This window comes from Pungitius pungitius, chromosome 12 (genome assembly GCF_949316345.1).
Source record: "Pungitius pungitius chromosome 12, fPunPun2.1, whole genome shotgun sequence".
NCBI lineage: Eukaryota > Metazoa > Chordata > Actinopteri > Perciformes > Gasterosteidae > Pungitius > Pungitius pungitius.
The window spans coordinates 18867359-19149389 of record NC_084911.1 but is presented as its reverse complement, the minus strand read 5'-3'; the positions used below and the strand labels follow the sequence as shown (position 1 = coordinate 19149389).

General features: G+C 45.7%; 17 protein-coding genes and 2 long non-coding RNA genes across 40 annotated transcripts in view; 6 read left to right on the top strand and 13 right to left on the bottom strand.

The window, feature by feature from the left end:
• Positions 1-1475, top strand: part of rtbdn (retbindin) — an 8291-nt gene extending 6816 nt beyond the window's left edge. For both annotated transcript variants that reach the window (XM_062566251.1, XM_037477181.2), the window contains one exon: positions 202-1475. In XM_062566251.1, the coding sequence (XP_062422235.1) occupies positions 202-558 (357 nt within the window). In that variant the 3' untranslated portion in view covers positions 559-1475. The remainder of the gene's footprint in view (positions 1-201) is intronic.
• Positions 1476-7383: 5908 nt separating this feature from the next.
• junbb (JunB proto-oncogene, AP-1 transcription factor subunit b) lies at positions 7384-9216 on the bottom strand. The gene has a single exon (XM_037475495.2). The coding sequence runs from the start codon at positions 8856-8858 to the stop codon at positions 7872-7874; it is 987 nt and encodes a 328-aa protein (XP_037331392.1). The 5' UTR covers positions 8859-9216; the 3' UTR covers positions 7384-7871.
• Positions 9217-9397: 181 nt separating this feature from the next.
• LOC134132960 (uncharacterized) lies at positions 9398-10907 on the top strand. Its single transcript, XR_009957123.1, has 3 exons — positions 9398-9533; positions 10216-10315; positions 10390-10907. It is a non-coding gene; the product is annotated as an uncharacterized LOC134132960 (long non-coding RNA).
• A 27938-nt stretch (positions 10908-38845) lies between these two features.
• LOC119219955 (protein Hook homolog 2-like) lies at positions 38846-54008 on the top strand. 2 transcript variants are annotated; one of them, XM_037475493.2, is made up of 23 exons: positions 38846-39385; positions 40186-40268; positions 41175-41247; positions 41402-41452; positions 41560-41692; positions 41937-42004; positions 42318-42383; positions 42533-42613; positions 44672-44838; positions 45132-45272; positions 46170-46371; positions 46487-46597; positions 47397-47484; positions 47741-47807; positions 48142-48279; positions 49720-49807; positions 50110-50115; positions 50250-50284; positions 50366-50448; positions 50535-50638; positions 51118-51225; positions 51309-51380; positions 51632-54008. In XM_037475493.2, exons 1-23 carry the CDS (start codon positions 39341-39343, stop codon positions 51758-51760), a joined length of 2139 nt encoding a protein of 712 aa, XP_037331390.2. In that variant the 5' UTR covers positions 38846-39340; the 3' UTR covers positions 51761-54008. The 2 variants fall into 2 exon arrangements, with proteins under 2 accessions (XP_037331390.2, XP_037331391.2); XM_037475494.2 differs by lacking the exon at positions 50110-50115.
• Positions 54009-54159: 151 nt separating this feature from the next.
• syt5a (synaptotagmin Va) lies at positions 54160-61861 on the top strand. Of its 3 annotated transcripts, none has more exons than XM_037477483.2 (10): positions 54160-54522; positions 57543-57689; positions 57847-57861; positions 58035-58216; positions 59044-59130; positions 59216-59383; positions 59495-59662; positions 59763-59880; positions 59946-60079; positions 60156-61861. In XM_037477483.2, the coding sequence occupies exons 1-10, from the start codon at positions 54459-54461 to the stop codon at positions 60363-60365; spliced, it is 1293 nt and encodes a 430-aa protein (XP_037333380.2). In that variant the 5' UTR covers positions 54160-54458; the 3' UTR covers positions 60366-61861. The 3 variants fall into 3 exon arrangements, with proteins under 3 accessions (XP_037333380.2, XP_037333381.2, XP_037333382.1); XM_037477485.2 differs by lacking the exon at positions 54160-54522 and adding an exon at positions 54532-54697; XM_037477484.2 differs by lacking the exon at positions 57847-57861.
• Positions 61862-63619: 1758 nt separating this feature from the next.
• Positions 63620-72400, bottom strand: tnnt1 (troponin T type 1 (skeletal, slow)). The gene is made up of 14 exons (XM_062566277.1): positions 72215-72400; positions 71941-72010; positions 69519-69656; positions 69327-69398; positions 68285-68305; positions 67563-67578; positions 67419-67479; positions 66595-66711; positions 65049-65126; positions 64754-64867; positions 64545-64654; positions 64382-64472; positions 63906-63946; positions 63620-63804 (listed from the first exon to the last, which is right to left on the bottom strand). Exons 7-14 carry the CDS (start codon positions 67473-67475, stop codon positions 63759-63761), a joined length of 654 nt encoding a protein of 217 aa, XP_062422261.1. The 5' UTR covers positions 67476-67479; positions 67563-67578; positions 68285-68305; positions 69327-69398; positions 69519-69656; positions 71941-72010; positions 72215-72400; the 3' UTR covers positions 63620-63758.
• Positions 72401-72848: 448 nt separating this feature from the next.
• pih1d1 (PIH1 domain containing 1) lies at positions 72849-81969 on the bottom strand. 2 transcript variants are annotated; one of them, XM_037476716.2, is made up of 11 exons: positions 81894-81969; positions 81073-81210; positions 78510-78567; positions 78227-78415; positions 76937-76998; positions 74983-75064; positions 74795-74891; positions 74630-74656; positions 73820-73898; positions 73372-73515; positions 72849-72964 (listed from the first exon to the last, which is right to left on the bottom strand). In XM_037476716.2, the coding sequence occupies exons 2-11, from the start codon at positions 81151-81153 to the stop codon at positions 72929-72931; spliced, it is 855 nt and encodes a 284-aa protein (XP_037332613.2). In that variant the 5' UTR covers positions 81154-81210; positions 81894-81969; the 3' UTR covers positions 72849-72928. The 2 variants fall into 2 exon arrangements, with proteins under 2 accessions (XP_037332613.2, XP_062422270.1); XM_062566286.1 differs by lacking the exon at positions 81894-81969 and having other exon boundaries at positions 78510-78625; positions 81073-81211.
• Positions 81970-85349: 3380 nt separating this feature from the next.
• Positions 85350-104197, bottom strand: LOC119220805 (mucin-5AC-like). Of its 5 annotated transcripts, XR_009957144.1 has the most exons (16): positions 104068-104197; positions 96350-96416; positions 96187-96252; positions 95002-95055; positions 94766-94870; positions 94553-94661; positions 94150-94161; positions 94008-94055; positions 92888-93280; positions 92317-92427; positions 91702-91719; positions 90216-90313; positions 90057-90107; positions 89799-89855; positions 86161-86274; positions 85361-85437 (listed from the first exon to the last, which is right to left on the bottom strand). XR_009957144.1 is itself a non-coding variant. In XM_062566188.1 (15 exons), the coding sequence occupies exons 2-15, from the start codon at positions 96386-96388 to the stop codon at positions 85393-85395; spliced, it is 1206 nt and encodes a 401-aa protein (XP_062422172.1). In that variant the 5' UTR covers positions 96389-96416; positions 104068-104197; the 3' UTR covers positions 85350-85392. The 5 variants fall into 5 exon arrangements, 4 of the variants coding, with proteins under 4 accessions (XP_062422172.1, XP_062422173.1, XP_062422174.1 ...); XM_062566188.1 differs by lacking the exon at positions 86161-86274 and having other exon boundaries at positions 85350-85437; XM_062566189.1 differs by lacking the exon at positions 85361-85437 and having other exon boundaries at positions 85973-86274.
• Positions 104198-107487: 3290 nt separating this feature from the next.
• On the bottom strand, positions 107488-137107 carry cpt1a2b (carnitine palmitoyltransferase 1A2b). The gene is made up of 19 exons (XM_037476414.2): positions 136968-137107; positions 126111-126253; positions 125100-125239; positions 121336-121513; positions 119755-119856; positions 119469-119606; positions 116065-116142; positions 115876-115983; positions 115320-115407; positions 115037-115232; positions 114387-114575; positions 113671-113776; positions 112651-112767; positions 110587-110751; positions 110370-110498; positions 110133-110288; positions 109940-110053; positions 109777-109869; positions 107488-109155 (listed from the first exon to the last, which is right to left on the bottom strand). Exons 2-19 carry the CDS (start codon positions 126249-126251, stop codon positions 109027-109029), a joined length of 2367 nt encoding a protein of 788 aa, XP_037332311.2. The 5' UTR covers positions 126252-126253; positions 136968-137107; the 3' UTR covers positions 107488-109026.
• On the bottom strand, positions 129235-136105 carry LOC134133016 (uncharacterized). Its single transcript, XM_062566295.1, has 2 exons — positions 135937-136105; positions 129235-135785 (listed from the first exon to the last, which is right to left on the bottom strand). Exon 2 carries the CDS (start codon positions 135600-135602, stop codon positions 129690-129692), a length of 5913 nt encoding a protein of 1970 aa, XP_062422279.1. The 5' UTR covers positions 135603-135785; positions 135937-136105; the 3' UTR covers positions 129235-129689.
• A 958-nt stretch (positions 137108-138065) lies between the features above and the next one.
• brsk1b (BR serine/threonine kinase 1b) lies at positions 138066-157974 on the bottom strand. 4 transcript variants are annotated; one of them, XM_062565887.1, is made up of 21 exons: positions 157787-157974; positions 156379-157366; positions 155937-156031; positions 152866-152951; positions 152494-152634; positions 152290-152406; positions 151731-151764; positions 151568-151636; positions 150844-150990; positions 148838-148869; positions 148186-148350; positions 147074-147171; positions 146821-146971; positions 146610-146670; positions 144760-145366; positions 144413-144461; positions 143610-143733; positions 143387-143488; positions 142981-143089; positions 142427-142516; positions 138066-142320 (listed from the first exon to the last, which is right to left on the bottom strand). In XM_062565887.1, exons 2-21 carry the CDS (start codon positions 156464-156466, stop codon positions 142103-142105), a joined length of 2583 nt encoding a protein of 860 aa, XP_062421871.1. In that variant the 5' UTR covers positions 156467-157366; positions 157787-157974; the 3' UTR covers positions 138066-142102. The 4 variants fall into 4 exon arrangements, with proteins under 4 accessions (XP_062421871.1, XP_062421870.1, XP_062421873.1 ...); XM_062565886.1 differs by having other exon boundaries at positions 138066-142332; positions 142430-142516; XM_062565889.1 differs by having other exon boundaries at positions 144760-145036.
• Positions 157975-162098: 4124 nt separating this feature from the next.
• On the bottom strand, positions 162099-171280 carry LOC119221044 (uncharacterized). 3 transcript variants are annotated; one of them, XR_005120644.2, is made up of 4 exons: positions 171142-171280; positions 168995-169142; positions 162786-162896; positions 162099-162441 (listed from the first exon to the last, which is right to left on the bottom strand). It is a non-coding gene; the product is annotated as an uncharacterized LOC119221044 (long non-coding RNA). The 3 variants fall into 3 exon arrangements; XR_005120645.2 differs by lacking the exon at positions 171142-171280 and adding an exon at positions 170401-170418; XR_009957155.1 differs by lacking the exon at positions 171142-171280 and having other exon boundaries at positions 168995-169195.
• Positions 171281-172916: 1636 nt separating this feature from the next.
• Positions 172917-177606, top strand: prl (prolactin). The gene is made up of 5 exons (XM_037477494.2): positions 172917-173039; positions 175271-175383; positions 175520-175627; positions 176208-176390; positions 176698-177606. The coding sequence occupies exons 1-5, from the start codon at positions 172994-172996 to the stop codon at positions 176884-176886; spliced, it is 639 nt and encodes a 212-aa protein (XP_037333391.1). The 5' UTR covers positions 172917-172993; the 3' UTR covers positions 176887-177606.
• Positions 177607-178021: 415 nt separating this feature from the next.
• On the top strand, positions 178022-184731 carry LOC119221092 (dual specificity protein phosphatase 3-like). Its single transcript, XM_037477527.2, has 3 exons — positions 178022-178297; positions 181352-181584; positions 182768-184731. Exons 1-3 carry the CDS (start codon positions 178131-178133, stop codon positions 182974-182976), a joined length of 609 nt encoding a protein of 202 aa, XP_037333424.1. The 5' UTR covers positions 178022-178130; the 3' UTR covers positions 182977-184731.
• Positions 184732-193422: 8691 nt separating this feature from the next.
• Positions 193423-240345, bottom strand: LOC119221089 (thyroid hormone receptor alpha). 5 transcript variants are annotated; one of them, XM_062566085.1, is made up of 11 exons: positions 240045-240345; positions 239385-239484; positions 222031-223080; positions 206419-206639; positions 199989-200050; positions 198783-198904; positions 196769-196916; positions 196316-196521; positions 195718-195864; positions 194246-194504; positions 193423-193721 (listed from the first exon to the last, which is right to left on the bottom strand). In XM_062566085.1, exons 4-11 carry the CDS (start codon positions 206472-206474, stop codon positions 193471-193473), a joined length of 1251 nt encoding a protein of 416 aa, XP_062422069.1. In that variant the 5' UTR covers positions 206475-206639; positions 222031-223080; positions 239385-239484; positions 240045-240345; the 3' UTR covers positions 193423-193470. The 5 variants fall into 5 exon arrangements, with proteins under 5 accessions (XP_062422069.1, XP_062422071.1, XP_037333421.2 ...); XM_062566087.1 differs by lacking the exons at positions 239385-239484; positions 240045-240345 and adding exons at positions 224816-224936; positions 225160-225412; XM_037477524.2 differs by lacking the exons at positions 239385-239484; positions 240045-240345 and adding an exon at positions 224816-225412.
• Positions 240346-241201: 856 nt separating this feature from the next.
• On the bottom strand, positions 241202-261882 carry LOC119220358 (vesicle-fusing ATPase). 4 transcript variants are annotated; one of them, XM_037476303.2, is made up of 22 exons: positions 261737-261881; positions 255553-255570; positions 252105-252190; positions 251060-251159; positions 250924-250963; positions 250528-250694; positions 250335-250442; positions 249926-250001; positions 249368-249523; positions 248462-248661; positions 248193-248358; positions 247886-247960; positions 246924-247111; positions 246399-246494; positions 246132-246288; positions 245705-245838; positions 245466-245612; positions 244861-244995; positions 244530-244643; positions 244371-244426; positions 243981-244039; positions 241202-242477 (listed from the first exon to the last, which is right to left on the bottom strand). In XM_037476303.2, exons 1-21 carry the CDS (start codon positions 261746-261748, stop codon positions 244009-244011), a joined length of 2262 nt encoding a protein of 753 aa, XP_037332200.1. In that variant the 5' UTR covers positions 261749-261881; the 3' UTR covers positions 241202-242477; positions 243981-244008. The 4 variants fall into 4 exon arrangements, with proteins under 4 accessions (XP_037332200.1, XP_037332202.1, XP_037332201.1 ...); XM_037476305.2 differs by lacking the exon at positions 255553-255570 and having other exon boundaries at positions 261737-261882; XM_037476304.2 differs by lacking the exon at positions 243981-244039 and having other exon boundaries at positions 261737-261877.
• A 4315-nt stretch (positions 261883-266197) lies between these two features.
• Positions 266198-271026, bottom strand: LOC119220621 (cyclin-dependent kinase 5 activator 1-like). Its single transcript, XM_037476733.2, has 3 exons — positions 270175-271026; positions 268218-268852; positions 266198-268090 (listed from the first exon to the last, which is right to left on the bottom strand). Exons 2-3 carry the CDS (start codon positions 268719-268721, stop codon positions 267599-267601), a joined length of 996 nt encoding a protein of 331 aa, XP_037332630.1. The 5' UTR covers positions 268722-268852; positions 270175-271026; the 3' UTR covers positions 266198-267598.
• A 3226-nt stretch (positions 271027-274252) lies between these two features.
• Positions 274253-279329, bottom strand: tspan34b (tetraspanin 34b). The gene is made up of 8 exons (XM_062566307.1): positions 279032-279329; positions 276924-277002; positions 276351-276566; positions 275485-275559; positions 275269-275376; positions 275053-275181; positions 274879-274968; positions 274253-274730 (listed from the first exon to the last, which is right to left on the bottom strand). The coding sequence occupies exons 2-8, from the start codon at positions 276978-276980 to the stop codon at positions 274671-274673; spliced, it is 735 nt and encodes a 244-aa protein (XP_062422291.1). The 5' UTR covers positions 276981-277002; positions 279032-279329; the 3' UTR covers positions 274253-274670.
• A 1311-nt stretch (positions 279330-280640) lies between these two features.
• znf653 (zinc finger protein 653) overlaps positions 280641-282031 on the bottom strand; it is a 9832-nt gene continuing 8441 nt past the window's right edge. The window contains exon 10 of the mRNA XM_037475770.2: positions 280641-282031. This exon is cut by the window's right edge and continues 378 nt beyond it. The gene's annotated coding sequence lies outside the window, so the exon portion shown is untranslated.

Here is a 282031-nt window from a genome sequence, read left to right as displayed (position 1 = left end):
GAGACATGAACATAAAAAAGAGCAGAAAATAGACTTGAAAGACCAAGAAACAATGACAAAGAGGCACAAAACAGCTGCAAAAACAAGGAGATCCCAAAGGCGATGGGAAGAGGCAAAAACCACACAAAGAGACACAAAGAGATGCAAAATGACACAGAACAGAGTCAATGTTGGTAATGTTGTGCGTGCGTTTGCCTCTAGATGTACCAGCACGGCAGGGACCTCTGCGAGAGCCTGTGGGGGGACGCCTTCATCAGCGTGGAGGATGAGCCGGAGTACGCGGGCGAGGCCGGGGAGGCCGGGTCAGAGGGCGGCGGCGGTCGCCCCTGCGGCTGCCTGACCCTCAGTCCCTCGGACAAGGACGTGATGGCGGCGCTCCGGGCCCAGCAGGACGACCCGGAGGAGCTGGACACCACCAAGGCCGGCCTGCCCCAGTACCGCGCCCCGTGCCAGACCAAGCTGCCCCCGCAGGCCAGGAGCGGCAGGAAGGGCAACTACGTGCTGCACAAGCGCTCCGTCATGGTGGAGGACGTGGAGGGGAGCGGCAGCGGCCTGTAGAGGGGAGGGGTAGGCGGGGACATATTTAGTGATCGTTGTCTAGATCCTTATCCATAAAGGCAAAGGAGTTGTAACCTCGCTCCCACTTACTAACCTCACCACAGACCTAAACTGGCATCATCGTTATCGTCCCATTCTACGTGTACTCTCTGTGGTTTAGAAGACAATAGACCGAGAAGCGCTCAATACACAGCTGCTTATTTATTTGAACAGCCTGAATAGTCTGTATTTTAAAAAGCAAGTATCACCAATAGGGGAAACGTCCTCAATTCTGCCATGGCTTCAATTCTAAGTGTAGTGATGTCTTATCTCAGAAGTTTCGTGAGGCCGTGTAAAGAAACATTCACGTGTTGGTGTGCGGCCGTCGCCGTCCTCGGCAGCGTCGGCGCTTGTGCATGAATCCAACGTCAGTCCTCAGAGGACCTTCTCGTGGCAGTGTTGTAGGCGCGATGTACCCCCCCCCCCCAGGTGGCTTTAACCTGTGCGCTAGTCCGTCGTTCAAAGCAGATCTTACTCTTGTGATGCCGTTTCGTGCATGTCTACGTGTCACAAGGTCTACGATAGCGGAGCCCCCCCCCCCTCCCTCTGCAGATTTTAAATAATAATAATGAATGTAGCTTTCTAACAGAGATTACTGGCCCTGGCCGCGAGGGGGGGGGGGGGAGGGGTCTTGATACTCAGAAACAAATCTGCCCGCTCCAGTAGATCCTCGTACCATGAAGGGTGCTGTGGTAGTTTGATGTACCGTGGATGTTTCTTTTATAAATACGGCGCGTGTTTTTCTTAGAGCGAGGCACTGTTAGATGTACATGTTTTGTAAAAAATAAGAAGGGCAACAGAGTTGTCAGATTTACGGTGATTTACAGTGTTTGTTGTGCTTTAAGTTCCCAATAAAGACAATTTTTTGTAAATGCCAACCTGAGCCCAAGTCATAGTTCTTCTTGCAGCTGCACTTTAATGGGGAGGGGGGGGGGGGGGGCTTTTATCTTCTGCAAGCCCACGCACCTGTTTATTGATCATATTCAGGTGGAGACCATGGTGGAATGCAGTGGATGCCTGTTCAGATGTACCCTTACGGGGGGTGTCACATTCCAAATGTTCCTTTGAACAGCACTATTAATCATACATAGGTTAATTACAACATTTATTTTCCTAGAATTGTAATGTGACTGGTTTGGTTTATTACTTCGATTGATAATCTATGACTTAATCCGACCATTTGTTCATTAGTTTTACAACAACATCAGCTGTTCATCCATAACTCACTTAAACTGCATCAGATGCTTTGAGTGAAGTGTTTGAACTGGTTTGCACACACTGCGCCTCGTTAAGGATGGACACACTCAACGCTCCCTTTGGCCATCCTCTAATCCGAATTGGCTGTTTGTCGTCCGCCTTGACACAAACGCATGGCTATAAATAAAACGTCAACAGGGCTCTCCTTGGTTGCACTACCTCGTTAATAACTTCTCACCACTTGGTCATTGCTGTGGCCATTTGTATGTGCAGTGCTCGGAGTTTGTTGTTTCTTTCTCAGAGAAGCTGTGTTTCTGAAAAGGAGTCGCCTTGGTTTCTAAAACCCATCAACCACAATCTGTGTTAATATTCTTCTTGTTTCACTGCTAATTAAATCAAACCCCGTGACCCCGTGACCCTGCGCGCCGCCGGTGGGCCGCTCACCGTTGTCATCGTGAAACGCGTTTGACAGCCTCTTAAAACAACGCGGCCTCCACCTGTGTCGGTGGTGCCCGACAGCGCCATCCAACGCCTTCTCACCGCCGTCCAAGACCCGGTGTTACTAACGCGACGCGACAAGTGTGTTCCCCGGCGGTCACTCGGTCCCCGCCATCGCCCGAGGGGAGATACGCACAGGCCCTTACACTAATAAGCAAATAGCTTTTAACACACAAACACCTTTTCTCATTAAAAGTACCTTTGATTTGATTTGTTTTCTTTTTTAAAGGACAGACAATTAGGCACAGTGTGTGTGTGTGTGTGTGTGTGTGTGTGTGTGTGTGTGTGTGTGTGTGTGTGTGTGTGTGTGTGTGGCTGTTAAGAAGCTATTTCTGTAGGCAGCTTTTGCGCTTTGATGATGTTAGTTGACAGCGACGGAGCGGACGGAGGGGGTCACACATGAGTGTCGCTCCGCACATTCAGTGATGAGAAGAATGAGGTCAACAAAAACAAAAAGGAAGCATCACTTTAGGTAGTACAAGTCAATTCTTTATTATCATCACGACACTTGAAAGGAGCGCATTTCATCACCTCCCACACGAGAGGGAAACACAATAAATAGTATCTTTATCGCTACGGTCTAGTAACACACCACATAAAAGTGTCTCATGGCTTCTGTGAAGCGGTGCTGACGGGTTAAAGATGAGATAAGAGGAGTGTGCACGCAGGCTGGCCTTTAACTTAAAATAAATAACCTTCCCCACTTTACTGATCATTTTCCGACGACCTCGTGATTGTAAATAAGATACTGAGTTGTGGTGCTGGAGGCTGCACACACAGGCGGGTTAGTAGATGAAAAATGTGTGCTCTCTTCCTGTGGGGGGGTGGGCGGGGGGGGGGGGAACTTACACTACCGTTCAAAAGTTTGGGGTTACTTAGAAATGTCCTTATTTTTCACAGAAAGGCACTGAAGATAACACTAAATTGATCGGAAATCCACTGTAAGCATGTGGTAAATGACTATTCTAGGTGGGAATGTTTTTATTGAAACATCTCGATAGAGGCCCACTTCCAGAAACTCACCCCAGTGTTCTGATGGTACGTTGGGTTTGCTGATCGCCTTCCTTTGAGCTGGTTGTGTATCTGAAGCATCACATCTGAGGGTTACTCTCATAATGTGAACTAGTCCGAACAGCCCAAACGGGCTCTAAGCGGAGTAGAAAGAGAAGTGGGTGTCACGGTTTGGGTTCTTGTCTTGTTTTATTTTGTGGTTCAATGTCTCTTGTGTCCCTGGGTAACTTCACTTGCGGCCTTGCCCTGTGATTGGCTGCCGTGCCTGATCGTTTCCACCTGTGTCCAATCACCTGCACCCCCCTTGTGTGTTTAAGCACGGTGAGTCTCTTGTCTTGCGTGGCGTCGTTACATGTCGACCGTTCATGTGTCATGTCAAGTAAGTCTTTTGTGTTTTCAAGTCCAGGTCCCTGTTTTTTTTGTCGGTTTTGTTTTGTCCTCCTTCCTCGAGGCCGCTCGATTTTGCTTTTGATTTTCGACGATTAAAGTCCTTTTATTTTTCAACAAATACTCCGCATCTGAGTCCTCCCTCCTTGCCCTCGCACCCCGCGTTCTGACAGTGGGAGGCCCCCGGTGCACAAGAAGACAAGAATATTAGAGTCTGTTCAGAGCTGAAATCACACTGCAAAAAGATTCAACTCTTACAGAGTAAATTGCACTAAAGAGCTGGAGTCATCATCCAGTGTCAAGATCACATTCATTTACAACACTTAGTAGAGTTAAATGAACTCTTTGATAGGTTTTAAATGTAACTGTACAGTGTCACACTTGTTGGTATCAGGCTTAACTCCATGTGATGTGGTGCATGGATTAATGATGGTGCATCAGGAACCACAGGGTTGTTGGTTTGAACCCTGTCTTTCCCATGTTCCATGTTAAAGTGTCACTGAGCAATACACCCAACTGTCAACTGCTCCCTGGGCTAAAATGTAAACTCCATGTGTTTAAAATGCAATATATTTATTTTGACATTTATTCCGAGTTAAATTGTTTTTTGTTTAACACTGACAAAATTGGGACAAAATAAACACCGGCTTAGAGTTCAAATTAAATCGCACAGAGTAAATTTAACTCTGAAATTTGCTGTGTAGATTTTCTATTCATTTTGCAACTTGATGAATGAAAGTGAGTTTTAATGAAAGAAACTTTTGAACCGTAGTGTATATGAAGACTGCACAATTGCCACATCATTTCCTGATAAAAAGGAAGTGTTTGATATTCAGATAATGAGGATTTACATGTTGTATTGGTGCGGAGCTTGTGGCTCATGATTTTTAGCTGCTGTTCCAGTGATGTTCCACCAGGTGGCGCTGTGCACCTAGAGAAACCCTTCAGACTACACTTTGTCACTGGCCAGTTCACCCTTATCAGAACGTCACGTGTTAATCTAGAGCCACTGCTATAGTATTAACACACCAACATATACTACAACACGATCCGGTTCCACACAAATGCTTCCTACGCGCCGGGGCCCAGCTTCACCGCACGTCACAGCCTAAAGAATGGCCCAGATGCATTACTGGTACCATGGGCGTCACATGAGACAATGGGTCCGTGGGCACAGGCATGCGAGAGGCTCCACCACCCCTCCAACTTCTGAGCCGGAGGCACAGGCCTCATGGTTGTTTTATGTCTTTTCTTGGTAAGGTTGCGTGTCTTTGTAGTCGTTTTGAGGTTCTCTTTAGTTGTTTGCCCCCTTTTCTTCATAGTTGTGGATCTCTTTGGGTTCCTTTGCAGCTGTTGTGTGTCTCTTGATAGTGGCTTGATCTCTTTGCGGTTGTTTTTCCGTTCTTTGTTGTCACTTCGGCTCTCTTCCTGTTGGGTACACATTTATTTGTGTTAGTTCAGGGGGGGGGGGCCCTGACACTTTGGGCCCCTGCTACAGTGCGAGTTCAGTAATCCATCACTGCTGTGACGGTGACACTTGGTGCATGCAATGATGTGTTAATTCAATGAGGCGGATGATTAATGATTTGTGCGTATTTAAGTGTAAACCACTTTTATTATCGTTACACAGTCAGCTTCTCACACATTCTGTTATGATCAAAGGGGAAACACGTACTCTGGCCCGTTTCACGGCCTCAATACATACAACAAACTGCTCATCATTTCTTATTTACGGTACGCGGTTTGAATATTTCTTTTCGTGACGACACCACACTAGTTCTTCTGAAGGCAAAGGTCCACCGCTAAAACCAGCATTCCAACTTCTCGAAGAACCTCAGATGGCTGCGTGCAAGGTGGGAGGAATATTCATGGCTGTCGAGAAGATAACAGAAGAGGATGAGCGAGAGAGAGAGAGAGAGAGAGAGAGCCAGGCCAGGTCTGTGGGAGGGGATGGGGGCTCGTGGAGAGGAAAATCAAACCCACCGAGAGCTCTTCATACGTCACCGTTCGCATCACAGATGTTCCCACAGACACTCAGTGTGGGCTGTGGGACGAGGCGTGTGGAGAGCCAGTATGGCATCTATTGGCTTGTTGTGTGAGCGTGTGTCAGCACATAATAATATGTAGGCCTGCTGTGTGCGTAAATGGAGACTTGAACACTGCAGTGATATTTAAAAAGTATTCCTTTGAGTGTGAGCTGTTCTGCTTGATGCTGTGAGTGCAGGAGAGGTGTTTTGGGCTGAGGACACAATATATTCATGAATTTTTTAGAGAAAATAAAACACTTGGCTGTAGTTCAGTGCAAATCATCGCTATTAAGCGATACTCATGAATAAGTCCAGAGATGTACATCCCCTGAAATCTAGGTTTCTTTATGAAAAGGAGAACTTGTGGGGGCGTCCCCGGTTCAGTTTCCACATCCATGGCAGAATCATTAAAGAGGGGAGTTGTTATTGATGGAAATTAGAGCTGGCTACGTGTAAGTTGAAATAAAGAGATTAAAACCTTTCCGAAAACACCGTGAGGTGTGGGAGCGCACAAGAAACCGCAGCCGTCTTCGCTCTTTTGAAGTGGTAGAGAGAGAGAGAGAGAGAGAGAGAGAGAGAGAGATGTTCCTATCTAAATCCATGCCGGCTGTCTTGCACGTCACAGACTCCTCTAAGACGACAGAAATCCCCCTCCGTTTTCCTGAGACACGACTTTACAACAACACCGCGTTCCTTTTTATTGGCTTCACATATTCGCGTGTTTATAAGCTCCCGATTGGTCCCCTGAGCATCTTCAGTGCACAACGAGCCCTCCCTCCCATCACACACTATACCATTGTTGTCCCCGGGGAGAACGTGTAGTGACCCCTGGGTGATGGCGTGAGTGCTAGAACCACTAGTTCACTTGCGCCCAACGTGGGACTTTCCCTCCTCTCCACCCTTCCGCCTATCGAGCCCCTCGCCCCCCGACAGCCGCGCATTTTTGGCCCATGACGCGTCCCGTAAGTACTTTGCCCTTGACGTCTTTGTCCGTTCGCACACGAGATGCCCCCGCCTCCTCCGGACGCCCACTCGCGCCTACCGGCACGGCGTCTCGAGACGCCCCCCCCGCATTCCCGGAGCCGCCGTCACTTCCCCCCTTTTTCATGTTTAAAAAAAAAAAAACTATACTTGCTCCAGATTTGAGGATGTGATTAAGTCTTTATGTTTATATAATATCTATCAAATCATTTGTTTTTGTCACTTATCGAGTTCCATAACAAAACGCTAACTTACTCCACCCAGAAAATGATTAAATAAAAACTTCTAAAGTCGAAAGTTGCATAATAATAAAAGGAAATTCCACCACCCTCGCGGAGCTAACAGCCCTTATCGATGCAAAACAAGGAGGGACAGAGATGGAACCAGTTCGCATTACCTGGGCGGGGGTTCCCAGAAATGCTACCATGTGACGTCATCTTTACCGGCATACCCGTATATGGACATGCCCGAGCATAACAAGGAACGGGCTACGTGCGCGGGCCACGCTCTGTGCGTAAAAACCCGGAAACCCGAATGTGCTTCTGCGAGAGCTCCTCGCCGGGAGTCATGGCAACTGTTGTTTCACAATATGGTAGTAAAGACACCTGGTCCGTTCTTATCTCCCCACTCCTTATACGAGTCGCGTGATATACTGATTTCAAATCAAACACTCGAGTCCACCATGTTCAGTTTCATTTGGAGACACTTTACTTAAATACACATCACAAATAAAAAATGAAAGACAGTGTAAACATTGGACGTCATTGGGTTGCCCGGGTCAACCGGACAAACAACAAATAATTTACACATTGAAATAATGCAGCATTGCATGAAATTATCAGTTGCAAAAAGTACAAAGAAATACAATAATCATTGTGTGCGCGCGGCCCGGCTCACTGCCCGCTCGGTCTGGATGCGGCCCCGGTGTCAGGGGTTCAATGGTGCTTTGATGTCCAGCATCCGGAAGTACCATTTGTGACTCAGTCTTTTCACCCTAAATAGCCTAAAGAGTTGTCTGCGCACGGCCCGGTGGTCCTGTGCTGCTGCTGCTGCTGTCCACGCTGACATCACACCGGCCCCGGTGTTCCCGGTGCTCCGCGTGCAGAGCGCGACTCCAGTGTTATCACTTCTCAGTCAGTTAGTAGTCTCTGTCGTTTTTTTTTAATTTATTTTTTAAAACGCCTCCAACTTGCTGGTGAGCATCAGCTGACAGCCGCTGCTCACGTGCGTCAGGACCTTCTGCTTGAGCTGCGCCACCTGATCCCGAAGCACCGACGCCGTGTTGGAGAGCCCCACGTTGTCGTTCTTCAGACCTTTCACCTTATCCTCCAGCCGGGCGATGCGCTCCAGCTTGCGCCGCCGGCATTTGGTCGCCGCCAACCGGTTCCTCAGCCTCTTTCGCTCCGCCTTGATCTTTTCCTGGCTCTCCAGGTCGATCGGAGACATCGGGGGCGAGCCGTCGCTGCTCAGCAGGTCGGGGACGGTCTGGGGCTCCTCTTTCAGATTGAGGATCCGGTGCGAATGGAGGCCGGAGCCCTGCAGCGCGTGCTGGAACGGGTGCGTGCCGTGCGTCGCGCTCTGGGGGTGATTCTGCTGGTGCGGCGGCAGGTAGCTGATGGTGGCCGTTGGGTAGCTGGAGGCGGAGGAGATGCTCGTGTTCGGGCAGTAGGCGTTCAGTGTGGTGTAGATGGGAGGCTCCGGCTGCAGGGCTGAGCCGAAGACGCTAGGGGCCGCCGCCGAACACGTCGCAGCTCCACCGGCACCGATGGACACGTTGGGAGGGGGCATCTGGTTCATCTTGTGCAGCTCGTCCAGGGCTTTGACGAAGCCGTCCGCGAAGCCCTCTTGCTCATCGGTGATGCCCCGGTTGTAGAAGTACTGGCCCGGGGTGGGGGTAGTGATCACGCCGTTGCTGTTTTGGATGATGAGCCTCTCCAGCTCCGGGGACGCGAGCCTTAGCGACCCGACGTCTTGGTGACCCCCGTGGTACGGGTCTATCTCGGCCCTCAGCTGGGATTTCAGGCTGCGGTAGGGCTCTGTCAAGTTCAAATTCATATTCTGCTTTAGCAGTTTGTAGTCGTGCAGGCCCGCGTCCGATTGGCCGTAAGCCGACAGAAAGGAGTCGTCATGGTAAAAGGGCTGTTCCATCTTTGTAGACATAAAGTCGGAAAAGCGAATAAAGTGAGCTTACCAGCTGCTTCTTTCTAGAAACACAGCTTCTCGAGAATGAACAAATGTCAGTGTCAGCGGAGAGCGCGCACCGACTCGTCGTCTGCCTCTGTGTCTCTCTCTCTCTCTCTCTCACTCTCAACAGTGTTCCCAAAAGAACCAGAAGAGAAAGAGTGAAAGTCCAAAAGTCCACCAACAACGCAGTCAGAAATCTTTCTCCAACGTCTGAGTGGGTCTTTGCTCCTTTGCGAACCCGCGGCGGAAAAATCGAGAAGTTTTGGATTCCGTAAGTCGCAAATGTTGCGGGACTCGGGCGCTCCTTGAGGTGTGTTCGGACGGCTGGAAGCCGGTCCTCTTTATACAGGCATGCACACGCGCTCTCTGCCAAGCAGATCTGCGTCGTGATTGGCCCGCGCGGCTCCGACTCCGCCCACCAGCGAGGGCTACGTCGACTGACGCTATTGTCGGGAAGAGGCGACTGTAAACAAGCCTGTAGGCATGAGAGAGAGAGGGAGGGTGAGAGAGAGGGAGAGGGAGAGGGAGGGAGAGAGGAAGCGTGCACCGAGGAGGCTTCGCAGCGGAGACCGGCTTCAGAAATAGAAGAGTCGGCTTTTTATTTCTAAAGCCCGGTAGGGTGAAGGAGCGGCCCGTTGGATGAGCGCAGAGGTGAGGCGCCTCCGTCAAAAAACAACCGCCCATCCACGCTGTTACATCGTAATAAATAGATCCGACACGGGTGCCGTCATTTGTTTGATGTAACGCACTTTTACAAACGTCACATCAACTGCGCATCAGCTATTCTGCGCGCGATCTTTGCTCCCATCAAATAAGAGTTATGGCCTATATAAAACTACAAAATGCTGTGCTGTTTATTATGATCCGTGCGGGGGAGGAAGTCCTCCGGCCTTATATGGGCATGGTGACGTCTCGGTTCCTCTCCGGGAGGAGCCAGAAGCCACGCCCATCTGGGTTTCATTCCACCAGCAGTCCTTCAGCCCCTGAATAAACCGTCCATGTGTTTGCGGGTCGGGGGCTTTCTGTTTGGGCCAGGGCAGAACAAAGATATCTCAGATATCTGTGGGACAGACACTCTTAATTTGTCATGTTTCCTTTTCTGACTGGGCTTCGTCAGTGTTTTGCCTCAGAAGCACACTTTAAGTGAAGCCCATAAACCCGGGAGTATGATTAGTGACAGAACAAACAACCCCTCCCTCAGTATTCTAAGACACTGGCGATGTTGGCCAGTCCAACCATCTAAAGCAAGAAAATTCATTTCCCCCTTTGATCTAAATAACCTGTTTCCCACACACACACAAACAACAACCTTTCATTTGGTTCTGCTCTCCAGAGTTGCTGCTGAGAAAGGAAACGCGAATCCTCACCTGTTTCAGTCCGACAGCCACAGCGCCGATGTGTCCCACCGAGCCGCGCTGACACAAACCAGTCAGGTAGGCGCCAGATCCTCCCGCTGCACCTGAGGGATGACCACGAGTGACACCAATATTAAAGGACTTGTTTACAGATGTCTGCTGGGGACAAGGCCGGAATCCATTCACAGACAAGCCGGCATAAAAGGAGGTTTGAGGCCCCCTCATCGACACTATGTTCTTCTCATGAACCCTGGTGTTGTTTATGCCACTTAAACACTCCCTCAATGGTTCAACCATGTGATCACATTTAGCCATTTCAAGTGTTTATGAACTTCACTGTGGAACTTTTATATTATTTATGCTTATTTTGACGTCCCTGTGGGCAAAAGTGGTACTGCTCCCAGACCACACATCCCTTTGGGAAACTTCTCCTTTTTTTTTTTTAATGCAACAGGGTTGTTTTATTTTGCCACAATCTGAACAAGTTGACACCTTAGATAAGCTTTAAAAAAACATATGGAAATAGCTAATCTTTTGGATTATGTTTAACTTTACTTTTTTTTTTTTACAATGAAAGTGTTACTGTTATCATAATCCCCACAGTAAAGTTAAAAAGTCTACCCCAGGTTGGGAATAACTGGCCTAAATGACTAAAATAAAACTCAGCAAACTCCTAAATGAAACAAGAATGTCATCATATTAAAAAATATGACAAAACCAGTCAGTGTGTGTGTGGGGGGAGGGGGAGGAGGGGGGGGGGTTCTCCCTTCAGCACCGAACCCTTACAAGTACCCTGTGACAACATGTACTCGCCGTAAAAAGCAAATTCAGAGATATTCGCTCTGACAGACCCTGTTATCATGGCGAGGCTAAAAGGGAACACCTCTGTTCGGAAAGAAGTTACTGATCCAAGTTTTTTTTTTTTTTTTTTTTTTTTTTAAACGTAGACATGAAGACAACTGCTTACCACCCTCGCTCCACGACTCGAAAGTTGACCTGAGAGTCTGGACTCACTCCCATCAATAATGACCTACTGTCAAGTAAATCTCCGGTATTCCGAGGGACTATTTTTATTCCATGCCTTTTTGTCAGTATCCATGGGAATGTGAATAAACAGAGGAAAACAACAGTTCCTGGCAGTCTTATGCCTCCACTTTGCCACCTCCCTTATAAATTCTATTCTGTGTGCAGCTGGCTGCTCCTGCTGCCGCTCGGGTTTACGTTTTATTCGGCGTTGCGGCGGAGGCCCGAACCGCAGTGACATTTTGGCAAAGCGCAACGGTGTAGGGTCCGCGTCGGTGAGTGTTTGCAGGAACACCGGTGGCACCGTGCCATCCAGCCAAATGTTAGTCAAAAGCACTCATGGTCCTCGACCTTTGGGGGAGACAAAAGTGTGAGAGTTGAGACAGATGTGTAGTCTGTAGCATCCTCTCGTTGTGCACAGCGGCGCTGTGGATTTGGGCCGTTTTTTTGGTCTCCAAACAGCACCGCGGTGGTGATCCGTTGACCATTTCAGGTATCGGGTTTGAGCTCTTGTGGGGGGAAAAAAAGGTGGCCGACGTCTTAGTCACATCTTGATTAGTCACGTCTCTGTTTAGTCTGTTTGGATTTAGAGTTGTTCTGTGTACTCAAGTACAGACATTCCTTCCCCTCAGTTCTCCTTTTAATTTCTTTTGAAGAAGCCCAAAAAACGGTGCCAGGCTTTTGTCTTTGGGTTCTCTTTTGCATATTTCTTTTGGGCAAACTTTCAAAGAGTTCCAGGGCAGGACAAGCTGCTTGGCAACAGACTCGGTTTTAACAGTCGGGATCACATGGCCCAGTGCCAAAACCAACTGAGTGTTACCTGCTCCGGCTCCCTGGCTGAGTTTGGGGAAAGGCAAGGCCGGAGGGTGGAAAGAAGCTGTTTACTGTAAGATTAAATAAAGTGTGTGTGTGTGTGTGTGTGTGTGTGTGTGTGTGTGTGTGTGTGTGTGTGTGTGTGCGTGTGTGCGTGTGTGTGTGTGTGAACAAGCACACATATCACTCAGGGTGGAGTATTCATGAGTTTAGAATGTGTGTGATAATAATGTGAACATCTGCTTCAAGTACAGAAACAAGATTCAGTGGAAATATTAATCCACCATTTCCCACATCCCCTATTCTGCAACATTACTTTACCTCTAATGAAAGGGTGTGGGTGGGTGGGTGTTCTGACCCCCATGAACTCTTCCGACATGTTATGTTTTTATTTTTTAAGTAAAGGAGGGGCATGTTTGAAAGAAATGCAGCAGAGGTGCCCTCTTTGATGCCCTGAAGGGTGCCCCTCCACTGAACAAAAAGCCCTTTATGGTGCCCCTCCAGGGGAGAAAACATGATAAAGTTACGTTTTGTATTCCCTTATTCGATGCCCCTTGTGGATGCCCTTTAAATGTAGAAAACCTGCCGTGCCATATGAGCTGCCCTGCATGCTAGAAATCACACTTGTGCCCTTTTTACTTATTATTTGTGCCACGGACCCTCAGACAGCCTGAATATTCATATTTATGTCTTCTTTTAGACAATGTCGCCAATGCCTACACACGGGAAATCCCCTTCATTTCGTCACCCTATCGATTTTGTCTCCTAACAATAAGGTGCTTATGGTGGGAATTGAGTTCTCCTCACCTCCTCCTCCTCCTCCTCCTCCTCAAACCGTCCCATTGTGCCTCGCCAACCTCTGCACAACCCGCCTTTTGTCAGCGCCGGACGGCAGCCTGACGCTCGCCGTCTGCTACCTCCTGGACGCAGGGCCCTTTCTGCTCGGTGACTCGGTGCAGCCGGGGCCAATCAAAGGTCAAAGCCCCGAGCTCGGTCCTCACTTCCGAGCCTTTCCCCTGACCTTCACAACTCCTCCAAACACCCACTCAGCAGAAAAGTGTTGGGTCCAGCACGGGGAGAGCGGGGGGACAAGGGGGGGAAAAGAAAGACAGGCTCAGTCGGATGAGGTTTGTTTGCTAAGTGGCCTCTTGACAGAGTGGCTGACTCCTTCATTTGGACATAATGGGGCCTCTCATCCATAGCGTCGCTGCTCTCCTTTGTGACTGCGGTCGCTGTATCGCCAGATCTATTAATAGTAGGATCCATCATCATTTACATCATCATCAGCAGCAGCAGCGTCCTTGTCAACATCACATGACTGCCTGATGGTGTTTACCTCCGTTCTCCTCCATTAATCCCAAACTGCCAATGTCGGCCTATTAACATTTGAGCTCGCTGATGTTAACGGCGGCTTCAACTTAATTTGACTGTTGTGTGCCAATAATTAGAAGGCTAAGGTTCATGAGCTTTCCAATCAGAGACGCTTGATTGATTCCTAGCATGCATCGGTGCATCGAATACCGGAGCGTCTTTGAGGCCTTGCATTCGGCCGTAGCATGAAACAGGAACTGTTGCTCTGCACATGAAAGATTTTAAATTTAGTTTGATTATGAGATCATTTATCTTGAGCTACACCAGCAGCATAGATCTAGGGATGACATGGCAAGGTCAGGCCTTGGGTCGGTCTGCGGGTTTGGTCCAGATTGAGATGAATAAACAGCTATTGGGTCAATTGAGACATTCATGGTCCCCAGAGGATGAAGGATCAGTCATAGCTCAATTTTTCCTCTAGCACCAGGTTAAAATTTGTGATTGTTGATGAATTGTCTAACAAATTTGGTATATTTTTGATCTTGTCATTTTTCCTCCAGTGTTATCATCGGGCTAATATTTGGACATTCCCCAGAGCTTTGGGTGTGTTTTGTTTTTAGCGTACATTAAAGGTTAACATGATAACACTTTAAATGGAAGATATGACCTTTTCCGACTGTTTCATTTTTTTTCGAAAGCAACAATGTCTGAGAAAGTGCTTTACCCTCATCCCGTACATCTCAAGAAATATGTTCATGACAAACGTAGTGAGGAGATAATACAGCCACTTTGAACAAAGGGAACAGATTCATCCCAGTTTAACTCAAATCATAAACAAGTGATGACACAGACACGGTGATGGACACAAATACGCCTCAAAACGCTACGAAAGCCAGTTAAAAATGTAAAATGAGGTTTTTGAGGGGGAAATACCAAAGCTGTGAAGTGGTGAAATCTAAATGAGTGTGAATTCTGCACATCTATGGTAGTGGTATTTATTCGTGATCATTTCAGAGTGGGGAATGGACGTTCTCCTGCACGAAGGGCCCGAGATCGGGTCCACCCTGCTCCGTGAACCCCGCGCCCCGCCCTGCAGGAGCTGTGAGTCGGGTTAGCGGGCCGAAGCCTCGGGCAGAGGGCCACGTTCTTCAGAGAGGCCACGGAGAGACCTGTTATTCCGACGCGTGGGTCCCCAATGTCAGCGCCAGGGGGGGGGGGCAACGCGTTGGTCCTTTTCTCTTTGGAACCCGGGTTCGGTTCGGTCGGCACTCTCTCTCTCTCTCTCTCTCTCTCTTGGTCTATAGTGCACGCACATGCAATCATGGTAATGAATGCAGAATGTGCTCTTAATGGTCCGGCCCTGTTTAGACTTATAAGTTAAGAAGCCACAGAGCCTGTAGCACAAGAGGACATTTAGCGCAGCAGAGGGGAATGCGGGGGTGAGGGTGTTGTGGCATGAGAGAACAATTGGCTCCAGATCTTTGTGTGACAGTGTGTGCGTGTTTGTGCGCGTGCGCGCATGTGTGTGTGTGTCTCTGAAAGAGGAGGATTCAACTTGGAGGCATGGATTTGAGGCAGCACACGCCGTTCCTTCGCAGAGTCTTGAAGTGGCGAATAACATGCCGCCGCCAATTCCTGCTCTCCAGCGAGGGAGCGCACACATCCCAAGCCTGGCGCGCTTCCCGCCGGGCGTCAAGCGCCTTTGACATTGCCTTCTCAGTTATGGTTTGGCTCGGCCACACACACGCCGCAGCTGCTCTGCGACGTGTGTGTTTCCTTTTGCTTCTTCATCTGCCACATGGTCAAAACAGGGCTTTGGCCTTTTCGAGCGTTGCCGTGTCAGCCTCCGCGGATCACATTATCTGCTTGTTTTTCACAACAGTAGAAGTCATCGACCCGAGCATCAGCCTTGGAATCCTTAGCTCTTTGATAAACAAATAAATCTACTTTATCAGACAACTGTGTTTGAGAACAGTCTGCAGAACCCCCCCCCCCCTCCCTTCCTCCCGCCGCCCATCGCTCTTTCTTCTTGTCGCTGTTGAGTCTTCCGTCCTCAGTCTGGTGCACTCCTCAGATCTCCTTCAGAAATAAACACAACGGAAACTTTCCTTAGCTAGACATCAGTTCGTCATAGTGTAGGTGAAGCCAGACAAGGGAATCCCTTCGGGGGGAGAATAGTAATGACCGGGGGGGAAGGTTGTGCCTCCGGCAGGAAGGACGTCACTGGTAGGCAAAGACGACGAGGTGCAGAGCCTGAGCCGATGACAGGGCTGTGAGTAGACTCTCAAGTCTCAAACACACACCCTCAGATCACAGTTGATGTAAACAGAACAGCCTTCATGGGCTTTGCGTGCGCTCGTGTTAGAAATCCACTGGGTTTGTCCCGGGCTAAGGGTAGTTCAGAGAGAAGCCTCGGCAGCAGTTTCCAAACGCTCACATGCACAAGCTTTTGTTCCGTCAACGCAAAAAAGCCGCAGATTTTCTCCGGCTTTGTCTACGTCGGCAACTCCTCTTAAGCCTCGGGGCGGCCTTTGCGTGATCCCGTAAACCCGAGCGCCGTTCCCCGCCGCCCGGGACCCGGCAACGTCTCAAACAGGCCAGGACACGGACGCCCCCCGGGTGAATCAGTGCCAGTAAAAATCATCCGACTCCCCCACACGACACCCACGTGTTTCCTCCAGTCTCACCGACACTGCGCTGCGCTCACAGTCACACTCTTGCTCACATATGTAAATTTTGGATTTTTGTTTTTGCTGGCGCGCCACCTTGAAAGCAGCTTGAAGTGATGAGACACACACGAGCACCTTGTGTCGTCCCGTGGCCTCGGCTCAGCCTGCCACCAGACGAGCTTTTGTTTCTCACCTCAGCCGGCAGTCACTGTTTGCGTATTTCTGGGCCCGGACGGTGGCCTCGTGCAGAATAGATGCGGAGGTTATAGCATCAATAGCCGTCTGCAGGTCCCGTGGAAGCAGGAGGGAGAAAACCACAGGCAGCGCAACCAGCAGATCTGGGTTCGGTATGCGGCGCGCTAATTACCTCACATTTAATGCAGTTTACCTTAAGTGGTTCATTTAGGGAGCTCGGCTCCAAATATAGACTCTCCATGGGCAATTAGGCAGTATTGTCTGGTCCCAATTTGTTTGCATGGCAGAGTGGTTTACAAGACTTTTAAGAGCAGAATGCATCTGGCGTCTTTGAGAACTTTATGAGAAGACTTTAAAAAAAAGGCAGGATTTAAGGGAACAGTTAGACTTTTTGAAGAAAGACGGGCACCAGAATTTGTTTTACTTGCCAAGAGATAAAAAATCCGTTCCACTTTTATGCCTGGACATGACCTTGAAGCTTGTATGTAGTTTTTTTTCCTCACAATTAAACCAAAAATGTATAACTTGTGTAATAGTGAGCTAAGTTCCAATGCTACGCTAGGCTAGCTAGCTTCTGGCAGTAGGTTCATATTTACGGCTTGCATGCAATCTACTAACCCTACCCAAAAGAAATAATACACACAACCCCTCAACAGTCCATCTGATCCTTTAATCTCAATGATTTGTGCAACATTTCTATGAAATGTATATAATGTGTATTGATTTTCCACAGCTTCCAAAACAAACATGTGCCGCATCACAGGCTCGCAGATATTTTTCCCTCATGTCGAGAACAAACACGTTCCCCCTTCATATCTCACTCTGAAAGTTTAGACTTAGTCATCTTCACAGTGCCTGTCAAACAGTTCACTGATTTGTCATTCCTCATCTCTGTGTCAATCTGGGCAAAGTCACGTTGTTTTTTCTTTTTCTTTTTGCACATTCACCTCCGTGCCAAAGAAAAGCTTATTATCCAACACTCTTGCAGCACTGTATGCAAATATAACCTCTGTTCTTGAAAAAAGAAACCCATTGGATTTAGTGAAATATTCTTGAAGAGTTTCAGAGGGGACCACTCTGGAACGTCTTCTTCACATGAGCCAACCAGGGGTGTGATGTGCAGGGCCCGATGTTTCCTGTCGCGTTTCGAAGCGCAGCTTTTAATGGGGCTTTTCTTCGATGCTTTTTCGCTGTGAAGCGCGGACAGAAATAGCGGAAAAAAACAATGCCTGGCGGCTAGAGGCTCGCATCCATAATGACCCCAGCCTTGTGATTGAAGAGGCCCCGCTAAAAGGCAGAGCAGGTGGAAGTGTAGGTGGTCTCCCCCCAGCACTCTCCTCCACAACCTGCACACAACACTCGCACACACACACACACACACACACACACACTCTGACAGATGTTTTTCACTTCACTCCCTCACTCAACAACACTTACTCATAGATACAGATTTTCACTTGCTCCTTTTCATACCCTCGCAAGTTTTAGCTATACCACTACGGCTAAATAATAAATAACAATATTTCCCGGTACCTTATGGCTTTATGGGTATTGCAATGTGATTAGAATGATGTCAAACACCTACTGGGTATGCACTTGTAATCCTAGTTTCTCTTATTTTATTCAACCCGTAACAAGCATGCACAGCAGCCTTTGCCTCTCATTCTGACGATTCCCCCGTCTCACAAAGCAGCTCGGTCAACTTTCCCTTCTGCTGAGTAATAAGGAGAGCTGTGCTCTCATCCCATTGACGTTCTGAGATGGAAGTGACTCTCATCTTCGTTCTATCTCACAGAAGCGCCGCGACGCCTTACGCGGCGTCAGATACAACTTTGCCGGCATCTGTGCATTCAGTCTTCATCCTACCACAAGAAAGCTGTAACTGACTTCTCAGCTCAGCTGTATGTGTCCACCTTTCCTTTGATGTGATCTGGCTGTGACCTCCGCCAAGACCGTGAGCATAAAAAAGATGTGACTCACAAACTCCTCCACGTCTGAACCTGAATATGTGAAGACTTGTACGGCGGTTCTCATCTGAAATGGAAGTGGAATTTGCGCCTTTAGTTGTGGCGTTGGATGAGTTGATTGGTTTCTTTGTGCAGATCACCGCAGATGTTCTGTGCAGAAGATTGCACGCAGATGGATCCACGCACAGATGTTTTCTCTCTGCTGAGTGGGTCAGAAAAAACACAAAAATGCACTTGCAACCTCATGGTGGCTTTCTACTGAACCACCCCCAACCCCAATTACATATGCATGAATATTCCCTAACATTCACTCAAAAATGATGGATTAGAAAGGTTAGCAATTAGCCGGCTAACATAGTGGAGCATTCATCTGCTAAAGAGCCAAATATTTCCCTCAAGAGTTGACTTCTATTCTCAAGCTGACTATAAACAGATGAATCTTAAAGTTGCTTTGTTTCAACTGCTAGTCAACAATTTCAAAAACTGTAAAATTATTACTTAAAAAATGTTCCCTTTTGAATTAAAGAGTAATCATTTGGTGTGTATTTTAGAAGCATGTATTTCAAACTCAGTTGTTTGGTTGTGTACATCATCTCCAAGGCAGCAGGGACTCCTCCTGCTGTCCTGTATGCTCTAAATGTGTAATGTATCACTTTTAAACATACCTTCAGCCATTTGCTACTACAACGATATCTTGTCAATATTTCCTAATGCAGAGATATTGGGACCCTCCCTCTATGCGACCCCTACTGTACATGCTGTCCTGCTCGTCCCTGTCCCCATTTCACCCTTAAAATTGTTCTGCATAACATGCACCTGTGCCGCAATTCCCTCAAAATGAAAGCCCACCATCTCTGATCCGCCCACCGGATAACTCAAACCACCTTGCTGAAAGCCTTGATCAGGGGCACCGTGTGCTCTCAAACCACATTTGCTCACAGCGGGCGCAGCGCTTCAGACTGATGCGTGCGTGAGTGCAGCCACTTAAAATGGGCCATTCAAAGCCATGTGGACCCAGCAGGTGTCTCCTCTACTCTATTTTCAGCTCACACAAACCCCCCCCTTCTTACTCCCCATCTTCATACGCCTCCCTCTCCCAACGCCAGCTTGGCTTAGCCATCCACCCACGTCTGTGTATCAATTAAGGGGGATAAGAGGGCAGGACACGGCGCCCTGAGGCCAATCATCTGCCGCATCAAACCTAATCCCATTAGCAGTACTCTTACACACAGGTTGTTACACTCAATCAGATGGCTGTTGTTATCTAATGAGCTTGAATGCTTTTCATCTCCCAGCTTATATATATGGCAGCGAAACGGAAGTCACATTCGACTTAGACACTCGAATAGTATTGATTGCGATATTTGAGTCGGCTCTCGAGTTCAGCTCAGATCACGGTAGGCCGGCCCGTCCAGAATAACCCCTGCGTCCCTCCTCGCAGACGTGACTTCCTGCTGTTCGCGGTAGGAGGTTTTTCACACAGGATGCTCAGGGGGGCAGTGAGGAAATTCAAATTCGGATCGCATCCTGTGGTGCGAGTCTTTGTGTGTATTCTTGTCGGAGGTTTGTTTCAGCGAAAAGGATTAATGAAACACGGAAACGCCCCAAAACGATACCCACGCGCTGCCGTCAAAGGACGCACGGCTGTGCAGATCAATAGCGACACCTTTTCCCGCCACTCAGACTCCGACTCCTACCAGTGATACAGCGTGCTTTTGTCGGCGTGCGTTTCCGCGTTTCAACGCTAACGCCAGATTGTCCAGCTGTGTGCTTCTGTCGGATACACGGTGTCTGGTGGAGAAACCTTGAGACCAGCTGAAACCTGGTAAAACTGAGCATAGATTTTCTTATTTTCTAATAACTTATGACATCACATAACCCCAAAAGGGGAGCGATGTCTCCCCCTATTTGTTCAGGCCACGTTGGACCTGGACCCGATGCTTCTCCAGGTAACACATCATGAGCCATCAAATCATGCTGAGATGCAGAGAGCGTGGAGAGACCCGCCGCCGAGAGGAGGAAGCGACAGGAAGAGCCTGGGGTCCAACCAGAGGAGGCCGACCGGAAGGACGCAGGGCCACAATGCCTCGCCTGCCTGCGCGGCGCCACGGCAACGGAGGAGGAAGAATTCCAGGAAAAAAAAGAAAGGAAGAGCCGGAAGCCCGAGGGTCAACCAGATCACCAACCGCAGACAGGAATGCTCTACAGTTCACCTTTAACCTCCCCCCCCCCCCCCCCCCCCCCCCCCCACGCCGCCGAGGCCATTGTGACGGAGCGAGGCCAAGAGACGACAGACGGCCGTGGTCAAAACAGGAGAAAGAGGGTCACGTCGTCTTTCCTGCGGGAGGGCCGTCGGCTCCGAGGGGATTGGCTGCGGATGGTACCGCGGGGATTTTGGGGGGGAATGGGAAGAATGGCAGCTTCCACGTAGCTCCGGCTGTTTGTGCGCCGCGTGTTCAGTGCGGCTCGTGTCCGTCATGGGAAAACGTGAGTGGGCGTCCTGCAGGCCCCAGGAATAGCGTCTACGTCGTAAATGCTCTGTTCAAAACAATCAATATCCACTCCGGTTGATACGCAATCAAAAAGAAGAATAAAAAGTGTGTGGTTTGATGTGTGTGTGTGTGTGTGTGTGTGTGTCGGTGCGGCTGATGGGAGCCCTGATGCGGCGGGGTGAGTGTGCGTGAGCGGGTGTGTGGGCTGGGGGGGCCACCCTCGGATCGTCTCCCTGGCAGCCGCTGTGCTGAAGGGCTCTCTGGGTGCTGAAGAGGCCTCGCAGAACGAGAAGAAAACGCACACACACGCACGCACGCACACACACGCACACACACACACACACTCACTCGAAACTCTTTAACCGAGCTCACAGCCTCTTTTTTTGGCGTCGTGGCCCAATGTTCTGTGTTGCGTGTTGTGATGCTGGCACAGCGGTGCTCCCTCAAGCACGCGCACACTTGAACCCAACCCCCCCCCCTCCCGCCCCCCCCCCCCCCCACCACTTTGTGTTTGATGTGGTCTTTGGAGAACCCTGTTTAAAGAAATTCTTCTCCCAGCTTTGAAGTCGCTCTGTGTTTCCCACTCTGGTTGTGCTGCGTTTCTTCTTTTATCTTCGGACGGGGGAAACGGGCCGCTACGCGGAACCAGATACTCACCCCGCATGCTCTGTGCACCATGTGGTGTACCTGTGAACTTGAGAAGTGTCTCGAGTAGAAGGTATTGTTTCCCGTAAGACATGAGCATAGCCCCCCCCCCCCCCCTCACACACACACACACACACACACACACGCATTTTCTTGCCGAAACACTGCGGCCGCTTTGGACAAAGAGCTCCTCTCTGAATAAAGGCCTCAGGAGCATCGTTTTGATGTCATTCCTGGCGTTTATCTAACCACATTTGTGAGGGGAAGCGGCGCTCAGCCATGTCTGGTATGCTTTGACCGACGTGCCGGGTGTCAGTGCGGCTTTTTTGCTCCACAAAGACACAATCGCTTCAAAGCGTTCGTCCGCAGCTGTAAGACTCTAAGACTCTAAGCTCCGCTCGTTCACTCACTCACTCACTCACACGTATAAAAGTCATTTGTGGTCAGAGTGACAACACCGAGTGGAAAAGTCTCCCCCCCAACCCCCCCCGATGCTGCCGTGACCTTTTTTTTCAGAAACAAAAATGACAACAGGGGCCTTGCTCAGACAGGTTAATGAGAAATGAAAAAACGAAACGCCATGTGATGCAGAGCTGGCCGCACTGAGAGGAGTGTTTTGATTTAGGTTGTTGTGCAAAAGCCCAGCTGGAAGAAGACAACTCAGCAGCAGCAGCAACAACAACAACCGTGTGAAGGCTCCCAATGTGTGTTCATTCATTTTTTTAGGAAAAGCAAATCCCTTACAGAGATGTTAAAACCAAATCTAGAGATTTTGTTCATACATCAGGCTTCATTACGCCAGCTCGTTTCATCTTGTTGACTTGCAAAAGCGCCGTTAATGGTGCGCTCCGGTCTAAAACACAGTAGCCTAGTAATTACCTAAATGGCTTGTGCACTCCCAGGGATTCTGGGGTCTAATTTGCTGCTGCTGACTCGCACTGACCTTCATTACCACGGGACGCAGGTGCCCACATCTCTGTTTACGGCACCGTGCCGCAAAATATTAATTATGCCAGCGGTCTGCGTGGGCTTCATGGAGCGGGACAACGTCTGTGCAACTCATTACATTATTTGAAGCGCACGCGGCAGGCAGAAAAACAGGGGATTAACAAAAGTCTCTGGTTTGGATTCAGTTTTTTTTTTTTTTTTTCATGAGAGGAGAAATCTCTAACAACTGTCCTGTAATTAGTCTTCAGTTACAGAACGTTCCTTAAGCCTCAAGATCAGGTGGGGTTTTGGGATTTCTAATCTGGTGTGTATATTTAGGATTTTGAAAAAATACAACAAGGGGATGAAAACAGCATCAATTAACTAAACTGTATGTTCAGGCCTTGAGGGTTTTATGTGCTCAATTCACGTGACAACTGAGCGCATAAAACACAGCAGGCCCGTGAGGGTTGTACCGCTGACCAGGCTGTAATAAGAGAGATTTCACAGGGTTGCTTGCACCACCTTTTCAAAATCACAAAAAGAAAAAGCGCAAAGTGCAAGTGGTGTTTTTTCAGCTTTTACACAAATGTCAGCAAATGTCGCTCACAGCTTTCTTTCTTTCACCATCCAACAGATGTGCTGAAAAAAATATTTGAATGAGTCATTTCTTCAAAAATCCGCTGTGTAATACGAGGGACACTTTGCTGTCCTCCACATGCCTCATCACCTGGTCGGGACTCTTAACTGCCTGAGACGTGAAGCTTGAGCCTCCGACCTCCATCATCATGTCGTCAGCCATCACTTGACCGTTAGCGTTAGCGTTAGCTTTGCTGATACCATCTACTAGTGCCGCAAAATACAAACGTCAACTTCAGGACCGCTACAGTATTGTTAGACAGTCTGTTCTGCCACCACCACCATCACCACCTCCATCACCACCACCACCACCACTACCGCTGCTGCTATGTGGCAACACAGACAGCTAAACAGGAAGCAGCTGTTGCCAGGGAAACAGCCAGAAGGTCTGCAATGCTTCGGTGTGGCAGAGAGTGAGAGTGAGGTAAGGAAAAAAGAGAGGAAAATGAGGAGGGGGGAAATGGATCGCTATGGTGGCGGAATGTATGTGAAAGAGGGTGAAAAGGGATATTTCTGACCTGTTTGTTTCCTGTGTGCGGGTGCGTTATATATATATATATATATATATATATATATATATATATATATATATATATATATGCTCGCATTTGCGCAAATACTGTACCTGCGTGTGAGTCCAGGAATAGGCCCGGCTGACGTAGGAAATGACAGACAAGCTTTGGAGTCCTGACAACCCCGCTATTTCTCTCCACATCTCCCTCCTCCTCGCACACCCCCACACCTCCTTCTCAACTCTAATCCTGCTGTCTCCTCTCTGCCATCTCTCCTCCACGTCGTTTTCTCCCTCGGCACAAAGTGATTGCATATGGATCGTCGCATAATACGATTTTGTACGCTGGGAATAGCTTTGCCACTTCGGGATCACTTATTTGTATAAACAAACAGGTTGGACCCAGAACCGCTACCATGGCAAACACTGTGGGAATTTATTGTTATCAGCCGAGGCCGACGCGGCTCCCATCTGTGAGATGGCATTACGAAAGTGGATAGTCTGGTTTCTGGATCAACATTAAAGAGTTCGCTCCCTCCCGTGGGCCTTTACTCAGCGCTGTCACACGATGCGAACCCTTACAAGCTCATTTAAAGGCCACCTGACTTTGATCTTGTGCCCGAGAAAAACAAACAGGAATCTATCAGAAGCTATCCCCTTTAAGGCTTTCCACGGTTCAGTAGATGCACAGATGTTACACACACACACACAATCTAAAGGAGAATGAACAATGGATGCGTGCAGTCAGATAGCAGCGGATGGAATGCCAAACACAGTACACACAATCATCATTTCTCATCTGATCTTCATCTCGCCATGGTATGTGTTACCTCCAGCCATCTAACTGTATAAATTAAAGCTTCGCAAAATACCTCGAGTTCCGTTTCAATGTGAATACAAAGCAGTTCCCCCTGAAACGGGAACATTGCTTCTGATTTTTACCCTCGTCTCGGCATGTAAACCTTGTCCTGCCTTTGTATCTTCCCCTCTTCCCCCCACAGGGCATCCTACCGTACTCTCATTTCCCCAGGCAGCGCCCCCCCCCCATGCTTTCAAAACTGATTCAAGAAAGCATTCCCCGAAGCAGCGGCTCCTGTGGCATGATGCCGAGTTCAATACACTCTCAGGGTGGCGAAGGTGGCTGCAGTGCGCTGTGAGGCACAATGTAGATTCGGGGGGGGGGGGGGGGGGGGGGGATGTATTGAAAAGATGTGCAGGGATTGGACCAAATAGATGAAACACCTGGCAGAGTAATGTAACACCAGCGCCAGTTACAACAACACTAAAGGGCGCCGGTATAATCCGTCAGAAGTAGCCGACTTGTTGGGCAGTGGGACTGAATTGGAAATCCCCCCCTTCCTCCCACAGCGGTGTGGTCTGAGAGTGGATGTCGGTCTGCCCCCGTGTCACCTGTGTCAGCGCTGCTATTGACCTGCGATGAGTCCAGGGTGTTGGCCGGGATTGACTCCAGCACTATCAGAATTATCAGCTTATGCTGATGATAATGTCCCCTTTTTTCCATGATAACTGGTGGTAAACTAAATAACTGGGTACAGATCACTGGAGGAGGATACAAGTGGTTGTTCCGAATGTCATAGCGGTCCCTCGGAGAGTTATTGAGAGGTTTCACTCCAAATCTCAAAGGTTTCCGCCAAGATGGGGCCGAACGGAGAGCAGGGGGATCACCAGAGTCAGGACGGTTCGCCCTCTGGGGGTGGCAAACGTCCGTGCAAAATGTAGCATTAGCATTGCCGGTAGCATGCCTAGAAATAACCAGAGGTGGGATCAAGTCACTGTTAGGCAAGTCACAAGCAAGTCTCAAGTCATTGCCCTCGAGTCCCGAGTCAAGTCGAGTCAAAGACGAAGCAAGTCCCAAGTTGAGTCACAAGTCACAGCTAACAAGTCTCAAGTCGAGTCACAAGTCGTACCATTTTAGTTTCGAGTCATTTCGAGTCCTTTTATTATAGTGGGGACGGGGAACCCTGGGTGATGGTGCGCTGCCTCACAGACCTAGACTACGAAGGGAAGGGTAAAGGTGGATCGACTGTGACTGTGTTATAGTACTGTAACGCTCACCCCAATGCTGCAGCGTAAATAAGGAGGCGATGACTGGCTTGCAACTCCGCTGCATTTATTTATATAAAACAACTCAACTTCGGTCACTGTTGGCCGTCACCACGCCGAACGAACACTTCCGCACTCACAGCCCCCCAAAACTCGGGTTGTCTCGCGTAACTACAGCTGGTAACGGAGCATAACGTGAACACATGCAACATCTGCATAACTGATTAACTAATAACTTTAACTCAGCTCATTACACTACTTTAAAACGGACGTTGACATAATGTTGGCGAGGATTTCCATCAGAGTCTGAATCCGGGTTCAAAAATCCCGATTTTTGTAACCATGAACGAGCTGTCTCGTTGATACGGTCAAATGGACTGCAGTGATTGGATGTCGTGCAGGCAGCGCTCTCTGCATACAGGTGGCGCATAATTTTTGACAGATGCAGATAAACAGAGCGGCGCGGTGGTGTGAAAATGTTATCCCCCAGTTTTCATGGGAAGTAGCAAGTCTTCTCGAGTCAAAAGGCTCGAGTCCAAGTCAAGTCACGAGTCATCGGTATTCAAGTCCAAGTCGAGTTGCAAGTCTTTGTACGTTCTGTCGAGTCGAGTCTCAAGTCATCAAATTCATGACTCGAGTCTGACTCGAGTCCAAGTCACATGACTCGAGTCCACACCTCTGGAAATAACCAACACGTCTCTGATTACTACTTTCATGTAGTCAATCTCCTGTTTGTGTATTTGCGTGGTATTTATCCGTTTGTGGTGTTCATCTGATGTAACACAGGGTGTGTGTTACGGGTATCTGGAACAATTTTCCTTTCCAAGACACTGGCAGAATTGACACACTCACACACACTCACACACACACACACACACACACACACACACTAACGGGTGTTTTCAAAAGTCGAGTCATCAAGTTTGAGTTTGTGTACGTCAATGGACTTGTTGCTCAATCTCTCAAAAACCACAAATCTAGGAGGGTGTGATCTTTCCAGCATTCAAGTTATTTTGTGATTTAGCAGAGAAATCGTTTGTATAGATATATACACATTTCCCTGCAAGTAACCGAGTAATAAAAATTGACACCTAATGTGAGTCGTGAGACTGCCGCTGTGTTTTCCTTCCATCAGAAGAAGGTTGTGTTAAAACATAGGTTTTGTGCCCCATTTAAAATAAAATTCCACTTTTTGAATTCATCCATATAATGAATGTAAAAAAGGACTCCAGTTTGTATAGCACACTTAAAACTATAAATATAAACAATGATGAGGCCTTCTGTCATCTGAGCACCAAACCACTACTTCAACACATCTCACACCTCCTCGACACGCAGGGAGCATGAGAGTCGGACCATAACATTGCTATTTTGGACTAAGGTCCGTGACTACTTTGGGTAAAAATAATGCAAGAAAGGAAGTGATTCTGTCTTAAACACTTCAATATCGAGAGGAGGTCAGCTGTGACATGAGAGTCCAGCCCGCAGTGAAGGAACCGTCTGCCTTTACCCTGAATCCTCCTCAAGTAAAGAAGAGGCGTGATGACACAATCTATTTCTGACAGAAGTTGAACCTTCCTCTGGACCTCCTCCAATTGTGTACTTTCCTCTGAAAGAAAATCATGCTGTACTGTTTTTCCACTGTTAAAAAGAGCACAAGGCAAAACAATCTGGGGACTTGACACGAAAACCACGATAATTCATGTTTCAAATGTCCTGCTTTCCACTTGTTCACAGTTCAACAATAGCAGGTTTCCGGTGTCTGCAAACTTATTTTAACACTACCGGTGTGAGCTCGAAATCAAAAAATGGCCGTGGCGCTCGGACCACCTCAGAGCTGTGGAAGAAAAAAAAAAAAAAAAAAAAGTGAGCAGAAGAGGGATCTGAGGAGGGAGAACATCTCGATGGACAGTTAACCATCCAGAGTTGAGTTATCTTGGAGTGAGCTTGTGAAATCCAGACTCAACGGACCCACCTCTTCGTGTTGTTCGTCTCTGAGCAGAACTTCCCGCTAGTCTCTTTAGCCACAAGTCAGAGAGGATTATTTTAGGTCCTTTAGCCCCTCTGAGTGTTCATTATTTGCATTGACTACAACCCGATGATGGTTCACCATTAAGTTGAACTGGTTAGCCAAGCTGACAGCTGAGTGGCACCAGTGAGAATTCACAAATAAACCTGTGTGTGCATGTGTCTGGCTTGACTTATAAGTGCAGGCCTATGACAGATGGAAAGAAATCCCCCGTGGGGCATTAGGGGAAGTATGTTTTAGCCCTCAGATGGTTGTCAATCACTTCCCTGGATTCCAAATCCTGGCATCACTCAAAACACAATATTTACATCCATGTTTAGTGTTCATTTATTAAAGCAGTAGACGAAATGCATCGACACCTGACCCCCATTTGCATAATGTCAGAGTGTGTGTTTGAGTCTCAGATGAGTCGTGCGATATGCATCCTTGTGAGTCGCGTGGATGAGTCACAGGTGGAAAAAAACCCCCAGGAGCTCCGCTGCGATCCTCTCTGTGGACTTCTCAGACAGGATATGGGAAAGTTGGGATCGCTCCCCTGGATTCTGACTGCTGCTTTGTGGCACAAAGATGCCGTACAAGATTCATCTCGACCCATTTAACGACCATCTTGAAGAATATAGCTTATTTTGATCAGGCGATGCCACTTTTAGAGCAGCCGTCGCTAAGTTTTACCAACAGCGGCTTGTTTTAAAATCCAGTCGGTTGAACATTTTGTCACGGCTGGATTTTAGTGCCTCCAGCTAAATTTCCGTGATTGTGCAATAGCTGTTTGGTCTGGCCTGGTTTAGCCTTTGCTGAGCACCGTCTCCTACTGCCAAGCGGTCGAGGTGACATAGAGACCACGCCGCCGTCAACGCAAGGATGTCCAAATGATTTTGCAGCAAAGATGTGCAATAAAGCTAATGATCGAAGCTAAATGTGACCCACATCACAGTGCAAAGTGAACCTCCACATCACCCGCTGATGAAGACAGTCGACAATCCAATTGAGAGACGCTAGGTTTTAAAAGCTAAAACAGCATTTGTTGACGTTCAATACACCAGCAGTTAGCGAGGCGTAGTGCTAAGTGGATGTGCTAACCGACGTAGCTAATGTTTGCTCCAACGTTCATTATAGTAGAGACATTAGACGTAAGTCTCCTTCCAACCTCTACGCCACCTTTAACATCTAAATCAGCGAAACCTGGAAATAACATGTCCAACAGGCAGCTGTGAGACCCCGGTTGAGCCAATGCTTCACCGTGATTGGTCAGTCCGCGTTTGAGTGCGGGTCGAGGTCAATTTCACCCATATTTGGACCTCGAATGACAACATTTTCCCTCTCTGAGGATGGACATGGGTGTTTGACGGAGAGAGAGTGCGTGTGTGTGTGTGTGAGTGTGTGCACGCGTCGTATCTTCTCACTTACCAAGAAAGGAAGGAAGGAAGTATGTAATGAATAGATAACAGCTTGAAAAGGATAAATAGTCAGATAAGACTTTATGACTCTCTAGAGGAAATGCAGGCGGAGCGGTAGGAGTTGTCAAGAGAGCTTTCATACATAACGTTTTACGTTCTTCATCTTCCCTGCTGCTAAATCCCATGGCTCTGCATTAATGACCTGCACATGCTCAGATATTAAATTCACCATGGCAATCATGTGCCGTAGCCTCATCTCTCCCTCTCTCTCTCTCTCTGAATCGACCACTTGAGGCCGCAGCTGCCAGCTTCTAATAGCTTCCAGATCCACATCTCACCCTCCCTCCATTCCCCGTCCTCCGTCTCACTGTTTTTCTGTAGCGTTTCAGATAAACGGGCCAAAGTGGAAGTGGAAATCCGCTGTGCTTCAGCCAGTGAGTCAGCTAGCAAAACACCCGTTTGAAGGAAAACCACAAGCAGGGGTTTGGAGATGGAATGGATTTTGTTTTTCATAAATCACAGTTAAGGTTCCTGAGGTTTTTTTGCTTTTTTTTAAATATTTCAAACGGAAGGTCTTTGATGAGTGCATTAGTTAAATATGTGTGAGTGTATGCACAAGGGAAAACATTAACCGCAACGCTGCTGAAGTTATTTACCTTTACTGGAAAAGGAAAGAAGCTGGTGTGTAATTGCTATGGGACTGGATTTGTGTGTGCGTGCGTGTGTGTGTGTGTGTTACTTGGCTTTTACTCTCAGTGAAGAGAACAGTTGTGTTTTTTAGAGGCGGTGTATGTTTAATCAGAATCGGTCAATTGCTGAATCAATGGAGCCCACACGCTGGAGGGACAGGGGATAAATGAGTGTGTGTGTGTGTGGGGGGGGGTTAGGGGGGCGCACCATGTTTCTGTAGTTGCGGCAACAACCGGCTCGTCTACAAATGGCGCCTGGCAGGTACCACCGAGCCGATAAGGTGTACCAAAGCAGCCACGCTCACATATTTCAAGTAGCATACGTGACTCGGTGCGCGTGCGGCATTTTTTAACTAGCTGTGCAAAAAACAACACCAGCAGGCCGACTGCACGCCACAGCTGACGAGAGCCAGCGCCGCCTTGCATCAAGGGCTCGATGGCATTTTAATGGAAACGACCATCTTTGTGAAGCACGCCGGTTTTGATTACTCACTCTTAGTCATCAACAACAGCAGCAGCAGCAGCAGCGTCGAGGCCTCTCTGTGGCACAGGCCGCTCTGGCACAAAGAGCCCAGTAAGACTGAGGCCTATCAATCAAGTGAGGTCACTGCGGTCAAAGTGAGGGGCGAGTCGGAGTTGTGTTGAGCGTTGTTGTGTTGCAGCCTATGACATCATCCTTTGTGGAGTCTGTAATTTAAAAGTGATAAAGATCCTGCGTGTGTGTGTGTGTGTGTGTGTAAACGTGCAGCAAAAAACAGTGGTGAGAGAGTCTCGACCCCCGGAGCTAGATGGCCCCTAATGGAAGGTTTAAGGGTGTTTTTGTGAGGTGTGCAGGGGGCCCGCCCGGGAGAGTACCTGACCGCAAAATGATGTGGACCATCAGCTAGTGGAACCGAGCTCTAAGGACCAATGAGTGGCAACACAAAAGAGCTGACCCCAAACATAGGAGGAGAAAGTACAGCAATAAAAGCTGTGGTTTTCCCTGTGAGAATCTAAGCACTTTCCAATATGAAATGCTCCCGTTTTTGAGCCCCGTCATCATATTACAAGCATTCGTCAGCATTTTTTTGTCACACTAGATAGAAGTTATCAAGTAATAAATTCTCAATGTCTACTGACTCATCTCACCCACTGTATTTAGCCGATGGCAGACTGATGATCTGAACCAGCAGCAGTTCAAGTCTTTACACGCTTCTTCTTCTTCTTCTTTTTTTTTTACAGTGCTGTAAGTCTTGACTTGTTATCTCCTCAGGTTTCAAAGTGAAGAATCCGTGTGTGTGCCAACACAGAGAGCTCATGATGGTGACAGCCGCGCCGACAGCTGCGACTTTCAATGCGATTCGCTTGTCAAAACTGCGGAGGGGCCCCTGAAAGCGTGACGGGGCGATGTGCTATTCAGGCGCTGCCTCGCGGGACCACAGTCGGGCAGCACCAAGGGTAAGAAAAGTGATGACTCACCAAACTTCCCAAACATCCCCCCCCTCCCTCCCTCCCCTTTCCTGGTTTACGGGAAATGGAATTCTGCTTTTTTTCTTTTTTTTTTGTCCACTCTCTCCAGTCGAAGCCATTCATCTTGTAGACAAGCTGCAGGGTCGGGGGCTGGGTTAATGTTTGTCTGTGGGATTGTTTCACCCCCCCCAGGGGGGCAAAATCCAGCAAAGGAGACTAATTATGCGAACATTTGAAAGTTTCTTAGCGGTGAGGGTGAAGACATGAACAGATAAGCCTTTGTTCTGCATCATACACAGGCCTTTCATACCAGTGGCTTGTACTGGTGAGACTGGGATTTGCCAACTGCCGAATCAACTCACCGGTAATCTATTAGGGATTAGAGGCTTGTTCCAAACAAGCTGCTTAGTTTAATGTTAAGAGGCGAAACTCCTTTAAGCCACTTGAACATACACATTTCTTTGTGTTCTTAAAGACACCATTGGGTGCTCAAACAAGGTGATTTATGGCATCTAACCTACTTGGAACTGTGTGTATGTTGTGTGGGACACGATGGATGTTTATAGATTATGTCACGTTGTTTTAATTCGTGGGGCGTTTTTCATTTAGCTTCTTGTCTTAAATCCTGGCTATTTCACTGGCTTTTTTTCACCACAGCTGTTTCAAAGGGTGTCATAATGATCTCGAACACCACTTATGTTCATGTAAGCCTTGTTTCTCTTTCATCTATTAGAGAAACAACAATCAGTCAAAGTCAAAGGAGTGAATCACGACACTTAGGAAGCTGTCTAACTAGCAAGGCGGATCCAGGAGTTCAAATCATTACTCAGTTTCATTAAGTTTGGTTAATGGATGCTAACACTAGCCCGGTAGTTCAATGCTACCTTGGCGCATTTGGAATATTAAGATGACCCTTAGAGAAAGACAACAAAACAACAGGCAGTCTGTGAGCTGAGATGCTGAGTCACACGCTACAAATGGTCATTAGCATGTGCAACCTTTTCTTTACCTATAATGGGTCGTGATGAAATTATAATTCAATGTTTTCTCCCTATAAACAGCCTTTTTAACCAGAAACACAATTTTCCAAGTCAAATAATAATTCTTAACTTTAACTTTAACTCTAACCCTAACGCAACTATGTAATAATAATAATAACAGTACCAAAACACTTTTATTTTATTTTCTGTAATGGAAATCAAGGCTTCTCAAGTTATTGTATTTACAAAATGAGATAAGTCTTTGTGTCTTATGTTGAACTTTTGAACTTCACCAAATGATTTTGACACCTTAAAATGAAGGCAACGAGATCCGGGATAATAACAGACACGTTATTAGCGCCGGAGGAGCCAGGTCCTCCGGCGCTGTGTGGTTGAGGAGAGCAGAGCTTCTGGCCCTGTGCTGACCCTGAAACACCAGGGTAAAGGTCGTGGAGGTTATCTCTCTAATGCTGCATGACAACTCCCTTTTCAAACACTTCTCAACTGGAACATTCATTCACTCTCCCTGTAATTACCGCCCCTGCTATAACTAGTCCTTTGTCTGTGTGTGTCTCTTTGTAGGGACGACATACCTTCTACTGCGAGTGCACTTTGTCACGGCCATCGCAACTTCAAAGGGCGTCGACTCTGTCTTCGGCTCCTCGGTCGCCGGCGGGCTTCTTGCTCAACAGAGATCAGAGACATGACAACCCCGACGCAAGTTTACGCTGGATGACGGATCCTCGGAGATGAGACAACATGTGGGGTCAGCAGCTTTCACTCTCTCGGGTCACCAGCCGGCTGCGTCAGTCAGTCGGTGAAGGGGTCCCTCCACCACTTGGGCGCTTGAGCCGAGGGGACAAGTCGGCCCTCCTGTGTCCCGATCCGTCTCTTTAGGTGCTTGTCTGAAAGAATCCGTCTCAGGTGGACGTTCCACGCTAGTTTTGTGCTGACACTGCTAAAGACAGATGGCCGATTGACGTGTGAGCGATGGGCTCAGTTCATGCATGCGTACGTTATGCATAATAGACCAGCCATTGTCTAAATGATGAGAAATATGAAATATATTTATGTGCTCAATTGTCTTTTTCTGCAAGGTTTAGCCCTAAATACATCTTCTTTTTCACTTTCACTGAAACTTTGTCTGTGATTGGAAGATTGATTTGTACTTGTGTTTGCTGTGCATTGTGGGTAGACACGCAACCAAAACGAAGCTACAATTCAATTGAACAGGATCATTCATGCAAATGCTCTGACAGTGTTTTGAGCAAATAGGCGTCTGTGCGTGTGAGCCAATGAGTTGCCCCCGGGTGCCCGACTGCACGCGCCTCTGATGTGAATGAGGAAGGACAAAGTTAAGGGGGGAGGGGGGGAGCTCCCATCCCCCTACACCCCATACCCCCAACAGCGGAATAACAGTCAGGCCAGATGCGGGCGTGTTGATTGCGGTGGACAGGCCCAGTAAACAGGGCCTCCGTGCTGCTGAGTCAGGTGGGGTGTCACTCCGGGTGAAGGGCCGCGGCGTCACTCGGGCCGCACTTGTTGACAAGCCGCTCTCTGCCCTCAAAGCCCGGGCCGTGTCATTTGGTGCAAGGTGAAGGAAGGGTGTCAATTAAGCCGCACTCGCTTCAGCGGAGGACTAACGGGTGTGGACATTGTTTGGGTGTGTTTGCCGTGTGCGGACAAAAAATAATAGGGAAGTTGGGCAAGGTTGAAGGTGTGGTTGACTAGTGTTTTGACATGTGTTGACAATCCGTCAGAATTTGGAGTCACACCCACGCCACGGTCAAGAGCGGAGGCTTCGCCAGACTGTAGGTTTGCGTATCTTCACGTATCTTCACGGTGTCCGTTTGAATCCATCATGTCAAAATCCAACACGGTACTCACGTCCAACGCGTAAAACGTACCGCCTCAGCAGTAACTTCGCTGGTTCTCTGCAGACACCGACAATGCAGGCGTTCTTCACTGGGAGGGCAGGCGTACCAGCAGGCCCGGTCTTGTTAGCCACACACCCTGATGCCGCCGATCCTGCCAAAACCAGCTTTAACGCTCCACCACGTCTTGTTAAACCGTAGGACACAATATACTTTTAGGGTGTGTGGGGAGTGTATCTGAAAGGTGGAAAAGGGTGGAGGGAAAATGACAGCTGGATTTGGAGTTGAGGTGGAGCCCACTGCCCGCTCCGTCTTTGTTCCAGTCGGCCCGTGGTACGAGGCGTGTTTCCTGGTGTGTGAACACGTGCTGGGAGGAGTAAGTATTGTGCCTCCAACCTGCTATTAGTCCTGTGCGATAATAACTGCATTCACAACCGCCAAATAACCGCTTATTCAAACACCTCGAAGCCACACTTAAAGAGCTGATATTTGCAGATATTATGCAGTACTTGCAGAGTATGACAGCGATGAGCTGCTCTGAGTATGCCAATCAAATAAACAGACCTGTTTACACTGTGTTAATGGCTGGTGTAGAACTATTATATAAACCCAATTCACTGGGCCCAACGGGATTTCTCTATTGGGTTGTGGATTATTGCAGGAAAACAGACGTTTTATGACACTCACGACTCGTTTGTAAAGTAGTAAAGTAAAAAGCTGACGTTGTGTCACCACACAATGTAGCTGTCGCATGAGCACAATTCCACGCAAAACGGATGTGAAGAGCGAGCTGGTCGTTGGCGTTTGGTGGTCTCTTTTTTTTTCAAACATGTAAAAGCTTCAGAATTTAAGAGGGAAATGTACAGACATGTTTATTTCATGGAACAAACCGCTAATACACAACCACAGACATTCCAGGCATGTATCCAAAAGCTGAGGAACATTCTCATCAGCCTCAGCTGCACAACGTATTAAGGGTTAAACAGCAAATGTTTGTACCATTAACCAAACCACCATGGTTTAAATCATCGCTGTGCTTAGGCACAGCCTCACACTAACTAGACCAAGTGAAAAATAGCTAATATACTGTGTATATATGCATCAAATGGGTCATGGAGTTATCTGTGCAGGAATCCATTTGGACGTCTTTTGATAGTTTTGAAAAAGTGAGCACAGTTCAAGTCCTTGGAGCCAGCCTGTCTCATCATACTGCAGTCACGTTGTGTATTGCGTGTAGCAGGGGGGGGGGGGGGGGGGGGGCACACAGCTGGCTGCTTCTGGGCAGGTCAACCCCGTCTGTGCACTGTCCCTGAGCCCATGTCAGCGAGAGGCCTCAAGTGGGCGCATCCTCTTGACTCCCAACGTCTCATAGAATATAGAATTCAGTGAATCTATTTTTAGACGCACAAAGTATCGTGTCAAAAAACTGAGACCAAAACAACAGACGGCAGCGAAGCGGCTACTTTCGAGTCTCCCCTCGCCCCGAGGAGTAGTGCACCTGATACAGTCAAAGGGGGTTGGCCCCACCGTCCCAAGGACACATGGGGAGACTCTCCCTGAGCGGAGGCTCTTGTTACCAGACCAATGTGACTCACTCCATGCTGGCCATGTGCTGCCTGTTTGTGTGCGAGAAAGAGAGAGAGAGAGAGAGCGAGAGAGAGGGGGTGAGCCATCAAAACAGAAAGCGAGACATGGAGAGAGAGAGAGAGAGAGATGGGGACTTATCAAAGAAACAAAACCCAACTGGATTTCGCAGTGAGAGCACACGCGCTCTGGCGCTGACAGCGATGGATGCTGCTGTTGGGACAGCCGGCCACCACATCACAGCTCATCAGTCCTCACCCTCCTCCTCCTCAGCCCCTGGTCCCATGTTACACGGGGTCAAGCCTGAAAAAAGGACATGGTGGGGTTTGACCACTGCAGTTCCCTGGCCTTCACCGTGAGTCACAATGAGATTTGGATCAACAAGTGTAAGTCATTTCTGGCCCGTTACACAACGTGCGCGAGCCTTTTGGCCTTTTCTAAGTGGTGCCCTCACAACGATCCCAGAGTCACCAGCGGCGGGCTGAGCGAACGGGCGGTGCACGCCGCCGCGTTGGGGACACGCCGCCCACGCACGCCGCATATAACGGGGGGCTCAGAAGTGGGAGAAGGCCGGCGGCGTCCCCGTGGGTCCATGAGCCGTGTGTGTCTGCGTGCACGTATTTGAAAATGACACTCCCCGCCATGTTCCAGAGATGATTATTATTGGCTGCCTGCCCGCAGCGAAGACATAAATCTGTGCGAAGCAGAGGGTGGAGGCAGCTGATAGGAGGGCCATAAATCTCTGTCTCACACGTCCTGACCCATGTGAGGCGACCTCGTGTCTAGCAGAGGGGCTTTCTGATCATACTCGTGGTTGTTTTCCACCTACGGCCCTCACGCCCTCTTATTTATTTGTCCATATTTATTTGTTCTGTTGTTTTCCTTTGCTGGTCACACCTGGGAAAGCTGTGGGGGGGCGGGGGGGTGGACCGCTGCCAGTTATCCAACACATTCCTGCTCGAAATGCCTGGGCACAGCCGCACATCATTGGCATTCTTTCATTAAAAGGTGCAGCTTTTCTTTTGGCTTATTTGCAGGAAATTATCCATTTGTATGTAGGCAAGTACGGACCTATGTGTTCTCACAGTTTATCAGTGGTTATATAACAGAAAACGAGGACATCGGGCACGAAAATAAGCTACTTAAAGATCCCCCTCCAGACATATTTTAAGACATTTAAAAAAATGTCCCTGCCTGTCTAATAATGTTAACCTGGTATGGGTTCTTTTTTTAAAGTAAAGGCTTATTTCAACATTCATAAGAGTCCTGAAAACACGTTTTCTCAATCCGCTTCTGACCATAAATGACATATTTTCTATATTCCAGTTCTTCTTTGTGCTTTTCTAACTAAAAAGTTCATTACAAACTGATGGCAGTTGGTGGGTTGATTTGTTGCTGTCAATCAAATCCAAACCAACCACTCGCCCACAGTCCAAATAAACCCTGAGTCTTAATGCCTAAATATTAAGACGCAGCGGTTATGTCACAAAATCAAGCTCATACATGAACCAGTTAAACTGGTAAATAAACAGAGCGCCGAGAAACTTTCCTCCTTCAGCAGAATAATGTAAAAGCTCTACAGGGTCAAACTCTGGACAGCGTCGTCACGCAGAGTGAAGATCAAACGTCCAACGGCAAGCAAAACACGTGTTTAGTGGATAAAAGAAAATATGTATTTTCTGTCTTCCATTCAGAAGAATTACACATAACGGTTGACCTTGTATGGGGTGCAGAATGCAATAAGTAGTTTGCTCTTTGCACTCAATGAATAAAAAAATAAAAATAAAAAAAAAGGAACTATCCCCGTTTTCTTTCCAAACAAGAAAACCACAAGCTTCAAAAAAAGGAATAATTGCTCAATCTTAGCTGCTGGCCCTGGCAGTTCCCCCCCAGAGGCACGTAAGTGCGTCAGTGTGGGGTTGGAAAAGAGGAGAAGTAAAGCCTTTTGACTTTCAGGAAGGAAACACATCTGGGGAATAAGGAGAGAGAGAACGGGTGAAAAGAGGAATTAGCGTGGAGGAAGAGGAGCCGGGCCAGAAATAGTCAGCCTCCACCAGAGCCCCCACCACACCGCCCGCCACTCAGGCATTAGTCAGCCCTGACCTATCCCTCTGCGGGTGACTAACGTCGCCAGTGAGCCCCCCCCCCCACAAGTCATGCACCTCACTTCCTCCCAGGTGTCTTAAATCCTGGGTTACTCAACTGAAGATACCCCCCCCCCCCCACCCAGCACCACATTTAACATTTATTAGTTAATGCTGGAAGCAAGGTTTCCAGCATTAACTGCCATGTCCGATCAGATGAAAACACATAACAACAGGGATACAAGAGGAGTTGGTGTCATGGAGGTATGAGCTATGATGGCCAGAGGGTAGAAGCGGGTAAACAAGAGCATTCCTCCGGCTGGAAAACCATCTTGAAAAACAGGAACTCTGGTCAGACTAATACGGTAGAGCCAGATGTAATGGGATGGGGACTCGTGTCGAACGGAAACAGCAACTATTTTATCCCCCGTGCAGGTGTTCAGTGGACTTGGGACACGCGGTCGGGTTTGCCAGAGTAAACAGGAAGCACGTGGGCAGTTTGATGTGTGACGGCGACAGGGCGCGCTGGAAGGAGACGTGTGCACAGGGAGCAGTGCATGTTACAGGGGGAAAGGCTGTACGTGGGTTACATCACGTTGTTCATACAGACAGCGAGGCTTTTGACAGAAAACTGCTAACGCTTTCCCCCCCCCCCCCCCGAGCTGTGTGTCATCACAAACCTGTGTGACCTGGTCAGTACGCTCCCACTCTGGAGGTCTTCTGATGATGCTCAGGACCCATCCAAAGACGTGTGTGTAGAGCTTACATGAATAGGTGAACTGGTGGAAAATGGCAACATAGAAAAACAAAAAGATTTGATTGAAATTGTCTTAAAAATCACATGTTTGGCTACTTGGAGAAGAAGTCTTAAGACTCGACAAAACATCTGTCATGGGCAGAAGGATTGGGGGCGGCCAGTTGTGCGTAGAGCTGTTTCTATTGGCTGTTTGTCGACTAGAGCCATCCAGTGGTGTTTTTAGGAACTAAGAAAACTGCCTCCGATAGAGATATCGGCTCTTCATTCTATTCAATGTTGTACGTTTGTTCTTCAAACAAATAGCTGGACAGAACTGCTGTTGTTTTTTGGTGGAGAGAAGGCAGATATTGTTGGCACTGTTTTGATGTATATTCCCCTCGTCTGCTGTCTGGTAGTTCTCTCTGCTGGCTGCTGACAGTCTAACCAGATAATATTAGTTTTTCAGGTGCCCTTTTGGTGGATTTTAGGGTGGTAGAGGGGGCGGGGAGGGGGGGTTATGTAAATTGGTCTCATTAAAAATGTTACTCCTGAATGTTATAGTCACATTTTTCTTTCATTCTGCTTATGAGGTATGCATGTATTTGTGATATATGTTCATATTTATCCGTACCCTGTTATCTTTTTGTAGCTAACGTTAATGTTAATTTAAATCAAAGTAATGACCTTCAAGATTACGCGGGATTACATAGAGAGCTTAAAATGACCGCAGGTCATTATTGTCTTCGTTATTATCATTTTATACCACGACCAGACAAGCTGACCCACAACTCACAACATAATCCGTTTCCATGGGAACGCTCTTTAATACGGAAGCCTTCTTGGATAACTGGAGCTGAAACGCGAAGGGGAGGGGGCACGAGCTGCAAGAGGCCACGGCTGAACAATGACTGACGTGGACAGGCGAAGAAGAGACTAACAAACTTCGGGGGGGGATAGAAAAAAGTCTCCAGAGCCCAAACCCGTCGCCTCTCGCAGCTGCCGCGGGGTTCAACCGGCCCCACAAGATGAGCGTGGACAAAGCAGAGCTGTGTGACTCCCTGCTGACGTGGGTACGTTTGGTGTTAGCGAGGTGTCCTCGCGAGGCTAACCGCCTAACAGGTGACACCAGGTGTCGGCCACGTAGGAGCTAATGTAGCGTCTCTTTTATGTGAAGTGAAGGCCTTGGCTCACCCGGAGATATGAGGCTAGCTGGCTGGTCGACCGCGTCAGTCAAAGCACAAGCAGTTTCGGGGCTAGAAAGGAGTGTGGGAGCTAGCAGTCGCTAGCCAGCCGAGCTAAGGTTAGCTAGGTGACTTAAGTTTGGTGTTGACGGTCTGTTTCAGCTCCGGTTGCGTCACAAAGTGACTGCGACTGCACAGAAAACCGGACCGAAACCGCCCAGTGTGAGCTGAAAGACTTACGCAGTCAGGTTATAAAACATGGTAACTTCTCAAGACCAGGGGGAAGACCCACCTGTTTGGTGCTCATCCAGAAGAGGCCAGCGCAGGGGCTGAACTAAGACTAATGCAGCCATGTATAGCTGTCTATGCAGGACTCTTCCCATCCAACCTGAGTGTCGCATATAAATAGTGTAAAAAAACATGGGGTTGGACAAAATCCCAGTTTTGTTTTTGTAACATTTAGGAAACTGTTTGTCACTTTTAAATAACATAAAACTTTTTTTCCCCCCTAAAGCAGTATACTCTCACTCATTTCCGACAATGGCCAAGAATAGTTCATGTTTATGGAGTTTTTTTTAATACACGTCGAACAATCAGAGTGCCTGTGTCTCGTCTTTTGGATTAACATGGAAGGTATAAGCAGCTACGCCGAAGGATACCCCAGTAATTCTTGATCTCTCCGTTCTCAGATACAGACCTTTCAGGTGCCGTCGTGCGGCAGCAAGCAGGCCCTGACGAGTGGAGTGGCCCTCGGACACGTGCTGCACAGGATGTAAGGGCTCACACATGTCCGAGTACTTCTTTAGATTTCGGCGCGTTGGGTGGAGGCCGGTAGGAATCCACCCCGAGCCTTCTGCACATTTTCTTATCTGTCTGATTTGCATGCGATTGCCCTTTTTAAATTGCGCAATGCTCTTATCTGAAACATCCCAGATTTGTGCGGTCAGCGTTAAAAGATTGTTCAGCTCAAAAATGTGTCATCCATGTCCAGACACAATGACTTATGTCACTTGCTTCTCAGCATTAATACTACACCCATATATAAAGGCAACACAATTATACATGAATCAATGCAAATCTAAACTTAGAACCCAATGCTCAATGGTGACTTGCAAAAATGCGCCGAGCTTTTCGCCAAACCTTCTGCCCAATGACCTTTCTTTTGGGGGGGTGAACTGGACGGCCAGCGTTAGTCCAAGGAACAAAGATGGACCTTGCGAATAAAACCTCTTTAGTGAAGTCTTGCCAGTCAGCGTTTCAGATCTCTGTAGCGTCTTCCTTTCACCTCCAAGTTTTCATCCTTTCACCCCTAAAGTTAAGTTCCCACCGCTACTAGATTCTTTTTATATGTATTATTACCGTACGTGTTTCGGCGCAATCTATGATCTTGATCGGTTTAGAAATTTGGTCAGGATAAAATTAAAATAATGTGACGTTTGTTTAAGAAAATAAAACTGAACACAGCCTAATTTGTATAATGGATCAGGTCACTATTTGGATTCCACTTAAACCGCTCAAATTTCCAAGCGGGCATGTTGTGGTCCACACCCCCCCCCCCCCCCCCCCTCCCTGCCTGTCATTGTCACCTTTTTCACCCCGTGGCCTTTGAGTCAATGTTGAAATGCAGGGATGCGTCGGGCTTATAGTCACTGGAGTTCACTTGTGCTCTCGTTAACAGAGACCCTGCTTGGTTTAATGAGACGTGGCTTGGCAGGATCAAGGAGGAGAGCGGGGACAACTGGCGCCTCAAGGTAATTGGTGAAACGGCACGATGTGACAGAAAACCTTACGGCCACCTAGAATAATAGCCAAGATCTCTAGGCTTTTTTTATTTTTACTTTATTTCTCCTCATTAAAATGAGGATCAACATTGTGACTTGTGTGTGTTTTCTTTTGTTCTCTCAGGTCAGCAACTTAAAAAAGATTCTTAAGAGTACGCTGGACTATTACCATGATGTAAGTCTTTTAATTTCCCCCAACCATGGCACGTAGAGCGCACACACACACACTTTTAATCTCACTTAATCCTAACCCCACTTTACCACCTTACCTTCCACGAGCAGGTGCTCGATCACCAGGTATCGGATGAGCACTTGCCAGACCTGAACCTCATAGGAGAGATGGGAGACGTCACTGAACTGGGCAAGCTGGTGCAGCTCGTATTGGGCTGTGCTGTCAGTTGTGAGAAGAAACAAGGTGAACTTGGAGGCTCTATTTGAATTACCACGCCCCCCTTGCCCCCAGACACCTAAAGAAAATCAACAAATTCCACTTTGAAGACAAAAAGTGATCATTTGGTTTGTTTGAACATGAGCTAGTGAGCACTGGTTCTCTGAAACTACTGCTACACTCGGGCTGGTTTTGTTTTTCCGAGAGTATTTGTGTTAATCCGCATTCGGCCGCACCGTGACGGCTCTCTGTTGTCTTCTCCCAAACACAGAGCAAATCCAGCAGATAATGACACTTGAGGAATCCGTCCAGCACGTCGTGATGACAGCCATTCAGGAGGTGAGCGCGCCTCTCGCTCATCCTCTCGGTTTCCCTCTACTTTGCATTAATCCCAGCTCTTAGTCATGGTTCAATTCACAATCAAAGAAATCCGGATAAGCATGAGACTGAGTCCCAGAAATCTGTCTCTGAGGTATTTCAAGCATATGTTTATTCTTTCATTTGCACCCATATGGGCTGGAAATGTTGAGCGTGAGGAGAATGACCAGGTTTTTTCTAAACAAAATATTATTCTAAATAAAACACAGTGAAGTTGCGATGATTTTCCATGCTTTCCATTGACTTGGCTGTGACCCTTTTTTTTTTTTTTTAGCTCTTATCAAAGGAGCCTTCATCGGTAACAGGAAGCCCAGAGACCTACGGGGACTTTGACTACCAGGTGAAACTTGCAACACTTGATCTATGTAGTTGTTCTCTGCGTATCTGTTACATCCTTTTGTGTTTCGGCTCACCCTTTGATTCATGTTTACTCCCTCTGGTATGTCGCCTGCCCTTTGTCTTAATGCTCTGTTGGTTCTGTGTTCACAGTCCAGGAAGTATTATTTTCTAAGCGAAGAGGCAGACGAGAAGTTGGACCTGAGCCAGCGCTGTCGAGACCTGGAGCGGCAGGTTGGTACCGCGTGAGGCGTCTGCAGACCTCTCCAGACACAGTAAAGTTTGGCTTCTTAGGATTTTTGTCACGTCAAATGCATTTCAATACCACAGGACCCAGAAATCTTTGGGCAGCAAGCAGTACTTAAAAAATAGCATAACGTCCAGCAGCAGCTGGTGTGTCTGTTCACGGTTTGGTAGAAGCCAACATTGGCTTAGTAAAGAAATCGGTCAATAATTTGGCTTCTGATTTCATGTTGTAGTCTTCCACACAACAAGAACAACAGTGGAGGGAGGTCTGTGACCCTGCTGAGGAGCTGGCGCTGTGCAGCCTGTTGCTTGCCAAAACAAGTATATGTATTTTTTTGGATGGACAGCAACGGTCGGCTGAACCCTCAGTAAGGACAAGACTAGATGGCATCATGATGAAGGTTGTCCTGGGTTACGGGGAGTGACCTCCAAGTCCGTGAATGCGTGTACGAGCAAGAGCATTTTATCAGTCATTGTCAGCAAAGTGCCGATTGCGGACGTGTGCGTGCCGTTCTGGTGCATCAGATCGCAAGAGTTGCATTAAAAAGACGAGCGTGGCCTCTGGAACGGGAAACCGCTTGCTGCATCATTTCCTTTAAATCCCTTAAATGTAGGAGGCCATGCTCAGCCCAGTGTGGGACTCTCAATTAAATCTATGTTGATACGTAGCTACTGGAGTGTAAAAACATTTCATTAAAATATCCCAAACTTTATGAGGCCATAATGGTGTTTATTTTTTATTTTGGTTTCTCTCTGAAAGCTGTTTGCATTATCTCAGAAGTTGAGTTGTTTCGTAGTTCTGGAGTAGTAGCAACAATCCTACAGAGGGATCGCCAATATATAGAAATTATTATTATGATATTGTGACATGAGACTGGATATTGTCCTATTGAGCCATCTGGCTGATGTAAAGGCTGGTCTTCTATCGGCACCACCCTGTTGGTCTTTGAGTCCTTGATCCATGATAATTGAAATCTCATGTAAATATTCAGTGATGCCACCATTAGTGAATATGGAAGATTGTTTTCTCATTTAATCTCTAGATGTCGCTGACCTTGGGATACTTTTGGGCCTACTTCTGCTGTGTGGCATCATGCTGTGGAATGTGTGTGCCTGGAGTGTTTTCTTCTTCTTATTTTTGTTGCTCTGACCCTTATTGATTATCTCGCCATATACATTTGCTTGTGTTCCCACAGCCTGTTTGTGCACCACTGACTGAGAGCGGACTAATTTTGTGCATTTCAAAGATACATTTTAGTCAATAGTTGCATAACACAAGATAAAAGTGCCTTGGGATGGAGCAGTAGCCAACAATAATTTGCGCTGCTCTCAGCCCACCTGTTTGTTTACTTAGCAGGCCCACGCGTTACGGATTAGTCATTTGAGTTGTTTTGGAAGCTATTTACTGTTACTGGTCCTCTGCTAAAGCATGCAATCTGTCCTTAAAGTTCAGTGTGGGGTTTTGCCGTATTCAAACTGGAAAGATGTCCAGCAGGTAAGTACACACACCCCCTTTTTTTTTAATCTTGGTTCGGAATGCCGGCTTGTCTAACCACGACTTCAATTCATCCTGACTGGCACACAAACATTAAACCCCTCCCCCTCCCCAACCACAGCAGTATAACAAACTGAGCTCTACATATTTGTCTGTTTTTAAGTCATGAGACTCTGGTTTCTCACCCTGAGGGTATTGCTAACAACCTCACTATTGACAAAGTCCTGTGTGCCTGAGACCGTTAAGAACCAGCTGACTGACTCCTTAAAACTTCAGCATGTCAAATGACACCAGAGCATGCGTGAGGGGTCCTGTAAGCATGAAAAGTGGTGGGTTCTTCGCCGCATGCTTGTGTTTTTTTTTCCCGTTGTGCGAAAACTCCGGCTTGCTCATGTCGCCGTTCCCCATGTTGTTTCCATTCGAAACGGCGTTGAGGACTCTTCTAATGCACTTCTATCTCTTACTTTTACTCTACTGTTGCACAAAGTCTGTTATCGTATCTCCGGTTTCTTTTACACCTGCGCTTGCTTTGTTTCTCTCTCTCTCTGCAGCTGTCGGTGGCTCTGGAGGAGAAGGCTTCCCTACACGCGGAGACACGCTCTCTGAAGGAGAAGCTGAGCCGCTGCGACTCTCTGGACGCCTCCGCCACCGCCATCACTGGCAAGAAGCTGCTGCTGCTGCAAAGTCAGATGGAGCAGCTTCAGGAGGAGAACTACAGGTACGAGCTGCACACACACACACACACACACACACACACACACAGTGTGTTGGAGCTGCCAAGGAAATCCGCTCACGGTTTCCATCTAGTATAATGCATGAGCAAACACTCGTGAGGCCTTTCCATAATGTTTTTTCTGCATAATAACATGTACAAATGCAAATTCAATGCCTTTGCTTGGTCGCATTGACCCATTTAGTAACTCTCAATGAGCCCATTTAGTTTACTCAGTGATATGTGTTTTTTTTATATATATATATCTCTATATCTATATCTCTAAAACCATCTCTCAGACTGGACTCCAGCAGAGATGACATGCGTGTGCGGGCGGAGGTCCTGGAGCGCGAGGTGATCGACCTGCAGCTCCGGAACGAAGAGCTCACCAGCCTGGCTCAGGAGGCGCAGGCCCTCAAAGACGAGATGGACATTCTGAGGTGAGTTTTGCATTCCTCCAAAACCCCTCCCGGTCGTGTTGAATAAAACGGTGCAAGCCTTCTCGGCAGAAAGCCACGCTTGGTGGGCGTCGGATCACATGTACGCTGAGGGCACAGATTGTATAATATTGGACAATACACAATAGATTATTTTTTTTATTTATCTTAAATGCAATTCTTTAAGTGAGTCAACAGTGTAAAAACGTCCTCCTACGTGAGAATGTGAAAAACATATTGGTTGAAAATAGTTGTTAATAACACAACAAAAACTTAAAGCAACCAGTACATCTCTTACCTTACTAACGTCTGGTGATTCTACGTTGTTGTCACCCTCAATAAAACCCCATAAAAAAGATCAAAACCAACACTAAATGATCCCAGATACGAGGCACACCTGATTTCTCTTCCTCTTCTGGGCGATAGAGCTTTGTTGTTGTCCAGAAACTATTAAAAACACATCGTTGTGATTCACCGTCGCACCGCGTGAGATGTTCCTTTCATCCCTGTGAACGGGGGACTGGAGCGTCCTTTCAAGTCAATCCCGCATCGTCATGAATACTAGCAGGAAAGTGGTGAGGCACACACTGACACATCGTTAGAGTTGATCTTTTCGAGGGATTTCAGCAATGCAGAACAACACCAGCCTTCTCCTTATAAGCAGGAGTTCATCTATTATCAATTTGCACTCACAGAAACAACTCCCACTCTGCCCACACACAGACGTCCATTCAGCGCCTCTCCGACATCTGTGTTGATAATACGAAGCTCATGCATCGACAACGGCTGCGTCACAGTGGTCTTCGAACCCGGGTGGTTTTTTAAAAACTTTTTACTTCTTTATTTCTCCTGCCCCAATCTCCCCCCCCCCCCCCCCACCACACACACACACCGCCCCAGGCACTCGTCTGACCGGGTAAACCAGCTGGAAGTGCTTGTGGAGTCCTACAAGAGGAAGCTGGAGGACCTAGGAGACCTGCGCAGGCAGGTGCGCCTCCTGGAGGAGCGCAACACGGTGTACATGCAGCGCACCTGCGAGCTGGAGGAGGAGCTGCGCAGGGCCAACGCCGTGCGCAGTCAACTGGACACCCTCAAGAGACAGGCAAGCTGTGGGTCCACAAGAGGGGGGTGCTAGTACCTGCCTGATGTTTCTGTGGGCGTGTGGAGAGCCTGTTCCAACTCTGACTGTCGCCGTGCCCTCCCTCCGTCCTCCACAGACTCACGAGCTCCACACCAAGCACTCGGCGCAGGCCGTGAAGGCTGAGAAATGGCAGTTTGAGTACGAGAACCTTTACGACAAGTACGACGCCCTGCAGAAAGAGAAAGAAGTAAGTTGGCGGGGAAAGTAGACGTTCACTCGTGGCGGGGAAGACTCTCTGTCTGAGTACCCGGTCCAAACCGAAGGCTCACCTTCAGCGGACCACGTCGCACGCAGTGACGCTGCTCTTAGTTGCAGCGATGGCGGTGCTTTTGTGGAGCAACATTTGTTGTGACAGGGTGCACGCATTCCTCCCGGAGGAACTGTTGCCAGGCAAATGTCATTCTTCAGTGGACTCCCACGTCCTGTGCCGACTCTCGCACCTTCTGCAAACTGACAGGAGTGATTAATGTCCCTGGTAACCCGTGGGAGTGATTAAGAAATACATACTGTACTCGCAGGGAGTGTACTTTTACTGTGTACTACTTCGAGGTAGTGTGGTGAGCCACATAAAAGCCCTAATGTGAATCTGATTTCCCCACCATTAACATTATTATAGGTGAGGGTAGTCGTTTTTTTTTTTTCTTTTAACATGCCATGACTGCTGTGAATAAACCTAATGCCCCAAGCAACCAGGAATCAAACCACACTCTTTGTGGTTATGCTTCGAGAGGTTAAACATGGACCACTCCCTCAATGGACTCCACATACATTGAAGATAAACATTGCCCTTCAGGGTCATTTTGGCTATTTGGGTTTAAACTACCTAGTAGCTGAGCTTGCTTTTTGTTTGGAATTTTCCATTCAGCGCATTCCATTTTCATTCCGACTTTGGATGTTTTAGATCTGACTTGATACTTTTTGTGACCCACGTGAACCAAAGCAGTCTGACATTATGCTGAGGTGTTACATTGTGCTTTGCTCCTCAGCGTCTGATCTCTGAAAGAGACACCCTTCGAGAGACAAACGACGAGCTCAGGTGTGCGCAGGTGCAGCAGAGGGGTCTCAGTGGATCGGGTGAGTCTCAACAATACTCGGTTAACTACGACATAAAAGTAAACTGTGGGTAGAATACCATTCTGGACCAGGAGGGAGCGCCAGCACGGACGCTGAGCAACAGGGCTGCACCGCCTCGTCCCCCTAGAAGTTAGTTTGTGTTATTTTGGCTTCAGTCTGCTGTCATTCATGGATTAAAACAAAACTATTTAAATCAGGGTACTTAATGAAAAGAGTTCAACTACGCTGCAGACACTTAATCTCGCTCTCTTTGCAGGGGGCTTATGTGACAGTGGTGTCACCGCCGGGAACCTTGCTGCAGAGATCATGCCCACTGAGCTCAAGTACGTCTGTTATGCTGTTCCTGGGTGGGGGGGCTCACGCGTTCAAGCGTAACCGATGAGATTTCTCTTCTAAACCCGTACCAGACATTAAGTTGGTGTCACTATCGGTAGCTCACCCGCGCCCCGCATTCACCGCCGATAGTCTGAAGCGAGCCGCGAGCCCCCCGAAATAGCAACGCCAGCCCCCGCTTCACATTCGGCCTGGGTGTTCTCGGACAAAGGCGCGGTCGACTCTGCATACCGTACTTCCTTCTTCAGCTGGTTCATCTGTCCTCTGCTTTATGTGCCCCCCTCCCCCAACCTCACCCATACCCTTCCCGGCTTCCTCTGACAGGGAGACGGTGGTGCGCCTACAGAGCGAGAACAAGATGTTGTGTGTCCAGGAGGAGACCTACAGGCAGAAACTAGCAGAGGTGCAGGCCGAGCTGGAGGAGGCTCAGCGCAGCAAGAACGCCCTGGAAACTCAGAACAGGTGAAGACGGGGGGGGGGGGAGTGGTTCAATTAGTAGTTTACGGTTGTGTTGCGCAATCCATTCCCCTTCTGGGTCACCATACTGTGTGTTCCTGGACATTCAGCTGGCTGCTTGGCTGATTGTGGGAGTGATATCTGCCTAAATGTCAACTCACCCTCTGGACGGAGTGCTCAACCTAGCTGTGTGGGCTGGACTGGAGGACTGTGTGTGCGTGTGTGTACGTGCCTGTGGGCATGTGGGTGGACTGCGTGTTTGTGTGTCTGTGTGTCCATGCAACACCAGGCCCAGGGTGTGGGAAGCAGCAACAGGAGGAGAGGAGCGAGCATGCTCTGTGGAGCAGAAGCAGTGAAACAACACTTTGGAGAATGGGTGAACTCTGCCGATCCACATGATACTTTGCATACATCTTCCACCCACAGGACACACCGTTCCTCTGTGGACGCAGCACAACCATGGCTGTAATACCTTTTTATAATGCCAGGAAAAACAAAAATAAATGCATGTTTGGCATATATGCACCGAACAGGTTTCCCAGTGTGCCAGGTTCTACGTTCTGTACAGACTCTACTAAGCAGCTCTCCTGTTCCCTCCCAAATTCTGTGTCTTCAGAACCTCAGTCAGTCACCGGACTATTGGTCTCATGTTTTTACAAAATCTGGTTACTTTATAAAGGTTAATTATTTCAGGGTGAGATTTTACATAATAGATGTAGAATAAAATGTTTTTGATGAAAGCTCATCACTTCAAACATTTGTGTTTTTTAAATGGCTTTTTGCGGGGCGACAGCTCCAGCAGTGGACCCCAGATTTCCCTTCCCCGGGCCACATCCACTGGCTCTGACTGGGGGATCCCAATCTATTCTCCACATGGTCCTCAGGGCCTCTTCCTAGCTGGCCGTGCCTGGAGAACGTCCCTAAGGAATCATCCCGACCAGATGCCCAAGCCCCTCGATGTCCTCACGGACGGCTCAGCCTTATCTCTGAGAGAGACACCAGGCACCCTCTTGAGGAAACCCATTTAGGGTCGCTTGTGGCCGTGACCTTGTTCTCTCGGTCGTGACTCATCCATGCGGTTAGGAATGAAGACTGACCGGTAGATCGAGTGCTTTGCCTTTCGGCTCAGCTCTCTTTTTGTGGAGTCCCGCCCCTCAGCGGCTCCGACCCTCCGGTACTTGAACCCCTTCACTTGGTGAGAACCATGGCCTCAGACTTGGAGGTGCAGATCCTCATCCCAACCGCTCCAGTAAGAGCTGGAGGTCACAGGCCCAAGATGCAATGCATGAAATATAAAACATAATGTTTATATTTAGCGTTTGCCTGTGATGTTGTTTGAGGGAGACGTGCTGCAGTGGGATTGTGCTGCTCAGAAAACTTTTACCTCTTTCATTCGCTCTTTCTGTTCCTGACAGTTCATTATTGTGCCCTGTTTTTTTTCCCCAGACTGAACCAGCAGCAGATCTCCGAGCTGCGTTCTCAGATCGAGGAGCTCCAGAAGGCTCTCCATGAGCAGGACAGCAAGACGGAAGACGTGAGTCTGGAGTCCTCCTCCTTCCTCCTCCCCTCATTTCAAACAATCCTGTTGAATCAGAATCGAGTCGCTCTGCATGTCAAGAGTTTATTTCCACAGACTCTCTGGCCGGCACATTGAGTCTATTGACGTGGACTGCAGCGTTTGTCCCACTTTGATACTTGTTGTGTTGGAAGTAACCCATGTTTGCTGTGCTGAGTCAGCGTTAACTCCTGCTCCCTCTGCCTGTCTCTCTCTCTCTGTGTGCCCCCCCCCCCCCCCCCCCCCCCCCCCCCCACGCCGATCAACTCCGCCAAAATCAGGCCATCGTAAGTACGGCCCTTCGTCCAACTGGCCCATGATTTGACTCCCAGCTTGATTTTGCAGCTTGTGTGTTTTTAAGGAAAGCCTTGTGTGTGTGTTTAGAGCTTCATGGTTTTTGTTTTCTTCTCTTTCCATGAAGTCCTCCTTACTGAAGAAAAAGCTTGAGGAGCATTTGTAAGTACTGCTTCTCGACTATCAATCCCCTATGTGTGTCCCGAACAAAAGTCCACCCGCCCACTCCTGTGGTTGTTGCAGGGAGAAGCTGCATGAAGCCCACTCGGACCTCCAAAAGAAGAAGGAGGTCATTGACGACCTCGAGCCCAAAGTGGACGGCAGCAGTGAGTCCAGCTGTGCTTCCTGCCCAGTGTTTCCTCGTCCTGTAGTTTGTCCTCCTCACGCCCGCTTTGCCCCCCCCCCCCCCCAGTGGCAAAGAAGATAGACGAGCTGCAGGAGAGCCTGCGGAAGAAGGACGAGGACATGAAGCAGATGGAGGAGCGATACAAGCGCTACGTGGAGAAGGCGAGAACGGTCAGTCCTTTTGAAGCAGAACAAGTCGCCCTCAGCGTGTGAAACCGTGAGGCTTATTGTTTTAACAACTGGTTTAAGGGACACCCTGACGATGTCACCCATCAAAATGTAGGTTTTGGAAGATAAATCAGATTATTTGACTTAAGTGATGTCACTTGAGTCTGTCTGTTTTGGTCTGAAGATTCCAAAGTAGGAAGAGATGTGGAGTGTCAAAAAAGTCACCTTACCCAACCTCGCTCATCCGGTCTGCGCCACACCACATTATTTACTACATCAACCGTAATGCAACGTGACAGCCGGGTCATGGATTCACGCTTCTTGTGCCAAATTGTTCATGCGGGTGCCAAGGAGGAAGAACGTGTGCACTACAAAGAGCGAATATCTCTACTGTTCTACTGAGTGGATTCTAATCCTGTTCATTGCTCTACTGAGCCAGTGGGGTAATCTTAAAAAAAAAACAATGTCCCTAATGTTCGCAGGTGATTAAAACCCTGGATCCCAAGCAGCAGCCGGGGGCGGCGGCTCCGGACGTTCAGGCCCTGAAGAACCAGCTGACGGAGAAGGAGCGGAAAATCAAGCACCTGGAGGTCCGAATCTCTTCAACATAAAGAGACAAAGTAGGTCACTCCGGCTCTCTGCGTCTCACTAATGCGCAACGATCTGTTCACAGCACGACTACGAGAAGAGCCGAGCCAGGCATGACCAGGAGGAGAAACTCATCATTACTGCATGGTACAACATGGTAAGTGAGTGTACAAATGCATAAAAACATGCAGAGTGCCTGAAGGGACTTCACGGTTTTCATGCCTCGTACATTACAAATTCTCATGAAAAGAGATGGAAGGCCAAGTGGGGCTTTTCACTCCCTGCACAAAACACAAGTCCTTACTCCTCCGCATTGTTCATCACACACACACACACACACACACACACACACACACACACACACACGCGCGCTCTCTTCACTGCTCCCTTTGCCTTTCCCCTTCCCAGGGCATGGTGTGGCATCAGAAAGTGAGCGGCGAGCGGCTCGCTCCCTCTAACCAGGCCATGTCGTTCCTCGCCCAGCAGAGGCAGTCCACCAACGCCAGGAGGGGCCTGACGCGCCCCCAGCCCAGGTGAAGGCAGGGTGAGCCGTGGTCGACTCGGCCCCTGAGCTCCTGCATCTATGCCTTGTTGCCTTTTTTTTTTAAACTAGATCGCTGCACCTCAGAGAGTATTCTCCATGTTGCTGCTGCCCCCTGCTGGCTCTTAATGGTACGAGAAAGCGCTTTTTCCCCCCTCTTGAGCCCCGGAGGAGAGATACTCTGCTGCTGATGAGATTCAGAGTCCGTCCCACCTTGTTATTAAGGTGGCTTTTATTTCCTCTTGGGCCTCGTTTCTGTAAAGTCTGTTTTTAACTCTTTTTATGTTGCTCAATAGGATGGACTGTTCAAATGCTGTAGTCAAGAGAGTTGAGGGTTTTACTGTCAATATTTTAGGTGCTGAAGAGGACATTGAGTCACATATAAAATATACTGGAAGTAGATTATGACATTGAGCCGCACATCTCCTTGGTTTTGTTGATTCGTTTGGGTTTTTCCTATAACTGTTGTCTTGATCATGTGTTTTGAGGTGAGTTTGACCCTTTTTCTTTTTTTTCCAATTTGACAGACCTTGGAAAGATGTTAAGATCACAAGTGTTATTGATGTGTGTTATTGGCTTTAGTCTTTGTCCCCTTTTTTTGCATCCACTTAACAATAATTCTCTCCAGAGTTAATATTCATGATGATAGTTGGCTGCAGTCTTCCCTAGAAAGGTGCGTTTTCTTTTTTAGTGCCTCATAGAAAACTAAACGCTTTATTTTATGTCGACCCTCTTCTCCCCGTCTCACTGGGCTCAAATATATTTGACTTAGACGACACATCTGCAGGATACTGTGACTCCTTCCTATGATTTTTCTGAACAAAGTTCTCTAAATATGAATTTGATAGTTACGTCAATTCTTTTTTTTTATGCCCTTTTTCCCTTTAGTTGTGTGAAGGACCTAATTGCACTCACTACCTTTGACTACACTAATTTTAAAATAGGCAATTTAAGGCCTCTTACTTTATTGCAAAGACTGTAATACACAATGTAGTCTGATGATGATGATAATAATACTTGTGGCTGTTTACCACCGCTGGACCTCATTTGCATTGTAACTGAACGTGAAGCCAATAAGCTGGAATGATTTTGTGCATGGAATACCTCCGGCAGTGTGTAACAGACGATCCATTTATCAACACTACGTCTCACTGATCTCTACTGGTTCATTTCCCCTTTTCAACTGATGAAGTCATTGGATTCCGTCCCTTTATCAGAGCTACTGTTGAGTGACTTGTGCTTTGTCCCTGTGAGTGTTTGCTATGACGACAGAGACCCGCTGTGCCCATATTTCTTTTCTTCCTATTGAAGTTTCATTGTTAGTTGATATTTATGGTGTTGCGTCACTTTCTTTGCTGCACATTTGCATGGCTTGAATGGGTTAACTTTGAGGCAGTGTTTTTGATTATGTCATGTAGTGGTCTCGTTGATCATAGTGTACGTCTCACAGGGATCTGATGCAAGGTGGAAATCTGTAGTAAGTCTGTTCTACTTTTGCACTACAAATAAATGGGATCTTAAGAAAAGAAAGTCACTTGGTTTTTCTGAGCAAATACATTCAAAGTAAACATCAGGAATGTTTAACCTGACATAAAACATTCATAAAATCTGAGAAAAGCCAACTTTTGGTCACGAAGGATTGGTCACTACCCTTCCTACAAAACACCAACACACCTAACTGATAAAAATAACATTGTTTGCTAATGAGGTCAAACTTACTTAAATAGGCGGAGAAAAATTGACATTTAAAAGCACCGTAAAAGGCTTCGTATTCTCTGATGTAGTGTATATTATGTTAAAGTAAAATGTAGAAAAAGTGTATCATGTTAAAAGTTCATTGCATGTTGTGTGAAAATCAGTCAACCGAGACGAAGACAAACAGCCAGCGGCTTCGTTCTGCTGGACCAGGAGGAAGGAGAGATGTGCTCCAAGGAGCTTATGATGAAGATGCTGTAGATCCATCAGGGAAAAGCTCCAATAGAAGAAGGAACAGGAAGATGGTTCCCGCTACCTCCATAACGGCCACTTGGGGGGAGTCCTCCATTACAGCCAGGACTTGACGGACCAAATGTCTGTTAATTGAAATCCTCCAGTTGCCGCGACTGTTGGACTGGCGGTGGGGAAACGGAAGGTCAGCGTGTTGGTGACCTCGTGCTGTTCAAAGAAAGACTTCTGTGTAAATCAAGCATCTGGCTGATTGCTTTGGATGCTTCGGATTCTTCTGGCACATGAGTTCTCCCACATTTCCCCCGTTTGGGCTTCCTGGCCCCACAAAGAAAGGAAGTCTTCTCAGGGAACCCCCCCCCAGGGGGTAAATTTAGCCGCCACTGTCCAGGGTGCTGAAGCCAGCTGGGCAGCTTAACTCTACTTCTAAGTCCTAAAACCTTCTTCAAGCTTCAACCTCTGAGGATTTGGGCTCATAGTCTCTTATTTTCAGCCTATTTTTGGGTTTATGCCACGATTTGAGACATTCCCTTGTCTGATTTCATCCCTGTTTATAATTTAGTATTTCTTCAGCCTTTTAGGAGTTATAGGGAGGGTGGGACAACAAGGACATTTTAAGATATGAAAAGTTGAACGTATTATCAGGAGGTAGTATCTGAGCTGAACCTCCTAGTGGGACACAATGAGTCCACATCGCCGATCCGAGCGCAATTCCCTTGTGAAACAGAACGGCACGTTTGTTGTACCAAGATGCAAGATTCAAAAGGGACAGTTTTAGATGAAGTGGTTCTTGAGGATCTTTTCTGCCTGGTAGGTAAGTAGTGAGGGATATAGTGGAGATTAACACAGACGGGGGAGGGGAGGGAGAGAGGGAGTGGTGTGGAACACTCCTCATTAGTCGGTGGTGGTGGATTTATCAAGAGTAGTATGTGGATGAGGTGAAATAAAATAAACGCCAAAAGAACTTAGAGGGACCGGCACTAAATAAGGTGAGTTTCACATTTTATTACTGTATATTATTAGTACATTTGTTAGAACAGCTGCGTTCTTTTTTTGTAAAAAGGTACTTTTTCAGACAAAATGTCAAAAACATTACCTTAACAATTTCATTATGAATGGAAAAAAGAAAAGTAAGCAAGCCACTGCATTTACTAAGCTGAGAAAACAATGTCTTAAGGAAATGTAATATGGATAACATATATAAATATATTTAATTAGATCCATTACCATTTACTTTTCCTCTCTTGTGTATTTCGGTCCTGCTGTAAATCTGTTAAGAAGCTGAAATGCTCCCAGGGAGCACAAGGTTAATTCTAATTCATTGCATGTACTACTGCTAATATTGATGTGATATCGCCATGTTGATGAGACGATTCCTGCATGAGAGAAACATTGGATTTCCCCGCACAGTGGCTGATGTTTTCCAAACCAGCCAGAGATTAGTTGAAGTGGATTAAGGTAGACTAATGCAATTCCATTTACAGGGTCTGTGTTCACGTGCACTCACTCTGATGTTTACCCCCACACAGAGTGACATTGTGTCTGTTACAACCTATCGGCTTGAAGTTGGATGGACGAGTCTTGTGTGGGTTTCTTTGTACACTTCAGCTCTAAGACAAACAATGGAGAAAGGTTTTCGTTTAAGGAAACATGCTTATTCAGCCGAGAACGAGATATAAACAGGGATACTTCTTCTTCTCAGATTTTAGGACAGCTTCAGAGGCTTTGCCAAATAACCAAAGATGACATTTTGTATAAATAGACAATCACAACCTATAAAGAGTGTGATTCAAAGAGATACACCAATTCTTATGTCATTGATGATGTCATCAATGTAGTTAGGTCCTCCCTCATCAATAACAACTAATGCCAATTAAACATTTCTTGAAAAAAATAAGTCAGTCAGACGAGTGAGTGAACACAACGAGGGTCACACACGAGAGTGGTTTTTATCTCTGAGCATTTATTCTCACATCATTTTAAAGATGTTTCAGCCTTAACTAATTAACTAAGTACATTAATGATGTACTAATATTCCTGTTACTTTGCTTTATCCTTCCACCGCGCTACATTCAGTTGGCAGTTGTAGTTACTGGTCATTTTTTTTAATGAAGATTTGAAGTAAGTGGTTTCAAGTGGTTTCCAACCTTAAAGTGAAAACCTGTTCCAAGTTTCACAGCAGTCCATCCAAACATTTCAACCTCAACGTAAACCTGAGCATCACTAGCATCCCCATCTGCATCCTCGGGGGGGGCCGCGAATATCTACAACAACAGATGGAGATATTTCACTGTGCAGCGCGGACAGAATCTCCCTGGCGCCGTCTTTTGGACCTTTTTGTTCGGCGCCCTGTGGTGCAGAGGATGAAGACAGTGAGATGCGGCTGACAGCTTATAATCAAACTGACAATGCGTTGGCGTCGGTGGCTCTTTTCTCCCACACAATGACTCGCGCGCTATTGTTCGCGTTTTAGACCTTTGTTCGATGTGAGCGACGTTGTTCGTTCCCACAGTGTGTTAATTCAAAGGGCGGGAATATTCGGAACAATCCACGTCTCTGTGGCCTTCTGCAGACATGTGCATCCTCGACATGAGTCATCGGTTAAACCCTGACCGTCATGGGGCAGTTCAGAATAGAATGGCAGATTTAACCATCCATCCATCTATTCCTGTATCCGTATCATTATTATTGTTATAATAGTCATTATTTCTTAGCACTCTGGGGGCTCCTGCTGCTGCTCTGCAGGGAGAGAACGGGGTCAATGCGACACGGCTCACCACACAAATCACATGTCGTTGTGGGAATAGCATGTGTATGTACATCCGAGCGTGGCTTCATCTGTTCCAGCTGTCATGAGGGAGGATGAACAACAGATAGAGGTGGAAAACAGAAGGGAGGTGGTGGCCGAGAGAAGGGGAGGAGCAGAGAGGCAAAATGTCCTTAATTTGTTTAAGCCGAAGGGATTTTTGGATTACCTTTGGCAATTGATCTCGTTACGTCGTTGCACAGTGACAGCGGGATGTCTACTGTGGGTGGGGCCTACATGTGTGTTTAAATGTCAGGAACTCACAACCCTGCAAAAGGGCACAATAGAGTCATGATTACCAGAATGTGACATTTCTACTTGTTTTATTTACTTTATTATTTGGCAGAAGGCAAACCCAGTTTTCTAGTTGTGCTTAATACCCCAATTAAGCCTGGACCTTAATGAGGTAAAGTCACAGTGTGCCTCAGGGAAGCGTTAAACTGATATAAACTTAACTTTGTACATTGGGTTTTGGGAACAGAACAAATTAACGAACAATAGATAATATAGAATGAATAACTAAGCAATATTTCCCATTGTGGTTCCAAATTGTCCATTGGGATAAAGTCCTGAGAAGGTAGTCGTCATGTTGACATGCCACATCTAAAAAGGGACTGTGTGAGTACTGACTGTTAATGTGATTTTTGAAATTAGCTGTACTAGCAGATCAAACTACCTGACGCTGGGAATCGGGTCCACGGCAACATTTGGACACTATTTGAAAGCACAAAGGATCCGAGTGCTTGATTCCCCCCTGGAATTGTAAATAAAAAGAATCTCTTGCTGTCTTTGTGTGAGATGACACTAGAGACTTAATGGTGGGAGGGAGGAGAGTGAGGATTAAAGAGCTTAAACCCAGGTGAAAGGTCGAACAGCATCAAGTTTGAATGAAGGACACGTCTGAAGAGAGAATTAGTTTTCAGCTCTCATGGGGGGCTGAGTGGTTTGTGGAAGACTTGTCTAATGTCTTTTTAGAGTTCCCGAAGAGGCTGACCGCTCGTTGTCTGCTCTCCTGGGGTCTCCCACAGCGGCGATGCGACTGCTCAGCGAGGCCCGGCTCCGCAGGGCGGCCGAGGAGGAGGAGCGGGAGCGGCCGGCGCCGCCCGCGCACCGCTCCAACCACCAGTTCAGCAGCATGAAGAGCAAGTTCTTCAATGAGCTCACACACCTGCCAAGTGAGAGCACACACACACACACACACACACACACACCTGTAATGCATATTGAAATCCATCCTCTAGCCGTCATGTCATCTCACGTTTAATCCTCATGTGTTCTATTCCTTCGTTGTGTCCTCTCTCATGTCCTCATGTGACCACTCTGCTCTTGAAGATCATAAACTCAAGAGTAAGTCCATCGCATTTCTTGTCCCATTGAGTTGTTCCTGTGTCAAAGAGCAATGTATTCTCTAAGTCTTCCACAGGTGGGAAGAAAAGAACAGGTGTGTATGGACTGTGGAGGGTTCTTGTCACCTTTTTCCTTTCTGATGAGTCTGCATCACCTCTGCCTCCTTTCTGCAGTGCCCATGTGGGCTGTGGGAGCCATTGTCGTGGTGGTCCTCGCCCTGGTCGCCAGCATGGGATTCTGCATCTACAGGAAGTGCTGCAACAAGGCCAAGAAGCCCAAGAAGGTCCGTGAGAGGAAAGGAGGGCGAGGGCGCAGGAAGAAGGACAAGGATGGAGAGGATGGAGAGGACAAGAAGGTGAGAAAGGGCTCAGAGGGGTCCAAGGATGACAAGGTGACAAGGATAAACGTGGAATATAACGAGATTAAAATGAGAGGGTTTATTTTCCTATCATGCTGTCAGAAGCCCCACCACCCCACCATGTGAATGCTAAGCTAACCAGAAGAAAGGGGAATAAATATGGTCTCCTAACGTTGAACTACTCCTTTTAACGGAAGGTCAAAAGATGCAACAGGGGACATGCGTATCAGAGGAAGCACAACGGCTGACAGATGTTAGCAGCAGTAGGAGCTACGCTGTCCACAGCTGTCGGGATTTCAGCCAGGTCGAGACTAGTGATGGATGAGTCACAGCTTAACCGTCAGCTGCTGTTCCCTTTGAACCAGCATCGACATAGAAAACAGTACGTTTCACATGTTGCAAAACTAAAAAGGATCTTTTTATTTATCCTTTTACGCCTGATCCCGATGATGTTCGTGACAATCGTGAGTATGATCATCCAAGGGCACCGGGGAAACTGCTACAGTGGAACTTTAAAAATGCCCTGTGTTGTTCTCCTGTTAACAAACCAACGTTCATATTCAGTGGAACTGACCTCAACACTGAACCTCTTTACAACTAATTGGGCCTCACTCATGCAAACATTGCTAATAGTGTCAAATCTCCACAGGGTACGTTTAAGGACAAAGGCCTCTGCAGAATATTTCAAGTATTTTTCACTGTATAGTCAACGTTGATCTTTTTGAGCTGGATATGTGAGTTCTGCTGAGACAGCAGAATACCAAGTGTGAGCACCACAGTGCTAACTTGCCTTTTACCTGCTAACCACGCCGCGTGTTTCCCAGGAGGGAGAGGATGGCAAGGAAGACGAGGAGAAGGAGAACTTGGGCAAACTGGAGTACTCCCTGGACTATAACTTCAACGATAACCAGGTACAAGGGTCCACACGATATCCTACCTCTCAGAACCCAACCACAGCCAAGCTCCAGTGTGACTCATTTCCACCTCCGTCTCCAGCTGATAGTCGGCATCCTCCAGGCTCAGGACCTCGCGGCCATGGACCTCGGCGGGACGTCCGACCCCTACGTCAAAGTCTACATGCTGCCGGACAAGAAGAAGAAGTTTGAGACCAAAGTCCAGCGAAAGAACCTCAGTCCCGTCTTCAACGAGACCTTCAGCTTTAAGGTCTGTGTCAACACTGCGGGGAGAGAAGACGTTATTTGCTAAATCCAGCATGAAGGTCAGAGCGCACAGAGCGCCGTAGCGTTGGCCTTTTTCTTTCTCTGCCCTCTTCAGATACCCTACAGTGAGCTGGGGGGTCAGACTTTGGTGCTGCAGGTGTTTGACTTTGACCGTTTCGGCAAGCACGACGTCATCGGCGAGATCAAGATCCCCATGAACAGCATAGACCTCGCCCAGCCAATACAAGAATGGAAGGATCTGGTTGGAGGAGAGAAAGAGGAGGTAGGTGATCTGTTTGGGGCAACCACAGAAAGAGCCCAATGAATGAATGAATTAGCCCTCCTTGCCCCCATGCCCTCTGAACGCGTTGTGTCCCCCACAGCAAGAGAAGCTGGGAGACATCTGCATCTCGCTGCGCTACGTCCCCACGGCCGGAAAGCTCACCATCAACATCATGGAAGCCAAGAACCTGAAGAAGATGGATGTTGGAGGGCTGTCAGGTAAAGGAAGGTGATGGGCTACTCGGGGCTTTCCCGGCAGGCTCTTATCCGCGTTTCTCTCTCAGATCCCTTCGTGAAGGTGGTGCTGCAGCACAACGGCAAGCGGCTGAAGAAGAAGAAGACGTCGGTCAAGCAGAACACTCTGAATCCCTACTTCAACGAGAGCTTCAGCTTCGAGATCCCCTTCTCCCAGATCCAGGTTGGCACGCTCGGCCTGTCGGCCTGACTTTGACACACACGCAGAAGCATTTCTGACTCCTCTGCTTTCCCCACAGAAACTGCAGGTGGTGATCACCGTGTACGACTACGACAAGCTGGGCAGCAACGACGCCATCGGCAAGTGCTGGATGGGCTACGGCGCCTCGGGCGTCGGCCTGCGGCACTGGTCAGACATGCTGGCCAACCCACGGCGCCCGGTGGCCCAGTGGCACACGCTGCAGCCGGAGGAGGAGGTGGATGCTGCTTTGAAGGCCCCCATCCGCTAAACACACACACACACACATATACGGCATCATCTGCATGTGAGGTGTAACCTTCCCTTTGAAGCCCAACCCCTGCATGTTCTTTGAAAATACCTCTGACTAGAATTGTAACCTTAAATGTTTTGGTTTTTATTTCATTCGGGGCACTTTGATTGTCTTACTTTGTGCCCTTCTGGCCCGGTGAAGGTTTTCATCAGTCAAACTCAGCGTGTCCCTCGTTCATAACACAGACTTTCTGTTAAGGAGAGTTTTCTGAGAGTTCTCTTAATAATATTTGGTATTATTTTCAACCTTTATTTTGTAGAGCCACACCCTCTTTAATGTAATACTGCCGTTTATCCCATGGCTAAAACAATCTCTTTTCAGCATACGTAGTCTATAGTATTTTCAAATACATTTGATGCTATATAATGAAAAAATAAATTAGTCAATTAGTTTAAACTGTTGTCTGCAGAACTGTGTGTGTAACGGTGTGTATGTTTTTCTTTTAGTGATGTTTTGCTCGTGTGTAGCAGGATGAATCTCTTCAAACAGTGTCATTAGTTACAGGTTTGATTGATGATCCGTCTGCTTGTGCTTCAACGAGTGGAGATCCTGCTCGGACTATCTGGGGAGGGCACATGCAGATGTTTGTTTGTGGGAGGGTGATTGTGTGTGTGTGTGTGTGTGTGTGTGTGTGTGTGTGTGTGTGTGTATTTGAAACAAATAAACGTTTCCAGGTGGTCTGATAGACTGTTTTACAGATTTACACACACACACACACACACACACACACACACACACACACACCCACCAGAAGAACCACTAAAATTTGAACCGTAGATGTGAATGACACATCATGCCTCAGCATTAGATTCGGATCATAACCAGCCGGTATTATAACCTGAGACGTTTGCTGCCTTTTGTCCCAGTGACCCAATATCCAATGTACAGGCTTTTGTTCTGTACAAAGTAATGTTGCACGGTGTACCGGTACTAGAAAGGTACCGCGGTACCCTTACGTTGAAAACGGTGCAATTTTGAATATTTTTAGTGCCGGTACTTCATTAAAAAAGCTGCAACCAGAGCGCACTCAGTGTTCTGCTCCCTTTCTCAGGGAGACGTGTCCTCACGTGCAGGAGCCGTCCTCGGCTTGTTGAAAGAAAAGATGCCAGAAGTGAGATCTGGAAGTACTTTAGGTACAAAGTATTTATTATTTTACGCATTGCTTTGATCACAGTAACATTACAAAGAAGCCGACGCTAGAGCTCTTAATAGCAGCATCAATGTCTAAACGTGTTATAACCAGCTGCTAACATCGCTACCTGTTACTTTATTTGTGACAAACTGGCAAGGGGCAAACCGTGAGAGGTGGCAGCCTGTAGCTGTTTGTTGGCTTGACAACAACTTTCCTAACAGTCAAACATCAAGCAAGTGCAACACGAGACAAAGCAAGACAGCAAATAAGTTACTGAAGAGTCGTGCAGAAATATAAACATGCAAAATAACCTACAATTCACTGATGTGGGCCTATATGATCATGAGGTCAGAATGCACAAAGAATTGTACCAAACAATACATACTTCATGCAATTTTCATTGTCATTTTTCAATAAAGGGGAGAAACTGACGTTTGATTATGTGTCCATCTTTAATGTACCAAACCCACATAGCTTTAGGGTTTTTTCCACCTCAAACACATATCTGTAAAATGATGTAATTCAACTATGTAGTCATGGCCTACATAGCTGTGTATAATCAATGCTATGTTTTTACCATGTCGCTTTCATTAATATCGTTCTGTGGGCTAATATTAATTAGGGCCGGGACTCGATTAAAAATATTAATCTTTTTAATTAGAGGCTTTGTAATTAATTAATCGAAATTAATTGCATTTTAATTGCATAAATATTTGACCTGAGAACAGTGAGAAGTAATTTTTTTCACATGGATTTTTATTTTTGTTCAACCAATTCCAGCAGACAAGTGTAGAAATAGCATTTTTAGAAATATAGTACTTTCAGAAATTCCGGTAGCCTAAAGGTAAGTAGACCTTCTGTAAACTAGGTTTTTTTAAGTAGACCAATACTTTCAAGTACATTCAGAACATTGGTTATTTTTTCAGACGTGGACTTAGTTACCCTGGTCCTTAAACCAGTCATCTGGTGCAGTGTGGGTTGGGTGTGGGTCCTTGTACGTCCACGCTAGCTGCTAATTGTGTTGCGTTGAGGTGATACTTGAGGCTCGATGTGAATTCCTTGTTGCACAGCTTGCACACAACCACGCTCTTATCGACGCTTCCATCCGTGTGTTTATTATAAGAAGATTTCCCATTCACGGGGCCACCCGACACGGTCTCGTCAGCTTCTTCGTTCATGTTCACTGTGGTTTGTTGTTGTCTGAAGTCATGGACGCTAGTTGGTGCTCCAGTATAATCGGTCCCCCCGAAACTCATCCATTGAGAAACGTTCCGCGGTGCAAAAAATAAGTGTAAAAATGCGTAAAAAATGTTTAATGTGTTATTTTTTGTGTAATTAATTAATCTTAATTCACATTGTAATTAATTAATTGTAATTAACGCGCTAAAGTCCCGGCCCTAATATTAATATAAATGCATTTATTTAGTGTTCAAAAAGCTGGGCAGGAACAGGCTGGTAAAAAGGGAACCTTACAGTTTTATTTATTACTATCATAGACAAATATTCCAGTATCTTAGTTGTGGAATTGGATCAAAAGTATCGGCTATCATAATATTTTGGCAGGTAAAGTATTGAAGTCATAATTTTGGTATCGTGACAACCCTAGTACAAAGTGTAATTAACACTGATAAATGTGATCTCAGAGGGGTCAGCGTGTGTGTGTGTGCTAAACTAAAAGTTTTCTTATCCTACATGCTCTGTAAATGACCCCATTCAACCGTGTTTTCATTATCGCCATCAACAGGGCCGGCTCCAGCCCACTGGCTCCAACAACAAGTGAATTAGATATCTGGCCTCATGTGACCCTCGTTGATACGCTCGCTGCTGCTGGCAAATTAAAATATTTTCATTAATCATGAATTCATTAATCAGTAATTAAGTTGCTGGGAGAAAGATTTGTTGTGCTAGAGGGCGCCCCCACGAATTTGGCGCCCTAGGCGGTCGCCTTGGAGGGGGTGGGGGGGGGGGAAAGGAAGTGTTGGCCAGACGCCTAGGGGCTGGAGCGAGGAGGAGGCAAACTGGGAGGTCGACAGAAGACAAAAACTCCAACTGGAGTGCATGTTGCTTTATTTATACAGAAACATCAAATATCTCTCTCTCACACACACACACACACACACACACACACACACACACACACACAGCAAAGGTCCACACGGCGGCAGGAAACAGTGCCCCCCCTCCTTGTTCTCTCTCTGTATACTTTGCGCCCCTCTGATTTACTTCCAGCGACCTCCCACCTTGCCTTTGCCGTGGATCTTTTTACTGGGAGAGGGAGAGGGGAGGACAGAGGAAAGTAAGAAAGGATGCGACGAGGATGTATGAACGGGTCATGTGGTGTCATTTTTAGGAAAGCCAGTACTCACAATTTCTGAGCGTGTTGGATTCTGTTCAGCAGCACGATAATCTGAAAGGAGGAATCCATATCATTCAGATCAGTTCCATGCTTAATTAATCACGAAAACGTATGCAATAACAAATTCACATTGTTACACTCTTTGCAGTTCATTTGAAGCTCAAAATTTGTGTGATTTTTGCAAAAAACGCTGCAGAGGGAGACTAAACATTTCCCCTTTATCCTGTTGGTTTATCTGGTATTGTTTACTTTGCCTTGAGGCCTGAGGCTCTCAGAGGAAAGATAAAAGAGTACCGGGGCAGATAATCAACAGCATGGCCTCATTTTAGGATGCAATGCTAGATTTTCCCCAAAATTTCCCCAAAATTTCCTCAGAAACAGACAATAACAAACGGATGAAGCGAATGATAAAGCAACTCCTTTCATGTCTATGAAGCTGTGGAGAAACCTATTATTCCAGTGTAAATATAGCAGCTAAACAGTTACCTCATACTTCTGGTGCTTCATGTACTCTATGAAGTCAAACTTCTCAGACTCCAGCTGGTAGATGCAGTTCCACATCTCCTGGGCCTGCACCCTGTGGAAGTGCAAAGGCGAACATTCAGGAAACCTTCTGCGGCTTGTTGCTGAGCGAATGTTGGCGACTCACTTGAGAGACTCCTCCCTCAGGTTGTCGATGCTCAGCGGCTTCCGTCTCTCGGTCAGAGTCTTCCTCTTGATCTCTCTGCCGGTCAGACGCTTGCCCTTCCTCGTCTCTGCCTGGGACCCAAAAAGCACACGGCCCATGGTCAACCATCATCGTCCTCATCATCAGCATCATGGTGGTCATCATGATCTCCAGTGGGAGGGCCTGCAGACCTTGGCCAGGAAGCCTCCAAAGTTCGCTCCAATGCCAGTCAGTACTTTCTTCTTCTTGAGGTCGTCTTCGGCCTTCTTCTTGGCCTCCTCCTCTTCTTTTCTGTGACGTTCCTCCTGACAGACAAAGAAGGACGGGTGTCAATCGTATAGTTGTGTAACAGTAAATACGTTGTGCAGCAACACAAAAATAAACAGTGGTTTCACAAAGTTTAAGGAAATGGAGTATACAAGGTAGAGTGTGTGTGTGGGTGTGCGTGTGTGCGTGTGTGTGTGTGCGAGTGTGAAAGAGTGTTACCGCGATCCTGTTCTGCCGGTCCTTCTCCTTCTCCGTTCTCACCCTCTGGATCTCAGCTCTCTCTGAGCGACGGCGCTCCTGATGGAGGTCAAAGCGAAGAAGCCATCAAATACACTCACCGGCCACTTTATTAGGTACACCTGTCCAACTGCTCGTTAACACTTAATTTCTAAGCAGCCAATCACATGGCGGCAACTCAGTGCATTTAGGCATGTAGACATTGTCAAGACAATCTCCTGCAGTTCAAACCGAGCATCAGTATGGGGAAGAAAGGTGATTTGAGTGACTTTGAACGTGGCATGATTGTTGGTGCCAGAAGGGCTGGTCTGAGTATTTCAGAAACTGCTAATCTACTGGGATTTTCACGCACAACCATCTCTAGGGTTTACAGAGAATGGTCCGAAAAAGAAAAAACATCCAGTGAGCGGCAGTTCTGTGGGCGGAAATGCCTTGTTGATGCCAGAGGTCAGAGGAGAATGGCCAGACTGGTTCGAGCTGATAGAAGGGCACCAGTGACTCAAATAACCACCCGTTACAACCAAGGTGGGCATAAGAGCATCTCTGAACGCACAGTACGTCGAACTTTGAGGCAGATGGGCTACAGCAGCCGAAGACCACACCGGGTGCCACTCCTTTCAGCTAAGAACAGGAAACTGAGGCTACAATTTGCACAAGCTCATCAAAATTGGACAATAGAAGATTGGAAAAACGTTGCCTGGTCTGATGAGTCTCGATTTCTGCTGCGACATTCGGATGGTAGGGTCAGAATTTGGCGTCTACAACATGAAAGCATGGATCCATCCTGCCTTGTATCAACGGTTCAGGCTGGTGGTGGTGGTGTCATGGTGTGGGGAATATTTTCTTGGCACTCTTTTGGCCCCTTGGTACCAATTGAGCATCGTTGCAACGCCACAGCCTACCTGAGTATTGTTGCTGACCATGTCCATCCCTTTATGACCACAATGTACCCAACTTCTGATGGCTACTTTCAGCAGGATAATGCGCCATGTCATAAAGCTGGAATCCTCTCAGACTGGTTTCTTGAACATGACAATGAGTTCGCTGTACTCAAATGGCCTCCACAATCACCAGATCTCAATCCAATAGAGCATCTTTGGGATGTGGTGGAACGGGAGATTCGCATCATGGATGTGCAGCCGACAAATCTGCGGCAACTGTGTGATGCCATCATGTCAATATGGACCAAACTCCCTGAGGAATGCTTCCAGCACCTTGTTGAATCTATGCCACGAAGAATTGAGGCAGTTCTGAAGGCAAAAGGGGGTCCAACCCGTTACTAGCATGGGGTACCTAATAAAGTGGCCGGTGAGTGTATATTCCACATTTTTACATTTTTGTATTCTCTAACTCATTCAGAGGTCATAAATAAATCCATCCCTAACATGCTATGTGACAGTGGTGGAAGATGTGCTCAGATCCAACACAGTCAATGGAAATACCACAAGTAATGGTCCCGAATTAGAAGTTCCTGCAAGAAGATTCAACCAAGCAAGGTGTGTGTCAAAGGGCCCATCAGTAGACTTACAATCCGGTCCTTGAGGCTGATGAGCTCTTCCTCGTCCTTCTTCCTCTGGTCAAAGTGGACGTCAATCAGAGTGTGCAGCTCCAGGAGGTCCTTCTCCATGCGCTTTCTGTGGATGTCCTGGTGGGAGAATGGGACGCTCAAACAGCAGCATCCTTGTAGCACTGTGGCCGTGCTGTGAGGACTCGGACAGCTGACTGTTGGGACTGTTTGGATACTTTCTTGACTCAATTCAATTCATTTTGTTTTACTTTGTATAGCCCAAAATCACAAATTTGCCTCACAGGGTTTAGAAATAAGAAGCGGACCAGATCAGTGTTTAAAAGAAAACTGAAATAAATGTTTAAATAAGACATTAAAGAAAAGTTATGTGATGTGAGACAGGAAAAACTAAAGAAAACGTAAATGCACCAGTTTAATATGTGAGAATACTACATTCTCTGTCACCACTCAGAACAAAGCAATGCAATGAAAACCCAAACATGTGGATTATCCAACAGCAACTATCTGAATCTTAGATGATGGTGGATAAGCAGGATCGGGGGGGTGCGGCAGGTGGGAGGCAACACTCCTCCGACTTCCTTTCATCTCAGCATGAGCATGAATCCTGTCCACTGACCAATCTGTAAAATAACCCTCGTAAAGAACACGGGTTGTAAAATGTTGAACGGAAGCCGACCTCTAACCATGCGTTAGAGGTCAGATGACTTTCCTCCTCCAGCTCCAGCACTGACAGACGTTCCTGTTTGATTTATGAAGCAGCTGGAAAATCACAAGGGAGGGAGAACAGGAAGGAGATCCCGTCCCACCCCCTTTTTACAACTTACATCAAAGTCCACCCTGTCGCCCTCTGGGATCTTTGGAGCGACGTGTTGAGGCATCATGGGTCTGAGGCAAGAAGAGAAAATAGAATAAGACTGGGAGATATTGGGCAATGTTGAAAAAAGAACCACTGCAGCATGTGAACATACTTGGGTTTGGGGCGTTCTGATGTTGATGAAAGAGAGAAAGAAAAGGAAACAATAATTAATTCATTATTAAGAGTGAAGGACCATTTTAAAATCTAAAAGTTGTTGAGAAATCAATTAACTGGATAAAAAACAAGCTGCGAGAAAAAGGCAATCAAGCAGTTTTTTTTACATGATTTCTACTTGAACAAAACCTTTTCTTCATTAACGCACAGTCACACTTTAATTAGTTGTGAAAAATGTAGACATGTTAGATAATATTTTAAGGGGAAAAAAAAAAAATGAATTGTGAACAAAGCAATGTGGGTTCTTAAGCCCTGTAAGAGCCATTATGCTCTCTTTTTGACTGTTGTAGTTCCACTGGAGAACACTGGGTGGAGTATGGGTTTAAGGTGTATGTAGATAATCAGGGAGCAAGGGAAGCCAGGTGTTGGGTTTAAGGTGTATATAGATAATCAGAGAGCAAGGGAATGGGGGTGTTGGGGAAGCAAACAGTTTTTGACCGTGAGGATCAAGGGTGAGGATCAAGAGTCATGGTGCATCAGAACTATGGATTGTAACATGTTTGAGCATCAGAACTGAGCAAAAAATAAAGAAGATAAAATGCAGTAGTGGACTGGAACTGGATTCATTTGGAACCACGCGTCAGATAGCCCTACAAAACACCTCTACTAGTGACAAGATGGTAAATTGTCGCTACAAGCCCTTTATGGAGCATTCCTCACCTTCTTCCTGGGCGTCTTGATCTGAGGGACCAGCCACATGAAGACAGAACGAAAGGTGACAGGGGGGGGACAGAATGTGCAGAATGAAGGGTGGAAACAACAGATCGAGGGGGCATTGAAACACAATCAAAATATAACATGAAGACTTTGTCTTTAACCGATTGAGACTGAAAAAAATGAGCCAACAAAAAGATGAAAGAGACGGCAATAAGGAAGGAAGAAGAAAATGTCTATCTCTTCACAATCTCAAAGAGCATGGTTAATAATCCATCCTTAATGGAGGAGAGATGTCTCCGTTGTAATCATTGTGCTCAGGAATTTGTCTAACTGCTGACGTGTGAAACTCCCTCCCAACTGTCACTGGTGTATCTCTCCGACCAGAAGAGACACACACACACACTCCCCTTAAAGTCAACTGAGAGTCTTTGTTTCTCTCGTGCTGTGGATTACTCTCTGGTGTCGTAGTCTCTGACTGCGCCCCAAACAGAGATAACTGGGATTTTCCCTGGCATGAAGTCACCACTGAACTGGACATACCCATCACTCTGTAAACATCCTTGTTTGCGTCATCTATATACGGATGGGGCAGACATGCCAACCTCCCGAAAATCTCCCGAACCGAACTTTCTCCCGAATTTCTCCCGATTTCCACCCGGACAACAATATTGCTGCACCACCCTAGCACCCCCTAATTCTGAGGTCTCAAGGTTGGCAAGTATGGGATAATGGGAGCTGACTTTTAGTAGTTCTATTTTCCCCTAAATGATGAATACATACTATGTGTTTTACTGGTGAAACAATTTCCCCTTCCTGGGGGGTTTTGGGGGCTGCTTGTGCACAGTGCCGTACCCAGTGAGGGATGGATTTCGGGCTCTTTTGGAGCTTCCTCGGGCAACAAGAAAGGAGATGTTTCTACTGCAAGACATTTGATCGCCCTCACAACCCTTTCAGGCTGTCCTAGGGATTTCATGTTTTTGCATTGACAGGTAGTAGTACTAGTAGTAGTAGTAGTAGTAGTAGTAGTGGGTTTTCTTGACCTTACCTTCTCCATCCTCCTCTGCCGCTTCAGGCTCCTCCTGCTCCTCTAGCTCGGCCTCCAGCTCCTCTTCAGCATCTGGGCGGAAGAAAAGCCAAAGAAAGAAATCAAGTTTCACACAAAAAAAGCTCCATTGATGTTGGTCAGTGTTTGCGAGAGACACACAAAATACGTGACATACGGGGACACTGAACTTACCACGCTCCCTGCAGAGAAGAGGAGAAGGGACAGGAAGACAAACATCTCAGTCAACATCACAGAAGTGGAATCCTGGGAAATGACCTACGGAGGGATGGGGCTCTACTCACTCGTACTCCTCTTCCACATCTGACATCTCTGCAAGTAGGAGAATCAAATGGAGATCAACTCAAGCACATTAATGAATCAGCAGAATGACATCATCTCAAGGACTAGAGACTCAGAGAGGTCACAGGTGTGAAAAGATTTCTTCTTGATCATCTTTAGGAGGGATTTCTTTGAACTTTGGGAAATATTCATTTGAGGATAAATTCAAATGACTTTGGTTAACCTCTGACTTTTCTTCCTGCCTCAGCAGGTAAAGCCTTGGACTTATTCAGTCATTTATATCAGCAGCCAGGTTACCATCCAGAGCTAAAAAACCCCGCCCCCCCCACCCCCCGCCCAAAAAACACCTATCCTGTAGTCCCCTACAGCCGCATGTTATGTTTATTGTTAGGCCACGACCACCAGTGGCCTTAGAAATTATGAATATTTATATATCTATATATTTATAGAAACGACCTGGATTAAGACCATGTAATACCGTATCAGGTGTTCAACAGTGACCTGAATGGGGGCTGGGCTGTGCATGAGCACGTGAGTGGGTCCTCAAAGATTAGTCACAGTTGTCCACAGTTCCTATACTCTGCTCTTAATAATCCCTTTTGGAGACAGAAAAACACACAGATGAGCAGAGGGAGACGCAATGCGCGCCGACATAGCTTCGGCTATAAATTGTTCCCGTGAGCTGCCGTTGTCCTGGCGTGGGACGGCGTGCAGACACAGCGGGTGCGTGCGGAGTGACACCTTCCTGGCGCGGTATCTCGAGTATCAGTGCTGCGGGAACAGGTGAGAATGTGAACCCGCAGAGACCAGAGGACCTCTCCTCTTCTGTCCCCCCACTCCGTGCTGGACATCTGGACCTTAGTAGCGACCAGGAACAGCTTGAAAACGGCTGTTTCTGTTTCAATCGGACAAAGAGAAACCTAATTCTTCCCCGTTATCCCTCTACACACCAGCATGCTAAAAACCTCCCCCTGCATTCTCTCCATCCATCTGTCTGTCACCAGCAGGAATCTACAAAGGCCCACGTGTCACACTAACCCAGCGGCATGGCATAGCCAAGTGCTGCTCTTTTTGATTGATTGATTCCACTCTAACGCCTGGAGGTATGGGTAGAAATTTTAAGTCTTTATCCTAAGCTCAACTCGGAATAAAGACTAGAAAGAGGTTGTCTGCTAGTTTCACTGTGTTGTTCAAAAAGGCTCCGACAACCGCTACTTTATCTTCATTAATGTAGCAGTACAAGAGTGGCCAAACACCCCCGAACTGTTACATCATTGGACGATAAAGTACAGCCTCTTCGTACCTTATTGCTTAATTAAATCTACAACTACCAGCAGAGTAACAAGAATCGTTGTAGTGCCCCGCTCAAAGGCTCGGGCAGCGTGATCTTAATTGGCGAGGGACGGTGTGACTCCAAAGTTATGTGAAGGTAACACCTATGAATAGGTACAGGATGGGGGCAGAGATGGACGCGGGGGAGGGGGGGGGGGGGGTGAATGACGGATAGACGGGCGGAGGTGGGGGCTGACTCAGGGGATTTGGGAAAGGATTCAGGTTCCATCAGACAACAGGTTCAGTCCTGGCAGCCCTTAGTGGGGTTAATTTTAGTCAAGGGCAATGTGTGTGTGTGTGTGTGTGTGTGTGTGTGTCAAAACTATTCCAAAGTCCCTTGGAGAGAGGAGGAAATAGTCCTTTTTTCCCAGAGAAGCCATTTCCCAAACAAACTAAAGTTCAATACACTATCAAGCTGACCTCAACCTGCCCCGTGTAAATGTTCTGCTCAAACACAAAGGTCAAAGGTCTGATAGCCGACTAGGCTGATAAAGGACATGCTGGCACTGCAGTGATTTTGATTGTTTTCTTTTCCAGCTACAAAAATCTGCTGTGTAGGAACCTCCATTGGATCAGCTGCAGCATTATTTTCCTGGTTAGATGAGTGTAGAAGTGAATCAGAAAAATGGTTGTTTATTTAATAATGTGGGTGAAAAGACTTTTCTTGAGAAAACGGTTATTTTAATAGGTTCTTAACCTCGCATTAACTTGAATTGTTTCCACAGATAGATGAACAGTGGAATAATCAGCATAAAACTGTGTGGACCACAGATGACTGATCATCTGTGTCATTCTCCCTGTGGTCCCCACAGATAATGAGATGTATTATGTCTGAGAGAGCCACTGATTTCCATGCATTTCACAGTATGAAAGGAATTTACTGGGACTCGAATCTTTCCTGCGACAGATAATTCATTCATGCCACATTTTTTTTTCCATTCTCATTCTTAATAATAGATGTTTCAAAGATATATCCCCTCACCGTGCTGCATTCAAGGACCGTCACACCCGCGCCCAAAATACGAGGAGCTGTTCACTGACGGATCACGCCACTGCAAAATAAAGCACACACATTTGTAATAATAAAACCCTGATCTGTGGAATTTGGATGGTGGTGCTGATGGCTGGGTTTCATGACGCAGCATTCAAAGTAAGAAAGGAAGAGAAAACATGCAAAGTGTTCACTGCGATGAAAAAAAACTGAATTTGTTTTCATGTTACTGAAGAGAGCACACATTAAAGACAGACAGACGTACCTGTATGAAAATGTGGTATCACTCGACACAACAGGCTGGGATACGCAGAATGGCCAATGTACATACAGAGGGGTTTTTATATCGAGAGTCTGAGGGGCCCTCTGTGTGTGTGTGTGTGGTCAGAGCTGGGGGCCACATGCGGATTAAGCGGAGGCAGGAAATACGAGCACCTCACAGGATTAGGGAGAACAGAGGGATGACCTCACTGGACAAACAAAGGGAGGGTGTGACCGAGGAACACTGGGGGGGGGGGGGGGGGGGGGGGACGCTTTTTCCCCATCAAAGGGGAGGTTTCCAGTTCCCAGAAAGGGCGGCACACATAAGGTAGCCACAGAGCATTGCAAACTGACTTCTGCCTGTGACCATCATGATCATTATTAAATATATTTAAGACAGTGTTAAAAGTAAAATTAGTGCAAAGGGTTCATGTAAAAACGATGCACTAATGTTAAAATAAGAAAGATAATGAACGCTTGGCTAAGCTCTGCCCCCAGCTTTTACTCAGTCATTTCTCAGCCTCATGAGAACAACGATCAAAAAGTGGAACGTGAAAGAGGCGCTTTGCTCTCCCAACAGGCCCAGGAGCTGGCATTCAGATTTTGGGATTTAAGTTTAAAATAAACAGAGAAACATGACATATTAAAACAAATAAGCATTTATTATCACAGCATCATTATTTTTAACAAAAGATAACAGGGCATTACTCTCTTCATTTCACGAGGACACCACAGGCACTGTGACTTTAAGGATCTAGGAGAAGACAGAACAGAAAGTAAATTAACCGTATGCAATACACACAATGTGTGTGTGTGTGTGTGTGTGTGTGTGTGTGTGTGAGTTGCTGTGCAGCCACCAGGTTAAGTTTGCTAGTGGGTCAAAATGTTTTATTAGGGAGGGTTGTATGAACCATCCATCTTTTCTTACCACCTAATTTGACCTTATAGAAGAAAGGAGTTGCTGGTCGACCGCTGAGTTTGAAACAACAAAAAGACACTGCTGCTTTCCATCAGACAGCATCAGTGGACCCAAAGGCTACACACTTTTAGCTGGAGCTTAGCTTCTGTGGAATGATGTATGAATAATGATGCACGGTATGCTCCATGGGGTACAGTGATAGAAATGCATTGTGTTATAATATGATGTGCTTTTTGGTGAACCTGCGTGCTGCTGTTGTACTGTGCCACGCTGTTCTCCTGGTCCACCGTGAAGGGGAGGAAGACGTCCAGAAAGAAGAGTGAGGGCCGAGCTGTCAACACCAGTCGGTCCTCTCCGAGGTCCAGAAGCAGAGAGCGAGACGACGACTGCACAGCACAGGAGACAAGTTCACCCTCACTGACTGCCTCTGCATGTAGGAACAATGTACTCGAGATCTCCTTCCACGATAGGGGAGTCAAACTCCTTGCGGGTCCGGGCCAGATACCGCCCACTTCAACCGAACGCGGGCCACCGTGACATTTGTGTTTAACGATCTTTCCAGGAGTCCACGGTGAACAGAGAATGTCCCCCACAGACGGGGTGACAAATAACTAGGCTGACTGCATGGGATGAAGCTGGCTGTATCCTGAGAGCGACCAATGCAGTGCTCACAAAGAGAAGAGGACTCACCACTCCAGGCAGCTTGATTTCTGCAATAAGGTACTTGGGGTCACCTGCAGGGGGCTCCACCAGCAACGTGAACTCTGGTCTGCAGACAGCGGGGCGCAGAGAAGAACAAGAAGCAAACAAGCCAGAGACTCAGGGCCCTTCCTCAATATGCGTTCTTGTGTGGACTTTTGTTCTCGCAGCCCGAGTACTGATCCAATTCTAAAGTCCACATCTGGCCGAGCAGCCTGTTTTCGGCGAGTCTTCAAAACTTTTAATGTGGTGTCAGAGACTGATGTTGTTCACCGGTTACGTCAGTTCGAGGACAGAGTTTAGATTCATAACTTCATTAAAAGTTATGAAGACTCGTTATAGTACAGTTAAATCTCATGTATAACCGCTACGGAGACGTGAAAACCAGCGGAGCATTTCACAGAAGACTCGCCGAAAACAGGCTGCTCTGTGCGGGCTGAGATGAGCTGAGCGCCCGGTGCTGGAGGGTCTGACGGTCCGTCAGCTACACCTCACATCTCCATCCCCGGAGCACACTGTTACGAAGGCTGAATGTTGACAAGCAGAAATGTTGCTTTAATAACTAACTTCAGTCAAAAAATTACATTATGTTACGTTAAATATAATAGTATTTATTAACTTTGACATGTGGTTGTGTTGATTTTCCTCCAGATGCTGACTTTAGAATTGGAACAGTACTCAGGCTGCGAGAACTAAAGTCCACACAAGAACACATTTTGAGAAAGGGCCCAAGACGGAAATGATGTAATGCGGCGAGTTGCTGCGACTAACTGAATAACAGGAAGATAAGAGGAGATTTACCTTTTGTCCTTCTCAGTTAAATTCTCCCTGTTTGGAAAAGAAAACAGATAAGGACATGTGGGTTGCCTGATGTTTGAACGAATTCCTTATTTCAAGTTATAAAATTGAAAAAAAACGAGGAGGCCTAAAAACAGAAACACTGAGACTGGGACCGAAGGAACGTACTGAGGTTGCAGCTCTTGAATCACCGGCCTGCTCTTGGTCCGAATGTTCTGCTCACTGACAGAGCCCAAGAACTTCCGGTTCTTCAAAACCTTCCAGTCTAAAGAAACAACATTTACTCCAAAGAAAACTATCTCTTTCCCGTCCCGTCCCCTACACACACACAAACACACACACACACACACACTGACCTCTACTTAGCTCCAGATTGTGTTTATTCTCCAAACCCTCTAAAGAAACCAATATTATGAACTGCTGGAACAGGGCATCCTCCTGTAAGACACGCATAACACATATTATCTCACAGGGTTAAAGGGTTGTCAGGAGACAACTGCGGCATTGGAATGTACCCTGATGCAGGCGAGCAGCACAACGCACAGCGACAGTTATCATGTCATATGTCATGTATTCATGCTACAGTGTTTCCCCTAGGTTTAAAAATGATTAATGCTAGGGGAAATACGGTACTAATATGAATTATAGCCTATAAATGATCATCTGATATTATTTAAAGTTTGTTCACATGCTGCATTGAGCCTTTTGTAACCCGATAATGAAAAAACAAACATAATTAAAACTAGAATCTTAAAATTAAGATTGGACGGGTCCCCGCTACTCCTCGCAAGTCGGGGCACTGCAGCGAGGAACAAATGCAGCTGAGGAACAAATGCAGCGAGGAACAAATGCAGCTGAGGAACAAATGCAGCTGAGGAACAAATGCAGCTGAGGAACAAATGCAGCGAGAAACAAATGCAGCTGAGGAACAAATGCAGCGAGGAACAAGTGCAGCGAGGAACAAATGCAGGGAGGAACAAATGCAGCGAGAAACAAATGCAGCTGAGGAACAAATGCAGCTGAGGAACAAATGCAGCTGAGGAACAAATGCAGCTGAGGAACAAATGCAGCGAGGAACAAATGCAGCTGTGGAACAAATGCAGCTGAGGAACAAATGCAGCGAGGAACAAATGCAGCTGAGGAACAAATGCAGCTGTGGAACAAATGCAGCTGTGGAACAAATGCAGCTGAGGAACAAATGCAGCTGAGGAACAAATGCAGCTGAGGAACAAATGCAGCGAGGAACAAATGCAGAGAGGAACAAATGCAGCTGAGGAACAAATGCAGCTGTGGAACAAATGCAGCTGTGGAACAAATGCAGCTGTGGAACAAATGCAGCTGAGGAACAAATGCAGCTGAGGAACAAATGCAGCTGTGGAACAAATGCAGCTGTGGAACAAATGCAGCTGAGGAACAAATGCAGCTGAGGAACAAATGCAGCGAGGAACAAATGCAGCTGAGAAACAAATGCAGCTGAGGAACAAATGCAGCTGAGGAACAAATGCAGCTGAGGAACAAATGCAGAGAGGAACAAATGCAGCTGAGGAACAAATGCAGCTGAGGAACAAATGCAGCTGTGGAACAAATGCAGCTGTGGAACAAATGCAGCTGTGGAACAAATGCAGCTGAGGAACAAATGCAGCTGAGGAACAAATGCAGCTGTGGAACAAATGCAGCTGAGGAACAAATGCAGCTGAGGAACAAATGCAGCGAGGAACAAATGCAGCTGAGGAACAAATGCAGCTGAGAAACAAATGCAGCTGAGGAACCCTGCCGCCGCCGGGCGAAGCGTTCGCAAGTCATTGGTCAATAACCGTGTGGAGCAACGCCAGGAATGCCCGCTTTGCAAACTTTATCTTTGACATTATCATGGTCTTAGGCCTTTTATGTCAACATATAACCAGGAGCTTCTGATGTACCATTAAAAAGTAAAGCCTCTCAAAATACCATAGATGAGTCAATTTCCTTCATTTGGCAAAATGGCGTAAAATCTAGTTAGGTGCATTTGCATACCATGATTGATTTGTAGAGCATGCCGAAGAGCACCTGTGTGCCAACTTTCAAGTTGATCGGGGGCGGAAACTGGCCTACTGTGGTCTTTTTTAAATTTCTAGAGGGCACTATAGAGACATTTCTTTATACACAAATGTGAGACCCAAAAATTATTAAAAAAATTTAACAACTTTTGAATATGGTAAAGGCCCCAAAAATTCTTTAATGAATGAAAGAAGTGAAATGAGTTATCTGTTTCAGTGGAAATGGTTACACAATCACACACACACACGCACGCGGACACACACACACACACACCTGGCACTTGTGGAAGAACTCCTGGTTGACGACCACATCATATGCTGTGCAACCATGAGAGTCTGAAACAGAAGAGAGAAACACATTATTTTAGGACAGAAGGGACTATGACGTGAAAATATCAACCGTGACCAAACTATTTTCTTACACAAACAATCCACTTCCACTATATTTGGAAACAAAGTTTACACAAGCAGTTGTGTAACGTGTGCCGTGCGCTGACAGAACGTCAGGCCATCTAACGTAGGCTAACATGCTAATGTTAGCAGGCTGACTGACTGACGCCTCGCAAATGAACCATTATTGCTGGTTACAATCAGATAGAATCATGTCTATTTCTCTGTAACTTTTGAAAAATCCAAGCGAAAATCGAACGCCAAAAGATGTACATTTATATGAACAGCATTTTAAGAGTTTTCGAACACACTTACCTTTCCCTGAATCCCTGAAACCTTTTTGGTTAGGGGGGTGGTGATTATGAAGTATTCACCTTTGTTAATCAACGTTTATGTTTTTGTTGTTCATTGAAAGAATAAAGTTCAGATTAGAATTTGAATGTAGCCCGACGCTTGGGATTGACAGCTATGTAGGAGACTCTGTGGATGGTGGAATCTCTCAAACACCACTAGGGGCATTAAAAGGAGCCGGGTGGCACCTGCTTAGTTCACATATTATAATGCAGAGAGGGTCTCAGGAAGGAATGAGTCATAGTTATAAATAATAATAAAACATTTTCTGGTATGGTTGTTATTTTTCCCACGCACAACGGTGCCACACTGACCGTTTGCCTGACTACTAGCCTTTTTGCCCCAAAGAATACATCACCCCCCCTCAACCAGACCATTTGACCGACTACCCCCCCCCATTGAAATTGTCCAATGGCCAATGAAAAATACATCTTATGAAAAATAAATACGCCTCGCCTTCGGTCCGGAACACATGCAGACCATGCATTAACGCATGCAGTTTGGCTTCCCCTATGAATCATGATGGCAGGATAATGATCATGAACAGACTAATGATATTCAAAGGCATCTTGTGTTGCCATGACCACACACTGTGACTTCACCGCGGCAGAGAGGGAGTTCAAAGTCCAGTGGTTCAGACACGCCTCCTCTGGGAGGGTCACAGACACAAATGGGATGCTTCCCTTTGCGCTGACAATGAAGATGCTCTCACCTGCTTTATGGCCCATTGCCCATTGCCTCCACATTCAGAGACGCTTGAAGGAAACCCCTTAATCGCTGATAAGAGAAGAAAGATGAAAAAAAACCCTCTCAGGTCACATACTGTTGTCTATTTCGGTGTGGGGCTCGCCGATGCTCATCGGGACCCTGTAGCCGCTGGGGTCTTCTGATTGAAGCAGCTGCACCAGCTCCTCTCTGGAGATTTCTGGTGGCAGCGGTACCGAGTTGGACTGACAGATGTTGATGAAGACCTTCTGCTTGCTTGGCTCCGAGAGAGTTTTCACACACATGCCTGAGTGACGGGAAAAGAAAAATGCACCATAAATGTCATCAAAGTCTTCAAAAGTGGAGGATTTTGGTAGAACTCGCACTGAGGAGCCACTTACCTGGCAGTGGTCGGATTACTTTGGAGTCTGGATTGTCAGTCTGCATCTTTCCCATTGTCTAAATAGACAGACCGCAGTCGATATCAGTTCACGGATGGTTTGCGGACCCCATTTTTCTTGCATATTCAACAACATCAAAAGATGAACATGTCATATTGTCTCCCAGAATCCAGCAGAGGAGAAGGAAGTGATTGAAACAAGCTAAAGATTTTTTTATTTACATAGCAAATCAAACCAAGACTACAAACTACAAATGGCTTGTTGGCACCTAATGAAAGCTTTACAAGTAGGAGCTGTCGTTGCAGCATTTCCCATTCCCTCATTGATTATATGAGTCAGGAATTCTACGTCCTGTTTACTCTGATCAAGAATGGCTGGGGAGGTATTTGTAAGGGCAAACATGTATGTAACCCTTCAAAATGATTTATTGAACGAACAAAGTTATATATTACAGGTGCTGGGATAGTGTGGCCATGAAGAAGACTTGAGCCGGAGCGTCTCACACAGAAAAGATGACAGTCTCGTGGCTGTAGTGACACAAGTGGTTTGGAGGCCACCTACAGATGGAACTGTTATGAGAGCGGAAGGTTCTTGGCAGTCTACTGAGCACGTAGCTGCTGTGACCTTTTATTCCCGAAAAGAACGGAGATAGACATATTTGACTCAGAGCCTTATTGTTATTTATAGATCTGTCTGGGCAAAATCTTCCACAACATTTTGCAGTGTGAGAGTGTCTCAGTAGTTAAGTCCTAAACGGCCCCTCATACCCTCTGATGGGGTTCCTGTAGTAGTTTAGCTAGCTAGCATTGATCTCTTCTTCCGTTAGCACGCCTGTTAATGCCGCTGTTCCATGTTGGAAATATCTAACCGTCCTGCCTCCACATTACTTACATTCTGCTGGTCCCGGGTCTCCGTCCCAACTCATGACGTGCACGTTTCCATATGCACCGTTAGCTAACCACGGTTAAACCTACACGTCCCTGCCCAGTGGATGAATCCGAAGCTACTGTTTTTATGGCCATCGAACTTTTCACTTTCACGGTGCAAACTATTTGCGCTGCGGGTATGAGAGCGTCCTGCTTCGATTTTAAGCATCTCTCTTTAAAAACATATGAATGATTTGAAACGTATCTTGAATGAACCACATGAAAATATGAATATAACAAATTTTTCGTGACTTTTCTAAAAACTTTTAGATTTTATTTTTTTCTATGACTTTTCCAGGCCTGGAAATGAGCATTTTAAGATTCCACTTTTCCAGGTTTTCCATGACCGTACGAACCGTGTACATAAAGCACAACCACCCATTTAAACGCACATGTGGAAATCCTCTTTGGTGTAACACATTATTATGTGGCCCGGGAAGGTACTAAAGATGTGCTTCAGTGCCAAACACACCCTTCTGACTGTAATCCCATATCCTGGTTCCATGCAATACCCCACTGGTATGTAACTCTGCAACAACGCAAATAAATATGCTTCCCAACTTATTTTCAAAACAACACTTTGTCACTTTTGAAATCTAACCTAAGAAATAAAATGAGGTTGTAATGACTTAGGACTCTTGGGGGGTCCCCTAAAATGTAACTATAAAAAATACTGAAGACTACCTTGCTACACTATATACTGCAGGCAAATATTATATTATTATATTGACATATTTTAAAGGTGGGATAATGGTGTTGGGATGTTTTTCATGGTTTGGGCTGGTCCCAGTACTGTGGTGGTGTCTGGAGAAGTGGATTGGCTATAATCAAACAGGTAACCCTCTAATTCTGGAGCAACAAAGTTACAGCACGTTATATAAATCCCTGACATGACAAAGTGGAAAACAGGTCATTCTTTCCTTGAGCAAGGAAGTTAACTAAGTTACCTAAATCCACCAGGTGTCATTATGGCACCATGCACCTTCAAAGGGTTTGATCAAATACAACTGGCGTTTCTCATCCCTTATGTTAATGGAATTTGTAAAACAACTAGCCGCTGGATTGAATAATAATGATGTCTATAAAGACTGTTCCTGGCATCTAAAATAAGGCACCGAAATCAGAGTTGCTATTCGGTCCGGTAGATAACGGCGGTTAAGACACCTGTACCATAAAGTAGAACCTGTGAATCTCCACAGCTCACTGCGTAGAGCAGTGGGCCTGTTTAGGATGTCAATAACCTACGTGTCTGCGTCATAGAAAACAACAACAATCTGTGATGCTATTGGCTGCCCTGGTTGCTGCCCAATCGCGCTAGGAAATAAATTAATTATTGTTATGAATATAAAACGTCACTAAAGACCTATAATTTTCAATAATTTTTGATGTTAAAAATATTTGTCGGGGACCCCCCATAAATTCTTAAAGGTGTCCCTAATGACTTATAGGGGGTCCGGGACCCCCCCAGACCCCCCTCATTTCGAACCCTGGTTGTAAGGGGTATTCAGTGTGCCTCCTATCAATATGAAAAGCTCATAAGAAACTAAACGTCACAGACTGACTGATGTATAATGTTTTGCCATTTGACACATTGATGGCCAAAGTCTCACAGCTCATTGAAAAACAATCAAGATTACCTGCAACAGCAGCTGCTGATAGAGCTCCTCTTCCTGCTGTAACTCCAGCTCGGAGTTGAGGAGTGAGGAGTCCGTTGTCATGGTTACGGGCCAACAAAAGTGCAGATTCAACAACTGACCGAATGGCCTCGTATTTTCCTGTAAGAAATATCACATTGTATGACTTTGATGTGATTCAACACACAAACACGACAGCGTACTTTGGTTGTGATTGGCCGATGTTAACGAATAACATGCCACATATAACTGGAGAGAAGGCACCATCTTTAATTCTAAGTACGTCTTACAATATGATAGCACAAAGATGTGGGTAAAGTGATTTCGCTGCGTTCTATTACTCTCATAGAAACCAAAAAGTATATCAGCCTTCATTGTGCAAAGATAAAGTTGAATGGGTATTTCAGACGTATTGATACCTCACGTTAACGTTAACTAACGTAACTGTTTTACCCAACTAACGTTAGCTAACGAGGCCCGAGCTAGCGGTTAGCACACTGATGCTAGCAGCTCACTGGTTAAGATAAATGCAAGACACTGGTTCCAAGTCCGATGTGAAGCCAGCCACCGTTTTACATGATTTGCTCATGAAGAATGAAGAAAGCACCAGAGAAAAGGGGTCGTGGAATACTTAACGTAACACGTAACGTTATTAAGTTAATAGGTACTACTTGACGTTAACTCAACACAGTTACTTTCGGCTGGCTGGCAGTGGAAGCTAGCCCAATGACTAAGCTATTTGTTTCCTCTTAGGAACAGAGGCCCTCTTAGATGTGTGCGTGTGTTTCTTTCATCTCTTCACGAGTAGATAGCAGCGTGTTTACCTTTTTTGCTCCGTGCTGTTGTAGCTGCAGGAACACGTGGTGGCCCCACTTCCGCTACGCAACCTACAAAATAAAAGCGGCCTCATCAGCGGATATAATATAGCACATGCTTAGATAACCAACTCATGTGTTTCAGTCATTTTAGGTTTATTTATTCTAACATCGGATTAACAGGTATTACCTGCAACCTCTGTATTTGAAAGAATGAGGAATTGTTTTGTTTTGCAATGCAATATTGACAGAAACGCATTAGCTGGTGCTGTCAGTGAAGGTCTAGCTGGCAATGTGTCTCAGTAGGTAGTTGTGCTCAGGAGACAACCTAAATACCACTGCCACTAGAAACACTAAAATGCTACTAAATGTTGGACATTTGTACCTCATGTCCGCCATAGTAACAAACGTTGCTTAATGTAATATCCTAGACACGTTACTCATATCTTTACACACCAAGCAAAACATAAGAATCTATTTTTTATGACTTAACGGTTAAAAGACGTCTTAAACTTGTCTGTGTGGATGAGTGAAAAATTGTAAGAAAACATTTAACATAAACACACAACGTTAATACCTGGTGGTATTTTGCTGGTTGACAAACAGCACAGAGGCTCAACCCCCCCCCTCTTCTGAGCACATTCCGATGTGGCCCCATGTGGGAGTGCTGGTTTGAGAAAATTAAACAATAACAGACCCCTTCGGGGCCGGATGTACCTGAATGATCAAAAACTTCCCAAACAGATCCGCAAAAACGGTTAAAAATATCTCAGATCATTGAATATGCATCAATGGAAAAAATAAACTCAACCATGAATAAAATCCAAATATGTTTCTTTTATTAAACAGATTTTCAGATAAACCATACACATGGAATGCTGGGTTAGTGAGTTCATCTGGCCTCGCCTCCTGGAGCGACACCAGGATGCTGCCATGCGTAACCACTTAACTGCATGTTTAAGATGTCTTCACCTGTAAATGCACACGTGGGATTCTTTCTCACGCCATGTGATTACACAAGCAGATCATATCGAATCTCACAAATCCTCAGTGCAACATAGCAGGCAACGCTGTCTTAAAACCAAAAAAGGAAGATTATCTGGGAAACATGTGCATTTGTATATTTGAAGACTACCTCGGGCCTCTGGGCGGATTGTTTTCATCATTTTGATCCTCTTTCCAAGATTATCACTGCGGGCGAGGATGCTCCATGTAACATGTCCTCTGACGGGGATGTGATCTAAAATTTAAAAAGTACTGTTATATCTACATATTATATGTTACAAATGGAATTTGGACATCCTTAAACATGACTTTAAAAGTGTGTATGAGGAGCTAGCGACCATGTTTTCTTAGACTTATTCTTTTAGTCATTAACAGTAGCCGAACATGAACAGGCCTTGATCAGGAGCTCAACGTGTTCCTTTTTATTTGACAAGCAGGAATGCGGTCTGACGATCATGGCTTTTGTTACATTTGAAACTCTCTTTGTAAGACATGTCATCATAATTGTTGTGAGAAAATGGAATATAACCGCCACACTGTGTCTAGACTTGTAGTTTCCTCGATCTTAACGTACCTGTAAAAAAATCCTGACATTTTATGAGACGTCTAAACGTTAATATTTCGTCCGGAGATAACGTTTTTTCATTTATTTGCCATACACAATTCCAAATGAAAAGTGACAAGATACAGTTTCAGTTTCCACATGATCTCCAAAAATTGTGGTTGCTCTGTTGAGTTTTTTTATAGACCAGTTATGTCACCACATAATTTTCTTAGCCCAACAGTAGATGCTTGGGAACCATACTGAGCCACAGGAGGTTGTTCTCCATCTCTGACTCTCACTGCAGCTCTGGCCATTACGAGTGGGTATTCTCATGTGACCTGCATTTAGTGGACACTGATTGCTCTGAATTCCCCAGCTAATGGATTCATTAGGGAAACTTATTTTTGGCCGATTTTACTCTCTTTTGTTGTTGTTGGACGCTTTTCATGTCTGATAAATGGAGAAGAAGAAAACATGGGTCTTGGTGGGGGAGGGGGAAATATTCTCTGCATTTTTATCACATTACATGTCATTTAGCGGACGGTTTTTATCCAAAAGTGACTTACATTCCATCATAACCCATGCGTTACATTTTTGTGGGCACTTATCATTCTCTGCATTTAACTCTGAGGAGCAGTGTGCTGCCGTGAAGGCCCCCAGGGAGCAGTTGGGGACTTTTTGACAAAGGTAATGGAGGGATTCAAAATTTACAGAACAGTTTTCCTTTCGAAACAACCTCATCCCAGGCAGAGCCATTCCTATTGTCTCGTGTGTGGGGGAAGTTCTTTGGGAAAGTCCTGTGGAGCACACTGGGGTCATTTAGAGAAGTAGCCACTGAAAATATGTTGACACAAGCACGCCGGTCTTTGTACGACCAAAGTGAAAGTAACCATAATTTGTTTAAAAAACAAAGAAAAGAAGCTGCCATTTTTTGGCACCGCTCAAACACAGGCTCCCTTTTTCCAAAGGGGACAGCCGCTGGTTTCAAGCAGCAAACAGTGATCCCTAAAACGCAGTCGTCTGAGGGAAAGTGTGTGCTGCAGACATTAGTTTGTTCCTTCATCCCGCCGGATAGCCTGAATCCATTTTCATCGAACATCATCATCAACAGGGAAGGAATGACACCACAGATATGGCTGCTTTTGGGAATAACACAATAAACGGGAGTTGTGTGAAAGGTCTATAGGGGCCGAGAGTCTGCCCCACGGACACAGTTATATAAATCAAAGGTAAACAACCGATTAGCTAAAAAACGTATTCAACGTTAAAACCAATAAGGCTTTTGAAGGTACTTTTGAATATTATATTTCTGTCATCTAAAGCTGTTTTTGTAAATTAACTAACATCAGATCACCATGTAGATATACTTTACTGAAACGTGGCTATCGAATGGGGAATGTTTCATTTTAAATGAAGAGACTCCTCCAAGTCATGTTAATGCTCATGTTTCTCGAGGCACAGGCCGGGGGGTTGGAGTGGCAACTATTAATGACTCCTACCTGACTACAGTCGATGCTTATCAGGTGACGCTGTAGCCTCATTTAAAGAAGCCATTCCATCTGCTCTAAGTTCAGTGACCTGCCTCAAGGTATCAGAAGACTCCTTTTTTTATCATCTCACCGATACTGCTTCAGGCTCTTTGAGAATGGCGCTGGACGCCATTTCTTCATCTGGAAAGAAGAATGGCAACAAGAAGCAAGTTTGATGCAGCCGTGGGCCCTGATACCTACTTGGATGGCTTCTCTTCCATCAACCTTGATCAACTGACCTCTACAATTCTGACATCTGGATCTTCTACTCGTCTCTTGGATCCGACTCCATCCTGCCGTAGGATAGACCAGGGGCCGGGATGCTGAGCCGAGCTATTTCCCCCCCTTCGGGAGTCCAGACGCTGGTGATGGTGGTAGAGAAGTTGCTCCAATTTCCTGATGTGCCAGGTTCTGCTGTAGATCGGAGGTGTCAGGGGCGCTGTTGGGTCGCCTTTGGTGCGCGCTGAAATGACAACTGACAGCAGAGAGAGAGAACAGTCTTTTAAGGTTTGCCAGCACTGATGCAATTGGTTTACGGTAACATCACCCACATCTGGTTGGCTGGTACTACCTGACCCCGCCCCTAATCAGCTGGCCGTGTGCTCCCATGGAGAGAGGAAGGCTCCCGGGAATGGCAACGCCTGTCCAGTCTTCCTGACTGAATTTTCGCCTAAGCTTCATTTAAACCTCATCTTCCCTTCCTCTCGAAAATCTTTGAGAAATCCGTTGCAAATCAATTACGTGAGTTTCTACAAAATAATGCTTTGTTCAAGGATTTCCAGTCAGGATTTCGAGTGCATCATAGCATGGAAGCAGAAACAAACTGGGCAAAATTACGAATGATCTTGTACTTACATCGGACCAAGGACTCATCTCCTTTCTTATCTTGCAGGACCTCATGCAGCATTTGACACCATCGATCACTGTATCCTGATGCAAAGACTAGAACATTTGTTTGGTGCATCCCAGTTTGTGCTTGTAAACAGTGAATCCCTTTTATTTAGCCTTTGGGCGACATTATCAGAAAACCAAACAAATGTTCTAGTCTTTGCATCAGGATACAGTGATCGTCTGTCAAATGCTGCATGAGGTCCAACAGGAAAAGAGATGAGTGTGTGAATGGGTGAATGATGTCATGTAATGTTAAAGTGCTTAGAGTGGTCAAAAGACTAGAAAAGCTCTGTACAAGTCCATTTACCATTATGTGATACAGTTTCTCTGGATGGAATTGCTCTGGTATCCAGCAGCACTGTGTAGAATCTTGGAGTTCTCTTTGATCAGGTTATGGACTTGAAGGACTGCCTTTTTCCATCTACGGAATAAATCAAAAATCAGGAACTTCCTGTCTCAAAGTGAAAACTAGTCAGGCTGCTCTTGTAAAGCCTCTCCAGCTGATTCAGAATGCTGCAGCACGTGTATTAACAAGAACTAAGAAAAGGGATCATATTACTCCTGTATTAGCTTCTCTGCACTGGCTTCCTGTTAAATCAAGAATAGAATTTTAGTACTTCTCACCTACAAGGCACTTGCTGGTGAGGCACCGTCTTATCTTAAAGAGCTTGTTACACCGTGTTGCCCTACAAGGCATCTACGCTCCGTAGATGCTGGGCTACTTGTGGTTCCTAGAGTTTTAAAAAGTAAGATGGGGGCCAGAGCCTTCAGTTATCAAGCTCCTCTTTTGTGGAACCAGCTTCCACTTTCAGTCCGGGGGGCAGACTCGGTCAGTTCATTTAAGATAAAGCTTAAAACTTTCCTCTTGTATACCTCTTATAGTTAGGGCTTGATCAGGTTAGCCTGGACCAGCACTTAGTTAAGGTCTAGACTGCCGGGGGACTTCTTAGGACACACCAAGCTCCTCTTTTACTCTCACTCACACTTACAATAATCCACATTTTTATTAATCCACATCCCTAATTCAGTTTTGACCTGAGAGTTTGTTGCGCTTTCTCGCCTCGCAGGTCTCCGTAGATCTGGGTTCCTTATGGACCCTGATCCTGACTCCGGGGACACCTACTGCTTCCAACACCGTTGATATTCCATTTCTATTACTGTAAACATTAATGCGGTTCACTAACTTTGTTTCATCAGTATCAGTATTTGTGCTTTCTCGCCTAGCAGGTTTCCATGGATCATGGTTCAATCTGGACCCTGTTCCTGTCAGTGTTGTGCCTGAACGCGTTCATTCTGGTGTCTGTGAACGGCGCGTTCTTTCAGGTTAACGTCGTTCAATAGGTTTCCAGATTCCTATAGAAAACACACCGTAAACGCGCCTTAATAAGTAGGGGAAAAAACACCTGATCTGGCAACACCAGCAGGTGACAGCTGCGTGTAGCAAAGAGGCGGCGTATAATAATCTAAACGAGTTTTATGAAGTTACTGACAAGGTCGGTGAGGATGGGAGGAATCTGACCTTTCTTTGCAAACATTTGCACCTTAATGATAACTGTTGTGTTTTTATTCCTTATTTAAAAAAGACCATTCAAGCAGCATGTGTTTGAGAATGTAATGTAGGGGTGAACGCTGCAGCTGCTGCTGGTGTGGAGTGAATTAAAGCAACATTAAAGCAGCAATCCCCTTAATGCAAATGTAAACCCTGGTTGGATAAGGATTCAAAACTGGATATGAAGATGAAATCTGATGCAAAGCTTCAGTGTTAAAACTGATCAAATAATTGCTGTCTGTGGTTTTGGGCTGTGGCAATAATTTAGAAAAATAGCTTGCAGCAACATACGGAAAAAAAGAACTCAACTAGTTGGAACTGTGAACTTAGTTCAAATATTTTGAAGTTTGAACTATGAACTGAACTAGTTCATTTTAAAATGTGTGAACTGAACTTTGAACTAGTTCATGTAGAAAGTGAACTTTCCCAACACTGGTTCCTGTGCTGCTGTGGCCCTGCGGACACCTGCTGCTGCCAACATTCTGCACCAAGCTGACTCACAAAGGCAGTATTTTGTCTGTCAAAACAATGATTGTCTATGGCCACACTAAGAGGGGGGAAATCTTTTGGGCTTTATCCACAAATTTCCACTACAACAAAGAAGCAACATTCATTTAAAACGACTTTATTTGCCCTCGTTTGCTGAACCAAATCCCTGGAAGCTGCCAATGACATTTACATAGAAAGTCTCATTTTTCTTTGAACCAAAGCCATCAGAATTACATTACATGTCATTTAGCTTACAATAAGTGCATTTCATCCATAAAAGGATACAATCTCAGAAGAACAAGAAACAACAAAGTGCAATTTCATTAAATACGTCGATTTAAAACTTGCTATAGATAAAGCCCTTATACGTACAATTCAAGTGATCCAATTCGTTATTGCTTTTAGTATAGAAAAAGTCTGAAGAGGTGAGACTTTAGTTTCCAGAAACAGATGGCTCATAGAGCTCATTCCACCATTTAGGAGCTGACAGAGCAAAGAGTTGTTATCTTGCTCTCAGGGAGGGAGGAACAAGCAGTTTGGCGGATGCCGAGTCAGTCTAAAAGCAGCTGGAATCACTAAACAACTCTTCAAGACCTTTAGTAAGATTACATTTCTTCAACGTTGACAAAAGGACACAGGAGTTGAATAATACACAGATCAGACATAGCTTAAATGTTCTGATTAATATTTTTCCCCAAGGCGTTTCACAAAATATGCTGCCAAAATGAGAAATACTCCAGTCTTCCTTTCCAAAAAGTTCACCTTAAAAAAATAATAATTAAAAAACATTTGGTCTTTTCCAAGGACCGGAACACTTAAAAACAATTACAAGAGATAAGATGACCCTCAGAGGATGGACGCTAAATAAGTGACCAACGCCCTCTGAATGTTCTCTCCTTGATTGTTTTGATGTGTAATTCAAATAGTAATGTGTAGGCGCCAGCCTCTGGCTCATCTAAAGCAGCTTTCAATCCATTCATTGATCCCATCTGTGAGTTTAAAAAAACCTCTACACAATACAACCAGAGACAACGTCACAATACTAGTTTGTTAAAAAACAAACAAATATATTCACATTTTTTAAATACATTTGGTAGAAGAAAAAAGGCACCATACAAGCTTATCTTGACCTTCCTATAAGTTGATTTTGGATTATATATTTACTGATATAAAATTATAAACAGCACTTTTAAAGAAGACAAATGTCTTTGGAGGCCCACTATCTGGAGAACTTTACTTCACCTTCTGCACCGTTTATCCGTGAACACTTTGTAAAAAGAAACTCTGGAAAACCAGCTACCAAAAAGCTGCAAATGGTTCACTGAAAAGCAAAACTGAAGAGCGGCAGGTTAAATGAGCAGATGATTAAGATACGTGAAACACCACAACACCGTAACCGCAGCGCGTCGTGCTCGACAGCCGGCACCCTTTGCGAGTGTTGCTCTGGGCCGACAACTCTGCTGCAGGCCATTACGATCCTGTCTGAACTCCTCGCCGCGCCGCCCCATTACAACGGTCCCGAGACAGAGCCGATCCTCCCGGGAATCCAGGCACCTTGTTCCGTGCATGTAGACATCAAGCATGCAAGTGTGAACAACGTCGCTAGAGGTGGGTGGTGGTTCCTGAGAGCGGGTCGTCGTCGTAATACCTGACCAGCTGCATGCAAGGGGACAGTAACGGCTGTCAGTCATCGCTTCCTGCCTAGCCACATGGACTCAAAGACGCAATTCATCACTTAATACCAAAACCACGGGGACTTTGCATGCAGAAACAAACTCAAGAGACGGCAAAGATTCAACCTACAAAAACAGAGCCACTAAAAAATAATAATTACAAAAATGAAAGTGATTCTCACGTTTGCTGTCTGCAGAACGCGGAGGAGCTCATGGATTCATGCTTATATTCACCTGGAGTGATTGTGCGCCGTGTTCGTTGCAGTTCACTAATGCTTGCGGGGTGGCTACCTAAAAGAGAGGAAAGTGTAGAGAATGCACATCAATTTCAAGGCCGGCAGGGTCAGAGGTCGTAAGGTCAAATAATCCCGGAGAGAACAGGTTTGGAACACTAAACCTACCTGCTGTGCACACTACTAGTCATCACCACCAAAGGGCTCCGACATATGTTAAACACACACTGAACATCTCTAAGCATCAATGCGACCGTACCTGTACCATGTGTTCGTTCTCTGCTGTGTTCCCATCGTACATGTAGGACGCCTAAAAAAAAAAAGATACAACAATAAATCACTTTGAATGATGCATTATGTAGTGTGCTGGAGACACATTGAATGTCACATCCCGGGCTGCTGACCACACCCACTGCACCTTGTCCCGCCTCCATTGGTGGCGCATAAAGAGGTAAACAGCAACTGGCATGATGACGTGGAAGACCAGAGACACCCATAAAAGAATCTGCAGGTCCTCTACAAGAAGAGAGATCACAGGGAACTTCCATGAGGATCATAAAGGGAGACAACTAATGTTAACTGGAGCACACCTGTAGTTATTTTATGTCACTAACGGGTGTACTGGGATAATAACTCAGGCAAACGTTCAATGACGCATCCAGGGGTCCGTTTCAAGAAGCGGGTTTAGTGGAAACTCAGTTTGTTAACCCTGAGATGAGGGAAACTCTGGGTTTCAGAAAGAGAGGTAACTACGCCTCAGGGTGAGTCGCCATGGTAACTAAGCCTATGAACCTAACCCGGTCGGGAGCAGGTTTCTCTTCAAGAAACCTCGAGTTTCTTTCACAGGCTCCTCCCCCTGACAGCAGCCAGCCAATGACACAGCGCATTCTTTGTGTAATTTACTTCATTTGCAGACGGCGGTTTCCTTTAAACATCGGTGATGGAGAATATTAGTGAAGCTGCTGTATGCAGAGCCGTGAGAAACATCTTTTAAACGCGTTTGTTCCCTGGAATCAAACCAGTGAGAAACATTAAAGAGGGATTCCACAGGATGCACCTGAAAAAAACACTATAGGTTCATACTATTAAACCAGTTTTTACTAGCGATATCATTCCTGTGATGAACTATGAACATGGTGTGTAGTGCATTCTAAATGCAGTAAAAATGTAATTTCCACACTGATAATTAGTAAAACGTATGGATAATGATTGAATATTAGGTCCTAACACTATATTGGAACTTCCGCATTGACCCGAGCAGCAGTTTTCTCCCACGTTTCTCTGTCTTTTAATCAACTCAGAGGTTAGCGTTTGCCTCAGAGGTTGTTCAACCTTCTACTTGAAACGGACCCCAGGGGCACAAGACACACAGGGCTTTAATACACAGGGGAGGTGTGGGTGATTGGACACAGGCGGAGACAATCAGGGACACTGCAGACAGTCACAGGACAAGGCAGGAAGTGCAAGTGGCATGAAACTACAAAATAAAACATGAAGTAAACCCAAACCAGGACAAATGTACTCACATGGAATATTGCAGAACAAAGAGAAAACGTTACTAAGCGCTCATTTGCAGAGGTTAACGGTTAATCCGGTTAAATATGCAGGTTTTTGAGTATTTTTTATTCTTTTTTTCCTCGTACAAAGGATAGTTGTACAATGTCTAATTGCTGCAGGGCTGTTGTCTTTGGTAAGATTTAAATAAAACAACATTGGTACAAATGCAAACTTAAGTTAAGATAAAGATTGAGTCTTTATGTGGGTGTTCTTCTAGTAAAGCAAAAAACTACATTTACAGTCATTGTAACGTTTAAAAATAATCGTATAAATATCAAAGAAATATAAAAATGAAAAGGCCATGATGTATTTTGTATAAGAAAAACATGGATGAGAGGATAACTTACCGTTCTTAGCTTCTAGAACTTCAGTCAACGATGAAAGGGAAAGAAGGAAAAAAAGCTAAGTATCATTATAATTGTAAAAACTTGCAATAGAAAACAAATTAGAAAACGATAGGTCCAAGCAAGTGACTTCTACAGAGGAGCATTAAAACAAGAGAACTGCTGCTTTGGATGAGTACAATTTCTGTGAGTTTTTTTTGTTGACTTGTTAGTTTCCAAAATGCAGCAAAATCAGGGGAAATATATATAAAAAAAAAAAAAAACAACAGACAAAACACCGGCTATTGCACGAAACCCGGATAAGGGATTAAGTACTTACTTAATACTTACTTGGCCGGGTTTAATTCAACCTGAGCTAAATTCCTCCAGGATCCCACAGCCTCATGTGTTAAATAGCTCCTCCTTCTCAGCGCGACTCGCCAAACGTGCAACCGATGAAGCCGCGACGAGCAAATCACACTAAGTCGAGCTGCGCATTCTACCTTGTGCTGGTGTTCTTTATTCTACTTTTCTGCGATACCCCCCACCCCCGGATCTAGAAGAGATCCCAATCAAAAATGGCCCAATTGTAGCGACAAATCTTTTATCTTTGGCAATAAATGCAAATACACAGCTTACCAGTGGGACTTGCTATCCTTGCGTTTGGTGTTGCTGTTGCTGTTGTTGTTGTTGTTGTTGTTGACATTTCTGGCAGAGTTGTTTCATTCTGTGTTGCTGTCAGATTGGAAACTGCAGAAACGTAGGAAGTCATTCAGTAATGCAACATCACATTATGGGGGGCAATAAATGCAATATAAGTTTCAGTATACCAACAAGAAGAATGTCGTAGCAGTGGTGGTGGTACTTGATCAAATTAAAGGTAGAATTTCGCAGGTAAAAGTACCGGCGGCTACACTGTACTGTGTAGTTTAGGCACGGTGTAGTGCGTGTAGTACTTGGGACTCTACGTATGGTACGTCATGCTCTACGTAGCGTTAAAACATTTTAAATTTATTTTGAAACTAAAACTTTTTTATTTTTTAAACCAACATTTAAAATCATTTAGATCGAATGGATCATTGCTGGTGGCAGGTGGGGTTTTGTCACTGCTTGAAAAGGCAAAGGACGCCTTACGAGTCGATTTAAACTGAACGCTCAACTCTCGATGAAGTGATGACCTCATCGTATGAAGCACATTCCCACAGCTTACCGTTGGGATGGGAAGTCGTGCTCGGACCTATCGGCTGTGCTGTTGGCTCTGATGTTGCTATCATTGCTGTTGTTGTTGTTGTTGGTTTTGGTGTTGCTGTTGGTGGTCTTGGTGTTGTTGTTATTGCTGTTGTTGTTGTTGGTTTTGGTGTTGCTGTTGGTGGTCTTGGTATTGTTGTTATTGCTGTTGTTGTTGTTGTTGCTGTTGTTGTTGTTGTTGTTGATGTTGTTGTTGTTGCTGTTGGTGGTGTTGTTGGTGGTCTTGGTGTTGTTGTTATTGCTGTTATTGTTGTTGTTGGTGTTGTTGTTGCTGTTGTTGGTGTTGTTGTTGCTGTTGGTGTTGTTGTTGTTGTTATTGTTGTTGTTGTGGTCTGTGTTGTTGTCGGATTGGAAACTGCAGAAACGTAGGAAGTCACTCAGTAATACAATACACACAGTAATACTACTACAGTAATATTACTAGTATTTAGTGGTACATTTAGATTTGCACAATCTAACCACCTTTCTTGCATTTTGTTTAAATGGTCTAAAGTTGATGCAGTGAGGTTTTTAGTGACTTACAAGTCACAAGTGCAAGTGGTCCTGCACTGAACCCGAGCAAGTGAGCCCTTAATCCGGTCCGTGTGAAAACATCATGTCTTCATCACCACCATAATAAATGAACCGTACAGTAACGTGACAGGCGGTTGCTGTCGCGGTTTTCTTGCTCAGCAGCCCGTGCCGGTCCAACCAGAGAGCACACGGCCTCCCTGCACCCTCCACTGCCACCGGCCCTCTACGGAGTACCAGCTTTTAATGTCTCTGAGATTGAGTTTGACACCACTGTACTAAACAGAATAAAAGATGTTTAAGATCCTGTTATGAATCAGTGTTGATATAAATCAGAGAATGCTTTGCATCGACGATGCAAAAAGCATGACAATCAACAGGAGACGATGCACATAAGCGAACCAAAGCTCTAAAGGCAACGGTTGCATATGCATCCATTGTTCTGTGCCTGTACATTAGGAACTTTTAAAAGTGTGGGAGGCCGAGACCTGCAGTTGTGCAACAGCAAAGAGTTTTCTGCCTTTCCGATGCCCAGATTCAACACGGACCTCTAAATGGAATGGGTTACTTACCACTACATGGTGTTTCTGGGAGTATTTTGTCTTTTGGGAGCATGTGATCTAAACAAAAAGATAACAGATAATGAATAAAAGGAACACAGTGATCAACCCCTCAAACCCACAATAACAATCACAGCATAGGAGGCATACTCACTGTAGTTGCAGACTGTGACGCGAGAGAGAAGAAAAGAAAATGATGAGGTTCAATATCATTAAAACATCTTCAGCGTCACGCTTTAGCGCAATAGTTATTGAGGTTTTGAACAATAATCAAAAATGAGTCAAAAATGATTGAATGATTTTAAAAAGCGCCCTCTTTTGCATGAACTTGTTTTAAACGATCCAAACAAAGCTTCATGACAAAAGGTGCTGACAATTTTAGCATGAATGCCTCGATCAGTGGTCGTTGCTCACAGGCTTCCATCCACTAGCTGAGCATAGAGGTCCAGGGTATTAAGCATCAGAGGACATGGTGAGCGGAATAAAGGGATACACGTGCCAGCAGACTGTTTCTATTGGCGGGGGGGGGGTGTTAGAGTAGTATCTATTTGAAGTACCTTTAGAAGTCTTGTGGAGCTGTTGGGATATCAAACACAGGATGTGAAAGAAAGGGACTTTCACAGAAGATCGGTTTTCGCACTCGGGCAGTGTCTTGTTGGCTACATTCTGTGGAGGGGGAAATAAGAGCAACACAATAATTCATGAGTTTGGAAGGAAGGTGAGAATTGGAACATCACAATTCTTCACATAAGTTGATAAGTGACACCAACTTCACAGATAGATTTGTCCGGTCCACAGCATTCGCCTAGCATTATACACGTTGGGTCTTCCGGCCTCTGAATGCACGTCGTCTGGTAAGTACAGATAATTTGGTCCTGCGTTGGGAGGAACACAAGTACACACTAAATCACACATCCATTGCAGTGAGGCCCCCTATTGAATGAAATGCATTCACGTGTATCGACACGGAACCTTGAGATACTTTTTGCTCCTCACAGTTTGTTACCTTGGGATCTTCAGTAATCACCACGTCAAAGTGTTCTGCCAGTTTATTTTCCTTCTGGAGGAGGAAGATAGAAGTGGGGAAAGAGAAAACATTATCAATTGTTTACTGGAAGCTAATGGTTTTAATTTTTTTTTTTTACTATTGTATTGAGACAGACTCAATTTGAAGGCTCAATAACAGTATAACAGTACAGCCCCCCCCCCCCCTCACCGAAAAAGTGTGCAATCGTTTTTATTTTATTTTGCCCAACTACACCTAGGGAAAACACTGCATTATGTTTTACTGCATTACTCGTTACGAGTGTTTCTGTATCTCTAAGGGCAGTGGTCCATGCATTTGTGTATGTGTGCATATCTTGAAAATTGATAAAACTAAATTTGATCACAGAGAACGAACTTGACATGCATTGACTGGGGGCAGAGGGGGAGAGGGAGGGAGGGAGAGAGGGGGAGAGGGAGGGAGGGAGAGAGGGGGTGAGGGAGAGAGGGGAGAGGGGGAGACATGAGCAGTATCGGAAAGACGGCGAAAAAGACACCCTGTTAAATGTGTAAATAGTAGGGCCGGGACTTTAGCGCATTAATTACGATTAATTAATTACACAAAAAATAACACATTAAACATTTTTTAAGCATTTTTACGCTTATTTTTTGCACCGCAGGACGTTTCTCACTGGATGAGTTTTGGAGGACCGAGGTTTTGAATGTAGGACATTTACTTTATAAAGAAGTTATTACTACTTTTTCTGCAGTAAATAGTCTGAATAATGTATTGGCCACTATTCACTTGTCAGGGATTGAAGTTGAAGAACTATTATTATTATTATTATTAATATCTCTCTTGGCAAAGTAAATAAGACAGAAAGTGATTCCTAACAGGAGCCCAATTATTGTTCATTGAATATAAAACCTGTTCTGTGGACATCCTTTGTATTTCACTAGCCAATGCGTGTGGAGTGGAATAAATTAATAAAAAGTTTAATATTTGCCTCTGTGCTGTAGTGGAGTAAAAAGTAGAATATTTGCCACCAGGAGAGCAGCTGGTTTTGATGGTTTAGGTTTTCTCTTTGTTGGATTAGATCACAGAGCACAGATAATCTGTCCTCTACGTTAAGAGTAATCTGCTTTCACAACTGTGGACTTTGCTCAAACAGAAAATATGAACTACAAAAAAAATATGAACATATACCCATTTATCCAGTTCCAGATAGTCCATACACATCTCCTCCGACGGACGCATTACGTTGAGGAACACCTAGAAGACAACAGCGGCATAAACAAGGGCCCTTTCTGAAGAGTCCTGGTGAGCATTCATGCAACATGAGTAACATTGAGCTGTTTTGGACACTTACGAAGACAAACGCGTAGGTCATGTATGTCAAAGATGTCATGGTGCCACCGCGATCATTCAGAGTCACGCTACACGGAGAGAAGAAGAGGAAAGTCTGTTGTTGGGTTCGTCATCACTCACACAGCAACAGACACACAAAACATTCAAGATGGCTCATTAGCATTAAGACTTAAAAGAGGTGAGGATCCTTTGGTATTTTGACAAAATTATATTTTAGACTTTTCATTCGGAAAACAAAAGAACCATGTCAACTTGTGGTAAAAGAGCATAATATGGGCCATTTAATAATTAGTGTGTAAGCCAAATGTTTGTCTCCTAATCCTCTCTCCCTGTCACCCAAACCCATCATTTCAAAATAAAAGCCCCAAACGGCCAACTGCAACCACTACTATTGCTAATGCTATTAACACGGCTATAAACAGTTCTACTACTACCAATATTACTGCTACCACCACTACTACTTGTCACGGTTTGGTCTCTCTTCCTGGTTTATTTTGTAGTTTTCACGTCTCTTGTTGTTCCTGGGTAACTTCACTTCCTGCCTTGTCCTGTGATTGCCTGATTGATTCCACCTGTGTCCAATCACCTGCACCTCCCTTGTGTATTTAAGCCCTGTGTGCCTGTTGTCCTGTGTCGTGTCATTGTCTATGTGTCCCTTGCCGTTGGAGCACGTTATTGTTTTCTTGTCAAGATTAAAGAGCACGTTGTTCGAGAACCTCTGCATTTGAGTCCTGCTTCCGCCTGCTCCAGCACCGTTCTTGACAGAATGACACGACCAAGGAAGGACTCAGCAGGGTTTTACCCTAATGATAAATATTTGGGAACTCGCCTTGCGTTTGGGGGACCACGGAGCATGCAGCAGGCTGCCCGGCGAAACACCGGCATGCCAGCGGACTCCTGGAGCGACCTGGGGCCTGACTACCTCGACGTAAGAAGCCCATTTTTTCAATGGAAGACTAATGTCGTTGTTGGCCCCAGGAGCTACCAGGAGGAATGCTTCAGGCTCCGGGACCTCCTCAATCCGAGGAGAAGGAGCCGACGAACCCCCGCAGTCCCGGCTCCCGACTCGGCCCCCAGATATCCGTTCCAGCCTGAGCGGGCCCCAAGACGCCCGTTTCAGCCTGAGCGGGCCCCAAGACGCCCGTTCCAGCCTGAGCGGGCCCCAAGACGCCTGTTCCAGCCTGAGCGGGCCCCAAGACTCCCGTCTCCGCCCGTTCCGGCCCCCAGAGTCCAGTCTCCGCCCGTTCCGGCCCCCAGAGTCCAGTCTCCGCCCGTTCCGGCCCCCAGAGTCCAGTCTCCGCCCGTTCCGGCCCCCAGAGTCCAGTCTCCGCCCGTTCCGGCCCCCAGAGTCCAGTCTCCGCCCGTTCCGGCCCCCAGAGTCCAGTCTCCGCCCGTTCCGGCCCCCAGAGTCCAGTCTCCGCCCGTTCCGGCCCCCAGAGTCCAGTCTCCGCCCGTTCCGGCCCCCAGAGTCCAGTCTCCGCCCGTTCCGGCCCCCAGAGTCCAGTCTCCGCCCGTTCCGGCCCCCAGAGTCCAGTCTCCGCCCGTTCCGGCCCCCAGAGTCCAGTCTCCGCCCGTTCCGGCCCCCAGAGTCCAGTCTCCGCCCGTTCCGGCCCCCAGAGTCCAGTCTCCGCCCGTTCCGGCCCCCAGAGTCCAGTCTCCGCCCGTTCCGGCCCCCAGAGTCCAGTCTCCGCCCGTTCCGGCCCCCAGAGTCCAGTCTCCGCCCGTTCCGGCCCCCAGAGTCCAGTCTCCGCCCGTTCCGGCCCCCAGAGTCCAGTCTCCGCCCGTTCCGGCCCCCAGAGTCCAGTCTCCGCCCGTTCCGGCCCCCAGAGTCCAGTCTCCGCCCGTTCCGGCCCCCAGAGTCCAGTCTCCGCCCGTTCCGGCCCCCAGAGTCCAGTCGCCGCCCGTTTCGGCCCCCAGAGTCCAGTCTCCTTCCCCGCCCCCACGGCCCCCGACGATGACCCCTCCCTCCCACCCTCTTGTGACCGCCTGGAAGTCGGTCCTTGAAGGGGGGGTGGGGTCAGGGGTTGGGCCGGAGCCCCACGCCACGACGACGCCGCAGCCGCACTGCTCGGCGCCCCCCGCCACGACGACGCCGGAGCCGCACAGCTCGGCGCCCCTCGCCACGACGACGCCGGAGCCGCTCAGCTCGGCGTCCCCCGCCACGACGACGCCGGAGCCGCACAGCTCGGCGCCCCCCGCCACGACGATGACGACGCCGGAGCCGCACAGCTCGGCGCCCCTCGCCGCGACGACGCCGGAGCCGCACAGCTCGGCGCCCCCCGCCGCGACGACGCCGGAGCCGCACAGCTCGGCGCCCCCCGCCGCGACGACGCCGGAGCCGCACAGCTCGGCGCCCCCCGCCGCGACGACGCCGCAGCCGCACAGCTCGGCGCTCACCGCCACTCCGAGGCCCGGTCGCCGACCCAGCAGGGCCCCCGAGACCCCGAGGCCCGGTCGCCGACCCGGCAGGGCCCCCGAGACCCCGAGGCCCGGTCGCCGACCCGGCAGGGCCCCCGAGACCCCGAGGCCCGGCCGCCGACCCGGCAGACCCCCCGAGATCCTGAGGCCCGGCCGCCGACCCGGCAGACCCCTCGAGACCCTGAAGCCCGGCCGCCGTAGCGGTCGGCCCCCCGAGACCCTGAAGCCCGGCCGCCGTAGCGGTCGCCCCCCCGAGACCCTGAAGCCCGGTCGCCGTAGCGGTAGACCCCCCGAGGGACCCGACGAGTGGCCACCATCACCCTGAGTTCCCTGCGCGGTCCAAGATCGTTGGGTTCCCACCCTCCCTCCCCTTGTCTGTGTTTCTCTGGTTCTGTTCCCCTTGAGGACCGTCTGGAATTCGGTCCTTGAGGGGGGGGTTCTGTCACGGTTTGGTCTCTCTTCCTGGTTTATTTTGTAGTTTTCACGTCTCTTGTTGTTCCTGGGTAACTTCACTTCCTGCCTTGTCCTGTGATTGCCTGATTGATTCCACCTGTGTCCAATCACCTGCACCTCCCTTGTGTATTTAAGCCCTGTGTGCCTGTTGTCCTGTGTCGTGTCATTGTCTATGTGTCCCTTGCCGTTGGAGCACGTTATTGTTTTCTTGTCAAGATTAAAGAGCACGTTGTTCGAGAACCTCTGCATTTGAGTCCTGCTTCCGCCTGCTCCAGCACCGTTCTTGACACTACTGCTGCTACTACTTACCTTACTGCTGTAAGTTTTGACGATAACATTGATTAGCTTTCATTGTTTGACTATATTGTAATTCAGATCTTAACTTCTTTGGATGATGCAAGACCGTCTTGCCGTGAGGCAACAGTTTAAACCACCTCAGCATGCTGCACATACAATAAACATGACAACAGTCAGAGATGCTGCCTTTTTGACTGTTAAACCAAAAGCAACTTACAGCAACATTACGAAGCGTACAATTTGAATGACATTTCCCATAATCTATAGTCTTCATTTCAAATCAAACAATCCCCCGCCGTGACATTTTGTTGTTTAATCAGCGATTGGATAAGTGCTTCTTTGACACACCTTACATGTAAAAGTATTCTTTGTGGTATTGTTTCATTCGTTCCACAGTTGTGGACAACGTGTCTCAGCAAGATGATGTTCAAGAAAGACCGTCGACGAGCACAAATGGAACCAGATGTGTCTCCTACCATGGAGGGCATTTAGGCTTGTCACAACTGGTTTTGCTTTTACTGTATAGTCTACATAGTGAGATGAGTGACAGATTGATAGTGTTATCGTGGTGTTTTCAATGAAAATATGTTATCTCTTTCTCTGTAGAGGCTGGCATGGCACGCATACAGGTCAGACTGATCTGACACTGCAACTCTGAGGGAGTCTTCCAGATGGGCTTCAGTGAGGCGTGCGGTGTTGGTTCTTGTCAGAAAAGGCAGATTCGCAGAGATCCCAGCGAGCATTTGTTGGTTGAAAATACGTTGTCTATGCCGACGTTGAAAAATGGTTTTAAAAGTGAACGTTTTTTCAACATCTATTTGTAGGCGTTGAAAAGACGTCTATATTTAGACCACATTTCGACGTGATTTTTAACATGGTAAAATGTCGTCCTCTACTTTGTGCTATAGAGTTATTTTATAGGTTTAAAGAGAAATGACGTCCACATTTGTACGTTTACCACCGGTATTAAAAATCACGTTGAAAACGGGTCTAAACATAGACGTCTTTTCAACATCTATTTGGAGAAGTTGAAAAAAAAAAAACGTTGACTTTTAAACCATTTTCAACGTCGGTCAACCAACGTCTTTACAACCAAAAAATGCTCACTGGGAGACAGACAGGCAACGTCGGTCCTAGATGCTGGGCGTACACCTCCGTACTTCTGTGTGTCCACAAGGCCCCAATGGCTCAGCACAGACTGATGGGTTTTACGGTGCACTGTTACCATATTAACCTCCACCTGTCCAGTATGCAAGTTGAACATTGCTCTTAGCTGCTTAGCTACGCATGTCGTGACCATGTGCATGAAAAGGGTTTGAGGAAGGGATTAAAAAAAAGTTGCGGCCGGGCGTGGCGCAGAACCGGAACCATGTTGTTGTTTTTAATTAACCAAAGTAAAGGCGTACCATACACCCTCGGCTACATTGGTGACAGCGGTGCTTCCTGCTAGTAAAGAAAATAAAACCCATCGTCAGATAAGTGTAAAAGACCGTTCATCGACGTGAGCGCCAGCTAGCTACTGTTAGCCACTGCTAACACGCAGTTCGCTGTTGTCATTATTAAACTTTTCTAATACACACTTTGCCTTTTCCCTGAAGTCTTTGTTCATCCCTCCTCACAGGTTCCTGTGGATGGAGGTTACATCTGATGGAGTTTGTCCCTGCAGTTGTCCCGCCTTACACCTGGCGTACTACTCTGAATATTTGAATAATTTCTGTCGTAGGAATTGAACATACTGTACATCTTTAAGTTGTTATTTCTGTACACACATAGTCCTCCCTTAGGTTTTGTCCAGTTGAAGGGAGTTTTCCGCGTGTCCATGTGATGCTGCATGCTTACAGACTGTAAAGCTCCCTCAGTCTTATTTTTAATTTTGGGTTGAACAAAATAAAATGAATTGAATTAACATGTTGACTAGAGGCATCTGCAACTGAGGGGTGTTCTGCGCAGTTTGAATCGTTGAGTGACAGATCTTGGGACCTGCCGATCGTATCTGCCGTTGTGATGGTTTTGGGACAGGATGTTGCATGTTTACAGACTCTAAAGCTCCCCGGGGCTTATTTTTCAGGGACGCGACTCCCTTTACACAAATAATCATCGAGTGACGATGAGAGTGACAGAGCTGATTTCAGGTATACGATCCGGATTCAAGTGACTCAGAACCACATCTTGTTGCAGAAAATGATTCAGAAAAATGGTTTACAAACACAAAATTCTAAACTAACTGGTTCATGTTGTTGCTGCACTTATAATTTCATATTCTGTTTTGCATAGGAAGAATAAATACAAATTAATCAAATTGTTGTGGGCTGTTGACATGACAACTGACTGTAACTTGTACTTTTACAGCGAGCAATTTATCCCTTGAAAAGACGTTGCAAAATTATTTAAAAGTGAAAGTTGTTTCGACGTCTATGTTTAAACCAGTTTTCAACGTGATTTTTAATATCGGTGGTAAACGTACGAATGTGGACGTCATTGATTTTTCAACTTATAAAATAATGCTATAGCACAAAGTAGAGGACGACATTTTACCGTATTAAAAATCCCGTTGATATGCGGTCTAAACCTAGACGTCTATTTAACGTCTTTTCAACCAAAAAATGAACTTCGCCACTTCCTAATTACAACCCGCTTATTAAATGGATTACTGTTACCCCACACGTGCCCACATCAGCCCAATACCGGCTATAAAACATGATGGGGAAGGGGATTCATCATTCGGGACAGTATGCAATCAGGTCTAAACTATGGTTACGCCCTTGATGTAAATACATGGTCCCGGAGACGAGGGTAGCGCGACCATCCGTAGGGAAAACCCATGGTCGTAAGATACTCAATGACGTGCAATTTGCACGAGGGACGTAAACTAAACGCAACTACCGACACCTTCCACCAACTACCGACACCTTCCACCGACACCTGGCGATCTGACAGAGGGACCTTCCACCGACTTTTCGCAGTGGGCCACATGGGCATCATGTGGCCCCCCCTGCCGCTCTCTGTCCGCTGCTGCAAGGGCCACGCGAACAATATCTGCGACATAGTCCTGTCGGTGTGTTAGAACGATCGGGGACACACTGCACGCGCAGTGCATGTAAGGCTCTCCTTCCGGTCACCGTGAGCCGCGCCGCTCCGTTTCTCCGGTAACCGGGGCCCTAAATCCTAACCGAACATACACTCACCGGCCACTTTATTAGGTACACCTGTCCAACTGCTTGTTAACACTTAATTTCTAAGCAGCCAATCACATGACGGCAACTCAGTGCATTTAGGCATGTAGACATTGTCAAGACAATCTCCTGCAGTTCAAACCGAGCATCAGTATGGGGAAGAAAGGTGATTTGAGTGACTTTGAACGTGGCATGATTGTTGGTGCCAGAAGGGCTGGTCTGAGTATTTCAGAAACTGCTAATCTACTGGGATTTTCACGCACAACCATCTCTAGGGTTTACAGAGAATGGTCCGAAAAAGAAAAAACATCCAGTGAGCGGCAGTTCTGTGGGCGGAAATGCCTTGTTGATGCCAGAGGTCAGAGGAGAATGGCCAGACTGGTTCGAGCTGATAGAAGGGCAACAGTGACTCAAATAACCACCCGTTACAACCAAGGTGGGCATAAGAGCATCTCTGAACGCACAGTACGTCAAACTTTGAGGCAGATGGGCTACAGCAGCAGAAGACCACACCGGGTGCCACTCCTTTCAGCTAAGAACAGGAAACTGAGGCTACAATTTGCACAAGCTCATCGAAATTGGACAATAGAAGATTGGAAAAACGTTGCCTGGTCTGATGAGTCTCGATTTCTGCTGCGACATTCGGATGGTAGGGTCAGAATTTGGCGTCTACAACATGAAAGCATGGATCCATCCTGCCTTGTATCAACGGTTCAGGCTGGTGGTGGTGGTGTCATGGTGTGGGGAATATTTTCTTGGCACTCTTTGGGCCCCTTGGTACCAATTGAGCATCGTTGCAACGCCACAGCCTACCTGAGTATTGTTGCTGACCATGTCCATCCCTTTATGGCCACAATGTACCCAACTTCTGATGGCTACTTTCAGCAGGATAAAGCGCCATGTCATAAAGCTGGAATCATCTCAGACTGGTTTCTTGAACATGACAATGAGTTCGCTGTACTCAAATGGCCTCCACAATCACCAGATCTCAATCCAATAGAGCATCTTTGGGATGTGGTGGAACGGGAGATTCGCATCATGGACGTGCAGCTGACAAATCTGCGGCAACTGTGTGATGCCATCATGTCAATATGGACCAAACTCCCTGAGGAATGCTTCCAGCACCTTGTTGAATCTATGCCACGAAGAATTGAGGCAGTTCTGAAGGCAAAAGGGGGTCCAACCCGTTACTAGCATGGGGTACCTAATAAAGTGGCCGGTGAGTGTAGCTTTAAACGGCACGCGATTAACGGAAGCAACAGGCTGGGGGAGGAATGCGGCTGGCTCGAGCCCACACGCAGTAAAAGCCATTTGAACCACATGGATCTGATCGATTCATGAAATAACCAAACGTAAGAGCGCGTGGGGAGCAGCTTACCTTGCTGTTGTGTCGCAGTAGTTTGTCTGCTCATCCAAGAGTTGCGCCCATTATCCTCACTGCTTTCCTTTCACTTTCTCCGAGCAGGGCACTCCGGCCCCCTCTCTCGCCTTCTCCCTCTCTCTCGAAGGAAATACCACACCTCCCAACTGTGCGTGAAGGTCAGTCATAGATGTGCGGGTATACAGATAGGTAGCGATGGACGCACTTCTCAGAGGCATTTCGAGAGGGCTGCTTTATTTCGTTTTAACCCCTGCTACCACCAGAGTGTTTAACCATTACTTTTCCAATGACAACAGGTAGAATTAAATACAAAAGAAGCCCTGAAGCAGATCTGATTTGGGACTAAACAAATTTAACAGCTTTTTTGGCATTCAAGCCTTAATGCATTCACAAATCTATCTTTCACATTTGCAAAACCTTTGTTGCATTTGAGAAAGAGCAAGAGCAAAAACAAATACACACATACCTAGACTTCGTTGGATAGGTTCAAAGACAATAGCATCTATATTGACTAGAGATCAGATTAGTGACTTGTTTGGCTCTGTGTTACTGGAGTTTCTGTCAGTGCAGAAACAAGTTTGTGAGAAAAATAGAAAAACCCATTCTCAAACTCACTCAAAATTGAAACTTGATTATTTGTGAAAAAGCCTTTTTTGCTAATAATTAAAAAGCCTGGAGACTGACTAATGATTTATCATGAGCAATTTAATTTTTATAAAGACTATTTGTTTCTTTTCTTTTTGTGGGCTTCCATATAGAAGATGCCATTTCTAAGTCTACATATACATATATATATATATATATATATCTATATATATTAGGGCCGGGACTCGTTTAAAAATATTAATCTAATTAATTAGAGGCTTTGTAATTAATGAATTGAAATTAATTGCATTTTAATTGCATAAATATTTGACCTGAGAACAGTGAGAAGTAATTTTTTTCACATGGATTTTTATTTTTGTTCAACCAATGCCGGCAGACAAGTGTGTTGTGTTGTGGATTCCAGCCTGAGAACCAATGAGAATTGAGGTTGGATTCAAAAGCATCAACAGGTGTGTGGTGGAACAGTGCAGGGAGATAGCAGGAAGGCTGAAGTGTGGAGGATCCTCAGTTCAAACCTGCTCTCTCAGAAGGAGGCTTTGGTTGCAGTCAGGGCTTCAAACTGTAAACTTTGAAACAGTTTTGAGGTTTAGTAAACAATCCCAAGGTCTAATATGAGAAACGGACACAATGAGGCATGTGCTTGAATAGCACAAGGGAACAACTGAAGGGCTGCAGGCTCCAACCTGCTGTCTGAGGTTGTGGGTTCATGCCCCTTCATGCAGACATCACTTCTGCTTTGAAAGAGTTTTGAGGTTTGAGTAGCAGTCTCAAGGTTAAATACGAGAAACAAAAATTTAATTTGCGCATGGTGAGGTAGTGCAGCACAAGAGCTGAGCAGCTACTGTCCTTACCCTGTAGGTTGTGGGTTCAAGCCCAGTCTTGGGTTTGAGCCTTTGGCTTTACTTCAGGTTTGAGTATCAATCTCAAGGTTAAATACAACAAACAAAGGGCTGGTTAGTGTGTGGTGAAGTAGCACAGTGGAAGAGCTGCTGCCACAAGCCTGCAATGCATTTGAAGGTTGTGGATTCAAGCCCAGATGTGGAAATAGCAATTAAAAGAGTTTTAAAGTTTAACTCACATGCTCAAGGTTTAATAGAAGAATCAAAGTTGGCAATATGTGACCAGGACTGGTAGTGTAGGGGTGCAAGAAGGAGCCGAAAGCCTCTGTAAGTGCCGCCAGTGGGTTCAAATCCCACTCCTGCCAAGTCTTGAGCGCACTACCGTGGAGGTAGTTGTGGGGGCATTGTCCCCACTGGTTGTTTCAGAGAAGTGAACCCTGGAGGTTATGCAGAAACACAAGGCGCGTTCACTTGAGTTATGATGGCATTGTCAAGAATGATGAAGAATCTTTTGAATGATTAATTGACTAAATTTGATGTTAATTGCTAATTAAGCTTCTAGCACTTGTTAGCCATGCTACGTAGCCTATAGGGTTCCACCTTTTTGACGGGAAAGAAGGCCGGATGAGTCAGTAAAGATGAGCAGATGTGTCTCATTCAGTGGTCACACTGACATGAAACTTATTACAGCCTCTGAGGGCCTTTTTCAAGACAATCACGTTTGTCTACTTCAGGGCATCCTGTGGACAACCTTAAACTGACAGTCTGGCACAGGGTGTAGATTTGTTTACCCTTTTTAGTGCATCCACCCTCCAATTCTCTGTTACATTCAAATTCAACTCACTTGTGCCTTTACCAATGCAGGAAGGATGAATAGCATGGTTGATCCTCCAAGATGCACCAATCCGTCTCTGGGGCAATATCCCATTATGATTTTTTATAAATGTCAGTTACCCAAAACTAAAAAAGGATTTAGGAAGAGCCACCATGTCCCTTGAGGGTTGAACCCAGATAAGGTTTAAAGTACAGAAATTTGGGGCATTTGGCATTAGTGACAGGGACCTGTAGGTTGCTCCATCTAAGATCATTCCAGTCATGTCATGGGAAAAAAAAATGTTGTGAAAAAAGTCAAAATATGTAGGGTCAAAAAAGAAAAGATTTTTTTTAAATAGGTAAAAAGTTATTACAAAAAAATATATGTAAGGTCAATATATATATATAATATATAAAATCTAATTAATTAGAGGCTTTGTAATTAATTAATCAAAATTAATCGCATTTTAATTGCATAAATATTTGACCTGAGAACAGTGAGAAGTAATTTTTTTCACATGTATTTTTATTTTTGTTCAACCAATTCCAGCAGACAAGTGTAGAAATAGCATTTTTAGAAATATAGTACTTTCAGAAATTCCGGTAGCCTAAAGGTAAGTAGACCTTCTGTAAACTAGGTTTTTTTAAGTAGACCAATACTTTCAAGTACATTCAGAACATTGGTTATTTTTTCAGACGTGGACTTAGTTACCCTGGTCCTTAAACCAGTCATCTGGTGCAGTGTGGGTTGGGTGTGGGTCCTTGTACGTCCACGCTAGCTGCTAATTGTGTTGCGTTGAGGTGATACTTGAGGCTCGATGTGAATTCCTTGTTGCACAGCTTGCACACAACCACGCTCTTATCGACGCTTCCATCCGTGTGTTTATTATAATTAGATTTCCCATTCACGGGGCCACCCGACACGGTCTCGTCAACTTCTTCGTTCATGTTCACTGTGGTTTGTTGTTGTCTGAAGTCATGGACGCTAGTTGGTGCTCCAGTATAATCGGTCCCCCCGAAACTCATCCAGTGAGAAACGTTCCGCGGTGCAAAAAATACGTGTAAAAATGCGTAAAAAATGTTTAATTAATTACACAAAAAATAACACATTAATCTTTATTACTTGGTAGTTATTCACTAATAAAGACCCAAAGAAAAGTCTGGGGTCAATAAGTGTTTTATTTCACATAACCATCACAAACTATAAATGGCCTCCATCATAAAGCCAACAATTGACATTTAAACATATTTTTCAGGAAAACCATTGACCGAAAAAACACTAACAGTGTGTAGAAAAAAAAACATGATGCACAATAGCAACAAAGTCAAAAGTTAAATGTTCATTATCAAACTGAAAAAAATATCCTGCAATAAGATAAGAAAACAATAAAAATGTATCCCAAAATCAAGTAAGGTGGAGCTAATGTTAAGTTTCACAATTGCACACAAAACTGTTCAAACTGCTGACAGTCAGCTGATTCCATCTCATATTACTGGATAAAGTTGACAACATAACATTGACACTTAAAATATTAAGGCAATCTCTGTATATTTAAATACACAGTGTAAAGGTTGGCAACTTAAAAAGCACTTAATGCATCTGTTGTTTTACCAGCACACATGAGATGGATCAGGAAATAACAGACACACGCAGGCAATTGCATTGATTTATAAAAAATAAAATACTAAATATAGCAGACAGGATATTGCATTGAAATTGTTTTACTGAATGAATACTTCAGGCAGAACTGAGTATCTTACATCTTACAAAAAGGGGTCAAGTCATTGTGGGAGTATTAGAAAGTGGCAAACAAAGTAATGACAATTAGTATTATTTTGTGCCTGTAAATCTAAATCTCGTTTGTGGTAAAGCTCTTACTGCGTCTTTGTCCTTTTCAGGGTCAAAAAGAGTCCACACTGTGGGCATCAACTGTACCGTTCCCTTTAACACAATGACTTTCTCATAGTTTATAGGATTTATAGATCAGTATAATCTGGAGTAGCTAACACAAAACGTGTGTGTGGGGGTGGGGCTGTGTGTGTGTGTGGGTGTGGGGGGGTGTAAGCAATCACATTTTTAAGCAATCATGGCATTTGAACTGAACCGAAAAGGGCAACGACCTAAAAACTGACACTCCCAAATAAAACCCTTCCAGAAGCCATCAAGACTCTTTTACTAAAGACTCTCAAACTAAAGTGACAGTAATCATGTTTGTTGAGACCTTAATGCTTTGAGACAGTCCGTCTCTTAGTCTGCTTCTGTCATAACAACTTCCTACTAGATGAACTTTGATCCCTCTTTATTTAAAAAAATAAAATAAATTAAAATCACCTGTTTTATATTCTCAGAGAGCTCTCACTTTCATCTCTATGAAATTATAAAACCAAGTATTTTTAAATGCTGTAAACCCCCAACATGAAAAGCCTTTGTTAATGCCCGGATCAGAATGGCACATTGTGTGCAGGTGTCACAGATCAAACAGACAACGCCGGGGGGGGGGGGGGGGGGGGGGGCGAGTCCCAACACATCCGCTCATCAAGCGTTTTAGAGGAGCGCTCACTGAACCCTCTTCTGTCAGTAGAAAAACGCCGTTACAGAATCTAGATTATGTGCTCTTGGTGCTTTCTTCACCCAGCTGTATTTTTTTTGGGGGGGGGGGGGGGGGGTATTTACTCCGAGTGTGCTCTCCCGCCGCATTCAGAGCTGCTTCTTGGACTGCGGCTGGGCTTGTTGAACCTTGGAGGACGGCAGGGTTTTGGGGTCGGCGAGGAGATTCATGATGTCTTTGAGAGCTTTGCTTATCTGCACTCCAAACCTGTGGGAGTCCTAACGTGGAGAAAGTATCCGGTGTTTAAAGGAGAGCATCGTGGGCATGGAGACGGGGGAACAAAGACAGATCTGTGATGTCAAGTTTTGATTTAGAATGTTCTTTCAGTTTTATCGGATCATCACAGTAGTACAAAAAGGTAATCCAATTGGGAATAATGACCTACGGAACAGTATTTTTCTTTGGAGGGTTAGGACATGTGACTTTTTAGAAGCAAATTCCTGTAACTAATCGGCTGCTACATCTATGCAAAGACCAATATAAATCTGAGATGGCCAAGGCTCATTGGTCCCCCTCAGTGATTTCAGTGAAAGGGGAAGTGTTAAACTGACCAAAAGAGACCATTTCATTCATTCTGCAGTTTGTGGTAGAGACAAAGAGGAAGCTGATTATGCAAGAGTGGTTTCAAAGTGATGCTACACACTAGTTCTCGGTCTTGCGCTTGGAATGTAGGCTACTCCTTCAGCTATTAACATACTAGATGTGGGAAATAAATATGCAAGTCTAAAAAAGCTTTTGCAAAAAGCCAACTAAATGTCCTGCTTGTGCCAGAGTACGAGTCAGAACCAGAACTTCATCATTACACAGCAAACACTGAGGGAGGGAGGAGGTCTACTTACCGTCTCGCTGCACGAGTGTTTGGACGACACGTGGAAGTTTATCATGTCCTCGCCCACGATGATGTACGAAACCCCGTAACCATCATCGGCAACCTGACCACAAAGGTGAAAGTGAGGCACACACACACACACACACCTTTAGGAAAGACCGAGCGCCACTCACCGGTCCAAACCCGCCCCCCAGCGAAATGAAGTCGGGGTGGTTCTTCAGGTCAAACAGCTCCATCTGCTGCACCGGGGTCTGGCTGGTGGAGAGACGCCACGGCTCTGACAGCACCTGGAAGAGGGAGGACGAGGTCACACAACCCGTCGCTCCCGCCAAAGAGAGGGACCACCTAAGGAAAGCAGAAGCTCACCTCTTGGAGGAAGGGCGAGTCCACGCCCAAGTATTTGGACACCACGTACAGACAGAAGAGGTGTCTGTCGATCCCGGCTCCGGTCATGGCCATCCGATAGAGGTTCTGGTGCCTCTCGGAGGCCAGTTGGAAGAGACGCCTGCATTGGTCCTCTGCCTGTCGAAACAAACAACAAGATGACTGTTAAAGAGTCGGGATTGTTTTTTGGACTTGAGCAAGACGTCAGACATGATGTACCTCTCTGTTCTCCAGAGCTCTGACGAAGGCGCTGCTCTCATTGGAGCAGGACCGCACGGTCTCCGTCCGGCCCTCCCGAAACAGACGGGTCATGGACGCCTCGTACGTTAGACAAAAGCCACCACGGTCCTGTGGGGGGGATAAATCACATTTGAAGACTGCAAAGTTGATCAAAATAATAAAAGCTCGACTTGTCACCATCTCAATATGCACTAACCCTGAAGTATGCCAGCTGCAGGCCGATCTGTATGAACGCGTCGGGGCTGACACGGAGCTTCTTGATGCGGCCTTTTCCAAACTCCCTGAAGGGAAACACGTGGCAGTCCACATCGTCCGCCAGCGCCTGGGCCACGGCCAGAGAACTGGATGCCTGAGCCTGAACCTGGGAGGGGCAAAAGAGAGACACTTCAAAATGTGGACCCAAGTTATCATTTGGACTCAACACAATGTTCTGGCAGACGATTTAATCACTAGCTGGGAGTTCTTCTCAGTGAAAACGACTCTGGAGAATTATAATGTCATCATACGAGGGCCTCTTGCAAAATGTTGTTGGGGCGATTGCTTCCTTCTTATCCCTCACAGAACAATGGCCATCTGTCAAGAAGAAGTTCCTGAGCTAAAGAGCAAGTGAGCATTTAAGTTGTCGCTGCAGATCAAAGGACTGTTCTTAGTTAGTTACATAAGACAATAGAGACCAGGTTTAATAAACATCCTAATAGCATCCATTTTAACTGTGGGAGTACTCAACTCTCCTGGGGGGCCCCCAGGGGAAGGGCGCCTTATAGAATGTTATGCTTTGCAAAATAAACATTTCCTTCTTGTACTGCGACATGTGGAGCAGTGTTCAGTCCTTCAACGGTGGAATCCTCCAGGGTCCAAACACACCACCAGAATGCAGGAATAAACATCTCTTCAAACCTATTTTCGTGGGGTGGACCTTCGGCGAAGGCAAAGTTTTGGTCCCCCGCTGCAAAATGTCCCTCCAAGGTTTTTTGAAAAGTTGCCAGCTATGAGTCACGTGTCTGCAGCTCAATGACAAGCAGTCGCCCTCCGATGGTTCCTGTAGTAGCTTCCCATAGATGCTTCTGTTAGCACGGCTCGTTAATGGCGCTCCCATGTTGGAAATATCCGACGTCCCGCCTCCACATCACTCACATTCTGACCTCGTCCTGGGTCTTTGTCGTAACTCATGACATGCACCTTTCCATTTGTAGAGAACCACGGTTAAATGCCCCCGCCCCTGGCACAGAGGATGATTCCTGAGCTACTGTTACCGTTTACGGCCACCAAACCTCTCAGTTCACACAAACACGGCGCCAATTATTTGCGCTGCGAGTATGAGAGCGCCCTAATTCAATTTTGAACGTCTCTTTAAAAACCAATAAAACTAAATTCTATGACTTTCCCAGGTTTTCCATGACTCTGTTCCTCCCAGTGCAGTAACGGCAGATTCCACTCGTTTATCATTTACTTCTCCTTTCAGCGGAACTGATCCACAACACATCACTCTTTGTCACAAATCCCAGCTAGTTATGATACAAATAATCAAAAAACTTTTCCAAACCTGTGAAAAGATGGGAAAATTTTACGTGCAGAATGACTATCACCAGACACGTGAGAGCCATTGCTGGCTATATCCTTCAGAATGGAGCAAAAAAGGTTTTACTACTGAGTTTAATGCCTTTTCTTTTAACCGGATGATCAATTAGACGCAAACTGGTCACGGATACCTGCCTCCTTTCCTGGGTAATGACTTTGGCAGCCACATCACAGTTTCAAAGGAAACCGGATGAAGTTATTTCCTGTATTTGTTAACCTGGATTTAGATCAAGTAAAAAAAAAAAAAACATCTGAAAACAGACTTCGAGAGAGGAAAGCATTTCAGACGACGTCGGGTTCAATCTTTGGACTATATTTGAAATGGCTGCTGACTGCAGAGGCTCCCATGAAGGTATCGGAGATAAGGAGAAGATCAAACGTGAAGGTGGACATACGAGGAGGGCGGATTGACATAAATCAATATGCGATGCAGAAACAGCCGATATCGCGCTAAATCTCTGCCAAATGCGCTTTGATATTTTTCTTTGGCAGAGCACAATGAGACAAAAACAAGATGGCTAGTGGACATTAACAGCGTTCCACCAAGGTGTGCCAGGTGGACTCTGCGATTGGGAAAAACTACACTAATGCATAGCAGCCTGCAAGCTCCTCCTAAATCTCGTGTGCGCACTGCTTTGTTAAGTAAAGCCAGGGGGGGGGGCCGCCAGAGGCCTGCACGTACCTCTGAGGGGATGTCCCAGGCGAGCCTCTGGGGAGGAGGCAGCGAGCGGTCCACGTCGCCTTTGCAGTGCCCGTCCTCGGTGTAGCCCAGCTGGAAGGCGTCTGTGGCCAGCGTGTACTGGAGAAGGGAAGGGACACGCTCACGTGGACAGACATAAACACGCTGGACACACAAGACTATTGAAATAACCCCACGTTTGTTCATTTTTTTGTTTGCTTTGGAGGCCTCTTCCGAGCAGCAGACAATAATTGATGGTTCTGAACAGACAATAACTTCACATCCTCATAAACTGCTGACAACGGGATAAATTACCAAGTTTCCTCAAAGTCTATCAAGGCAGAAGTGCTTCATCGCCAGCAGAAGTCTCGGTTGACTTATTGGTGGCTCATCAGAAATCAGCCACATCAGCAGTGGGCCGCGGTTTATTGAGTAAAATGATTACCGTATTTTCGCGACTAAGGCGCACTGGATTATAAGACACACCTTCAATGAATCACCTATTTTAGAACTATTTTCCTATATAGGGCACCTGGATTATAAGGCGCATAGAAGATACTGCAGTAAAACGTTATGCATCCACTAGATCGGGCTGTGCTAAATCAAACGTTATTAAGCGTTCTGAAAACTCTTCACTCCCATGGTAACGTTGTTCAAACGTTAATGTGGATATTAACAATATCTCTGAACCTCCAACTGTCGTTCTTGATTAATGAAAACATTCTTGGTAAATGCTTTGGTGCATCTTGCACCGAGAGGCAGCGCTGGAACAGACGGTGGCGCCTCGGACCTTCAGCTGGATCCCGAGATCCAACTACCAGCTTTTTAACTACGAGCTTTAATACACGCTGTTGGAGCTGGAATTACCGCGGCTGCTGGCACCAGACTTTCCCTCCAATGGATCCTCGTTAACCAGTATGGATCAACCAATTGATCCATATATATGGCGCTCCGGATTATAAAAGGCGCACTTGTCTTTAGTTAATTGTGAGACCACCTGACCACACCCCCCCACACACACACCTCCCAAAGATGAGCCACTGTCGGTGCATCTGCCCAGGAATGCTCAGCATTCAGTCCACTCTTCCCATTCTTGTAGATCACGATGGAGAAGGATTTATCAAACCACCTGATGGAGGAGAAACGCAAGGCAGTAGCATCTGTGATTTACAAGAGAAAAACATTAAGAAATGTGCACAAATAATGTTCAAACACCAGTGTTACATTTCATTAAAAATATATATTTACAAAAAAGTGCCCCCTCGGCTCAAATTGTGATAAAATCGGAAGATTTACAGCCTCCAACCCTTTTGGCTTTCTCCTCCCTTTGTCCAGATCCACTACTCAGAGCTGGCGTTTAAAGGGTGTAGTGCCATCATTAGTATTGGAATGATTCGTTGCCACAAAAGGTCCAGTTAGAGAAATTTAGACAAAAGCTTCACCGGTCAAAAAATGTGCTGGCGCTTTAAAATCACCACCGTCTTTAAGCTTTTGGTCCAAGTGGGACGGCTACTGGGTCTGGACTGTGGACCGCCAGTTAGTGACCTGTTTTATGGGCTCTAAATATTTAGAAAAATCGGATCATTGCTATCAACAAGTTTCAAGTGAAAGAGCTAAATGTATGCTGCAGAAGCTTCATACGGGTTCGTTTGGGCGATTAAAGGCCCCATAAAGCCGCCAGGTGTCTTGTGTTTTTTGCGAGATAACATTCTCCGGCTGAGATGCGTCTCCTCACCCACCGATCATAACATTTGCCGTGCAGCAGGGACTTTGCGTAGCGGTCCAAGTTCCCCGCCGGGTCCTCCCCCCTCATGCCTTGCTCCTCGTCGTCCAACGTCACAAAAAAGGCCGCCCTCTCGATGCAATCCAGCGAGCGCTTGTTGATGCCGGAGCTGAAGTGCCGTTCCCTCATCTGGAACCAAGGAACCCTGGGACAGACAAACGGAAACAAACCGTAAAGAGCTATTCTAGGAGGTTGACATTTGAATCCTAAAGCACCCATTTATCATTGTCTATTTCTTCTCTACACCAATCAGTGTTTAACTTGATCTATTACCCCAGTTTTAACTTATTGTCGGCAACTTTTTTTTCCCCTTCCTGCACTAAAAGGTGACATCCGCGAGGATGTGTCTATATTTAGTTATTTATTTTAAGCTGGCATCGCTTCTCTGTAAAGTGTTGGCAATGAGATCATTGCATCATCAAATCCAGCATTCTGATTGGTTGAGAGTGAGTCACAGGAGGGGCATTATCTAGCGATAATGTCCAGTAGCTGTTCACATTCACATGAGCGTTCCTTATCACTGCGCACTCAAAGTAACACGTTAGCCTTTTAAGCCCAAGAGAATCAGTGATATCAACACACACCACGTCCTCTTTGTGTTCCTACCGTTCCCCGGCGGTGAGAGCTCCCAGTTTCTCCTCTCCGGGCTGCGGGGGTGAAGGGTCGTCCAGGATCCTCTGGATCTGGTGCTCGAGCTCCCTGGGAGACAACAGCCGGCCTGCCAGGTACACCCACAGGCGGAAGAAACGGCCCTTGTGGTACACCGCCACAAACTCACTGTCCTGCCAGTGCTGCAGCACATCTGTGAAGGAGCCGGGGAGGACATATTGAACATATGAATGTAAAGCTTATTCTTTCAATGAGAGATGTGTGTGTGTCTGTGGGTTACCAGTCTCGACCCCCGGGGTGCGTGTGGTGTTGAACATCCTCTCACACTGAGCGGCACACAGAGGGATCACTGTGCCTGGAACACGACTCTGAAACAGGGCCACACGTCGCTGGTTATTATAACGTTCAGCAGTTCTGCATCTACAAGCATGACTGCAGGCCACATGCTGCTGTTGTTGTTGAAGTGAGTTATGTATCATGGAGTCATTATGACTCTGCACAGTTCTTTCCCTTTTGCACCATCTGGTTGGTTAGTTTGTTTTTTGTTTTTCCAAAGAAAAAAAAAAAAAAAAAAAAAAAAAGAAGTCTTGCTCGAGTAGTCACGCGTCCCCTGACCAGGGGAGATTCCTCGGCGGTTAATGATAACAGAGATATTGCAGTGTCATCAAATTAATATTGTAAAGCGTTTCCGGATAAAGTTTGTATTTATTGTGACAAACAGGTACACTGGATGGACGAGGGTCAATATTTAAAAATTCAGCCTAGAAGTAAATATTTCCAACTTTAAAGGACTGCCACCGTACAACACACACACACACACACACACACACACACACCGGCTTCAGCTCCTCCCGGTTGACTTTGCGGCGGTAGAGCAGCAGGGCAGTGATTGTGTTTCCAGCCCTGGCCGCCTGCACCGGGGTCGGGGTCACGTAGAGGAAATCCTGGAGAGGGAGGAAGACGGTGGAATATGTTATTTTTTTGGTAATCGTCTCGGCTCTAATATTGAGGAGAAGGCTGGTTACCATGCCGTAGTAGTTGCTGTTGACCATTATTGGACCTCGGCCCCTCAAGTAGATGTATTCTTCCCACCAGTCGCTCACCTGCAAGTATTAATAAGTTGACAGAACTGCACAAATCACTTGAGGAATATATGAGCGTTTCACATAAAATAAGATGCTCTGCTGATTATAGTCAGGAGGAGATCGGGAATGAATCGGGAAGGAGCAGTGTTTCCCCTAGGAGCAGGAGAGCAACTTCTCCCATTGTTCCCACCGTGGGGGCGACCGGGAAAGTATGTCCGCTGGTACGTGTGTGTGTGCATGTACAGTGCATCCGGAAAGTATTCACAGCGCTTCACCTTTTCCACATTGTTATATTACACCCTTATTCCAAAAGGGATTAAATTCATTATTTTTCTCAACATTCTACACATGAAAGTGAAAACTTTTTTGCAATTTTTTTCAAATCTGTTAAAAATAAAGAATGAAAACTTATAATCTACGTAAGTATTTACAGCCTTTGCCATGACACTCAGCTCAGGTGCATCCTGTTTCCACTGATCATCCTTGAGATGTTTCTACAACATGATTGGCGTCACAGATCTGTCGAAGGGTACAGAAAGATTTACGTAGGCTTGAAAGCCCCAATGAGCACAGTGGCCTCCATCATCATCATCATCATCATCATCCATCATCATCGGAAATGGAGGAAGTTTGGAACCACCAGGACTCTTCCTAGAGTTGGCCGCCCAGCCAGACTGAGCGATGGAGGGAGAAGGGCCTTAGTGAGGGGGGTGACCAGGAACCTGATGGTCACTCTGACAGAGCCCCACTCCACAAATCAATCCTGTTTGGTAGAGTGGCCAGACGGAAGCCACTCCTCAGTAAAAAGCACATGACAGCCCACCGGGAGTTTGCAAAAAAGCACCTGAAGGACTCTCAGACCACGAGAAACAAAATTCTCTGGTCTGATGAAACAAAGATTGAACTCTTTGGCCTGAATGCCAAGCGTCATGTGTGGAGGAAACGAGGTACCGCTCATCACCTACCCAATACCATCCCTGCAGTGAAGCATGGTGGTGACAGCATCATGCTGTGGGGATGTTTTTCAGCGGGAGGAACTGGGAGACTAGTCAGGATCGAGGGAAAGATGATTGCAGCAATGTACAGAGACATCCTCGATGAAAACATGCTCCAAAGCACTCTGCACCTCAGACTGGGGCGACGGTTCATCTTCCAACAGGACAACGACCCCAAGCACACCGCCAAGATAACAAAGGAGTGGCTTCGGGACAACTGAACGTCATTGAGAGGCCCAGCCAGAGCCCTGACTTGAACCCGATGGAACATCTCTGGAGAGATCTGAAAATGCCTGTGCACAGACGCTCCCCATCCAACGTGATGGAACTTGAGAAGTTCTGCAAAGAACAATGGGAGAAACTGTCCAGAAATAGGTGTGCCGCGCTTGTGGAATCATACCCAAGAAGACTTGAGGTGGTGCCCAGTAAATAATGTGGGCTTCGTTGATCACTGGAAGACGTTTTGTGGAGTGCCTGGTCTGATTAGGACAACTTTGGATGGAGCTCAACTCATTTCCAAGAACCTGACCCAGTTTCTTAATGGACTTAATCCATGACCCAGAGTTCAGACCAGGAAGCAGAGTCGCAGTCTTACACTTCTCTGCGCTTCATTCCGAGCAGTCACTCAGCGTAATTAACTCCATAGAAACTGTTTCTGCCCCACGGACACCGTTATTTAAGTTAAAGGTAAACAACCAAGGAGTTATATTTAAGAACTTAATCAAAGTTAAAAGTAATAATACAACTGTGCAACAAACTAGGAGAATTAAAGGGGGACTTTTGAATATTAGATCTCCGTGCTCTAAAGCTGTTTTAGTAAATGAACTAATATCTGACAACCATGTTGATATTTTCTGTCTTACTGAAACATGGCTATCGGATGGGGAGTACTTTAGCTTAAACCAAGCGACTCCTCCAAGTCATGTTAATACTCATATGCCCCGAGGCACAGGCCGAGGGGGTGGAGTGGCAGCTATTTATGACTCCTGCCTTTTAATAAACCTTAAACCTAAACTAGATTATAACTCAATTGAAAGTCTGACTTTCAGTCTTTCACAACCAACCTGGAAAATAATCCAGCCGGTTCTCTTTGTCTCTTGTCTTGCTGGACCTCAGTGCTGCATTTGACACCATCGATCACCATATCCTGCTGCAGAGACTGGAACACTTGATTGGCATCAAAGCTTTGTGCTTTCTCAGCTAGCAGGTCTCCGTGGATCATAGTTCCGTTTGGACCCTGGTTCTGTCTCCCGGCATGGCTCTGCTGACACCTGCTGCTGCCATCATCATTACTTTAAATATGACTCATATTACTGTCATCATAAACCAACATCTTTCTGCTCTCCCTCCCCACAGAAGCCTCTGTGGATGGTGGTTGTCCCTGCAGTGGTCCTGCTGTACACCTGTTCTGCTACTTGCAATTACTTGTATCATTTCAGTTAGAGGAGTTGAATGTGTTGTACATCTTTTACATTGTTGATTCTGTACACATGACATCCATGTCAGTCTGTCCATCCCGGGAGAGGGATCCCTCCTCTGACGTTCTTCCTAAGGTTTCTTCCCTTTTTTCCCCATTGAAGGGTTTTCTCATATTTTGGGGAGTTTTTCCTTTCGGGACAGAGGATGTTGCATGTGTACAGACTGTAAAGAACTCTGAGGCAAATTTGTAATTTGCGATTTTGGGCTATACAAAATAAAATGAATTTAATTGCTGCCAAAGGAGCTTCAACAAAGTACTGAGCAAAGGCTGTGAATACTTGAACCTGTACATGTTTTCGTTCTTTATTTTAAACAGTTTTGCAGATTTTTGCAAAAAAGTTTTCACTGTCATTATGGGTTGTGTGTAGAAAGTTAAAGGAAAATTAATTTAATCAATTTTAGAATAAGGCTATAACATAAAAAGAGTGGAGTGAATACTTTCCGGATGCACTGTACAAATACACGAGTTGAAGCGGAATCGGCGAGCAATTTTTCAGGGGGGCAGGGGATATTTTGGGTGGGTGCTTAGAACGGTTGGGGAAACACTGATTAAGAATTATGAAGTTAAGAGCCAGGATTCCAAACCATTGTGTGGTTTGTTATGGTGACGCCTATCTAATAAATAAACCTACAAATCAGTGAACACAACGTTAACACTCTTAGAACCTGTTTGGGGGAGACATTGCTTTGTTATTTTTACGAGCTCAAGGGAAGCCAAGAGTTTCAGTTGGTCCCCCGACATCACTGAACGTGCTCAGAGGACCTGGGGAGGGCTCAGATGTCCAATTCCAAGTCAAAATAAAAAATGTACCAAGAAAACTGTTGTATGATTTCATGACAATAAACAACTTGATCAATAGCATCACTTACATAGTTTGTGGCCCACAGAGCTTTAAGTCTCAGGTAGCGCTGCAGGCGGTTTCCCAGATTGGACTCAAACTGGCTGGCCAACTCGGTCATGCGATTAAACTCTGGATCGGTCAGCAGAGGACGGGCCGACGCCAGATACTGAGAGGCCGAGAGACAGAGGGAAAGATGAATCAGTTTGCTTGTGACATCAACAATTCACGTTTAGAAATGGAATTTCTCCAACCAGACCACTATACTGTGTATGCATGTGATCGTGTTCCCTGTGTGTCTGTGCGTGTCCACTCACCCGGCTCAATGTGTCTTTGATTGACGGAACGGGCAGATGAGGCAAAGAGGTCTGGTAGCTGTACAGTAAAGGCTTCCTGCTTGATAGCAACCTCAGCAGAGTCTAAAAGACAGGAAGTAATGTATCACTATTACAGTTGATTATGTAATTGACAGGAGACTGCCGCTGACTCAGCCAACCATATTTGGTGGCTGGGGATTCTCTTCGCACCACCATCCAGGGAAACAAAAGGAGTTATTGCGGAATAATTTGCTATAAATACAGGTTCCCTTATGCACAGATGGGGACAGATTTGAAGATAGGGGTTCATTTGATAGATACAATCACATTAAAAAGGAAGTAAGTTATTGCTTATCATTCTTTAGTTTAATAACTTTAGGGTGGAAGCTCAAACATCAGGACTGACTGTTTTTCTTCTGAAGTGCTCTATTTAATTAGAGTATAAGAAATAAACTGTCGGTGTACACCAGAATACAGCCATGATTCTGGAACTGTGTAATCAATAAAGTAACTGGAATATTGTAAAAACACTAAACTGTAATCAATAGAATACCAATGTGCAGCTAGGATTGTCCCCGGGAAGAGTTAAAGCCTCGTTATTATTGGACATGGCTACGATCCGAAGGTGTGTTGGGTGCTCGCTCCTTTTGCTTGACGCACGCTCCGGATCTTGAATCTAGAATCGATTGCTCTTCCTTAGTGTCCCGGATGTTGTTAGATTCAAGATCACACAAAGAGCGTTTGTGTCTGTACGATTCAGTAATTGACAGCTGACATTTGTACATTTACAGACTCTATTAGACATAAACTAAGCGGAAGTTAAACAAGAAGTTGAATTATTTGCGGTATTTTAACGTTGAAAAACATTCAGATACATTATTTCAATGCTAGAAATTCAATTATTGTTTCTTTCAAAACCTGATGACAGATTTACTTCCATACATGCCTGCCTACATTTTGAAAACACATTTTCCCCATTCTCCAGGCTTTTGATTTGATTTGATTGGATTAGTATTAGTAGGTGGAACCAGGAGACAGTTGCAGTTACGTTGTAGTCAAAGGACTCGCTGTGGTCTGTGGAGTGGAAAATCCTGGATCGATGCTTATTCTTTATTAAATTCTCTTGATTTGACTTTTCGATCCAAGACATCCTTTGTTCCAGTTTCTTCATTTTGAACATAAGACTTCAGTCACACCTCTGAGCAGTAACTTGTCGCACAACCATGCATGTAATTCAACTGTGTTCCTAATTGCAAGTATTAAATATACTGTAATGACTTTAGACAACAGGTATAGAGCATATGGCTTTACCTGGGATAAGATTCAGATGGGATCTTCAGAAAAGGTTGTGAATGTAATGGGTCTGTGACCCTAAAAATATTCACAAAACATTTTTTCTTAAATGTTTGTGCACCCAGGCGATGCTTATCATTGGCTGGAACTGCGTCTCAGCAGGCATAAGCTCACAGTTGAGTGGCCAAGCGAAAGTCCTTTTACAATATACATTTAAGCATAATAAGGTTTCATCGGTTTAAAGAAACCACTTATGATCTGTGAGAACCGTGACGAGGCGCCGCTTACCACCCAGACTTTAGTGGTGTTGGAGACCCGGCCGTGCTGCTCAAACATCCACTGGTGGTAGGAGAGGAGCAGCTTGAGGCAGAAGCGGAGCGCCAGGATGAGGGAGAGCCACAGCAGGGTGCTGAAGACCAGCGCCGACAGCATGGTCTGCCCTTGGGTGCTGAGAGAGACGTGGAGGCTGCAGGGGAGGAGAACGATTCGAAAAACGAGTTAAAATAGTAGCTGAAACACAAAACTAGAAGTTGGCAGTTTTCTGTATGAAGAAATAAATTAAGTTTGTGATGGGTAGTCTAAGAACTTTAAAACGTTCCAAAGACAGGACTGGCCCTCTGAGGCAAATTTGTAATTTGCGATTTCGGGCTATACAAAATAAAATAAATTGACTGATCGGTCTAAAGGGTGCACCCTCACTGCCAATCAGAGGGCATATTATTCACACTACAGTGAGGAGAATGTAATCTGGAAATTCAGGTTTTTTAAGTCCCTGGCAAAAGTAGAGGTGAAAAAAGTTCTTGGCCCATCCACATCCCTCGTAGGGGATGCAAGTGCAAGTGCAACAGCATCCTCTGCCGGTAAAAAAAAAATCTATTCATTTTTCTACATCGCATGAAGCAAAATGAAACAAGCCAATTATATAATCATCAAGAATGCAATAAAATCAGACTGGAAAACGGGGGGTGAAACAGAATCAGCGGCTGCTGAAGAAGGGTCAACCGGTGCAGACAGTCCGGGTGCTGGATGGGTTTTGGGATCCACTGGTGTGTCCCTGGTGGCACACCACATGATAGAGTTGGAGCGCCCGGCAGATGCAAGGTGATGTCTTGGAGGAGCTCACCAGGCCAGTTTTTAAGTGGAACACAGGGCGGTGAAACCGTTGCATTTTTCTGCAGCAAACGCCGGGATTGACCGTAAAGCATTCCAGAAAACAGCGAAAGGTCGTCCTGTTTGACAGGCGGATCGTGGGATAATAAAAAACTGCCTTCCTGCTTTAAGAATTGCAGCAAATACGCTGCAATTACAACTGCCAGTCTCTTGGGTATGTCGCCATCTAGAGATGGAAATTTAGTTGAATGTTAGTTGATTTTTCTTGAAGCGCAGTCAGATTGGATGGAGCAAAATGTTGCCTTTGATTCGCAATTGGATTGAGGTCTGGTTTTGACGGGGCCATTTTAAAACATACATGCTTTGATCCAAACCATTGTAGCTCTGGCTGCATGTAGGTTATTGTCCTACTGAAAGACGAACCTCCACCGCAATCTCCCGTCTTTTCCAGACTACATCAGAAATAGATACCGACGAGCTCCTGTTTATCTGATCGCACAATCAAATGGAGCTGTCATTTTCAGCAGCCTCAAGCAGCAACACGAGACACTTCCTACACGCTTTCTTTACACGTACGTGTGTGTGTGTGTGTGTGTGTGTGTGTGTGTGTGTGTGTGTGTGTGTGAGTGCACGCGCATAATGTGGAGGGGAGCGAGTCAGTGGCGTTGTCCCCAAAGACCATGTCTACATATACTTATATTTATTTAGGTCCCATTATATTTAGTTACTGTGGTCTTAAAACTTTTATTTTGTCCATCATTATGAATTTTCTTTCTACTGCTGCTCTTGTTTTTTTACCATGAATTTCCCCATTGTGGGACTAACAAAGGAATATCTTAACCACGTTTAGTGAGTGATGTAGTGGCGGAGTGTTCAGGTTGCGGTTGCCACACCCTTAAATGTTTTGTGTGCTTCAAAGTAACGTTTGTGTTGATCAGCTGGTTCCCTGTGGTTCCTTACCAGAACCAGACAGACTGGAATTTGGAAGTTGAGCCGTTACTTAAAGCTGGCAGCAGTTATTGAGTGAGAGGTCCACCAGACCTAGACTTCTATATAGTTTGCGTAATGGAGTTATTATCACGCTACTAGAACCACTGCTACTGTAAATATTAGGAGTACCGTATTTTCGCGACTATAAGGCGCCCTTAAAATCCTTTTTTTCCTAAAAAAACGGCGCGTGCGCCTTGTAATCCGGAGCGCCGTATATATGGCTCAATTGGTTGATCCATACTGGTTAACGAGGATCCATTGGAGGGAAAGTCTGGTGCCAGCAGCCGCGGTAATTCCAGCTCCAACAGCGTATTGTAACGGACTGTGTTTTCATGTTCTGGAGCGGCGTTGCACTTTACAGAGTTTTGGGATGGTCAGTGAAGGGCGCACAATGTGACGTCACTCATCTTAGTGCCACCTATGGGGACGCGGGAATTGTTGTTGTTTTGGAGAGCGATGGTGTGTTTTTGTTCAGCGTAGGCTACGGCCGACAGTAGCCTGTTTCTCGACAATAAAACCAGAAGATAAGCACATTGTCCAGAGATTCATTAGCGAGAGTCGCTACAGTACATTAAAGCTCGTAGTTGGATGTCGGGATCGCGCTGACGGTCCGCCGCGAGGCGCCACCGTCTGTTCCAGCGCTGCCTCTCGGTGCAAGATGCACCAAAGCATTTGCCAAGAATGTTTTCATTAACCAATAACGAAAGAGATATTGTTAATATCCACATTAACGTTTGAACAACGTTACCATGGGAGTGAAGAGTTTTCAGAACGCTTAATAACGTTTGATTTAGCACAGCCCGATCTAGTGGATGCATAACGCAGCCCCAGTCAAACGTTTTACTGCAGTTACTTCTATGCGCCTTGTGATCCGGTGCGCTCTATATATGAAAATAGTTCTAAAATTGGCGATTTATTGAAGGTGCGCCTTGTAATTCAGTGCGCCGTATAGTCGCGAAAATACGGTAATCATTTTCCCATCATTATTCTGCATATTACTCTGAATATATAATTTAATAATAATTAACCTTTTTGACCAGTCTAGGTTGGATTTGTATTCAATGACTAGATCAAATAGTAAAATAAAAAGTTCAACAAGCAAAAACCTCATACAGATGAGATTTATGTCCTTGTAACGATCACTGTATGTAAACCTGCATAAACAACATTACCTGACAATTCATGGAACAAAGGTTCAGCCGTCAGTATTTTCTCAGCTGTGTGTGTGTGTGTGTGTGTGTGTGCGTCTCCAGTGAGCGGCAGTTTCATAGAGTGTGTTCACGCTGTGGCCGCAGGACGGCGGTGAGGACGAGCATCAACGTTGATTGTTTTTGCAAGACCACGTCAGGCAAATTTTCGAGACCCTAAGGTTAAGAATCACTGATTTAAGTGATATGCACGCACACACACACTTATCTACATCCATTGTAGTGTCTAAGTTTGCAACTTCGGAAGGGGGGGGTGAGGGGGGTGTAGTGAAGTCGGGGGAGATAGTTCGGCTGCCCGGGAGTGTGGGGGGGAGGGGTGGGTGGTCGCTGACAGACATTTTTTCAACAGTAAAAGAATTGTGTGTTATCAGCTTTATAGAGATTATGTAAGTCAGTCCTGATTATTATGCATATGGATTTATCTTTAACAAAATGGAAAAAAAAAAATATTTATTTATTACATTATTAGTGTTAATTTCATGGTTTCTCCCTCCTCCCGTCGGACGGTACCCCACCAAAGTATTAAACTGAGGGTGTAGCGGCATTCCTCCGGTAGTGTTCGTCCTTAAGCTGCATTGTAGTATCGGTTCAGGCACCATTTAGACACCAGTATTGTTTTAAAAGCACCGGTATCGAAAAACAAAAAAACGATACCCATCACTACAGGTGAGTACCTTTTTAGCTCCACTTCATAAAAACCCCTCTATCACTTTAAAAAGGTAAAAAGCAGAGGTCCCATTGTACCTTAGTGGCAGGTGTTGCTGTATCATCTTGATGAGCCCCATGCTGGGATCCGAGCGCATGTACATGGTAGCCAGGATCGCTATGACAACAAAGAGCCAGGAGGAAGGGCTGGCTGGGTACACTCCCTTGATCACTCTGTTCTGTTACCACAGAAGAAGAAACAAAAAGGCAATCTTTTACACCAGGGCAAAACAGCTGATAACAAGGCTTATTGTAAACATTAAAAATAACAGAACAATGTTATCACACATTGAGTGGTTTCATCACAGCTGTGCCGCGTCATCAAATACAGTGTGTGTTCATTCTCCAAAATGTATAACATTGGGGATTTTAAAATACATGTCTGGCCTCACAGCATTCACTTGTAGGGACTGGCAGGAGCAGTGACACACAACACTGCACACATACACATTAACAGGTATGTCTCAGTCACTCCAGGAGGGGCAGAAGTGCATTCTGCATTTGGACCAGATTGCATCACAGATTAGTTGTCTATTACTCTGATTTTTAAATCGTCACTGGGGCTTTTACATAAATTCAAAAGTAAGAGTTTAACAGTATTTGTCATTTAATACATAAAAAATACATTTCTGGTAGCAGAATTCTCACTTTACGAATACCGTTTTGTCTGAGATAGAAATACCTAAAAGTAGAACAATGAGCTTTGTGTCCAGCTATCACGACATAAACAAACATAATGGAATCACAGACCGTATCACATGATGTCTGAGCACCAGGACTACATCTTTAACCCAAACCTCACCACACGAGTCGCCCTGCCGGTAGTCAAAGCCCAGGGAAAACCTCCCTGGTCACATTTTCTCAAAACCATCCGCATAGCCCGCTCCGTGTCATTTGCAATTAGTTTTTGATTTAATTATTCAGGATTTATTCTTTCACATTACGATTCTAATGTCTAACGAGGTCTTAGATAAGTCAAATTGGATGTTTGGTTGATGACACCATTAAAAAGGAACAAAGAAAAGACACAAAATCCCCCATCATCCTCACCCTCAGGCGGCTGACTCGTTTCTTCCAGGATCGTACTCCCGACAGGAAGATCTGGTTGAAGGCCTGATGGGACAGCTGCAGGTCAATCCCCTCTGGCGTTATGGTGAACTGGAACGCCACTGCCTGGTGGGCCTCCGCCATTTCTAAGGAAACATGAGGGAAACGAAATGTTTGAAAGTCTGAATTCACGTTCAAACCCCAATAGGTCTCTCGTATGTAAACAAGAACATAAGAGACAAGACGGGCCATTTCTACTCGGTGATAAGTAACACTTTTCTGAATCAGCGCTTCTATTGATGATCCAGCTACGCTGTCGCTTTTGACCCGCCGCCCGAACCTCCCGCAGGACGAGGAGAGACTTTTGCAGAGGATTTAATGAGCGCTTTATAATGAGTTTGATAACCAGTCGATGAGTGCAAGCAGGCCGCTCGCTGTGATGCCCGGCTTTCTTGAATGAACGCTTGGCGGGTGATTTAATGAGTCAGTGGAATGTTGTTGTCCCACCGAATCCAACTGAGACACCAAGAACGGAGAAAAAGCCACTCAGACACAGTGTTATGAAGCATGTTTAAATAAAAAGATAAAAGTTCAGCATTACAGCCCCTAGTTTATGCTTCTGCATTTTTAGAGAGACACAAGGACACGCAAGAGCCCCTTGCGTGCTTTTTCACCCCTTCTTGCATGCGACGACTAGGAATGGCTATCGTGCCTAAACCGATACTTTTTTTACAAGGACAGATTGAAATGACAAGGCAATTTTTTTTTGTTTAGGCAATACTGTAAATAAATACAAAAACACTTTGCTTCAAACTACAGCTTCAAACTTTTTAACTTCAAACTATGAACAATAAATTAACTGTTCACAGTTTAGTAACTTGGTGTTTCCCCTCTATAAAAGCTTGAAGTGTATATATTATTTCATTGGATATGGGGGAATATTAATAATTTTAATGCTCTTTGTGCAGGAAATAGGTATGTAACATCAAAGCATTTATGTTGGACTCTCCTTGTGTCTCGATGTATTAACGTGATGAATACAGCAGAAGCAACAAAGAAGAGCTGCATTAAGCACGAGAGCATATCGTTTATCTACCGTGCGATATAATTTATTATTATTTCTACGTTTAGTCAACGCTTTGCTGCCTAAAATCAAGACGAAAAGAAAACGATCTGGCATCTTTCGCGTGAGGAAATGGAGTCACACGTCTGCAGCTCAATACGGCTTAATGACAAAGAACACCGAAGGAACGCCGCTACGCCCTCGGTTTAATACTTCAGTCGAGAGCCGTCCGACGGAAGGTGAAGAGGACCTAGAGACTGTATGGAAGTAAATCTGTGTCACCGGGTTTTGAAAGAAAAAGGTGATTGAATTTCTAGAACTGAATGCATTAAAATTATGTATCCATTTTTCAACGTTAAAATATTGCAAAAAATTAAACCGCAAATAATTCAACTGCAAATAATTCAACAGAAACAAATTCAACCACAACATCCGGGACCTCAAGGAAGAGCAATCGATTCTGGATTCAAGATCAGGAGCGCGTGTCAAGCAAAAGGAGCGAGCACCCAATACAACTTCGGCTTGTCGGCAGCATGGTGACTGTAGCCAAGTCCAATAATCAATTGAAGCAGAAAAACGTCCAAAAGTTTTTTTAAGCGACAAAAAAAACAACAGAACTTTACGAAGAGCACAACATGCAGCGGCTTTCCAGATGTTCTCTGCATCGCCACACTGTACAGACATGGTCAGTATGAGGGACAGTGGATGCTAGGCTGCAGCGCATGGTGTTCCCCACGTAAAAATGTTCTCGTAAATAAATGCTTCCCGTCTTCAGCATTGATGGCGCTCGTACGGGAAGTGAGGTCATAGATCGGTCCCCCCATAAATTGTTAATCTAACTGATATTGCTTCTTCATCAATAAGGAAGCGGGTTGCTCTTTTTTTCTGGGGGAGTCGTGAACTAATCCAGCAGCTCAAATGTTTTTTGATGTGTTGCCATGGTGATTTAGCCAAACCTGCTTCGGGCGGGGAACCCGAAATGCCTGATCTTCATCACCTCCTCCTGAAGGTCACCCGGCTAACGAGGAACAGGGCCCAGGAAGTCAATGGCCACGTCAGGTTCAGAAAACAAATATGGCTGGGCGGTATCCCGGTTCAAACAGTATGAATTGCTCACGCACCGTTCATACCTGCGATAAGCCATAACAACTGACTCCTGTCCTACTTCTCTTACGTGTGTTGAGATTGAGTCATGGTTTTAACTTCATACAGACAATGAATAACCCAACAAACACTCTAACAGGGTAAAACACCACGGCCACAAATAATACTGTAGCGACCCTGTTGGGGACTCGGTCAGGTTGCGTCATTCCCGGCGCTCCGGCCAATCGGACGGGACATGGGAGGGTCTGGCCGGGGTAGCATGACGTAGTTCCGGTTGTTGTGTTGTTGTGTGGTTTACCGAGTGAGCTGGGAAGACCGTGTCCGACGCTGTTGTGTTTCGCTAAATAAAAGGATCTCTGCCCTGCAATTAATCGCCTCAGCGTGTGGAGTAATTCACCACGCCCGGACGTTACAATACGTTAAATCTGAAAACAATTTATTGCAAAGTCTGTGGAGCCTCTGGTGGCAACACTAGCATCCGAAACAACACGCTAACGAGCTGGCCAGTTGGGACGGGGTTAGCCATCGAGCGGCGAACAGCTGTTCGGGAAGCCAGGAGTCAAAGAATATAATTTACGTGAAAAAGCAATACCGGGATACCGTGAAATTACCGACATGGATTTTTGGTCATACCCCTCCAGCCCTACTGTGTCGTCATCCGCTTTGTGTCAGATGCCGTCTTTGGGTTCTGCAACAGCTGTGCTTTGCTCCGCCTTTTAATTTTATACACCTCGTTCACCTAATCTGTGAACGATTTGTGTGGCAACGCCCGACCTGTCTGCTACTGAAAAGATAAGATCAACTCTAAGTGACGTTTGTAAAGGGCTCGACGCCGCAGACTCACAAGTGTAAACATGCATAACTACGCCCGTCTACAATTATGTTGTCTTCGCTACGGTGTAGCAACCGCAGCTATTCAACTAGCTAAACTCTTTCTGCAAATGACGAGTTGAGTCGTAGTAAGCTTCTCAAGCTGTTTACTGTGGCTCTTTATATCATGTCACAGACAGAAGAGTGAAAACTGTAACAAACACAAGATACAAAATTGTTTAGTCCTACGTAAACATATGTGAATAAAACGTTTTTTAATTACAGTCGTCAAATCTCCTTTTACTGTAAATATGCATCTTAACATTAACCTTATAATTAAAACAATGAAGTTATCAACTTACGACATTGCCTCTGCAGCATTTACGATGTGGATTGCAATGGATGACGAAAGCATGTTGATGGATTCCACCATTTTCCTCTAACCACTAACAGGAAACTAACGCCTGGAACTCCTAAGGCAGGAAACCATTTCAAAATAAAAGCTTGTACAAAATAAAAGCCTAATGCCTAAAAGGCAACACACTCCCCGCCTGGCCTCAGTGAGGTCACTAGTACTACTAAACTAGGAAATGAGTTTCAGTACATCAGTCCTTAACTAAAAGTAAGATCACCTCGGAGACTGGCCTGAGGAAAGTCTTTGAAGATCCATGAACTGTGGTCCTTAGTTCCACTTTCCTCACTCTCCCATCTTTTCCAGGAAAGGTCTTTGTGATTATAGCCGTTGGCCAGTGGTTACGGGCTACTTGAGTGTCTTTAAGAAGGACAATGTCTCCCTCCTGAAGGTTTCGGTAAGACTTGTGCCATTTCTTCCTGCAAAGCAAGGTGGGCAAGTACTCACGACTCCAACGATTCCAGAACCTGTTGGCCAGCGCTTGAACTTGTCTCCATTGCTTGGTGAGGAGGTCTTTGTCTGTGAAATCCCCGGGTGGGGAAGGGACTCCCCCTTTCTGAGTTAGGAGCATTGATGGCGACAAGATCAATGGATCCTCGGGATCGTTTGAAACTGGGATTAGTGGCCTCGCGTTTAGGATTGCTGTGACTTCTGCCATTAGTGTACACAGGAGATCGTGGGTTAAGCGAGTGTGCTGTTCAAGAAGCATTGAATCAAGAATTCTTCGGGCCAAACCGATCAGGCGTTCCCAAGAACCACCCATGTGCGAGGCGTGCGGGGGATTGAACTGCCAAGAACACCCTTCTTGGTTAAGATACTTCTGCACAGTTGTATCTGGTTGGTCTTTGCTCATTCCAAGTTCTTTACAGGCCCCTATGAAGTTTGTGCCGCAATCTGATCGCAGTTGTTTGGCTGGTCCTCTTATTGCAAAGAAACGTCTTAAAGCGTTGATGCAGCCTGATGTGTCCATCGAGTCAATGACCTCGATGTGGACAGCCCTGGAGCTCATGCAGCAGAACATTATGGCCCACCGCTTGCTCTCAGCTTGCCCCCCTCTTGTCCGTCTGGTGCAGACGACCCAAGGTCCGAAGACGTCCAAACCCACGTATGTAAAGGGAGGACAGGTCGTAAGGCGTTCTGGAGGTAAGTCTGCCATGCGTTGTTGCTGGAATTTACCTCTAAGCTTACGACAGGTTACACATTTGTGTAGAATCGAATTGATGATCCTTTTCCCGCCCAAGAGCCAAAATCCCGCTGCCCTGACAGCACCTTCCGTCAGGTGACGACCTTGATGTTTGACCTCAGCGTGGTGGTATCTGGCGAGTAGCAAGGAAACGTGGTTGTCTTTGGGGAGGATAACCGGGTTCTTTTCTCCAATGTTCAGGTTAGCATTCTTCAGCCGGCCTCCAAGGCAGATAAGATTGTTCTGCAACATTGGGCTAAGCCGATGAAGGCTGCTGTTCAAGGGGACTGGCCTAGATGTCTCCAAAGCTTCAAATTCTTTTTTGAACGCTTCCTTCTGAACAGCTCTGATGATGACCTCCTTCGCTTGACATAGTTCGTCTGGGGTGCGAGACAGATCACACTTATGCCATCCCTTACATTTGTCACTCCAGTTGGATAGTTTTTGACACCTTGCGATATGTATTAGGAGTGCAACGGCTCGAACAAGGGTCTTGAAGCTGGAGAACCTTTGAAAGCGTTCTGAGCTGAGTCCTTTCTCTTCGAGCTTTGTGGCATAGCTCCTTACTTCTGGACGGATCTCTACATCCATATCTGGTTTGATGAGATCGAATGTCTTTACTGGTTTGTCGGGAGTTTTGTAGAGGAAGTTGGGCCCTGTGAACCACGTTGTTTCTGGCAGACGTGAAGCAGGAACTGATGCATGGTCAGCAGGATTTTCCTCTGTGTGCACATAGTGCCATTGTTCGGGTTTCGTGGATTGGCGAATACGCTGAACTCTATTATGCACGTAGACATGGAAACGTTTGCTTTCGTTGTAGATATAGCCAAGAACAACCTTGCTGTCGCTGTAGAACTTGGTTGAATCCAGCTTAACATCCAGTTCATCCTGAATTAGCTCTGCCATTTCCACGGCCAAGACGGCTGCACATAGCTCGAGTCTTGGGATGGTTGGTTCAGACTGAGGTGCCAGTTTTGACTTTCCCATAACAAATCCAATCTGAATTTGTTTGTCTTCTTGTATGGCCTTCAAGTATGCCACAGCGCCAATGGCTTTAGTGGATGCATCAGAGAACACGCAGAGCTCAGTTCTCACCGCTTTAGCTAGAGAGACTGCTGTGTATGTCCTTGGTATGTGAAGGAGCTTGAGGTCTTGGAGTGAGTCTCTCCAGGCCTCCCACTTTCTCAATTTGTCTGCAGGTAGCGGTGCATCCCAACCAGAAAGTTCGACTGTGAGTTCCCTGAGAAGGGCTCTTCCTTGAATAGTGACCGGGGCCACGAACCCAAAAGGGTCAAAAACACTGTTTACCGTGGAGAGGACTCCACGGCGAGTAAATGGCTTCATATCAGTTGAAGCAGAGAAGGTGAACGTGTCCCTGGTTATCTCCCATAGAAGACCCAGGCTCCGTTGAGTGTGTGCAGCTTCCCCGCTGAGGTCGACATCCTTTGAGGCCCCTATACGGTCTTCTGGTGGGAAAGCTTGCAAGACTTCTTTACTGTTTGAGGCAAACTTGTGAAGGCGGAGGTTAGACTCGGCAAGTGAAGTCTGGGTTCGGCGCAGTAAGTCGATGGCTTCCGCATCCGTTGGCATAGAACAAAGGCCATCGTCGACGTAGAAGTGACGCATAACAAAGTTGACTGTGTCTTCCCCATGTTTTTGGGAACCCTCTCTGATAGCTCGTCTAAGCCCGTAAATAGCTATTGCGGGAGACGGGCTGTTGCCGAAGACATGAACCTTCATTCTGAAGTCTATGACGTCTTTGGTCACATCGTTGTCCCTGTACCAAAGAAATCTGAGGTAGTTCCTGTGATCTTCTCGTACCACAAAGCAGTGAAACATCTGCTGTATGTCCGCTAGGACAGCAACCTTTTCCTTCCGAAACCGCAACAGAACTCCAAGAAGTGAGTTGTTCAGGTCTGGGCCTGTGAGGAGCACATCATTGAGGGAAACCCCGGCATGTTTAGCACTTGAGTCGAAAACCACTCTGATTTGACCTGGCTTTTGTGGATGGAACACACCAAAGGTCGGCAGGTACCAACATTCTTCGTCTTCTGCCAGAGGTGGTGCGACTTCGGCGTGGTCGTTCTCCAATATTTTTCCCATGAAGGCCACAAACTGCTGTTGCATATCTGGCTTCCTACTCAGGCTTCGTTGAAGTGATCCAAAGCGCTGCACTGCCTGTTCCCGGTTGTTAGGTAAGTATTGTCTTGGTTGTCGGAATGGGAGTGGAGCTACCCAACTTTGTGACTCATTCCTGAAGACCTCTTCGTCCATAAGCTTCAAGAAAACCTTGTCTTCAAATGAGGGTGCCAACCTGTTGTCGTTTTCTGTGTGATTGAAAACAGTTTGTCCCAACACTTCTCCTGTAACCTTACTGGAGGTGTGTCTTGTCTCCCTGCTACAAGGAACCATTTCTTTGACTCGTAGAAAACTGGTGCAAGGTGGAAGGAGCGATGGGCGGCCATTGTCGAGCAGAGCTGTCTTGAAGGTGCTAACTGTAGGCTTGTGTGCATTCCCCAAGCAGACTTCTCCTACTAGCACCCAGCCCAGATCTAGGCGTTGGGCAAATGGGGCATTGTGTGGACCATTGATTTGTTCCCGTACCTTGTGAACTCTAATGATATCTCTGCCGAGTAACAGGAGAATCTCTGCTGTGGGGTTAACTTCTGGAATGTGTTCTGCTACCTTGCGAAGGTGAGGGTGACATAGAGCTGCGTTTGGCGTTGGGATTTCTGACCGATTGTCAAGAATGTCGTTGCACTCGATGAGGGGTGGTAGAGGGATTGTGACCCTGCTGTCGAGTGACTCCACCACAAACTCTTCAGCCCTACGTCCGGATGTTTCTGTTGTGCCGGAACACGTCCTCAAAGAATAGGAATATGGTTCGCACTTGATGTCGAAGAGCTCGAAGAAAGTAGACCTTGCTAACGATCGGTTGCTTTGGTCGTCCAATATGGCGTAGGCCTTGATGGCTTTGTCTGGTTGACGTTTGTGGTATACTTTCACTAAGCAAATCTTGGAACATGACTTGCCGACTTGTCGTGCTCCACAAACTTCGGTGCAGCTTGCGCTGACGACGGCTTTAGTGTCACTGCTCTCTTCTCTCTCCCCGCCGTTGTGTGGTGAGGTTGAGGGAGCCCCGTCTTGAAGTGCAGGACCCGGATGCATAGCAGCGTCGTGGTAGGTACTATCACACTCTATACACTTGACTGTAGTTGGACAGTCTCTTGCCAAGTGCGTAGTTGAACTGCAGCATTTGAAGCAGATTCCCTTTGCCTTGAGAAAGCTTTTCCTTTCCTCTAGGTGTTTGGCTCTGAAGGCTTTGCATCGTCTGAGTGGGTGGGGTTTACCATGTATTGGACAGGTTTTGTTTGGATCGCCGGTTCCTTTTAGGTCGTTTGAGTGTGTTGAGGCTATATCCGTCTTGTGAACTGATATAGGGGTTTGGTTACTTCTAAAGGAGGGCCTTTCAGGCTTCGCAGCTAAGCCGCTAGTACCTTGAATGGCAAAGCTAGGGTCATTCCTTTTCCGTGCCTCGTGGTGTACAAAACTTGCAAAGAACTCGAATGGGGGAAATCGTCCATTATTTTCATCCTTGTGCTTTGAACCGGCGGATACCCATCTTTCTTGAAGACCATAAGGCAGTTTTGCAACTATGGGTTCGATCCCTCTTGCGGTGTCCAGGTAAGACAGGCCTGGGAGGTAGCCGTCCTCCTTGGCTCCCTGCACCTCCATTAACAGGTCGGCTAGTTCTCGTAGCTTTGTGTGTTCTTTCCCTGAAAGCCTTGGGAAATGATCGAGCCGGTTGAAAAGGGACCTTTCGATGACTTCGGGTGCTGCATAACATTCCTGGAGACGTTCCCAGGCCCTTCTGAGTGCTACGACAGGATTCGTCGCGTGCACTGAACGGAGACGTCTGACTTGGTCGCTGGATTCTCTACCGAGCCACTTAGTCATTAAGTCTAGCTCCTCCGTGGCTGTGAGGCCTAGCCCTTGAGTGGCGTTTATGTATGATGAATGCCAAGCTCGATAGTTTTCTGGGTTATCATCAAATTTATATAAACTTGAACTCACCAGGTCGCGACGAGCCAAGAACTGTGCTAGATGTTCGGCTCCGGGTGCACCATGGCTAGCTGTTGATATGAAGTGTGGAAGGGAAGGCTGAGGAGGGTTGTTTGAGTATGCGTTACGCATGTTTATGTTTGTCTGATGGTCAGTCTCCTTTCGTGGGACTTGCCTTTCCACTTTAATAGCTGAAGGTGTTTGCACATTTTCCGAGCCATAGTTTGCTAATGCAGGGTTGGTAATATTTTTTGCATATGACGGTTCTTTAGGACTAACAGGCGGCTGCCATGTTGGAGAGAAAGGATTGGAAGAATATCCTTGATGGGTTTCATCTGTCGGAAGCTGAGATACTTGGGAACTAGCATTCATGGCTGCTTGTCTTAGTGACCTGGTACGTGGATGGGTTTCACCTGAGTGTAGCTCGTATTGAGACTGGACATATTCACTTGTACGCTCCAGTTTGTCCTTCTCTGATGGGCCTGCTTCATCCAGTACAACAAAATTGTCCATTGCATCTTCCCACACGGCAGCTTCAGCTTCGGCCGCTGCGGCTTCGCGATAACTAGCAAGCGCTTCTAGCTCAGCATCCTTTCTTGCCTTCTCTAGCTGCAATTCGAACTCGATTGCTGCTTTCTCTTTGTAATATTCCGCTTCTTTTTCTGCCTTTTCTTTCTGTAGCTTAGCCTCCGTTGCAGCTCTTTCTAGCTTAGCTTTAGCTTCTTTGTTTGCAAATGTAGCGCGTGCTTTAGCTGCCTCCGCTTTAGCACGAGCACGTGTTACTGAGCCAGCTGATGAAGTTGAAGACCGTGAACTTCTTTTACTGGCCACTGACTCCCTGTCGCTTTGTTTGCTATCCATCTTACCACGATGTACAACGCCAGCTTTCTTTGTCTTTTCACTATGTTGTCTTCGCTACGGTGTAGCAACCGCAGCTATTCAACTAGCTAAACTCTTTCTGCAAATGACGAGTTGAGTCGTAGTAAGCTTCTCAAGCTGTTTACTGTGGCTCTTTATATCATGTCACAGACAGAAGAGTGAAAACTGTAACAAACACAAGATACAAAATTGTTTAGTCCTACGTAAACATATGTGAATAAAACGTTTTTTAATTACAGTCGTCAAATCTCCTTTTACTGTAAATATGCATCTTAACATTAACCTTATAATTAAAACAATGAAGTTATCAACTTACGACATTGCCTCTGCAGCATTTACGATGTGGATTGCAATGGATGACGAAAGCATGTTGATGGATTCCACCATTTTCCTCTAACCACTAACAGGAAACTAACGCCTGGAACTCCTAAGGCAGGAAACCATTTCAAAATAAAAGCTTGTACAAAATAAAAGCCTAATGCCTAAAAGGCAACACAACAATAATTATGAATCATTTATTTAAAAACTCAGGCTTGAACAACACAGATGACTGAATATTCAAGTCACACTATACAATTTGCCAATAAAAGCACATGTTTTAGTTCATGCTGAACTTGGTTTCGGATAACATCTGTTTGCTCACAGCTTGGAAATTAAAAAAAATCTTGTAAGTTGTAACTTGACTGCAACAATATTTCAATTTACTGGGTCTTTCAAAAAAAAGATTGAGGGTCTCAACTCTTCAATAACAAAGTATGTAGTGTAGTACAGTGAGGCTACAAGTAGGAGTTGGAATCCAAAAAAAGGCGAAGATAACAAACAGGTCTAACTTGCCGGGGAGGACGGACGGGTGGCCTTTCATTCGGCACATCGATTAGTTCAGACGGACATGGTGCGCGGGCACGCGTGCGGCGGGAAGAATCTCTCATTCACATACCAATACAGTGCCATATTCATCAATAGTTAGACTAAAACTAGGGCCCATTCGAGTCCCCGGTTTGTTTGCGTTGTTTTACGCGTAGTGGCTGAGCTAGCTAACGTTAGCTATCAAACAGTCCCTTTGAAGTCTGGATAACACTTTATTATACTGATTATATTTCGGCCGCCAGTTAGGAGGAGTTTTAGTGCGAGTCCGAGCTGTTTTTTTGAGGAAGTTTACGTTTGCCACCACTGTGCGAAGCAGCAATGCAGCTGTGCGTGGCTTGTGTCGCCCTGGTTTAAACAGTTTTCAACGCACAATGGTTAATTCACTCGACAACATGTCCCACACAGGGAGAAAACGCGACTAGACGACAGGAAGAGGGCACACAGCAGCGTGGGGGTCGATTAAGGACGATTCAAAAGTACCTGAAATTTCCTTCGAAGAGTTTTCACAGCGAGAAGGTCGACTCAAGACGCGTGCTGTGCGTAGCGCCGCTCCCTTCTTCTCGAGCCTGCCACTGAGCGCACCCGGTGCGCGCGAGCTGGGGTTCGACTCATCAACATGGAAGGAAACCACTCCAACTGCCAGCGGCACAGATATGTTGATGACGTGAAGATGAGTCACGCGTAGAAAAAGACATTGACTCGGTCACTTTCACATAGCTTTGATATTGTAAGTACAGTATATATATGTGTATGGTTTGTTTTATATGATAAGTATTGTATATGCAGTATGTATATTTTCTTGTTGTCTTTTTTCATTACTAGTGCAGGATTATTTGTAACATTTATCCCAAATTATTTATATAAATATATTTAGATATATTTAACTGTGTACGGGAAGAATGTATCCTCACATATTCCAAAATAAAGTTTGTTCCACTGAGCTTTTGCTTTCGCAACTTTCTTTTTACGAAAACACCTCTGGATAACTGTCAGAGTGAGAACTCGTTTTTCAAAAGTTGTCTTCAGGAAGCGAAAGAAAAGGAGACCTGTCCACTTGTAGACGATCTAAAAAAAAAAGAGAGAAATGGTAGGAATTCACAGGGTCCCCCAAAAATGATATAATAAGAATAAACTCGAAAATAAAATAAGGAAATTAAAATACACCTTGAAGAATAAAAAGCTCACTTTGAATTATGCTGGTCCCAATAAAGTAAGTATTTGAGACTTTACAGTTTCATTCTTTAAAACTAGGGCAGACTTCAACACAAAGGGTGAACTCAGCTGGTTGATACATAACTGCTTTATCTGTCCTTTGATGCCATGGGCCTTAAATACTTTTTTATACCACAGACATACAGTAGATGGAGAGCTGTAACAGTCTGTAAAGTTTGTAAAAATTTTGCAATTAGCTTGTCATTGTTATAACAAATACTGGTTTTCATTTTTGACGCAGAGATAACCATTGGTCGTCCTTTCCTTTCCCATTGTTTTTATATCGAACAAGAGAAATATAATAGCCACCATCCCAGGTAATAACAATGACATTCTGTACCTTAATGTAAGACAAACACCCGTGTATATATTTCCATTGTTGTTTATTGGTCAGTATTTCTCACAGGCAATAATAATCATTGTCATAATAGTGCACTTTTCCTTTTTTTGTAATTATACTACAAACATTTCTCTGCGTCGTTGTCATCATCATCATTTGTTGCGTTAGCTGTTTTCTCGACCCGCCCTCAATTTTTTCCTGACATCACAAATCGTTCCTTCCACTGTCTGGAGTGGAGGTACACAAAATAGGGGAGTGGGGTTTAGGGACAGGGGTGGAGGGAAATATGGGCGGGATACAAGAGATTATAGTCGTACAATTCTAACTGCAGAAGAAGAATGAGCAATAACGATGAGAGGAAGAATTGTACGGTGACTACAGTGTCGATAAAACATAGTGTACATAGAATACGGAGGGCATACAATGGAGATGGAAACAGGCATAGTGTTTTCAAATGTACACAGCATCTGTGTAAACATATACGGTGCGTATAAAATGTATACAAGGGGAAGAGATGATTATATAAGGGGGTGAGATATGTGCAGCCGGGAGAAGAATAGGCGTGGAGCGGGATTGAAAAAATACAAAGAGGAGGAATGGAGGGGGTGTAGAAATGTATAGTGAACGCATGGGTGGGGCTGTGATGGAGGAATGAGTGAGGGAGGGGTGAGAGTTCTTTGAATTAGAGTTTTGCAAGTCGCTCAGCTGCAAATGCGTAAAGGATCCCATTGTGTCTTTTTTTGTATGCAAAGTTTGCTTGAAGTAGAGCAAAACCTGCCGTATGCTGCTGCCTTTCTTTCTCCTCCCATTCATATCCTTTAACTGGCCTCTCCCCTGACATAACACTCTCTTTTTATCTATGGCTGTAGGTATAAGCCTCCCTGCCCCTTTCCTTTTTCGATGTGTGAGGCCACACTGCTGGAGGGGCCCAATCTGAGCAGCAGACTGGTAAAATAAAGGGCGGCATCACATTCCAATCTAAAATTTAAACCAGCGCAACTTCAAATCTTTCTTGATTATGTCCACCAAGACAATAGTTTGCTAGAAGCTTGCTAAAAGTAATACAAAACCGTGCCAAGACCTGACCTGTGGCCACCATGCAGTTCACTATGGAAGTGGATGAGGGCCACATGTTAAAAAAACATTTTCAGGCAAAGTCCAGCTAAAGTATTGAATGGATGTCCTGGACAGTTGCAAACCACATTTTCCCATTTTTCACGCAGTTTGCTGGCAGTGAGCGTGCAAAGGGTGTGGAGACTATTGAAAGTCAATAAGGGATGTTTAATGGTTTCAGTGAAGTGTTAGTTGGCAAGTACAAACACAGTATTTCACAGGTAATGAATATGACAATGAAATATATTTGCTGTCATCCTCTTAGTTGTACTCGCATGCTATTGTTTGCGAGTTATCAGGGACCACAAAGTACAGCTGAGAATGGTGGGAGTGTCAGTTTTCCAGGTATATCAGTTATTAATCAACATATTGGAGAAATCTGCCGTGACGATTGTGCTGTGGGAAAAGTTAGTGGATCACCATTGACGTTCACAGGCTCATGAATTGCAATATTTCCAAAGAAATAGAATAGGAAAAGATCCGACATTTTCAGTTTTACGTTGTTATTTTAGTGGTACAAAAGAGTGGTCTTCGTGTGACGGTAAAATGTGGTTTACAGCTCGCTGGGAAGAGAGGGGAAGTAGCTCTGGGAAAACAGGTGGCTAGCTGCTAAGCTAGGTATTAGAGAGCTAGCTAGCAAGCCCGCTGTTTGCTAGCTAGCTACAGTAACAAGATTGTTAATTCCACCGTGCTTAATTACTACACCTGTGTCAAAGTTGACACTGTTTTAGCGAAAGCAATGCGCTTTCCAGCGGCAGGACAAGAGAGTGAAGATTAGGCATCACGCTACTATTATTACCGCTTGATTATGGCTTCATAGCGAAACCTCAGCATGGAGAGTGGCCAGTAGCTTAGCGCTCGTTAGGTGGGCCTAAACTAAATCAAACGGACAAGCGCCCCAAGGAGTAAATAACTCAACACTGATAAATATCCTCTGCTTGGAGCATTTCATCTAAATGCTAAATAAACGTCCACATAGAGCTTAACTGAGCGACATTGTGTGTGTCAAGGTGAAATATTGGTGTAGCGTCGTAGGAATGTAAACTGCCATAGCAGCCAACCGTAGGCCACTAAATGAACTAAAGGGTAGCAGGTAAAGACACGATGTAAAGCTGTGGAGGTATTTTTGCAGCATCAAGTTTTTCAGAATCATAAAGAAGAAAGAGTTGAGTTGCCTTACAGTTTTTTTTCTCAATATAAAACTGGTTTGCTTTGTAAAGTCAGACTTCTTAAAGGTGACATTTCTCTGTCCTCAGCCAGCTTTTTCCATCCATGAAAAAAGAAATATATATATTACACTTTCAACAAATACAAATAAAATAAATAAATGCAATTTCAATAAATATAGGAACAAAAATGTTTACACTCCTGGAATCATTTCAAGAGTTTTTGACATTCACATGGTTGGCGCCGCCATCTACTTTGCTGGTGGCAAACATGAAAACATGAAAAAGACAAGGAGCCGAGTAGAAAAAAGAAGGTATAGAAAGTAAAAAATAAAACAAGACAGATTTCATTCTTTAGGTGTGCCCCCCCAGCTGTCTTTGTGCAGTGTTTTATGACAACAGACACGCCAGAGTTCTTTTGTCCTTCTAGCAATCTGGCTTTCCTCACAAGAACAGCATTTTTTCATCTCCATCTGCCCCTCGCCTTTCAAAGAGGAGACAGAGGCTTTAGTTTAGGGCTTAGGCTTCGCCCTGCATCCACCTGCGTCCATTGACAAAAGTAAAGCGACATAGTAAATGTTTTTAGTTGACTAATGTGGGTTTAAAAAGCACGGAAGTCCGGTTTGATCAGCTTCTTCAATTTAATACCACTTTTTCCATCACCTTTAATTACTGGAATTTGATGGACTTGAAGAGTCTTTTTTTCTACTGCTTTCCCTACATTGGTTTTGGATGCTGTAAGTTTTTTTTTGTCCTTCCTTGGCTACCTAATGGATACCTGTTGCTACCTCTCCTCTGTATAGTCCATCTATCTATTCAGCACCTCCTTTCTCTGCTGGGACTTTTCACTTGCGAGACATTCTACGTGTGTTGTGACTAGTGTCCTCAAAATGGGGCTAAATCTAACTATCTATCCACTTACTCTCCTCCATTAAAGGCAACACGGTATCATAGCTTTGTTAGTGTTATTCGGAAATAATTTATGGGATGTATGCTTCTTAAACACCCAAAGAAAAGCTGGTCTGTCGGTCCCACGCCACGCGTCGACTCTTTGCCCCGTCATTTCCTTCTCTGTTATCAACGCGCCTTGATTGTTAAGTAAGCGCATTCCGTTTGCTGATTAGCAAGCAGAATTTAACAATCAACTTCAAATCACTACTCTCCCTGTGATGCTTTCTTAAAAGTCGGACACCTTTTGCTGCTTTGCTTGAGAACACGCCTATGTCTCCAGTTAAAGAGTGAGAAGAGTGGAGAGCGGGTTTCCTGGTCATGTGACTCAACATGTGTGGTCAGGTGGTGTTGAGGTGATGATCCATGTCATCAGTTGGTCAGAAAATGATAAAAGAGAACGACTTAAGGGGCTCTGTCATTGGCCAGTGTCCTCCCTTGCCATTTCAACTACCTAGTGGAGGTCTGCTGTTGGTTATGAATCCCGTGTTGCGTGATTGGTCAATGGGAAGGTCATGTGCTTTCTCAATTCGTTAGAATGGGTGGTTAACCTTTTTCCTGGCTGTGAGCGTTTCTTGCATTTCTCTGGTCGCGTGGAACAATCCTGTCGTCTGGCTCGTCCCGCCGCTATGGTGAAGCTGTCCTTGAATCAGCTCTACTCCTTCAGCTTCAAGGAAGAGCTTTCCCATCCTCTGTCCCGTGGCTTTGGAATAATGGTAGGAAGCAAGGCAGGAGGCAAGGAAATAGGGAAGGAAGGACTGTGGTAAGGATTGAGGGAGGGAAGAGGAAAAATGCCAGGCTGATGATCCTCGCCTCTCTTCCGCACAACATCCCTTTCAGGGGTGGGACTGCGTCCCGTTGGACGACGAGAGCAGTCTGGTCTTGTCCTTCCCTGAGCCCCCCCTCTGCAAGGTGCCCCCGCTTAAGCCCCCGCTTCCGCCCCCAGCGTCCGCCGCGCGCTCCTTCTCTCCCCGCTCGGACCCGCTCTCGGAACGCCGGGAGTTCTGGCGCGACGGGGTGCTGGGCTGGCGGGAGAGCTGACCGTTCTTCTCGTCTGAGGGGCCAGGGGTAGAAACCGGGGAGAGAGGACGTGAAACAAACCACTAAACCGTCGGCACATGTAGTTTGTGTGTGTCTGTGTGTGTGTGTGTACTTCTTACCAGCCAGTGCCTGCACAGAAGGCTGGTCGTGAGTACTCAGGAGCTGAGCCTGAATGGTTTCCACCACCCTCTTGAATCTGCGACTGGGACCTGGTTGGGAGAGTATTTTCAATTCTTAAGCTTTAAGACGCTGAAAAAGTCTGAAGTTCAATAAAGAAAACATAAATTCACCCTCAAGAACAAAAAAACATACTGAAGCTGAGAAGTGTGAATTTGAAGATCGGTCCATTAAACTTACAGCGATACATGATATTCTTTTGCACGTCAATATATTTTTGTTTTATATACTGGGCTACACGTTACATTCCTTAAACATAAAAACTATTAAAAATAAAGAACTCCTTTAAACCTCTACCTTTAGCTTAAGCTTGGTTTAAAGTTTATTTAAGCTATGTAAATATTGTACTCCAAACAGAAGCTGCTTTGGGTCGATAGGGTCCAGCGACGTTGTCACCGCCCCTCAGAGAAGTGTACGGTGTCACTGGACTAACAGCGACCTCCAGGTCTGTGTGGCTCTCCCCTCGTGCGTCCCGCACACAAACACGCCGCCCCACCTGCGATCAGCGTGAAGGTGACGCTGTAGATGCCCATCTCTCGCCTTCCGTCCCTCTCCGCCGGCTCCCTCTCTCGCTCGCCGTCCCCCTCAGAGAACGCAATGTCCACCTGCGGGAGAGAAGGAGCATGCAAAGAAATCAACCTCATGTAGAGAAAAGCTAAATCATTCTTCAGGCCCTTTAAGTTATTTCAACGAATTATTTTTGCAGTGGACACTGAGGGATACTGTGAGAAGGATGTGATTTAACATTATCTATTCCAATGCTTCACAGCAACTGTACACAACTGGACAAATAAAGTTACAAAGTGATTACAAACAATAAACTGTCATAGTTGGTAAAAGTGTGCGCTATGAATTGAAAGAAAAAAGTAACTGAATAAAAATAGAAAATGATGTAATAATACTTGGAACTTGACAGGCTTCTGGAAGACGGAGGGTCCGCCGGACACCTTGTACTCTGCCCGGAAACTGTTCTGAGACACCACACTGTGGCTGAGGGACGGGATCTGGACACGCAAACGAAAAACACACGTCACACAAATTCAATATTTCATCTCCGCTTTTGCTGCCTCAGCTTGCACTGTGCTGGGCAGGTACAGTTGCTTTAAGCTGGAGCCGTGTACTCACAGAGAGAAAAGCGTGCACGATGTCGGCCTTGATGGAGCTGAGCGGCTTGTCTTGAATCATCACGAAGATCTGCTCCTCTTTCTCCAGGCTGATGAAGTTACCGAACCACGACTTCTTAGCCAGTCTGCAAACGAACCAGTGTTGAACATGGCACTGATTCTTCCAATAACCACAGTTCATTTGGGCGTCGCTGAGATAGTGCTCGGTCAAGGAATTGACTTTTCAAAGCAGTCCGAAAAAAACGGTTTCAATAAAAACAGCAGTAGAGACGAGAATTCTGCTGCGTCAGAGAACTAATACACAATGGAAGGAACTGCGCGGTGGGTCTGATTGGAGGTTGCTGGTCAGCTGGTAGTTGACCAGCTGGTGAATGAGCCTGTGATGACGCATGAGCGGAAATGCTCACAACAACAATTAGTAAATGCCGTAGCAACGCTGTTCTCCATCAATGTTAAGGAGACCAAACACAAACCATAGCAACAATAAGAAGTGCAACACGTACTGTCTGCTACAGCCTGGTTGGGTCCACTCGCGAAACGAGGATTTGGAGATTCCTTTTCTTGATTGTTAAAAATGTAGAAATGCACACGGCCAGATACTATTGCTGTGTCGGGACTTCCTTGTGATGTCACAGCTATACCATATATATAGGTGGAAAGCTACACATGTCAATGAACAAAAGAGTTCTTTCTCCACAAAACGCTGCCACACTAATCTCTGCTGCAGATTGTTTAGTCATACAACAAACCGTGGCAGTGTTGTGTTGCACTTAAAAACCAAACTGAGACTGAGCGTGGACTTACTCTGGGCTGGATTCAGGTGTCAAACTGGACATGTCCTCTGAAGTGGGGACTAAAAAGAAAGAGAGAGAGAGAGAGAGAGAGAGGCAAAGGGGCAGTGATTCCGGCATCATCTAATTGCCCTAATTAGAGATTATCACACAGACATTAATGAACTCAGGCGGGGGCGCGGGGCCCTTTCTTCCTAATAATAGATTCTATCTTGGATGTGAGTAGTTTCACTCTGATTGTTTAAACTGCTTGTTCAGATAACGTTTTTTATGGGGGGGGGGTTTTTATGGCCATGTTCGGCGCTGAGGATTCACGCCGTTATCGTCGGCTGTGCGAGCGCGTAGAAACTCTCCACCCACCTTGCAGTTTGCGCCGATGGAAGCGCGGCGAGCCCAGCAGGTTGTTTTTGAACGAGTTGAGCCTCGTCCTCCAGTGGGCGGAGCTCGAGGCGGCCAGACCGCCGCTGCCGCCCGGGCTGGAGGGCGGCGTCAGCGACAGCGAGGCCCCGCCGGCCCCGTCCGCCCTGGAGGAAGAGGACGAGGAGGAGGAGGAGGGGGGGGTGGTGGAGGAAGGGTGGTGGATTTGGTGCACGGGCGTGCCCAGCGGGGTGGGCAGCGGCGAGCCCTGCGGCGTGACCTGCGACACAGGGGGAGGGGCACCAGAGGAGTTAGAGGACGAGTGGATGTTCTTGGACTTGAAGACGGACGGAGAGGGGAAGTTGAAGAAGCGCGGGACGGGGGAGAGGAGTGGCGAGGGGGATGGGGAAGGGGAGCGTGGCGTCCCGAGTGGGAGGGACTTCATGGAGTGGAGGTGGGGCCGGTCAGCGGGGCACTTGGAGGGCAGGGTCTGTGTTTTGGGGTCGGGTGGCGGGCGGGTGGGCCTAGACGTGGTGGCACTTCCTGGTTTGGGGTCTTTGGAGGAGGAAGCAGAGGCGACTTCTGATTGGCTGAAAGTGAAGACTGGGCTCTGATGGTAGAGAGAGAGAGAGAGAGAGAGAGAGAGATGGGGGGGAAGGAGAGACGGACAGATGACAGAGAGCAATGGTCATGAATTATGGTTTATGGAAACGATTTGTCAACGAGCCTCGCTCAGATGGAAAATGGATTCGGGGGATCTGGGTGAAGCTGTGAGTGTCAGCGTGTGCGCACACACACTTTGAAATGGGAATGCATGTGAGTGAGGATGTGACAGAGGGATGGAACAGGCGGGCGGAGCTAGCAGCAACCCGAGGTAGCAGAAGAAGAAAAAAACAGCATCAAAAAGAAATGTTGTTTTGTTGACGTACTGATACTCCTGCATTGGAGGTGCTGATCCTACATTTATGCTCACTATAAAAGTAAATACTACGTCTTCAGAAAAGACCCAACCCAACTCCAAGCCAACTGGTCCCGAACGAAGGAGGATATGCTTCAAAAACTACTGGACGCTAGTTTTCATCACATATGACTCAAATAGCAGGAAATATTGCATGTATTTGGTACTATTTTTAGCTGCGGATGAGTATACCTATTTTCCTTTCAAGCAGAACAATAGTGTTTGTGGGATTGATTTTTTTTAAAACACACACACACGTTTCCCATTATCACGACAATGAAGGAACGCGTCACCCAGTGCAACACTGTGGCTCAGTGGTGTGTTTATTAATAGTTCTTGAATAGCAAGGGAGCTCTATGGCGCAGAGGATTTGTTTTTTCCATTCTTTCACAACTACAATGGAATTGATCTCCTTCATCATTCACACACGACAGAGAAAGCGAGTTATAAACGAATAATAATACCATATATAACCATTTCACTAGTCCATAAGACACTGGCCAAAATGTTCCTTCGACAGCTTCAGAATTTTTCAATAATATCTATGATTTGCAAATAGTTACATAGACGTACTGGGTTATTTTCAGTTGTAACCGAAAGCAAAGACATTACTGTATTTTAAAAGTGCTTGCCAGACATTAGCAAACACAAACTGGGCGCATTAATCCACCACTCTGATGAGTATAATCATTTGGTCAGATTATGTGATGTAAAGTACAGAGCGGAGCATTTCACAGACCAGGGTTGTAGGCATTGGGAGATTAAAATGGGAGACTGTGTGACATTAGCGGGGCTGATGTGAACCCATAGGTTATAAATGTTTCATTAGCTGAGGTTAAGAAGCACAAACAGGTTGAACTCTGTGTCTCTGCAGTGAAGAGAGGGAGGTTCTTACCCTGGGACTGCTGAGAGGACTGGAGGACAGACCTGTGGACGCTCCACTGACTGAACGGGACCTTTCAAAGACACCAACAAACAACAATCGTCATCGAGGCAAAGGGGACTTCTGAAAGAAATATTCTGTGTAAAATAAGGCTTGTGGAGCTTTTTTGCAATTGCACTATTAACTTGGCTGTTAAGGATTCCCATCACTTAACACGTCCTACCTCTGGCTGTGTGCATTAGTGTCCAGCGCCCTGCGAGGCGGGGTGGGAGACCCCTGGTCCGTCACGCTCAGGACCTCCAGGCTCTTCCTCTCTGGACGACAGCGACCATGACGCGTCAGCATCGGGGAGTCCACGCGCTTCCTGGGCGGGTCTACAAAAAAATCAACAGAATTTTTCATTTCCACCACAGACCTTTTTGCCTTGTTGCTCTTGCGCAGGCGGTTCAAAGGGGTTATGGAGCCGGTGTTCTCACCGAGGTCGTTTCTGGGCGGCAGATCCTCGTCCTCGCAGCTCGGGTATCGCTCCTTCCTGTCCAACAGGAGGTAGTAGATCATCTTCTCCTGGTTCTCCCTGCAGAACCACGGAGAAACTGAACGTCAGAAAGAGAAGGGACGCAGACAGCCTTTCACTCACTGAATCCCAGGTCCGGGGATCATTAGTAAACTCTATGAACAGATATCTGCAATGCTGATTCTCTAACTGTTCTGGTTTCCACTTGAGTGTTATTGACTAATCACATTAAGCAGGCTTCGGTTCGTTAACGGTGTGGACTGAAAAAGAGGCGAAAATGCAACCTCTGAAAGCATCGTCAGTCGTCTTAAATGAGTGTAAAAACCTGCTACTTGTGGAACAAAACCAGTGTCAGACGTCGTCTCTCGACTGCAACTTAGTTCTCAAGTTACTAATCGCACTGCAAACCATAACGGGTTCCAGGTGCATGGAACAGGAAGTCTATTCCCTGATTTCTTTATTTTATCCAATGGCTGCACAATGGCTGCCAGTTGCTAAACGTGTCTTTGTGCTGTTTGCCACGGGTCAGCCAGTGTGCAGCTGGTGCAGCTTGTGATGACGCCTGTGAGACTCAAGTCAAAACAGTCAAGTGACCAAACAATGAGTTAAAAGATGCTGCTCTGCTCGAGGTCAGTGAGAAACCTCATCACAGAGGGAGGGGGGGGGGGGGGGGACGGCGGACGGCGTTTAAATGAGCTGCTCTTGTTGACATCGGTGCTCTTGTTCCTGCCATGCCAGGCAGATTAATGATGAAAGCAATTCACTGGGCACGACAGGACCAAAATCACAATGAGAGAAAGAGAGGGAGAGAGAGCGAGAGACTTCGTGAGAGGGACATTAAAGCGACCCGACGCACTGTTGTGCTTTTTGTTCTCTTGTTCCGAGCCAGCACATTCTCCCCCCCCGACCCGTCGGATGCCGCCCCGTGCTCCGCAGGCCTAGGCGTCAAACTACAATGTTACGCATCGCTTCTAACTATTCTAACCATTCCTTCCTGCCACGAATTCCGACAAACACGTCTCGACCCCGCCCTCCATTCACGCTGGAAATGTTTGATGGGTTATATTTACTCACTCCTCACTTGTAAGGTCCTGCGTGAGTTTGACCCGGTCTCTGAAGCACCCCAGGGAGTACATGCTTTCCAGGACGTCAGGATCCAGGTCCGTCAAGGACACGATCCTCTTCACGCACACGCGTCGAGGCGGCGGCTGCTCCGGGCACGGCTCGTTGCGGCCGCCCCTGAGAGGAAAAAATCCGCGTATGTAGTTGCGAGCAATTCAGAAATGTTAGAAACATCTCAAAGTTTAACTGCAAGAACAGACAGGAAGTTCACATTCAACTATTAGGCGATGCCTACATTGCTCATGCCACATTTTTATGATCTAGATTTCATGGAGAGATTTCACACATTTGCTTGGTGGAAACTTTTTGAAGCCAAAAAAAAATAACAGCTCACAGGTTTTCAAAGACCTTAGACGGCGTAGTACAAATATATTGGTATAAGCATTGGCTTCTAAGCCAAAACGGTAATTCCTTTGGGGCAGACAGAAGTTGTTATGTCAAAAAGCAATGTAGCTCATAATAGGGATCAACCCAGGACAATATTTAAATCACAATGAACTATACAGTATGGTAAGAGGTGTGTTGCAGAGTATTGTCTGACCCAAAGGAAAGTGTGAGAAATGTATGTTACTTTAGTAACAAAAAGGTAAGACTTGGTACTTACTGGTACCAGGAGTGTTTCTGTATTGCTTCTAGCTGTAATCCACAAAAACAAGACAATATTACAGCATTCATCGAAGCATGGTTTCCTGTTTTTACAGCAGATTTAACCTCTACAAATTACACATCGACAAAGATGAACCCTGGGGTGTGTGTATCAAAAAAGACAAAGTCAGTATCGTATGGACACTGGCGAAGATACATTCGCTGCTCTCTTGGGCAGTGATGGGCAGAAAAAGTGTCTCATAAACAATGCCCCCTGATGCATACTGATGTTAGCATTGACTTCAGGTACAGCCTCGGGCCGCGGACTTTTGTATTTGCGTTAATGATTCCAGGAAAAGTAACCCTGCAGTCCAGCCCTGCTGGAATGACACAGGAATTAGTCATAAAGCGCTGAAGCATTTTTTGCACAGCTCCAGTTTCTTCGACCCACAGTCCAGGGCTTTTTGTCAGACGCCTGAAACAAGGTCTGCAACACGCCATGATGCAAAACCCCATGGAAAAATCCCATAGGCTTTTTCTCATTTTTTTTTCAAGCGAAACCAGGGCGATGGTAACTTCCGATGTTGGCCTACAAAACTCATCCCCGCATACAGTGGTAGCCATTTCATCGATACTCATTGGAGTAATGGAGCAGCTGCAGGCCCGCTGTGAACCCCGCATGCAGAGAGGAGGCCGTGTGCCGTCAGAGCTTCGCATCCGTTAACGTGCTCTTAAAGCACAGGAGGAGACACGTCCCGTTTTCCTACCTGATGCCAATTTGCTCAGTGCTAGGTGCTGAATCTTCAGCTTGCTCGCGACAGACGCACATTTGAAATCTGTCTCCCTGCGAGGTTTCGGTTTCCATGGACGCGACTAGCAGCCGGGGGAGGGGGGGGGGGGGGGGGCGAGAGCGACAGTCTGACCTGGTTTCAGGCCCCATTAGTCAGCTGCTCGTCAGACGAACCCACGGCTTTTTGATTAAATTCTCCCTGTCGTAGCTTCAGTGACTAAGTGGCCGGGCCTCCTCTCTGTCGACGTTATCGCATGTGTCGCTGCCTCTCGGCCCTCCGCAGCGTGGGTGTTTCTCCGCCGCGCGCCCCCCCGCATCACCACGACTTCTCTTCCCAGACCTGAGCGCGGTGGAATTTTCTGCAGCTGCTTCTTCACTCGCTCGCTCGTTCGTTCGTTCGGTCGCCCTCTCGCCTCGGCCTGCCGGTTCCTTTTCAAGTGTCGCTTTCAGGAGGGAAAGCTGGGATTTTGGGTGGAGAGGGAGAGAGGTTCTCGCCCCCCCCCGTCCCCCCTCAGCTCCTCCATCCTTCCCTACAGCCACTTGATCCATCCAATCAATGGTATTGTACACCCATGCGCACATTTATACCTCTCTTCCTCCCTACATGAGTCACGTCTCCAAATAAACTGCTAACTTGCCTTTGAAGACAGAAATAATAACTGTGTCCTGTCATGGCTGACTCCACTGCATTGCCTTTGGGCAAGATTCCTCTGCTCTTTTCTTTCCACCTTGCTCATCTCCTTCCTCTTCCTTCTGTAAGGTCCCGGTGTCAGCGTCAATTTCTGTCACGTCTCCGAAGCCGAGCCCGGGGGCCGGGTCGTTTCTTTTGTTCCTTCCTTCTAAATGTCTGCTTCATGCTTCGCGCTCCGCGAAAACCGTTGTGGGTGCAACGTGACTGTGTGCTAAAACGCTGCCTTCCTCAGTTCTCCATTCATGTGCCGTTCAGAATGAAACCAGCGGCGGATTTAGCACCGACATGCAGATTTATTTTTAAACAGAGAGAGTCAAAAGAGTCTCCCAATTTTAGAACAAACTATTTTGCAATCTGAAAATGCCTCATCCAGCTCTCTGACGTTAGTTTCATGACCTGGTTGAAGGCAAGACGGGGCTTAGTTTACATAAAACAGTACAATAGATAACAGTATTTGGGAATGGTAACTTTGGGGTCAGCAGAGACCTTTTCCTGTGAATGAGCAGAAGGCCCCTTTGTACATGTTGGCATACTTGTTCCTCACCGTAAGCCTCTTGTCGGGGTTGACTTCTATCATTCCTTTAAGCAAAGCTTGACACTCGGGAGGTATGAAGTGGGGCATGTGGAACACGCCGCTCTTCACTTTCTCTAGAAGCTGCCGCAGGTTGTCGTGGTCAAAGGGCAAGGCACCCTGGGAAGGCGATGGGGCGGGATGGAGAGACGGAAAGATGAGGGAGCAGGATGAGAGAAATAAAATAATATGAGTGTTGAAGCACTCGTTTTTTAGAAGCGGCTTCATAAGATGTTCCATTCAGCACTGTTAAAGCAAGACTTTAACAGTTTGTGTTCCACAAGCAGCCGGTAAGTTTAGTTTTGCGTAAATTATAAAAGCCAGCTGCGTCCTACCATAAGAAAATATGATATATAATTGCATTCTTATTACTATTATTATATTTTTTTGTTGTTTTAATGTGCACAGCTGATTGTGTAACTGATGCAACTGTGTAAAACAAGATATACGGTGTGAGTTTCAGAGGCGCCAGCGGGTTGATTTTGACTCCTTCCTCGAGGGACCCCTGCAGTGATGTTGTAGACAAATGTCTGTTTCTCACAGAAAATCCATCCTATATGTATGTAACATTTTCCATCTCTATCTAGGGCGGTTTATTGTTTTTTTTTAAATGACTCAGATAGCGGGAATGAAAGGGCAAAAAGAGAAAGCAACTCAATACTGTAATGAAAATGTAAGCGTTAAAGGATCTTCTTACGACTAGAAGAGCAAAGAGGATGACTCCACAGCTCCAAACATCGGCTCTGCGCCCGTCGTACTTCTCTCCCTGAAACCCAAATGCAAGGACATGGGAGCATTAGACACACACACACACACACACACACACACACAAATATAACAATGAGAGGGAAGGAACTAACCCTTATGACCTCTGGGCAAGCATAATGTGGGGACCTGTGAAGAACGAACAGGCTGTTATTATAAACCATATAACCAGATGCCACCATGCACACAGATAAAGGACGCAGGCGCTGATTGGATGAAAAACTGTTTTATTCATTGAAAAGACTGAATAGGTGAATCCAGGCAAAGACAATCCCTTGCTAATTATATGTGTTAAATACACTATGTTCCTGACGGACAGGCAATTTTAAAAAGCTCAAGCTTTGAACAAAGCCGTCAATTATGTAAAAAGACCAAGAACCAGGCGTCTGAGAAATAAAGCCAATGTGGAAGGGCCTTAAAAGTGGATTATTTCCAGCCTGATTATCACTTAATTACACAATAAACACAAGTTTATATTACAATCGTAACTTTCATGTCTTCTCCATTACTCCGTGATGCTCATTTTGAAAATGTTGGTCCCATTTAAAGTCAAATAGACCCTAAAGCATGCTATGCTTTGGGGTGTGGCTACTTTGTGATTGACAAGCTGTCACCACAGTTTCCATCCGCCCATCAATCTAATTCAGCACTCACCCACAACTGGTCTCCAGCAGGCTATCCCCAACTTGTAGCGAGGCCATACCGAAGTCTGCTATCCTGATGTTATTCTTCTCATCCAGCAGAAGATTCTCTGGCTTCAGGTCTCTGTGACTGAACGTAAACACACACACACACAATAAGAATAAAATAAGAATAAAAAAAGAGGTAAGGCCTTAAAGGAAGCAGCCTCTCGCGGACCATATGGAGTGACTGTGGCAGAAGTCGAGGGCGGAGATTATCTGTCGGAAGAACTTCCTGGCCTCTTTGGGGGTGAGCCTGCCCTTCTTCACCAGGTAGTCAAACAACTCTCCGCCGGACACATGCTCCAGAACCAGATACCTGGGGAGTGGGCAGGAGGCATTGGGTGAGTATAGGGAAGGAGCCATAGAAAAACCTCAAACACACACCCACAGCCCTCTACATGTGATGTGGTTTTTCATCTCAAAAAGCTATTTTCCCTTCCAGATTCAAGGTTGTTCCTTCTCTGGCGTAGATCCAGGGAGAAGATTACAAAAAGAAGAAAGAAGGCAAGACAGTCAGCAGAAAGGAGAAGGATAAAGGGATACTCACAGATATTTGTTATTCTCATAGACGTCATGCAGCTTCAGAACGTGAGGGTGCTCTATTAGTTTAAGAATAGCTATTTCTCTCTCCACCTGGATGGAGGCGGAGAAGAGAGACGTGTGGAGAAAGGTTAAGAAAGGGGGGAGGGAGAGGAGATGGGTTAAAAAAGAATGGAGATTGAAATGTCAGGAGGACGGTGCATGTGATGAAGGCAGAAAGAAAGAGAGGGAGAGAGGGAAGAAGCAAGTGTAAAGGTAAAGTGAGGTCAGGTGTTGAGCAGTTTCAAATGTTATTATGATTTTCTTTTGTTCATTCAAAGGCAGAAACAGGTCGTTTGTGTTAGACAGCAAACAGGAAAAGCAAATCATTATTTACACTGGTGAAGTTTGAAGGATAAATGAAAGAGAAAAAAATGAGAAACATTAAGCACGCTCAGACCTAAACCTCCTAATATACATAAAGCTCCAATAACCAACATGTTTGATGTCAAATATACCAAAATGTACGGCACTAGCCGGCTGATTTCAGCAGAAAGAAACAGTAAAACACTGTAAAGTACCACACTATAATCAACCTCACTGTAAACTACCTCATTGTAAAGTAACTCACTGTAAACTACCTCATTGTAAACTATATCCTGTACATATCCTCAAAACCCAACTAAAAGACTGTAAATATCAGATTCTCACTATCCAGGTTGCATGAAAATTGCTCTCTAATGAAGCTCCACTTCTTTCCTGCTCTTTAAATTCTTCTCCTTGCAGTATCAGCAGACTTGTTTCTTTTCAACAAAGCGTTGCTATTTCAGGGATAAAGACATTTAGTTTGCTAAACGTTCCCCACTATTCTGTTATTTATTAGCTTTATTTTGAAGGGATGGGTGTACAAACTTGACCGTTAATGTGTCCCGTTGTGATCGGATGACAGAAGTCGCGGTTAGAGGACGGCCAAGATGACCAAAATAACCCCGAAACCTACATGAGGTCATGCAAGTGCTGTTTTAAGATGGCGTTGAAAATATCCAAACCTTTTCCTTTAATAGGAACTGGTCAGATTTGAAAGGTTGCTTTTAAGTAGCAAATGTATTAGGCCTCGTTTCAGCACAAGCAGCTGCCTTTAGCGTGACCTACTAAACAGCATGATGGTTGGCGCTCCACATGGTGGGTTGATCACTGGATTCACAGTCATTCTTATTGTGATTTAAGGACTTTGTAAAGTGTGAAATGTGTTGCTGAATCCCTTCGTTTAAATCGGTTTAAGTCATGTTTGGTCCATCAGTTGCTATTTGACAATCCCTGATTAAAAAGACTGATATGATTAAAAATAAATGGATTGTGAGGATCTGCTTCGATGGATGAATACATGTAGACATGGTCATTAGGTACCCCTGCTCAGTCTAATGCAATCCAATACCCCAGCTCAGGATGTTCACCTCTGGGAGTCTTTTTTAACGATGACCTCAATAACAAATAATAAAATAAACAAATAACGAAATCATTTACATAACAGTTTACCTTCAAGACAGAACCTTTGTATTAGATCGCATTGGACTGTGCGGCTGCTGTACGATGCGTGTCACCATGCAGATACCATGCGATATATTGGGAAAACAGGACAATACAATCTGTCATAACACACCAGCCTACGGATTAAAAAATCAGAGTTCAAAAAGATAATTTGTAAGTTTGCATACGTCACAGTTCCTGTAACAGCTAACATCGTTACCAGGGCTCGGATCTCTGCACGTAAAAGAATAAACTGACAGTGTTTCTGAGAAATGTGCGGCGTGTTGAAAAAGCGCGATGCGGCGATGCTCCAGTGTGTTGTTATTTATGCCGCGTCTCAAAAAGTCGTCGCCGAGTGTCAGATGAGAAGTGGGCGACAGCTGGCGGAAAAATGGTCTCAAATGGGTAACCCCCCCCCCCCCCCCCCCCCCCCCCCGTGCCGCGTTGGGTCCTCCGTGGTGTCCACAGGAAAAGGCTACTTGTAGCTAAACACGCTCTAGCTGACCCAGTAATGCGGTTACTGGCAGCTAGCAGCCGTGAGTAGGCAGCGGGCAGCTTTCCAAAAGCAATACTCGAGAAGAGAGACACCGTGGTGGCATCTCCAGCAGGAGGAAAAGTTCTATTCAGGCACAAAAAGACAAACATTGGTCCGGATTCCATTCAAATCAGTGGTTTTAGGATTCTGGGATACGTGTATTTACCGATTGATTCTTTGTTTTTCATGATGTTATATTCAGTGTGTCATGCTGCTTTACGATCTGGGCCGGAATCGGGGGTTTCCCCAAAAATTCCCCATCGCTGGAGGCCGCCTGAGAGATTTGGTTTGTTTTGCACAACCACAGAAGGGAACACGAGTGACCGTTTTTTTTTTGGGGGGGGGGGGGGGGGGGGGGAAGCACTTTTAAAAGGTGCTGCGCCCTCATCTTGGCTCAAGCTGCAGAGAAATGTTTAACCAGATTATTTTGAAAGCGTGCAGGATTTTAAAAACAGGATTAGGGATCATTTAGGCACAGAATGTCGTTGCGTTGACGCTAAAAGACAATTACTTTGTAGCTGCGGTGTGCCAGTTCGTCTCGAATCCGTTGCATCCTCCGTGTCAAACTTGATCGTGTCTTGTGTCGCATTTTTGTGTCGGTTTCGTTTGCTTAAAGCTGTTACAGCACAGCCATCTCGGCATTGAGTTAGCTTCAAAATCACAACGGGATTATCCTGGCTTGATAAGGGTTACGTAACGTCAAATAGAAATACTGAAACACACAGTTCTTGTGCCACCTTTAAAAAAGAGAAACCAGCAGTCAGCCAAATTAGAAACCAGAAAGTAGAACAGCTTCTGTTTCCAACTCTCTATCGTTTATCATTTTTCAGCCCCGGTGTGTACCTTCCGTCAGAGGGCTTAATTAGCAGAATCATCTCCATTGTCGCAGGGCCCTGAGGCCGTGTGCCCCGCGACACGCGGCCTCTCTACGCGTTGCTATTCCTGCGGGCCAGACAGCGCTGCAACTGGCCTCGAGCCGCAGCGCTGTGGTCAGTCGCAGTGAGGCGTACGGGGTCAAGCCCGAGCACAGAGGTTACCTTCATCAGGACGGATTCAGAGAGTTTCTCTCTGTTGACAATCTTGATGGCCACCTTCTGTCCCGTTATGCAGTGGACGCCCAACTTCACCAGCCCTGAAGGGACGCACGGAGACACCGGGCGAGAGTGAGAGAGAGAGAGATTACATCGTCATGCAGTGTAAAGACAGGAGGGGAGGCATGTCATAAATCATTTTTAAAAAGCTTAACTGACAATGGGCCAAAAAAAGATGGAACCAGAAGTTGTGTTTGCTTAGAAAGAAAAAAAACATCAGGTGATGAATTTCCTTTTGCATCCTTTAAGAGGATTGTAGCAAAATAAAACAGGCTGTACATCAAATCAGTGATTCTGAATCAGCTGTTCAACCCTGACACAGAAGACCCGAAGGGAGGAGTGCAAGTGGGGGGGGGGGGGCGGAGGAGGAGGAGGAGGAGGCACTTACCCGTCTGTCCCTTCCCGAGGGTCTTCTCCAGCCGGTAGGGCCCCACGTACTGGTTGGACGGGCCCACCGTCAGCTCCTTGCTGCTCATCCTGAAATGCTACTCTCCGGATGTGAGGCGGGTCGCGTTCTGCTCCTGTGCGTGGCGCCGTCACGCACATCCCAGGCGGCCGGGCGGAGGCGCGCAGGAACCGGTCGTGATTCTAACGGCGGGCCCTGCAGGCGACTCCCGTGCACTTGTTTGTCATGCGGCCAGCGGCTCCAGCGCCGGCCCGGTTTCCTATAGCTACGTGCGGGCTTAGAATAGAGTGTTTCCCTGGGTCCTCTGATTCTTCTTCTTCTTCTTCTTCTTCGAACGGGGTTTTGCGTCTCTCTCAGGGCGGCGCGGAGTGCAGCATCATCCGGAGTCAAAACGACCAGAAGGACGCGTGAGGCTTTTGACCGATTGCCCAGCGATGCTGGGGGGGAGGTATAGAGAGAGTCCCGCTGAGCCCACACCCCGCCTCGCCGTCCTGCCACACTATAAATAACAGTAGTTTAAAGCTAATTGATGTGTATCTTCTGCAGCCGGCTCCAAGTGGAGGCAGAAAGGAGAGGTCTCAGTCGGGCTGTACGCATCGGCCACAGATTGATTCCTGTAAGAGCAGGGTCTCAAATATCCCGAGACAGAATGCTCCTGATTGAATCCATTCTGTGATCGATATCAGGGACCCCCCCCCCCCCCCCCACCCCGCGCCCTCCACACCACCACCCTCCTCTTCCTCCTCGCTGCTGCTACCGTCCAAAAAATGTTTTCATCATCCTTTCCAGGCTCGTACACCCCCCCCCCCTCTCTCCTCTCCTCTTTCTGTTTCTTTCTCCCCCGGTGTTTCCTCTTCTCGCGCGAAAGCACGCACGTCGTCCGGATAATAATCTATTATCACAACAGCATCGGCAAGAAGAATGGGTTTTCCAATATCCGGTGCACACTTTGGCTCACCCCTCCCCGGCCCTGCATCAGGAAATAGAGGAAGAAAAGAGAAGGGGGGGGGGGGGGCAGCATTAAAAAAAGAAAGGCAAACAGCCGCGGGGCCGGACCGGGCGAGGCGGGGCGGGGAGGAAGCGACCCTCGGCCCGGTGATTCATCCCGCTCCCAGAAACTACGAGGATCCTCAGCCAGCCTTGTGGTGGTGGCCGACTCTCCTTCTCTCGCCTCCTCTCTCCCTCCCTCCTTCTCTCTCCTCCTCTCTCCCTCCCTCCTCCTCTCTCTCTCTCTCTCTCCGTCTCTCTAGTCTCACTCCCCGGCTGTGCGCATCTCCACCCGCAGCCGCCGCTTTCGGCTCGCGCAAAAATGACAGTTATTTGAGGAAAACCAATAAATAAAATAATTTAGAAAACGGAATCTTTGAGGTTAAGGAGAAGTTGCTCGCACCCGACAGGAGTGTCCTCTTCTTCTTCTTCGTCTTCTTCTTCTTCGTCTTCTTCTTCTTCTTCTTCTTCCGCTCCGCCGCTGCCCGTAATACCCCCGCTCCTCTTTCTCTTTTTACCCCCCCACCCTCAAATACTCCTCCTCCCTCTCTAGCTTCCTGCTCCTCATCAGTCAGCATCAGCATCCGGGTTCCGCTCCCCCCTCTCGCGCCCCCCCCCACCCCTTTTTACTACGGCAAAGTCCCACCTTGTGTGATGCAAGTACAGAGGAATAAAGGCGAGCCACCCAGTGGCACATGGTGGAAGCCAGCGACACACAGACATGGAAGACTATTTGATTCCATATAAAGAGGAATGTTACAGAAATGACACAAAGCAGGTGTTTGAGTTGTGAGAATTTGCTATTATTTATTCACACTTAATTAATGAATTACTAATAAGTTGCAGTAGGTGAAAACAATTGATGCTATGGGTGCCGTTATTCATCATCATAAGTAATTAGAATAAAGTAATCATTTCTAACGCGGGTCATCACCCAAATGCGTCAATTAAAGCATTTCTGTCTCAACGAAGCACCAGTAGATATAACAACTAGCAGCTAATGGTGCTAGCAGCTAACGGTGTTAGCAGCTAACGGTGTTAGCAGCTAACAGTGCTAGCAGTTAACGGTGCTAGCAGCGCCAATGCTGCTTTGAAATAAATTGGAAGGTGGACTAGCACACCAAGTTAGCCCATTTATACAATATATATATAACAAAATGATTGCAAGTTTTATAATAGCTTTAAAGTACAGCTTTCTCTTAATATTCTATTGCAACTTAAAAAGCTTTCTCTGGTGTGAGGGAGCAGTTATCGACATGAATCCTCTCTATTAACATAACATTCGCTAGAAGGTGTAGGAAGGAATCCTTCCTGTTTGGAATGGGGTTTTCATAATAACACAAGTTCAAAGACTAAGCTAGCGTCCCCATTACATGACATGACATGTCATTTAGCTGACGCTTTAATCCAAAGCGACTAACAAAAAGTGCATCTCAACCGTAGAGAGACAAACTCAGAAGAACAACACCAAGAACAACGGTTGTGACATAACACTTCATGTAGTAAAATAAGATGAAAAAGTATGTATTCTCTAACCCTGCTTTTTGCTAGTTTGTGACATCATGTGGAATACCGTTCTCTTACGGGCTTCATTGGGTTTCATTCATTTTCAATGATTATACATATATTTAGAAAACACTTAGCTGATGAACAGCCCGTGTACCCGGCTGACCGCTGGGGGGAGGATTCATGACGCTTAGAAGACCACAAGTTTCTGGGTCATTGCATTCTGTGATTAAGGTTCCTCATTGTGATATCTGTACGACACGGACTCACAAATCTTTATCCCTTATAATCTTAATCTTTTGATACGGCTCAGATTATCTAATAGTGGCATGTTTAAATGTAGGCACTCAAGTTTGTGTCTGTGTGATAGATAGTTTTCCATCTACAAAAAAAAGAGACACCAACATTGTTTTGTTTCACTAAAATATATATATTCTTCTCCAGAATATGATGCACATGCAAAAACTCTATAAACACATACGGTACAAAATGCTTCTCGATGTTTAAATGAATTATCTCTGGGAATGATTAATGGTGTCACAGAATGAACTAGGAAACCTGCTGGTAACAGCATTATTATCAGATCTCCACAAACCCTGCGAAGTGATGGTAATGCATATTCCGACCACAAGGAGGTGCTGTTGTGTTTTTGAATGAGCTATCGTTTCTTGGTGTGACGCTGGGATTAAAGCCAACAGACACAAATGGGTTCATTCTAATTATGAATGACCAACACAGAACAGTGTTGTCTCAAGAGTATTACTCCATTGTGTCTTTGTCTGTATTCAGTCCTTCTTTGTGATTTGTCATTCACCGCTGTCATGTGGTACAAGACCTATATACAGAGATGAATATTTTCTTATTTTCCACTCTTACACTGCTGCATTTGGTCAAAGTTGTTAAGAATCTACATTCATCATACACATACAGCCTACTTTAAGAATGACGTTTTACCTGAATCTTTTGACATACAAAATAAATAGTAGAACTGAAAGTTCTGACCTCTTTCCTCTTTCTACCACCTCATATATAATCGTCACCCTACAGGAGCCGTGTCAGGCAAATGAAAGAAAACTATTCCTGTGGTCCATACTCTAAATCTAATCTTCATGGTCTTCTCCTCTGTGTTTAGGATTTTAAAACACGTGTAAAAAAGGTCGGTCAGTTACTTTCTCTGCAGACTCTGCAGATATAAAGCCACTCCTCCCCCTTCAGTGGAATCTTCACCAGGCGTATCTGATGTCCAGAGCGGGGCAGTTTACAGTGTCACTGTGCTAGTGTGACTTCAACATGTGCTGCCATGTAGAGTACTGTGCAAAGTGTGCGCATTAACGATCCATGTTAACAGTTCCATTTGTGTTTAACAGGCTCCTGTTAAAGATGAGGCTGAAGATTGCGGCCCGACTTTGTTTTAAATGTAATTGTTCTGTGTCAAAGTATGCTCACACGCAGTGCGTTTGTGTGTACGTGTTTGTGTTTGTTTGTGTGTGTCTGTGTTGGGATGCGGGACTTGGTTTGCTCTTTCACATGTTGACACAGGTGGAACATTCCTGGAGCTACAGTGAGCCTGTTTGCACAGGTCATAAATGCTGTGTACTCACATCCCAACACCTGGACATCTTATGGGCGTCCATAATGCCGGGGGGAGGTATTTAAATGATAATAAACTTGATCTTTCTCTTTTTTATTGAGGGAGAGGCTTTTTTATGGTTTTAAGTGTCACAAACATGCGCATTGTGTCTCTTAAATGCACTGACTTAAAGGAGTGCAGGCTAATCTGGGAATGTGTGGGAGTGATGCCGAAAGGAGTTCAAATTTACCCTTGGAGTAGTGCAGCCAAACAGGCAGCTGACGAGTATTGATGTCTGCTTGTGAGTCATTATTCTGTGCGTGTGTGTGTGTGTGTGTGTTGCCTGAGAATAGCCACTTACTTGATTTCTTTAAGCCGTTTTTAGTTGAATACCTTGCACACTTTGAAGCCTCCCTCTACTTAACAAATGAATGTGCTAAAGTGTGATGAATGAATGTAGCATATGCTGATACTACTGTACCAAATTCACACTAGTTAGCTGCAGCATTTACATTTTAATTTGGAAGGAGGACTTATCAATGGCTGAAATGTGAGCATCTAAAAAAATGATGATAATAATTTTCTCTGCTATATATTTACAGCCCCTAAAAAGTGGTATATAGTTAAAGGGCAATGTGCTAATGAAGACCGAAAAGAATGTCTTCAGCAACCAGTTCTGTACTAAAGGCTATAAAATACATGCAGTGACATGCAGTCTATTAAAACTGAAAGATAGAGTGAGGCAACCATTTTCACAAAGCTACAAACATCACCTTTTAAGTTTAGTTTGACATTGTGAGAAAAGAAACATCAAATCACAGACACATCTACAAAATGTCAAGTAAAGCAGAACAAAGGTGTGGACTGAATTCCATGCTCATCCTTAATGAAGACCTGTGGTCCCCCTCTCTGAAATGGATATTATGGATGATGGGATGTTTCTGCAGAAATCCAAAATCATAGATCTGTTGTAAATAAGTAAATACATTCACCATATCATTATCATCATCAGAGCACATTTTCGATTATTAAAGCGTAACTGCCATCTTCAAAAGTAAAAAGTGTTAAAAGAAATGAAACAAATGTTGCATGAAGGCGAGTTTACACTAAAAGGCTGTAAAAAAAAAGGATTAGTCAGTAATTTTCTATCACAAAATAACGTTAAAATCTTTATTTCAAAGAATCATTACCCAGTATCAGAAAACATTCCCTCAGCTGTTGTACGTACAGGTGATAAGCTAGAACTAAAGTATTACCCAAGGGACACCTAATGGATGTGCACAGGTAGACGGACAGGTAGCTTGTCACCAGATGTTTGTATAGTAATGTAATATCAATTCTAAAATATTCCCCTTTGTTAAATGTGGGGATTGTAAGTGTTCTCCTTTAAGTTGGTTTTCAATCTTCTGACATCCAGCTCCAGTGCTGTAGGCCTTGTGACTCTTTGACATGGGTTTTAAGTCAATTACACGAGTCACGTCTTATTGTTGAATCTACTTTTCTTCAAGCCCCTTCAAGCTCATACAAGAATAGAAAAAGGTTTTATTAGCTATTTTTTGTATCCCTAAATACATGTTCACGTTCCAAGTACACGTCCAACCTTTCAGGCGTTTAAAAAAAAAAAGGCCAATACACACCATCAGTTTTTTATACCAATTATTTGATACTTTTATTTCCATTTATAAGTATTCATCTCGAGTCGACAATTTACATTACAGCTCAGCTCTGGAATAGTCTACAAGTCGATGTGCTGCCTTTCAGCCGCAGAGGGAGAAAGGGAAAGGTGGAAAGACTGAGGGACACCAGATAAACCTATAGGGGGGGGTCAGGGGGTTGGGGGGGGGGGAACTGTAGTTACTGCCACCACTTTCCAAATTCAGCCCATTTAAACACTTGACACACAATGATCATCATCATCATTCAGTACACTGCTGCTGTGCAGAAGGGAATGCTGGGAAGGTGGAGGACTCAGTGCTGCGGACCTGGAGGAGAGATGACAGAGGAAGAAGAAAATGAAGAAAAATGCACTTTAAGACCTGGGAACATTGTTTGCGTTTCACATTCCCTGTTTGGATTTTTTCTGGATTTTGCTGCTTTTCTTTTTCCCAGTAGACTCTTTCATTTGTCCTAAATAGTGAGACAGCATGAAACGTTGTATCTGGCTGTCAACTCGGTCAAATATGTTCCCCGTAGATTTTACTCCACTCTACCAAGAGAACCTCTTTCTGCTAAAACTGGGCAAATCTAGACATGATTCAGATATTGCATCGGTTGTTAATTAAACCCTGTCCCAAAATGCTGGTTGTGTCCCCCCCCCCGTCCTTACATTCGAGGTCGGAGGGCGACTCCTCAGGACGTCCCCTCGGCTGCACTCTTCACACAAGCAGCGAAGGCCTCCATCAGGCCTTTGCAGCCCTCGGCTCCGTTCTCCGCCACGCTGCAGGGGGGGAGAATAGCGGCTGCCGGGTCAGAGTCACGGTGACCCGCCATGGGAACACATGGCACAAGTAGTGGTTGCATTTCAAGGTCACCTTCTCACACAGATGTGAACAACATGTGAACAACAGAAACAGGAAACGCCAGAACGCTTCAGTCAGCAGCAGCGGACTCAAGTCCCGGGTCCAAATTAATTCTGTTGACGGAGTCTTTTCGAGCGTCTCACGTGCGAAGCGGCTTTAAACAACTATTAAACAAGTCTTTCCTCCTGTTGAACAAGGGATTCAAGACACGCGCAGAGTGACTCAAGGTTTTTTTCTGGGGGCCGAGCGCCCTTCGCCCAACGATCGACGTCTTGGCGCGGCTCGATCTCAGGTCCGAAAATGAAGGACGCCCAGTAAAAGGTTCCCACAATGACGACCATTTGACCGATTCGAGTTGCTGACGGAGAGCAGGAAGAGAATACGAGAGAAAGAAGGAGGGATGAAAGTGAGAGAGAATGCGAGCGAACACGGGAGCACACAGTGCCACAGTGTGTTAGGGTGATGGAGCGAAAGGGAGGGAGGGAGGGAGGGAGGGCTACGGAAAGCCATGTGGGTGAGCCCGTCTGTTTGATTGGGACACCAGGGAGGGAGGGAGGGAGGGAGGGAGGGAGGGAGGTCACGTGATAATGCAGATGACAAGACACGTTCCAGCGGGAGGAGGAGGGGCTTCACCATGCATGAAAGCCTTCCTCCGTCCCCTCCCATATAGCCTCATGCTGTCTGAACATCCCCCCCCCCCGGGACATTTTCCCCCTATCCCCTCCCAACCCACCGATCCTCCGCTCCATCGTCCCATAAACATCAGCTTCCCCGCCTCAGATTTACAAAATAAAGCAGCCTCTGATGACCCAATAAATATGTTTTGCTATGTAGCAGTGGCATGTAAGCCTATAATTCAGTGATAATGTCTGTTATTCCACCTTATTATCTGCCTCACTACTTCTAACTCCTTCAGCTCTGTCCATTACTGAATCACAAAGGGGCTAAATTGAACATTCAGAGGATTACTTATGACTTTGCCTCAAATCAAGTTTGAAACTCAGGGTAGCTTTGACTGTGAAGGATTTACAGGATACTGGGATCAGTGACAAAATGAACACATTTCTTTTCTTTTATTTAAAGCTAGTGCCCACATTACCCATAATGCAACTCAACCAGCAAACAGTGACTTCTCATTAATCGGATTGATAAAATCCCTCTATTAATCCATAATAAATCTTACCTCTTTTGTTTTTTTTCTTCAAATAGACTCACAAACAGTTCCAGAGACGTGTTAAAGCATTTTAACATTGGCAGGTCTCTAATTTTAAGCTTTGCGTCATCAGTCAAAAACAGGATTTGTGTAAATCTACAACAGTAGAAACTACATCACAGAGCGTCTAAACCATTTTAATACACTGGCTTTGGGTCTGCTGCCGTTGGTGATGTAACACACAGCTGGCTGACGCAGATTATCACTCAGCACTTTACTTTGCCAGAAAGGATGGAGGAAAGGGTTAGTGTGTGTGTGTGTGTGTGTGTGTGTGTGTGTGTGTGTGTGTGTGTGTGTGTGTGTGAAAATGAGCCAACGAGTTTGTGTCGCTCAAACGTGCACTTCTGCTGGTGTGTTGTAGTGCGTGCGACTGGTGAGTCAATGAGTGATTATGATTGGCAGAGAGTCTAACCCAGAGGGCGTGCTGTCGATAATCCTGTTCTAGCAGCGTCACTCAATCGTGTGTGTGTGTGTGTGTGTGTGTGTGTGTGTGTACTTCTCCACTTCAATCCCTACAGCAGTCAACTGAACTGGGGTGGACGTAGGAATTACATCAAGAGAGCAGTTGTCAGGCCAGAGGAGCAGAGAGAAGGTGTCATCTTAGCAGTTTGGCCTTTATTACGCAACAGGGAAAATGAAGGCTCCAGTCGAATGTATTTTTCAAAATAAAAGCACTGCCCTTTATTCTAAATAATTGATTCATTTTCAGATCTAAATGCATACATGTAGTATGAAGTGCACAAGGGAGCCATTACAGAAAGCATCAATGAGTGGCTGGTCAAAAAGACCGGGGGGCGGGGCAATGACATCACCACCATCACGCAATCTCCTGAGCCGTTCCAGTGTCACAGGTCACGTGGGGAACATGGCGACCAGTGGCAGAAAGAAGTAAGCCAATCTAGACTCAATGCACTCATCACATTATGGGAGACAGAGCTGAGGTCTCGTTGACTGTGAATCACCAGAAGGATTTGTAAGGCAAAACCAACCGGGCACCGGCCGCATCCCGAATCCCCCGCTCAGGGGGGAGGGACGCCGCCCAGACTGGGACACAATCAGGAAGTGAGGCCTGAATTATTTAGACTGATCTGGCTGTACTGTGTCCTCTGGGAAGGCCGCGCATAATGGATCACGCAGCAGGTGCACGCAGTCAACGATGATGTAGGTGCAGAATAGTAGTCGGGATATCACGTGATTATGGCTAATATCTAGTGGGGAGCACTGGGGAATCGATTAGGTTGCCTCCAGGTACCCCCTCCCAAATGTTTGGGTTACGTGACTCCTGAAAACAAGGCATTTTCTCATTGTGGAAGTAATATGTCCCAGGCTGCTAATAATCTCACGATCACTCACATTTAAATTGGCATAACTAAAAGGTTGAGATTCAACGCCTCAGACAAAAGTAAGGATGACACCCAGTTCCTCTTAGGTTCTTGGAAAAATAATTAGTCAACCTTACTCACAATCTCCTCACTGAACATTTCAAATAAGTACATAGAGCATGTTGTTTGGTGTGAACATGTGATGATATGCAACCCCAACAGATAAAGCTGGTGAAAGTTTCATTTCAGAAATTGAGGTGTGACTACTAACCATCTAGACGGAGACGAAACTTGAAAGACAAGTTTAAAAGCGCTGAGGAGCCCGTGAAAACCTCACGGGCAGGGCCCCCAGGGGCCCGGCTCCACCCACAACTGACTCAAATTCACAAGGTGACGAAGCAGTCACTTCAAAAAAATGCCATAACTACTGTGCAAGTATCTTTATGTGACTTCATTTACACTAAACATCGCAGCACAAACAACCGATGTTGAGGAAATGAAATACACACCCATCTGAAAAAGATTTTATTTACTCCTATATTTAAATATATTGATACTTCTAGCATGTTAACGTGCTGCCCGTTAATTTGATAGAAAAATAATAACATCTACTCTGAACCAGTTGGACTCATTCGGTTAATAATACTAGTATTAAACTGTGGACATGTTTGATCTACGAGACGACCCTCTGGGATTAAAACATCCTCACGGCAGCACTCAGATTACAGCAGATTCACCAAATATTGATAACCAGCGACATGGTTTCCACCGGCAGGAATGCAACATACGTCAGGTAATCAGTAACAGAGACGCTGGAGGAGGGGGGGGGCTATATTCTCGTGAAAGGGGTCTGGGGTCTCAAAGTGCACAAACTTATCTATAAACAACATGTTAACTGAAGGAGTTGGCAAAGTACCACTTGTGGTAAATATTAGCGGAATAACTAACAGCTACAAAGCCGCATAGCGGCGACACTGCAGACAAAGGGGCCGAGGCAAAAGGTTCCATCTTCAAAGGTTATTTCAGGCTCGAACAAAAGTAACCATAGTAACAGTTGTTCCACTCTTATACAAAAGTTATTGAGAAATTATTTGAAAAAAAAAAAAAGGTCTTGTCATGCAGTTTCACGAAAAATTAAACTCCAATCTAAAATAAATTGGTGAAAATAAATGTCGCACTGCAGAAGAAAACAAGATTCAAATTCAGGCCAGATGTTTGCAGTGCTTAGATAAGGAATTAAAGTGACTTTCCAACAACTATAAACCATATTGCAGCTGTTGGAAAGGGTAGAATTGATGTAACCAAAACAAAAATGAAAGGCTTTCAAATTGTTGAAAGGAATGCAATGCATTCTTTTCTGTGCCACATGCTTCACCTGTGTGTGACTCTGCTAGTGTGACCTTGAAAAGGTCAAAACTGTGTGTGTATGATAAAGAAAACTAGAAATGTCAACACGTCATGCCCTGAAACGGTGGAAAAGTGATCAAATCGGACCTGGAGTGAGCAGAACGAGACGCTCATCCCATAGAAGCGTGGATGGGGGGGAAAAGCCAAGATGGCCGCCTCCACACGTCTCTGACGTGAATGTGGCTTTTTGCTTCTTCGGCTGATCGGCTGAGCAGGTGTCGGGTTGAGGGAGTGACATGATCTATGGAGGGCAATATGTCATGGCTTCTCGCATGCACAGTCTCACTGGTACCAGTTCCATCCATGCGGTCTAAAAATAAATAGGCTCTCTGGTGTTCATTACACTAGTTAAAGCTACCGTTACCACCTTGTCCACCAGTTTCTATCAATGGCTCAAAGTCGATGGGTTTTTGGTCACAGTAGATGGCTGAAGGAAGGTCAGTGGCTATCACCAGCTTGAGAGGTGTCACGTATCGTCCTATGACAGTAAACATTTCCACCTCTTGTGGATTTTGAAGCTTTAAAAAGGTTCTCAAAGAAGGTGCTTGCTTACAAGCTGCTGATGGCACTCAGAGGTTGTCGGGGCACATTAATGGGAAAGTTTGTGGATTAGCTCGAGTTACTGGGTCGTTTTCTTTTTTTACGAAGTGATCTTGCTGAAGAAAACATGCAAGTATCATAATCCGTTTGCCAATGAGAATGTCTACCTAGTAGGGCTGTACCTGCATGAAACGTCTTCCTGCAAATGTCTAGGGACAAAAATACAGTCTCCTGTCGTCCCTCGGCTACCTTTGTTAGTGCAGGAACTACCTGAAGCCCACGTTGTGGGTTCATGCTCTGCTGACTTTTGCATTCCCCACATGGACTTATAACCTTAAACCATGACGTGCAGGATTAGAACATCCTTGTCACCTTGAACCAATTGTCCTGAAGACGTCCTGTATCGGTCTTTAACGAGCTGCGGTCAACAGGCGGTTTCAATACAACCCAACGATGGATCCATCACCACCTGAACACAGATCTGTCAAAGAAATGTCAAACTCTTTGAGATCAAAGAGAACTAGAAGTGTCTTCTGAAACTTTATAAAGAGAAAGTGTGTGTGTGTGTGTGTGTGTGTGTGTGTGTGAAGGGGGTTGCCTTGCCCCACCAGCCACCCCCTTCTCCACCTCAACCTGCCGTCTTATCTAAAGGCTTCACGCGCACCCAACGTAAGCTTATCATGGCCCAACAGGCTGGCGGGTATTCTACTAGCCACGAAATGTGTTTACTCTGCACAAATATACGTATATAAAATGATAATTTCAAATTAGCCCTCAAGTGGTCTAAAAATACAGTAAACTCCTCATGACAATCCATTTGATGAGAGTTTGAAGACCTGGCTGAGTGACCATCCGCAGGACCCTATTTGACCGTTCTAGAGAAGAGGTTTGAAGGGTTGATGTGCACCAAAGAGTTGTATCATTGCACACACACACACACAGTAAATACATCAAATCCCATTTTTAATAAAGGAGACAAGGGCAGTCTAAAGGGAACGTGCCGATCAGTAGGATGCTGATGACGTAAGCAGATTCCCGGCCTTCATCCAAGCGTACGCATGAGCATCAACCATCACTTCCGCGCATCGTTAATCCCTTAATTTACCCTCCCGCCCCTCACATTGGGTACCCCGAGTTTTCATAACTGCTACCCCCCCCCCCTCCCCCCTGCAGCTACACAGGGTGTCAGATTCAGTTACATTTACATGAAAGACTTCGGTCTCTTTTGGTGGAGTTTTTCCAGCGCCAACCCCAAACGTCCTCCATTTTGCCGTGTCGCATTTTTAGGATCATCCGATTGAAAAATCCCGATGAGAACGAATCAGACGTCTGGAACTGGACCCAAATGGGTCGGATTTTTCGCTCAAGTGCACCTCAATAAGCCCTGAAGGCGGTGGGGAACTCAGGAAGCTTTCGTGAGGCGGACGAGACTCCCGGCAACAAGATAGGTGTCGTGACGGAAGGATGCAAGATAATCAAAACTGGATTTGTGAAGACATTTACACAACGTGCAAAAAAAAAAAACGTCACTCACCATTTGTCCAGGTCAGCCTTGATGCTGGCACAACCAGCGGGGACTGGGACGTCGGCGGGGGCGGCGGCGGTCTCGGAGTCCGACATGTTTGCTGCGTGTGGTGCTGCTGCTTGGTCTCAAGGGTGCCTGTCCTGTTCCTGTCCTCCGCCTATGGACCCAGAGTCACACCGAGAGACAGAAAGAGAGGGAGAGGGACAGACAGTGGAGTTGAGACTTGAGTTCGTGAAAGGGGGAGGGCGCATGGGAGGAGGTGGGCGGAGATAAACATGTGAGTAGGCAGCACATGTGTGTTCATGAGGTCAGGGTGGGTGGGGTTCATTGACCCAGAATGAGGCACTAAAGGAGATGATTGGACAACCGGGACAAAGGAGGGGAAGGTCGGGCGACCTGCATGGAGAGGCTCTGCACCGGGAGCTACCAAATGCTAACGTATGTCGACAGTGACGGAGGAAATGCACTCAACACATCCATCACTTTCACAGCGCACACACGCACGGTGTGATGGACATTGGAATTGAGCCACCTAGTGGCGGCTTCGCGCTACAGGATCTTCTGATAAAGGCAGCCATGCTTCGGAAAAAAAGGTCATCGCAGTAAAACAATGTTTCAAGGTTAAATTAAAATGAGAGGATATTTGTCTATTATGAGCCTCTCCTACAGTTCAGCTGCTTTTATTCAACTGCACATGATAGCAGGGGCCACTTCGAGCTAAATGCTTTCTTAAAGGGACAAACTCAAGGTTATCCAAGGTCAGGCAGACCTGAGAATCTCAGATTAAAGGAAAATCTACGGCTTTTACAAAACTTTTTTTATTTGAAGCAAATCATTTTTCTGTTCTCTTACCAATGTAAGAATCCATCAATTGTACAGTTATACCTTTGATCCATACAGGCACAGATCAACAAGAAAGTCACCTGAGATTAGGATAGCTTCTAATCAGCTTAATACCGAAACATGATTTTTTATTTTTTATCTGACAAAGACTAATTTTTCACTAAAATTGACATCAAAATCAAATGAAATAAAATGTTTGTTCCACCATTAAAGGGTTAACTCGCCTCAGTTGGTTGCTGGCTTCAGATTGGCAAACACATGTTATGAATAAAGCATTATTAAAACATGATGTTTGTGCACTGCCCCTTTAACAGAATGAAGATAACATTATGGCCCACGTTCATCGTCCGCCATCATTGAGGTTTTTGTGTAATAAAATGTTACGTCATGGTTACGTAACAGCCTGCTCGAGAGGTCTCAAGCTGCTGCTTTACACACAAGCAAACTGCATCGCACTGCGTCATAACGTTTGATCTCCAGCCCTAAAGCTCTGCAGAAACGGCCCATATTTATCCTCGACCCCCCCGAAAGGACGCCTAAAGAATGCAAAAGCGACTTAAACTTTACTTTACCTTTTTATTTTCTTGTTTAACAATGGAGACTCGCGACCACTACACACCTGCCTTGAACCTCTGATGATTAAGAGGCAACATTGACTTCTGGGAAATGCAGTGCCAAAGCGGATGGTCTCGCGTGTGTCTAAAGACACGAATAGCTTCTGCAGCCAAGTGGCAAGAGGGAAGAACAGAAGCCTCTTTTACATTAACCTCTTTTTTCCCAATGTTTTTTTTTAACCCTTCCTCAACTTGCTTCATCTGACCTCTTCTGCTTCCTAAAATAGAGCCAGCTACCTATTCATATTCAGCAAAGAGAAGAAGAAAAAAACTGTGCAGCGCCTTGATTGCATCAGCATAAACCGTCAACCAAATGGCTTCATGCCTGGAAAGATGAACACAAGTCCTGTTGTACAATAGGATAATGCTCTCTCATGCATACATCGTCTGCCACGAGGACAACCAATAAAGCAGCATTCAATTTATTTAGAAAAGGGACTAAAAGGGATATCATGAATTCTAAATGCTGGCCCATGTTACAAAACATCATATCCCGCTGGAAAGAAGTTCCTCTGTGAACACAAGTCTCTCTAAAGGAGAAAGAACTTCAATGAGAACAACACCCAACACCTCCATGAGAGCCCATGTGTACAGAGGCAAGAGGGAACATCATGTACTTTGGGCAACATGAGTGGCGCCCCCTCGCAGAAACACAGCACATGAGGATGAATTCCTGAAACAGAATCAGAAGTTGCCTACCTATGTGCAGTTGGGACGTCTTGGTCCTGAGATGAACAAGTCAAAAAGTGTCTGGAATGGAAAAGGGGTGTGTGCCGCTTGCTTTCCCAGCGTGTTTGAATGTGCGTGCTGTTGGTTTGTGCACTGCAAACATGGGAGCTGAAAGACAGGGGGGGGAGGGGAGAAAAGACAGAAAAAAAGAAGAATGGCAAGGACCGCGAGACACATGACTGACAAGTTTCAGAGGTCTACAAAAAGGAGCTTCTGTCCCAAAAAACATCAAATGTATTATTGTTTATTCTACATGGGCGCCTGGGACTTTTTTTTATGCATCACTGCTTCTCGGAAGCTCAAATCTATTTAGATTTGATTCATTGGAGTTAATTTTATGTCCAACAAGAAGTTTAAGATCTTCAAGGACAAAACACCCCCAAACATTAGTAAAGACCACGGAGGGGCATCTGAACGAGGGAGAGCCACGAAGAAGGACAGGAACCAAAAGAACAAGAAGCTAGAAAACGACAGCAGCTTAAAGCTCTCATTTCCCAAACATAATACATGTATTAACAGAGAAATCAGATTATTAAACGTCTGTGGCAGAAAAAAGAAATCTGCGTAATTCTTCATGCACAGTCCACACAACTTATGAAACGTTACATATGTCTTGGTCTCAATAGCAATGCTGTTTTTCTGGTCTTTCGGTTTAGTATTACAACACAACCTGCGGTTCACGGCTTTCACTTATTGTCAGTCAGGATGTCGTTACTGGGGACATGCTGCAATTTAATCACTTGTCTCGTGTTTTTCCTGCTAACAGGACAGAGATATTGACAACATACTTCTGTTACCTACGCTATATTTTGTGTGTCTCTATTTTTCTCTCAGTGTTGTTCCCCACATGTCCACCAGGGGTCCCTGTTGAGTTCCTGTCTCTGTCCCCTGCTCTGCATGGTTCCAAAACCAGAACTGACCCATAAATATTTTCTTGATTGTAGAAAAAAAGAAAGAAGTAATTCTATAATTTAGTCCTGACTTGAAACAAAAGTTTAAAAAAACAAACAAGAAACCTCTTATTTACCAACAAATTATAGACAACAAAAGAATAAAACCTTGAAAAAAAATGATTTTGTTTCCCTTACACCAGTGAAGTTTGTGGGATCCCAACACTTAACAACACCTGTACATGTATTTAGGATTATTTTTGTGGATAGTTAAACCCGCAGAAAAAGAGGTGAGGGTCCGCTATGCATTTAGACTGGTAAACATACTATCCTTACACGCAGGTTTCGTATTAATAGAATTGCACTTGCCATAGAATTTTAGGAGTTAAATCTAATAAAGCAAAAGGCAACAGCAATGAAATATGATCGGTATGGATTTAGATTAAGTATGGCTGAATCTAGTATCCTCCTTTAAATTAATGCCAGCAGGTACTTGACAATCTGTCACTATTTTAAGTGGATTTAGAAGCCGGATGTGTTTCTCACAGGTAGCAGGTGAGGAAACTGGCCCACACTGTGACTATGGAGAGGTCAGGTTTAACCATCCAATGATTCTGCAATGAGTTAAGACTCATCGTCATCAACAAACAGCGTGCGAATAGCAGTGTTTTTATTCATCTATCTAATTAAGATCTGGGAGAAACTTTTTCCACGTCGCACAACACACACAGACAGGCGCACCTGTTGCATCCATTCAAATCCCCTAAACCATGTTTCTCATTATGAGTTCCCGAAACAATCAGCAAACGATACTGCATAAACAAATCCGCCGAAGCAAAGGGGTATAAAACGGAGGCTAAATGGGAAGGAGAACGATACAGCGACGAGATAAAGAGGCAAAGACTTAACGGACAGGAAGCAGAAGAAGAGACATGGCTCACCACACAGGAACCATTGGAAGCAAACTTTTCCCGACGGGTAAGCTAAACTCAGCTTGTCTATCTTACATCTCAGAGGTAATCTGTCTTTTTTGATCTATGCACAAAAATATATATTTTCGCAGGTTAATACAATTTTTTTTAAAGAAAAGGAGGAGGCCCAGAATATGTGGATCCTCAGGTTTTACAATACAGTACAATAATACTTTTTTGTTTTTGTAAAACAAAAAAGGATTTCTGGGTTTTCCATGGGACAAGAAGTGGAGGGAGAGAAGAAACGGGGAGGAGAGGGTTATGACATGCAACAGAGGTGGTTGGACTCACATTATACCCTGCACAAAAAATAAAATGAAGGGGTGTAGAAGATGCTGAGGCTTCTTTCCAACCAAAATGAAAACTGCTAAGGTAATTCCGATTTTCAAAGAAGGTGAAAAAAACCTTTACAATAACTACAGACCAGTCTCCCTGCTTTCCCAGTTTTCCAAAATTTTGGAAAAAATATTTGCTACAAGGATGGACAGTTTCATAGATAAACATGGATTACTCATAGATAGTCAATATGGTTTTAGGCCAAACCGATCAACATCGTTGGCACTCATGGACTTGGTAGAAGAAATGACAAGCACAATAGCTAACAAAAAGATGGCAATAGGGGTCTTCATAGACCTGAAGAAGGCATTTGACACAATAAACCATGATATACTGCTACACAAACTGGAAAGCTATGGGATCAGAGGGGTTGGACTAAATTGGGTACAAAGTTACATAGGACAAAGAAAACAGTTTGTACAGATAGGGGATAAGAAGTCCACCTTAAGAAATATTACCTGTGGTGTGCCGCAAGGATCAATACTGGGTCCAAAACTATTTATTATTTATATAAATGACATAAGTAATGCATCCAGGATCCTGAAAAATGTTATTTTTGCAGATGACACAAATGTATTCTGTGAAGGAGGGAACCTCGAACAGTTGTTGGAGGCGGTCTCGACTGAGTTAACCAAGTTGAAATTGTGGTTTGATATAAATAGATTATCACTTAATGTAAAGAAAACCAAATTTATGGTCTTTGGTAAAAGTAACACACAAGCAAACACACACATTGAACTAAAGATCGATAATATAAAAATCGAAAGGGTGTTTGAATACTCCTTTCTAGGTGTAAAGATAGACCACAAGCTCAGCTGGAGGCCACAGGTCACTCGTGTACACTCAAAATTGGCACGATGTGTAGGGATACTAGTCAGAGTCAGACATATATTGAATATACAATCACTGCATGCACTGTACTGTACACTGTTTGCCCCCTATTTGAGTTACTGTGTGGAAGTGTGGGGTAATACCTACAAAAGCACCCTACAGGCAATATGCACAATTCAAAAAAAAGCAATTCGGATAGTTAATAAGGTGGGGTACTATGAACACACAAACACATTATTTCTGAAATTAAATATATTAAAATTTATGGACTTAAAAGATTTTAAAACGTTACAGATTGTATTTAAAGCAACAAACAGCCTATTCTCAGGAAACATTCAAAGTTTGTTTAGCGACAGACTAGGAGACTATAATTTAAGAGGGAGACTGAAACTGAGGCAACCAAAGGTGCACTCTACACTCAAAAGCAGGTGCATATCGGTCTGTGGGGTGAAGTTGTGGAACAACTTACCAGATAAGATCAGAGATTGTAAACATATTGCACAGTTCAAAAAACATCTTAAATTATACACATTAGCCAAATATGAGATCTGTGAAAATATTCAGTGACGGAAATTTAAATTGTTTTTATTTGTGAGTGTGAGTATGCGTGCGTGTGTGAGGGTGAGAGAGTGTGTGTGAGAGAGTGTGTGTATGTATGTATGTATGATATTAATCTCCAAATATATACAAATTGAGAATATGGATAAGATAGGGGTGGGTATCTATAAGCTTTTGCTTCTCTCTACTCCTTTTCTTGAACAAAAGGTGACTTTTCTAATTTTGTGGTCTATGTCTATGTTGATTTTTAAATAAATTTAAATATTTTTTTTTTTTAAATGTCTACATGTTCAAGAAATAAAATGCTTCAAATCAAAATCAAATCAAAATATCCGTTATATCTTCCGGTCAGAATAAGCTAACCTGTTTCGCCGTATGTTCCCATCCCATAGAATGAGCATTTAGAGAAGTTAAACCTTCAGCGCAATGGAGTATTTTGTGTGGATCTGGGATGACTTTTGAGAATTAAATAAAACAACAACTCTGTTTCGTCCCTGTTACTTTTCTCCCTAGTGTTGTACATGGTGGCGGCGTGCAGCGCGATCCCCATCAGTGACCTGCTTGACCGAGCCTCTCAGCGCTCCGACCAACTGCACTCCCTCAGCACGACTCTCACCCAGGACCTGGTGAGTACCCGGGCTTCACCAAACATACATGTCAAACCAGCTCTCGTGTTGAGTTATACTCGTCACACTTGTCCTGCACAAGTGAGCGTGAAATACAACAATTTATTAATCGTCCTCCATGCCCCCTTCTTCCCAGGACTCTCATTTACCTCTTACAGTCCGGCTGACCTTGCCCCGCCCCTCACTGTGCCACACGGCCTCTCTGCAGACACCCCATGACAAGGAGCATGCTCTTCAAGTATCAGTGAGTCATGTTTCTGATTGCCACTTCTCCTTGAAATATGAACTCATCAAGTGGTTGTGGTACCAGTCAAGGCTTGAGTGAAGTTTTAAAAGGGCTATCTCAGCTTTCCCCAAACAACTGATGGGATTACTGAAGGTGTTTCCGGAAAGGGGATAGAAATAGGCCATCCATTTCTTGCAAATTAAAGCAATTTGCAGCCAAACAATTGGATTGCCTTTGTTAAAGATCAAAATGATAAATGTGTTTGTTATATGAAAATCAAGGTAGAATTTATCTATCAGATCCAGTTGCAACTAAACCAAAATGACAGCATTGAATTGAAACGTTTCTAGAGTTTTAAGTTAGGTAAGGTACAGAGATTTAATGAGACAGTCTTTGATATAGAATTCAACAACAACAATACTTGCTTTTATATTCAACCCAACAAAGTATTTCTATTGCTTAACTTGAGTGACGCCAAGAGGTCCACACCAAGCGTCTGTATGTGATGAGCCGGGAGCGAGAGTGGGTCGAACTTGGTTTTGTTCTCTCACCTTCAGCTTGTTGTGTCATCGGTTACCCGCTCGTTTTTCTTCTTCAGGAGTCGGACCTGTTGTCCCTTGCGCGCTCCTTGCTCCAAGCCTGGGAGGACCCACTGGGGGTTTTGTCCACCTCTGCCAACGCCCTGCCTCATTCAGCCCAAAGCACCATATCCAACAAGATCCAGGAGTTGCGAGAGCACTACAAGAGCCTCGGAGACGGCCTGGACATCCTGTCTGGCAAGGTGTGCAAAGTGTAGGAAGACACGCATGTGGTTTTGGTCTTGCATTCGTTAGCTGCGTTTGGGTTTTTTGGTCCCAGGAGTACTTTCTCCTTCTGCCCATTGTTGTCTACGTATTCATTTTTACGAATGAAGCAACAAAAGGTGGTTAAGCGTTCAAATCACTATAACTTTACATTTTATATTAACTGATACAAAATGTACAGATTTTCTACGTACCAGTGGTTTGTAGGACACCTACAACGCCAAACATTAACAATTGTGTTTGTCCCCCATGTCCCGATCCCTCGTACCTGTCTCTCTGTCCCAGATGGGTCCACAGGCTCAGACCATCTCCATGCTGCCCTACACAGGAGGCAACGACGTCGGCCAGGACACAAACTCCCAGTTGATCAACCTAAATTTCCTGTTGTCCTGCTTCCGCCGTGACTCCCACAAGATTGACAGCTTCCTGAAAATATTACGCTGCCGAGCAACAATGCTACCGCACATGTGCTAGAGAGGGAGGCAGCAGGCTTGAGGTTTCTCAAAGCTGGTATTGCCTACAAACTTTAGCTTAGCACATGCTCGAAATCTGCTATCTGAGATAATATCCTTACTAAGTAGTTGTCGGTCTGGGCTTCTAGAAGATGGAGAGGAGGAGTTGCATTGCACACAGAGGAAATCAAATTTTATTTTAAAAACTCAAGGCATTATGGTCTTCAGTCCAATCAGCAATGTGAATGTATAGCTAGAAGTTGTGAAAAAAGAAACTTTCAACCTTATAAACCTTCTAAAGTTGTTCATCCCATACAGCCTCCTTATTGGTAAAAACTGGAGCAGCCCAGTGAACCCATTGATGACACTGTTTTGATAATGAGGACACAGCACAGCCCAGATGGATCCAGCTGGTCTGGCATCTGCTGACCATATTGTTGTCACATAAACCGGTGTGTGCCATCGCTCCTGTTACTCCTCTAGTCGTTCCTTTTTCTAAAGCTTTTTCTTGTGTGTGGTAGCAGGCAGGTTGAGACATCAGAAAGCCCTCCAGCAGCCAAAGTTGTTCGCCCACACTAGGAGGCTTTCATGGAGAAAAGTCTCCCTAACTTGGGCTCCACCGCTGCATTTGCACTTTAGATTTTATTACACTTTCCTGTCAACCCTTTGGAGATCCATCAATCAATTTGTTTATCAATTTGAATATTTCTGTTTATCAATAAAGAATATCTCTTGCACAGTAGTCATTCGTCGGTCTCTTGTGAGCCCGATCACTTCTTTGGAACTGCAATGTTGAATCAATGGAGTCCCCGGTTTACCACTGCCTATGTGCTTCAGCACGGAACTATCCCTCTTCAGTCTTACTGTTGTTGACTTGTAAAAAAATGCTACAATTTTATTATACTATTATGAGGCGGTCACTAGACTAGGCGTCCTTTGTCACACTTATGTTGCCCCCCATTCAAGCTCTATTGGATCTCCAAACAAATAATATGGTGTCATTTATGCAATATATGTAACATTTAAAAAACAGGTAACAATGCAATACTTTTACTAAACCAAATGTGTCACACATGTCTGAAATTGAAATCTTGGATCGGGCCCCCCTTGCATGTCAAACACTGCGCGCCCCCATAAAACTCCGCACCGGCCCTGCGCGCGCGTCGCGCCTTCCCGCAGCTGAGCGGATCCCGCTGCTGAGACGCGCTGGAGGCGCAAGGAGACCGGACACCTGCCCGCCACATTTATGACCCCCAGTCTTCGGCCATGACAAACAATTACAACAGAACGTCTCCGGAGCGACTTGACAACATGCCGAGCTTCGAGGTGACTCTGCGGCAACTCAACGATCTGTTGACGGACGACAGCGGCTTGTACAGCCGGCCGACCCGACACTTCCACGAGGTCTTCCCGCGGATCTACGTGGGCAACGCGTGAGTCGTTGTTTCGTTACCGCACGACACGTCGCTCCGGGATTCAGGTCACGGAGCGTGAATAAGCCCCACGTTCGCCTTTTCCGCAATTGCAACAGTAACAATTATTTTTTCAGAATCCTTTTAGTCTCAATAAATGCATTGGTGTGTTATTACGTTATAACCGCAGCAAAGGCATGTGCCCCAATCGCTCACTGCTATTTAATACCACAACAATAGATCACACTGCAATATGACTGTGCCTAATGCATATATGTGCATCTTTACAATGCAGCGCTGTCTGGTCTCAAGGACTCCATAACAGCATGTGCTCCAGAACCATCTGAAGGCATCTGTTATGAATGACATCACTCTGGTCGCCATCAACTCACTGATGCAACTGCTGTCTGCTCATTATTGGGAGCCATTGTAACACTGCTGTTATGTAAATGAATACGCCTTATTTTAGTTCTATTTTGGAGGCTCACCGTCTGACATCAGATCACGGAGGCAGAACGTGTCAGACAGAAAGAGATGGAGGCAGATAAAGACAGGCTGGATGGAGGAGCATCCATAAATAGCTTGTGTGCTTAACCTGTTGGTGCCTTGGTGTGATTCTCTTCCTGAAGTTACCACATGTGACCACATGTACCTGCCGCGAAGTAGATTAGTCTAGATCACATGTGTCCAACTCAAGGCCAAATCAGGCCCCCCGGGGCGTCCGGCTGCCCGGCGACTCAGTCGGCGCACCGTCAGACCATCAGCACGCATCTCACCCCCCCGTCAACAGGTCGGACCGTCAGCACGCACCCTTCCCCCGTCAGCCCGACCGATCGTCAGTGGCCCGCGTTCAGTCAAACTGAGCAGTATCTGGCCCGAACCTGAAATGAGTTTGAGACCCCTGGTCTAGATTGTGTGAGTTGCGTGGTGTTGGAGACGGGGCCGGGTCCAGGCAGGGGCAAGAGGGGGCCTGGCCCCCTCAAATAAATGTTGTGACCCCTCAAATTAGGTGCTGGAGCTAGGTGCTGGAGCACAATGCCCCCTTTAAGATTTGTGGCTGCCCCCTCATACATGCCTGTCTAGACCCGGCCCTGGTTGGAGATATCAGACACAGGGATGTTTGCCGCCGCTCCAACGTAATAAGAAAAGTTCCCAGAAAAGGACATTTGAAAAACTCAGACAGCAAAGTGTCCTGCCAGAGACCACGAACCGGTTACAACAGGGTTTGTAACGGTACGTGTGTGGACCCCAATGCACTCACATAACTCCAGGGATCTTTGACCGTTCATTTAACGCTCCAGAAACAGCAGGCAGAATAACAGGAACACAAAGGGCTGGTAGGTGTGCTGCGAGTTGGACTTAAACAGAGACAGCAACAGGAGATCCGTCTGAATAGTGCTAGAGAGCAGCCCGGCAGACTTCTAAAAACATTTTGTATATTTGCGGTGACGTTGCATTTGGATTGGTGAGTGGAGATTCTATTTTAAGCTGTCTACATTTAAAAGTGGCACAGCGATCCCAGGGGTTTGTGAGAGGCAGCAGATCTCCCCTGAAAACCATTTGTATGAAAGAAAAAGGAAAAGTGATGAAGAAAAATGTTGTTTCTCAGTAGCAAATGATATCAAATAAATGAGGTAAATGGTTAAATAATATGCAAGAAAATCATATTTCTTATGCTTCTTCCAATTGTTGGTTGAAGTAATTTTTATAATGTCTATTTTTTTATGTCAATGCGGAAGGTCTGTTCCTAAATTTAGCTTTCTGTGACAGTTTCATGAGCACAGACTACGCAGGTGAACATGTGATAAACACAATCCCGACAACTGCTTCTTTAAATTTATTTGATTTGATTTGTGTCGGCTCTGGTGGTTTAAATCAATCGCTCCTTACCCACAGGTAAGATGCGTGACTCATCACTCCATGGACACATGCTGCAGGCAAAATCCACTTCAGTGAACACCTAACTCGCAATAATGAATTTAGTTGAATTATACGTGGTCATTTATATGTATTTCTCAGAGGGCATAATTTTTCATGTGAAGAACATTGTGATGGACATAATAAAAGAGTCAGCGAAAGGGCCCTGCACCAATTTTTCGGGGATCCATTCAAAGTACGGTGCAGCGAGGGAGAGGACCCCACGTTTCTAATTCATAGGGGGGAATTCACGAAGGGACGCGTGGCTTTTTGCAAACAAATAAGACAAAGGGACACTCAGCAAGAGCCTCGTTGCAAAATCCGTGCAATTCACAAACATCAGCACTAATTCCCACAAGCAGTTACAGTTAAACGATGAGCGTCTAAAGAGTTTTTATTTACCTTTTCTCTCTGCTATTATTCTGCCTACCGTGTTCTTGGAGCAAAGGCAACATTCATTTTTTGCCAAATCGATAACTGCAATCTAATGCAGAAAAGGTTCAAATTGCACTGAGCGGCAAACAGTTGTGTGTGTGTGTGTGTGTGTGCGCGCTTCAGTATCACTTGTGCTATATCTACCGTGAATCGGACCTTCAGCCGAAGGAAGATTGGGATTCTAAGTGATGCGCAATTGATGCAACGCTGCGAGAAAGCCGAAGTTACCAACACATTTTATATTACAGAGAGTGCGAAGTGGACTTACTTTAACAATTTATCAAACAGTGAGTCTAAAAGTCCAAATCAATTAACGGCAAGAAAATGAGACAATCTCTGCCCAAGAACGCAAAATAACGGTATCCTGACCCGGGCAGTTTAGCTAGCTATCAAGAGAAACTATTGATACAAATTATTGTGTAATGTTTTTAGGTGATTCAACGGTTTTAAAGTAAGCGTTAGCTTAACTTAATCCATCGTCATTGTAAACATTTCTGGTCAGAGCAATATTAGCTTTCAATGCAGAAACCGCTATGTTACATTTCTGAAAATGTTGCACAATGTTTTTGAAATTTGGTGAATCTTTGACATGCGAAATGTGCGCTTCTCCCCAACAGTCCCGAGGAAGAGGAAGCCAGTGTAGCACGTCCATCTAACAACCTCCAGAATATGTCCAATAAACTCTCTGGCGTGTGTGTGTTGTGCCCAACAATCGCAACGCAGGTTTGTGGCGATGAATGCGATGCGCCTGAAGCGGCAGGGCATCACTCACATCCTCAACGCGGCTGAGGGGAACTCCTTCATGCACGTCAACACCAACGCTGAGTTCTACGCCGGCACGGGCATCGTCTACCACGGCGTGGCGGCCAGCGACACCGACCACTTCGACATCAGCGTGTTCTTCGAAGAGGCTGCGGAGTTCATCGAGAAGGCGCTAGCGTACAAAAATGGAAAAGGTCAGAGGGTAGCAGAGCCGGGATGAATACCACTTTGGGGTGACAGAAAGGGAAAGTGCCTTCTGGTTAAGAGAGTCGTTTGATTCAGAGTCCCGTTGAAGGTCGGGTTGGGCAGTGTGGCCAAAAATCCATACCCCGGTATTAGATTCTGACGCTGTCCCGGTATGTGGCGGTATCGCTTTTTCAAGTAAACACATTAATTCATTGACCCCGAAAAGGACCGCCAAACAGCTCTTCGCCGCTAGCTAGCGAACTCGCTCGCAACTGGCCAGCGAGTTAGCGTGTTAGCTCGTTGGCGTGTTAGCTTGTTTTGGCTGCTAGTGTTGCCACCAGAGGCTCGACAGACTTTGCAATGCATCGGTTTCTGATCTAATGTATCTTACGTCGGATTTTCCAAAACCAAAAACCCTCCAAACAGACACAGCTCCTCTCTTGGGCACAAGTTGTGTTTGTACAGCTCTGGTCACTCGTTGTTCCTCCTGTGTCGCTCTTTTCTGTGTTTTCATGTTGCAACAGAGTCACATAATTGTGAGCTGTACCCAGCATGCAGTTCATTGCGGGAATTTTTAGAAATGTACAATTATTAATGTTACAAATTGTCACAAGCTGTTGTGTCGTCGTGTTTTTCCCGGTTAAAGAGAGTTTGTTGTGGGTTGTTCACTGTTGAAAGTTGAGAGTTATAACCATGAGTCATTCTCAACACACAAGTAGCTCCGTCCGCTGCGCGATCCTCGATGTCGTGTAAATACACATTTTGCAGCCTGCTGAGGGGCAACATCAGTTGTTATGGCGTAACACCGGTATGGATGATACGTGAGAAATTCATACCGTACTGAATTCTTATGCCGCTTTACCGGCCAGTCCTACTTGAAGGTAATCATTAAAGCTGCGCTAATCAGTTACGTTTTTTATACAAACAGCTGATCACATGACCACGTGCCATGTGAAAGGATTCTGTCAGGACAAACCCACGGATGGCTCAAATCTGCAATCCCGTCATTTTTACCAAACACTTTTTAGCCTGTACCGGGTCCTTATCTTGGCTTTTGTCCCTCATTTATGTTCCATCAACTTGTTTCTACATAAACGCGAATGTCTGCCAAGTGTAGCCGATGCTCAGCAACTCCAGCAGTAGGCAATGCGGCAGTGTCGTGATCTGTGTTGCTCTTCTCTTCCTCTGCAGGTAAAGTGTACGTTCATTGCAGGGAAGGCTACAGCCGCTCGCCCACTTTGGTCATAGCCTACCTGATGCTTCGGCGCAACATGAACGTCCACGCCGCTGTGGCCACGGTGCGGCACAAACGGGAGATCGGCCCAAACGACGGCTTCCTCCGGCAGCTCTGTCGGCTGAACCAGCGGCTGGCTGCCGAAGGAAAGTTCTGCAACAAATAAAGCAGATACACTGTCCTTGAGAGAGAGAGAGAGAGAGAGAGAGAGGTACATGCCATGGTACATTACTCTATTCCACCTGTTTTGCTGCGTTAAAGGAGGGAAAGATTGAAAGGCATTCTCTCTTAGACTATGGCTGATGGCACTAGTACAAAATAATATACCAAAACCTTTGAATGGACTGCACAGTATTTTAACAACACAGTATTACACCTCTTAGTTCAGGTCTAAGTGAATTACTGAATAATCAGTAGCCGTGTTTTGTTTTGTATCTTATATAGTTGTGTTTTTTTCTTGCTTCTCACTATTCCAGAGACAACAAAGTATAAAGGAAATATTAATATTCTAATAATCTAAAAATATTTGTGCTCTTCATCTTAGCCTCACTCCTGCAGCAACTGCCAAATCTCTCTTTCTCCCAGATTCCAAGTGGACACTGTGATTTTTTAATAGATTTCAGGTTACCACAAGATGCCATGACTTTTTTCTTTTTCCTATTAGTTCATTGAATTACATTGCACAGCAGTCTAGATGTTTGTCTCAGTCATACATTTGTCTTGTTGGTGCTTTACACGAGGAGAAAGCTGAAAGGCGAGTGAAAAAACAAAACAATTCTAGCGATCCGTTTAAGTCTGGTCAATTTTTTTTATTTGTGTTTATTTTTTGCTTTATCTGTGAAGGAGAAAAGGTTTTGCCAAAGTACTTTTAATACTCACCACTGCTCTGTGTTGTCAATAGCATTTTTTTTTCCAGGTGAGTTTTATTTAAATACCTTGCTAACACTCACTCTCACTGTTTAGAGTGCATGAAGAAATTTTAAAAGAGTGAAAGGTCACTTGGAACAATGAAATTGATGCTATTACACCTGTTTAGAACATGGAGTGGTGGTAGATTTCAGCCTCCAAAACAACGTCTACAGCTAATTACTTGACGACAACAAAACAAAGCAGGAATGATGCAGCATTTAAGGAAATACTTTTGTATTGTATCTTTAATTAGAAGTCTTTTTACAAAGAATGTGATAGGACTATTGAGGCCACCCCCGTGTCTTTGTGATCATTATGAAGCTAACGCAGGGGGCCAGTTAGCACAAAGTGAAAGTGTGGAAAAGGCGGGAAACGGCTAACTTTTTCTTAACGCTTTGTGCTAAGCTAAGCTATGTGGCTGCAGCTTCAAATTTATATAATACAAAGATGGAAACAGTACCAATCTTCGTACCTAACAAGCAAAAGTTTAATTCCTGAAACAATTTGTTCTTTTGACTAGGAGTGATGACAGGATATCACAATCTTGAGCATGTGAGGATTATTTAGAAATTCTTCAGTGAGCGGAACCAAGCCACTAAAGCATCCGATTGTAACTTAAACACTGCCAAAATGTGAGCAAATAATAAAAGCATTATTATTATTTCAGCCAACCCCTCTTGCACATTAGTGTATTTTGTTTTATAAAGTACAGCAGCATGCTTTGTAATATAAGTGTAAGCCGAAGCCGTATCTATAGATATATCTATGTACTTGTTGAGTCATGGTGTATATTATTGTTGTGTGTTTATTACACAATGTGCATTACTTAGCTTGCAACTTTAGAATCATCATGTGCATTACTGAGTAGGATGTGATGTAAGTTGTCGCTAGGCTTCCATTGAATCTCACAGTTTAAGAGGCTGCTTTAATGAAATGCACTTTATCTAATGACACTGGTGATTGTTGTCGCTTCCTTTCCTACATGCAGTAATAAAGTGAAAATGACAAACCATGCTTTCTAAAAACGGGCAGTTATTGATCGCTGTGGAGACATTCAACACATACCGAGTTCCAGACAAGATGAGTGGATAGGTGACAGATCTTAGTTAAATATCGCCACCTTCTTTACCTCTGAAGATTTATAATACTCAATGATGCAGTAGAAAATAGATTGCTGCTTTGTCTGCACTTTGCCCTGCAGAGGGAGCCGTGGGACCAATACAAATCCACCATCTCAACGACACACTGCTTTAGACAAATGCAACTTTACCTGGGTTCTTTACGTGTTTCTACGTCCATTTGAGATTTGAGATCGAAAGAGACACGTTTTTATTAGGTGAACCAGTTAGTGTAACACACTGGGGCGTGGGGATTTCAAAATGAGACCAATTGTAGGCGTCTGAATATCATTTCAGTATCATTAAAGAAACTTTCTCGGCATTCCTTCTCTGAATGGATTTGGTCCTGTTTTACAGAAGGTTTCAAACTGAGACCGGCTTTACAACAAAGATGGCGTCACTTTGGTCGGATACAGCGGTGTGAGAAGAAGAATAAAATTGCGACAATGTATATCTGTTGTCCTTTAGCACCAAAGATAATGATACTGATATGCTGTGATGGACTTGCTATGTGGACCCATGTTAATGTATGCATGTGTGTGTGCATCTGCATTGCATATTTTGGGGGTTGAGCACCTATGGGGGCTTTCCCCTTAAGATTTCTTCCAAAGTCAAATCTTTCCCTCCCGTCTGTTTGGATGCATGTTTTCTCTCTGTCTGTCTGTGCATCCGTCTCTTTCCCCTCCTCCTCTGACCCGATCTGACGCATGGAGCCAATGACGGGAACACAAGGTTGTGTTCTGTTCAGGGAGCATCGTAACGCTCTTACGTAACACCAGTCTGCATGAATGAGTCCATGGGGGTGGGGTGGCCTATTAGTGTGTGTGTGTGTGTGTGTGTTTTGAAGTAAGGTGGATGTGTGTAATGAAGTTTGTACAAAAATTAAAATGTCTACATACGTACATTTTGTTCAGCACAATAATATTCATAAACATGAATTTTGCAGCGTGATTGCACTAATGCTAAGCTAACTTGTGTAGCCTGATGTTAATGTTAGCTTCCCCATGTTTAGCAGGTAAAGCTAGTGTTTGCTATGATCATCATCTTAGCTGAGCAACCAACTGACCGATGGAAATGCTGTCATCTTTATGCTAAGCTAACTGGCTGGCATAAAGATGACTGGCATATGTTGGTATTACCATACCAACATATGCCGTATTAATGTATCAAAGTATCAATCTTCCCAAATAATGGTGGCCACTGAAGGGAATGTGTTTCCAGAATATAAAATGAGTGCTGAAAGTAGAAACTGGAAGTTTAGCGGTTAAAACAACAACAACAAAGAAACAAATGTATTTTGTCCCAATAAATATCAGACGTCCACAAATAGGTTATTGAGCCTGGTTGAAGAACTTAAAATGTTACGTAATGAAACCATGCGATGCAAATAAATGTCAGTTAATGTGAGAATCATCACAAAGACGTGATGGGGGGGTGTGGGTGCTTTGTGAAGGCCTCATTGTTACACCATCAGCACCACAGTAACAATAAAATTGATTTGACCTTTATTGTCTTTCACAAATGTCATTCTAATTATTTAGAAGTCAGGTTAAATGTTTTTAAAAACTGCAACTCTTATAACAAATGTATGAAGAAATGAAGTTGATTTTATTTTAAGATTTTGCATAGAACAACAATATACTACTTTAAGAATATATTGAGAACATTGAGAGCAAATAAATGTCATTTCATGATTTCATGGGCAATGTGTAATGCCTAATATCAAATCAATTTTGATACATCGTATTCACGATTTGTCCTTTAAAGGCTAGGTTTAAACATGTGTTGCACTAACTTGTGCCAGATGTCAGTAATCTAAAGTGTTACATTAGAAAATCCCAGTTTCCACATCTTCCCAGGTGCCAGGAGGCTTTTATTGCAGTGCTTTAAGAAGTTAGAAAACTATTTGTGGTCCCAATTGTACAAAAACACAAAAGGCTCTCGTCTTAATTGACATCATTGTGGATATTTTTCCATCACCGTCTTGGGTTCTTCATGAAAAGAAGTGACCCGAGATGGTGGAGCTGAGTGAAACCGAATGCTGTTCTTAGGCAACCAACATGTTCAAGCTAACTTTCATAAACAGGTCACATTTGTTAGACAATGACGCCATTGTAGCAACCCATCACTGCCCTGAAGCACTTGGTCTATTTGACTCTAAATGTACCATCATTGACTAAATAAACATCATGCTGTAGTGAAGGAGACTTGAAACTAGAGACCAGTTTACAATATTTGCTGAGGGAATAAGTGGAGTAATTGGACTAAACAAACCTTTTACACAGTCGCCCTCTAATGGCCATTAGGAAGAATGCAGGTTTAACTTCATTTCACTTTTCAGAAGCTGCAGGTTTACGCCTGGTGTTGCCTTCTCTTAAATGGAAACTGTGCAGATTTCTGTGCTGGAAAGAAATCATTGTGCTAAACGCAGAAGGACGCAGAAAAGCATTTGATTTGACGTCACCTAAAATGCCGTCTAGTAGCCAACTCCGATGTACTAGTGTTGTATACGACCAGACGCCCCGACGACATATTCCCTCACGGCTGGACAAAGACAAGTAGGCAAACTGATATCAAATCATCTTTTATAATGTTGAAAATAAACGTCACGTAGCCACAAACACAGACAGCTCTGAGCCACTGAGATGTCATTCTCTGAGTGTGCCATGAATGACGTGAATGAGTCACAGGGAACAATACAAAACAACCACCGTGCCCATTACAAACCCCATGACCGGCATTACGAAACACACCATCCAACGCTCGCCTTGGTGCTTCGACCTCGTCCAGCTTTACATTCAACACTGTGCTGTGCCAAAAAAAAACAAAACAAAAAAAAAACACACACATTATGGCTGCTTGGCAGACGGGGAAATTGCCAGCTGGGTGCATTAATTAGAGTGCTGCTGCTGCATAGTCACCGAGGAGCGGAGCTTCTGGGGAGAGGACATCTTCGCCATGGAAATAGCTGTTGGGGACGTTCGGTTCCCTAACTGTTCGTGTTCAAGGCACAATTTAGCGGCCCGTACTGAAAACACACAAAACACAAGTGTGTCATTGCATACGTGCACTCGAGGAGGTTCGGAAGGCTTGAAGGAGACGACGTCTCTCTCCACAGCTTTCTTCCCGTGTGGGATTTTCATTTTGATTTGTTTTTTAATGTTTCATTTTGCCAAACCACTCATTGCACCCAAACCCCTGACTCGATGAAGCATCAGTCCTCTCTTGGTAGAGATGGAACAAATATCTGCCAGCTGTGGATAAGTACTGGAGGCGTGGCTTTCGAGTCCTTGTAGACATTAAGTGCTGACGTTTCCTACAGCCTGAACACGTGACCTGCCCTCAACACAACACGTGAAGGGTTGTGTTGCTTTGGGGGCCATGTGTTGATCTTCCTGTTAGGACCACCATCTCCCTCCTTCACTCTGGCACAAAGCAGTACAATGAGGTATGAATAGTTGTATACATCTTTTTCTTCTAATTTTGGGATTTTTTTTGTTGTTGTTTCTTTACACTTTCCTATTTGTTGAGGCAGTTTTTCCTCACGAAATGCAATAATCTTGTCACTGTCACGTCATTGAGATTATTAATATACGATGGATATATTCACCGCAAGATGAGGCCTGGTAAGAATGTTTAAATTTAAATGTTAAATTCATTGACCCAGATCTGTACAATGAGCAAAGTGATGCAGCCTCGGCAACGGTGGAAAACAGGATTCAGGTTCATTCAAAGGATGGATTTGGCAAAACCTCAGTTTCCTAAATATTTTAGAAAAAACATTTTCCCCAAAATAAAAACCTTATTGTAAACATCCAAAATGAGATTTTTGGGGAGTGTATGGAAATGATTAGGGAGAGAGTCTGTGCTAATTGTCTTTTTACTTAAACAAAAACCATCTCAGACTTAAATGACACAATCACTGTACTGAACATGGTGGTTGTGGGAGGTCTGCAGGGTTCGAGATGTTTCGTCCGACGCCAATCATTTTCACACAGTTCCTACTCGTTGTATGAAAGCATCAAGTTAGTGAGTCACTCCACAGGAAGTGACCCACAGACTGAGACTCTTTGGCCCACTGACCCGCCCGACCCAATATGGTGCACAGCAATGTGTTGACTTGTCATGTAGGTGACTCTAAATCATCTTTAACGAGTCGAGTGTTTGCAACTTGTGGGCGGAAACCTTGTTTGTAAAGCCGTTAATACGTTGAAAATGGGAGCAGATACTGTGGAACATTTAGTCCTACTTCCTTAATTCAGCTACAGCCAATCAAAAGACAAGCCCAATACACACCTGAGCCTCAACTTGGATTAAACTCCACATGATGGAGTGTAATTTGTTCTGTTTACGCACAAGTTACGCGGATGGCTTAAAAAGGATTAAAAGTTATAATCCTTTGTCCCTGTGTTAATCATTCGTTTATCTCTTCTTGTAAGCCAAATATATGTCGGAACATCAAATCCCTCTTTTTTTGTAGAATGGTTTAAAATCTTTGTGGATTTATCCCGAACCCAGAAGGGTTTACAAAAATCCACCCACCAGATGAGCCTTTGGGTGACTAGCAGGGCCCGATGTTCACGTAACACCGACATGTCACAAGCGTGTGAATCTAACTCGCTACATTTTAAGCATCTCTCAAAAATAAAATGTATCCATGTTTCCCTGGAATATCAAATGGTACATTTCCATCAAACTAAACTCTTCAGTCTTGGTGGGAAAAATTATAAAAAAAACTTTCTCTTGATAACTCCAATAAATCTTTTGCATTGGGTGTTTACATTTGTGGTCTTCACACCCAGCAGCTACAGTATGGATGCAAAACCGCAACCAAGTCCTCGGATGCTTAAACACCCGTCGGCCCATGCTGTGGCACCAAGGGGCCAGTTCCTTAATTCAGTGTTACACTTCCATTAGAACACATCTCGTCAAACGTTATACCATCAGCATGAGGCAACGGAAGAGTTGAAATGCCTAAATCTACTATTTCTCTAACAGGTTTAGGCTGGTCCAGCTGAACTGAAGGTGATTTGGACCCTGCCCGCTTGTGGTGACATGTTTCTTCCATCACTACAGCTGTCACTGCACTGACAATGGTCCGAAAAGTGCATAATACAGCCAATTCATCACAGTAAAGCATCGACGCACATAGACAGAAAATCACTTACCAAGAAAATCAGATGCAAATTAAGAACGACATTAAAGACTAATCATAGAAAAAAAAGAAGAACCAAAAGGAAAATCTGGTCATCTAAATCACTTTATCTCTTCCTTCAGATCTCTTGCTTCAGTCCTCGCGCTGCAAGTCTTTATGAACCCAGCAGAGGAGAAGGACTGCATCGGGAGCAGTGTGTCACATGGTCGGGGTTTTTGACCTCATCCACTGTAGAACAAGCAGAACAACCAACACAACGAAAGCAACATCATCATTGAAAAGAAATTCACACAGCGTCTTTAAATAGTAACATTGTTCAGTATTCTACATTCCACATCTGGACTGGTTTTCCTGCAAGGATTGTCGACCAACTCCACCAAAAGAGAGTTCGCATGAGTTGGGGTAGGCTGTCAGTGTGAGTGGGTAAGAAGTGAAGTAAGTGACTAGGGAGACGGAAACGGCTGTAAAAGCAAAAACCAGAAGAGGAGGTGGACAGACGCGAAGAAAGGACTTTGCTGATTAACAGATGTTTTCCCTGGACAAGTAACAGTGGTGTAGTAGTATGACGTGAGAGCTGGAGCTGCTTGCAGAGTGGTGGCTTGGTGCTACGCTGCAGCAGCAGAGCTTAGCGCCAGCTTCACATTTGAGTTTGGTGCAAACATACCCTCGTGGTGACCGAGGGGGATGGGGGGGGGGGGGGGGATGCTGACGGACCACTGCTGTGCTTCTCTGCTATGCTGGTGCAACGGGTCGTGCTAGAAGGCAGTGTGCTCTGTGCTGCTGGTGCGTTGCCTTTTTTGTCCGATTGTAGAGGACAGGCAGGAGGATTTCCCCAGTGATCATTTGGCTGAGAGAGGGAGAGAGAGAGGGAGGGAGAGAGAGGGAGAGAGAGAGAGAGAGAGAGAGAGGGAGAGACTGTGCTGCCAGCTCATGTCTCAGTTCCCCGAGGTGTGTGTGGACCGGAAAAACTGATCTCTCCACCTCCTGAAGTAACAGGAGAGTGGGAGGGAAACCGTTTGAGGTACTCGTCGTGCTATACGAGATGATTCAGAGGTCTGCTGAAAAAGGGTGTGTGAAGGTCTGCGGCCGGTCACAAGGACAACAAGCACCGTGACGCAACAAGAGTCAACTGCAAAGAATAATATGATCCATGCAGCCGGGTCTATCGAGTTCTGCTAGCGCTGATGCTACGTGCAATAACTGTAACATAAATATATATATATACAGTATATATATACTCTTCTGTATACTATTAGTATGAGTGACCTCAGTGAGGCGGATGGCCGAGAGTTATCGAGCGAGCGCCAGCGCGGCGTTTATTCACAGTGACAGTGAGCGAGGAGCGGTACGGACACAGAGGAACCGTACTGATTGATCATCCTATTGCAGTGTGTGTGTGTGTGTGTGTGTGCGTCTCAGTCAGTGATGATGGTTCCTGATTAGTAACACTGAGGTCGCAGTCCTCGTTGGCTTCAAAAGGTGAGATGGTGTGTGTTTTCACGTGTGTGTGTGTGTGTGTGCGCATGTAAGAGGGAGATACACAAGAGAATATTGTTAAGACTGCAGTAGCAGGAAACACGAGGGGTTCATGGGGTTCAGGGACGGGGGATCGGGGGCTACTAAGGGATACAGACATTGTGGTTTTAGTGCAACAGAAAAAACCTGATAGTTATTGAAAGTGGATGGCATTTTGGGATATGGTTGGTTGATTCACATGGTTTTTATGTCACCAGGGATACGGCCGATAGGGGCCGAGTCAGACGCAAGCCGCTCGCGTGCCGCCCCCCCCCCCCTCGGGCGGGACAAGGGACGTATCCACTCATCTCTCTGTCACCACCCCAAAGTAGTTTGTTGGCCCGACCCAAACGGGGCCAGAATGGCTTCCACTGGAGTCCCAGCTCCTTTAAGTCCAATCGGCACAGATCTGCCCCCCCCCAGTCCCCCATCCGTGTACCCAAACCAAAGCAGAATCCAAAGTGACTGTCAGTCCCTCAGGGACAAAAAAGGGATACAAATAATAATAAAAAAATGGCAAAAGTCTGCCATGTTGGCTCCTAGATGTTGATCCACGGCCGGCGCTCCGAGGTGTGAATGTGTAGCAGACGAGGGGGGAGGTGAGGTAGAATCTGTCGGCCTCAGCCGGGACGGATTGAGCGGATGCAGGAGGGACGGAGGGTTCCCAACACCAGCATGTGCCAGCGCTGAACCCCCCCCCGGGGCCCCAGTGGGAATAACAGGACGCTGCTGCGGCCCTGTTGGTGTGTTTAGGAGGAGACAGCTGAGGTAACGCATTGAAAACAACGGGGCGTGTGTGAGGTAACGAAAACAGGAGGTATGTGTTGGAGAGGTATTCTAGCAGTATATATATATGTATATATATATACTGTATATTCATATACTTTATATCAGTATTATGAGTATCATCAGTTCCAAGGCATGTCCTGCAATTTCAACATTTTTGTGTGTTGTAAATTGACTATTTCTTTTGCAGTTAGTGACAACGAACAGTAGCTTATAGCGACAATACATTTAATGAGTCCAAATAACAACGCGCTTTGTAACCTTTTTCCTCAAGACGGCGAAGCCACCTTTTCTGGATGGTACTTCAACGCTCTTTGACACTCAAAACAACGTCATCCAGACACAATGATTCCTGCCATAGAGTCTATGGTGTGTTCTCATGTCTTGAGTCCCTGTGGAGGACGGCTACATCTTTCCCTCCATTTCTCATTCCGAGTCCCGTCACTGCCGCCACGCGAGAACGTGTCAATCACGGCGGGCGTGAGCATCCCTCCGCGGCATCACTCGGAGCAAGAGAACGAATCAGCTTCCACTAACAGTCGTGCGTGCCTCGTGACTGCATCGGACGTGAAAACGCATCAGTGCGGATAAGCGCCTCGTGCAAAGTGCTCTTGTTTGAACTTCCCTCACACCGGCGCGAGGGATGTGGGTCACTGCAGACGGCCTCCCTGTTGTCTCCTGAGACAACAACAACGACAACGTGCAGATGCACGTGTCACGGCGAGGTGACACATAAGACTCATATATATCTGTACGTGAGTCATGTGCCTCCGTGTGTACGGGAGACGAAGAGGTCGGTAGGTGGGGGGGGGGGGGGGGGGAGGGGGGCGGGGCTAGACGGGTGACGATGGCGGTTAAGGAAATAATAAGTTGAGGTGGGAGTAGAGGCCTCAGGCTGCGTAAGTGTGGTACAGATGTACGTTCATGGCAGTGTGTTTGGAACCCTAACGCTGTTGTTCTCTGGTGAAGTCGATGCTGTTTGCTGGTGCTTTAGGCGTTTTTTTTTAGAAAAACATTTATAAAAGGAACCAAACAATGTTTACACGGCAAAAAATCTGTTTAAGTTTCTTTCTCCTCCACTTCAGCCAGCCCAGAGTTCCTTTTATGGGGCGGGGGGGGGGGGGGGGGGGGGGGGGGGGAGAGGGGGGAGTCTTGTTTTGCTTTCTCCGACGCTTTCTCACACGTCCTGGTCCTCGAAGACCTCGAGGAAGAGCGGTGGGAAGAGTTCGTTGGGACACTCCACCTTCATGTGGAGGAAGCGGCTGGCGTGGCACGCCCCGATCATGCGCAGGTCCGTCACCTTCATCAGCAGCTTGGGCCAGAAGTGGGGAATGGCGTGCTTTCGGTAGTTGATGTAGTGCTCGAACGCCAGCAGGTAGGCCTCTTGGCACTGCTCGATCTTCTCCATGCTGGTCAGCCCCAACCGGTCTGGTGCGGCGAGAGAGAGATGGTTACCTTTCTGCTTCAGCGTAATGTCTAGCTTTATTTGTAGTCAGTCAAAATTAAACCTTGAGGGTGTATTGTGTTAAACATTTTATTCCCATAAATGTTTAAAAAGATTTCTACATGACTGACACGAATGAACCAAAATCTGGTATCTGTGGATGTTTAAGGCCTCAACAAGTCGGTTACATTCGGAAACTTCTACCTTTACAGAGCGCTGACAACAGTAGGTTTACGTCCTTTATGATTATTTTGGGGGAGTGGCTTTGGAAGGCGGCTTGTGACCAAATCTAAACCCAGCTGACTCAGACGGACTGAAATACAGACAGCAGCATGCCGCTGATACGCATTTTGCCAGTTTGCTCTATTTTATTTGGTTCGTGCGGTCGATGGTGGAACGTGATTTTCACAGACTTTCAGTGTTTTTTGTTGTCTTCTAAGAGAAAAACACGGCCCGTAAAGAAACAAGGTGAGAAGCCAAAGGGTTGAAGTAGTTTTTTGCTCCTCACCTGAGCTCATGAGCAGCACGGTCTGCATCAGAGCCACCTCAGAGTCGTCCAGGTTGAACTGAGCCAGGCTCTTGCCCAGATCGAAGATGGCGTCTGACACCACGCCCAGCCCGCCGTTCTTCAGCTGCTCGCGCTTCACGGCCATCTCGCCGTTCAGCGTCAGCGTCTCGCTTTCCGGGTCGTAGCGGACGGCGGCGCGCAGCGACATGATCTCCATGCAGCAGCCTTTCAGCAGGATGATCTGGTCCTCACAAGGCAGCTGGGAAACACGGAGACCATTATTAGTACAGGCAGACGTTTTAATGAATGCGGCTCTAATTCAATTTGAAAAATAATAAACATTCACGTAAAGCACTGACGCAAATGGTAAATCAGCTACGTCGGCCCAAAAGCAAAACCTGCTAAGAGTTACCTCTGCACCAAAAAGAAGTGAACAGATCCAGTTGGTCAGAAACTGCCTTGTTGGATGTGTGATTAGGTGTTTTACTTACTTCTTATCAGCTAACAGTGCTGGCAGCTAACAGTACATTACTATAGCTTTATTCATTATTATTGCTTAAACTTTTGAATTTAGCACGTTTGATGTTGCGTTTACAGCCTACAGCACAAACGCAATAAAGGGATGACTGCAGTGCCTGCAAATTGAATGCAGATGCAAAATGCAGTTCACTTTGATGAAAACCGCCTGTCTTTGGAGGAATGCACCCTGGTTGCTTTATTTTCAACGAATGGACTGAAACATTCCACTTATGAGTCCTCAGCAAAAGGCAGTAAAGTGTAGAGAAATCTACCATTTAGATATACAGTAAAATGCTGTATAACAGATTTTCTTCAACCCCCAACATGAATTTCATTTTCGCTTCAATATCAGGGAGCGGTGGGTCACCACATCATCCAGACACAGAGAGGGGGGAAACGAGGTCATATAGAAATAAAGAACCAGCATTGTTCTAGGGTTGAAGTGTAGAGTTAGATGATTGCGTAACAACCTGGGCCCCTCGTCCACCTGGTTGGGGTAAAACTACATAGTTAAGAAGGCCTTGCAAGTTGTGGGTGCGCCTCATGCCACAACATTCATACTGCAGCTTGCAATAAAAGTTGAATCCATTCCTGGAACTTTCCACCATGTGCTTATGGTTTGAGGAGGGGACACACCCTCCAAACCCTACAGCCCAACACGTAGAAAAATGAGTTATATTTAGATATTTGTGACACTAAACCTGTTATCATCTCATTTCAGATGATTTCCGTAACCGTTTCACCTGCAAGTGTCTTTTCTCCAGGACCAAAACCTCCCACCCAAAACTCTGTGATTTTTTTACCTTGAGTGGCCACGAGTTCCCTCTGGATGAAAAACACTCACAATTCTCTGTAAACTAACACACTGAGCTGAGAATAACAGCCCGACCCAAGGCCTGTCTGAATCAATTTTCTCTTTTTGTACAATCTTTATTATGTTGTTTTGTTTCTACCTCTGAGAACATCGGCAGCTTCTTGGCGAAGTCGACGACGCGCGTGATGGCCGGGGTCATGATCTTGGTGAACTCGCTGAAGGCCTCCAGGTCCACCTTGTCCCCGTCTGACGTGGTCACGATGGGACCCTGGCCGATGTCCTCCGACTGCAAGCAACACATCGCACTCTTAGCGGAGTGAAACTGAATGCAGGGGTGCAACGCCCCCCGAGTTTTAACTCGAGAGCTACGACAGACAGGAGACAGCTTTTAGGCAGGCAGAGGGAGGCCTGGGGGGCCACAGGGCCATATTGTGTGGAGGTGTTGGGGATGAACCTATAGAAAACTAAAAATCATCTGTCTTGTTACAAAGACAAGCTTTACGTATCATGAATAAGGCTCTTTCTCAAAACTACTACTACTAATAATACGTTACTTTTTACACTAGATCCTGAAGCTGTTATCAGCCCCCTCACTGTATGCAGCATGAGACACGAGGTGCAGCTTCTCTGCTTTATACAAAGACACAAACAAACTAGCCCAATGAGGGCAAACGTAGAGCAGCAGCTCAAGAGTCCACAACACCGAAGGCTCCGCATGCTCGACACCAGGAGCTCACCAGAAACTTGCGCTTCTGTTTCCAGCTGGAGCCCTGGGCGTTGGTGTGCCGGTGGGCCTCCGTCGCCATTCTGATGAGCTCCCACTCAGTGCTGTCTGGCTCCGGCCGCGTCTGCAACGTGCGCACCATCTCCTCCTTCTTCCTCTTCTGCCGGTTCTCCTCGATCAGGCGCCGCTTGGCCACGCGCTTCGAGTCGTCCAACACCACTGATGGGCAGAGGGGGGGGGGGGGGGGGGGGATTACCACCGACATCAGACTAGATTATGTGTTCTCTGTTGTTTTGCTTCTTCAACTCGGAAGGCGAATGTGATTAGGAAGGGGCTGAGAAGCACAAGCTAAATCGCGCTAACGCAGCGGACTCTCCATGATATCTGCGCTTGTTACTGTAACTAAGTGCTGCCTACGCCAGTTAAACAAAGTACAGAATGAATAAATAATCTCATAAAAACTCACAGTCCATGGCCATGCCCACAGCGATGCACTTCTTGAAGCGACACAGCTGGCACTGGTTGCGTGTGATCTTGTCGATGATGCAGCAGGCTTCATATTTACAGGAGTAGGCCGGATGGAGGTTCTTTTGGATGGTCCGCCGAAAGAAACCCTGAAGAGAGCAAAGGAGGTTGATAAAGAATAAGAGAACAGTGCGAGGTGAACGGTAAAGAAAAGCTAGAGCGATAAAGGGAGAAAAAAAGCACTCTGAGCAAATTATGCAACCCCATCGCCTCAGCATCGTCTAAGAGCATTACAACACGGGTAGATGCAATCCAGCGTTCTCATTGGTTGAGAGTGAGACATGGGGGGGGGGGCACATGAGCGTTCCATATCACTGTGCACTCAAAGTAACAACGTTTTTGCACGACCGTTAGTTGACATTTTAGCTTTTAGCTCGGTGCTGTTTTGAGGCGAGCTTTCACAACCGGACAATTAAGGTGGACGTCATGAGCCACGTGAGTGAATGAGATGTTGTGGGACCCATTAATGAGAACACCCTCGAACTGTTACATTGTTGGACGATAAAGTACAGCCTCTCGTACCTTATCGCTTTATTAAATGGCACATGGAGGGGGATTGATTGCCGAGCATAAAAGGTACCGAAGCGATGCGCGACTCATCGTCTCTTAGTGACTACATTTGAACGAGACAGTTTGATTTGATGTCCGCTGTGCATCATCAGCTGCACCTCCGGGGGCCAGTCAGTGAAACTCGATCCCTGAATGGATTCATCTCCGGTGGGGATGAATCCATTCCAAAAGACAATGGGGAAGCACTTCTGCACATCACCTCCTCCATCCTCACTTCCTCCACCCGCTGCGCTGCTGCCACTCAGCAGACGAGGGCAGACTGCGGCGCACCACTCGCTCTGAATCGGCTACAGTCTGCCGACCCCTCTCGAAAGTTTTTTAAATCTGAAATATTTGAAATATTTATTTTCTCTTATTAGTGTTATGCACCCACGCAAAAATACCTAGATCATCATTTGGCTTCTGAACACATTCACGGGTTTGTGAATCCCCCGAAGTTCATTTTCTTCTCGTCAACGCCGCAGCGGGAGTTCAGCGTGTCCCATTTCCCGTGTGAGTGCCGCGGCACGCTGTCCGCTCTACGTGACGCCGTTAATTGGATAATAATAAAGCTCGGCCCGGCGGAGACCAACCGCTGCAATCCAGAGGCCTCCAGTCGAGTCAGAGCTGCACAGTGGGTCAGTTTCCTTTAGGGCTCAAATCCTGGATGTTAATAGTCAGTGCAGATAGCCAAGCTTAAGCTTAATTAATTACTGGTGTTCTGTATTCTTTATTTGGTGTTCTCTTTGTCAGACTCTGACTGCAAATTGTAGCCATTTTAACAGAGATCAGAGAGAAAAGTACCAGCTTCAGAGGAGCATTGTAGTTAAATTCAGAGAACGTTGATTTATAATATAACTTTCCGGGCATTTCCCGTGTTCATTGGTGGCTGAAAATAGTCCCCAACAAATTCCTTCTAAACCTTCTCGAGTGTTTGCTAAAACTACAGAGCTTTTTTCTAGACATAACGGAGCGGCTTCTAACAGCTCACACCTTCAGTGTGACCCAGTGGGCGCAGAAGTCAGAAGGTTTGGGAGAATGTCAAAAGGTTAAACAAAACCAATGCTCCCTACCTGACATCCATCAAGACGACAATTAGATTAAATCACAGTCATTGTTAATGTCGTTCAGGGCTAGTTGGTGTAGTTTGGAAGTGATGGTTCTATTCAGAGTAACAGACAATTAAGCAGGGTGTATTTTAGGGCGGGGCTACATGTGACTGACGGGTCGCTACCACAGTGTTGTTCGGTCTGGGAGATTCAGCCTTTTTACAGTGTGTTTTTAATTGCATGATAGTTAAGTGGAATATTTTAAATCAGTCTTATTATGTCTTCTCCGGGGTTTGGTTGACTTAAGCTCCACCCTCTTGTGCCACTTCAGTTCGCAAAAAAACCCAGACGGTGTACCTTGCATCCCTCGCAGGTGATGCAGCGGTAGTGGTACCCGGTCGCCTTGTCGCCGCACACCACGCACGGCTCATCCTTCTCCAGGTAGCTGGGGATGTACCCTGGAACAGACACGCTAAGAGCTAGAGCGGATGGTGAGGAGGAGGAGGAGGAGGAGGAGAGCGGTGGCAGTCAGGAGGAGGACACGAGGGGGTAGAGGTAGAGTGGAGAAGAGAAAAGGGAGATGAGGGAGATGAGGGTTACCAAGTGAAGCTGAATTCCTGAAATACATTTTTCTTCTCTACATGGCATTTGCTTCTTAATCTCCTTTGAGAGGTGACATGTTCGATCCATATATATCATATGTACAATAAAAATCTGTTTCATTTGCACTTTTAATGAAGGCATAATAATAAAGTCATCATCAGGAGTTGGTCATCCAATTGGTTAAATCACTGTTCACAATTTTGAAGAACCTTTTTATTTCTAAGTTGGCTCCTGAGGGCACTCCTAAGTATATACAAGCTGAATAAACTTTGATGAAGCCCTGATTTCAAGAAAAAAAAGACTTTTGTGAGCCAAATCAAATAGAAGGGTGAACTGACATTAATCTCCGAATGCTTCACTGTTTGTTGTTAGGCTTTACGGCTTTACTTCTGCTTCAGAAATGTATGAAACACAAATGAAACATGACCGCATGTTGAAGGACGAGGATGTCAGCAGCAAAGGTTTCCCTCAATGTACGGTTTAAAAATAAGCAAGAACATTGCAGCGTCATCACAATTTGACACATTCTACAAAACGACACACTGAAAACGACAAATATAAGTGTTGATATTTTCTCATATTGACAGGTTTGTTTAGAGTAAAACAGCCATTACTATCTGCTGCTTTTAAACTAGACGTCACATTGTCATGTTCAGTACTTGTAAGTAGTGTGTTTGATAGGGTTATAGGTCCTTTAATCTAATGAGACGGTATTTCATGTGGTCGTAGTGAATGATGGTTAAAAATAAAACCTTTAATGAAGCTAAAAGGGGCCTCCAGTTTGATAGTCCTCTACTTGGTTGTGTACCTTAATAGGCTTAATGTCTACAGCTCTACTCTCTAAATCACTTAAGTTCCGAGCTAATTGACGACCCCCTGAAACCTCCACACCAGGAGGGACCTGGAGTTGGGTCCACTGGTGTGGAGACAAACGTGAAGAAGGAGATGATGGCTCCTCACCTGACACGCTCTTCACCGCACACTCGCTGTTCTTGCTCTTTCTCTTCGGCACATCCGGCCACCTGGGAAGAAGTGGAAGGGGGGGGGGGGGGGGGGGGGGGGCAAAGTTACAACACAACCAACCACTTAGGTCATGTCCATTGTCCACCTGAAACAATGTGTGTAATGATTCGCATTGAGATGAGAAGGTTGCTGGTCATAGTGATCCTTGGTACAAGGCGTAATGTGTCACCTATAAAACGGCAACACAGCAATATTACAACCATAAATGCTATAATAAGGCTAATCAATCAAGCAACTCAAGCAAACGTTTCGAGGGGATTCCACTCTGGGACCGATGCAGAGTGCTAGTGAGCAGCAGCCCGACCCAAGGCCTGTCCCAATCGATTCTCTCTTTTTGTACAATCTTTATTTTTTGTTTTGATTTTTATTTGTGCCGACAAACTAAATATATCTGCTTAAATCTCATTTACAATTTTTTAAAGATATATAAAGGTCGTTCCACACACAGACAGATGATTGCTTCTCTCATCTCTTGCCACCTCCACCTGTCTGTAATAGTTGATCCTTCCTCTCTTCTCACCCTCTCAGAAGTACTTTGGGATTACGGTCCTTGCTTCCTTTCCTTTTTATCTCCCCATCGCCGCGCCCGGCTGGTTCTGATCCCCGCCCACTCATTCCTGCCCACTCATCCCGTGACACTTCTCCTCTCAATAAAATCTGTTTGTTCCCCCCCCCCCCCCACCCCCCCCCCTTTGGCTACTCTCCCTATCTGACCCTACTCTGCCGCAGCTTTCCTTTTTTTTTACCTCCCAAAAGTGTTAGGCTCTCCGTTCTAAACTTCCATCAGCAGTATTAGGTAACACCCCCTCTGGTCCCTCCCTCCATTCCTCTCTGGCTGTCAAATCCACTTTCCTTCTCCAACCCCAGAAAAAGGGAAAAAAAAAAGGAAAACTCCTCTGACGTGTCCTCCTCTGTTCCTGCTGCTCTGCGCGGTCGAGCAGACCTATTCATTCTATCGCTGCACACGTGGTCACGCAGTAACGTGGAGGCAGAGCGTCTGCTCCGGTCTCACGTTGAGCGTCACAAAGCACAATCACACACATCGTCATTTAGATTTAGGCACACTGTCGCGGTGTTAGAACTGAAGTAAGGTCCACCCGGCACATGCAAGTCCAGCATTTGCCTTCCCTCATTTCCCAATTCAATGAAAAAAAGCATTTTAAGCATTGTCAACAAAGGCCCATTTTAAGATGTGAAACCAATTAAAACAGACATTTTCATAAAGGGCCTTAGAATTCTTCACATGGGTGTGAACAGAAGCAAAAGGTGCAAAATACTAAACCATCGAGCGGATTAAGCGGAGTAATGTCTACTTGAGCAGAGAAGGAAGTCATATCCCTCTGAGGATGTTCAATCCAAATTTCTACATATCATATTAAACAGTCATTTGATCCATTGCTGTTGGACACAGGGCTAACATAAAATTCTTTCATCTGGATTTAAAGGAGCTGAGGGACTCAGCTGACCTGCAGCTTTCTGGGACTTTGTTCCAGATATGTGGAGCATTAAAATGATGTTTAGATGTGACTCTGGGAACAGAAAGTGACCCGTCACAGACGCACAGAGGGTTTTTATGGTTCATGAGGTATCAGCAGATCACAAATGTACCATTCAGTGCTTTATGAAACAACAGAAGGATTTAGAAGTCAACTGTTTGTTGGACCGTGTAAAGACCTGAGAACTGGAGTCATGTGATCCACTCTCCTGGTCCTAGTGAGGACTCGAGCTGCAGCGTTCTGGATTAGCTGCGGTCGTTTAACTGACTTTTTACAGAGACCATTGAATGCACCGTTACAGGAGTCGAGCCTACTGAAGATAAATGCGTGGATAAGTTTCTCCAACGCTTGTTGAGACAAGTCCTCTAATTCTTGTGAATCCATAACTACACCCAGGTTTCTGGCTTGGTTTGTGGGTTTAAAGGAAGACGTGGAACTACAGCTGCAACAAATGCAGGCTCCGCTCTGAGGGCATCAGCTGGAAGATGCTGCGGTGCGGCTAAACTAAAGTTCTACATGTTGACCACCTCCCACACCATAAGGAGAAAATACGGCCCATTCAGAAGTCATGAAAAGCCATGTGTTATTTCTTTTGTAATTCTGATTTGTGGACTACGGTTACATTTGTCAGCAGGAACAATAACACAAATTGACAGAAGCCTTAACACACACACACACACACACACACACACGCTTGTAAACATGCACTGGAGCGTATGGAAACTTTCACTAGTCACACACCGAGCAATATATTTGGACAAACACACCAACCTGTTGATGCAGTACGGCTGTAAGATGTGCATGCTGCCCCAGTTTGCAGGATTAACAGAAGAAGAAGAAGAAGAAGAAGAATGTCGCACAAGAGGCTCTTCTCTACCCTCAGTCTAGTTCTTCGGTCGGTTTAGTTCTGCAACAAATCTCCTTCAAAAGCAGAAGCCAGAGTGTGCGCGGCCATTAGAAGCTTTCGTTGATCTATGAACCCCTGGAAGGAGGGGGAGGAGTAGGAGGAGGTCCCTTAAACCCCCCGGTCACCGCCGCGCTGAACCCACCTCCCGATGACCCCGGTGCTCAACTCCATCCCGGGGAAGCGCAGCCAGGAGCTGTATCGGCTGAGAGAATCGCTGTCTCTCTGCCTCAGACCGGCTGCTGGGAGGGAACGCTGACTCCGCTCATTTCCCTCCCCTCTCGCCCAGCCTCCCCCAGCCTCCCCCCAGCCTCCCCCAGCTGTGTCTGTGCGCCTGCATGTGTGGTGCCTCCCCTGGCGACACGTTGGCTGTCATCACAACACACTTCACCGCGCTCTAGTCTGCCGTGAGCCTTAATCTCGTTCTCTCCGTCGCGTCCTTTCTGTTCTCGTCTCCCGCTCATTATCATCGTTATGTCTTACTTCGATTTTACTTTTTAGTCGCCAACAGAAATGTTCTGTCTTGTCAACAATATGAACTAGATTACATAACGGCAGGCGGATGCGGTGCCTCCAGCAGTATGAGGTCTTATGAGGACACGAGAGACGCTTGATATCTCAACAATCCAATTAGAGTGCACTCGTTTTTAATCAGCCAGTTATTGTGGATTTACAAAGAAATACTGTAAATGCTCATGTCAAAGTTTTCAAATAACTGCCAAAGTGCATCACAGCATCTCATATGGGTGTTTTTGTGGTCTTCATGACGGGAGCATGACAAGACAAAATTTAAATGCAATCCATGTGGTATTTTTTTAAGACATTTCACAGAAATCTAATATTGTGAGGTTTTGTGGTAAAAGGAAAGCAGAAAAAATATCGCAAGTCGTTTATCCTCTGGGGATCATGAATCTCTGGTTGATTCTCAGATATCTCAACTGTTACGTGGACTGAACAACATTGTCAGGCCTCTAGGTTACTAAAACATGATGAAATACAGTAAACTTAAGGATTAAGTTCATCGTCACGTAAGCTTGTTTTAAAAAAAGCCCTGTTCTTTTCTGCAATTCTGATTAATAAATTGGCTTTGGATGAACAATATTTCAATACTTAACCAATTGTTACTCTTACTGAAAGAGTTGGAATGAAATGAAAAACTAATCACTAAATCATGCTGTTTGTTTTTTTTTCCCTCATGTTGAGAATAGGTCAAAAGTCAGAGAAAATGTCCCCTATGTCCTTCTACAGTGGATTCACCTTCTCTCCTTTAGTTGTCTTCTTTCAGACCACTGGTTTATTTCAGAGGGGAACTCCCCAAAGTCAGCTGTCTGTCAGAGGCCTGGCTGAACAACACCAAAAAGCACTCAAAAAAAAAGAGGAGTTTTCATGTTTCATCTCTTCAAGAAAGCAACTGTTTTTACTTCCAGAGCGACGCAGCAGTGATCCAGTGATCCGGTGAAGATCACGTGGCCGCTGTTGGAATGGACACCAGGGAACTAATCCACCCCTCCCTGCCTGGCACGCGTCACAGTAACTTCTGATGGTTGCACAAACAAACCCAGATTGTGTCCTGCCAGGGTTACGTACACCGGTTTCACTCATTTAGGTCTGAATCCATCCGCCCGGACGCACCCTCACATTGTGGGCTTCAAACACCCGGCCTCCCCACTGTCCTTCAGGTTGTTTGGATTCTTATCTTCTGGGAACGAGGGGAACTACTTTCACCCAGATTGTCTCCAAACAAAACAACCAGCTTATCTTACTGTCAAAATGGTCTTTGGAACATCCTTGTTACAAATCCAGGCAGACTGACACAAATAGGCCGATTGTTGCTGCTGTTTGTCTCATTTAATTTGGTTAAAAAAAGAAAGAAAAAGAAGGTACCCCCGCTCCCATGCAATGGATAACTGCCGATCTGAAGTTAAATGACATCCCACCACTAACTAGTGAGTTTGGCTGGGGTGTGAGCGTCAGGAAACCGTTCTCACAGATCACTGACCCGTTGCTATAGAAACCTCTCACCGCCATTTCCTCCCCCGTGTCCCACACTGACAAGTAAGATGTCCAAGAGGTGGATTAACACACGACTGGTGTGTCGCCTGGGGGGGATGCACTCTGCGGGCAAGGCCTCGGGGAGACGGCATGATTGGCCCTTTGAAAAGGAGCGGATGAAGCCTATTGGTCAATCTAACGTACAGGGCCCCTTGGTTCCTGGGATACCCGGGACTTAGAAAATATACATGCAGGAGTTTATTTCAAAGTTTGTTGAAACACGTCTGAATGAAAAACAAACCAAGCGCAACTATTTCACTTTGTCTGACAAGCCAAACCAAGTATGACTTGTGAGGGACGGCACCAAAAGAATATATTGAATTAAATAGATGGGCTATTTGGAAACAAGCTCTTGAAAACTTATTAGTATGCTATCATGCAAAAATACATGTGGTTATGACCACAAAACTGTCTCTTTTGCATTATAAAATAAAGCTGCTAAACAGGCAAACACACACACACACATATGATAATTTAATTGCAATGGTGGAAGCAGAGTGTCTCATGAAATAATCAGAGGCTCCAAACTGACACACAGTGTCAGCCCTACACACACACATACAGACACACACAGTTCTATTTTAGCATCCTGTACTCCAGGCGATGTGAAGCGAACATGCTTGTGGGTGCGTGTGTGTGTGTGTCAGTGTGTGTGTGTGTGTGTGTGTGTAGGGCTGCCGTAAGAGAGAGAAAGATCGACAAACACACACACACACACACTCACACACACAAAAACCAAAGCGACAATCGCCCGGTCGATGTCACGTATCGAGGCGTCCTGAGCTGTCCTGTGCTCCATCTGCCCTCGCTGCTCCTAATCCGGCTCCCTGCACTTTACTAATCAACACACACACGCACACGCTGCACGGCACATGCATAATACACACAAACACTCGCTTCTGCAGGTAGTAAAGATGGTCTTCAAGGAGACCATCCGCATGCATGTTGAATAACGGAAACCCGATCAGCTCGCACAGGGATGCAAATGGAGCGCCGAGGCCTCACAAGCCCTCAGGTAGATGATTTACAGCGCGCAAACATGAAGGGGCCACCAAAGTCAGTGGGGGATTTTGTGAGTCCCTGGTGGGTGGAACTAACCTCGCTAGTGGGCCTTGAATCACTTTGGTTTAGATGAGGGGACAAAGAGTGCACGTCACTAATGTCCTCACTTACACCAGCGGCCTGTATGATGCTTTCTATTAAATCAAAACGTATAATTAAAAATGGTTAAATAAAACTACGGAATTCTGAGGATTTTTATCTTGTGATTAGTCTATCTAATTAAATAATTCATTTAAAATATCGCTGATTACTCCAAGACGCTAGCTGAGTAAAGGGGGGTTGAAGTTGCTCAGTGATTGAGTTCACTTTTGTAAACTTGGGCTGGATTAAATTATTTAATGAAGTCGTGAGGGCAGTGTGTGTGTGTGTGTGTGTCTGTGTGTGTTTGAGAGTGTGTAACTGCACGTGCTGGATAAATGGAGAGAGCACAGATGGCAGCGTGACGTGTTCAGAGTGTTCTCTTTTACCTCCAAATAAATACACAGAACCCTTCCCCTCACAGTTCCCTTCACTAAATCTATTTATAAAGCTCACACTGAAAAGCACTCATCTGATATTAAGTCTTTGATGTTTTTCTATTCTCCTTTTTGTTAAAGCATCAAGTCTCTGATGCATTTATACCTTAGACCACCCTTGTGTTTAAATATAAACGTAAAAAACATAACGTATAAATGAAAACTTCGCATTATTTGTATATTTAAATGACATGAATCCCTGCATCATTCATCCATCCATCTATGCAGATTTTCTTTTGCCGGCAATCGAATCGCCAAACCGCTATCCTTTAATTTCTTACGTGAAATGAAGGATACACACACGCTGATAGAGCATACACACACAGAACCAGTCTCACCCTTTCTCGTCTCCCTCTGATGAGTTGCTGTCCTGCTTGTTGAACATAGGCTCCATGTAGCCTCGGTCCCGTCCGGCAGCCAATCACAGGACAATGAGGCGGACCTCGACCTCGCCAGCTTGCTCAGCATTCGCCGGCGGCCCCTTCAACAGACGGCCATCTGACAACGTGGGCAGCGGTTGGCTGAGAGGAGCGCGGCGGGCGGGACATCGGCGAGAGCGCTGCAGGGCAGAGAGGGAGGCCACAGTCAGACACCAAGTGACCTGAACACGCATTCGACGAAAAGTACAAGAACATGCACATGTGTTACTGCGTATAATGCATGACAGAAGAGATATGGTGCCCATCTTTTGGTGGACCACCTCATTTAAAAAAGATAAGGCCTCTCTGTAAGAGCAGGAGTGCTAACATGCTAACTATCGCAATTCCCGCGTTAGGTTAGCGGGTAAGCTAACTTTGGCTAACCAAATAGCTGTGGCTGAAGCTGCTGGGAGTATTGGACACAATTATGTTGGAATTATCTTAAATCATCTTCAACCTAAAAAGGGACAACACTCGACAGGATTCAGACATTTTGGCTCGGTTCATTTCTCAATTTCCTCATTTCATGTTTTGATCCCCAGAGGCTGCCCTGCTTTCACAATGCAGCCTCTGTGTTCGTCTCCTTAATCCAGCGCCTATTAGAGAACACAGACTCCGGCAAATCTAATTCTATATAAGCTACTTACAAGCCATATGAAAATAAATTTTGCTAAATAGCTTTTCACAATGTTCCTATTTTTTATTCCTCCTCCATGGCTAAAGTCATCATAGCTTCAGTTGGACCCAGCAGGGAAACAATGGAGGCAAACGAATGCTTCTCTGCCATTTTGCAGCGCTTTCTTCACATTTCATATTTCTTTAGTAGCTAAAAAGCCAAACCTCTTTAGGCTCTAATTTTGCAGTCTTACTAAAAGTTAAAGGCGGAAATTAAAGGACAAGGACAAGAGAAAACGTGTTTGTTTGGGACATGGGAAATGGGAAAATGAAGGGGACGGTTATTCTCTGAAACACAGCTCCAAAGTAGACTGTTTATCAAAAGGAAATGCAACATGTTGAACACTTCAACCAGGGATCTCAGTTGGAGGGTCAGTCAATTGCTCCGCACTTCAAATATCAACCACTATTGGTTATATTGCCACAAACTTTCATTTCAAATTCATGCAAGTTATTTCTACTGCTTCCAGGATGAATTCTAACAACATTCTGCTCAGGTAAACCTTTTATTTCCACAGCCCCCCTTTCGATTGGACTCTGTAGTCATGAAGTCCTTTGAACGGCTAGTCCTGTCCCACCTCAAGACCCACACTGACCCCCCCCCCCTGGACCCGCTACAGTACAGAGCCAACAGGTCTGTAGACGATGCTGTCAACATGGGCCTCCACTTCATCCTCCAGCATCTGGACTCCCCAGGAACCTACGCCAGGATCCTGTTTGTGGACTTCAGCTCTGCCTTCAACACCATCATCATCATCACCGTCTCTGCTGCAGGACAAACTCTCTCAGCTACACGTGCCCGACTCCACCTGCAAGTGGATCACTGACTTCCTGTCCGACAGCTCCATCACCAAAAAAGCTCAGCAGAGGATGTTCTTCCTGAGGCAGCTGAAGAAATTCAACCTGCTTCAGACGATGATGGTGCACTTTTACACGGCCATCATGGAGTCCATCCTCTGCACCTCCATCACCGTGTGGTACGCTGCAGCCACAGCCAAGGACAAGGGCAGGTTGCAGCGTGTCATCCGCGCTGCAGAGAGCGTGATTGGCTGCAATCTGCCGTCTCTTCAGGACTTGTTCGCTTCCAGGACTTTGAAGCGGGACAGAAAGATTGTAGCCGACCCCTCCCACTTCGGACATGCACCAACCGCCAAGTCAAATTCCATCTATGTTTGACATATGATGGCAATAAACGTTTATTGATTGATTGAAGCTGAGAGGTGGCGTTTTGGCTGTTCTCCATGTTGGTTATTGGTTGGTTATTAATGAGAAATGTTTAGGCAACCAAAATGTTGCAGCTAAATTCCATGAACTGAACACACAAGAAAGAAAAACAATAAATCAGTCTTCTATACAATTTTCTTTTGTTAATAATAATAATAATAATTGAATAACTTATTTTAGTTTTTATTCAATGACAAAAGAAGGCACTTAACTGACACGGCATGATTTAACGTCCTTATCAGTCCAATGTGGTAGGCTGAATACATCGGATCTTGCAGGAACGGCTTTTATTAATAATGTTGTGCAAGTTGTCCTTATTAACTGCACCATGGCTCAATGTGTGCAGGCTTTGGAGTGGATTATCCTGCTGACAAAGTGGACCCTTGCCAGAGATTAAAACATTATTCTGGTAATAGTTTAGTGCAGTGGTTCCCAAGCTGTTTCTGTCAGGGCCCCCTTTGAAGATACCTGGATATTGTAAGACCCCCCCCCTACCAAAGATAAACGAACAAAAGGGTCATTCCCGCGCTGGGAGCCTGCTTCGAACGCGACGCAGGTCGGTTTCTAGGGTTGCTGATGAAGCCCACCACGACACTCCGTTTGGAAACCCTTTGTTTTGTTCATATTTGTCGGAAAATCTGTTAATAATTTGTCGCCATTAGTAATTACTCTTAAAGGGAATATAGCAACCAAAAAAAAAAAATCATCTTTATGTACAAATGAGACAAGAACCACATCACAGTGAATATCCATATGCGAGGAGCAGAGAGTGCCACATGAGGGCGCCAGAGTTCCCACGGTCCAAGTGACCTGAGCTGACCTGGTTTCCTGCGTGGAGCCCAATGCTGCAATGAAAAGAGGCGGATACCCCTGAGGCTTGGTTTGATAAAACCGAGCCAGATTGCACACAAGAATGTGTATGCATAAGTTTACTTCCACAACTGCACAGTGTGTCCTGCAGGACTGAGAGGCTGTGGTGGGCTCAGATGCTTTAGGGGGGGTGGGGGTCATGCTCTGCAGGGGATGAAAATGTTCAGGCTGGGTCACTTGAGTAGTGTTCCTTTTATATAACTCTCTACTTCCGGGCCTCTAAGTACATTTAATGACAGTATAGTTGACTATATTATATTAGTAAATATATTTCAATATAGCAAAATTATGATGGGAGCAATATGTTTATTGGCTGCAACATTAAAGTGATGCATATCACAAAATTATGAATAGTTTTTGTCTACTCTGAAACGGGTTATTCTGGATTCAGAACACTTTAAATCCCTTGATATATTTTTATGTTAATAAGGTCCATTGAGAATTCTGCTGGGATGTCTTCAAATGTCTTGTCCAACACTCCCGAAGCTCAAAGAGAATTCCTCGACAATGGAGGAAAATGCAAAGCACAGCCTATAGATCCCCATGTGACGTCCTGCTATGGCTTGATTGAAAACTGTATACAATTCATTATGTATCTCTGTACTAACCAACTTCCACCTAAATCATCTGTTACAGGACTTTTTATGGGACCTGTTGATATTGTTGAAGAACAAGCAACTACGTTTTTTGATCATTTCAGAAATGCAAGACTTCACACCCACCACAAGGGTAAAGCCAGCTGAGCTCCACTTCTCCAGATGTGCCAGTAGATGGCATCAGAGTGTGTGACATCATATCAGCCCGCCTCATCACACGCGCACACACGTGTCCAACACCAACAACAAACGCTATTTCATAGTCAAGACCAGCTTGCCACCTGAGACGATTACTTATCAATGAGAGCGCTTCTTGGCAGTTGTACTCTAGCTGAGCTGATCTCAGATCAGGCGAGGGATCCAGGGAAAGACGTGCGTCTGCATCCGTGAGTGCATCGCAAACAGGAACTCAAACAACTCGATGACACAAAGTCGCCGCTGCGTGAGGTTACGCTAATCCCAGGATGTGGAGATTAAGGCGTCTGTCTGCAGACAGGCAGAGTTTCAATGTGCGCATGCCAAGTACAAAACACTTTGAACGTGCTGCACGCTCAGATGGGACGGTGCGGCTGTCCGTAGGAGTGATTGTTTGTCCTCTCTCTGTCTAAAGAGACACGTCACATGTAGGGAGGCAGGCGGTGCGGACCAGTTCGATTGAACCCCCCCCCCCCCCCCAGGTTGGGGCCGTTGGACATGCAGATCACCGGAATGTGCAATAAGGGCAAACGGATCAGGATGTACTCTCTGCTGGGGACATACTGTCCCAGTCTTTCTGGTGACAGGACAATTTAACGGACCGTGCACAGGTGTTACGAAACACCCGCCCAACCACCCACACCTTAGCACACACACACACACTTACTGTCTATTTAAGCATCAAACACACGCAAACATTCCTCCGTGTTTGCGAGGCATCTACTCCCAACACATTTACCCGTGCCGATTCACACACATGCGCACAAACACGTGCTTCTAGTCCTTCTCAGAGTGGTAGGGAGGCCTTGGATGGCTTCCAAGCTGATGGGATGGAGAGAGGGAGCAGCACAGCATGATCAAAGATCTGGTTCCCTCCCCCTGCAGCGCCTTCTCTGTCTCCTTCAACCCCTCCTCCCCCCCTCTCCGTTCCTCGCACTAAATCACTCACGTGCTCCCTGTGTTCACAATGGCAGAATCAGCAGGTGAAAAACAGGGGAGCCCAGAATGAGCTTGGTTCCGCAATAAACTGGATTTTATCATCAAAAGACAGCAATCAATCAATCACAGAAAAGGAGAGAAAGGATAGAGAGGCTGTGCTTGTGGTCACAGGACTAACAACCTTCCTGTTTATCTACACGTACGTCTGAAATCAGTCAGAATATCTTAAATGTTAGTAGGTTTAAAGGTTTAAAGGTGACACACGGTCTGAATGAAATGTCAAAAACATCATTGGATCCTCATCTACGGCCCCCAGCTCTGCTCAAAACGACCCGTTTGAGGTCTCAATGCCAATGAGGTAGCCAACCCCTCCCCCCTCCCCCTGCCCCTCCCCCTTGCTCCCCCCCCCCCCCTCCACACTCCTCCGGGGTTTGAGCCTTGCATGGCACGCCTCCCCTGTGTCATCATGAAATGTAAAAAACAGATGATTAGAAAGAAATCAATTTTAATATCGCTGTATTTGTGTATTTTCCAGGTCAGCCACGGGGGACAGAGCGTCGGAAAATGCCGGCGTCACTTACACCACCCCCCCCCAAAAGCTCTAGACCTAGGGGAAACACTGTAATGGGTTTCATTGTCATGCCTTCTAGAAGTGGGACACGGTGTGGAGAGTTGTGCGGCCTGATGACGTTGGCAAACCCCAGAACTGATTCAGTATTAAATCATTACAGCAATCATTAAAAAAGGCTGCAGATCGTCTTTCTTCCAGCGTTTGGGGGTTAATAGACATGCCGGACAGCCAGGGTAAAGTTCTGTTGTCATAATATGTCTCCTTCAAAAAGGCATAGTGTCCATTGTGAGAACATCAGCTCGATAAAAGAGCCAAAGTGGCGTGAAGAGCTCGGGTCCACGCGCTGCAGCTGTCTGATGGAGCTTACATCTGGATGCTTACAGTTCACAGGGTGCATGTTTAACACCACAGTGCACGGCCCACACTGCGTGCTGCTTTACGTCAGGAGCGCGGTTCCGGCGGCTCGGCGGCGGGGGGGGGAGGGGGGGGGGCCTGCAGGAGGAACTTAGCGGGCGAAGCCGGGGCAAACCCATTAAGACTAAGATGACTGTATCCGTACAAACGAGCTAAGGATTATGATTGTTTGACCAGCCGAGGGTCACACGCTGCACCGACCCGTAGTAAACGTCGGGCCCTTTCAGAGCAGTGGTCGCCACACTCCAGCAACGCAGAAGCAGCTTCTCCCTGATTCAGTGTCAGAGGGCAAAGCGAGCGGCGACCTCACTTCACCTCCCGCTTCGAGCACAGGAGGCGGCGCGCCGACGGCCTCCGGCTGACTGTCTGCGCTGATGAGCTCAAACACAAGGCACTCGTAGTGATCAGGTGACTCGAGTCACATGACTTCTGATGCTGCTGTGATGGGACACAGAGCTCAACTGCACTTACATTAGTTGCCCTGACTGAGAAATGTTTTCAGTTGTAGCTTCAGTTAATAAAACGGTTCATATTGGTAGTTCATTAAGGCACAAATTCACATTCACTCCTTCCAGGGACGGATGGGGGGGAAAAAGTGGTTGAGTGGACTAGAACAGTGGAGTCAAACTCAATTACAGAGAGGGAAAAAGTGATAATACATCAAGTGTTATAGGAGCTCAGTCATCTTTTGTTGAGCTACTGATAACCTGGATGATGTCCTTGATGAGTCATCTCTGCATGTTGTGGTTGTTTGGCAATACTGTTTGGGAAACATTAGATCGAGTCTGCTGGTACGGTTTAGAGTCCATTCATTCCATTTTTACAGTGGCTGGTAAACATCCGCTTTAGCGGTCAAAACCTTACAGGGTCAAACACCTGAAAAACTGTGAATCCACCTTCTAAATACCCGAGCTCATTAGTGTTTAGTGGATCTCCACTTCCTCAGTTCTGACGCGACACCCATGTTTAGCTCTTACATCACGATACCCGAGACCAGAATTCAACACAACCCCCCCCCCCCCCCTCAGGTCTCCCCTGCGATCCCTGGCTGTGAGCGCGTGCTCCGTAGCCCCGCCTCCTAGGTCACTAGGTCTGTCTCAAGTAGCTGTTGCAGCGCCTCGAGGGACTTTTAGTATCAGCCGTGTGCGTCCTATTGACCGGGGGACCAGGAGGATGGAGCCCCCTGCTTCTAGTGCCAAAGTGCATGCTACATTCATTTTACTTACAGCAATCCTGACTGGGCTCATTGACTCTGTCCGCCAGCCACCAATTATCGCTCCGTAGACCAAGCGTGCACGTAGGCGCGCGCGTGTATATATCTAAATTAAATATATATATATTTACGTGCACTTATACAGCGGGTGAAATGAGTATGGAACACATCACCATTATTCTCAGTAAATATATTTCCAAAAGAGCTATTGACATGAAACATGAAATTTTCACGAGATGTTGGTAACAACCCAAGTAACACGTGCCAAAGAAAGAAGTTCAGAAATAAAGTTATGTGTAATGGTGTGAAATGACACAGGGAAAAAGCATTGAACACATGAAGAAAGGGAGGTGCAAAGAGGTATCAGGTACAGAGACAGAAATCTGCAATCTACCAGGAGGATGAAGATGAAACCAGGGTGGACATTTCAGCAGGACGATGATCCCAAACACACAGCCAAGGAAACTCTCAACTGGTTTCAAAGAAAGAACATAAAGCTGCTAGAATGGCGCAGCCAATCACATGACTTAAATACCATTGAAAATCTATGGAAAGAACTGAAGATCAAGATTCATAGAAGAGGCCCACGGAACCTTCAAGATTAGAAGACGGTTTGTGAGGAAAAAAATCAAAAAATCACACCAGAGCAAAGCATGTGACTAGTTTCTCCATCCAGGAGACGTCCTTGAAGCTGTCATTACCAACAAAGGCTTTAGTACAAAGTATTGAATGAATATCAGTAAGCGTGTTCAATACTTTGTCCTTGTGTCATTTCACATTATTACACATGTTATCTGAACGTCTTTGTTTTGGTTTCTTTGTATGTATGTGTTACTTGGCTTGTTGCAAACATCTGCTGAAAATGGCAATAGCTCCTTTGGAGATATATTTACTGAGAAAATGCTCAATACTTATTTCACCCGCTGTGTGTCGGAGGGCGTGTGTGCACAGAGCCGTGCAGGTACGCCATCACTCTGGTCTACACAAGAGGGTTCTCTCCTGTGGATCAGAGCCCCACATCGTACCCCCCTCCTCTCAAGCTGGAACTCACTATTCCCCCCCATCCTCCATCACGTCTTCCATCCAGACTAATGACTAGAAGTATCTAAAGTACTAGTGCCGTTGGCAGGTGAAGGTGGATAAGAGCCACTGTAAGGGTAAATGGGACCAAAGTAAGGCTTCTTTAATGCACTTCCCACTGAAAGGACAAAATTGGGACCATGATTTTTTTTATTGTACACTTTTTCGGTGTGATTTGAATGTGAGTGAACAGGTCGTCATGGCTCAAAAGAAACGGCTTGAAGACGTCCTTTCATACACAGAACCCCCCCCCCCCCCCCTCCCCCATCTACCATCTGCAGTTTCTTCTGAGCTCATAAATAGAAAAACTGTGACATACGCAAAGTGTCGGAAAAAAACATCTACAACTCCATGACAACCACAACGTGGTCAGCCGAGGAAGGAAGCTCATGTGATGGGGCTGAAGGCTCCGGAATGGCGTCGGGCTTGCACTGTGCTCGTCCATGCACCCTTGGGTGCCACGCACTGATGCTCCTAAAGATTCCAGACTGGATCCGGAATAAGTCTGCAAAGGACAGTTTGAATGAATTACCCCCTAAAGAGTGTGGACCCAACACACAGCGTGGCGGCAAGGACTGCTGCTTTAGTACTTTACGCTCAGTCACTTCTCAGACTAACCCACGTTAATGAGCAAACCCTCGATCAAGGCCGAAGTGGAGCATTAAAGCAGGCTTTTATGCTTTCTCTAGTGGCCGGACCTCGGCTAACTCACAATCACAATCGCCTTTGAGCCGTTGCTTGTTAGTACATTCATCGGATGAATAGCGTTCACGTTGCACAGTGTGCAGGGTGGAAACCTCTGGGTCCGTGTTTGAATTCATGTGATGTTTTTTACGCTTTAAACCAGAATTCAGTCAGTCAATATCTTTTGATTTTTACTAAAACGTAGAAATAATAATAAATTCCATCACACGGTAGCTTAATGCAGCTCGTCTGTGTTGCACCTGCTGCCTTCATCACGTCAATACATGGAGACACAAGGAGAGTCAATCCAACATAAATGCTTTTCAATATGTTACATGTCTTTAATTCCTGCACCATGAGCATGAATCTAAAATTAAATGATGCCACAAATATATGCCCCAAATTCCAATGAAATAATATATACTTCAAGCTCTTAGTAGGAGGCGAAACACCAAGTTACTAAACTGTTAACAGTTAATATATGTTGCCTTCACATTTCAATTATTGTTTTGTCCTTTAGGCACCTTTTAGGCACCGGTATCGATATCCATCCCTAAGCATTAGAAGCATAATGAACCCGATGGACTAGATTCCACAGGTCCTGCAGCTTTCCAGCAGCTGGGAATGTTGATCGTGTTTATAAGGAGGCCAAACTGCAATAACCAACTTCCTGCTGTCTTTGAGCCTCAAATCTTCACCTCCCACAGCGTGGCAAATCGATTTGTATATGTGTGTATACAAATGTATATATATATATATATGTATGTGTGTGTATTTCTTCATATCCAGTGGCCTGAGGCATTGCTCGGACATTTACTGCTTGTACATTCCACGAGTGAATTGGGGAATAGCGCATTCAGTTTTTCCGCCCCATCAACATGGAACAATCTCCAGGCTGAACTGAAAGTGTCCCGACTTGGATCTTTTAATGTTTCTCCAAATGGACAGACAACTAAAATCTATTGAACGGTGCCTCTGCTTTTGACCATTTTTTTTCTTTGTATTTTAGTTTTTAACTGAATTTGTATTTTAGTTTTACTCATGTCATGTATTTGTATTTTATGGCGGTTTTTTAACGACGTGTCGTGTGCTGCTCGCCCTTGAAAATGAGATCTCGATCTCAGTGGGACTTTTACCTGGTTAAATAAAATAAATAAATAGTGTATTGACGTAGGAATGGTTCACTTCAGCACACAAAGCAGAGGCTGACCTTCTCCAATCAAAGCTCCACATCTTCTCCCCCCTTCTGCTGCCACATCACTGCAGTCTGTCATCCTCCAACTCTCCTCTTGTCACCCTCCCCCTCCCCCTCCGTCCTCCCTCCGTCCCCCCCCCCCCCCCCCATAACGATCAGTCGCGCTGCCACGGTTGACCTTCCTCTCTCTGCGGTTTATGTGAATGTGTTAAAATGACTGCCCCCCCCCCCCATCTCTCTGTGCACTGTTATGTTATTCATTCAGCAGAAGCTGCGGTCCTGCAGCTGCAAAAATGTAGGAACAATCAGACTCTGAAACCCGGGAACAAAAGAAGCGCCGAGCGACGCATTCATCTGCAATGCTTTTACAGCTTTCGACGGCTTCACCTACTAAATGATCTGCCGTGGGCGCCGTTCTGCCGTCCAGCCCTCTATCGAAAAGATGAGATTCTCATGTCAATTTGTGTCGCCGGTTGTTGCAGAGTGTTTACAGCGTCAGCGGCATGGCTCTGCAGTCGGCACGTTGAAAGGCAGACGCTAATTTGTGCTTCTCTTAATAAAGGTCCAGATGGGATGTATTACAACAGAAGTGTAATATAATGCTCGCCTTAAACTAGGAAGAGCAGCTTAGAATGAGCCCGGCGTGTTGCTCCACCTTTTCTCAACAGTAAGGTCGATGTAAAACACTAAAAGTCCGCCGGGCCTTGTGATGTTTCCCGTCTGCTTGTGTCTCGCTAAATGGACGCGAGCGAGCATCACATCAGGCAGCTATGAAACCAGAGAGCCCGGAGCCGCATCACTGCTGCAAACCAAACCTGAGTTTACCTGATGTATCTTTAACCAGATCTCCTCTGGGAGCCTGCTCCTGGAGGATGAAGAGCTCTATGAAGCTACTGTGGGGATAGAACCAGCGCCTTCTTCGTTATTGGATGGACTTAATGACCTCATGTCCTCCCTCCATCTAACCCCCCCTTCCTTGGGTAATCCTTCCCGTTTATCAACTGTTCCTAATTCCTTTTTGTTATTATTGTGCATGGAAATGTGATGTAAATCAACATATTGTATCATGCAGTCAAATACTGTTAATCATTCAACATCCCACGTTCACACCCTGCCTGTATGCTCTTCTATTTTACAGATTGTAAACAGCAACCATCTGTTAGCTCATAAATCTGACCAGCCCAAGACAACTGAGGGTTATTTTAACCGTTCTGCAATATGCAATATATTTAAAATGATGTTTTATGTTCAGCGCCTTAGAACCAGCATGGATCCGCCCCTACAGATCCTGTATTCTTGATTAATGTAACAAATATTATAAACTTCAAACACTGTCAAACCTAAAATGTAGCAAATTAGTTGCCATTCAGGTTAAAAAAGGGATTTCGAAAAAGTAGCATATTTGTAGGGGTTATTTATCAAGAGATAGGCATTTTAGATTTAAAAGGACTTAATTATGCATAGTTAATTAAAGACAGAAGAGAAGCTGCAACAAAAACAAATTAAATCTTTGCGATGATTGTGAAGGATTACCCGCCTTGGGCAAATTAAATTAAGGGGTTGGAAGTTGTTTGTCATAATTTGCGAGAATGGAGAGCAGCCTTTCGTCAAGGGAGGAGAAATACACGCTGATAACTGCGCACATGCTGCAGTGTGCCCCCCCCCGTTATAATGTGCTATGAGCGGGACTGTGTGCAGACGGGCCAAGAGAAGGCCCTGGTGATCTGGGGGCTATTGCACGAAACCCATAAAATGGATCAAGCCGACCTATCCAGGAGGAATTTAGCTTGGACAGCATACAGATTTGTGCATATGGTTGTAAAACTTATCCTTGCATTGTGTCTTTTGGGTAAATTTCTAAGTTTAATTCCCTCTGCTCAGTTTTAAGGCTATGTTTTACATATATACAGTATATACACACTGTACAACTTTCCTGGTAAGTAGATATTTTTAAATCCTTCCACATTCAGTCGCTCTGCGATTGTCTGCTTTTTATCTCTGTTTAGTTACAGCTGCCGTATTCCTTTTTTTGCATATTGCGTCTTATATGCAATATGCTGCGCGCTGCGTCTTCTCATCATCAGCATCAGTTTATCTGTGATGGATAGCGTGGTCTACTTAAGAAAGCCGTGGACGTGCACCTATCCGAGCTATGTGCACCTGGATCGACTTGGCTCCTCCCCTTCAGCTCGACTCGCCAAACGTGCAACCGATGAAGCCGCGATGAGCGAATCACACTAAGTGAAGCTGCGCTTTATCACTTATCCCGGATTCCTTTATTCTACTTTTGTGCGATACCCCCCTGATGGTTGAATGTTTGTATTTTTTGGCGTGGTCTGGCTCGGCGTGGTTTGGCTCGGCGTGGTCTGGCTCGGCTCCCGAGGGGATGGACTCAGGCATCAGAGCCGCAATGAGGAGTAAGTGGCCTCCGCTGCAGCTTATTTCTTATAAGCAGTAGTTGGGATTTGGCCAGAAATCATCATGTTTCATGTTAATCTTTTTTTATTCTTGGAAATTGTGTCTGAGAAATTAAAAGTCCAGATGTGTTGAGTCCTGGTTGGTTTGGTTCAATATTACGTCACGGCTTTAGTCCCAAGTACAACAGAAGAGTCCAACAAACTCAAGGTGAGCAGACCTGTGGCAGCACACAGTTCACACTGCGCTTTGCAACTTTCTTGATACTTTCTGCCGGAAATTCCTAAAGGTTTTTAAAGCATTGAAATATCAAAGGAAGCCGTTTTTCTAAAGTAAATTTCATGACATGCACACAGCAGCAGTACAAGAAGTGCTTCTCAGGCTTTGCTGTGCACGCCCCAAACGGGGATCATGACAACACTTTGGTAGATTAGTCCTAAATGTCTCCTATCTGTGCAGCTCTTGGGCGTTTGTGGAGATATTGATCCGTGCCTGGATGACTCTCACCGCCAATAGAAAAGAGAACAATGCTCTGGACCCAAAATGTGTCCTCGCCGTCCTTGTTCTTCTTTTCAACAGCCGTTGGGAAATAGTCTGGCGTTAATGTAACAGAATCCAGATGAAAACCCAATAGAGGTTTCGGGGGATTGGATTTGAAAAAGGAACTTTAGCGGCTTTGCAAGGAAGAATGGAGAAAGAAGAGAAAAGACCTTATGAAGCGCTTTACATCTTCTTTGACCCAATGTCGGAACATAGTGAAACATTGAGTGAACCGTTTTCATTCGGCACTGGAATCTGCATCACATGACGGCACGGGGTTAAAAGATGGAGGTGAAAAGGTACAGACTCATTTTCTTCTTACCAGAAAAATAGGGAATGAAGGTCGATCCGTTGGTTCAGATTAAAAAACACACATATATAAATATTTAATTGGACATGGGAGATTTATTAAGTGTATTCATCATAATAAATAAAAATATTGACCCCTGGTGTTGTATTATTTCTGCATTTCATTACTTCAACATAAAGAATCATCTTATTATAGGTATTTTCGCTTTAATGATCCAGTAAAAAAGAGGCCAATGAGGTGAATTAATTCTATACTAAAAAAACATGGTCCTTTAGTAAATTTACAGGCACGCTTGTGTGTATTTAAAAATTGGACAAGCCCAAAAATAAATGGTTAAATAATTTAAATTGGCTTACAGTGAGCTGAAACGTAGAGTCAATGTCATGATGGGGAGCTGACAAAATAGATTTTAACTGGAAGTTCAGTTACTGAAACACACTGGAACAACGGGGCAGATGTTTGAAGACACAGTGGTTTGCAATGGTCCAACGGTACATGGCCAAAAAGAAACAACCCGTTGAGGTTTTAATTTCGGCAAAGAGCTAGAGGAGAAAAAATAAGGCTCTTTTTCTTTTCTCTTTTTCAGCTGAGCTATTTTTAGCAGAGGGATATCATGCATGTGTTAACAAGGATGTTCTGGTGTTCAAGGAGGAGTGAGAACGAGGAGCGATACAGACGTGGGAGCGTTAATTAAAAAACATTCCAAATCGCACTGTGCTCAGCTTCATTATAAAAAAGTACAAGGCGAGGAAAAGAAATGACACAATCTTCTTCTTAAAACAGTCCCCCCCAGAGACAGCTTCATAGCCGACTCAGAGCTCTATGCATTCAATGGCTCTATCTGTAAGGATGAATGGAGTCAAGATGAACCTCTGCTCCACTCTGACATAGCTGTGCTATACACTATAACTATAAAGGACTAGTGGGTTTAATTCATGTTTCATGCATTCAAAGACGTTTTCTGTGGAAATCTCCCCGAGTGGAAAGCCATCTCTTTCTCACAAACACACATGCACACGCACAACATGAGTGCAGGAATAGCCTTTGAAAGGGTGGTAGTGTCGTGTTCATGTACCTGTGCACACCAGTGAGATAACGAGATCCCTTCCCTCGCTCCCTCCCGTTGGCCCCGTGCGCCCTTTAATCCAATTTACCCTCTTAGCAATGTATACGTGACAAAAAACACACTTCACAGAGCCGTCCCATTGGTCCAAGTAGGTCAGTGCCTGCTAAAGATGGCCCAGGCCAAAGTAGAGAGAGAGAGAGAGACACAAACACCTGGAGCCGCGTCCTGATTGGCCTCCGTGGGCCTGGCGCTCGGTACGCATCACTGTACCCGAGCCATCGCGGGCTTGGTGGGAAGGGTGTGCGTTGCGGTGGGAACACAAAGCAGAGGGCCGGGGATCAAGTTGTGGCGCGATGTGACATGTCGACGTGTCAATGACCGTCAATGACTGCTGAAGGCAGAACGTTCCCGGTCCTGATGTAACAGGCCAAATGAACCGTGTCCACATTAAACCTGGGTTACTTGGGCCCAGGCCAGAGTCTACGTGGGGGATAAACTGTCAAAGGCCATGCTCTACCCCTCCAGGCAGGGCCGCACCTTCCCATAGAGATCATGTGATCTAGTTAGCTAACGTTGGCTAGCCAGACGTTTGTTGTTGCCATTCGACACTTTCATAAAGTCTCTATTACTAGGTAAACTCAGCCATGTTGCCATGTGGTCATGATCAGCAGTTCCGCAATTTGCAACACTTCCGTTGTGTCATGAGGTTGAAATTTAAGTGATAACAGTCATGTTAGTGTTGGTGTAGCAACCGCATCCGATTTAACTAATCAACGGCTTTCTTAGAATTAAAAATGTATGTCAGGCTGAATCAGTGCAACGCTACCAGTAGCCGTAGCTTCAGCCAAGAGTTTCTAAACTAAAAAAACAGTTGAAAACGAGGTCAAGCATTGTTTGGAGAGAGGCGCCATGGGTGGAGCCGATAGAAGCCCCTCTGAATGCTACCACAGGCGTAGAGTTTGCTGAGGCGAGGTGGAAGCTGCTTCTTTGGTATACAACCATGGAAGACCAACTCTCAATTACAGATGATGAGATTCTACACTGCAGCACAAGTCTTTGACCGAGTGAAGAGCGACGTTCACCAACATGTCACAGCTTGTCAGAAGTGTTTTTTCATAAATCCCAAAATCAACAAGGGGGCTCCACCACACAACAGTACGCCAGTCTTGCAGGTGCTGGGTCATGAACATGACGCCGATGATCAAAGTTCCACTTTACTTCCCAGAGACTTGCATTACAGGCCGTGTCTCTCCTGAATGACGCTTCTTTGCTGATGGGGTTAATGACCTTTACTACAAAGCCGTCCGGCTCCACTCTGTATTGTCTAATAGGGCAGAAATGCTATTTAAATGGCAGTTAGTGTTTCAGATGGAAAATACGCCTTGTGCTTTCTTTCATGTAATCATTAGTATATAATTGCAGGAAGAAGAAAAACTGCTCTATTGTTTACAAGTTGCTTACCAAGGCTTACTGAGCAGAAGGAACAAGTGTGGAAAGCATGCTAAGAAACAAGCATGTCTAATTAAAAGAATATTAGAACTCACCGCTGCATTCTCCTCTGTCCTCTGCGTCTCCCTCCTTTCTGCCGCCGCACAACACAGATCTCACTGTTTCACTACACCACGCAGTGCACACAGAGGGTTCCTGAGCCTTTATTTCTGTGGCTGTGGAGGCCAACAACGTCCGCTCCGTGGGTGGAACTCAAGGAAAGGTGGAACTTTGGAGCCTCTGCTGTGATCGCCCCAAAAAGACCTCTTGGGAAATGGCAGATTTATTCGAAACGGCAGGGATCCGAATGCCACTTGGCCGGGGCAGCGATTGAAATCAACTTGTCTGCCGGGAGGGGGGGGGGGGGGGGGGGAAGAGTGTTTCTCTCTCTCTCTACTTCTCGGGAGGCTTTCCTGGCTACTGATGCTCCTCTCCTGCCTCTGGGGCGAATGAAAGATGCGGATGGAGAGTCGTCTCCCGGGCGCTACTTTGCCGGAATGGGTCGAAGAACCATGCGGCTACTGGAAAGTTCCTCTGGGTTCCCTTGAGTGAGTGTCGCTGAGGCATAGATCGTTTCCTGTGAGGTTGTTGTGAGCGCACACCCGGCTTTCTTCACACAGCAACCACTTAATAACCGCCCAGGCTACAAATGTAGATCAGCACAAGCGCGGCAGCGAGGAGGTCTGGGCCGGCGGGCGAAGAGAGATCCGAGGTCGTTGCTGGTCACAGCTGCGGTGAGGAGAACTCGAGAGGCAATACGGTTAACATGGCAACAGCAGAGAGAGGTCAGGGGTGGATTTCTGCCCCGTCTACCACGGGGGTCGGCGGTTTCGGTCGAGGAGGTAGGACCTGGGAGAGAGAGTCCCTGAGGTAAATGGAGAGATGGTGCGCTAAGGAAAAAAAAAAAAAGGAGGAATAAATAAATAATAAATTTCTGTATTTTTCTGGGAGGTAGAAAGCGGGGGAGCTTGTCCTTGCTGATTGGATCAGAGGCGAGAGGAGGACGGGCCAGAGGTAAAGCCGGCTGTGGTTGAGGGGTTTGACTCTCTTCTCAAAGAATGCTGGTGGTTTCTCACGCGCAGGTTGGTGTCTTCAGGGATCTCCTCCTATGGGAGACACAGACGCAGAGGCAGGTTAGCACTTTTTGACCACGCCACTCAACGCTGATATTGTCATTATTGGCTCTTTGGATGCAACTCTTTTCTTGGGCTTGGTTTGGACCCGACAAGTTCACCAGTCTTAACAACATTTGAACAACAATGATAGGAAGTAAAGTAATGGAATAATAGACATTTTTTTTTCTCTATAAAAAATGCCTCCCATCTATCAGTGGATGGGTTTAGAGCTGCGCCATGTTTCTTGATTGTTGTGGTTCACGTCCGGCTTTAATCTTCTTTTCAACATCCTTTGGTAAATCCCCGGTCCCAATGTTCATTTCTTCAATGGATGCTCAGCTTAAACCGATCCCAAACACACACACACACACACACACACTCACACAAAAATACCAGGACTAATGAGTGTGTAGGCAGGCGGTGTGGGGTGAGCATGACTCCACCTTTCTAGTCTCAGAATACAGTCTGTCACTAACCACCTCACAGCTGCTGTGAAAAAGTAGATACAAACCAAGAGTGCACTCAGAGCCGACCTATTTACACACAATAATAGACGGGAGGCATCGTTTTGGATAAACGAGTAAAGAATCACAGCTCAACAAGAGGCTTTGGCCATAAAGCAGCAGCCTGCTGATGCTTAGCAGCTGCAAGGTTTACCTTCGTTTTGCATGCCAACATTTTGCAAATGAGCACTAAACTATTTTTCAACTATATAAACTGACATTTCGAGCTGATGAGGATTTATTCTACAGGATCAAAGCCATGTTCTTCTCCTGGGGCACTACACGAATATCCAAACCAAGTTTTTTTTAGCAAACTAATCGAAATAATTTGATGAAAAAAGAATTTAAAAAAAACAACAAAAAAAATGTGGTGCTGGTCAGGGGGACTCCCAAAGACAGAAGAACTTAAGACAGTCGGAAACAATGGGGAACTTGCATTTCCACCACTGGCACAGATAACGGATCTTTACGCACTGATGTTATGTTGTGGTGGGTATTTGGATGTATTTGTTCAGACACAGAAGAACACTCTGTAAAGGTTATGGACAGATCACGGTTAAAACAAAGCAATCTTAACCAAGGCTCCATGGCTCTTGTGTAAAAATGACCCAATTATCACCTCTGACCATGTCTCCAAGAGGCTGTGTGGCGCTGAGATGATGTCACGCCTTAGAGAGAATAGTCAGAACAGTATAGAGGTCCTTGTAACATTAAATAGACATACACATAGTCTAGTTTCTACTTTGAGTAAGAAGGTACGGAGAGAGCCCCGACACCTCGCAGTGTGACAGCGTGGTGCACGAGAACATGCTGCAGGAAAAGTTCAAGCATGTTAAGGCCTCGCTGTGAGTGTGTAGGATGAAGGGTCGAAGGCACCAGAGCCTCTGGGCCGACACAGAACAACCCGAAGTGGACCACGTGTCCCGACTGACCAGGGATACCTCATGTTCCTTCTGAGAGAGTATGGGGGATGCAGCTAGGGGAAAGGGACATGCGGGCCACGGAGCCATCACTGGTAGGGAGTCACATGCAGCCAGTCCAACCTCTTTAGAAATCCCTGCAGAGGCGCGTCGGCCTCAGAGGCTGAATGCCATAAAAAGTCAACCACAAGTGAGCAGGCTTTTTGGAGCCTTCAATAACTTAGAGGCAAGTCGAGTCGCCCAACAATTATCTGTTATTGGGGATGCAGCGTTAAGGCACATACGGGTTGGCAAGGCACTCACTGTGAGGATGACCAAAGGTTGGCCGTGAACATCCGTCGGGCTGAGGTCTCTTTTGGTCATCACGTGCATACTGATGGGGGGATTCTCCCCCGTGAAATCGGCAGAGAAGAAAACAAACACCCTGGAAGTGTTGCGCAAGAAAAGTGATTCACTACCATGAAGCAGCATAGCAAAGTGCGGCAATGGCACACACAACAAAGGCTCTGTAGGGGCGATGGAGGCAAACACACCGAGCTCCTGCTGCTACAACAAAAGCTACACTACTCAGTATGCAAATCGGTGGCAGGGTGGGAAATTCTATTGTTAGTAACCCACATTGAATGCACAAAATGTACAGAACTTACACATCTTCCTCCGTGCAAGCTGCTCTTGGGTTGGGTCCGTCACACACGTACACACACACACACGCCTCATTGTGTGACTACTCGTACAGACAAACTGGTTTGTTCTTCCTAAACACAGCACACGCAAAGGAGACACAGACAGATTGGACACATTTCTCAGTCAACCTGTTTATCTTAAGACCTTCCAATGGCACCACAACTCACCTATTCAACTTACCCAAGGTGCACTGGGGCGGTTCCAAAAAATATTACAGCTGGTGGTCCAGACTGGTTTTCTTTGTCTTTGCTCCCATAATGCTTCTCTACATTCTCCACATAGGCGAGTGGTTGTTTTGTGTTTTAATATATATATATATATATATATATACACTCACCGGCCACTTTATTAGGTACACCTGTCCAACTGCTCGTTAACACATAATTTCTAAGCAGCCAATCACATGGCGGAAACTCAGTGCATTTAGGCATGTAGACATTGTCAAGACAATCTCCTGCAGTTCAAACCGAGCATCAGTATGGGGAAGAAAGGTGATTTGAGTGACTTTGAACGTGGCATGATTGTTGGTGCCAGAAGGGCTGGTCTGAGTATTTCAGAAACTGCTAATCTACTGGGATTTTCACGCACAACCATCTCTAGGGTTTACAGAGAATGGTCCGAAAAAGAAAAAACATCCAGTGAGCGGCAGTTCTGTGGGCGGAAATGCCTTGTTGATGCCAGAGGTCAGAGGAGAATGGCCAGACTGGTTCGAGCTGATAGAAGGGCAACAGTGACTCAAATAACCACCCGTTACAACCAAGGTGGGCATAAGAGCATCTCTGAACGCACAGTACGTCGAACTTTGAGGCAGATGGGCTACAGCAGCAGAAGACCACACCGGGTGCCACTCCTTTCAGCTAAGAACAGGAAACTGAGGCTACAATTTGCACAAGCTCATCGAAATTGGACAATAGAAGATTGGAAAAACGTTGCCTGGTCTGATGAGTCTCGATTTCTGCTGCGACATTCGGATGGTAGGGTCAGAATTTGGCGTCTACAACATGAAAGCATGGATCCATCCTGCCTTGTATCAACGGTTCAGGCTGGTGGTGGTGGTGTCATGGTGTGGGGAATATTTTCTTGGCACTCTTTGGGCCCCTTGGTACCAATTGAGCATCGTTGCAACGCCACAGCCTACCTGAGTATTGTTGCTGACCATGTCCATCCCTTTATGACCACAATGTACCCAACTTCTGATGGCTATTTTCAGCAGGATAAAGCGCCATGTCATAAAGCTGGAATCATCTCAGACTGGTTTCTTGAACATGACAATGAGTTTGCTGTACTCAAATGGCCTCCACAATCACCAGATCTCAATCCAATAGAGCATCTTTGGGATGTGGTGGAACGGGAGATTCGCATCATGGATGTGCAGCCGACAAATCTGCGGCAACTGTGTGATGCCATCATGTCAATATGGACCAAACTCCCTGAGGAATGCTTCCAGCACCTTGTTGAATCTATGCCACGAAGAATTGAGGCAGTTCTGAAGGCAAAAGGGGGTCCAACCCGTTACTAGCATGGGGTACCTAATAAAGTGGCCGGTGAGTGTATATATAGTTGTGAAAATGCAAAAGAGCCCCTTTTTGCTCTTTCAAATTGGCTGCGTGAGAGTAAAAAAGAGAAACCACACACACACTTCCTCACCAAAAGCAACAAAAAAAGAGAAGTCAATGCACGCGTCGGGGAATTGAGCAATAAAAAAGACATCCTATTAGGACTGCACGGTATACCGGTTCAAACAGTTGGAGTTTCTCACGTGACGCTCATACCGGTGTTTCGCCGTAACAACGGACGTTGCTTTTCGGCGGCAGAATTTATTTTTACACGTCATCAAGGAGCGCCCAGCGGTCGGAGCTACCCGACCGACTTCTCTTATAACAACAATAGCCCACAACAACCACTCTTTAACAGGGTAAAACACCACGACATTGTGACACATAAACAATTTAACACTAATGATTGTACATGGAAAAGTTGGAAAAATTGCAATACCGTCACATACAGAGATACCGTCAAAATCGTTCATACCGTGATATGGATTTTTGTCCATACCGTGCAGCCCTACATCCTACATTATTTTTTATTTTCGCTATCCCCATTTGCTACACAAGCCGCCAAAAATAAGTTCTTGTGTATTAAATTACTCCAAATTGCTCTGGGAAAACACATTTTACGATCAAAGTCTCAAATCAAATCCAAATTTATAGCGTTGACTTATTTGACGTGATTTAAATTTTCTTCCCTTCTGAACATTCTCACTGCATACTAATTGTTTTGATACAGTAGTGGTGCTTTGAGGGCTGGATGGCGAGTGAGGGGGCTGACGACCTTGTGTCCTGTATCTCAGCCAGACCTTTGACCCCAAGAGATGAGGCAGGAAAGAGAAAAACGGGAAAGAAAAATTATAGAGACTGGCACACTGGCCTGCAACAGATGCATTTGTTTGTGTGTGTGTGTGTGTGTGTGTGTGTGTGTGTGTGTGTGTGTGTGTGTGTGTGTGTGTGTGTGTGTGTGTGTGTGTGTGTGTGTGTGTGGTCTCTGGAGCTCTGTCGCCACACTGGCAGCAGGTAGTAAGGAGGTCACACGGCGCTCGGATCTTTTTCGTTTCACCTTGTATCTATTTTCGAACGAGGATGGAATTCTGAGCGTAGAAAAACACCCACCGACCCGCCTACACTGTGCAGCAGACACGGTGGGTCTGCCGGGCGTATCTTTGTGGGTGAGTGAGTGATTGACAGTCCCACTAATCAGCTCAACAACACTATAAATCAATGACGCTGGGCTGAACCAGGATTAACGCATCCGCCAACCTGCCAATTAGAAGCTGCTTTGATCGGTGTCATCGCTTCATTGTTGTCTGCTCAAATTATGGAGGAGTATTTTTTGCACACTTTTTCAAGGGGGGGGGGGGGGGGGGGGGGTACACTGTAATAAGTCGCTAGTATTGTACTTTCCGGGTTCTGATCGGACCGATCTGCCCACAAAATCTCCTTGTGTACAGAAGGGATCAGAATCAGAAGCCATTTATTGTCACATATGTTACACATAAGAGGAATTTGACTTGGTGCAATATAAGAATAAAATAAGATGAATATATACAAGCAAGAATTTACAATATAAACAGATAAATACATCAAAAACACGCATGTATGTCCATATGCACTCAAACGTGACGGCGGCCGATGGGAAGCTCAGGGCGGGGTCACCTTTAAGTAGCAAAAAAATGATTTCATGATTACCTTTTCTGATGTGCCGAAGTCAGGGGGAAAAGTGAATGAAAGAAATCCATCTGGAATCTTTGAAAAGAGTAAACGTGGCTTTCACTGGGGGCGAGAAACACATCTGCTGCCGAAATCAGACAAAGACGAGCGCACTTATCTGAACGTAATTGAAAATGATTTTCACTGCTTTTGATGCTCCACTTGCATCCGTGGCTTATCTTTTAATGTGGTTAGCAACTGGGCTGTAAAATGAGGATCCCATGCTTGTTAGTCAGAGTGTGGCGTTGGTGGAGTGACGTGGAGCCACAGCTGTCCAACCGCCGCACGCGGAACTAGAGGGCGAAACGCCGAGATCGGCCCCCTGAAAGCGGCCGAGCCCGTTTAACAACACCGGGTGATGACAGACAACGTCCCTGGCTCTCTTCTGCTGTGTGTGACATCGCTCAGGGCTCACTGGAGCCTTCCCACATGTCAGAACGTGTCCCCTCCCCCCCCCCCTCTTTATCTGAAAGGGGATCGAAACGCAGCGTTGGCCAAGAAACCAATAAAAATGAGAATACCCGAAAGGACCGGTTGCAGTAAGGTTTGACGTCAGTCAGAATGACTGCAGGCGACAGAAAGTCTGTGCTCCCTCACGCAGAGAGAGAGCACGTTGTGTTGTGGGACGAGTAAGATGTTTGTGCGTCAATGACCAGTCAACCGTCTACGTCCAAGGTCAATAACAGCACCTGGGTTTGGCTCAGATTCACTTCTAAAGGCAACAGTTTACAAAATGATTTCATGTAATATATGATTCCTTTTTTTTTGTTCTGGGTTCTTTGTTTTGATCTTTCCGAGCAGCGGCCTCTGTGTGCCGTGTGCAGAGAGCTTGACCCGAAAAGATTTCCACAATATTCAGCGGGTTTCGACCACCATGGGGGACGGATGCAGAAGACGTCAGACATATTCCAGCCGTGACAAACTAAAAGTACTCAACATCCGTGACACCCTTTTACTCTGTTGGACGTTTGTTTGAAACTGTCATATGAATCTGCATTTGAATTATTGAGTTATGGCCAACAATGCGTTTTGTGAAGTTTGTGAATAACCTTTGACCTCGAGTCCAGGTGGAAGTTTGATCCAAATCTAAAGAAATTCAGTCGGCGCAATCCCATGGTACCTCGTTGTCGAGACTTGAGAAATATTGAGCTGTTGCTGGAAGGGGAGACGTAAAGAGAAGCAATATCTCAGGTGATTTTTAATATTGCACCGGACTTTAGGCTCCTGCAGAGTCAATAAACCGTGTGGTAAAAACATTATACAGGGCTTGACCCGTTCGGATGTTTGCTCCAGGAAATCTGCTTTTTAGAAATGCAGCACTTACCGAGACGGAGTCACTGCGCTCTCAAAAGTGTGGAGAAATGGCCTCTGTGCCGTCACAGCCCCACACTCAGGTAGTAGGTAATAGAGAGACGGGTGAACTTAAAGAGATTACTTACGAATTTGTATTTAATAAGGGTGCAAATTGGGCCGGAGCATACCGACGTGAGGCTGCTGAGAAGGGGAGGGGGGGAGTGGGGGGGTCAGACCGCATTGTCAGACCGAGCAGCGCGTTGGTTACGAGTCTAGATCCGTGAGCCGTGTGCAAAAACACAATACAGAATAAGAGTGTTAATGAGAGCGCATTCGTCACCCTACTCGCGTCTCGCTTGTTTTTCTTTTTTTTTTAAATGAGAAACAAACCGCCGTTCAGTGGGAGTCTCCAGCCGTCCGCTCGGGGAAACCTACTCGGCTTAATTGGGAGAAGGAAAAGAAATCCACATTCATAATGAAGTCAGTTGTGTTGTCCCCCCCCCCCCCACGTTGGTTTCACTGTTTGTTTCCTGCCTCTTGTGTCCCTGTGTTTTCACTTCCTGCCGTGTCCCTGATTGTTTCCACCTGTATTCAATCACCTGCACAATCCCAGTGCATTTAAGCCATGTCTTTTGTCCCGTGTCGCGTCATTGAATGTCATCACCCTGTTTGTGTGAGATTGTCGGCTTGTGAAGGACTATTTTTTTTAACTCTACAATTGAGTCGTGCTTTCCACAAACCCACCCTGCTTTGTGACGGTTGGATCGACTCATTCCACAAGTTTTGCAGAACAGGCGGCGCTACCAAGACAGCCAATTATGGAGAAACGTATCAGACCAGTACCAATTATTAGGAATTCAGTGTTTAAGGCTGCAACTGAAAAACCAAGCATTGATTGACATTTGTTTTCCTTTGCGGGAGCTCAAACACAAGAATTATCTCAACCCTAAATTGTCACCGGTAACGAGTCAGCAGGCTTGTTCCCTCCTCACTCAAATTCCATTGAGGATGGAACAACAGACGCCGTCTCCACGTAAGTTGAGAGAAATAAGCAGACAGGGCACAAGTGATCAGGACCTGAGCTCGGCGGGTCACAGTGGACCAGAGCGCCTGCAGAGGCTTCAGTGAAAGAAAAAAGAAAGAATAAAAGCTGCAGTAGGCGAAAAATCGCGGTCTATCACACGGAAGAAGAGCGCAGACGAATGAGGACGTTATCAGAAAGAGGTGCCATTATACACACGGACCATAAACCCTAACGCAATATTTGTAAGAGCTCGGTTAAAGCAGGGGTGTCAAACTCATTTCAGGCTCATTGCAGAGTTCGACCCCCCAGGGGCCACAGTGAAGTGAAGTGAAGGTCCGGACAGAGAAGTTCCGAACGGCTGACGGGGGGGGCAGGGGCGCGCTGGTGATATGGCCAACGGTTATTTGTATACAATAATTATTTCAATCCCCACGTGTGTAATGTATCATCCATCTGGAATGTTAATATGTTATTATACTACGATTGAATTCCAACAAGCAATTATTCACCATTTAAATACTAGTGTAGCGTTTTGTTTGCGTATTTCTGTTGAATAAATTAGAAGCTTGTTCATTCGTCTCACATAGTGACACTATTGTGCAGCCTTTCCAGTGTTCAAGCATTCATACCTATGCAGACAGACACACACACACACACACACACACACACACACACACACACACACACACATTGCAAATAGGAATTCAGGACATGTGCTTGTGTCAAAAGAACACATACTGGAGCCGTTATTCACATCTGTGGACACAGCTTGTGTGTGGGTGGGGGGGGCACGCTCAATTTATACTGTGCAGAATTCACACACACACACACACACACACAGCGGCCCACTTGTCAGAATTAGAGCGCAGTGTGGGTGACCTTGGATGCTGTAAGCCTTACAAGCAGCTGGGCCAAGACCAGGACCGAGGGAGGAGGGCATGTTACGGGGAGGGGAGGGAGGGGAGGGGTACTGCGGAGGGGAGAAGTGAGTGAAGGTGTAAAAAGCTATGTATATGGATTCACTGGGAAACAGCCATCCTGCAGTTGCATAGCAACAGTACAAAAGTCACGAAAACTGAACCCTTCCAATCTTTATCAAATGGAAGGAAGAAGAAAAAAGTACCACTCTCTGCTTTCCAAGCATTACGAGGCTCAACAACACACACACACACACACACACACACAGCAAAGCTCTGACAGCCAACGAGGACGTGGTTAAGGAGACAGCTTAAAGGATGAAGGGAGATGAAATGATGAGACGGGGGAGAGCGGAGACATGTGGACCTTCATAAAGACAAGTGGAGAAGCTGATTAGTGGGTGAACAATAGCAGGAAGCTGGCCTCTCCGTTTGCTTTACTCTCCCCATCGCTTCTTGAATCTTGGGTGACATCTTACTGAACCTCTTTAAGTTAAAGCTCGTCATGTTAAACGACGGCACTCGCCCTGGAGGAGAGGATTTGGGGATTGTGGGCCAAATGCAGACAAATGTAAGGAGCCACAGAAGCCAAGCGATGACTGTGTTCCTCTCAGCCAGTTGCGCTGCAGAAAGAACAAGTGCCAGAGAGCAGTCACCCATCGTCAAAACTACTTCTAAGCCCTGAATGCAGATCCATGCAGGCCACACGGGGCCCTTCAGCTGTTCAAACCGCACCACCTTCGTGGCAGCTCGTCCTCGCGCTCCCAGCAATCTCAACTCGTGTGAAGGATGCGTACGCAACGCCCCCCCACACACACACACAGATATAATAATAATTCCAGGCCAATGAGCCATAACAAAGTGGCTCCAATCAAACAGGGATGGGCCTGGGACATCACGACCAAACCTCTATGCCTACATTGTCACGGCCACTTCATCCGCCATCAAACAAAACGGCCTCCGATGGCTCAAATGGGTCCTTTGGCACCTTTGACTCGACCAGAGGAAGAGTTCACGCCCCGGTCAGCTGTCGGCCCGGAGTCCCCGCCATCACGCAGCGTGGAGCACAACGGGGGGACGGGTTTGGGAACAGGGGCTTCGCTCGTCTCCCGCGTATTATCTGGGCCTCGCGCCAGATCTCCCAAAACCTTTTGGGTTTGTAAATGAGGCTCGCGACACAACAGCAATCGACCGAAACTGTTGCTTCATTAAATGAGCCGGAGTGTTTGCCCGCGGCCCGCCAAAGCGGCTGCCCAATCACGCCAAGCGGAGCGCATAATGACTTGATGGGCGGCGTGGACAAAAGGGCTGGAATTGGCCCAGTTGTGTAACCAAAGAAAGAATACACTAAGGATGATATCTGCTTTGGGCGGTGAGGCAAAGGTCCCGAATGGTGGACGGCTGTGCACAGATGTCTCACACCAGTACGGCGTCTCATGCACCACAAACTGTTGTGTTGGTTGTGGACTGTGTGGAGGTTTCACAGAATGCTGGATGCAGATTATCGGTTAGCAGCCGGCTAACGACTAACCAACGTCAACAAAGCAGTGGGTTTTCCATAAGGCACCAGATCACAACTCTTTTAAGGTTACCTTTCCTTTAGAACTTTGATTAAACAAACTAAATATCTTGTGGTATTATTCTCATTACGGCATCCAACGCCTGTTGGAGATGGATTCTTTGAGACGGCGCCCTCGGGCCTGGGAGCCTCGGCGCTTTTATCTTGTGTGAACAAGGCTGAAAATAAATCACACTTTGCACTAATAATTCTCCCATTGGATCACTTTCCTTTTATCAAGCTAGAAGGAGAAATGAAAAGAGATCATGTGAGTGACTCAGCCAAAAATCCCTCTGGATTGGAAAACAAAAAACAACATTTTACTCTGAAGAACATTGAGCTCTGTGAGAGAAGAACGACCTACTGGTGCCTCCAGAGATCACCATTCATGCTGCTCAAAGCTCAGCATCTGAATCAGCTCAACTACTACATATCAAACAAAAACATGAAAAATATCAAATTGAAAAGCAGAACTTCAGTGAGCTCTACGTTGTAACATCAGCACGTGGTTTGCTGCCACTGTTCCCTCGGCTGCACTAAACGCCTTTTAAGGTATTTAGAGAAGTAAAAAGGACAAACTCAAGATCATCAGCGCTTCAGATTAGAATTTGAATGTAGCCCGACGCTTGGGATTGACAGCTATGTGGGAGACTCTGTGGATGGTGGAATCTCTCAGACACCACTAGGGGCATTAAAAGGAGCCGGGTGGGACCTGCTTAGTTCACAGATTATCCGTTTCATGCAATGCCGTCGGGATCCTGCGGCAGTTTAAGGAAACGTGATGAAAAGTCCTTTTCATAAAAGTTGTGCAGAAGAGGGACGCGGTTGTCTTCTACAGTCTCTCGTTCATTGGACATTGTAGTGGAAGAATGCAAATAAGGACAGAACAACAGAGCAGTGGGGGGGGGGGGGGGGGGCAGTCAGGGTTGAACAGGAAGGACTCCATTAGCAGGCCATCAGAGGCCCTTGTTGATAATTAAGTGTGGGGTTTGGGATGAGGCTTAAGAATGTGCCTCCAAGGCCACCATCCCTCCATGGCCTCCAGAATAACAGTGTGACTAATCGATCGGGGTCTTCTTTTTTTTATAAAAGGCCAAAGGGGACAACACACTCCCTCCCCCACTCTGGTGACGCACTAATTGCTGGACGTCCAGCTAATTAGTGCGTCCATTAGGGGACAAGTGCTCATTTTGAATGGCTGTGCAATGAATACGTCGTCTGCAACCTTTAGGCTGATAGAAGGCATTTTAGCTTACAGCGCATCAGTGGATGGTGTTTCCAGGCTGAGGGCGTCATATAATACATCGAAGGCCGGAACTAAAAAAGGAAAGCGCCTCGAGCATTGACACCACGGGTAAACAAACAAAACACACACCACCACATCATGTTTCAATTGGATATGATATGGGATTAGTATGGCCCTGTTGCAGAAGACGCATGGCCATAAATCATGATGATATAAAAATAAAATCCAGCCAACATAGAGAAACAGGAAGGAGCAGCAAGAGATTCTTGGTTCACACACCAATAACAGAGACACTTTTCTCAAGCACCACTTCATCTAATAAGAGACACCACAGAAAATGGTTGAGACAAGTGCAATTAATTCAAATGATGGTTTTCACCTGCTAAATGATAAGCTTCTTCTATCCAAGATAGGGTGAGATAATCATTAGTTAAAGGATTACAGCAGCAAAGCAGGTAAAGTGTTCATGGAAAATAGAAGAAAAAAAATCAACACAGTTCGAGTTGTTATAGCAGTAAAACAATGTAATCAAAACACCATAACAGCTGCGGATGGACAAAGAATTTCTAATGAAATTCTCACGTACCAAGGTCAAGAGATCTTTGCATCTGCGCTCAAGGCGATCAGCGCGCTAACAGTCGCTCAATCGGCGCCTGGGCTTCGCTCATTAGCGGGCCACCGTCGCTAATTAGAGCCGAGCACCAGGTACGATGGTGCCGCTACGGGAGACGTCGCTAACCTCGTAGGAGTGTAATTAATTTGTTCCAATTTGCCCGAGAGCCGTTGACAGATTTTTGTCCGAAGGTGGACGGACGGAAATGAAATGCCGTTTGTTTTTATGGCTCTCTCGCAGAATGATCAGATGAAACACACCAATCCCCTCTTTGGAGAGCAGAGGCCCCCTTGGGAGCATCTCTGGACTCATCCGACAGCATTCTTCAAAAATACGTGAAAAGGGCAATGGGCTGTCTCGGTATCTAATTAGAAGAGATTCTCTGCTGGAAAGCCTACGGGCCTCTCCTGTCTGCTGGAGAACACCCCTTCATCTTTTCCCTGCTTTGAGCGCTGCAGGCTCATTAATGCATTCAATAAAGCGGGACGAAGGGCCTCGTCTCGGTTAGGGGAGTCCGCGCCGACGACCACCGCCGAAATGCATCAGACCGCATCCGCCCGGTGTGTCTCGCTCGCGCCTCTCATGCAACACATGCTCTGCTTCTACTTCCAAGAAACACGTCTCGCGGGTATAATGGAAAAATGAGTTTTTTGCACTTCGTTGTATTCTTTTTTATAAATAAAAAATGACGATGAGCCACGAACAGACAAACATACAAAGACATGCACTCGCACAACTGACATGAACACAATTAGCTGCATCATGTGACACTGTGCATTATTAATTGCGTGAGCGAATCTGCCTTTGTTTTTATTAAATCCTTCTGTAATCCTCTTATTCTTGTTGTTACTAAAAGTGATTGTACCGTATATGCTGAATATCCCAGCAGCAGTATCACTATCTGTTGGACCCTCCGCGTTGGTTTCGGAGGGTCCAACTGGTCCGTCGCATCAACATCTGCATCAATAAGTGCTACAACTCCTCGAGACCAGCTTTTTCTCTGTGTGACTGATAGTAGTAACGGGTGAAAGTTGGTTTCTCATCATTACTAACCAGCTACTACACTTTGTCTCCGTATACATGTTCCACTTGGCAACAGCTGTTCGAGTTGCATGCGATGAGAGTTTAAGATGAACCATCCTGGTGCAGTGAAGATGGAGGCCAGTCTCCCTTCAACACTCAACACACACATCCGATGGCAGCGTGATCGTTTGAAATGGAAATGTCGCTCTCAAAGATCTGAAACAATGTAAAAAAAATACATGAAACCGCTTGGATTCCTTTTTTTTTCTTGATATGGCATTGAAGTAGATGGTAAATATTTAAAAATAAATCCCCTACCCGATCTATACATTTTCAGTCAATAAAGAAAGCTATTTAAAGCTGGGCCAGCTGCTTATTGATCCTCCCTCATTATCACTAAACTCACCAGGAGACACCCGCTCTTTCAGCTTTACATCATTCTATATTAAATCACTCGAAGATGGACAATATGCAGCCCATATTGTGTCTGTTTTAAACAGGATAAGCTGATTTAGTTCAAACTAAAAAGCTTTTCGCTCGGTGGCGATCGCCGGAAACCCCACAAATGATCGTTTGGAGGCCGTGCGAGCTTATTAATTAAGGTGGACGCTTTGAGCTAGCTGTAGGACCTATAGGACATCCTCGAACTGTTACATTATTGGACGATAAAGCCTCTTGTACCTTATTGCTTTAGTAAGAACATGTGACTCAGTCACATGGCTCTTAAAATGGAGGAGAATATCACAACTTGACAATAAACTTCGCAGCCAACCGGCTTTGACCCGGTGAGGCCGAGGTGAACACTGGTTTGGTTGGTTGTTTTTTTTGATAATGCTACAACAAAAACGTGCATGACCCAAACCCTTATACACAGGATGATGTGACCATAAACAAGGTTTTACAGGCTCTGACGACAGCGGGAGAGAGGAGAAAAAAGGGGAAGAGTACGTCCTTTCAATGTAATATCCCGACCACTTCCTGTCGTAGACCCTCCCGTCACTGGCTGCACTCTCTGTAGGACACGGAGTTCATGTGTGTGGGTGGGTTGTACTACAGCAATGTTCTGTGTGCACTCTGAGAACATTTGTGGATGTGTGAGGGAGAGAGAATCCCCCCTGGAGGTGTGAGAGCTTGTCATAAAGTCTCTCATCCCTCCGAGGCGGGTGTTTTTTTGTTTTTTTTCATCTTGCCTTTTATCCGCTGAAACAACACGAGCCCCCTGGAGAGGTTCGACTTAAAGGGAACGCGCCGCCACAAAAGATCGAAGGGAGGGGCCCCGGGACGGAGAGTACGCCTCGCCCTCGTGTGGGTTCATCATCAAACGGACTACGGGGTGGAGAGGTCCTCTGCAACATCTCGTCAGGCCGGACAACAAGCAAGTTGCGGCTGGGGGGGGGGGGGGTTACTGGATGGACCGAGGGGGAGGGGGGGGGGGGGGGGGCGTGGGCTTAAACAGCATGTCTCCCCCTCCCGTTTGTGGGGACTGTACCAAGTGCGCCACAGCACGCGGCTGATCGGCAGTGTCCGCGATGACGAGTGCACTAACGCACTAATGATTGGGCCCCTCCAATGCATGGAAGCCACTGGTTCCATGTCATTCCTATTTTGTGGCTCAGGCATGTTTACGTGATAATACTTTAATACTTTAGTTCTTCTAAGAGGCCAATTGAAGTTTCTACCTCTCGACCTAGGGTTCGCTTTAAGTGACTTTGCTTGTTGGTGCCAGGCGGACTGGTCTTATACCACAAACCGCTGATCCACTGGGATTCTCACGCACATCCACATCTAAGGTTTACACACACAGTGAGCGGCAGTTGTGTGGACAGGAAGGCCCTGTTGACGTGAGAGGTCGGACTGGTTGGAGATGACAGAAAGAAGCGCTCGTTACAACCAAGGAATGCAGAACAGCATCTCTGAACGCACAACACGTGGAACCTTGAAGAAGACTACAGCTACAGCGGCTAAAACCACAGCGGGGGCCGCTCCCGTCAGCCAACAGCAGCAAACTGCAATTCTCACCACATTTAGACAATAGAAGATGGGATACTCGGGTCAGAACATGGAAGCATGGATCCATCCCTCTTTGTGTCAACGCTTCAGGCTGCTGGTGTAACGGTGTATAAAATCAAACATGTCATGGACTTGAAATGCTACCGTTAAACCCAACTCATGGCCTTGTTTAGAAGTAATTTCCTGTCTTACTTGTGTTTAATTTGTCTGTGAAGGGAGCCGTGTTTTCCACTAATTGTAGATTAGAAAAAGAACAGAATATTCTGAAGCAGAGCGAAGAGTGTGGGCCACATTCTGCATAAACACTTGGGATGAAACATAAATAAAAAGCACAACATGAAATGTGGGTCTCAGTGTACGGGCTGAGGCGTAGCACATGATATTGTGTGTGTGTGGTTTTCCAGGTTGAGGGCAGCGTCACCGTCTTCTGGTGTGGATCCATCAGAGGAGGTTTTGTAACTGGTTTTGCGCCCCCACCCCCGCTGAAAAAGCGTTATTTTCAGTTATTCCCCCCCCCCGTCAGACGGGCCAGACCGGTTGGCCCCCAGTGTACCTGCTGCGAAAACAAATCAACAACAACTATGAAGTTGATGAGGGCCGTCGAGGACGTTGAGGACGTCGAGGACGGGCGGCGTGATATTTGTTCTCCTTCTTTAGTGAAGCGCAGCTTCCCTTGCGGCTCGGGCTGCAGTCTGAAGGGTCAGCGCGAGACGATGAGATCGCGTTAAAGAGGTGCTCACACTCGTCTGGGAATCGCGAGGAGTCAAGGGAGCTCGGGGACCCCGCGGCCCTGGTTACGTAACCTATTCCCCTCAGACTGAGGGGGTGGGGGGGGGGGGGGGGGGGGGAAGTGAGAGACTGCTTCTGTTTCTGCCCCTCCCCCCTCGTCTTGGGTTGAAAGGTGTTAGCAGCGGATGTCAAAGGAGGTCGCGTCTGGCTGCAGGCAGAGATTATGCCTTTGTATGTACATACATACATGGTGTGTGGGTCTGAACTCAGGTTACGGAAAACAATAGTTTTTTATTCTGTAGTTCCAGGTTCTGGTTATATGAGGGAGGGTGGGGGGGGGTTCACTTCCTGTTCACATCAGTGGACCTTTTTTCTTCTATGAAAGCATCACATTCGCGAGGGATTCTTGGATATTTTTATGAAGGTTGAGGAATATTATATTTGCTCAAAAAGAATACATAAGCGGGGTCCTTTTCATGCGCTAAATGTACCCGGTGATGTTTGTCACCTACCTTAAGCAGTGGGATCTAGAGCTGCAGATCTGGACCCAAAACCAGTGGCAGAACCTCCTCTGATGGATCCACACCAGAAGACGGTGACGCTGCACTCAACCTGAAAATGAAAAAACACATTTGTATTCTAACTGTACTTTTAAACCGCATACACACAATATCATGTCCGTACACTGGGACCCACATGTCACGCTGTCCTTGCTTCACCCCAAGTCCCCTGCAGACATGTTTTTGCAGAACGTGGCCCACACTACGTCACAGCAGAGGAATGCCTGCAGCAGTGAGGGCGCCTCGGTGCGCTGCCTACATGTTGGCACTGAGCCACGTCCCTGCACCTTCGCGATTCCTCCGGCTGAAGTGTCCCCTGCGACCCGCCGTACTCGGTCGGTTTAACGGGCTTTTCTTGTTGGCCTGTAGTTACCGACTTCGACCGCGCACTCTTTTAGGGGGCGGCGGCCCTCACTGGAGCCAGGTGTGTCAACATAACGACATACAGATAACGAACAGGCTCAAGCGCTGTACAGTACAGCACGGCACGGCACGGCACGGCAGGCTTGAGGGTTGACATGAGGACAACGCTCACGTTACACCACCCCCCCCCCCTCCTTCCCCCGCGAAGAAGCCGCCGCTGTGCATTGGGCCATAACATGACACACTCACCAATACTGGACATGTGACATGAAGTCTCCTCCCGCGCAGTCAACATGAATTCCCCGTGGACCAGGAGCAGCCGGTTGAACACGTGAGGAGGAGGGGGCGCGAAACAATTACGTCCAAGCGAGTCCGCCCGGTTGACCGTCTCGAGCGGCGCAGCGAGCGCTCCTCAGGCGCGAGGAGACGGGAGCGCCGTGTCTGCGAGGGACTCCATGGCCACGGTCTGCACCGAGGGGGGAACTCTGCTGCGGCTATTAGCTTTCTGTGCTCGGTCTCCTCCTCCTCCTCCTCCTCCTCCTCCCCCCCCTTGCCTGTACAGTTCGGGTGAATGCGGGTCAGGAGAGAGAGAGAGAGAGAGAGAGAGAGAGGGAGGGAGAGGTTCATTCGTCACCGGGCTCCGCGACGCCCTCTACCGGCTTGCTTTGGGTACTGCGGTACCACTAATCCAGTGAGCCTGGAGAGTTCCGCCGCTTTCAAATATAAGCATTGTTATAGATTAATTGAACAAATTAAGTAGAGGATCAAATTTGCTTTGCAAATGCTACAGATTTAAAATATTGTTGGCACATCGATGCAGCAGTGATGCCATTTAAAAAGACGAAGCAAAGACAAATAATGCTAATGTTAACTATTTTGATGTTGACCTAATTGATAGAAATCGATACATACATAAACTAAAACACAAAAGGTTTATCATGCCCCATCCTTTCTGCAGGAGACTTCCTCATGTCGTGTCTGGTTGTTGTGGCAGAGGTCGGTTGCTCTATAGCGCCCCCCAAAGGTGAAAAGGTTAAATAGGTGCTGAGATGGAAGTGAACTTGCTTCCTGATGCAGGAGAAGTATCTACGTGGAGGACTGTGTCTGTAGTTTTTACTGTGTAACCATCCATGTTTTACCTAGTGAGGATGAAGTTTTATTTTATTACTTGTTATCCAAATGGCTACTTTAATCTTTACGATGTCTTAACCTGATTGTGTTCTGTGCTTGTAAAACCTGAGCATGCGAGCCACCAGTAATTACAGATGTCAGATGATTTTTTAAAAATGTACTAAAGTCAGTGCTCCTACGTTACTTTTCAAAACTGAAAATCAACTATATTTTCAACCTTCCATCGACATATTAAACCATCAACAAACAAATCAATGACTCCAGGCCAGCAGCTGTAAGTTTCTTTTTCCTGTCATCTGTGCTTTTTATTGCAATAATACATCTGCATGTTGATATATATTCACACACTCACACACACACACACTCATATCATCAATGGTCAGAACAAAACAAGAACTTTGGACGGTAAGCACCAAACACATGACATGAGAAAAAAATCCACAAATAAACCAGCGACTGTCTAAAACCTAGAATCAAATGTACAAACACACACACACGTGCACGTTGAAAAGCACGTTCTGCCACCGCACACTCACGCACACACACCGGGCGCTCCAACGGACTGGACGCATGCAGCGCTTGGTTTCCCTAACACATGCACACCAGTGGGAACAAAGCCCGGGTTCCCACCAACAACTGCCGAGATAAGTACTAAAGGGTTTCTGTATGTTTTGTATTGAGTGCAGAGTGTTTCTGTTTACATCTTTAACACTGAGGGTGTTGTTGGCTACACTCGAGTCAGACCGAACCTGAACCGCGCACAACACTGACGGACCGGCCCACATTCCAACATTTACCTTCACTATTACAGCAACCGTGTTAAGTCAACATCTCTTGAAGAATGAGGAAGAAGAAACGCTGTGATATATCGTTTAAATCCTTTTGTCTATATATACTATGTACAGAACATGAACGAGTTACATACTGCAGAGTTGGGGGGCTTACATTTACACATGGATCAGCTTCTTCTTTCTTTTTTTTTTACAGCCACTACGTATTCACTAAAAGCCTCTCATAGATTTAATCTTAAATATTCCAATGCCTCTGGGATTAGTGTCCGTTGTGCTGTTGTTTCTGCTTGTGTGTTGTAAGGATACACGTCGTACTATATTTAGCATCACGGTCAATATGCAACAAATACAACAAATACTACAGCTGAAAACATACATGGCTTTTTTTGTTATCATTTTTCCGCACAATGCACAAAACAGCACTTTTTAAATTTTCTTACAATCATCTATTCCAGTTTCTTTACAGATAACAGATTTTTAACAGTAGGACCTTCGTTGGTTTGCTGTGGTGTGTCAATAAGTAAAGCTGATAGGTGGTGATACGGAGGTACTGCCTACGGAAACATGCTGAGACGAGGAGGACTCGTGTGTCCCCCTCTTGGACCGGGTGTGTGTATTTGAACCGATGTGACGGACAGGAGGTCGAACGGAGAACAGGACGGCCTCTTCCTCGTCCTCCTCCTCCTCTTCCTCGTCCTGTCCTATGCACGGCTCCTTAGTGAAGAGATGTTTCTTTGTCTACTCGTAGAAGGTGCGGTCACTAGAAAGAGGAAAAAGCAGAAGACCGTTGGTTCAGTTTCCTGTGGGTTGTGTTCGCCCCCCCCCCCCCCCCCCACCCCAAATAGAGACCCTGTACCAGAGGACTGCTCTTTAGCAACCCTCCATAGATTCCAGTGTACTTACGCAACACCAGCACAATGCGGGGTGGTGTCTTGTGCAAATTAAAATACGACGAGCAGGATTTAACTCGCTATAAAACAAGAAGAGAGCCAGAATATAACAGCGTCTCTCGTTGACCTTTGGAGATGAATGCACTCCTCATTCTGTGTGCGGAGGGGCGGCCGTCGTGCTCCCATGCGGATAGTTCAGGGTGCAACGGCTACTCCGGTGATTACAAATTTGACAGGATGGAATAACACTGTATTAATTGGAAATTGGTTCATTTGCATTGAGTTACCATGTTGGTATAATTTCTTATACATTTCAGGGATAACATTGCATTCATGATTAAGATGCTCCACGGGTACACATTTTTAAAAATTATAATTAATGTAGTGATAATGACAAATTTGTAAGTAAAATAACTAGGAGATGAGATAAAGCTCATGGTTACGATATTTCAGACATTAGGTGACACAGTTACACCTGGGAGTTACTGCATTTAAATAGTTAATAAGAACAAATCTCTAGATCATAACATTTGCTCTATGTGTTATTCATTTAGTTCTGCATTAATCTATATTATGTAAACATTTAATGGGCTTAAAGAGAAGGCTTCTGAAGAGCTGGTCAAAGCGACTCTCGAAAACATTAACATAACAGGAAAAAAGTTATATTCACAATATAAAAGCTAATATATGCAACAAGATGCTTAATACTCGAATGAATCACTCTGAAATGAATGAGTGGAGCTTTTCATCCTTATTTCAGTGAATTTACGATGAAGGGGGAGTAAAAATGCAATGACTGCATGGCATTTTCAATGGCATATTATACAAATTCAACATGTAATGAATGATAATGTCAGCTGAAAGGGCAGTTATAGGCAACATAAAGGGTAGGAATCTATTTTGCTAATGACAGAAACATGGGGCTAAGAGCTAGTTAAATACAAGCCAGAGCACCTCGATTAAAAACACACTACCAAGGCATCAAAACCTCTGTCTGATTAGACCAGTAGCTGTTATGGCTAATAGCTAATGGAAGCTAACGAAACGTTACATTGATATTGCTTTGTAACTAATACTAACGTTACTACTAGTTTATTTGCTAATTCTTCTCTCTTACCATTTATTACAATATTATCAAAGATACTGCAGAGTTTATACAGTATGTTATAGCTGTATTATTTAAGTTAAAAAGTGATCAGAGCAATGCAAACATTTTCAGCCAATTTATTAGCTGAACAAAATCAAATAGAAATAGAAAGCAGAAATATAACGTTACGGCTAAACAAAGTCAATTCTAATCTAACAGCAAAGTGACAAGCTACGGGTTTGTGCTCCTGATCTTCAGGCACTGGTCTCATTGCTGACGGCCTTACCGGTGCACAGCCAGAGAGACCAACAGCTTTAAATTCGGATTTGATCGCCTTCGTTCAACCTGGTGATTGCAAAAATGAAGCTGTTAAGGTCAGCGGGTGATTAAATGTTTGGCCTTTTCTGCCGTGTTTGTACTTCTCTGTGTACAGTGTGGAAATACATGATGTATTTTCTTCATTAACATCTGTCCCTACGTGTGGCATTACTACGCCATGATCAAAGTGCATTCTGTTTATAGAATATATATATAATAGTCTAAAGAGAACAAGCTGACAGGTCGATACAAGGAGAAACATAATAATGGATGCAGGTGAAGAGAAAATAAAAGGTTTCAAAATGGTGGGAGCGGTTGGTAGCAACGAAAGTGAAGGTCTCGGAGCAGTGGTACTCACGCGCCCTCGTCTCTGAGCAGGGACAGGAACTTGGTCACTCTGTAATCCGCTGGCATCTAGAGACGGTCAAATAGAGCAGAAAGAGAGAAGGACTGAAGACCCGGAAGGACACAACCATGGGCCCATCGCAGCCTCACCGCTTGGGTGGGTGTCCTCTACCTGCAGAGACATCTCGATGAGCACGAGGAGCTTCTTGATGCCGATCCACACTCGCTTCCCTTTGAGCTGGTGTGCGATGCTGGCTCGCTCTTTATCTGTGAAGCCGCCCAGCAGCTACGGAGACAACAGAGGGGCAGAGATCTTCAACACTACCTTCAGAAGCAAAATAAAGACGGATCTACCGGGGAAAACAAGCTTTTTTTAATTATGCTCACGACAATTATATTCTTTCAGTACCATGAGTGAAAGTATTTTTTGTGAGGCTGTGTGCTCATGAATGTGAATGCGTAAAGTGATAAAGTGCAACGATTGTGCACATCTGCGTTAGTACCTCTAGAGAGTCGACGAGCTGCTCCCCGGTGGAGATGTTGGGGACGTGGATGGTGGTGCTGAAGGCATCCAACATCTCCATCTCCTGCAACACGTCCTTCCTGCTGGTGGTGCCGATAATGAGCAGCTTCCGGCCCTGCGGGGGGGGGGAGTCAACACTTTGTTTATAACTAAACCCACAGGCGTAGATTTACATTTCGGCGGATTCATCCCAGTTATAGTTGGATCCTTCTAAGAGGACCATGAGCACCTTACATCTAGGGCTCCGTAAAAATCTAAATATTTGTTTAGTCAGTAGAATGGACCATTGAAGGCAACCAAGTGGATCGTACCTTTGTTGTTTGGAATTAATATACAAAGCTAGTTATTGGTATATCATGTGTCCCTTTTCTGTCCCCCCAATATATATATATATATATATATATTTTTAAAAACTGCTAAGTGAAATAAAAAGAAAGATTTCAATGGCCGGATACATTTGATATCACCAATTCCCGACACGTTAAGTTGAGACGAATGTGTCGATTTCTCATTTCTTCCCTGCTGAATGAGGCGCCCATAGCGATGGTAACAGCGCGTTTTTTTAGCTCCCAGATGAACTCTGACCTTTGGCGGAGCCTTCTTCAGCAGCACCAGCAGAGCCTGAAGCACGAGGTTGGAGAAGCGAGGCCCGATGGGGACGTAGTCCAGCAGACGCTCAATGTCATCCACCACCACGCAGCTGAGCTGTGACTTGTAAGCGTCGTCGAAGACCTGAAACAGCAGGGAGGGAGGGACAAGGGAGTGAGGAGAGACAGGCAGGAGAAGGGCTCTATACGCTGGGGGGGGGTTAAAGCATCACTGACCTTTTTGATCGCCTGGCACTTGGAGATCTCTGAGTGTCCGATCATCTTGTCCGGAGAACAGATCTTAATGAAGGGGAACTCCGAGTCCTCTGCGATCTGAGCTGCCAAGGCCGTCTTTCCGCTGTGGGGTGGGCCTGGGGTGTGTCGTGAGAGGAAGGGGGGGGTACAATTTACTGTCTCTGTTTGTGTAGCGACGCAGTGGGTGCAATCAAATGTTGTGTGAGTCCTCGTTTACCATAATATCTAAAACAGTAATAACAGAGGTCTCTGTAGCCACAAATAACGGAAATGCGTTGGCTGGAAATACACTAGAACACCAATTAAAATGGGCAAAGTTGAACTGTATCAACAGCAAAGCAAATTGATCTTTAATTGGAACAATAGGCATTAAAGTGTCTGTTTTTCTGTGTGTGTTCGTTCTTCTCACCCTCCAGTAGCACAGCCACCAGGGGGGTGCGGTCGCTGTTCTTGGTCTGCTGAACCAGCAGCATTCCATCATCCAGGACGTGAGTGACGGGGTCGCCCCATTTGATGATGCCGTTCATGATGTAGTTGGAGTAGTCCTCCTGGTTCGTACCGAACGCCTGGATGGAAAGCATAACGTGTCAGGGGCCGTTTTCTGCCTTTACATTTTACAGGAATAAACCGTGTTCTGCAGCCAGGGACATGAGCTGTAAAACGACCTGGTACGTACAGGTTTGATGTCGTTGTTGAGGGATCCCATGAAGTCACTTCTGGTGACCTGCAGCTTCTCGGCCTTCTCCATGTCCACTTCCACTGTAGAGGTGGCCTGAAGAAGAGCATACAGTTGCATCCAAACAGTGTGTAAGATTTGAAAGGGACCTCCACGTTTTTTTACATTTAAGTTTGTTTTACTTGGTGTTATGTCACGTCATAAAACTACGTGAAAAGCTCGTAAAGAACAATTAAGTAGTCCCTGATTTGAGGTATTTTTTTTCAAATGCCTATACCCAAAGTCAGGAAGTCATAAAGATATTTTTCAACACTTTATTCCCTCTTATTGTTTTGCTTTTTGGTATGGTGTTAATATGTTTAAATGTTTCATGTATTTACCAGCCCGGTTCCAATCATGCTTTGTGTGACGTATACAGTTAGTAAAATGTTACCAAAAATTCAGTCATTTTACTGTAGACACAAAACTCAATGTAAAAGCGAACCCTAATGCTTTGAGGTTTGAGCATTGGAACGTTAAGATGACCTTGATGTGTCGGTTCATGGCCGTGGACTGAGCGGCCCTGACCAGCCCCTCCAGCTCCGCGCCGCTGTAGTTCTTGGTTTCGGCGGCCAGTTCCTTAATGTCGACATCGGGGGCGAGCAGATTGAAGCCTCGCATCTTGTTGGTGTGGATGGTCAGGATCTGGACACGCCCCTTTTCATCGGGCAGACCTGGGGGGGAGAGGAGGAGGAGGAGGAGGAGGAGCGGCGGAGTGGAAAGGAGAGGAGGTCATGAGAGAGGGATGGGGTAGAGTTGAGGAGGGAGGATGGATGGGGTAGAGTTGAGGAGGGAGGATGGATGGGGAAGAGCAGAGGAGGCAGTGAACATCCTAAAGGTCAAATGAGTAAAATGACCTTAAAATGATACGCCGTTCGAGTGCATCCTGCTTAATTAGCATGCTGGGGGTGATGCAATATGTTTGCAGAGCAACCATAAAAGCACACTGGTTCGTTGACAAAAAGCCAGTGGGATTTTTCCATTTTTTAAATAAATTATCACCAAAAATGAGCTCTGTAGTAAACACAAGGTTATTACACTGACGGGATAATCCCCATAAAAATGAACCCCACACATGACGGCAAGTGGACAGAACCATAGTGTTTACTATTGACAGTATTTAGGCTGTCATTTAACGGCTTGGTATTTTTCACGCTTCGAGGTATGATGCATTTTATATTGTCATCTATTAAACTTCATTGCTGGCATCTATCTGAGAAACCCATTGACTTGGAGACCATCAGAAGTGCACAAACGCTGACTCCTTCCAGGGTTCCAGCACCCATGGTGCTAAAACACAGCTACCTCATCATCAATCAGCATTAAGCCAACTGGGAATGTGCCGAGGGAAAGGGTCATAGCTTTTGTGTCGAGCCGAGTGGTTTGTGGAAGGAATGGGACAGATCACACCAAGAGAGGAAGGAAGAGGAGGGGTCCTGAACACTTACTAATTTCCATCTTGACCTCAAATCTGCCGGGCCTCATCAGGGCATCGTCTATCAGGTCGGGCCTGTTGGTCATACCTGGGGGTGAAAGAGGGTACGTCAGAGGAGGCTGACGGGTGAGGGTGATGCTGTCTGGCATTTACTGTATGAAATGAATCGCAGATGCGCATGTTTTCCCGTTAACTCGCTGCATCCAAGCTGCAGAGTCCCGCATGCATGACGTGCTCTGATCCAACACCCAGAATGTGTCGCACACCTGGGCGAGGGTGACGAAATGTGGGCGGACCGGTTCCCCTCCGACGCTACTGACCGATGACCAGGATGTTGTTGAGTTGCTCCACGCCGTCGATCTTGGACAGCAGCTGGTTGACCACGGTGTCGTGCACGCCCGTGCTGCTGGCGCCCGTGCCCCTCTGCTTGCAGATGGCATCCAGCTCATCGAAGATGATGATGTGGAGGCCGCTGTTGGCTCCCAGCTGGGGGGGGGGGGGGGGGCGGTGAATTTTGAAATTGATTAGTTTGTGTCTTTTTGGACTTGAACACTTGTGCAAAAGGAGCACGTTGAGGATCTGCCCTCACCCTCTTCTGCTCGTCCTCTGCGTCAGCGAACAGCTTGCGGATGTTGGCCTCAGACTCTCCGACGTACTTGTTGAGGATCTCGGGGCCGTTGACGACCTTGGGCTCGCGGGCGTTGAGCATCTTGCCGATCTGCCTCGCCATCAGTGTTTTACCGCAGCCAGGAGGCCCAAACAGCATGATGCCCTTCACGTGCTTACACCCTGGGAGGGAGGAGAACCATTTACAGTGGAAAAGAATCAAAAAAGCCAGGGGAAAGAGTCAGGAGAGAAGGGGATACAGACGGATGAAATGAATGAGAAAACCAAGGAATCGTATGTTACTGTGTGAGTGTGTGTCTCTGCTGGTGCTGACCCGCTTTCTTCCATCGAATTACTGTATATGAGATGTTGCTACTGCTGGAAATGTGAAGTATAGAAACAGAGCTTGGTGATGCAAACCAAATGAAAAAATAAATAAATAAATAAATGAATACATATTATTTTATTATAAAACGGTAATAATACGGCATGACGGCCAATTGGGACCATGATAGATAAAATAAATAAACCTAAAAGGGGGGGTGGTATTAAGATGTACATAAAAACGTTTTGTAGAGAGAGAATGTAGTGAAGACAAAACGTAAATATTCCCTGAGTTTTCGATTCCCAATGAAAAAAATCATCAAATAAAAGTATATAACACTTCAGTTGTAAATTCACCACATACTGAATGGATCCAATTCACAGCGATGTCTTTTTGAAATCCAAGAACTTCCCTACGTTTTGGATACTTTCTTTTATAATTTTCTTTATGCAGTCCCTTGTGAACGTGAAGTTAGCGGCAAATCAAATCAGCAAATCAGTCATCAGAATGTCGTTATGGCACTCGGGCCAGTCAACCAGGGTGAAGAAAGAGAGGCTTTCTCACCCATCTGCTCCACGATGTCTGGAGGGAAGACTCGGGAAGCAAAGGCTCTGCGGAAAATGTCGGAGAATTCCCTGTCCAGACCTCCGATTCCCATCTTCTCAAAGTTCCACTCCGGGTTGATGATTGTCTGTCGTGCTTCCTTGGTCTTTGCCTTCCCTGTTAGGAGACGTAAGGGGACGACCTGACAAGCGACTCAATACAGCTGTGCGTTTGTGAAGCGAGTGACTCTGTGAGGATTTCAGGAAGGAACAGGGGAGTTCTGTAGCTCCATATATAATATAATAACATTAAAGTCCATGTTTCTTTGCTTGTTCCTCAACTGACATTGTGGAAGACGAGGCATCAGTGAGAGAATACTGTAGAGTTCTTACTGCCATCCTGTGGATAAGAGAGACTGTTGCATGCAGCCCTCTGGGTTTACCATTTGTCATTAATAGCATCGAAATATATATTGAAAACTTCCTCTCGGGAATGAGAAACAATAGTTCCCTCCCTTAGTTTGGTGATCTATAGTCCTTCTCTGAGCTCAATCACATTTGGGTAAACTAAGGATCTTACCAACTAGTGTGAGGGATGAACTCTCGGCCTTCTCAAAGATCACCTGGCTGTTTCCTACCATCAGTCCAATGTCGATCTGTCAGGACAAAACAGCGTTACACTCGCTCTCCGTTCGGATATTCACACAAAGGCCGTATGCATTAGCGCTCCTTCATTTAGCCACAAGCTAGCTCTGATCATCAGCATCACATGATTCATCTATTCTGGGGAATTTTCCGCATCATATATATTTTATTTCTATGGATTCTGAATATATTGATTATATATAATACTAATACCAAACCCACTTTATCGACAGCATGGGGCCAAACGCCTTCTTTCAAAGGGGCTTGTGAATGGAAACACTTTGATCTTTTGAGGACACATCTCATATCAAATAAAGCCCGGGTCCGGCATGCTGGTCGGATACCTTCTGTTTCTTTCCAGAAGCTGGTTCTCCTCTGAGGATGCTGGCGTCCATGGCCTCGATGTCTTTGACCATCAAGCCAAACAGCTTGTCGCAGAAGGTGAACACAAGCTGAGAAGCGGAGAAAGGAGGATGATAAAAATGTGTGTAGAAGACGTTAGAACAGAAGACACCTTGTGGGTTTGTGGATGTCGACCTGCTGGGTAACAGAGAAGCCCTGGTTGTTGAACTGCTGGATAAACTCGGCGGCCATCTTGTCCGAGTCGTAGGGGGAGGAGTCAGTGCTCTTCTTCTGCAGGAAGTCAATTTCGATTGTCATGGCGCCAATGCACTGCTTGGACTTGTCAAAGTTGTAGTTGGCCACTGAGGGGACAGATGCATAGAAGATGTAAATAAATAGAACATAAAGGTGTAGTCTAGACATACAACTAAATAGAGTAGGAGGTTGACTCTTTGGCTGATGTGATGCAAATGTCAGCACGTCAGACCACGATGTCAGGTCGTCAGGGAGAGACTCACTAATGTCAAAGCTAATGTCAATTATGGCAAAAGAGCTATTGGGAGTCTGTTGGGCAGCAATCAAACGCCATACCTTCCACTTCCTGGCCGATGGAGAGGCCGGCCCATTTCCTCTACGAGAGAGACGAAAACAGAGAGATGAGGGGAGGCCACAACCTTTAGGCTAAGGAGCATAGTGTGTGTGTGTGTGTGTGTGTGTGTGTGTGTACCTGTGGCAGGCTGAAGGCGATGCTTCCAGGGGGCACGGTGTGGTGAGTCTTCACGGTGAACACAAACTTGTGGTTGGGTGTGGTTTTCACCGTCACGTGTCTGCAGAGGCAACACCGGTTATTACACGCTTGTTTCTTTGGGGCTTCCTCAGTTCTGTCACTGATGTAACTACCATTTGCGATGCGACACTGCTTCATGATATTAAAAATAATATCTCTTATTGGACCTTTCACTATTTGATGTTCTTTAGTCGCTGCTCCACTACATTCCGAGGCTTGTTGCTAACGTCGTGTCTGAGAAAGGAGCTTTATTCCCCCAAAAAACATGGGAAATGTCCAAACTAGAGAAGGGATCACATTCCTCGGGATGGCAATATTCTGTGAGTTTGTCAAAACTCTCTTTTCACATTACATAAAAACATTGGTTAGCGCAGCTTTAATTTATTCATAGCAAACCACTGATCATTTAACAGCGGTTTGAGTCCCATCTCTTGAGTGGAGAAAATAAAAACACCAAGACACAACATATCAGTGTGTACGCAGCTCTATTTAATGATCTTATTTCCCAGAGGCACTATTAACAAGTTGCGATGGTTTTTCCATGGTTGCTAGGAAACCACTGCTTTCCTCTTACATAAGGCCCTGTCACAAGGCTCATAATATAGTTTGTTAAAGGGGACATTCTGCTGGCATGTCTACCGACCCCCAAATAAACAAGTCTTTGTTATGGTTCTGGTGCTTGAGGTACTGTGAATGAGCTTCCTTATCATCCTTGGCCCTGATGCGTTCATGTGCTTCTGCATTAAAATAAATCTTAATTCACTGATATATTGTAAGTCAGCTTCAAGGACCTGTTTTGTCATCACGATTGGTGTCTTTTTTCTTTAGTTGTCGTTATTACAATAAAAAAAATAATCATCTTGATGCTCAAACGCTGTAACTCCTGCAGCCTCATGTCTGATTAGTGACCTTCTGGGCAATGTGGTGGGTGGATGGAGGAGTGAATACTTGGGGAGATGCCTCAGAGGCCACAACGATTACTCACTGTCCTGACTGCAGATCCTTCTCGTTCACCACGGCACAATTAGTCAGCGACAGCTCGTCGGTAGGGCATCGCGCCGCTTGCATAGTCTGCGTAAGAGAAGGGGAGGAAGAGGAAGAGGAGGAGGAGGAGGAGGGAGGAGGAGAAATGCAACAGATGTTTATGAGATATTGGTAAAACCCACCCTTTGAAAAAGGAAACTGAAGGCACAAACTAATTCAGTACAATAGTTCGCTAAACCTGCTGAATCACCACAAACATTACAGAGAGATTCACCATCCCTTTTCCTTCTCTCTGTTTGCAGAGTCAGCACTTCTCTTGCCATGCAAACACTGAAACCGTGTCCGGTACCAAAGTCCGAGCAGAGACAACACACAAGGCCGCTTCCAATCACTTGGAAAAAAGAGAGAATAAAATATGCAAAGCGGCCCAAGATAACTATAATTTGGCCCGACAGGTTGTGAGAACAACATTTACAAGAACAAGATTAGAATTCATTCACAGAAACTTTTACTTGAGTAATTTAAGATGAATGTATTAGTATTTTGCAATAAACGATGCAAATATTTCTTCCACCACTGTAGAGGATGTACAGTATTAAGCAAGATGAATGAAAGAAAGAGTACTGCAGGAATGGTGATGAAATTTAAATCTCCATCCTATAAATAGACAAGTGAGAAATCAGTGGCATGTCTATGTGGAGGCGGGAGGGGGGGGGAGATTGCCTTCCATGTAATATGATTGCGGGTCATGTAATGCGACTTGAACTAGGAGCCCATCGATTAACCTTTCATTCTGACATGAGCCTTTGAGCGTGTATCTTTCAGGAGTCTCTAGTACTTTGTAGTACTTTAGGAGTACTGTGGGACAGGATGCTTTTCCTGTGAATGAAGCAGCCTCTGCAGTACAACCTCAGGAGCATAAAGGTGAGGAAGAATCTGCCGCAAGGTCCAGCATTCCAATACGCATCGCCGCAAGTGGTTACCATGGTAACTGCATTAAGGAGTCACAGGATGAGACAATAAAATCGGGCTTTACCGGTTCATCACAGGCTTGAATACCCGAACCCCGACACACACAAAGAAAAATAATGATCATTAACAATGATCTAATGAACAAGGGAAACGTTTTTGTGTCCAGAGGTATGTTGCTGTTTTAGGTCATTTGGGTGTGGCAAAGAATTACTTTGTGTATTGTACATTTTTAGTGGTTTACCCCAAACTCTTAATAGCAGGTAACTGTGTCTGTCTGCTGTTTAACGAGCAGCTAGCACACGGTAGCATTTCCCCCCCCAAAAAAGCACAAAAAAGAATAAAAGAAAACATCCGCAGAGATAAACATTGAGCTGAAACGCTGAGGTAATCTGGGGGAGAACTGCAGATTGATGTGATAATTCTCTGTGCCTTCATCACTATGCATTGTCACATTGTTTTTACGCATTGGTGACGGGCGAGCTGCATGTAAACAAACATCCATCTTAGGCAGAGGATTCTGCAGCTATCAAAGCGCCACCCTCTGCACCAAAATAGCACAGAAAAGCAGTGAGGTCTCCTCATTAGGAACTAAGCCATGGATAGACATCCAAAACCGCTTTATCGGAGGAATTCCAGATCCCGATTACATGCAAAATCTGGTCAGCAACCAATCATTTGCCAAATGGTGGATTTCTGCAGAATCCGAACGTAATGTCTGAGGATTCGTTGCCACAAGTACAAATAGACAAATAATGACAGTGATGTTGAGTACAACACTGGTAACAAAGTGCACAGCCAGCTCTTCTTTTCACAGCCACCTGATGTACAAAGCCAGGCAAAGTAGTCTCGTTTCTCCATCAGTACTTTTTAACCACCTGTTGATGGCAGATCAATCTCATCATTCATCGATAACATGTAAAAGTAACCAAAAATCAAACAGCAGTGTCCTGGGTGAAAGTGCTGGGTTTGTTGGGCCCACACGGCACACCATCCTCCCTTAGTGGACCTTATCACACCGCATGCAGCATAATACACACGTCGCTTCCAATAACAACCGCCCCTTACATAACATCACTCGCTTAGGCAAAAATGTTCAAATTGAAAAAGAAAAAACGGCTCATTCGACATATTCATGGTTTGCAGTAACATATAATCCCTAAAAAAAAACATGGTTTCCTGGTAAATGGAGACAGAAATCTAGTAGGTCTAAGTAAATATGAAAAGACAGCAGATGTCGAGGTGATGAGAGAACAGAGACGTAGAGACACTGCAATGCTGGCGCCATGGCAACATCACCTGCTCCACGTAGTCCAGCCTGACAGAGGTGGAGCGGAGCAGGAGCCGTGGGTCGAGAGCCTCAGAGGGGCCTCTCACTCATCCTAAATATCAATTCTTTCCTCATTTCTTTAATGCAAACAGCATCTTAAAAGATATGCCTCGTCTAAAATGAGTTTGAACTGAAGAACTGAACTGAACAGAAGAGAAGTGAATGCCACGTCCACCAGAATATAAACAGAACAAAACAATGAGGTCTTTGAAATGACTTTGCTTTTTTTGGTGACTGCTTTGAAGCAGAGGGACCAGCGGTAAACGCCGTAGGGCCGCCCACTGATACAATGGTAGGCGAAACTGACTAAGGCTCCTAATTAGCTGTCGAGCTAACTGTCAGTCTTCAGTAAAATAAACGAATAAACAAACATAATCCGTTGAAATTAATTTGCAAATATCACTAACATTGTCAAGCAAACCCATTCTCTGTTAAAAAGGAGGAGCCTTTTATTGAGGAATGAAAAACAATCCCCTTGTGGAACATAAAATACATGTGATTCATTGTGAACGTTTTGTGGTAATGTGAAACGCTGCTTTCAGGGAGTGGGGAGCGCAAGGGGCCGCGAGCATCGACATGGATGGAGCAAAAACAATCATGAAATACTATAAATACACGATAAACCCGATCCCATCTAGGCTACCCCAGAAAACATCTGGGTAACCTAGAAAACATATCACATACATATTTATAATGTATGCAGCAGCAGTCAGGCTCTAAGGGTTTTTAAATAGTGACACAAGCACTGCTCCAACTACAACCACAGCGACCAGAGAGCTCTACGAGACCTCCAACCAGTTCCCACTTCCAACCCCAACGCTTGTTCAGGATCCTGTTGGCATCAGGGTAGCTAATGTGGCTAATGGTATGCCATGTACATGATGCATGCTTAAAAGGCTACGTGTTCATGGTTCACGGATGCTAATTAGTTAGCATCTCGACACGTGACATCTGGCACATGGCCGTGCACTGGATTGCGTCGGCCCCGTTGCTGCAGTATGTGCGTGGTGCCTTTGGATTTATCCTGAAAAGCCAGCCAACTATCCACCCTGCAGTGGGGGCGGGTAGAAGGGAGGAGTAGGGGGGGGGGGGGGGGGGCAAGATGACAACTTGTTTCAGAAAAAAGTAACTAATGTGTAACCATACATACCTTGAAAAATATTACGACCTTGAGGGCACCAGCATGGGCAAGCAGAGAGGAAGGACAGAAGACAGTATTTGAGACGCAGGGGGACTCAGAGCAGCAAGCTGGGTCTGGGGGGGGGGGGGGGGGGCGCGGCAGTGGTGGATGGAGACGGGGTGCGTTGGGGTGAATGTTTTCATGCAAGCCGATCGCACCATGAGATCACCTTGGATGTTGACAAGCGCATGCAGTTCTTTTTTTTCTTTTTTTTAAATCCAAAAACCACCTCTTTATTTTTCCAACCATAGAACCCATTGGAGTCTTTTCTTTGCCTCGTGCCAAATTTACAAATTGTCAGGTTACAAAAATCTCGTAGCGGCGGGACGATGCGAGCCATTGTGCAGAGCGCCGTGCCAATGAGCTGTCCATCATCTCCTCCCCACATTACGGACAGCTGCCTCATTGTGGTAGGAGACGTGGATGATAGAGAGAGGAATCAGCTCCTCTGATGGGTGAACTGTTAATGGATGAGATGCGATGTGTCATCAGTGTGACCATACTGGAAATGGGAACCATAACTCCTTATTTCAGTCAATCCATAAATCAGTCAGTCGGGGAGGATCACAGAGGACCGTGGGTCATTTGTGATTGGCTCCACTCACGTTGCTTTGTGTTTAGTCTACCAGGACGCCTTTAGACGGGACCAGTTAGCATTAGCCTGCATGCTCACTCACCAGAAATCACAGGGGGTGGAACAGTGTCAGAAGCAAATACATTTTCTAAACATGTAGTCATGTTAACATCAGTTGTCCTGCATGAATTCCTTGCTTGGCTTCTTGCTCCATTTTCCAAGTGGAGGTGTGTCTTTGCCTCACGGAGGCTCTGAGCTACCTCTGACGGCTCTTCCCCATCCTGAGGAACACGGACTTATTTCAGCATACTGTAACTCTTTGGCATCGGCATATTGTGAAATCTTGGTGGAGACCACCCAGCTCATTGAGTCAGGTTAAAAAGCATAGTATGAATCATATGTTCAATGAACATCAAGACAATATGGGAAATACCCTTATTCATTTCAGAAATGACTTAACATGAAGACCTCTAGACTAGCTTGGCTCTGTCTGTCAATCAATCAATCACAGCAATTTAGAAGTGTGGATTTTGATTGAATTGCTGCTCCATTGTTCTTTTGACCTTGCGACCCTTCCTACGTTCCGTCCATCCGTTGGTTTTTCTTCTGCTTTCTTCCACCTTCTCTCCTTTCCTTCTGTTTTTAACATTAACTCTAAGTTTGCACCCTTTGAGAAAGTGCACTCTGACTGCACTCTTGACAGTAGATAATAAAAGGCTCAGAGTTGCCACTAGATTTGGGTGTTTCTTTTATTCATTTTCAAAGCTTCTCTTGAGTCTTTCTATGTTTTATTGCAAGTAATGTGTGCTTAGAAAAGTCGTTGTTTTTGCTGCAAATGTTTTGTTCCCAAAGAATGATGTAAAATCATCTGTCACGGGGCTTTTTGTGCAATGGAGTCACATCTCAATCACTGAATGTGTTCCTTTCAGCAAGCGGCCTCAACATTTTAAAGCGCAGCGCTTTTCTCTCATCACTAATCGTTCCGTGTCCCTCCCCAGATGCAGAGAGGCGTCAGATCAACCCTGACTCCCCATGTCTCCCCCTCCATTGCTCTAAATATTCCAAGCATGCCATTGCAATGAATTATTCATCCTTCTGTGTTATGGGGGGGGGGGGGGGTGGGCATCTCTGAACAAGGAACTGGAGCTGGTGGTTGTATCACATTTCTAATCTGCTCCACCCTAATGGCCTGACATTTGGCCTCTCACTGAGATGAAGCCGACCCAATTTATATTTTACAATAAACAATGGTTCACGACACCATAAAACACCAGTGGTTTGTGCATTACGTGTAACTGCTATCTGCCTCTTCCCCATTTCTCCTCTCATTTCATCTCATCTCCTCTCCACGCGCTTATCCGGGGTCGGGTTGCGGGGGAGTGGGGGGGTGGGATGTGAAATGTCCTGTGCAATGTGTAACTATGCATTTTTCAGTAATGAACCGTGTGGCGGTATACGCCGGCCCACTGGATGAACCAGCGGTTAGCCAGGGCCCAGGGGCCGAGGGGGGGCAGAAACCTCTCTACCTCTCGCCTCACTTATTCCAAAAATCAATACCTCAACCAATGGGTCGCTGCAATGAAAGAACTGCAGCCAGGCTTTCGCTTCCACCAAATTTAATTTGAGCCAAGCTAAGCTGTTAATTGGTCTCTGTGGCTTTTTATGCAATCACGTGTATAAACACTACGGGAGAAGCACACACAAGGCCTAAACCAATTAATACGACAATCACTGGTACATGTTTGATTGGGAGCATCATTAAAAGTCCGATTGAAATCCACAGTGGGAAACGCAACAAATCAACTTGGAAGCCCAGGATTTTTCAAGACCTGCACATCATGCAATGAGTGAGCTGCCTGTCGGAGAATAAACCACACTAAGTGATTTCTTGGCAGAGATGGTGATAAACCATGAAGGTTTCAGGGCGCATAGTGCTTTCATTTCCCCCAAATATGTTTTTTATATTTAAATGTCCGATTGTTTCCCCAACTTTGAATCACAGAATCCAAATGCTATCCATGAACCCCCTCCCAAAAGCACAGTGTGTGTGTCACTGTGTGTGTTAGCGGGTGTGTTGTGAAGGCCGCCCCGCAGCAGACTGGCTCTCTAAATATAGCTCCAGCTAAGAGCTCACCGAGGAAGGTCCTGAGTCCAGACAGCCGGGGATTAACCGTTACTCCCCCTCACACTCACACACTCCTGCACACAACCAGTCGCAGAATGTGGTTTACAAACTGTAAAACAGGGGGGGGGGGGGGGGGGGGGGGGGGCAACATCATGGACTGGTCCCGTCTCCCAGTTATAAACATTTTCTCCACTGAAGCCTTTGAAATAGACAGATATTTATCCTGGTTGCTGCCCAACAAAAACACATTTCGAGGCTACAAAATCTTTTTCAAGGAAGCTTCAAAAGCTTTTGTGCGGACTGAGTTTTACATTCACTTGAGCTAATGAATCTATGACGGATGTTTCATCACGCACGTAGGCGTCTGGTCCTTTTACTGCCGTGACTGTAAAAGCCCTCCAGTTCTACTTACTGTGACCCTATTAGATCAATGAGGCTTTCCTTGAAGCTCACCAGACACCTGCTCACGGGTGGGAGACTAAATGTGCGTTGAGCAGTGGAGAGAATTTCAACGTAATACCTGACTCCCATGTGTGGGAGGATGAATAATGTCTATCAGAAGTTGACCACCTAATTGGCTTGGAGAGACAAGTTTGCTATTTGGGTAATTGGCTCATAGACTTCTACACAATCTGACTGGATTCAGACCCAGAACAACAAGAATGGAGAAAGAACACTTTCATCACGAAAGCCAAAACTACAAAGTCGTAGATTTAAGTGTTAAACAGCCAACTGTCTTACTGACTGAGTATAAGCCCCTAAAGGAGTAAATACTGTTGTTCATTCACCATTGAGTTATGGGTAGAAAGGTTGACTTTTATATGGTGAATTAGTTTATTTTGTCTCATTTTAATGATCATTTAATTAACCCTCCAAACAGACACGGCTCCTCTCTTGGCATTAATTCTGCCGCCTGTTGTGATGATGTAACACCGGTGTGAACGGTACGTGAGGAATTCACACCGCCCAGCCCCCTACACCCAGAGCCCCCCACCATTAGTTCAAAGAAAGGGTCATCATAGACACAGCAAGCCTTTGGGTTATTGTGTCCAAATGGGCACTATGATCATTAAAATTGTTATTCTGTACACAGCACAGGCACATATTATCCAATATGAATTCACCCCTTTACAATAACCACTGGTACGTATCGGACACGAAAAACAGTGAGAAAGAGAAAATAAAAAGTGTTTTGACACAGGTGAGGAAACCAAAATAACCAATAATTACATAATAACGCACAACAAACAACAGTTTGTACGTCCGCGTGCACTCACAGGCCCCGGAGCTTTTGTCCCACACGCAGAGTGTCTTAAACACTGCGCTGAATACTTTACTTTATTAAGTAAGTATTCACTGAATCGAACAAATGCTCCTAAAAGCACCATCATGTTTACAGATCCATCTGTCTCGATTGGCCAATCAGCCCAGAGGAAAATCATTCAGCCAACAGCGATGAGTCCTCCTACAGGGCAGTCAGCACAGGGTCCTTCTTCTCACTTCCCTCGCCAGCACGGTGAGGTCAAAGTGAGGATCGTGAGCGCGTTCTCTGTGTCACTCCGTTTAATCCTGACTCCCTGTGACGGGTTGAATTATGCCCAGCAACAGTAGGTCTATGTGGTCTGCTGGGCAAGAGGGGGTGAAGGGTGGGTTCGTGTGTGTGTGTGTGTGTGTGTCATCAGTCGGGAGAGTGGAACAACACCCCGGCGGACACTTTTGACTCATGCTGGACGGCCGAGAAGAGGAATGTAACATCGCAACTCCTCACACACACACACACACACACACACACACACACACACACACACACACACACCCCGTTATGAAAGGAGCTCTTAACATGGCAGACAAATCGATTCATTGGTTCACAGTCAGAGCATGTGTTTTACATTGTTCCTCTGTGTAATATTGATTGCCTCTGGACGTCTTTTAGGGTTCACGATACAGCAGTGGTCACCTGCACTCTGCTGAGTCCACCCTTCCAGTTTTATCTGGAACTACGCCCCCCCACCCCCAGCGGTATTGACCGAGCACCCTGGGAAGCTGCGCCTCTCACATCCACAAATTGGTCAGTGGTCAGAATGTTAAACAAGATGCTGTCTGGCCTCTGAGGGGAAACGGGTCAGCGCTTCCCTCCAGCTTCCTACGCATCTTTGCTCCTTTTGTCAACACACCAGTTGAAAGGCAGTTCGAGCTGTTGGTCGAGATATTTCGACGACTCTGATGCGGGATGTATGCGCAGGACGATCGGGGCTCTTTGGAGGAAAGCACCCACCTGACCTAATATCAACGAACCGTCTGCTACAATGTTCTGAATCTACCAGCATAGCAAAGGGAGAGGATTTATGACCACGAGACCGCGAGCGTAATGAAACAATATCCCTGTGTAATGCTGCGGCTACGAGCACCGTGCATCCTGACTCTGTACCGAGCCTGCACAGTGATGCCGGCAGGGGTCTTCATACCAAACCTCCATAATGGAGAATAAGAAACGGACAAGAGTAACATCACGCCTCGTAACGGACGAAACAATGAAGTCTGTGTTAGAAGAACCCACACAGAGTTTTCACCTCATCCAATGTTGAATGCGTTTTTTATTCAAACCCCTGAGATTGAGGATTCTGAAGGTGCTGCAGCCAGCTGCTTGTTGTTGTGGCGCAGCACAAAGACAGGAAACAAGTGTCCGCTTGGAGACGCAGGGAGTTAACGTTCCCAACCCTTGAAACACTTCGCCCCACAGCCTCTGATGCTCAGATGCCTTTCATGATGTTTTGAAGACCCCCCCCCCCCCCACACACACCCACCACACCCCCTGGAATATAAACACTCCCGTCCCCTTCCTTGCTGTCTCTACTAATCAGTGGATGCCACATTTTAGGATGAGGCAAGAACGACGGGTCGTCGTCGGCTACCTGACGTCATGCTTCTCCTGTACACGACGACTGCGTACACAACCTCCCGTGGAACACAACCCGCTCCACGTCATAGTCCCCGCATCGGACCGAATGGCATCAAACTCACGGTGACTTGAACTCAGTGTGGTTCTGAGCTCATAAAACGTCCCCACGGGCTCTTTTATTTGGATGCGTGGCGCGTTTTTGAATCCGTTGCACGCAGCCGCGTCGGCTCAAGGGCAAGCGGCACCTCGGGATTTTATCGGCGATACTCCCAGTGAGGGGGGGGGGGGTCCGACACTGGAGCTAACGTGCAGATGTGGCGGAAATGGTTCTTGGTGGCACACCGTCGCGTTTCGGGGGGCAGCGTGTGAAATAAGCCCCGCGTTCCGTCCCCTGGAAGGTGCCACGACTCGTCTTGTCTTTGCTGGGGCACAACGCTCTCCCGACGTCGTACGCCATTTTATTCCCCCATGTTGCCCGGCAGAGAAACACGAGGATGTTGCATATTTCTGGTTGAATAAATAAAGCAGGTAGTGTATCAATACGTGTTTTTCTTACCCGGGCCGCCATCTTCACGGTTGCGGTAGTTGAGTGATGTAGACGGGGGTCGTGGAGTCGCGCGGCGGCTGGGAGGGACGGTGCACGGGGAAGGCTCGGCGGCAGATGGCTTTATACCGCAGCGCACTTCGCTCTGATTGGCCGAGGCGCTCCGATTAGCTCGCGTGAGCCGATGAGGGCTGCGTGTGCGGGAAAGAGGAGGGGAGGGGGGATTCACCCATTCATCCGTCTCTCCGTTAACCTCTGCAGTGAAAAAATGAATAACACTCACGCGGCCAATTGACTAGAGTGTGACTCACAGAAAATTAGATAAAATGTCGTCGTCTTTGGAAGCTACAATACATCTTAGGCTGCTTCAATTTGTAATAACTGAGACCACGACATGTTTGTTCCAACTAAAATGTTTTAAATATCCGGCCACTGTATTATCTTCACCTGCTATTACCGTGTTACCCGTAATTTTGCACGGAAAAAAACACATCTTTCATGTGGATAAACATCTCCTCGTTCTTTGCTTCAGCACCGCGGACAGCGCCCCCCACAGAGGAGACTGACTCCTCACACCACGGCTCTGTGCTGTCGCATAAGAGTTCACGGGTCGTGAAATAAATCCAGCACCACGGACAGCACCGCAGTGAAGAGAAACCGTCCAGTTTGCACTAGTGAACACTTCAGTGCAATCAGCTTTACTTACAATTATACTCCTCATTTTTTCTCCTTGTTTATTGACACTTTTGTAATACTGTGTACTTTTGTGTCATACATATTTGGATCTTTATTTAATTTCTCACTTATTTTCAAATGTTATCATTTCCAATATTCTTTTCAGATATTGTCTTATCTACCTAGTACTGTGTATAGATTTTATGCAATAATTTATTTGTATATGTTCCTTTATGCTTATTTATGAAAAAGCAACTGTAGTGTTTTTCTGGTTCTGTTTTCTAATATATTTTTTTTAAACAATAAGTTTGATTTTATAACAATTTATTTTTAAATCCCAGTTTCAGCCGTGAGAATTGCCTGAAGAATCTTAGATCCCGTGTTTCTGAACAGATTTCAGCTGTACACGCCACAATGTTGTTATCAGGCCAATATGTACTATGATTCACATAGTACATATTGATATCTAGAGTTCTCTGAAAAACAGAGAAATACATACTCAGCGTACAATGTAAAATAATCATCATCGTATTTATGAACATCACTTCTGATTATGTATACAGTAAGACTGGTGTAGTTTGAACTTTTCCTGAAGTGCATATATGCTGCCATCTTCTTGCAACACCTGGTAATACAATATGAGCACAGCTAGGATTATATCCAGGATAAGGATAACTTTGTTGTCTCTCGGTGCATCTCGCATAGGGGCTTTCAAGAACTCTCAAAATGACACATCATCCTTGAATGACAGCCACTCCCCAGCACCCTCACCTGCAGTTTCCCGTGGCTCCTTCGAACTACTCAGTGCTGCGTTGGTGTGGACAGACTAAGAACTGTCTCTCAATCCATCTATAACATCACATCACCTGAAAATGAAAAGGGACTCCATGCTTGTAAATGTTTTTATATAAATTACCTGTAACAGTTGATCAAATGATTCTTATTTCTCACATACGTATTCATACATCCACATAATAACAGACTGCACCATCAGCACTCTAGTAACACTAGCCGCCGTGACTTTTGTTCAACGAAGATTCTTATATGCACAACGTGATTCACAAATGAAGAGGAAGAGAACTCAAAATAACGTCGTCATCATTATCATAAGCTTCATATGTTACACCAATGTTACACACAAGTTTTTCTCTTGTACGTGTTGTAAGATCAAATATGGCACATAGCTATGAGTTGATCAATGATGAGAGCCTGTACAGAAGGGGGGGGGGGGGGCGTAGTCAACTCGAACATCCCTCGCTAAAAGGGTTCCTTTGAGGGACACATTTCCCTTCTCTTGCCTCTTGTCCTTGAATCCATGTCTATTGTGTGTGGTCCCTGTACAACTGTAAGGACCAGAAGCAGGCCAAAGCAAAAACAGGGAAAAATGTTTTTCTTTTGCTCAAAAGTTCTTTTGTTTCACAGCAAAAATACGTTATCTCCCCTCTTGTCCGTCAAAAGCTGTCACCACATGGTGTTGGAGAATCGGAACGTGATCCGTGGGGGTGTGTGGGGCTTTGTTGTGTCTACCCGTAGGGTGTCAAACTTAATAGAAATAGTATAATTGACCGTTCACTAAATCCATTTTCAAGAGTTTATACGGCTGTGTCATTTGATTCATTTAAAACCCGTTCCACAAAAGCAAAGGGCCAAAGAGCCTGGGAACCTTGTCCAGAAATAACCTGCCTGTACTGAGGTTATAACACAACTTTTTCCTTAAAATTACAATATTATGACTGCACTGCAATACAAGAACCATAGAGTTTGGATTTAGATTTTTGCCTACATGGTTCAGTTTTGCCATAACTTTGGACATGACAGCTTTAACTTCTGTCTGCTACATGATATCATGTAGATGGCCATCAAGGGCATATTTAGCAGACATTTTAAAACATTTATAAAATGAGTCAGATCGCAAATATGAAAAACTAAGGTGCAGAATTCATTTTTAATCAACTCGTAACTTAAGCCAGCTACAACTGATGAAGTCTGCCTCCACTTGCAACACTAACCAAAGGGGGCGGGGCTTAGTGCACGGTCAATTGAGCATTCAGTTTTACCACAAAGAATCCAGGTCACGTTTCTTGATTCAAACATTCATGTCTCCCACATTAAATCTGGGTGATAGTCAAACTGTCTTGTGGCAAAAACACAAGTTAATGTTTTTTTACTGTGCCTTCTGTCAGTTTACCAAATCTCTTGATGTGATTTATTTTCCCTAAATCAACAAACTGCAGTTCAAGTACAACAAATTAAGAAATAAAATGATTATTCAACAGTCTTCAGAGGAATGCTAATTCTGCACTCTCCAACCCATCAGCAACAGCTCGGAGGAAGGAAGTGAAAACCGGTTTGTTTACCATGGATTCAACCTTCCTCTGCATATTCGTCTCATTGGAAACCTCTGCATGAAGGCTACATCATTTCTTTACAGCATGGTACCTACTGCCACCCAGACGGTGTTCACCAGGACACAGAGTTAAAACATCTGCTGCATCATGGATGCACCCAGTCTGGAAGCAGGAATCACATTCTATTTTATTGACAAGCTTTTAAAATCCCCCCATTGTTTTACTTTTTATCTTATCAGAGAGCAGGTCAAATCGCCTTTCCGTAACTTGTACACTTTGAAACAGAATGCAGAATGCTTTAGCATTGGATCATTCCAATTTAGGCTCACATTTTTACAAAATGACACATAAAACTTCACCGTGGGTGAGAATCACGAACCTTTCGTTTCAATTCTGTGTCCTTTCCATCAGAAAAAAGGTTTTCTAGTCCAACATCTTCGATGCATGACATGGCAATACTGTGAAAAAAAGCTTATTTGAGATTCCGTGATAGTCTTTTCTAGTTCAGCAGGGGGACACTTAGAGTTGGCTCATGTTTCTTTGTGTGTTTTGCTCTGTGAAAGGATTAGTCTCTAGAATGATATGGCACAAGATCTCTGCCCTGTTTGAGAAGGCAGAGCTTTTTAAAACTTGAAGACAGTTCATTGGCTTTCGGTTAGACTCAGTGACATGTCGTCATCAACGCAGGTAATCTCATGAGGCTTTCGGTTAATTTTCTTTCTTAGTAGTACAGTTGTATATTGTATCTAAGTAAGTATCTGAAAGCCATAGTTAAACACTAGAGGTGCAGGGCTTGTATTACGAGAAATGTAAGATCCGCCGTTATGTGAGCTTTACAAAAAGAAGAGGTTAAAAGTCAGGATATCTCTGTCGCCTCAACTGATTATTCTTTTAAAACGTTGCCTTGTGTGAATATCTACTCAAACTGACTGACTTTTGCACCGTTTTGGTATTTCTGGAGGCTATTGCTGGTTTCTGAAAAGGGGGAATCATTAAATCTTGGAGGGCGTCTTTTAGACCCCAAAGCACCATGGAACCAAGAACCGAATAACTCCTGCAGAAGGATTGGATGCAACCAGCCGCTCACACGTTTTCTTCTCTAAACAGTCCTTGCGCCGCGTAGCTTGGACGTCACGTCACTGAGTCTAGATTTCAGCAGTTCAGCATGGCCTCCGCTCAGTCTCAGATCAGGTGCGGTGTGCCCAACAAAAAGCAGCATGCTAAGAAACCTATAGAAGCACTCATGCATGCCAAATAACTAAGAGATCCGGTCAGCAGACCAGAGAGTCTCTAAATATGGGACACCTGGTTTGGACTGGACGGCACCAGACCGGAAAGGACCAGTAGAGACCGGACTCGAGCGGGTGGGAAGAGAGGGTCAATCTGTGTTGTTTTAGTTTGTTTGAAGAGCAACCAGCAGAGGAAAGAGGACATAGGAGATGGTAGAGAGGGGGGGGGGGGGGGGGGGGGGGGACTCTTCAAACAGCAGAGGAGGTCCCTAAAGCCGAGTGGGCCGCAGCAACATTAAAGCGCTTGGAAGTAAAAAGTCACATGTACACCTCGTGGCGTCCGCCCACACACACCTGGAAACGTCACCTTTCACTCTGACGTGTGTGGCCATTGGTTGAAACAGATCACATGGTCTACACTTTGAGGACGTCCTCTGGGACGCCCAGCAGCACCAACCATTCATTCAACGTGAGCGCTGTCTCCTTTCTTTCAGTGAACCGGTTCCCTCTGCTCACCTCAGGACAGCACCAATGTGGACTGCAGGAGAAAGTGCAGGGGAGAAGCGGGAATGAAAGAAACACTTCTCTGTGTAAAATATGCTATCGAGGGGTCAGTATTGCATTTTCCCATGTTTTTGTAAATGTAAACATCTTACGGCGGGGCTGGTGAACGATTATTAATCTGTCCCAAACGTGTTAGTATTTACTACTCTTAAAAAATAAATAACTGATTTCCTAACACACAGCATATTTGACGGGATGTGCCCAAATGTTACCTTGAAAGCACGGTGCTTTATGGTGTGGATGAATTGATCCACTAAAGTACAATAACGCTAAAACAGCGACTTAAATTTTACGGTCTGACGAGTTTGCAGACTAGCCTCTAGATTCTACCTCATCCTGGATGCTCTTAAAGGTACAGCATTAGAGCTGTTGGCCAGTTTTGGTGAGTGCAATACGTTTGGGCAGACCAATAGGAATAAGGTATGGTGGAGTTGGCAATAAGCATGTTGTCATGTGCAAGGACATGAAGTGACCTCATGCAAGGTGGTTTTCACATTTCTCTATGGCGGAAATGCCTTGATGCTAATTACAGAATATCACTGTATCAATACACAAGATATCTCTATTTATAATATTTAGCCTTAGTTAGTAATGCTGTGTTGTCTGGCGTTTCTACTCCTATTCATTTTGATCAAAAGACAGAAAATACTCTTTTAATCTTCTAATCTTGCCTGAGGCAACAGATGAAAATAACGGATTTCTCTTTCTGACAGCCTGGTAATGTCGCCGCACCAACCCTTGCCTTCAATAAAACATTGATCCACTGATCGTATCTCTGCAGCAAAGCTTGTTATTGTCACTTACTGAGTCATGTGCACAAGCTGTTGGATATAAACAAGTAGTCTGCCAAGCTCTAGAATCTAATCAGATGCAATCATGACCAATAATGTGGCTAATGATGGCGTGGCCACACCACACAGCAACCCCTGGGTTAATTGAATGAGTGTTGAATCCCAAAAGCTCTTGTACTTTGCTAAACGGGAAATTTGGTTCACAATAAACTAGTTAGAGACACCAGACAAGACGACTGCATGACTACTCAACGGACTAACTCCCTCTTATCGGTCGAGGCCTATGAGGAGTTTGGTCTTCTCCTCCTCCTTCTTGCTCTCGTTCTTCAGGTCGGCAAACACCTGGGTAAAGTAGTGTGGGTCGGTGTTGATCTGGAGCATCTTGCCGCTCATGCGGTTGATGATGTCGAGGCAGCGGTCCCAGAAGGCTTCCTTCTCCGCCTCGACCAGAAAGGGCTTCAGCGGGTAGGAGATCTCGTTGCCCATGTAGGAGTAAGACAGGTAGAGGCAGGTGAGAAGTGACGCCTGCAGCTCACGCTCTGAAGCCAACTCGGATGAGACCACATCTCGGCACAGCATGTAGAGGAAGACCACATTGGCCGGAGTGATGAAGCCCTGGTCCTGCCAGCCCTGCAGGAGGAGGGAGCGGTCAACGCTGCGCAGCCACAGCACTGGATCTGTGGGAGAGAGACGCTTCAACCTGTAGCACCGACGGCACAGGAACTCGCCCAGGCTGCGCATCAGTTCGCTGGTGGAAGCCTGGGGTTGCAAAGAAAGACGGTTTGATACGAAATGTTGAAAGGATTGATGACATGTGGCAGCAGTAAGTAGCTCATGGTGAAATAATGCTTCAAAATGAATCATTTAGCGACAAGGCTTGGATTACCTGGACAATGACACGTTTGGGTGTGCCGGTTGCGGCCGCTGGCTGGACCCCGGAAATATTTTTGGCAGCGACAGTAGCTACATTAGCCAAGGTCTTGGAGATTGGCAGCAGGGAGGAGGTAGTGGTGGTAGTGGTCGAGGGCTCCTGGCTGGAGGTGTAAGATGAAAGGTTAGCACAGGACTGAGACTTCTTCAGCTTCAGGCTGCTGGAGGCTGAGGTGGCCGTGGCCAAGGCGTGGCCATCCGGAGAGCTCCCTTTCCCACCATCCCCGCCCTCCGCCTGCAACTTCTTGGACCCCTTCCTCTTTGCCGATACAGCCACAATGCGTTTCCATGGCAACACACTGATAATGGAGGGGCGTTTGAGGGATTTTCCTGCTGCTGTGGCGGCATCCTTGGCGTTCTTGCTGTTCTGGACCGCCGTGTAGTGGCCCACCGCCGCGGGGCCGTCCTCAAACAGCACTGCCTTGCGGTAGCTGGGAGACAGAGACAGCACCGTGCCCATGATGTCTGCACAGGGGTTCCCAGTGGCTCGGAGAAAGGGTGATGGGGAGCAGCAGGGGGGAAGCTGGTTGACTGTTCCTTAACAAAAGCTTTGAGAGGATCCAAATGTCTCACTTTTGGAGAAAGTCAAACCTGGGAGCCAAAAACAAGAAGGTGTGGAAATATTCTATGTTAGTTACATTAGTAAACAACTCAAATCAACCTGTCAATAACACTTAAGGTCCACTTGAGATACTTTCATGTTACTGTCGCTAAACTAGCCATGGCAAGTGAGCAAGCTCCATCTAATGAGGAAGAGGGTGAGATAGAGTAGAAAGCTCTAGAAAAGCTAAGATCTGCCTGCTGCTGTTTCTAAGGCCAACCACAAGCATCCGGAGTCTTCAACACCTATTATTAAGAGTACAAATCGAGGTCTAACCCTCTTCTTTAGTAGAAAATTGGTGGAAAGCCCTGCAAAAAGTTATTCACCCTCAGTTTTTTTCAATTGGGGAGGGAGAGTTAGAGATTGTAAAGGATCATTTATTATAATTGAATATTTAGGATAAAACGTTTAATAATACAACATTGTGCGCAGATTGTTTTATCACGTTTCATCTCGAAACTTGAGTGACAAAATGTACTACCAATTATATATAAATACATATTCTACATATAGATGGCATAGTGGTAATAAACAGATGACAGTACAGTGTGATAAATGTTCACATAAAGGAGTCTGTCAAAGAAAATCATACTGAGCTACCTTGATATTTTACAATTGAGCATTGTACTCTGTGACAATATATTGTTGCTGATATTACCCTCTATTATTATGCTAATACATCTCTGTGCACATCAGCATATACAGGCCTGACCAGGGGGTAACTATGCACAGTAAAATAAAAATACAGAGTAAAATAAATATCTGAATAATATGGATGAATATATGCTTAACATGAGCTATAAATAGTATATGCAAATACACTGACCGTTTTCGCTTTGAAATGGATGCTGTATGCATTTTTGATTGCTCGGTATGTGTGTATACTTTGTTTAATGTTAAGTCTCTATAGTAAGCCCCTATCTTAATGGTGTGCACTCGTTTACCACGCATCACTGGGGTCTGCCTGCCACACATATGTCCATCAGTATTATATAAGAACCAAGGCCACAGAGGCATGAGAAGGAAATGTGCGCAAGCATCCATCTTAGCTTCAAAATGGAAGCCTTGAGAACAGCCCATCAACACAAGGCAGCCTCAGCAACACCAGCGTATGGACCTGTGCAATCACACACCCACAACCTCTACAAAGAAATACAATGATGTTGCTTTTAATGTTAGACTGATGCATTTTCTTTAGCTACATGGATAATCTGAATAGGAAGAATGGCGTTGATGGTGTTTCTATTTGGAGCATTTGGAAGGTGGGGGAAATGGTCTTACTACATACAGCAAAACATCACATAGTTCTTACCTTGGAATCAATTGACTCGTCTTGTGGGATCCATGTATCACACCTTGACCCCCTCCCCGCCCCCCGACCCCCTTGCTGCTGGGCAAATGCGGTCAAAACGTGAAAAGGGGCTTTCCATCCGTCCTGCTCGATTCCCGCGCCGCCAGCACAAGACGTCAGGGGTCCAGAGAGTGAAAACGGCTCGGTCCCTGATTATATAAGAGCCCTGTTGTTACAGGACCGGACAGGTCCGCGACTCGGGGGTCTTTATAGGAAGCCCTTCGGCTCGTCGATGGGAATACAGATGCGGAGCAAACGCGAAATGCACTTGACGCCTTCGCTCGGAGCGAGCAGGGAGATGTCTTCCATTGAGAAACGGAAAATCCTACAGGCCGACCGACACGGCTCTTAATGTCCCGCTAGGATGCTCGCAGCTCGGACACACCTCCATCGGACGTAAATAAAAACAGCACATATCGCTCTTCATCGACACAAAGGCGCGCAACACCAAGAGAGCGATCGGTGGAAGCAAAATGGCCACTTTGTACTCCAAAAATAGACAGCGGCTTATACCCTCAGCTATGTAAACCTGCCAGATAGAGAGACACGGAGAGAGGGAGGGAGACCCGCCGCTCTGATGCGGGCATCTGCAGTTATTCGGGGTTGGATGGCGGCAGAGAAACGGCGCCTTCCCATTGGCTGCTGACGGGAGGCTGCTGCTGAGGCTGCCTGGTCGTCGCGGTCACAGCATCGCGGCTGAAGCCACTGGCCATCGACGGGCTCCAGCCTATCGGAGGGATTCGCTGTCCGAGGTGCTGAAGCTGGCGTGGCGGGGAGAAGGAAGGTGCTGCGACGTCTTTATGAATCATTTGCCGCGAGCCACACTGACACCGCAGGTGTTAAATGAGCGGGGGGACGCTGGGGGACTGTGGATCCTGTTTGATTTCACTTAGAGATCTTTTGATTGAATTTAGAAAAGGCGAAATGCAAACAGAATACCCCCAAGACATTTGTAGTTATTTAGAGGTGCCTTCAACAATCAGAAGGTGGATCATAAGGGGGCAGTTGGGTGGTAAAAGCTGCTGGAAGAAGCCAAACACAGCAGATAGCTGGAGGCAGAGGGTGGGTCTGATGTAAAGCACACAGGCCTGAAACGTAGGGCTACTAAATACTTACCTCATAAAGGAGAGGATTTACTCAGGCACTGAATGAGACGTCTGTGTCTTCATTGACCGATCCTGTCAACATGGGACAATCCAGTTCCTCAGAAGTTTCTGTTTGTAGGGAAACGGACGGTTCTTCAACCTGCGAGGACTAAATTAAATTATTGTGGGGCACAAGATTGAAATGGAAGGTTTGAGTGATTCATTGTTTTTAAAAAGGTAACAATTATCCTATTGAATTGTCACACAACATACCTCAGAATGTTATCCAACCTCAAGAGCTGCTGCTACTCCAAATAACAAACACGTATAATGTCAAGAGTAAACACACATCAGATGCGGTTTCTTACATTGTTTTAGATGAAAACACTTTTTTAAAACCAGCATTCAGTTAAAGCTTAACAAAATATTCAACATATTCATAATTTAATACTTAATAAATAAGTACAAGTGTGGGTGGTTTTTAACATAACATCGTTGTTACATTTATTTGATAACTGTACAAAAAAAAAAAAGAAGAGATTTGTTTTGCTGTGAAAATAATTTGATATGGTACTCATGCAGGCTCAATATTTTCAGTCGGTCAGTGCGGGGTTAGGAACAGAAGCTCGGACCGGATTTGCATGAGGGAGGGAGGGAGGATCCAGGTGTTTCACTGAGATTGCAGGTTTTGATGGATCTGGGTGACTTTTCCATGGCTGCAGAAGCCAAATACGACACCAGGTGGCAGGAACTCCACAATAATTTATAGTCAGTTCACCTCCCAAAATATTTCCACACACTATAGAGGTCGGCAATCATTTCTTTGCTGTGTACTCTGTACAGGCAATAGGAGTTGGTCCATTGCCATAAATTATCCTAAAAGAAGGAAGTGTACTTGGGAATAACACTGAGTGCTTTGCAAAAAATCACTTGTTGCATTTGTTTTTCTGAAGCATTCTGGTCAAGTTATACATCCAGCTGATCAAGTCCTTACCTGTTGAGAATGCAAAAAAAACAACAAAAACAACACTAGACAGTGAAAAGGTCTGGAACGTGCAGGAAAGAATAAAGAAACCAGTGCGGGAAAGCTGTGTGAAAGTGAGTGTGGGAACACACAGAGGCACAAATGAGGGAAAGAAATGCAGTGCAGGGGAGTCTCAGGTGGAAGGAATGAGGTAATAAGAGGCTGGAGGGAGGGGCTTGATCTGAAATGAGAGGAACATTTGGTCATTTTAATGTTAAACTAAACTTTAACTTGGTATTAAGTTAAAATGCCGACACGGCTCTACCTGGCTGTCAGGCTCCGATGGACAAAGATGCACAGCCCAATGTAATGGCAAACAGTACGAGTGATGGTAGTAACTGTCAAAGTACTGGGTGTGACCCAAGGTGGTAAAAGAATGTTGGAATGTGGAAAAAAATCTAATTAAACAGAAGTGTTTTCCGTACCTGACACTGATAATCAACTGCACAAAAAAAATCATTATGAGACTGTTGGTGGTGACCTTTTGTCGAGACCTTTGGTAAGCACTACAAAAGAATGTGGTGTTTATCAACGCTTCAAACATTTTTGAAGAACTTTTCCCCAAACTATTTGACTGATGAGCACCGAGCGCACGAGCAGCAGGATGCAAAAACACAAAAGCCTGGTTCAGACCAAGCGTCTTCTGCCCAACTAAACCCATCTCATCCCACCTCCCCTAAGGTAATACCACAGTTAATATCTCTAAATGATACAGCACACGCGCTCCTTCTTATTTTCAGTTGGAGGAGAGGAAACCCCATTTTAGCGCTTTTTCTCTCAATGTTCAGTGTTAAAGTGAGCACAGGTTAATAGGCTACGTGTTTATTTGCCTCTTTGCCAATCCAGGATTCCCCCCCCCCCCCGGGCAGTACGTGGCACAGTAGTGTTTGTTCACTCCCTTCAGGCACGGCGCTCTACGTTGGATGTTAGAAGGTCGTGAGCCACGTTTAGTGACTCACCCAAAGTCTCACATACAGTCCTTTCTCGGAGAAAAAAAGTTTACTTGTATTCAGCTTAAGGACATTAATTAATAGCCACTATATTTAATGGTAAATTACAATACAGCATGCGTGGATTTTCTTATTTCCAAACATGTGTGCAGTGTTTGACATACAGAAACGAATGAAATGGCTTTATTTTCAGTACTTCACGACTCGTATAACCCTCGCACTACTCAAACACGGTTATCGTGTGAGCATGACTCACACAGTGGGCGGAGCTTAGCCGCCTGCAGAGAGAATGAAAAAAAAAATTTAAAAAACACCTGAGCTTGACCTTGTCAAGGAGCCTGACCCCTGTGGTTCGACACTGATGCCTGGTGGTCCAATGCCAAGGCATCACATCCATTATAATAACTAGACTAACTATAAGCCACGCACTCCAAAGATCACAAGCTGCTCCCTGGCAGGAGGAAGTCTCCCTCCACACCGCCATCAAATGAAGCCAGAGTCCAAAATGAGTCACTGCTAAACAGTTTTAAAAAAAACACCACGTTTTGGTCGGCTGGGTCTTTTTAAAACATGTTGCAGATGCAAAAGCTTCCCAGTCAAAAAGAAAAAGGAACATAGGGCATTTGCTCAAGGTTACGCATTAACCCGTTTCAGATAAATAATATATTTGGTCAATGTTATCTTGTCCAAACAAAATCTTAAGTCTTCTGGAAAATCAGTGCTCGTGTTTCCACCACGATTCAAGTGAAACCAAGCGGCAATAACATGCACATCATTAGTGATTTAAACCGTATGTGCGGTGAGAAATAGGATTTGTGGTTTGTCAGACCTTTTTCTTTGTTAAATCATGACAAAATGGAGAGTGGAAGAGTGTATATCGGCTACTGTTTACCTGCAATTAACCGGTCCTGCTTCCCCAAACCAACAAGAGGAGTCCCCCATGCACACAACCAACTCAAAAACTCACAGGAGGGGGGGGGGGGGGCTACAAATACTTTGCACTTTATTTCAAATGTCATCACCAGACAATATACATAGAAATAGTGCATCATATCTGTTGCTCTTATTACATCATCAGTGGTTCCTGTGCCCAACTACCAGCCTTTGATTCCTGATCACAACAGGTAATTCTCATCGACTGGTCACATGTTACGGTTAATTGCAAAGTAGAAGTAGGACGATTTACAAAGTGCAGTGTTATTAAGAAATAGATCATTGAAATTCATACGTGGCATCTGTTACATTCAATATAGGTTTGATAAAAATACATCTTTAATGTCATTCAGTGATTCTGGCATAGAAATTACATTAACTGCCCTTAATAAACGGGGCTTTTTTACTCATAAAAGGCAATTTATTTTTGCTCTGTGATCAAAACGATCCTTTCACCATTTGCAGTTAGTCCCCTTTGGATTTTATTCTGCAGTAAAGGATCATGGAAACAGCCATGGCACATATCTGAGGAGAACAGATATATGTAAGACAGAGATAAATGTGTGCTCAAAAGAAAAGTGTGTTTTTTATGCAGCTAATCAAGTGTTGATTTTAAACTTGAAATATGTATCCTAAAACTAGCACACAGTGGGATGCGGTGTTCAGCACATACCTCCAGAGCTGCGATTCCCAGGGCCACCCCCACAATGACCACCGTGTTCTCTTCAAACAGCTTTTTGATCTTTGGGAAGCACCCAGTAATCTGAGGAAAATAAAAAAGTAGAGGTAAAAAGGAGGCCAAAAAACAAGTGTTTTGGATCATGCACATGGATGTTTTTGGCCGTACCGTGGCAGCAGTTTGGACACACGCGCTCTCTGTCACTGCACAGCACTGCGGTGGGTATAGACTGCCGTGATGCTCGTAATATGGAGAGTCCACAAAGTCTGAGGAGTTGTAGAATCCACAACAATGCAACTAGTGTGGAGATGAAAGAGAGTTGCACAGAGCATCAGGGAAAAGGCGGGACACCGATCCTAGTTCTGTTTTAGGGGGTTTACGCACGCTGGTCATAGTGGTGTTCCACAGTCCCGTCACGTCAGCATTCTCCCCGTAGTCCTTCTTGATGCTCTCAACTGCAGCTTTGCCAAGCTTGGTCAGCAACTCGTCGGCCTGAAAGGAGAGCCACAGGGGGGGGGGGGGGGGGTGGGAGGGTTTCTATCCAGGAGCCAGAAGGCAGCGCCTGTCAGGGTGGTGGAAAGGCTCCGTGGGTTGACTTACCAAGGGTCTGAATACCAGGATGACCACAGCTCCTGCTACCTCCGCTATGAAGACCACCAGGACTATGACGAAAAACTGGTAAAAAGAGAAAAGAAAAAGATCATTTGCACAAAGCGGTAGTCAGAAAGTGTCAAATGTTGAACGTTTCTGAGCCAAACAATTGTTTTATATCAGTTGCGGTTTTGGGGACATAACTTCTTGGTTATGGTTCCCTCTCGTGAACTGTGCATAATTATTACCATTTTAAACCACATTAAGTGGGTTCCTCTTTTTAAAAGTGCTTTTTCAGTTCCCAGAAAAAGAGAATGCCAGAAGTTAAAGTAACGAACATAAAAAATTGCAACTTTTTTTGAACAAGAAACTGACAAATAACAAAATCATGACATTCACGAAACATCTAACCAAAGTCACTCAAGCTTCCACTGGAGAGAAATAACAGCACCAACAGCTTCAGAATGGTCTTCGGAGGGTAAACTTCCTCAAATAAATACATCAAGAAATATCATCTACTGGTTGTGTTTATCATGGAGCTCTTCTCTTATTTATAAATGTCAACCTGCTGGTGATCTCAATATATAACCAACTTCCTATTTTCACATTATCTGCAGTGAATGAAACACACACATTTTGTTTTTAGCCCTCTGTCAAAGCAGATACAGAATGTCACCCGATTTGGATGGAAACTATTGAAATGTGTGACATTAAGTTTGAACTCCCAGGCAAATTTGCGACCTGAATCTTAACTGCAGTCGCTCCTAGCTACGTGCTTCAGTCTCTTATTACCACCGAGGCGAGGAGGTCTGCACCCCTCCGTCCGGAGAGTAGTAGAGAACACGTCCTTTAAAACCCAAAGGACGCGACCCTACCAGCAGCAGCATGCACGTGCTCTCCCTGACGGCGCCGCAGCAGCCCAGGAAGCCGATGACCAGCAGCAGCACGCCGATGGCGATCAGCAGGTAGCCCACGTTGAGCACCTGACCGAGCTCAGGCGGCGCGTTGTCGATCTTCCCCAGGACCCCGAGGATGGAGCCGCTGTCCACCTTCACCCAGATGCCCACGCCCAGGATGGCCGCACCGGCCAGCTGGGGGAGAAACGGAGAGAGCAGGGGGGAGGGGGGGGGGCATTAGAGATTTAAGGGGAGACCAGATCTACTGTACTGTAAAAAAAAAGTGCATTGTGGGATTTGTAGGATAGAAATCTGGATGAATGACACAGCGCTCGTACGAGTGCAGTCATTTAGTCTCTCACAGGTCAAACTTATTAATATTAGAAATGCTTTTAAATAATGTTCTTCAACTGATGTTTTTTTCTATTTCTGTCCCAAGGGCCTTTTTTTTTGTTTTCCACCCTTTGTCACAGGCTTCACAATGCCACCCCCCAGTGACGCACAGAGGGCTCCAATGTAAAAATGAATTTCTAATGGAGAGTTCAAACTTACAAATATAACGCCATTGAAGACGAACATCATCATTTTGAGGAATCCAAAGCAGCCCATTTTGGCTGCGGAGTGTTCGAACCTACAGATGAGGAAAGAGGAGAGAGACAAGACGCTGATCAGTTCATCTCTTTTTGGACAAAGCTTTTGATGTGTCTACTCGCTCATCGTGACGACACGTTGTTCATGACGATCATTCGTTTGCGCGGCGTCGTTAGATGGCCCTCGTTTCACAGCGTGCTGCCAGTGACACATTAACCCTGGCAGGAGGGGGGGGGGGGGAAACACCTGCCGCTTTCCCAACTCCTCACCGTCGACCCTTCAAGAGCTTAATAACTTATCTTCTTCAAACACTCAGAGCCCTCTGAGGGCATTTACTGCACACGCGTGGCCGCAGAGGGGAAGCAGACAGGTCACGCACAAGGAAGTAAAACTGTATTTTCTCCGAAGCTCGTCACTGAAGCCGATATGCAAAGGACTCGACTCATGGAAATGTGTCATCCATCTGCATCGTTCCCCCCCGATTTGCATTCAAACTTTCGTTTTCCCCATCACATGCGAATGTCATGAACCCATCGGCTTCCAGTCAGTGTGTGTGTGTGTGTGTGTGTGTGTGTGTGTGTGTGTGTGTGTGTGTGTGTGTGTGTGTGTGCGCATTTGCATGGAAAATATTATGCTCAGCCGACCCAGAGCTTGTTTAGACTTTGGCACTTATGCTTGTAGCGTGTCGACCAATGAAGGAACATGGCAACACAACAGCCCATCGAACCCGTCCGCATCTGCACGAATAAACAACGCGCTCGCCTTCGTGATCGACAAGTGTCCCTCTCCATCCCCTTAGTGTGTGTGTGTGTGTGTGTGTGTGTCGACTCAGATGCGCTTTGTTTGTTGTAACAGAACAGACGAAGCGATTTCCCCAATGACAATGATTTAGCAGAACCCAATGGGGCGTGTCAACACCAGAGGTGTCAAGTAACAAAGTACAAATACTTTGCTACCTTCCTCAAGCAGAAATTTGTTTTCAGACTACTATTTACATGTTAAAAGTAGCCTTGTTACTCCTTTTCATTCCGGCGTGTCATTGTTCAAAAACACACACAGTAAACATGTCCAGATAAGTTGCACCATCCGGATTGAGTGAATTGGATTGTGGTTGGATGAGGAGTATAAATATGCACCATTCCGACACCCTGTTGGGTTTCTCCACGACGCAGCTCAGACGACTCGAGTCAGAGTGACGCCGCGTGTGAAAAGAACCTGTTCTCAGAACAGAACCAGCTGATCTCGGTTGGTATTTAGCGGCAGGCAAACGTCACGTAGCGGTAAATGAGTCTCTTCATGACTTCATGTCGCCAGGTTTCCATCATCCCAACAGCAAGTCACATGATCTGAAGGCACCTTGAGCGAGGTTACACTTTAAGAGTTTGTCCTTAATGGAATTTTTTTTCCGCTTACATTACTTAAAGTAGTTTTGAAATCAGTACTTTCATACTTTTACTTAAGTAAAAAGCTTGAGTTGATACTTCAAGAGAAGTATTTTTAAACCCTAGTATCTATACTTCTACTTGAGTAATGCATGTGAATACTTTTGACACCTCTGGTCAACAGGCATTGGGAAATATCCTCAACTTCATAAACAACTGATTTGCATTTGCTCAAATCCAATCTAACATAAATGTCCCCTCGGGGAAAACATTTGAGGGGGGGCGGGGGGGGGTGTTGTTGTGGCTTCCTCGGAACCATCGCTAGCTGTTGCAGTGAAGCTGGTCCTCGTCAAGTTAATCATGCATCGGGAGGCCGGCCGGAAACACAACGAGCGGTTGCCATGACTCCCCAAAAACTCCCTCTATCACCTCTGAGCTTCGCGCACTTCCCGGTGGTCACCGACGTGCACTCTGACACACAGCGGGGCCGCGCACTAACGGGGACGCGTTGGTCCACGATCAACAGCAACAACACAAAGAGACCTTTGGTGCTTCCAGGAAAAAAGAAAAGAAAAGAGAGAACACACCCACGGACTCATTTCAAAGGGACGCCATTGGGCATAAGGGCTCATTGTCAGGAGGGTTCATGTGTTGTTGGTACGGAGGGTAAGGCGCTCTCCGGCTTACCTTTCCACGGGAGAACTCTTCGGGCGCGGCGTGAGGCGAGCTCCCCGGTGCTGCTGCTGGTGGTGCTGGTGGTGGTGGTGGGTGGTGCGGGCCTCGCTCCCCTCGCTGCGGGGATGGAGGCTGTCGCCGTGGGGGCAGATCCTCACAGGTGAAAAAAAGGAGCGCGTGGACTATTTGACCCACTCAGTGACACGTGGCCCCGTCACAGCCTCGGAGGAACTCCTGGTTCGCTTCTGCTCCAGCGTTCTGCTTTGTAGCTGGTCGGCTGGTATTTAAGGTCCCGGGGAGGGAGCGGGGGCGCAGGGGGGCGTGGCCGAAGCAGCTGAGCGGTAACCACCACCCATCACCATGGAGACGTGCTGCACTCCCTGCGGAGGGAGGAGAGGAGAGAGATGCACTCATTTAAAACATGTCAAATATCTATTAACTGCTTCCTCGTTTCAACTCGTTTCCAATCACTCACGTGTTCCACCCCCTGCACCGTGAAGAGCGAAACATAAGGGAACAACATGGTGGTTTATTGGAGATGAGGTTCATTCCCTGGATCCCTTGGGGAAAACGAATGGCAATTTACCATTAGAGGAAAAGATCTGTGGTAAACATAAATTCATAATACGATGTTTTGTTCAGTAAGACTAGATCTAAATATGTTTATTTAAGTATGTCGGAGGAACACTAAGGCAAGATATGGCACACCTATATCTTTTTTGATATGTTTATTATTAAAAAAAATGTCTACGTAAAAAAAAAAGGAGAAAAATGTAATTTAACATAAATGTATGTGTAAATATCCATGGCCAACAAAAGCAGATTCAGATTAAACCAAATAGTCTCAAGGATCAGCAAGCCGCCAACTGGAGTATGCACACACACACACACACACTGTGGTAAACCCTAAGCTGTCAATCATGTACGACTAGACAAAGAAAGAAGGGAATCGGGACTAGATTAATCATTGGAAAAAATATTAAATTGGAGAATTTACAAGAAAATGGCAATCAACCCCCTTTTTCATTTCTTTGAATAAAACTGTAATAATTAGATGATTTAGTTTTGAATGTTTTAATGTCTATAGTCATGTATTATTCTGACTCCAATCCTTCAGGTGGCGTTTAGCAGATTTGCCAGTTTCCAATATATAACAAGACGAGGAAGATCACAGCGCCCACGGACTCCACCTTTCCCACGCGGGCCTGCTGCTCTGGGTTGGGTGGTGTATTCCCAGCAGGTCAGCCCATTATGCCAGCTAACCTCTTCAGAATGATAATGGGCGTAGGTGGGAACTAGGAACAACAAAAGCATCGCAGATCTTATCCTTATAGTTATCTAACCAAACGAAATAAACACAAAGAACCCGAGTCGTGCTTCAGTAAAATAACCCTTTTGCAGCAGAATGTATTGGCCTGGTCCGGCAGAGAAGGCAGCCGTGAAATAAAGTAATTTGGTAATGGAGTGAAATTAAATGAAAATATTTACTAATAATCGGCCAAAGGGAGGAGGATAAATTATTTCCAGCAGAAGATCACTGCGTGTCAACATTTCAGTGCAAAGAATAGGGGAATGAGCCTGTATGAAGGAAATGAATGAATAACAAAACAGCCTCACATAATCAAATGTAGCAAAATCCATTTTATATGAATAAACATATCAGTATTCAAATGCAAAATGTGACTCCCGGTCCCTCGTCATCTTTCCAGCTTCAGGTTCCATCAACACAAACGTACAGCAACCACTTGCATGAGTAACGTCTGCATGACTAAGTGTCATAATACTTGTGCTTTTCATGCCATTTTGTGCTAGTCACGTACACCCCCCCCCACACACACACACACACACACACACTATGCAGGAGGCGAGAACACACTGCATATAATTAACCATTTGCGTCCATCTCATGTCTTTCAGAAAATGAGAAAACACAAAAACAAACCATACTCGCATATGAGAGTTATTCATCGGATGACAAAACTGCGTGGAAAAAGTGCATTTGCTTAGAAAGCCAAAAGACAGATAGAACATGAGGGGGAAACAATGGGGTGGTCGGCTCATTGGGATTGTGAAACCAGACGAGGGAAATGTGGAATAAATGGTCCCGTTGTAGTTGAGTGAAAGTGTCAGTCCGAGGAGCGCAGGGCAACGCTAAACCTCCATGAGGTCCAGTCCTAATTTTAAGTACATTTATTCTTAGTTAATATTTACGCACCAGAACTGGTAAGTCATCAATGATCATTCGTGGTGGTCTATTAATAAACCCAGTCATCACATAAGGCCATACTTCATTATTAATGGACCAACCAGTGTTAAACATTATTTAACCAATTACATATATCAGGTGCCCCTGCTATAGAACACAAAAAAAGGATATAAAATCCTGAATTGATAGTTTAAGTTCCACTTAAAATTAGAAATCATTTTGTCCAAACAACGTCTCTGATTTCCGACGGAGGGCATAAAAAAGGCGCCTCTGGTGTTGCCCTCACGAGCATGAAAGCTGAACCGATGGTTAGCAAAGAAAACAACATGAATTGGCTGAAAACAATGCATTATTGTTCAAACGTAACTCTGCTACACATCAGCTCCTCGTTCTCAACACTGGCCCCTCGATGTGTGCTGTCATCATTTTTGTTGATCCGGCTTGCTCCGCTAGCTTTGATAAAAAGATTTTAACTTGTATATAAACATTTCCTGCTAACGTTAGCTTAACTGACATAGTAGCATGCTGGACTAGCCCCCACATCGCTAATCTGTGAACTTATATAACACCATGAATTTATTATAATAACATAACTATTTTAAAGTCGTGAGCTAGTTAGCTTGCCAAGCTAATGCATACCTTAATGTTTTGTAAAGCTACCAATATCACTTAAAAGTTGGGAGAAATCAAGTTTGACCAAACTGCGTGGCCTTTATTGTTGGGCGGGGGGGGGGGGGGAGGATGGTCCACTGAACATCATGAAGACGTTTCCTCACTGTATGTAAATATGTCCAAACCGGCGTTTT

What these genes read in the sequence shown, in the direction of transcription:
- junbb (XM_037475495.2), bottom strand. Translation starts at nt 8,858, where the DNA reads ATGTCTACAAAGATGGAACAGCCCTTTTACCATGACGACTCCTTTCTG.
- LOC119219955 (XM_037475493.2), top strand. Translation starts at nt 39,341, where the DNA reads ATGAGCGTGGACAAAGCAGAGCTGTGTGACTCCCTGCTGACGTGG. An exon ending in CGCTGGACTATTACCATGAT is followed by an intron (nt 41,453 to 41,559) that starts GTAAGTCTTTTA and finishes TTCCACGAGCAG; the next exon opens with GTGCTCGATCACCAGGTATC. An exon ending in TGGACACCCTCAAGAGACAG is followed by an intron (nt 46,372 to 46,486) that starts GCAAGCTGTGGG and finishes CGTCCTCCACAG; the next exon opens with ACTCACGAGCTCCACACCAA.
- syt5a (XM_037477483.2), top strand. Translation starts at nt 54,459, where the DNA reads ATGCAAGATTCAAAAGGGACAGTTTTAGATGAAGTGGTTCTTGAGGAT. An exon ending in AGGATGGAGAGGACAAGAAG is followed by an intron (nt 58,217 to 59,043) that starts GTGAGAAAGGGC and finishes CGTGTTTCCCAG; the next exon opens with GAGGGAGAGGATGGCAAGGA. An exon ending in ACGAGACCTTCAGCTTTAAG is followed by an intron (nt 59,384 to 59,494) that starts GTCTGTGTCAAC and finishes TGCCCTCTTCAG; the next exon opens with ATACCCTACAGTGAGCTGGG.
- tnnt1 (XM_062566277.1), bottom strand. Translation starts at nt 67,475, where the DNA reads ATGATGCCTCAACACGTCGCTCCAAAGATCCCAGAGGGCGACAGGGTG. An exon ending in GCGACAGGGTGGACTTTGAT is followed by an intron (nt 66,712 to 67,418) that starts GTAAGTTGTAAA and finishes TTCTCCCACCAG; the next exon opens with GACATCCACAGAAAGCGCAT. An exon ending in CTGAGGGAGGAGTCTCTCAA is followed by an intron (nt 64,473 to 64,544) that starts GTGAGTCGCCAA and finishes GCACTTCCACAG; the next exon opens with GGTGCAGGCCCAGGAGATGT.
- pih1d1 (XM_037476716.2), bottom strand. Translation starts at nt 81,153, where the DNA reads ATGACAACGGACTCCTCACTCCTCAACTCCGAGCTGGAGTTACAGCAG. An exon ending in ATCAGCAGCTGCTGTTGCAG is followed by an intron (nt 78,568 to 81,072) that starts GTAATCTTGATT and finishes CTGTCTATTTAG; the next exon opens with ACAATGGGAAAGATGCAGAC. An exon ending in TTAACTGAGAAGGACAAAAG is followed by an intron (nt 73,899 to 74,629) that starts GTAAATCTCCTC and finishes CGCTGTCTGCAG; the next exon opens with ACCAGAGTTCACGTTGCTGG.
- LOC119220805 (XM_062566186.1), bottom strand. Translation starts at nt 96,388, where the DNA reads ATGACATCTTTGACATACATGACCTACGCGTTTGTCTTC. An exon ending in ATCTGGAACTGGATAAATGG is followed by an intron (nt 95,056 to 96,186) that starts GTATATGTTCAT and finishes TTCCTCCTCCAG; the next exon opens with AAGGAAAATAAACTGGCAGA. An exon ending in ACCAATGGAGGCGGGACAAG is followed by an intron (nt 90,108 to 90,215) that starts GTGCAGTGGGTG and finishes TTTTTTTTTTAG; the next exon opens with GCGTCCTACATGTACGATGG.
- cpt1a2b (XM_037476414.2), bottom strand. Translation starts at nt 126,251, where the DNA reads ATGGCGGAGGCCCACCAGGCAGTGGCGTTCCAGTTCACCATAACGCCA. An exon ending in TCAAAGACACATTGAGCCGG is followed by an intron (nt 119,607 to 119,754) that starts GTGAGTGGACAC and finishes TCGGCCTCTCAG; the next exon opens with TATCTGGCGTCGGCCCGTCC. An exon ending in TGCAGCTGGCATACTTCAGG is followed by an intron (nt 110,499 to 110,586) that starts GTTAGTGCATAT and finishes TCCCCCCCACAG; the next exon opens with GACCGTGGTGGCTTTTGTCT.
- LOC134133016 (XM_062566295.1), bottom strand. Translation starts at nt 135,602, where the DNA reads ATGGATAGCAAACAAAGCGACAGGGAGTCAGTGGCCAGTAAAAGAAGT.
- brsk1b (XM_062565886.1), bottom strand. Translation starts at nt 156,466, where the DNA reads ATGAGCAGCAAGGAGCTGACGGTGGGCCCGTCCAACCAGTACGTGGGG. An exon ending in CCTCGGGAAGGGACAGACGG is followed by an intron (nt 156,032 to 156,378) that starts GTAAGTGCCTCC and finishes GCGTCCCTTCAG; the next exon opens with GGCTGGTGAAGTTGGGCGTC. An exon ending in ACTAATGCACACAGCCAGAG is followed by an intron (nt 146,671 to 146,820) that starts GTAGGACGTGTT and finishes TGTCTTTGAAAG; the next exon opens with GTCCCGTTCAGTCAGTGGAG.
- prl (XM_037477494.2), top strand. Translation starts at nt 172,994, where the DNA reads ATGGCTCACCACACAGGAACCATTGGAAGCAAACTTTTCCCGACGG. An exon ending in CGACTCTCACCCAGGACCTG is followed by an intron (nt 175,384 to 175,519) that starts GTGAGTACCCGG and finishes CCTTCTTCCCAG; the next exon opens with GACTCTCATTTACCTCTTAC. An exon ending in AGCATGCTCTTCAAGTATCA is followed by an intron (nt 175,628 to 176,207) that starts GTGAGTCATGTT and finishes TTTCTTCTTCAG; the next exon opens with GAGTCGGACCTGTTGTCCCT.
- LOC119221092 (XM_037477527.2), top strand. Translation starts at nt 178,131, where the DNA reads ATGACAAACAATTACAACAGAACGTCTCCGGAGCGACTTGACAACATG. An exon ending in CGGATCTACGTGGGCAACGC is followed by an intron (nt 178,298 to 181,351) that starts GTGAGTCGTTGT and finishes ATCGCAACGCAG; the next exon opens with GTTTGTGGCGATGAATGCGA. An exon ending in AGCGTACAAAAATGGAAAAG is followed by an intron (nt 181,585 to 182,767) that starts GTCAGAGGGTAG and finishes CTTCCTCTGCAG; the next exon opens with GTAAAGTGTACGTTCATTGC.
- LOC119221089 (XM_062566085.1), bottom strand. Translation starts at nt 206,474, where the DNA reads ATGGAGCCTATGTTCAACAAGCAGGACAGCAACTCATCAGAGGGAGAC. An exon ending in TGCGGTGAAGAGCGTGTCAG is followed by an intron (nt 198,905 to 199,988) that starts GTGAGGAGCCAT and finishes CATCCGCTCTAG; the next exon opens with CTCTTAGCGTGTCTGTTCCA. An exon ending in AACAGAAGCGCAAGTTTCTG is followed by an intron (nt 195,865 to 196,315) that starts GTGAGCTCCTGG and finishes TGTTGCTTGCAG; the next exon opens with TCGGAGGACATCGGCCAGGG.
- LOC119220358 (XM_037476303.2), bottom strand. An exon ending in CTTCTGGAAAGAAACAGAAG is followed by an intron (nt 250,002 to 250,334) that starts GTATCCGACCAG and finishes TTGTCCTGACAG; the next exon opens with ATCGACATTGGACTGATGGT. An exon ending in TTCATCCCTCACACTAGTTG is followed by an intron (nt 249,524 to 249,925) that starts GTAAGATCCTTA and finishes GTCTCCTAACAG; the next exon opens with GGAAGGCAAAGACCAAGGAA.
- LOC119220621 (XM_037476733.2), bottom strand. Translation starts at nt 268,721, where the DNA reads ATGGGCACGGTGCTGTCTCTGTCTCCCAGCTACCGCAAGGCAGTGCTG. An exon ending in CCAAACGTGTCATTGTCCAG is followed by an intron (nt 268,091 to 268,217) that starts GTAATCCAAGCC and finishes TTGCAACCCCAG; the next exon opens with GCTTCCACCAGCGAACTGAT.
- tspan34b (XM_062566307.1), bottom strand. Translation starts at nt 276,980, where the DNA reads ATGGGCTGCTTTGGATTCCTCAAAATGATGATGTTCGTCTTCAATGGC. An exon ending in TCTTCAATGGCGTTATATTT is followed by an intron (nt 276,567 to 276,923) that starts GTAAGTTTGAAC and finishes TTTCTCCCCCAG; the next exon opens with CTGGCCGGTGCGGCCATCCT. An exon ending in TGGGAATCGCAGCTCTGGAG is followed by an intron (nt 274,731 to 274,878) that starts GTATGTGCTGAA and finishes TGTTCTCCTCAG; the next exon opens with ATATGTGCCATGGCTGTTTC.